Raw genomic sequence first — 243,793 nt, forward strand, 5'->3', positions numbered from 1 at the left:
CAGAATGGTCCGACCATTTTTCCCAATTATACCTGGGGACCACCGATGCTGCTTCCCGGGATCTGATCCATATCATGAACTCCGAGACCCCCAAAATTGAATTCACTTTGGCAGATACCAAGGCTGCGATTGCCTCAATGAAATGGGGAAAGGCCCCCGGCCTTGATAAAATACCAGGAGACCTTTACAAGTCAAATCCAGATGTATGGGCCCCATACCTAAACCTCATTTCAAACGAGATAGCTGCTGGAGCACCTGTTCCGAGCTCCTGGTTGGGAGCAGAGATAGTCCCCATTTTTAAGAAAGGCGACCCCTCTAACCCTGCCAACTATCGCCCAATCTCCTTACTCGACAACTTCCAAAAAATCTATGCAAAGCAAATTTTGTCCTGTCTAGAAGACTGGATTTTAGAAACAAACGCCATCTCTGATCTACAAGCAGGGTTCAGACCAGCAGTCAGTACTATAGATCAGGTACTAAGATTTTTAACAATAAAATGGAAAACTGTAGAAATAGGAAGGGGTAACCTTTACGTAGTTTTTATTGATCTCAGAGCCGCGTTCGACCTGGTCCCCAGAAACCAGTTATGGCTGACGCTAGCCAATATGGGTGTCCCGCACGGCCTTCTGAAACTTATTACCCGCCTACATGAAAATACCTACGCCCAAATCAGGAACGGCAAGAAGGGTGATCTCACAGAACCAGTGGCTACTGAGAGGGGAGTTAGACAGGGGTGCGTCCTGGCCCCAACTCTCTTCCTATTATACATAAACAACTGCATCAAGTACTTAGTAAACTGCACAAATGATTCTCCCAAGCAGGCTGGAACCAAAGTCCCCTGCCTACTCTACGCAGATGACACTATTCTTTTGTCTAAATCACCCATGGGAATTCAAAACTTGGTAAATCAGTTTGGTGTTTACTGCAGAAATTATGGATTAGACATAAACCATAAGAAAACCAAACTTATGATATACAGCGCCCCGAACAAGAAGCTCAGCGCAAACATAAAGATGGATCTGACTCCCCTGGAGAGAGTAATGGAATATGACTACTTGGGCATTAGACTATCCGACAAGGGCAGCTGGGAGCCAGCCATAAGGAAAGGGGCACTAACAATTAGCCAAAGATGTGGAGTAATAGGACGCAAAGCTAGCACTGCCACAAGCCCCCCTCTGATCCTTATCTCTGAAATATATAAAGCACAAATCCGTGCTGCGGCCCTATATGGAGCAGAACTTTGGGGATTACATAGACAGATGGATACTCTCCAAACCAAAGAAAACAACTTCCTCAGACACATATCTAGACTGGGGAGGGGCACGCCAATGCTCCCCCTCAGACTGGACCTGGGCTTAAATAGTATCAAAGACATAGCATATCTAAGACCACTCCTGTATTGGGTCAGACTATGGAAAACAGACGAACTTGAACCCTACAGGGCAGCAGTTAAAGAACTATTACCACCTCATCACGGATGGGAAAAGGTACGGTGGCTCAGGGAGATGAAAGCGGCATGGACCAAACTGAGTCTATCCCAGTACTGGGAGAACCCCGAGATGATTCCTGGCAGTGCTAAACGCCTGATCAAAGAACATTATTGGGCAAAAATCAACGAAGAATCTCTCGGTTCACATGTGTCAGGTCGGCTGACAGCTGAATTCCTGCTGGTCAAACACGTTCCCTTCCCTGAAAGCTCCCTGGATCTACCCATACCAGCCCGTGCTCGCTCTCTACTACTCCAGCTCAGATACGGGACATTGGCGGTTAATAGCTACACGGCTGGTTGGTCGACTAACAGTTCCCCATCGGACAAATGCATAAATTGTCATTTATGCAAGGAAACAGCTGAACACATCCTATTTTTCTGCCCTCTGTACAAAGGTCCCCGAGGGAAGTGGATTATTCCCTTGTGCAGAACACTCCAACCACTATCCCGCAACAGTCTATTCAGAATATGTAAATACGACACTTCCATACTGATAATCAGCGCTGTTTCTAAATATCTGGCAGCAGCATGGAAAATTCGTAATAGGACTATTCTAGATTTTAACTCACTGTTTGAAGAGCTGTCTTGAAAACAGTAAATCAGCATCCTGTTATATCAGCCTTGGGCTCTAATTGTAAACCGCGACTTATTGAGCACAAAAAAAACGTATCTCTGAATAAGTGCTATATTGAGTTATTTTAACTAAAGTGTTTTATAAATTTAAAATTATACTTAATTTTATAATTGTCAAGATGCAATTTATTGGATTAATTAACCCAAAAGAACTAATTAACCTAGAGCATCATCTACCACTGTCTGACTTCTTAAATTTTTCAATCAGTTTTACTGTCTGGAGTTTCAATGCCTGATTTTATATAGAGATGTGCCACACAACAGCTTTTACGTTATCATTATTCTACTGTTCAGGGTTATGTACAGGGTAAGATCCAGAGACTATTCCGAGCACCTCTTTCACCCCTCTTATTTATGTAATCTTTCTCAGGCAGCTACTGGACCCCTACTTTTTTTTTTTACTATTGTTCCTTTTATTGTGTACTGGTTTATGGTTTTTATCTTTCTGTACGTATGTATATATTTTTTAAATCTTTTAAATGGCCCAAATTTGGACCGAATAAACTATTGATTGATATAAATAATATAAAACAGGTAGGTAACATCCAAACAATGGAACAACTTTCAATAGGACTGATAATCATAAAATTATTCTTAAAATGGGTGGGTAATACATAGCAATCAAAAACAATCAGATTCAACAGATACTTTTTAGCCAATAAAACAACTCTTTCTATGGGCGGGATAATCCTGGCCTCTGTGTCCTTAATAGAATTGAAAACTCTAGACGTGTAAGCTAGAAAGTTTTTTATTCTATGTCAGGACCTGAGGCTCCGATTATGCTAGTTTAAAGCTGCTCCGTTACATTAGAGCATATGATTTGGAAGCCATAGCCCCTCTAGCAGAATGAGCCCCAAAATGTTTGGGATCTATACCCGCTTCATTCATTAACCATCTCATCCGTCTAGATATAGTAGCTGACATAACAGGTTTAAAAGGTTTTAGCAATGAGATCAACAATTGACCATTAACATCTTGTCTAAATTCTTCTGTAACCGCTTCATACTCCTTTAAACATTGAACCACACATAACTTTGAATTGTCTGGATACATTGGATATGATACTGACCTGTAATTCGTTTTAGTCCTTCTGGACACCGTAAAGGTAACCCCATCAGGGGAATACACTCTACCAGCTAAGTCTTGAGCTTTAACACCCAACACCCTCTTACAAGAAATCAGACATAATAACATGGTCAGCTTAGCTGAAATCTGTTTGCGAGACAAATATCTATTGGCAGGCCAAGAATTTTAAAATAATGTTAATATACCATAACACTGAATACTTTGCTTGAGGAGGCTTAGATAAACGGATACCCCTCAACAGTTTACAGATTAAAGGGTGTTCCCCGACAGGTTTACCCTCAATATGAATATGGCCAGCAGAAATGGCTGATCTGAAATTATTGAGCGTCCGATATGCCAAACCTGAACCTGCTAATTCCCCTAAGAAATTAACAATCAACTCAATATGTGCTTCCACTGGATTGGCACCTCTTCGGTCACACCAACTATTCCATTTACGCCAGGCTGAGGCATATCTTTTATGGGTGCTACCAGCCCAAGCCTGTTTAATGTAGTCTGCAGCTTGTTGCGAAATGCCTGGGGTACTCCATCTTGACCTGAAATCAATCAAGCTAACAGAGTCAACTTCCCTGACGAGGTCATTGGATGTTGAAGGCCCTCCGGATTCAATAGAAGATTCTGACGGGGAGGAATGAGAAGAGGAGGGGCACAAGCTAATTGCAGAGCTATTGGGAACCAAGGTTGAGCTCTCCAGAAAGGTGTCACCAGAACAATCTCTGCCTTCTGTCTCCGTACCTGAGACAGTATTCTTAAACGGAGGAAAAGCATATCCCCGAAACTGAGACCAATCTTGGAGAAATGCATCTGTCTTTAGTGCACAAGGATCTGGGCGCCAACTGTAAAATTTTGGGATCTGGAAGTTGCGCCAAGAGGCAAACAGATCCACCTTGCAAATGCCCCATTCCTTGATTATCTGATAACAAAATCACTGGATCCAGTTTCCAGTTGCTGGGATCTGTCAGGTATCTGGAATTCCAGTCTGCTATTATGTTCTGGTCTCCCGGAAGATATTCCTCTATGACCACCAGACGTTGAGTTAGACAATAATGCCAAAAATCCTTGGCAATCTCTGCCAAAATTCTGGATTTCGTCCCCCCCAGTTTGTTGACATATCTCACTGCTCAGACATTGCCCATCCTCAAAAGAATGCAACAATCTGTCTTCTGCGGGGAAAGACTCTTTATGGCAAAAGAACCCGCTAGAAGTTCCAGGCAATTGATATGCAGGGTTTGGTCCCATTCCGACCATCGGCCTCCTGTCACTAAAGAATTGCAACGGGCTACCGATCCCTCAGTGGCTGGCATCGGATTCGATCACCACCTCTGGGTGAGAACCGAAAATCGCTCTGCCGTTCCAGGCTTCCATGTGATGAAGCCACCATTGAATCTCCGATTTCACCTCGACAGTCAATGGAATCTGTTCCGAGTAACACAGACCCTGTTGAAGATGTCTGATTTTGAGTCTCTGCAGAGCCCGGTAATGTAAAGGGGCTGGGAAGATCGCCTGAATAGAAGAGGCTAACAGTCCCACTACCCTGGCTATGCTCTTTAAAGAAACAGTCGGGCTGGCCAGAACAGATCTCAATTCCCTCTTGATGTTGCTAATTTGTTGAGAGGGAACAATTAGTTGACATAGGACTGAATCTATCCGGAAACTCAGGAATTCTATCACCTGAGTCGGTTTCAATAATGAGTTCTGCACATTGGCAAGGAAACCTAAATCTTGCAGAAGACTGATGGTCCAGTTCAAATGAGTAAGAAGGGGTTGGGGAGACTGAGCCATCAGTAAAATATCGTCCAGGTATATGATCAGTCAGACTCCCTTGGATCTTAACCATTCCATCACAGGTCTCAGTAGTTTCGTGAAGCACCAAGGGGCTGATGAAAGGCCAAACGGGAGAGCAAGAAACTCCAGACACCGACCTTTCCACAGGAATTGCAGAAATATCCTGTGAGGAGGGAAGATTGGAATCGACAGATAAGCATCTTTTAGGTCCAGGCGGACCACCCAGTCTCCTTCTAATAGAATATCTCTCAACATGTGAATTCCCTCCATCTTGAAATGTCTGTACAGAATTCAATGATTGAAGTCCTTTAAATTCAAGTCTAGATGATCACCTCCCCGTTTTTTTGTCTACTACAAAAATAGGGCTGAGAAAACCGGAAGGGTGAGGAGTGGAAAATTGTACGGCACCTTTGTCTAGTAAGGCCTGAACCTCTTTGTCTATAAAAACTTGATTTGCTAAGGAAAAACACACCTAGAGAGGTGGGTTGTGTTGCATGAAAATGCTGATAAACTCTAGGTGGAAACCCAAAACAGTTTGGAGAACCCAAGGATCTCCAGTGATCTTTCTTCATTTTTTAAAAAACAATGCCACTCTGCCCCCAAGAGTCACCTGTGAGAAATGAATAATGCTCACCTGCATAACTTGTGTCTTGTATAGCTCCTTGTTGTCCCCTGCGGGAACCTCTGCGGAAACAAGGACGACCTCCTCTGGAGCGTGTAGGGTAGAAGGTGGAGTCTTGTTCACCATACCAACCTCCTCTGCCTCTGGGGTAATAGTTCTGAGGACCATTGAGTGTTCCTCGGCTGGGCATGCGTCCTCCGTAACGACCGTCCCTGACAAAAAGGCCCAGTCTAAAAAATGTCTTGAGAGACATCTGGGCTTTGTCCAAGGAGGAAAAGGTGGAACGGAATTTGGCCAGCTCCTTAATAAAGGAAGACCCAAAAAGAAGGCCATTGGCAGAAGGACCCGCTTCAGAAGTAGCTAAATCAGACAGTTTAGGGTCAATGCGCATCAGTATAGATTTCCTGCGCTCTGAAGATATAGGGCAGTTAGTGTTACCAAGTTGACAAATGGCTCTTTGGGCCCACCCGATAAGAACATCTGTGTCTACAGGGGAATCTGATTCTTTCGCCAGAAAGGCCATCTCGAGAATCTTAGTCAAAGGGCCCATCAGGTCCAAAAGTTTGTCTTGGCAATTACGCCATGATCTATTCAAACCCTTTTTTGGATCTTTTGCAAACTTTCTCATGAACGTAACCATAGTGGGGTCAATTTCTGGGGTATCAGAGACTTTACCTTCTAAATCTGGTCTGGGGCACTCAGCCCGTAGACGAGACCGTACCTCCATGTCAAAGCTTTTCCTAATGTTAGACTGGACATATTGGGCCACCTCAGGAGGTGGAACCCAATTGGAGGCTCTAGGATGTATAATTTCCGTAGGGTCAAAATCCAAAACTTGGTAAGGTGAGACCACCTTTTTTGCTGGGGACGGGAGCATCCGAGTCATCTGAAAGATCGGAAGATGAATCCTTATCAGAGGAGGAAGGGGAAAAGGAGGCATCCTTATTTGAGCTATAGTTGTGTTCTCCACTTTGCTTCTTGCGCAGTTTATCGAAGGCATTGGCGTGAACCTCACTAGCATCTGTGCGTGCCTCTTCTACATTTTTTGTTTTAGATTTACCTTTGTTCCTTCGGGTTGTGAGTGTTGGCCCTGAACCCAACCCTGGGAACGTGCATAATCAAAAAGCTGGCCTGAAAAGGGTCCCAAGGCTTTCACCAGGGCATCATTCACAGATTGCTGAACCATAGTATCAAGGGCTTCCACCAGCTTAACCTCTAGTTGGTTACCCAATTTATCAGTGTAATATTCTGCCTCTTGATCATTCCACTGAGCCATTATAGTAATGCAGAAAAAAGGGTATAATATAATCAATAATATAAAGGACCAAAATGTCCTCAAATGGCAGGGGGAGTGCAAAAACCCCAAAAGAGGCAATATTCTAGCCCAATATAGAGTATGGAGGGAGCTGCCTGTGAAGCACTCTAGGCTGGAGCATCTTTAATTTTACAGCCCACGCTATTTTCTTATAGCTGGGCGTCAGGGAGCATGAAAAACAATTCAGAGTATTGTTTCTGCCCCACGCATGCAGGAAAGACGAGCCGATCTCTCAGAAACAGAAAGTGTTGAGGATCGGCTCGTCTGACGCGAAAACCAGAAATCGAAGAAGGACTACGTTAAACACACGTAGTCCGCTCCCGCTCCACAAGTAAAAATGGGCAAAAATGGGCAAAAAATGCTGATAAAACACACAGCGTGAGAAGCGCTTTAATCTTCAATATAAAGCGCGCAAAATCACGACGCTATTGTTGAAGACACAATAATACAATAAAGCAACAATCAATAAGACATATGAAAAAAGGAAATATGAATACTTATCTGCTGCGAAGCAGCAAAGAAAGAGGAAGTGACATCGAGGGTCAAGACATTTATGGACTAAGGTCGATTTTGGTGATTGGGCCATGTGACTATATGATAAGCATCATGGGATGTGTAGTTTTTTGTTTAACTGTATTTTGATTGGCTGCTGTTTGGGTCAGTAAAGAAAGAGATAGCATAATCGGAGACTTCGGTCCTGACCTAGAATTGTGTGCACTCCCATTAGTGCAGGGGTCTTCAAACTAGAGGGTGTGCCCCCCTAAGGGGGCCTCACGTGATCCCAGGGGGGACACCAGGCTCTGAACAAAAGAAGCATTACACAAATAACAGTGTTTTGTTTTAAGCAGAAAAATGCCAGGGGTGTGGAATTTATTAAAATATCTACTTGTCCAGGGGACAGGTTGCTTCTCAAATCTACTTGTCCTGTAAAAAGATCTACTTGTCCCTTTGGTGCCATGTAGTGTGGGGACAAATTATGGCAGCAATTAATAACCTCTCTGATTATGCCAGGGCTACTACCATAGTAGGGCTTCAATACTTGGAGTTTCAATCCCTACTGTAGCAATTTCCTTATTTTGCCACCTTTCTGCAGATCTGCATACTGGGGCTGGAGGAAGCAGTAAGCAATAGTTCCAGGGCTGGAATGCCTTTGAGTCTGCAAACCTACTAACCTGCATGTTTTAAAGATTTTTACCAGCTTCTCTCTAATATTTTCCCATAATAAGAAAGGTTCTACATTTACTCCTGACAATGGCAGAATTAGAACTTCTTCCAGGGTTGGGAAGAAAGTGGCTGGAGGGAAAATGAACTTGCAAATGCTCAATAGATTTTCACATGAGCAAATCTACACATCGTATTTACCCATGCTAAAATACAGTTCACAAATATTTTATAGGGGTACGACATATACCATGGGTGCACTTTTGTGACTTTCTTTAAGAATTTGGGGCCACAAGTAGGTAGGTTCAGATTTGTGACCTGCAAATTGCGAGTCGCAAATCCGAATGTAGGATGGTGTCTTGACACAATCTGATTCGCAAGGGCTTTGCAAATGCCCACATCATGAATAATCATGAGGTGGGTCGCAATTTGCGACCCCCTCACGAATGGTGGCCTGCTGGAGACAGCAGACCACCATGTCTGTGACTGCTTTTCAATAAAGCAGTTTTTTTGTGTTTTTTTTGTAATGCAGCCAGTTTTCCTTAAAGGAAAACGAGATGCATAACAAAAACGAAAAATGAAACGTTTTCGTTTCATTTTTTCAGAGCAGGCAGTGGTCCGCAGGACCACTGCCTGCTATGAAAAAATGTTTACAGTGACATCCACAATGGGGAAGGGGTCCCATGGGGATCCCTTCCCTTTTGCGAAAGTGTTAGCACCCATTTGAAATGGGTGCAAACTGCGATTGGTTTGCACCCGCGTTCGCGGTCACAAAACAATCCTACATTGCACGGCGAGTTGCAATTAGGAAGGGAACACCCCTTACTAATTGCGAGTCGCAAACCCGTTTTGTGATTCGGTAACCAGGTTACTGAATCGCAAAACTGGGTTTGTGCATCGCAATGTGCTTTTTGCACGTCGCAAACAGCGAAAGTCACTGTTTGCGACATGCAAAAAGCTACCTACATGTGGGTCTTGGTCCCTAATTAGGTCTGGTGTTAACAAAGACATTTTGTTTTTATTAAACTTCTATTTCTCTCTCTTTCGGCTGGCTTTACTGTGAGTGATCGCATTCTGCTCTTCCACAAGGAGCATATTGCCACACAAAGTAGTTTTGTTCAGTGTCAGGAACTACAGTGGCAATCAGTGACGTAACGAAACTGGAGGGTGCCCCTTTGCAAAGAACATGGAGGAGCCCCCTCTCCAGACTCACTCAGGGCAGGTGCTGTGCTGACGGGGCCCCCTGGAGGGCGGCTGCGGGCCTTTGTTATGCCGCTGGTGGCAACGTGTGCTTTAAGAGTTCAAAAACTTTTTTGGGGGGTTTTGCCAATGTTTGTTACAATGTTGAGGGCCTGGTAGCTCCCACAACAATAAAGTGTTACAAAAGCCATTTCAAAACAAGACACGCATTGATGAAACTAAAAGACTTATAAAAATATGTCAGATCAGTTGGCTTTGTCAGTGTTTGTTTATTTTCATGCTTCCCATAATCGTGTTGAAAATGGTTACACTGATTTTCCATTAGAAATATTTTTGGGAAATACTAGCATGCATCAACACATTTTACTAAATGACACGTCATTTGCATATAATCAGAGAGCATTCTGGGAGCATTATACTTAGCCTCTTAGCCTAAACTTTTCAAACATGTGTGTACACGTTTTTTTTTTTGTACTGGAACCAACGTCAGTAGTGAAGTGTGACCTTAAAACATTTATTTACAGCACGCACCCTAATAATGAAGGCTTTCAAATAATGAACCATAAATACAAGTTCGAACAGCATTATCTTTTGGAAACACATTACCTCAACTGCAGAGAGTTCCACTCTCTGTAAACAGGCAGCCAAAGGGTTTGTGCTGTAGGGGGTTGGGCCTACTTGTCCCAAGGACAAAGTAAACATAAAAACTTGTTGCCCTTGACCCCAAACAAGATGTCCCGGGCGTCGGGCGATAGGAATTCCACATCCCTGAATGCTATTGCATTTTTAAAAAGGTGTTTAACTGCAATGTTTAAATACATCTATACATATTTAAACATTGCCATCTTTATAAAATATTTGTGAAAAATTATGAGGGGGCCTCAATTATTTTTATTTTTCAACTGGGGGGGCGCAGCAATAAAAAGTTTGGAGACCACTGCCTTAGTGAGATGTGCTCCATCTCAGGACGTCCAAACACACATGCCCACTGAGCTCTCTCCAAGTGGGCACTGTGTTGCCGGGTTGGAGACAGCAGGTACAGGCTCCCAGTCTGCCTGGAAGCGCAAAGCCAGAGCGCTCAGGTCAATCCTGATCTCATGCTGTCAGCAGCAGGAAAGCAGCATTAGGATTGGCTGCAGTCCAGCAGAGACCTGAAGAGCAGCTGTGCGGCAGGGACGAGGTAAGTTTTTAAAAAAATTGTATTTATTGCCTTTGTTTTGTTCCCCAACCCACCCCGCCACTTTGCCGGTTGCTAGCTGCGACTGCACCCAGTGCTTTAAATGGGCATTCAAGACCAATTCAGACACTTGAAACACATAGCTGCCAAGTGTTCAGACTGCTTATGTGTGACATTTCCATGGTGTCAGTGCAGTTATGAGTGATACTCATCATCATCTTTCTTTATTCGGTCATCCAGTGACCATAAAAGATGTACAGTGCAGTAGAATTATAAAAATACATACAAAATGTATTAAAATTCATGATCATCTAAGATCGATAATAACGTGACAGTAATAATTATAACTCATCATACATAATTGACAGGTCATACATTGGTTGTAGAATGCAGGTGTATCAATTACTGTATATATAATTTGCAATCGCTAAACGTATTTCTACAGATGGCAATGTTTGCAAAAACTCCATGGCAGCCCTGCACTGTCTGTAATTCGCTTTCTTCAAGACGGGTAAAACAAGCACTTTCGTTATCAAGGAATAAAATGTACAAAAGAGGATAAAGTTCATTGTGCTTTGTTTAGACTGACCATCAGATGGGCAGACAGGCAAATGGATGGCAAACGTACCGTGCTTCAGGTAAGCTACGAGGAAATGCACAGCATTCAGACATAGGGGGTCATTACAACCCTGGCGGTCAAAGACTGCCAGGGTTGTTGTGGCGGATTTCACCACCAGCAGGCTGGCGGTGAAATCCCTGGTATTACGACCGCGGTCGCACCGCCAGGACCGGCGATTTCCCACCACTTTAGTCCCGGCATGAGTAATCCTCCAGGGCAGCTCTGCTTGCAGCGCTGCCTAGGGGATTACGAGTCCCCCTCCCGCCAGCCTTTTCATGGCAGTTTGCACCGCCATGAAAAGGCTGGCGGAAAGGGGAGTCGCGGGGCCCTGGGGTCCTGCACTGCCCATGCCAATGGCATGGGCAGTGCAGGACCCCTTCCCCTTTGCGAATGGCAGCAAAAATATTTTTTCAGAGCAGGCAGTGGTTCCACGGACCACTGCCTGCTCTGAAAAATTGAAAAGAAAACTTTTCATTTTTGTTTTTGAAATGCATCTCGTTTTCCTTTGAGGAAAACGGGCTGCATTTAAAAAAAAAAACTGCTTTATTTAAAAGCAGTCACAGACATGGTGGTCTGCTGTCTCCAGCAGGCCACCATCCCTGTGAGGGCGGTCATTCCCAATGGGGTCGCAAATTGCGACCGACCTCATGAATATTCATGAGGTAGGTCATTTGCGACCCCATTGGGAATCACAAACAGTGTAAAGTACACTGTTGTACATCCGGTTTTGCGACTCGCAAATTGCACAACTAAGTACATGTGGCCCCAAATAATGTCCCGAACTACGGATAGGGCGCAACCTTTCTAATTTTGGTACAGCTAATAAAGAAAGGCATATTATCCCTCGTTCGAGATCCAAAAATCATTATATGTATTTTAGAATGAGTAACCATTGCATCTAAGTTGCTTATAAACACACAGAACTGGTCCAGTAAATGCTGCAATCCCATGGCAGTTTCTGCTAATAAGACAGTGTTATCAGCATAAATTAGGGCTTGAATACTATGTTTGCCGACAATAGGGTAATCAACTCTAAATTTCTGTAGATGTTTTTCCTGGCCATTCACATATAAAGAGAAGAGGAAGGGGGCCAATACGCACCCCTGGTGACCCCTCAATCGAGTAACTTCACCTGCTGAACCAAACCTGACGCTAGCTGTGACATCCAGGTGGAGTCTATGGCACTGGGCTCGAACCCCAGCTCCACCATAATTGCCCAAAGTTTCAATCTGTTGAAGGCGTCGAAGGTCAAGCTGAGATCCATAAACGTTAAATAGTTTTTGTCTTCCTTTGCTATAGTATATTTGTTAGTAGGTAGAAATTGAAGCATTGTTCTACAGTACCAAGGCCAGCGTGAAACCCAAACTGTACATCTGAAAGCACATTGTTTTCTGTTGCCCAGGTGTGCATGCGCTCCAACAGGATCTTGCCCATTATTTTAGTAGTGGAGTTTATTAAAGAAATCGGGCCATAACAATTAGTGTCCCCCTTAGATCTTTTTTGGAAGATCGGGACAATTGTTGCGTGGGACCAGGCCTTGAGTGGACCGGGAACTAATGATGCCTTAAGAACATTTGCCAGGAGAGAAGCCCAGAGGGGAAGATTTTCCTTAAAAATGTATTCTGGTATCCCATCCAGGCCTGGGGCTTTTGCAGTGGGGTATGTGTTAATAGCTTCTAGCACATCAGAAACCTAAATCTCAAGGGTGCAGAGTGGTTGCCTAGGAAAAGTTAAAGATGCAGGTGGAGGAGTGTGGGCCATGTTCAGACCATTACCAAAAGTGGAAGCAGAGTCCGCATATAGTTGGGAAAAATGCTCTACCCAAACTTCCAGGGGAATCACTGTGTCGATCCCAGTATAATTTGCCCTCTCCAGGTAATTCAGATTACCTGTTTGCTAGAGGAGCTTGCTATTTCTGACCTTACAAGCTTTGACCAAATCATGGCAGACCTCTTTAATGCTATCTGTATTTAACCACCAATTCGATCTTGACCACTGACTCCATTTTGTGCTTAGCTTAGCTTCAAATGTCGGCATATTGGTGACGCAGGAATTTTTCCACACACAGCTTCTTAACATGTTTTCTCTTTTCTCAGCAGGGAAGGGAACATAATATAGGGGATGCACTGATGATAAGAGTCTACAAGGATGAGAATGTTTAGAGCAGAGAAGGGTACGACACGGTCTTGGATATACACCTTGGGATCTGGCCAATTTCTTTGAGTGTGTTTTCAACACTGACCAAGTACAGCCAGCGCTTAAATTTCACAACTTAGTCGAAGGGAGGGAGGTTACCAGAACCTTCCTCTTAAGTTTGTTTAAAGTATATAAGATGGGGAAACATGGCGCTAGGGCAGAAGGAACTCATTTCCTAAGGTGGACGCATTGCTCAGAAAAATTGCATTGGGGAGAATTTCTCCTGTCACAGCTGTCCAGGGTTCCACAGCTTGACATTGGCAAAGACCAGGATGTAGTTGGATTCGATTCCCATGATGATGCATTTTTTATTCCTAATTATCTAGCTTTACTGTGTGCTTGCCTAAATATATATATATTCACTGCATAAATATTCATTGTTGATATATTGCCTTTTTTTCTGATTAATATTCAACTGCTGGGATTATGTTAGTAGCTGCACATGTTTTGCTGCAGTCAAGTTAAATGCTCATGTTAATATTTTTGTATACATCTGTTTGAACCCTGGGAAGTGCCTTAATAAATTCATTACTCAGACTAAGAGTGCTGCATTCTTTAGCCTCGCCCTCTCTTAGTTTGAAGCAAAGCAGAACAGCCTCTTACCATAATGTCGTCTTCTGGATGACTATAGCGGCCTTGTTCCTCTTTCTGCACAGGCTAACCCACTCTGGATCCTTTGGCACAGCTTTTAAGTGCCAGCAACAGCTGATTACGGTATTTGGTACAAGATGAATGAAACCACCATGTACCTGTATTATGATCTGTATTTATTGTGACTGTGAGCATTTCACAAGCAGCCCCACATAGTCGATCAAAGCTACTGATTATCTTAAGCCCCTCGCCAGGCATTTGATACAATCACATGTTGCTGCTATTAAATTTGAGAGGAACAGCTCACTATCTACTCTTGCCCAGCTCATAATAACACCCTGATTAGATAAGTAAGCCAGAGGTATTGTAGGGGGTGCCTATTGCTTTGTTTCAAAGAAATAATTTCTTATCGAGACAGTAACAATTTGGTGGCCACTCGTTGGGGTATCCAAAACCGAATAGTTCCCCCACCCGAGACCTTAAGTTAAGAGACAGTAGAATAAAATTGATTAAGCTTGGGTGTCCATGTCCAACAAATGTTGGAGTAGGAACAATGCCACTGATTGTTGAATCAAAAGAAAACACTAAATTATACCTTGTTAGCAAGAAATTCAAACAATCTTTTTAGTGGTTATGGCTGGAGTGGGTTGTTGGTTCCCCTTTCATAGCAAGCAAACCACAAGATATTTCTGGGACCATTTGACAATGCCTAGCATTAAAGTCCCCCATCCACCCAACCACATAGCTACCCTCTAGTTTGCTCAGACTTTGCTCAGTATCCTCTCTCAGGGATTTCATTATAGCACAATTATGAACATCAAAAACATTGTTATAAAAGTTTACAAATAGCATACATGCTCTCTTGCCCTTGATAGAAGTGTGACAAGGTCAAATTGGTCAACATGATCTGGCCTGGAAAAGTTAACACCAATATCACCAGACCTCCTTTGGCCCTCCACATGGAGTCAGGGATCGCAGGAGTGTGTTAGGTTGCGTAACCATCAATAAACGGAGGTTCTGAAAGCTATGTCTCTTGAAAGGACAGAACTGCATAGGGTTTGATAGATGTGAACCAGTTGGGATTTGCCACTTTTGCACACGGGATTGCCACATTCTTCATTTCCTTTGTGGCCAGACTCCCTAATATGAGTTCTTTCCTCAGTTGGAATAGTAGGACAGGGCATCCTCTCAATAGCTTCGGACATTACATAACCCACGCCTCTTTCCATGAGGGTCTTGAGGTCAGCAGGCTTATTTCTGAGTCAGTCCCATTGGTCTAGCTCTGTTAGCGGTAAAAATCTGTTCCTCATGCTAGTACAGTTGATGGTGCTTTGTGATGGCCGTAGAGGGTTGTTGGCTGGCTTATAAAAATAGCCCAATGGTAAAACATCTGTAGCTTAGCAGCTATGTGCTTGGAAGCTAAGTCTGCCCAGGATTTACTTAAATATGGCTCTGCTCCTAAAGATGACAATACAGTCTTTACTGGCCGATTTTGGAAGGCTGCCAACCAAGGAGACCCCGCGGACATGGTTGATCACATTATGTAGTTGCCATGAGCCATCCACCTTCCTGTTGAGGCAATGTACCACCTTATTTAGCAGCTAGTCGTAGTTTTCACGGGTACCTGGGTTCAGCGGAGGAACACCTTTAAGAACTAGCACAAATGGAGTCACCTGTGGAGGTAGCTGAAGAATTTGAGGGCCCGGAGGAGATGGTTCTAGTAAGCGGACCTCGTTCACTGGCTGAGTAAGGGCATTATTTTCACCGTAAGCTATCTCGTGGCTAGTCCCTCCACTATGTGGGCCCAAGGCTAGATGCTGTTAAGGCCCTTAACATTGCAAAGAGGGCACAGGTGAGGCTGGAAAATCTCTCTGAGCAATGGCATGACTCTCATCCGCAATGGTGCCTGTGCTTACATCCTTAGGCAAAGGCCTTGGATACTGGTGTTGGTATTGTAGTTTTTGTCCAAAATATGCATCTCTAGAGAATTCAGCCAGCTCATCACAGCAGAAATCAAATTCACTAGTTTGTCCTCTAGGTGTGTGATCTTACGACTATGTCTACAGCCAATTTCCCAGGCCTTACAGTAGCTAACACAGCCTCCTCAGTTATCGGGCAAGTGTCCTGACCTGCTTTTCCTTCCTGCACTGAGGGAGCTTCTGTTTGGTTGGGGGCTATGAGCACTATGAGCCCGGTTGGCTAATTACCGCTGGTACATTGGTAAGCTCAACATCTTTGGTAGTTAATTCATCTATACAATTGCAGTGCAAGGGTTTCTCCCCCTAGTGCCTAACTGCTGCAAGGGAGTGTTAGGGCTGCCACTGGTTCCTGGCTGATCACTGGGCTCTGCCCCACTCCCTTTGTCAGAAACAGATTTCATAGCTGCACTTCCACAGAGCCAATCACCTTCTCAAGCACTCCCATAGCATTTGTTAAGTAAGATACTATTGTGCTTGCTCCCGGTTTTTCCCTTGCAGTAGTAGCTTTTCTCTTCCTCATTTTTGAGTACCTACACACAAAGCAGGCAGCAGCGCAGCGCAGCTCAGTTGAAGAAGTGCAGAGAAGTGGAGATGACTGTCAAGGGCACTTACTGCATGACAGGCACAAAACTGAAGATCACAGAGAGGTGGCCCAGCCGTGTCTTCTCCGGACGCAGACGGGTCCGCCCTTGGCTCAGGCATCGAAACCACTTCAAACTACTTGAAATGGAAGATTAAGATACTGATACAAAAAGATTCTGTGCCCAGAAGATATAAAAGTAAATATATCATAAAACTTCTCACACCCCATGCCTTTGCGCTCTATTGCGCCCAACAGATAAGCACATGCTACAGAGATCAAATAAACACAGGCTAGATATTTTGTTGTTCCAGCGCTACAAAACTAAGCAAAATCACCTAAAGCCAGTAAATATTTCTCCCTTTATCTGCACATACTTCAAAGAACATATATAAATAGAAAGCACTTTTAAATGTGTTCTAGAGCTGATCCATGACCAGGGCTTTAAGTGGGCCAGGTCGTACCGGTGCTGCGCACCAGCAGTTCTAAGATGCAGGTGTTGTGATGGGTCCCAATCAGGCTCTGCATTTTTACCTGTGCCTCAGTACCACCCTTCACTGTCTTTGATGTAACTTCAAAGAGACTCGTCATAGTTCTCGCACAGTCTCGTCATTTCAGAACTGAAGCCTTCAATATCATTTATAGGGCTCCTGGTTTTATGGTATTTATTTTTTGACATTCCCGTCTGTATTTATCCATATTTATTTTTTTCTAATTTTTTCTGTATTTATCCATTTTTATTTTGTATTTACAGTATAAATGAAGCTGCAATTGGTATTTTTTCACCTTTATTTAACTGATAAATGTACACTTGCACTTGAATGTCCAAAAGGTTTCAGCTGTATACAGTGCAATAGCATTATCTGAAAACACTTGCATTGTAGACTAGCATAGATAATTGCAGATCAGCACTTAATTATGCTTACTTAGGAAACCCATTGTTTTTTTTTCATTTCCCCACCTCTCAATCTGTATCCCTACTGACCTGGCATTCATGACTGACAGTAGACAAAATCATTCAAAGAAGTCCGATTTTGCGTATTTTTCTGTATTTAAAAATAAATGCAGACAGGAAAATAAACAGTTTTCTGGCTGTATTTATCTGTAAAAATCCATAAAAATAGAAAACTGATATCCCTAATTATATACAATGAAGCCATTGTTGCTGTTTATTTATCTTATGCAACTAACAACCACAGAAAAGCCAATAGCACTGTCTTGTTGTAGGTGTAATGTTACTTGTTGTAATATATACCTGTATGCAATGACAGAAAGAACCAGCAAAATACCAGCCAGGGAGCACATTATGCAAAGCTCAGATTTTTAGTTTACATGTTTTTAAGCCACACCTTTATTTACATCAGCTGCACCCCTTTGAGAGCCCCCCTCTTTTTTTATCCCACTTAAAGCCTTATATGACTAATACTAAAAGTAAACAAATACAGAAATGGCATGTTGCAAATTAGTAAATATGATTTTTTCAGTTCTGTTTGCTATCTCATCCAGGCATTTGCAGACTCTTGAACCAACAAGTACATTTCTTTTGTGAAGGTGTCAACACCAGACAGAGGGCTTGACTCACCTGACAGCTGTCATGCCAGCTCCTGGGAGCGTGTCTCAGAGCTGAGCACTAGGCCAGCTAGAGCTGCTACATGTCTCGGGGCTTCAGCTGGGGAGAGGGGGCCATGGACTACAGCTACAGTTTAAAGCTAGGTCTCACAGACAGGTCTCCTCCAGAAGTGTCTTGCTATGGCTGGCATCAGTTTCTGATGATTAGAGGACCTCCACCCGGTGGCCAAGATGGTGTTCGGGGCGGCAGCATAAACTGCAGCTCCGTCACCCAGCCCGCACAATTATCCTGCTGTTGAGCCCCCAGCCCCCCCCCCCCAGTTGCAGGGTGGGGAAACCGCTTGGGGGGCCCCGGAGGGCTGTATTGACAACCGCGACTGCGACTTCGCAGCCGCTGTATTCCCGGAGAAAAATGCATGTATAAGACTCGTGCTCGCATTAAAGACCGCGCGGCCCAGCGGATCGGAGCTGCATGCTCGGTGAACCGGAGCTGCCGCTCAGTCCCCGGCGTTGCCACAAAGGTAGGAGCTCGCCGCTGTGCCCCCGCCACGCGCGCCGGGGCTGATCGTTGGCCCGCGGAGGGCTCCCCGGCGTGCGCAGGGCCGGCCGAGTCCTCCCGAACACAGCCCTGCTTAATCTAGTGCCGCGCCGGAGCGCGCCTGCTCGAGCCGCTCCTTCCCCTCGCCCAGGCACCCATCGGACGCCCGCAGTGCGTCCTGAAGACTTGTCCCATACCTGGGACCAATTTAAGTTAAGCACCGCTGCCGGCCTGAAAAACGCCCCCCCCAAAAACAAAAAAAAATTACTTAATCGGACGTCCGCATAATCGGAGGCCGCCATTTTGGGTGATTCAAAACTTTGCGGGCCGTGATCCTCTGGCTCAGAAGTGCCGAACCCATCGGCAAAGGAAACCACACTGCTTAAGCACCCCCCCCAGACGTTTTGTCCCATACCTGGGACCAATTTAAGCCAAGCAACGCTGCCGTCCCGGAAAATTGCCCGAAAAAGGATCCCACAATCGGAGGCCGCCATTTTGGGTGCTTTAACACTTTGTGGGGCCGCGATCCTTCGGCCCAGAAGTGACGAACTCATCGGCAAAGAGCATCACACTGCTTAAGCACCCCCCCCACAAACGCTATGCACGCCAGGTGCACTGTCTGACCATATCTGTGCGACAACATTACCCCAAGCCCCACTGTGACCTCCTAAGGCACCAAGAAAGACAGAACCAGTAAAGTTGAATCACCCTGCACAGTCATTCCGAGCCCACACCAACTTTACCGCACTCCACTCCTTAGTAGTGAAGGGGTAGCTGCAGAACAAATTGCGGACGGATACCTGGGGCACAAGAGGTGCAGCCAATAACGCAAGGTGAGCCTCCTGGCGACACTCCTCAGACCAAAACTTCATAATACGTCAAATATTCCTTTCAAAAACCCAAAAGATGAAGCACAGACACGGCTCCTATCTAGTCTAAAAGCGCCAAATCCACACCTCTTCAACAGCGTGATACCCGGCTGACACCACTAACTGCGTCCTTCTTAAGCTGTTAGTCAACGCTTCTGGCTGATCCTTCCCAAGTTATTCGCCGGACGTGTGCCCAGATCGGCTGGCTTGCCACAACATCTGACCAAGCGGCTTCCACTGCAGGGACCCCAAACCCAATACTAACTCACGGACACTGCTGCAGCTCTCAAATGGTGAAACCAAAGACCACCAGAGCACCTCTCACCAAAATGGATCACACTATAACACCCCCTCCAGAAGCTCACACCACTGCGCAATCAACGCTACAGAAGCTGGAACTAACTTTACAATCACATACTTCACAATTCGAAAAAATCTTGCAAGCCATTCTAGACACTAAGACCACCTTGGAAGCCAAAATAGGCTCTGTAACAGAAGATCTCAACATCCTTCGTACGGACCAACATGCTTTAGCCGATAGAGTATCCGAACTTGAAAAAGACACGGCGTCCTTACCTGGCTCCATGAAAGACCTGCAAACACAGCTAACGCAGCTGTCAACAGAAGTTGATTTCTTGAAGCGCAGAACGGAAGATGCAGAAGTCAGGTCCCGCCGCAACAACATACGCCTGGGATTCCCCGAACGCACAGAGGGCTTAAGCGCGGAACTGTTCATTGAACAATGGCTCATAGACACAATCCTTAAAAACAATATCCCGAAGTTCTTCTCGGTTGAAAGAGCACATAGGATCCCAGGTAGACCTCCAGCACCCGGCTCACAGCCACGACCTCTTATAATAAGACTCCTCAACTACCGAGACAGAGACCTTATCCTCCAACTATTTCGCAAATCAGGTCCAGTGTGCTACGAAAATGCTACGATAACAGCCTATCCGGACTTTACAGCAGAAGTGCAAAAAAAACGCAACTCCTTCTATCGTGTTAAAACATGCCTCCGCAAACACGATATCAAATACGCACTGATGTTCCCAGCCAGACTTTGAGTACAGGATGACTCTCGTTCTTTCTTTTTTACTACCCCAGAGGATGCCTGGACTTGGCTGCATGCTAAAGGCCTAGCGGACCCGCTGGACGCAAGTACTCAGGATGACACTAGATCTCTCTCTACGCTGAACCGCAAACAACGCAAGAGACAAGGAGCCGGACCCTCACCTGAGCAGGCAAAATCCGAGCGCTCTCGGCTCCTCCGGGCAACATCTAATTTTGTCAATGCTTCTTCCGTCGTCCTACCTTTGCAAACGGAAATCGAACTGGAACAGGATACAAACTCTGACTCAACCGAGTCCACACGTGGTCCTCTCCTTACTCCGCGCACGGGGGATGACATCTGCTGAATGGTCGGACTTGCTCACTCAACACCTAAAAGTTTTCACTACAGCTTCTTCAATGCTCCTGCGCGCAGTCTTGCAGCCATCGGGCGCCCCCCCCCCCGGCTGGCGCGCTTCGCTTTCTAAACCACAGGAAACCCGGGCAGGGTAAGACCGTATTCTTGCACCAACGCTAATCGCCACCCCCATGCTCCATATGGACAAGTCTCTCACACTGGATTTTTCCGGTATTGTTTTCTATATGTTAATAGTTTATTTGTTGTATGTTGTTTTAGTGTGCACCTCTATATTAGGAGTACGGATTTACAGTAGGCGGGTTAAACATAAAAAAAGCGGCAAACACATAAGAAACGCTTACTGTAGTAACAAATGTACAGCTGACAGCTTGTTACTTACTGGTCGGCCAATCACAGCGACTGGGTCCCATAACAATGTCAAAATCGGGTTGACAGATAATTACAATTCAGATTATATAATATACAGAAAACAACTATGGCCACTCACAAGCACCAAGGGACCCTGAAATACAAAATACTCACATGGAATGTTAAGGGTATGGCAAATCCTCAGAAACGCCAAAGGATTCACGCTTTTCTCACAAGATATCAAATACACGTAGCTCTGCTCCAAGAGACACATTTCACCAAATCCATCCTGGACACAGCACGTTCAAAATGGAAGGGTCAATTATACGGCACCACTTCTTCGTCCTTTGCTTGCGGAGTAGCCATCTGGATAGCACCCAGTGTCCCGTTTGTACTCTCTCGCACACAATGTGATCCAAATGGTAGATATGTAATACTTGAAGGCGCCCTAGACGGGTCCCCATTAGCTCTGGTCGCACTATACTCCCCAAACGCGAACCAGCGTGACTTCTTGTCCACGCTCACTACTGGCAACCTTAGCGACCCCACACTGGAATGCATATGGGGGGGTGACTTCAATAGTGTCCTGGACACTCAAATGGATCGCTCATTTCCCCCACTCATTGCAGCCCCTGCTAATCGCGCCTCAGAGACTTTGGCGCAGTGGGCATCAAACAATGGACTAAGAGATATATGGAGGGTGCACCATCCCACTCACCGCGAATATTCTTACTTCTCCCCAGTACATAAACTGCATACTAGGATAGATATATTCTTTGTATCCGCCACTATTAACCATAAAATATGCTTATCTGAATATTTGGCACGCACAATATCAGACCACAACCCATTATGCCTAACATTGACATGGGGACACATGCACACTCGGATACCAACATGGCGTCTGCAACCAGAAGCCCTCCTAGATCCTCCTTTTCAACAAGATATCTCCAAAAGTCTAACTGATTACTTTCTATCAAATAAAAACACAACCTCATCCCGTGCCATAGAATGGGACGCTCATAAAGTGGTGATAAGGGGTCACTGCCTTTCGGCCACGGTAGGTGTCAGGAAGGTACTCATTAAGGAATTACAAGACTTAGAAACAAAGCTCCGAAACGCAGAGAATGCAAACGATAACAGTGAACCCGCACTGGCAACACTACACCTGCTTAGGGCTACTCACAAGGAGACAGACAATAGATTGAGTAACCATGATTATAGACACTACATGACCAGACAACACGCTGAAGGTGACAGATCTGGTAGATTATTAGCTTGGCTGACTCGGCAGCCATCACAATCAACACCCATTGGCGCAATACGCTTAAACTCTGACACCATCGTTAATACCCAAGCAGGCATAAACGACGCCTTCTTCACATACTATCGCACCCTCTATACACCCCCTCCACAACCTCCAGAGCAACATCTTATTAACACACTATACCTGGTCCCCCAAAATCAACTTATCCTTGACAACACCGCCACCCTAGACGGCCCCATCACTATTGAAGAACTGCGGCTTGCACTATCACAAATGGCACGTAATAAAACACCCGGGTCAGATGGCCTACCGATAGAATATTACAATTCCCACGCCGCCCTCTTACTACACCCACTTACAGAAGTACTCAATGAAGCACATCATAAATTACAACTACCGGACTCAATGTGCGAAGCACTGATAGTCGTTCTTCCAAAAATGGGTCGTGACCCTCTAGATGTCAAATCATACAGGCCGCTCTCTTTGCTAAACACAGACTGCAAATTATTAGGAAAAGCACTCGCAAACAGGCTCCTCCCCTACTTACCGTCTTTAATACACCATGATCAATCCGGCTTCATTCCTGGCAGAAGCACTTTCCTGAACATTAGGAGACTCTTACATATAATACACAGCAATGCAAACTCGGAAGCAGTGGCTCTTTCCCTAGATATAGAAAAAGCATTTGATACACTCAGTTGGAATTATCTTTTACACACACTCAAAGCATTTGGTTTCGGCACTGGTTTTATTAACTGGATCAAAACGCTTTACTCCAGGCCCACTGCCTGTGTCAAAAATGGACGAGTTATCTCTGAAGCATTCCCCATAGGCAGGGGCACTAGACAAGGTTGCCCATTATCCCCATTGCTGTTCGCTATTGCCATGGAGCCACTAGCGATTAAACTACGGAGCTACGCACATATATGGGGTATCCCGGAGTCTAATACCCACCACATCGTATCTCTGTATGCAGATGATGCCTTAATATATCTGCGTGACCATTCGGCCCACATGACGGAGGTATTGCAGATGCTAGACTCCTTCGCCATCGCCTCTGGACTGCACGTCAATTGGTCCAAATTAAGCATATTCCCTATTTCTCCGTCCCGGTAGCCCACCATACGACACTACCGCAATATAAATTACCCTGGTCGTATATAACCTTTAAATATCTGGGAGTGCAGATTTATCACTCCATTATAGATCTAAAAGAAGGAAACATAGATAGGGTTCTTGCCTCCGTTCGCGGCTCAATATCCTTCTGGAGCTCACTCCCTCTGTCACCAATGGGCCGTGTGGCGATAGCCAAGATGCTCATTCTTCCAAGGTTCTTGTATTACTTTACAGCCCTCCCGCTGTGCTTACCACGTTCCTTTTTTAACAGGCTGCAATCAATGCTAACTGATTTACTCTGGGGTAAAGATAGACGCAGAGTGGCGTTGTTAATAACACAACACCCGCAGGAGATGGGTGGACTGGGAATGCCTAACTTTGAAAGATATTATGCAGCCGCTCAATTATCATGGCTGTCCACATGGTTATGAGACACCCCGTCGGTTGAAAGCAAGATGTTACAGACACATACAGCACCACAGGGGCTGCTGCTCTCGATACTAACTAACGCTCCTCACACGCCTCCCAGACTAATATTACTAGAGGCAGCCCGATTCTGCTGGCGCAGATATGTCCAAAATAAGACCACATCTCTCCCCTATTCGCCCCTGTTGCTACTGCTTCAATTGCCGGGTACCCAAACCCTGTCACTACACCACGATACACGAGAAATGAATATGCTCCAACTAGGTGATTTATACTCTAGCTCCGCGATGCATACGTTCGCGGAACTGGTGACTGTAGGCATTATGCAAAATGGGGCCTTTCTAACATTTAATGCCATAAAGTTACTGCTCAACAATATCTGGGGCGTAGGAGACTCGGAACCTCCCGAATCCTCACTGCTCACCACTATCCTAACCATTGGCAGCTCAAAGGGCACTATTACCACACTATATAAAGCATTGCTTGAGGCAATATGCACAACACTGCCACATGCGAAAGCGCGTTGGGACTCTGTCCTTTCTACCCCATTACCACAGAAGACCTGGGTTACTGCCCTTGCAACAATCAAATCAATATCCCGTAATCCTCGCCTACGTTACACCCAATTTAATTATCTTCACCAATCATATCTATCACCAGCTCGCATCCAAAAAATCTACCCCAATACAACACCAACGTGTCCCAGATGCGCTACACCAGCAGCTGACTTCTATCATATGGTTTGGAGTTGCCATCCCATAAACTCGGCCTGGCAACGAGTGACGGAGATCACAGCAGAGATCTCATCTCACACCCTGGTACCCACGCCTGACTCCTGTTTACTCGGCATACGTCATCGTGCCAAAACAGATAAACATACGCACAGGTTTATAGACCTGGCATTTGTGGTGTATAAACGTTTGATAGCAACACATTGGAAAGCTCCACATGCCCTCTCCCACGCGACATGGCTACAGGAGTTACATAGCCGATCTCAAGCTGAAGCCCAGACGCTGCACTTGCTACAACACAGAGGTCTCATTCTTTCGGGCCCGGAGGTTTGGGACACGTTTGTGGTGGCAATAGAGGCCAGAGATGACATGTATCCCCCGTGAACAGGATACAACATACAAACAACACAGCTTGAGCTGACACTGTTAATACTTTAGCCACACGGCATCAGCTCTGATTGTCCTTAACTGCACTCATCGCTAATATCCTCCTTCTTTCTCAAATGATATTTCCCAGCTGTGCCCATCCACACCCCACGCGCTAACACATGCATGTAACATACATTTACAAAATGTAAAATATTCCTGCCCTTGAACCTGTCAACACCACAGACACTTTTTACACCCTTGATACCGTCAGAGATTGGCCAGACCCTCTTAAGCCGCAATCATTTCCCACAATAGCTCTCACGCTAAATGCCACTGTACCCTCCTTTTACCCCGCCCTTAATTTTCTCGCACTCTTAGGATTGGTTATAAATGTTCTCCCTTTCAGTTACTCTCGTTCCCCTCTTTCTATCCCCCCTTCCCCTCCTTTCTCTTTGACATCTTACGGTGTAGCAATGCTGTGTAAAATTATACAATTGTACAAACGTATTGCAAAAAGACGTACAGCTATTGTATTGTTGTGTGAAGATTGTGTTTAATAAACAGATAAAAAAAAAAAAATAGAGGACCTCCACCCGAGCAGCAGCCAGCGATGCCTTCATAACATCCTGCATGGTGCCAGTCACACAGGCTGACGACCTGGGCAAGGTAAGTTTACAGAACACGGAGAGTGCCGTGCCAGTTGGGTGCCACGTGGACCAGAGAGCCTCATACTCTCTCTGCCTGCGCCGTGCACCCCTGCAAGGAAATGGGAAGTTTAATTTGCCCGTGGCCGCCATTCACTGATTGGTCATAATCCCAACACACCACACAGTGCAACAGTGGCAGCAGGTGGCAGAAATCCAGCAAGGTAAAGCTTCACCCCAGATCATTCAGTCCAGGCTCAATGCCAGAGGATTTGATCACTGCGGATCTAGAAATTTTGCTGTTCTCCACGTGTAACAGCCATGCCACGCGAGGCTGCGCCGCGGCCAGGCTGAGAGGGAGTCTCGGCTGACTGAACGCAGCCAGATTCCAGGCACCCCTCTATGTGTCCTATGTGGATAGGGTACCTGTATCCTGACCCCTTATGTGTTTTTCCCCTTTTCTTTCCCTCCCCCGGCCCAAACGAGAAAGAAAATGGCAGCCACAACTTTCCTGTCAGGTTGTGACCAGCCGATCAGAGCTTTGCTTCTCCCTGGGATCCGGGAATCCTTTGCGAGTGGATCCGCGAAGGGTTCACGTCCCTAGATATACAAATTTATCTTTCCTTTAATAACTCCAAAACTACTGAACGGATTTACACCCAATCACAAAAAAGAGATCTTTCCAGACAAAAACCTAGCTTTCTGCTACATTTGGTGTAATTCGGTTCAGCGGTTAGGGCTGTAATCGTATTCAATATCCCTATGGGAAATTGCATAGGGGGAAACACATCTTGGGACCCTATTTTTCTTGGCCGCTGCTTGATGAATCACCCCAAAACTTTCCAGACAGCCGCTAAACTAACTTGTATACTAGTTTGAAAATGTCATCAAACGGCGCCAAGGTTACTGCCAAAAGAAAAAACGCTTTGCCTGTGGGAATTAGGTCCCAATTGTTACCAGTAGGTAAAAAAAAAATATATATATATATATATATATATATATATATATATATACACACACACACATATGCACACACATCTATATATATCTCTATATGATCATCTTTCCTGGGAATGCCTGCCCCAGTCAACAATCCATTCGCCTGGGCAGATCCAGGAGACAGCACGTGTAGGTACGAGCTATTCGCTTTTTTAAAAAGGATTTATTTTCAGATTTTCATTCAAAAATGCAAAGTGTGAGCTGCTACAAACAAACTGGCCAACCCGTTTCGGCAAAAAGCCTTCAACTGGGATATATATATATATATATATATATATACACATATATATATATATATATATATATATATATATATATACCCAAATGTAGAGGTTGCATATGGTTATGACTTGCGTTGTAGTGTCATGCATAGTAGCAGCCTTTAACCACTGCAGCAGCTACGACAGGCTTTCTTGGCATGCCATATTGTGCCCATGGGACATAAGGCCTGATTCAGATCTTGGCAGAGGGGAATACTCCATCACAAACGTGACAGATATCCCCTCTGCCGTATTACGATCCCATTAAATCCTATGGAGATCATAATACGGTGGACAGGATATCTGTCACATTTCTGACTGTCTAACCCAGTGGTTCCCAAACTTTTTCGACCCGCGACTCCCTTGACCTATAGGTCATTGACCGCGGCTCCCCGTTATGTCACTTTATTTTTTGATGGGTGGGGGGATGTAAGCCAGGCCTTGGGGGCACTTCCATTTTTCTCCCTGAAAACAACTGGGATGAAGCCGATAAAGGGCTTCTGCGACAGGGACTTGTCCTGAGTGACTTGGAGTACGCACTGCCAGTAATCTGCTGCTGCAGCCCAGTGCACAACATTTTTGTCACGCTCTTTCTTCCTGCCATAGGGCATTCTCCTGGCAAGTTAACAAAAAAAAAGCACATTAGTATTTTTGATATCGGATTCTGCAGCATCACACTTGGAAGTCCCACATATGACAATAGACCCGCTGGTCCAAACCATTCCAGGCGCTGACAGCTGTGGCTTCCATAACTCCCCACATGGCATTCCCACATAGGTTACTTAGGGCCACAAATGCACATTACAAAACCGTAACAAGTTTGATTTATTTGCACTGTGATTCTTTTTTTTTTCATACTACCGTACGGCTCTGTTCTAAATGCAACATCTTTAGAATGGAGCCTTATGGTAGTATGAAAAGAGAAAGCATTGCAGTGCAAACAGTGCTTAATTTGAGCTGGTGGTTTCCACAGTGCTTAATTTGAGCTGGTGGTTTCCAGTGTGGGGCACTGGCACTTATTTTTGAGGGCCGGCATTTAGTTTTCTGCATCAGACATTTAGTATGAGCAAAAGACAAGTATGGGAAACGTGGAGGAAGAGAAAAACTAAAATGGGTCACAAAGGGAAAAAGTAGAAACTGCATGAGTGAGCTGAAGAGTAGCTGTAAATGGTTTAAAGAGGTCTGAGATTGCTCGCACATTTAAATGCAGCATCCACTTGTTTCAAAAGAGAGATTTGAGCACCGCTCATTTTTGTATACAAATGAATTACTGGGTTTCTGGTGGGAGGGCACCGGCATTGGTTTTTAAGGACTGGCACTTACTTTTCTGCATCAGGCATTTACTGCGAGCAAAAGACACATATGGGAAAGACATAGGACGGAAAAGCTCCACATTGGGAGAAAGAAGAAAGCTGCAACAGTGAACTGCAGGGGCAGGGAGTGGCTGTAAATGGATTGAAGAGGCCCAAGATGGCTTTAGGATTACTGCCTCAATGTTCAGTGCATGCATATTTAATTGCAGCAGCCACATGCTTCAGAGGAGAGCTTTCAGCACTGGTACATTATTATTTACAAATTAAGCAGTGAGTAGAAACAAATCAAACTAATCAGTCCTTCTCTTTCATACTACCATGAAGCTTTGTATTGAAGTATGAAAGAGAAACTCGCAGTGGAAACAAATCCAGCTTGAGGGGTTTTACAACTTACAACATACCATTGCAAAACCCTAACAACTTTGATTTATTTGCACTGTGATTCTTCCTTTTTCATAATACTTTATGGCTCCGTTCTAAACGTAGCTTGCCTTTAGAATGGAACCTACGGTAGTATGAAAGAGAAAGAATCGCCGTGCAAATAAATCAAACTTGTTAGGTTTTTGCAATCTTACGATGTATATTGTAAAATCCATTAAGTTTGATATGTTTCCACTGCGAGTCTTTCACTTTGATACTACCGTGCAGCTTTGTTAGCTGTGCGGTAGTATGAAAGAGAAAGACTTGCAGTGGAAGCAAATCAAACTTGATGGGTTTTACAATTTACTACGCAACATTGCAAAAACCTAACAAGGTTGATTTATTTGCACTGTGATATGTTCTTTTTCCTACTACTGTAAGGCTACATTCCAAACATAACGTGTTTTTAGAATGGAGGCATGCAGTAGTATGAGAGAAAGCATTTCAATGTTCCCAAGAAGTGCATGGCGCCCCTGGTGAGTTCTGATGGCGCACCGGGTTGCCGCGGCGCACACATTGGGAGACACTGGTCTAACCCCTCTGCCTAGATCTAAATCAGGCCCATAGTCCCCAAGAAACTCAGACATGCAGTGGGGTATTGCAGTATAACTTTGCTTCGGGAGAAATACGGAAACCTCACCCACCTTCTCCAAGGCAAAGTTATTCAGCTTCATGGACATAGGGAAAACTTTACCTGGCCCTAAACAGAAGCAGATAGTATTGAAGGGCCAACGCGGGCAAAGAAAACAAGCCGTGAAGAATAAGGGACATGAGGCCACCTCAGAAATGTTTTGGCCAGTGACGTATAGCCTAATATTTTGGTAGAGTGAGAAGGGGTTCTCTGTGATTTAGCAGCACTAATTCGAGCACTTGTATCCATTTTTGTTTTCTTTCAAACTAGTGCGAAGCCATTGAAAAACTGAAAACATAATGGGCAGTGGGACAGCTTCCTGAATGAAATATGAGAAGCAGATTATTATTTTTTTTTGCTTACTTGAACAGCTTTTCTGTACCACAGAGCCTATGGCAGGTGGCACGGTCTGTACCAGAATTTTGATCCTTTTAAATTAAAACTAAGGGGCCTAGTCACAAATTGCATTTTGTAGTATGTCTAGTAGATCTACTAATGTACTACAAAATACTATTCACAAACCTACATGCGTGCAGATTCCACCTCTCCCATTTTTTTCTGTGCTGAGATCTCCACCCCGACTGCAGAACCTCTGCACATGCAAGTATACGCTTTAGTAGTAAATATGGGAAGGACAGAAGGGAGTGTCTGGGTAATGGGGAATACATACTACAAAATGGGAGCGGTTTAGGGAAGAAAGGGTACCCACCCACAAAAGAATAAGCCAATTGCTATTCACAACCTGCTCTTCTAAAGTTACTACAGCCAAAAAGGGACCCAAAACAGTAGTATGGGCCTCATTTCGATCTTGACAGTAATACGGCTATCGCGGCCGTCCCAAGTACTCCATTAAGCCGATGGTCTTCGCCTGCCATATTTAGATTACAGCTGTTGAACCGCCACGACAGAGGGCCCTTCATAGACACCAGGCTGGCGGGCTCCAACTGACCATATTTAGATGTTACAGTTCTGCAGGCGTTGTCCTGGTGGCGTACTGCTGACTGCAGGAGATCATCACGGGAGCCACTGTACAATGGCAGTGACTATCGAATCAAGGTAAGTGACACACACACACACACTGTACCTTAGTTATATTATGTCCACCACAACACACTACACTACATACACACTATAATCCTTTGCCATTCCAACGCAACATGTACCTGCCGGAAACACACATTGCCATACATCCATGACACAACATAAATCCACTAGTGATACTACAGACACACATACAACACAACCAACACAATGGCACACTCATCTACACAAACACACATACACAAAAGCACAACTACACACATCAGAATGACCACACCAGCAGTAGTCACCTGAATGTTGCACACAGCAAGAAAACACACAACTCAACATACACAACTGACATCAGACACATATGCAAGTGGCACACATACAGCCACAACCACATCACTCACTGCACCTCCATCTACCTCAACCAGCCAATCTATTCTCACACACACACACACACACACACACACACACACATAAAATAAAACTACATAGGAAATATTATTAAATGAAATTATTTATACTAGTTAAAAATATAAGTGTAATTTAATGTTTAAAAAGTATCCCTCAAAAAATATATTTTATGTATTAACATATTCTAAAAAAATATTTTTTTACAATTACAAATTATCATAACAATTTTTATTAAAATATAACTAAATGACAATCAACTCTATACTCCACTTTTAATAAATCACAATACATAATATTTGTTTTACTTTAGGTGGGGATTTTGTTTTATAATTTAAACTTCAGAAAAATAATTGTTATTGAATATATTCAAAATAATTAGATTTTATATAATGCTATTCTGTAACTTGTTTATATTGGTCTACAATTAAAATAAATAGAACATTATTTAACATTAAAACATTTTTTTATGTTTAATAAACTTTTACATTTTCCCTATACTTTACCATATAGGAAATCTCTGTCCTGGTGGCAAAGACCTCTACCTACATGTGAAAAATTACTGATGAAAGAGGTGCTTTGCCACCAAAAGGCACAGCCGTTAGTGTGTGTGTGTGTGTTTCACATAAGCTTTATTCGGCCAACAGACCATCAAAGCAATACAATACAATACAATATAATATAATAATATAAACCATAATGTCATAGAAAAATTTTAAAAAAAAGAATGATCCATGTTTGCCCGTCTTAAAACAATTTCAACTCATTGTAAATAAAAAGTGCGTATGCGCCATGCTGTTGCTAAAGACTTACTTACTGCGTAAATTGTCACATTTGAATTGTGGCTTTTTAAGATCCGCAAAGCTAGAAAACATTTCCTTAAATTCAATTCCCTACAGATTTTATGTATCCATTTAAACCTTGGGATTGAATAGGCGGGACAAAAAAACATAAAATGTTCTACTGTTTCGGAAGGAATGCCACATACAGGACAGGTATCAGAGCTTGACTTAGGTCCCCATCTGCTCGTTAAGGCCTTCAGGGGTAATGTTCCAAATCGAAATCTGGCATACAAACTTTTGCCTAACAAATCAGGTATTGTATCTAAGTATGGTTCAAACTCAGGGTACCATTTAAAATTAATAAACGAGTTAGTTAAATGACCATTCGATTTCTGAGAAATGTAATTATTACATATGTGGGACCAGTAAGCTCTCTTCAATACTTTTACATGGGGCTTCACAAGTTGCTGGGGATTCTCCCAGAAGTTCCTCAGTCCTAGCATGCAAAACCAACTAGATACGTGTTTGATCCATGGTATGGACATGGAGTTAGAGGTTTTTAACAATTCTAATAGGGAAGACTTATATATAGCCAGTTCAGGAACTACCCAAAGCCTCACCCAATATAGTAGGGGCCGTAAGATAATCAAATCGGCTATACGTTTAAGCCCTAGATCTAAAAAAAGGGGGGTTAATGGGGTGCTAGTGGGACAAGCACATAGAGCCCGTGCAAAGCTATTCTCAATTTTAGTTATCCTACTGCTATCTGTCATGCCCCAAATCTCTGCACCATAAACAGCAGCACCCTGTGCCTTGGCCACATAGATCTTTACTGCTGGAGACACAACTTTAGCGATCGTATTCCTGTAAAGGCGTAATATGGATGCTGCCCGATGTTGCAAAAGCCCGCCACTCTTACCGACTTGTTCGTCCCAGAGGAGTGAGTCTGTAAGCCTCACACCCAAGTAGTCGATAGAGCTAACCTGGTCCAAAATAGCTCCATCTAACCTGATCGTACACTTCTTACGAGAGCCAGAGCGAAGCACCATCAATTTTGTTTTCTTCGAGTTCAGCTCTAAACCAAAATTCCAGCAGAATGATTTAAATCTATCCACAAGAATTTGCAGCCCCATAGGGGTCTTTGAGATCAATAGAGAGTCATCCGCAAAAAGAAGAATTGGGATTTTCTGATTGCCTAAGCTGGGAGCATCATTCTGGCATGTCATGAGTTCTTGGACCACCTCGTTAATGAATAAAGAAAACAAAAGTGGCGCTAGGACACATCCCTGACGAACACCTCTTTTAATGGGAAACTTGTTAGTCAGTTCGCCTTGGTTACCCCATCTTACTTGAGCGTATGTGCCTTCATGCATACGTGTTAATAAATGAATGATATCAGATGGTGCCCCTCTTTTGTGTAGCACTCCCCAAAGCTTGTCTCTAGGTACCAGGTCAAAGGCAGAGCGCAGGTCTACAAAAGTGACATATAGTGTTTGCTTTGCCAAGACTACATATTTCCAGTGTAGCACGGTCAACCTAAATGCCTGGTCAACCGTGCTAACTCTAGAGCGGAACCCTGCCTGAAGTGGTGATAGGATCTGCTGCTCCGTCACCCAACTCGTCAGTCTAACTAACAATTGTTTTGCAAAAAATTTTTGTAGGTTGTCAATTAAACTGACCGGTCTGTAGTTAATTGGAAGATTTACGTTGCCCTTTTTATATATTGGAATAATTTCTGCACCCTTCCACGTCTCAGGGATCTGTCCTCCTTTTGCGATTTTGTTTGACAGCATATTAATGTACCAGGTCCAGATGGGTAACTCTGATTTATAAAGGTCACCTGGAATTTTATCAGGGCCTGGGGCTTTACCTGTCTTTAGAGATTTAATGGCGTCTGCAGTTTCTTCTAGAGAAAAGCAAATATAGCTTCCAGAGTTAAATAGATTCCCACTGGACGGAGAAGTGGCAAGGTTAGCATTGGGTGAAAATGGGGGGTATAATCCCACTTTCTCACAATCGACAGTCCCAGTGGAGGCAGTTCCTTCGTACAAGAGAGAGAAATGATCCACCCAGGTACCAGGTTGAATATGGTTCCTTTGTATAAACCTACCCCCTCTCTCGTGCTTAGTCAGCAGTTCCCAAAAAAGCGTATTGTTGTTTGTTTTAGTAGCATCTAGCAAGTCCTGCCAAATAGCATCTTCCCAAGCTTTCTTTGATTGTAGGATTATCTTTTTATACGTGAATCTTGCTTGTTTGATTGCCCCGTATACCCGGCCAGTATAGCCTTCCTTAACTCAGTCTTAGCTCTCATGCATGCATCATTAAACCAACTGCTGTTAGGTGAACCCCCATATTGCCGGTTCGCCGTGGCTACCTTTTTATAAAAGACACTTTGAAGTTTAACCATCATATCTTCGTGAATATCAAGAAGTGGAATGGCTTCTGGTTCGAAGTCTTCATAGGCTGACAGATTATCTAAGAACACTTGGTAGATCTTACATAGCAAATAGGGGTTTGACATGACTTTTGGCCACCTCACCTTTGTATAAGCATTGTTTAAAATAGGGGGAGGGGCCATTGATGTTTGCATATTCAAGGTTCTACCAAAGATATTCCCAGCAAGGGTGAGCAACAATGGAAAGTGATCACTCTCGCATCTTGAATCTACCCTCATATCTAGCAGCAATGGCCAAAGACGCACATCCACCAGAAAATAATCAATTACGCTGGCCACAGAACCTCGTAGGAATGTCGGTGCCAAGTTTAAATCAGAAGGAGTTCGACCATTACAGGCCCTTAGGCCAAACTTTAAGCATAGTGTAGCAAGCTGAGTTGCTACACGAGAGCGTGGAGGATAACTATCACCATCCAATTGTGCAATACCCCATAATTCGTCCTCATCCGCAGTTAAATCACTAAGAAACGCTGAGGGTTCGAAAGTGCAATTTACATCCCCTGCAATAATTAAATAGGAATTAGTTTGTAGCGTGTCTAAAAAGTCAAAGAGTAAAGTTAAAATGTGTGATTCTGTACCACGTGCAACAGAACGGGCGTAAACATTAATTAAGATTATGTTAAAATTTTGATTAAAAGAAATTTGTAAACCCATCAAGTCGGGACAATCAAATTCTAAAACCTTATAGTCGCATTGGAGCTTTGAATTTAAAAGGATTAAAAGACCCCCTTTTGCGCGACCAGTTGCTTTCTCTGAAGGCAGTGCAGGGATATTAAATGAAAGAAACCCATCCATGCTTGGTTGGCCCTCGGCCCAAGTTTCTTGAAAGAGACACACATCTTGTGACTTTATATAGGCAACCCAGTCCACATCATCCAATTTCCTAGCAAGGCCCGCAAGATTCCAAGTCATAATGGATAACCCATTAGTTCCCAATGCAGCCCCATGTTTAGGGGATGGAACATCCTTATAGTTCGACTCGATAGCAAGGTACTTCTCTAATTTGTCTATTGAAGGTGCCACTAGATTATCCTGATAGGCGGCTTCCTGGGCAGACAGTCATACATGCCCCGGATGCAGAAAGACACCTTCTTCCCTAGAGCCTCTCTCATTGGTATTAGCAATTGGGACAAACACAGGAGTCTGTTTTGGGTCAATTAAATTAGCGGCCAGCCTGATGCCTCCTCCTTTTAGCTCTTTGTGTTGTCCCTTGCGTTCAACAGAGTCAATAAGTTGGTCTGCCAAGAATTTATCGTGGAACACAATCATGATTACATCGAGGTTTGACCCAGGGGGACTCCATCTTTCTGTTTTTTGAATGTCCGAACGTATAATTGAAAGGCAACCCTGTCGATTGCGTATCCAGTAAATAACCTTATTAAGTCTAGACTCTTGGTCCTCAACAGACCTGGGTGGCAACTTTGGGACATTGCTTAGGAAAAGAGTGTTGGCTCTGTGTCTAGGACCAATACTATTAGGAGTCCCGCCTAAAGCACTATTTGTTCTTCGAGAAGGAAAAATGCAAGCTGGATCCTTAATTTGATGGTTGTCAAATAACTTCCTATTGGTTGACAGAGGGCTGTCCCTATTTATCGGTGAATTGGAAGTAGGATTTTGCCTTGAAGCAGACTGACGGTTCAATGGGGCAAAGAGGCTTCCAATAGGATCTTCCCCGTTCCTTGTCTTGTCTCCGCCGAGGGGGATACTATTGCACCCAGTGAGTATATTTCTAGGGTTCATAATATAGGAAGGTATACTACCTTCAGCGACCCTCCTATGGGATCCAGCTCTCTGGGCGTGATTAATTAGCCCCTCACGTGCTTTAGTATTAAATGTATCAGAATCAGCTGCCAAAGTCCCACCTGCCCCTTCTGCCTCTGTCTTCTGGCAAATGCATCCCGATAGTTTGGCCATATTCCCTTGTAGCAGTTTAGTTAGCTGCAAGACTAGATTCTTAATTTCGTCTACTCTCTGGAGAATTAAGGGCAATTTAGCTGCATTGTCAGACACATCAGAGCACATGTCAGTAGTAATAGGCAGGGAAGAGGCAGCTTCAATAGCCCTAGCAGCTGTAAGAGGGTCGTGGACCTCAATCACAGCGCTTCCCTCAGACAGAAGCTCGAAACGATTTTTGCATGGAATATTAGGGACCAGCCTTATCTCCGGACTCAATGGTAGGGGTGTGCGTTCCATTTCCTCCATGTGCAAAATCTCCTCGGTTTGAAAGTGATTGGAGATACTGCTACCAGTCACGATACCCTGCAGGAAAGAGGGAGCAGTGGCATTAACAGCGGATGATTTCCCTGCACAATCTGTTGAACCCCCAGTATTTACTGGTCGGGCTTCCCTATTCTTGATAAAAAACTCCTGAATCGTTTTAGGTTGGAGTGGAGGCTTCTTCAAGGGCAAAAAGCCATGAGTGCCTAGTTCGCTGTTAAGTATAGCCTCTACCTCCTCGAAAAGTTGATCAATCTCATCGAGTGATTTCGATTCCCCTTGGGCAGGTTTAATAGTTGTTTTCCTAGGTCGTTTTTTCTGCTTTTTTATACCTTCCAGTGGAGCCGGCGGGCCAACAGCCTTCCTTTTCCCCATAATTCTAAATAAAAACAGCAGGTACAAGTAATTAGAGCTGAGGTTGTTACCGGACTCTTGGCAGCAAAACGATCCTTCTAGCAGGTATGTTGTGGTTTGTGTCAAATCAGGTCCCAGAATCTGAGTAACAGAATAGAGAGACGGAGCCCAGCCCGGCCTCAGACGATCAAAGACAGGCGTAGACGGGCCCTATGTTTGAGAAGGTGTCCGGGTGGGTAGATAGTTATCAACCACTGCCCAGGGGCCTTGGGAGTCGGGATAAGAATGATATAATTCAGGCCGACCTCCTTTGGCCACACGATGTGGGTTGACAAGGCTCCTTCTTTTCAACAACTCCTTGGCAACAACGTGCTTCCTGTGTGCGAAAGGGGGGTGGCCCAGCCCGGCCTCTTCCGGGCAATGACGGGCAAGGACGGGCCCGCCCTTGGCCCGGGCTTTGCCCGGGCGCCGCCCGCGCGCGTCCCGCGACGGCGGGAGCGCTCTTCCAATTTAAAGGGCTCCTGCCCTGCCTCTCGTCACTTCCCCCGGACTCCTGGCCAAATCAGCGCGTCCCGCGACGGCGGGAGCGCTCTTCCAATTTAAAGGGCTCCTGCCCTGCCTCTCGTCACTTCCCCCGGACTCCTGGCCAAATCACAATACATATTATTTGTTTTACTTTAGGTGGGGATTTTGTTTTATAATTTAAACTTCAGAAAAATAATTGTTATTGAATATATTCAAAATAATTAGATTTTATATAATGCTATTCTGTAACTTGTTTATATTGGTCTACAATTAAAATAAATAGAACATTATTTAACATTAAAACATTTTTTTATGTTTAATAAACTTTTACATTTTCCCTATACTTTACCATATAGGAAATCTCTGTCCTGGTGGCAAAGACCTCTACCTACATGTGAAAAATTACTGATGAAAGAGGTGCTTTGCCACCAAAAGGCACAGCCGTTAGTGTATTTTGAACATCCTCCGAGTGCCCTGTTGACTGCAGCCGGGCACATCTTACCGCCACAGATGAACTCATAGTCCTGGACAAGCAGTCAGTTGTATCCAGGCACATCACAGATCATTTCAGCAAAATGGCCCTTTAGATGCTTTGGTAAGTTGTGGACCACAGATGTGGCCATATACCATAGTTTGTGGGTGTAGCATCCAGTGGTGGCTGGTGAACTCTCAAAGTGGTGGGGCGTAATCATTGGCTCGAATTTCGATGAGCTTCTTCTTGAAGGGTTCTCATACACTTTCTTGCACTAAGGGCCTCACTTACAAAGATTTGGCGTAGGGCAGCGCCGCAAGTCTCTTTGCTGCACTGCCGTATGCCACATCAAAAGGGCAGGAATGCACCATGTCTACGAGATACAATGCATTCCTGTCCTTTCAGCCAGTCCACAATTTGGTGCCTAGCGCCAGTGCAGGCACCCTTTCACGATGGTGCAAGGGTGTTTAAGTTGTTGGCAGGATTGTTTTTGTGCAGGAAGGGGCACCTTCCTGCACAAAAAGAATCCGTGGAGGTGTTTTTCTCATTCTATGTGTGCTTCAGAACGCAGCACACATGGAAAGAGGAAAAACACGAGAACAAATGAAAACCTTTCTCTGGGGTCTGCCGGCTCTGAATAAGTATGCATAGTGACAACTCAGATGGGGGAAAAGGATGTTAAGATGCCCATCTGATTGGGTAAAGCTCTGAGACAAAGTGCCCACCTATGGAAGTGTTTGTCTGATTGAGCACTTTCCCCAAAGATTACCTTTGTAGCTCCCCCACAATGCTGCTGGGATGTGCTACGAGTGGATTCTTAAATGATTCTCTGCATGTCTTGTAAAGAAAGAATTGGTGTACCTTCTCCAGTATTGGATCTTTCATAGATTCACATGCTTGAATCATCCCCGTTGTCGAGGTGGGAGCTTCACGGTAACCTGAAATACATATAGCAGTACATTTTACACACTGGCCTCAAGGGCCTCCTTGGGTTCTTTTATAGTCTATCCATGTCGTTTTGCAAAAAGACCCAAAGCTGAAATTCAACCAATTAGGCGTTGACACCCTCTAGAACACTCCCAACAGAGGCTCTTTCCCTCAGATTTTCTACCGCACGTCGTGTGAAGGGAGTCTCCCTGAGCTCTGCTCAATATACTTTTCTGACAGGAATTTTTCTCTCAGAAAATTTCATTTTTGCAATTCTAGCATGTCTCAGCAGGCTAAGAAAGGTCTGTTTAGAGATTGTGGCAGTTGTGGGAAGAAGAGACTTCACGTTGATGACCCCCACAAAAAGTGTGTCTACTGCCTCCATCATGACCACAAGGTGAGAGACTGTAAAATCTGTCGCACCTTTAGTCAGAAAACCCTCAAGGACCGTGAGGGTAGGCTTCTGTTGTGGCCCCAGAAGCAGAAAGCTATGGAAAACCCATCCTCAGATGAAAGTGAAGCATCATCTCGCTCCCTCAAGTGTCATGGAGGAAAAGAAGAACTGTCTGAGGAACCACCAAGGAAGATGGTAAAAAAGACGAAGCATAAGTCTATAGAAAAGCAGGGGCACCAGGAGCCTACCACTGCCAGCTCAGAACACCAGGCGAAATTCTTAAAAAAGGTTCGTTCAGAGCCTACAACACCTGTGGCAAAAAAGGCACCCGCAAAAAGTGCCTCTCTGGGGCTGTCGCCGACGAGTGATCCGGTTAGGCCTACCCCTGATATCACCAAAAACGTCCGTCGACAAAGGCCCCGTCGACAGTCACAGCGACGACAATGACATCCACGTTTACGACGGCTGTATCGCCAATGATTATGACATCGTCACCACTGTCGTCGTCGACGATCATAACGGCCAAGATATTCAAAAAGGCATCGTCGACGAAGACATCGTCGACGGCAGGAGCAGAGGTAGTTTACGGCAGCATTACCGTCAACGAAGCATCTGTCGTCGAGAAAGACAACGTCGACGAGCACGCCTGTACCGTCGACGAGACAACCGACGAGGGACCCACCATTGTCGACGACAGATCCGTCGATGGCGCAACCGTCGACGAGAGTTCTGTCGGAAGCAGCACAGTCGACGAGAGAACCATCGGCGACGGATACTGAAATGTCAGCAGTGTGGATGGAGGTTCTGTCCACTCAGCCGCTGACTATCATGCCCTCTTCCAGAGACTTGGAAGCACAGCAGGAGTCCTCAAGATTCCTCCCTCTTTCTTTTATCTCCATGGGAGAAAGGACATCTTCAATCCTTCCAAGCCATACATCTTCAAGTAAAGTCCTGCCATATCCACAGCAGCACCTATTAGATGACGATGACGACAACTATTCCCAGGATGAAGGAATGTTCGGTGCAGCCAGTAGCCCATCTCAGCTGCACGTAAAGTGCCAAGACTTAGATGAGGAGGAGGAACAGCAGCAGCTCTACTATTCATCGACGGTGTATCAAGAGGGCTCTTCATACCCGACGGGTGAGCCGGAACCGTCGTTTCCCATGCCCAGGTCTCTAGTGTCAAATCTGCAGAGTATGCTTAAGGACATCTATAGACAATTTCCACCATCAACGCCGGCAACCCCATCTAGACTGTACGGTCCACGGACACCGATACAATCCCCGTTTACTAGCTCTCCAGGAACGCCGCAAAGAAGTGTCCCATTCGTGCCACTGCCACAGGAGGAACACATTTCATCAGATGAAGAGAGAGAGGAAGGAGAAATTTCTGAAGCAGCCCCTAGTGAGTGGAATTACTACCTTATTCCTCCGCCGTCTTCTCCGCCAGCAGCACCAGTTGACTCGCCCCCGGAGGACATTGGGGGTTTCTACAATTTAATGGAGAGAGCGGCCAAGAGGTTCGAATTGCCTATTGTTTCCCAAGAAAGATTGTTTCTTATACGATTTGAAAGAGCCATCAAGGAAATCTATAAGGGCAATACCAATAGTGGTCTTCCTATGGCAAGAGGGTTTGAAGGCTATGAAGAACCCAGCCACAGTGCCTTCACAGATGCCGAAGCTGGAGAAGAAATACAAGGCCCCGGACAACACTCCAGCCTGTTTAATATCGCAGCCAAAGCCGGACTCAGTAATATCCCAGGCTGCACAGCACAGGTCAAAGAACCCTTCGGCACCTATCGCAGCGCCTCCTGACAAGGATGGAAGGAGGTTGGATAATATTGGGAAAAAGTTCTCCTCGGTGGCGGCGATCACAGTAAAGGCGGCCAACTCCTTAGCCATTCTAGGGAGGTACGACAGACAAATGTGGGCTGACATGTCAGCTTACGTGGATTTATTACCTGGGGATGTCAAGGGGGAAGCAAGAAAAGTACTGCAAGAGGGGGAGCAGATCGCAGCGGAAATCATTGACTGTGCCACTGACATTTCCTTAACAGGATTCCGCCGACTCGCAGGAGCAGCGGTCTTGCGTAGGCAGGGATGGCTCAAGTCTACCTCGTTCCGCCCAGAAGTCCAGAGCTGCATTCTGGATATGCCGTTTGATGGTGAGAGTCTATTTGGGAAGCATGTGGACGACATGCTGCAATCCATAAAGACGGACACTGATGGGGCAAGATCGCTTGGTACCTTGCAGTACCGCAGGCAGCCCTTTCGTGGGGCAAGAGGAAGGGGAAATTACTCCTTTCGAAGGGGTTTTCAACAACATAGACCCCAGTATCAGTCCTCTTCGTCGGGACCCAGACACCAATACGGCCAACATCAACAACATTACCAGTTACCGCCTACCGCAGCATATCGGCACCCGGCGAAAGGAAGATCAGTGCCAAGGGGAAGAGACACCACCAGGAACAAATGACCAGCTAGCCATACCAGCTTCCTACACTACCAGGGGATTCAAGGTCGGAGGTCGCATCACTTCTCATTTCCTTTGTTGGAAGGTCGTAACATCAGACAAATGGGTGTTGGATGTAGTAGCCAGAGGACATACTCTGGAATTCATTCAGAAACCACCGAACGTCCCGCCGTCGGGCCCTCCACCTCTGTGAGTAGCCCAACACCTCAAGGAAGTGCAAGTGATGCTACACAAGGGAGCAATAGAGCTAGTCCCTGCACCTCACAGGAACAAGGGGTTCTACTCACGCTTCTTTCTGGTGAAGAAGCCCTCCGGAGACTGGTGCCCCATTCTGGATTTAAGGTTGCTAAACAAATTTCTGAGAAAACAGTTGTTCAGGATGGTGACATTGCAGGACATCTTGCGCCTCCTGAATACCGGCGATCATATGGCATCCCTAGACCTCCAGGATGCGTATTTTCATGTTCCGATACACCGCAACCACCGAAAATTCCTCAGTTCAATGTAGCTGGTATGCACCTACAGTTTCGGCTCCTTCCTTTCGGTTTAAAATCAGCCCCCAGAATTTTTACAAAGATGATGGCTCCAGTGGCGGCTCATCTGCGCCAGTCGGGCGTACAAGTGTTTCCTTATCTCGACGACTGGCTGATAAAAGCACCGTCAAAACACCAGGTGGTGCGTCACACATCCCTCTGCCTCCAGTTGTTCGACGATCTAGGACTTACCGTCAACTACCAGAAATCGCATCTTCATCCAACACAGACATTGAGCTTTTTAGGAGCAATGCTGGACACTATCCAAAGCAAAGCGTATCCGTCGCAGGAAAGGCAATTAAAGCTCAGCAGGTTAGCCCGCAACCTCTCGGCAAAAAAGTGCGTTTCAGTTTGCACTTACAAATCATTGCTGGGAATGATCTCATCATGCATTCCACTGGTTCCGGACTGCAGGCTACAAATGCGGCCCCTGCAAGAGCAACTCGATTTGCAATGGCATCAGGTTCAGGAGTCTTTCGAAGACAAGATTCTCATCACATTGAAAATGAGAGTAGCCATGGATTGGTGGGCAACACCAACAAATTTATCCAGAGGTCTCACGTTTCTTCACCAGATGCCTCGCTATGTCATGACAACAGATGCTTCCCTCGAAGGGTGGGGTGCCCACCTTCAGGATCTTCGCATCAGTGGGTCTTGGACTCCGAAGGACAGACAGCTCCACATCAATCACCTGGCGCTCAAAGCTATAGATTTCACCCTAAAAGCTTTCCTACCAAGGCTTCAGGGCTCTGATGTTTTGATCAGAACGGACAATACCACGTGCATGTTTTACCTAAACAAACAACGTGGCACGAAGTCTCTGCAGCTCTCACAGCAGGCTCAAAACATATGGAAATGGGCCATAGAGCACAACATTTCTCTGAAAGCAGAACATGTCCCAGGACACAACAATGTACTGGCGGACACCCTGAGCAGGACAATAATTCCCTACCATGAGTGGGAACTGGATCATTTATTCCAGTTATGGGGCAAACCAAACATCGATCTGTTTGCCACATTCGAGAACAGAAAATGCCCTTACTACGCAAGCTGGCTTCCCCAAAGAGGTTTGTGGGGGAATGCGTTTTCGATAAGATGGTCTGGCATTTATGCCTACACTTTTCCTCCGATCCCACTCATACCGAGGGTCCTCAGCAAAATGAAAGCGGAGGGTTGTCGCATCCTATTAATAGCACCGAGATGACCGACAGGTGTGGTTCACGGAGCTCTTCATGCTCTCAGAACGACCACATGTGCTACTCAAACGGAAGCCAGCCCTATTAACAATGCACCAGGGCCAAGTCAGACATCCGGACCAGTCATCTCTCCACTTATCGGCCTGGCTCCTGACTTCCATGAGTACTCCAACGTAAACATCTCTTCTGAATGCAGAAAGATTCTAGCCAGGGCTAGAGCGGATACTACCAACAAGACCTACAGACTAAAATGGAAGCATTTCTGTCTGTGGTGTGCGGCTGAAGGGATGCATCCGATCTCTTCGCCTCCAGAACAGGTATTACCGTACTCGTTGCACCTGGCAAAGTCTGGACTCTCATACACTTCTATCTGTGTACACGTGGCAGCAATTTCAAGATACCGCAGTTCTCAGGAGGCGGTTTCATTGTGTTCTACCAGAATTGTGAAACAGTTCCTAAAGGGGCTGTTTCGTACTTTTCCACCAGTGCAGAAACCTCCACCGTCCTTGAACGTGGTCTTGGGGCAGCTCATGAAGCCTTCTTTTGAGCCCATTCATAGAGCGGAGTTAAAGCTCATTGCATGGAAGACGGTGCTGTTGCTGGCTCTTACCTCCACTAAGAGAGTGAGTGACATACAGGCATTCACAATTAAAGAGCTTTTTCTTCAGTTCACCACTACTAGCGTGATTTTAAGAACAAATCCCAAGTACATTCCGAAGGTGCCCTTGTTGGAAAATGGGTTATTGGGAGGGCAGGTAGGTACCTACACCTAGCAACAAGCCACTAACCTCCACATAGGTACAGTTAGGTCTCAGTAAATTAATCCCAGCTCAACCCTTGGTAGCTTGGCAACGAGCGTCAAGGCTTAACTTAGGAGACAAAGTGTAAAGCATTCAAATATCACAAAACAGTAATTAAATAAAACACAGGAAACAGTTTAAAAATCCAAAACCAATTTATAAAAATAGTTTATATTTTTATCTTTAAAATGACACAAAAACGATTAAAATCGGTTCAGGGGAACCGGAGATATGAATTTTTAAAGAATTATTACTTTTCTAGCGCTTAGAAACAAAAAGCCCCAATCGGGTCATCTGGTTGCACCTCGACCGGGGCAAAGTCAAACTTTCAGGCCGACCGCGATGGAGCCCTGCTCGGCTACAGGTCGCGGGAGGCCTCGGTTAAAAAGTTACCTTCTGACTTAGTCTTTATTTTGAAGTTTTTCTTCACCGGGACGAACCTGCCAGTTGAATCCGACCTCCTGGAGCCCTTGTCCGGATACGCGATGTGGGTTTCCTCGGTGGAGACTTTTACCTTCGGACTTAGTCGTTTTTTCGAGATGAAAATCCTTCGACCGGGGTAAACCTGGATCTTGATCCGACGTCCATGGAGCCCTTCTCGGATACGATGGCTGGGAGGTCCCGGTCAACTTTTTACGTTCGGACTTAGTCTCTTTTTTGGATGTTTTTCTTTACCGGGACTAACCACGAAGTCAGGCCGGGTCGCGGTTGAGGCAAGCCGGCTAGAATTTCCGCGGCGGGTCGGTCCCTCTCTGGAGCTTTTTTCCAAAAATTCTCAAATCTTTTCCAAACTTCTGGGGCTTCACCCAGATGTTCTTTTAAGGTTCTTTTGGGGTCCACAGCTCACCCCAAGGGTCCAGAAGTTCTGTGATGGTCCTTGGGGGGTGCGGACTTCAACTCCCAGAATGCACCTGGCGCAAACTCCTTTTTGGCCACTGGACAGTGGTCAGCTGGTCGCTTTCTTCAGGAGTTGGTGCAGGGGACTCTGGTTAGCAATTTTTCACCTGTAGCAAACAGGGAGTCCCTCCTTGAACCAGTTGAAGCCAGGCAAAGTCCTTCTTGTGGTGAAGCCCAAGTGTGCAGCTGGTGCAGTCCTTCTGAGTGCAGGGTCCAGGTGCAGGCCAGGGGTCCAGCAGGGCAGTCCTTCTTCTTCTTTAGTTCCTTTCTTGTTGAATTCTGGAGGGGATCTGAGGCGTGGGTGCAGGTCTGCCAGTTTTATCCTTGCTCCTGGGTGAAAAGCAGGGGGGCCCTGGTTCTCCAATCAGGTACAGGGTCGTCCCCCTGTGATGACCACTTCCTGGGAAGTGTGGCAAAAATCCATCCCAAAAGGCAACAGTCTCCAAAAATCCAACATGGCTGAATCTGATTTTTGGAGGTTACATCTGGCTGAGCCCACCCACTGGTGTGGCTAAAAATCATAAACACACCCCTCTCCTGCCCTCTCCTAATCTAATCAAGGGGGCACCTAGTTGTCTGGGGTTGCAGGATGTGGGGGTGTTGCTGGGTGCTCCAAATGTCCTTCTCTGCCTTTGAAGACCAGTTTGGCCGCCCTCCCCCTTCCTGCCTCACCATCTGCTGAGGGGAGATTCTCTCCCCCAAGCACATTCTTTTGTGTGAAGTCAGGCCACTTCACACCTCATCAAGGCAGCCTGGCAGAAGCTGCTGCAGGCTGGCCAATCAGAGCACAGCAGCAAAAACAATGCAGAGCTGAAATTGGCAACTTTTTAGGTAAAGTCTAAACTTTTTACCTGAACAAGTTATATTAAATCCAACAACTGGAAGTTGTGGGATTTATTACAACAATCAATTTGATACCGAATTCTTGGTATGTAACATTTAAGGAGACTTTAAAATTTAAAATAAAGTCTGCCCATTCTAGCCTATGAAGGCCATTTACTTCAATGAGGGAAAAACGAATTTGGCTGTTTTTACCTCACCAGGGCTTATAAATCTATTTTTATAAAGTCCCTGCTTATAGTTACATGGCACCCAGCCCTAGGGGCACATAGGGCACACCTTAGGGTGACTTATATGTAAAAATAAGGTCGTTTAAGACTTTGGAAGTACCTTTAATTCCAAAGTCGAATTTGCATATAACTTTAATTTAAAAGCAGCCAGCAAGGCAGGCCTGCCTTTAAAATGACACTGGGCACCTCAGCAGTGCACCTAGGTGTGCACCACCTATGCTGTGGTCCCTAAACCTACATGCCCTACCATATACTAGGGACTTATAGGTAGGTTAACTTAGCCAATTATAATTAGCCTAATTTGCATATCCATTTTACACAGAGCACAGGCCCTGGGACTGGTTAGCAGTACCCAGGGCACCATCAAAGTCAGGAAAACACCAGCAAAAAGAGGAAAATGGGGGCAAAAAGTTATGGGGCCTCTGCAATCAGCCCTGTTTTCTCACAGCCCTCAACTTTCCATCTAAATGAACGAGTTGTTTTGAAGACTTTCTTTTCTAATCCGCAGACAGTGGCGGAAAAAGCACTGCATTCCCTGGACGTTAAAAGATGTCTGAAATTTTACCTGCAAAACACTCAGAGCATACGCAGGTCAGACCAGTTATTCGTAGCCTTTGGAAACGCAAGGAAGGGATTTGCAGTATCCAAACAAACTATAGCTAGGTGGATTGGCCTGGCCATAAAGTTCTGTCATACCCAAGCTGGTAAGCCTCTCCACAGCAAGGTACGAGCCCACACGACTAGGGCGGTAGCCGCATCGGCTGCCCTCTTCGCTGGCGTACCCCTACGGAAAATCTGTAGAGCAGCTACATGGTCCAGCCAGCACACCTTCATGAGACACTACTGTCTTGAGGAAGTGAATACCATGGACACAGCAGTGGGCCAAGCAGTCTTGAGGCACTTGTTTCGCTAAGGTGAGCCTCTTAGATCATCCCACCTCCACAATCCGGGTAAGGTGAACAACGTTTTTTTCTTATATTAATCAAGATTAGTCTGTTTCATTTCTTTTGTTTTTTGCTATAGTTTGATTATTGTAGCATGATGTGCATATATATATTTGTTATACAACAGTGATCTGGGCTTATTATGATGGATAGTTACTTGCGGAGTAACAACATTATGCTCCATTGACCACTAACTAGAACTACTGTTGCCTTCTTTCCTATTGATATCCGAATGTTGGTTCGGTTGGTTTAAATATGGCTATATATCTGCTTACTCAATCTCACTGCTCGCAACTCTAATTCAAGCATGTGAATCTATGAAAGATACCAATACTGGAGAACCACAGTTACAGGTAGATAACTAATTTTCTTGTCTCTCAATCTGTTCTTTTCACAGGAGCGTAAAACAGTAATAAGAGGTATATCAGTACTCAATATTGTTATTTTTGTATGTTTTTTGAGGTCTAAAACCAGAAATCAGTAGCTAAATTGTACTGGATTACACATACCAAACTCATGCCTTTGTGAAGCCTGTCCAAGCACCGATATAGATGCATCTCCATGTAAAACAACATGAACAACTTATGATAGCAACACTTATTGTGGAAAGCGCTTCAGGTTGATGATGGGGAAATTAATCTAGATCCTCAACTAGATGTAGCAGGTTAGGTTTTTTTTTTGGGGGGGGGGGGGAATTTAATAAGATTGTCTAATTTCCAGCCTTTAATTTGCTCCTTCTTGAGCTCCAAGAGCTGCATTGCTCAAAACGTATATAACAATACAAAACCCAAGATAATGCAGCAGTTGTGTGTATTTCCTTATATTCCGTCCTAACTACTGATGTATAGTAGGAGAGGAGGTGATGGGTGAAAATTATACTGATTACCTTAGACCCACAGTAGGAGTGATGATATGCGGAACAGCTATGTACATATATTGTTTTCATATATCTCACAGTCCCTCTGATATGTAGAGTGAAGATCTGTGGGCAAAGTAGACTGCCTCTGTCATACGGGATGGTACCTCAGACCACTAACTGTCTCACTGAATCAAGCATTGGCAAAACCTCACCTCTAAGTATCAGTGATATAACCGGTACCACCATGCTTAACTTAAATTCCACAAGTCTGCAAGAAACAAGGAAATAGGAAGAACAGGCTGTGCAGCACCACACTACAGATGCAACCAGTCTGATTAAGAGCCTGCCAGTAAAACAAAAAAATAGAAATACTGTGCTTAAAAAGAAAGCCCAGAGATTCTAGATACCAGTCTGATCTTAAAAGAATGCGAGTATGGTCTGAAACATCTATTAACTGAAATCATAACTTTCAAGTGAAACTGCAGTATTGATGGTGGATCAGGTCTCCATAATCAAGAGAAACTGATTTACCGAACAAAGCATATACTGAGATTGGAAAAATACATGATGTACAAAGCTATTGGGCTAGAAGAGATCGAAATTACAGTTTAAAAAAAAGAGAGCAAAATTGTTAACTGTACCATAAATGCAGACTACTATTGGAGTTGGCAAATAAGTGAATACGGCTTTAAAACGCAGATGTGCCTAATAACACAATTACAAAATATAAAGCCAAGTTGTGATTGTTAACCCTTTACACAGAAATCACTGATGGAAAGTGGCCACCAGATTTTTAAAGAACCTTTAGGGACGAGACACAATGCAGTGTTTAGAAGAAAATGATCTACAGTTCATCAGAAAACTGAAAAGTTTTGTAAGTGGAGTTAACCACTTACCAGCAATGAAAAGTGTCCAAGCAGCCAGAAAGTACGTCCCATGTGCCAGTTCATTTTGTCAAAACAATCATGCATGTTAATGAGACTTACAGGACTACAAGAACTTGAATGAATCTGAAAAACACTGGTTAGGGACTGGTTTGAAAGTGCAGATGTCGCCAAACGAATATGTGAGTATCACTAGAAAGGGGCTTTGGGAGTCAGGAGTACATGTTTTGACTGGACAGAAGTTGTGTGCTCCCACAAAAATGTTATGTTATGTTACACAATTTATAGAGCGCATGGCTACCCTCGGTTTTCCCAGCGCTACTAGACCCTAACCAGAGAGGAAGAGAATGATACCCAGCAAGAGAGGAAAAAAGAAACAGACCTAAAATAACCAAGTTTTCAAGGCCTTTCGAAATTCCAGTTCTTGCACCATCAGTCGAAGATTAAGGGGCAGCGAGTTCCACAGTTTGGCTCCTAAAAACATCAGAGAGGACCCACCCCATCTCGCTTTTATTTTCGGTACAGTTACTAAAGCTAGAGTAGTGGATCTCAAATCTCTGTTCGGCTTATAAAAGGTGGCCAAGTTCTTAAGGAGTACAGGTCCTCTATCATGCAAAGACCTGTGGATATGACATAGAGCCTTAAATTTGATCCGTTGTACAACAGGCAACCAGTGCAAGGAGGCCAATCCAGCTTTCACAGGTGACCTTCTCGGGATGTTCAGTAACAGACGAGCTGCAGCATTTTTGAACTCTTTGTAATCTCTGTTTAACAGTACGGCAAAGCAAGTTGTACATATGTTCGTAGCCTGCAGGTCTAGCGTCAGAAGGGGATCCAGACTGATCCCCAGGCTCTTAACTTGCTTTTTGGGAGGAGGGAACTCACTAAGTGCCGAAGGACAAGTGCGAAGGATTCCAGGCCTTGGTTAAGGGCCCAGTATCATCACTTCCGTCTTCTCATCATTTAGTTGCAATTTACTCTGAGTCATCCAGCTTGAGACCGCTTGCATTCAAGTAGGGAAAGCGGCTCCTTCTGAAGTCTCATTAGCAGAAAAGAAAACCACCAATTGGGTGTCACCAGCATAGGACACTAATGCTAACCCAAATGATTCCACCAAGGAGGCCAGGGGAGCCATATAAACGTTAAACAGTGTCAGACTAAGGAGAGAGCCCTGAGGTACACCACACCTGCACTGTAGTTTGTTTGATAGGAGCAATCGGTCTAGGACCTGAAAGGACCTGTCATGTAGGAAGGAAGTAAACCAGACTAGTGCCTGTTTCTTAATTCCGATCTCCCTCATTCTCTGGATCAATACCTGGTGGTCTACAGTGTCAAAAGCTGCGCTCAAGTCCAGCATAATAAGCACTGTGGTAAGACCCTGGTCAACCCTCTTTCTGGCCTCTTCCGTAACCGCAATTAATGCAGTTTCCGTGCTGTGACCAGTTCTAAAGCCCATCTGAGTGGGATGAAGCAACCTATTCTCTTCTAGAAAGGTAGAAAGTTGCAAATTGATGTATTTATCCAGAATTTTAGCGGGGTGGGCAGAAGGGAGATGGGTCTAAAATTCTTCAACACTGTAGGGTCAAGAGAAGGTTTTTTTAATAGCGGTTTCACTATAGCATGCTTCCGAGAGCTATGTACTACTCCTTTGGAAAGAGAATCATTGAGTAAATGTGTCCGCATCGGAACTATAGCTATGTGAGGAGGGGCATGGTCCAGGGGGGATCCTGATTTCAGGAAACTCAAGAAATGTAGCACTTGGGTTTGTGAAAGAGGGTTAAGGTGAGGTAGGCAAGCTGTATTAACACCATTAACAAACTCCTCCTCCTTCGGTGAGGGACTTTTCTCTCCAGAAGTAGCATAGATGTCCAAAATTGTTTGGTGGAAAAATTCAGCTAGTGTATTGCTGTGTTCTACGGAAGCCTCTAACGGATTGTCTTTCACCGGCACGTGCAGAATATCTTTTAATACTTGGAAAACTACTTTGGGGGAACCTGCCGCTCCCTCAATTTTCTGCTAGTAAAAAACCCTCTGTGCCTCCTTAATTTCAGCGTGATACCTTCTAATAGCCCCCTCGTAAGCTTCCCTATCTGCTGGAACATACAACTTTTTCCAAGTTCTCTCTAACTTTTTACATTCCTTTTTTAGGAGAAATAATAGGGGGGTAAAACAAGGGGCACTAGTTGTCCTACGCGGATCAGACTGTTTCCTCAGGGGGAGAACTATGTCCAGACTTTCAGTGATCCAGTCACCGAAAGCCTCAACTTCAAATCCCCTTTTGCTCATGACACCGGACTTAAGAGATTCCAGAGTAACTAAGAAATTCTCTTTATTCAATTTACTCCACGATCTTCCGACCTGAACAACAGGCTTACTGCCACTCACCATTGTGCCCGTGGCTAATTTAATAGGGATTAAAAAGTGATCAGACCACGCTAGCGGGATAGGAGACCTACATGTCAGGGCAGGAGTGTTACTAAACACTAAGTCAATAGTATGACCCATTTCGTAGGACGGTCCTTTAACAAGTTGGGTCAGGTCCATTGCTTCCATACCATCAAGTAGACTCCTTGAATCTGTTCGTTCAGGGATCTCACCATAAATATTAAAATCTCCTAAAATAGTGAGATTAGGCCTGGAACATATAAAATCTGCCGTACAGTCTAAAAGAGAGTCTAAAAACTTCTCCGAGGGACCTGGGGGGACGATAAATTAGGATCCCTGAGAAGGTGTAACGAGGGTTAAGAGATAGAGAAAAAAACATCCCTTCCCCCTCCACTAACTGAAGAGGCTGAAAGGTAAGGTTCATGCAGTCCCTATAGATGACTGCAATACCCCCTCCTCTTGCCATCCCTCTATCTAATCTGGCAATTCGATAACCAATAGGTAATGCCAGGCTAATATGTCCTTGCCATTCCAGCTGTGATCATTTATTTATCCGGCTGCCTACACTTGAACTTTAAGGGACATACACTTGACATTGGAATGCTATTAAAGTATCTTAGATAACTAGATAATTTATGGTGTGTTTCTCCGACACCATCAAAGATGGGAGGAGGCAGTCATTAACCTATATGGATTTTCGGTATGGCTTGACAGTACACTGTTACCTGACTTTTTATCCTTGACCAAAGTTATTCTACGTTTCTTTGCTTCCACACACATCTATTCCCACGCTATTTACTTGTAATGCTTCACATTACCATCCAACATTCCTTTAAAGCCAGACCTTCTGGCATTGTCAATGCTTGTTTACATGTTTGTAATTTTTTTAATTTTTTTTTTTATAAATATAACTTGTGCGGTGTCCATTTTACTGCAGTGAACAAATAGGAATTATTTTCTTTTATTAAATCAATTGAGTTATTTCTTTAAGCTTTAGGTGGCAATTCACTTTGCAAACAAGAGTGGGGAATATTTGAAAGAGCCTCAGCTTGTCCCATTTCCCAATAATAACAATACACACCCTTAAAACATGGTTGCATAATCTTCTCAATGTGTGATACAGTTAAGGTGAGATAAATAACGAGGTTGTGTCACCAGCAATTATGACCAGCCAATTATACCTTTGTGCAGAAATGGTGTGATACAGAATGTCAGGGATTGCCACTTCTTGATTGGCTGGGAGATGGAAATACTCCTTACTCCATGTATGGACAATGAATAGCAGCTTTCAGGTTCAAAGGGCATGTCTGAACAAATCTGTATACACTCAAGCATCCCATTGGCAGATCTACCTCTACAATGGCCAATCAGAAGCATCACAGAGCCCATGTACTCAAAAATCCTGTGGCTATAGCTCCCCATTCCTTGGAGACAAGCCGTTCATAACTGGTGTCCTAAATCTTAACATGAATATATCAAGGCATTTTGCTTGCAGTCATTGTCGACCTGACCATCAGATCTACTCATCTGCACCTCCCACTCCTGAAACAGTAGAAACAGAGTGCACAACCCTTCTCATCACTGTTAAATTGACTTGTTGTGGACTTATAAAGTAAAATGGGACGAAGTCCAAATGGAAGTGATGTGCAAACCAGCCTGAGCGAGGCAGCAAGATACTATGTATCTGCATTTGATCGGCAGATGCCTCAGCCACATGGCTTAGACTTGGGACTACAATTGAGGTACTTTGCGGGAATCGTAATTTTGTGCCTAAGCCCAGAGGTATCACCCTCTGCGGACATTTCAACACTTACAAACCAAGCGCAAGCAGCCACAACCTATACATTCCCAACACACAGGGAGGCATTGGTGCCACCAAAGCCAAAGGAATTGCTGAGAGCGATTCGCCTTCTGTCACTTTCCCACTTTTGCGCTACGACTGGCACATAATTCAGATCAAACTCTGGGTCTGTCTCGTCCAGGTTGAGGGTGGGTGGGAAGGTGCCATGGTAGCAAGACAGAACAGTGAAAGCAGCCTCGATAGCCCCCGCTGCACCGAGCAGATGCCCTGTTGCTCCCTTTGTCGCAGAGACAGCTAGGGAGTAGGCATGTTCTCCAAAGAGCCTCTTGATGGCTTGGTTCTCAGCAGCGTCCCCTAGTGGTGTTGATGTGGCATGCGCATTAATGTGGCCTACATCTTCTGGGGAAATTTCAGCATCTTTGATTGCTGCTGCCATGCATCTAAAAAACAAACAAAACAAAAAAATGTAAAGATGTGAACTGTATTGGCAATAAAACAACCTCGAAGGACGAATCGTTACACGTGGTCATACATTTTGCAATAACGCACTTATGTCCTAAAACATTAAGCGAACTGCAACAATAAATATTGTGACGAATATCTAGGGATTAATGTTTTTTCTAATAAAAAAAAAGTTTGTGAAAATAGAAAAGGCAATTGACATTCAGTGCAAAATAATGATGACAATTTTAAATAATGCATGCACAGAAAACTGGCCCGATCTTGGTAGACACTAGTGGTGAACCAACTATTTTTGGTCCCTACTCTTGCCTGCTCCCCTTATATCCTACCTGCAGCTTTACATGTTAAGCTTGTTTTGATCCCACCCTGGGACTCCAAACTTTTGACTTCTCCCTATATTCTGGTGTCTGGCACAACACCCAGTAGGATGTATTGAAATAAGCTTCAAGCTTAAAGGGGATGAGGACACACGAACTGATGAACAAAGGGTTTGATGTTAGGGTGTCACGAGCAATCACAGCACAGACTTGAGGACTGCATTGTAGGGGAGTGGTGAGGTGCCCAGAGTCACTGTACTCCATGATGCTCAGGAATTAAACCTTCTGTTTTGGCTTTTTCTTTAAATGTGTTGTTTCCTTGTAAAATGCTAATATTTAGGTTACAGAAAAGGGATGGTTAAAAAGCGCGGTGCTTCACTGAAATATTACATTCTACAGAAGTGCAGTGCTGACCTCACGATGATCAGAACTATTTTTAAACCCCTTACAACATTGGAAAGTGGGATCTCTTGTAAAGTAATATTCTTGGGGTGAGTGAGTGCATCTATGTGAAAAGAATAAAGGTTGTCCCATGACAAAAACTGATTTTTAACTCGTGTTTCTTTTCCCAAAAGGACCCTAAGCACTCACTTGAAGTACTGAGGAAGACAGCAGTTGTAGGGCTTCAAGCTCTCATAACTATATGGGCCATTTCCTATAATGTGGAGTAAATAACAATGCGAGAGAGCCTGGTTCATTCGTTGAAGATGGAACGAGCTCAGAGGGTGGACTGACTTTGCAAAAGTGCTAGGAACTCCTGGAACCAAGCTTATAGAAGTGCCTTCCTTTCTGTGAAGATGAATGAGTCATACTACAAGTAAAACTGAGTCAAAATCAACCACTTCATGGATGCAAAATTGAGTAACAGATTGATAGTACCAATTGGCTTGGTCATTCAAAGTTTACTGACAAGCCAAGCATTTGCACACCCAATAGGTGTCGCCTTTGGAACCTATTTACTTTGCCACTTCCTTTTGGCAATGTTGTACAGTGCCAGTATAACGCTGTGCATCATGGCCAAAAATAAATACCAAAGAAAGGGTGCAATGATGCAGCCAGTTAATTTTCAAGCCATTTTTCTTCATTCACTGATCCAAGATATTTTTTATTTGTTTTTTACACATGCGCAAAGTCCCTTTTTTGTTTTTAAGGCAGATTTTCTGGCAATAACCTGCTGCCTGGTTATGTCCCGCACCCCCTCACCCCCCAAGGAAAGACCGAGCTTGGAGGATCAGCGGGAGGAGCACACAAGGGGGTAAGCAACAGAGTGTGGGAGAGGCAGGGAGTTTGGTGGGGGGGGGAGAGCCACACAAGAGAGCTCGCACCACAGGGGAGACAGCAACCCGGAAAGCGGTGGTCTGTATTACGGGGACATAAGCTCACCAGGGAGAGAGCTGGAAAACACATGCCCTCTCATGGATTTCCCAAGATAAAAAGAAAACAAAGAGGTCCCAAAAACTGAGCAGTAGAAGGATCCAGTCTGTCAGAGAGTTGGTAAAGAGGATATGCTCCAGAGGAGAGACAAACTTATGATGGGCAAGCTGGGTCAAAGAAAGCCATTGAATAAGAAGTAAGCAAATGAACGTGCCAATAAAGCCAGCCAGTAGTAAGCAAGGTGCGGAATATAACCTCCGTAAGTTATTAGCAAGCCCACAATAGATCTTTTGCAACCAGACATGTTAAGCTGTCTAGTAGGCTTGACCTATAAATAAATCACATCACTGGAGGAAAGCAGAAAGTTGCTGAATATAATTTTGGAGTAAGGAATATCTGAGTGAGAGAACAAAATGTAGTATGCCTCCCTTTTTTCCCCAATTAAGATGACAAGAAGTTTAATACCCTGGGGTGCTTTGAGGATCGCATCCTTATTGGTGTTTACATTTGTATGTAGCAAGCAAAGTGCAGGTAAGCTACAGAGGTCGTCTCTGGTATAAGACAGAAGATCGGATGATGACCTGAAGGAAACACACTTGCTTTACCCAAATCAGGAAAGGATGAAGATTAGGGGGTCATTTAGTAATCTTTTCTTCCAGCAGTAAGAAACGAGTAGGGCTGGTTAGACTAATGAAAATGAAATCTGAAATATGGCAAAGGTGACACGAAGAACAAAAAACAAGAGACCACCGTTTTGTATTAGGAAACAGGCACTACCTTTCACAATTTTTACTTAAAAAAAAAAAAAAAAAAAAAAAAAGAGAGAGAGAGAAAAAGAAATCAAGCTTATTGTTTGGTCAAGGTCCCGGTGGAACGCACGGGCAAGTGAATGCCTACATCATCAGGTTGTTTTTTTGTTCTTTTAACTATAAACAACCTTTGGGTCAGCATTATATTTATTTATGTATATATAATATATAGATATTTACATACACAAACATAATACATTAATTTGGCTATCCCGGTGAAACACACAGGTTAGTGAATGTATCCATTATCAGGTTTTTGTTATTTTTGGTTCAGCTAGATAGATATATATATATATATATATATATAAATAAATAAATAAATAATCGAGAGATTTACACACACACACACACAAACATATTACATTAATTTGGCTATCCCGGTGAAACGCACAGGTTAGTGAATGCCCTCATTATCAGGTTTTTGTTATTTCTGGTACAGCTATATATATATATATATATATATATATATATATATATATATATAAAAATAAAATCGAGAGATTTACAGATTTACACCCACACAAACATATTACATTAATTTGGCTACCCGTATGTTTGATGTTCACTCTCCTGACAGATGAACTTCAACCAAGTGTTTACCTGTAAGCACCATCTCCATCAGGGCTTGGCGCTGTAATATGACAGGCATCACCGGACAGGCCATAACCCAAGATCTCAGCATAAGTCCTGGCATTTCTCTTCTTTGCATGCTCGTATTCTTCCAGTATAAGCACAGCTGCCCCCTCTCCCATCACAAAACCTTCCCTTTCAGGATGGAAAGGACGAGACGCAAGCTTTGGAGAGGTATTAAAGTTGGTACTCAGTGCTCTAGCTCTTGCAAAGCCTGCCAAAGACAGAGGATCAATGCATGCCTCTGCCCCTCCAGCAAGCATTACATCAGCATCTCCATTGGAAATAAATCGAAAGGCATCACCAACAGCATGGGCCCCGGTGGTGCACGCTGTGGAGACTGCGTGGTTGGGTCCTTTAAGCTTGTGGCGGATGCTGATATGACCGGCAGCCATGTTGATTAGAATCCTGGGCACGAAGAATGGACTGACCTTGTTGTAACCTTTTGCTCTGAAGAGCAGTGCCGTTTCTGAGATCTCACCCAGTGGAACCATCCCCATCCCAATGGCCACACCTGCGGCTAGCTGGTCTTCCCTACACTGAGGGCTCCATCCACAGTCCTTCATTGCCAGCTCCGCAGCCCCGATGGCCATGATGGTGGCAGATGACATGGCTTTAACCTCAGTCCTTGAAACATAGTTTTCCTCCCTGAAATTCTCCTCACCATCTCCTCTTGGCACGCAGGCAGCCACTTTACAAGGAATGTTCTTGTACTCCTCCCCTTCGAGGTGCACTATTCCACTCTCACCTTGGACCAGGCGGTTCCACACCAATTGAGTGCCAACCCCAAGTGGAGACACCAACCCAACCCCTGTAACTACAACCCGTCTGCGGAGTCTGAAATGAGGCGTGGTGCTGTTAGCTCTCATATGTTGAAATTGTGGGTGATATAGGTTAAAATGCAGTATTTTCCGTGAGGATCTTGTGCAGCAAAACATTGTGGATACTTTATAGGCAAAGGTATTTTCCTGGAAAACAAAAGACAAATAGTAAAAAAAAAAATCGCTTTACCAACTAAGAACAAAAAAAATAAAAAATGCAAAAAAAAAAATCCTGCATAAGTTAAAGTGCTACAAAAATGAGGATAAGTGCTGTTGAGCCACCAATAGTACTAATTAAACTCTAGACAGGTTTATTAGGCTTTGGAATTTCTGCTCTGTGGCATGACAAGCCCAGATTTAACAGAGAATACTAACCCAGATCCAGCCAAACATCCATGGAAATGACTATCGCAGGCTCTAGGACTTCCTTCACTCTACTTCCAATGCTTTTCTTCCTGACCACATACTGAATGGTGCCTGGACGACGCCTTCATCAACACATCAAAACAGATCTAATTACCCCAAGTTAAATGGTATTTGCTCGTCCATTTGTGGCTTTTTATTTAGAAACTTATCATTTTAATTTTACCCCGTCCTCTTTCCCCTCTTCTTATTGATGCAGGACTACACAAACCACAATGAAGGAAAAAAAAAAAAGTATTTGGCAAGACAGGTAGGGCTTTCTGTATAGCACTTGCACATAGAGATGTACACAATGCATAAGTCTGCACTCACAAGCAGACACAGCAACAAGCATCCATAACGATGCAAATGCGTAGTTGCCTATTGATACAAAACATCATAGACCCCGAACATAAACACAACACATGTAAGTTACCCACGCACACCGCAATCAATAGATGGTTTAAACAAGCATACACCTGGACCCTCATTAAGATGTTGGCAGTGTGGAATGCTGCAACTGTCTCAGCCATTCTGGCACTATTTACTGCAGTTTGTCTGCATTCCTTGTTCCACAGCAGGCACAAAGGGAGGTAGAAATGGTGCTGATATTCTTGTTGCTTTTATTAGTTGGGGCTGCACCCGAACCGTTGAGCACAAATTAAGAGGCAGACAATTAACATTGATCAACGCTCATTGAAGAGAATTGCGCAAAGCCCACTAATGCTATATTATGGTGTTAAACAAGAAATTCTATATCCGGAGCGGAGGCGGGGATTATGCAGTCCTTTCTTCACTTTATTACAATCAGCAAGTTCAACCATAGCAAAAAACATTAAAACTTCAAGTCCCATGATGCTAACACATAACCATAAGTAGCTGACGGGTGCAGTCCTTCCTCTTTCTTCACTGCTGCCCGTAAGTTAAGTCCTTGCTCCTTCTCGTTTCTGTACAGGGGTTTCGGGGATTGCCTTGTGGCGCAAACGCTTGTTGTCTTTGTTGATTTTGCTGACTTCTATTTGCCTTTCCTGTTGTTAGTACGCATGTGGCTTTCCTCGCATACTTGACATTCTGCCTGTTGTGCGTGCAGTAGGCTGCGGCCCAAGCACATGAAGCGGTGACACCTGTTCACCACTGGAGGCGCTCTTGCTCTTCTTTCTGCGTTCTGTCAATTCAGCGCTTCGCGCGCTGCATTGGACTATTGTGTAAGGGCTTCTCAGGACCCAGCCCTTGGTGTTTCCTAATTTCCGTGGCCCCCAACCCTCGCCGACACCGCGCTGCGGAACATGCAAGTTAATCCTGCTTGTTAGTCTCCCTTAGGGGAACCTTCAGGGTTATTTTCTTGGCCATATCCCTTATTTCATTATCAGAGCACAGCGAGGGGGCTGCCCTATTTATGTTGGGTTGGGCGTTTATTTGTGCTCACACGTACGTTTGGCATCTTTTTTCTGGTCTGGCCCGGGGGCCTGCTCCACCCTACATTATGCTAGTGTGATCTTTTTCTCATATATATTTTTTATTTTGGTATTATGTCTCCGACTACACCTTCTATGGATTCTTTTGTGGATCATTCCTACACTCCCTCTTTGGGGACGGAGGAAGTCAGGCCTCCCAAATGCCACCTTCCGGAGGGCATGGATAGACTCCTTTCGCAGGCGGTGGTGAAAGCCTTAGCACCCCTGCAAGATAGGGTGGATAGGTTAATGGACCAGGTGTCCAATTCTCCTGGTGTATTTGGGGACCCATATTTACGGGCTGGTACCTCCAAGGCATCTTCTTCCTCTAGGAAGCGTGACGCGGGCACCTGGAAGGTTTCGCCAGATTGAGGGAAACTTTTCACAAGAGTGCGTGGACGCTTGGACCTGTACCCTGCCAGGGAGATGTTGTACCCGGAGAGCATGACAGCACTGCTGCCCTTGCGCTGGATCCCTTTGTGGGATCGCCCCGTTCTGGGGGGGGGGGTGACTCCGATGATGAGGGCTGATCAGACGAGGGACGCGTTATGGGTAGACCTTGGCACCCATCCGCGAATACCTCAAGTGTAGAGGAAGATGGTTGGGATGACTTGGATATGTTCGATCCGGGGGACATTTATCATCCTCGATCCTCTGAAAGGGTCCCTAATACCAAAGTTGCGACTTACGTTGCCAAGGCCATTCGCCACCCCTTGGAGAAGGAGGTTCGGGCCCGCCATTCGGGCAGAATGTCCTAGGCTGGCGCTTGAGGACAAGGTGGCGGCTACGCCTTTTTTGGATCCGAAATAATGCACTTTTTCCCCCAAATATGTGCGTGATCCCAAGAAAGGGATCGATCGTTCCTGGCGGGCTTGTCAGGATAAACTCTTGGTTGTCCTGGGACCCTGGCCCAAGATTATTGAGTTGGTCGAGTCATCCAAGGTATCAGGAGAATCCTTGCAGACGGATTTGGTCGCTGAATGGGTGCAAAGAGTGGTTTGTCTGTTGGGCAATGCCAATTGCGCCATATCTACAGAGAAGTGTTGGTCCCTCTTGATCAAGACTGACCCCAAATTGGGAGAATTGGCTTCCTCAGAGGCAGGCGCGGTCACTCGAGGCAATCTCTTCGGGGACCCCTTTGTGAAAGAGTTGGGGAGGTTTGTGTCTATCTTTTCCACTCTGGACAAGGCGCAATCCTCTATGCGCAAGATCTTTCCGGGGAAGGTTTTCTCCTCCGGCTGTCCCCTGCAAGCAGGCCCCGCCAGATCTCAGGGACGCCGCAACAACGGTTGGAATGACGGAAGACAGGGGGTGTTCTTCCCCAACAGAGGTTCCGGTAGAGGACGTTCCTCATGCTTGGCCTTGTTGCCCACAAAGTGGCATTAAGAGTTTTAATTGCTCTGCGCCGCAGTATGCACCCTAACCTTTGAGCACAAATTAAGAGGCAGACAATTAACATTGGTCAGCACTCATTGAAGTGAATTGCGCAACGCCCACTAATGCTATACTATGGTCCTAAACAAGAAATTCTAGCTTTGAAAAAACAGCATACATAATGGGTGACTGACCGTTTTTAAAAAAATATATAATTTTTGGTGTTTACACTAACAAGACCGACAAAGATGTGGCCACTGTGAGAATTAGCTGATGTCAGCAAGAGGAAAGCTTCAACTATACACAAACCTCAAATCTCACATATTGAGTCCTAGTGTGATAAGAAGCAAAGGCTCACTTCTGCCACCATATTCACCAGCCCTCGTCTTTAATCCCCACATCGTATAAAACACTTTATCATTTAAAGGCGAAATTTCGGCCTAAGCCTTTTAATCGCACAACTGTGAGCTGCTCGACCTTCAGGTATTTTAAGTGTAGCATTAAATTGGGAATAACACTGCTTACATAAGCATGGGTGGAAAGGTACACCCGCTGTTCCCACTAATCCCTCCCGATAGTACCACACAACTGGAGAACACGCTGAGCAATTATTCACGTGCAAATCAAAGTTGGTTGAAGAAGTGGCCCCTGCTCAGGCCACCTCCGCCAACATCAACGCGTCACCTGATGCTACTCTCGCGAGACGAGCGCGAATGCAGCTACGTACGCCCGTAAACAATGGACGGCCAGGCATGTCTATGGCGGCCATCTTGAAAGTGAACTCTGACTCTACAGCATATTGAAGTCACTGAAAGAAAATTAACGCAGATTTTTTTTTTTTTTCAAACACACTTAGATGCGTGAAAGTGAAGGTTACCAGGTAGCCTCATCCACTATGTGAAACTGTTTTTGAAAAACAACCACACGGGCCTGTCCCTTCCTGTACTTCTGATGTTATCAGCTTGTTCTTCCAAGATGGCGCGCGCGGCCCCCTTTCTACGCCCATGTCACAATCACAGTGAGTCATCCAGCATCTGAGTGGTCCGCGTCCTCGAGCCGAGCTCTGCCAGATTCCGTCCGGAGCCGCGTTTCTTCCGCTGCGGTCGGGGCTCCATCTCCTTAGCGTTCCCCGCGCCGCTGACCTGACATGGCCTCTGCCTCTTCGGCTGTTAGCGAGCTGTGCCAGAACGAGCGCGGAGTCTTCCTGGACGCTTCCCAGCTGCTGCTCACTTATGCCGACAACATTTTGAGGTGAGTGGCGCGAGCAGGCGCTGGACCGCTGGTATGAACGAGCGGTTCCAGCTCAGCTGACAGACGTCATGAGCTACCAACGGACAGACACAGAAAGAAGACTGTCACTGGTAACGTCATGGAAATAAAAGTGGGACAATTCGCTGAACCAAAAGAATGGGTAAATGTACCCCAAATGGCCATTTCGTAATTGATATTTTCAATAGTCTGTTAGAGGGTTTGTTAGCACTTTTATCATCCCATGAAACGGACTTCTTCGCAACTCGTGGATTTAACCTGCCTCCGCCTGCACTCAGTAACGGTAGAAGTTAGGTCCTAGTTTTTCATTGTCCACGTGTCGATAGCTGAGCTTAGCCAGCCTAATTTGTGCTTACATTACTTCGACCTGCAGTACTCTGGAAGGGGCGTGGCCTATGTAGCTATGGGCGTGTCCTAAACTTGTAAACCACTCTTCTGCGACTTCTATAGTGTGCAATGGTATAGTTAGGTTCACATTTCACACACACAAAACCATACAAATTCAGCAGTTATGAATTATCTGAGAAGTTATAGATATACTTATGTTGAGAAACTATAACAAGTGCTTTAAAGTTACTTTACGGCACAAGTTAGAGTTTCTTCAGATAAGTAAAACTATAACTGCTGAATTTCAGTGGTTTTGTGTGTGTAAATTGTGAACCTAACTATAACATCCCCGTAACTTTTTTTTTTCCAGTGAATTTTATGTTTTTTTTTTTTTTTTTAAACATAAAGTAATATTTAATTACCAAATGTTAATCCAACTACCTCAGCGCATGGCCTTCTGCCTGCAGCCAACCCCACCTGCATGCACTAACGCCACCCAACATGCAGCTAAAGGCTGTGCAAGGCATGGGGTTGGCCAAAGGGCCTGGCCTTTAGTGAGGACCTACAGCCAACCCTATGTGCGATTGGGGGGGGTGTGAGTGGTTTTTAAAAAAATGTTTTTATTATGCTTTGGATCTGTGGATCCACCGCAGAGTGACACTGGGGGCCATACTGAGCACCATGCTGTATCCACAGATCCTCGTCTAGACCCAAAAAACAATTTGAGCAATTTTATGCCCATGAGGAATCCCTCAGAGACCACTCCATCTGTCCTATGTGGTCGGGATAACTGACCCCTTATGTCATTTTGCACTATGCCCCCACTCACCCATTTACTCCGGGCCCAACCAAGAAACAAAACAGCGGCAGCTACTTTTCTGTCATTTTGCCGTCAGCCAATCAGGGTCTCACTTTTAGCTCCAGGTCTGCGGATCCCCCGCAGGTGGTTCCGCGGCCCTAGATATACATAAGCCTTTTTCCTTTAATAACTCCAAAACTACTGAATACATTTACAACTAATCATAAAAACACTCTTTCTTGGCCAAGATCTAGCTTTCTGCCAAAGTTGGTGTAAATCTGTTCAGCGGTTGGGACTATAGACATGTCTAAAATTCCCTATGGGAAATTGCATCTGGAAAATAAGTTTTGGGACCTCCCCCCCCCCACCCCACTTGGACAAATCTCCCCAAAGCTTTCCACACAACAGCTGAAGTGAGTGGCAAACTAGTTTTGAAAATGTCATTAAGATTCATCAAGCAGTGCCAAAGTTATAGGCAAAACAAAAAATCCCTTGCCTATGGAAATTAGGTCCTAACTGTACCTACTGATTATCGCCAGTAGATGAGACATATATGTTCAGGTCTATTCGTTTTGCTATCAGTGGTTAGCTGTGTAAGATAAATAAGTAATACCAATGACTTTGTTGTAAATAATATGGAAAATGTTTTAATTCTGAAATTTTGAGATTCCGCATTAAACATTACTGAGGCTGTGAAAGGAGTAGTGCTCTTCATTTATGCCCCTTTCTCGCCACCTCTCCATCTGCTGATCTTGCTCCTCATATCTTTCCTTTTCAGCACCCTGGTCTCACTCCCTCCTGAATTTCTCATTCACTTCGGCTCTTCTCATTCACTTCACCACCTCAACAAACCCACTCACCTGTAAACACTGCATTTTTGTTTTTGCTCTTAATATTTTGACAACCTGTATTTCATTGAAACACATTGGCAGAGAATCACAATTGCAAATGGAACACGTGACAGCTGCTCTGTGCTGTCTGCAGAGAAGCCACAAATTGGATGATCATGGATTCTGAGCACCTTTCTTACCCACTGATATGCAATGTGAGAAGCTCACACTGCCTTCAGTCTTATCTCCAGAACTGTCAATAGTAGTTCCTTATCAACATAAGGAGGCAACTTAGTTGAAAGAATACACTACATAAGAGTAATATGCTACAAGGAAAAAATACAAAAAGTCACATCATCCTGGAAATAGCAAATATTCTTAGAATGTAAGATTAAGTAAAACATGAACTAGAAACCAGAACTAAATCACTGACATGGATTACCTTACCATTTTTTATATTCATTGTCCAAAAAGTTATCATTGTTTTTACCTTATAAAGTTAAGGACATGAACATAGAGCTCAAGAGGGACCCATTTCAATGTCCCCAGGATGGGCCCAGTTAAAGTTCTGTCTAGTACAGTACTTGTATCAACATAATCCTCTTTCCTGGATTCTCAGAAACATCATTACCAGCTAGCACAGTCTCAAAAGAGAAATAATTTCTTAATTTGCCATAAGAATGCATCCACAACCATTAAATACCAGTATCAGAATGTCCTACACACCTTCCTCTTCTATCACAATATTTTCATCATTTACTTTGGAATTTTTAAATATCTGAGACTGTTCCTCAGTAATGTGAATCAAATTTCATCTTGACGACACCTCCCATCAACAACTTGTACAAAACCCTTGGTTATGGCTTTAATCTTCAGTGGTCCTTTAAAACCGAATTTGAGTTTATCACCTTTTGCCTTTAAACAAAACTCAGTTTTTTTTATTATTCAGTCCGATGTGTTAGTACTCCTTCCTTTTTTAGGTTGAGCCTAAACAGAGCTTACAATGTCGCTTAGCAACCTGTTGTAGATGGTTTGTGAGGTTCAGCTCCATCAAGTCATTGTGATTTGAGTATGCCAGTGTCCTTTAAAAACCATTGCTAGCTGCTGGGAAATCTTACTCTTTGTCCCACCTTTTTAGGTCGAGCCTAGGCAGTGCGCAAGCGCTGTCTCTCGACATGTTGTAATCTACTTCTGTGGGCCTAAAACACGCTCATCTCACGCCCATCACTTTCATTCGTTCCTTGGCCTGCCTTTCTAAATTCCCTTGATTATGTATGTCAATGCTTTATGTTGGTCCCGCCTTGAGGCTGCTTTGTTATCGCCTTGGAGACTGACCTTGTTATATGGATTATTGAACAATCTTCCACATAGCTTAGTGTGGTGCACAGTTCTTTTTTCTTTTGCCTCTCCACTTCGCGCTACGTTGGCCATATGTTGCTTCTTCCATGTTTTAGGCATGCCACTGTTCGTTTGCGGTGTCTGTGCATAAAGGCTGCAAGTTGGAGGGGAGTTCTTTTTAATTAATTTAATATTTTTTTTTAAAAAAGGTTCATATAGCGCAAACTCGTTTGGATGAGCGCTTTACATAAGGACATGAAGTTTCAGATAGCACACACTCAATCGGAAGATAGCTTTACATGACTACGTGAAGGTTCATGTAGCGTGACCTCGATCTGAGGAACGCTTTACATGAGTACCACTTAACAAGTTTAGCAGTTGAAAAATATACAAACTGGAGTATTTAACACAAAAATCCACAAAGCAGCTCTCCCGGCACAGCAGGATATCCGATACTACAATGTTCACTGCACTCTGGGAAACTCACCCTATAATGCTTTGCGGGACATTTCTTTTTAGAAATATTTTTGATCATAACTCAGTCTCAGGTGGTCCTACGAAAATGGGATCACCACCAAACCATTCAACATGACGCGCTCTTTTTGTCTAAGTCATCTCTGCGTTCCCACACTAAATTAGTGGGGACTCCAAAATAGTAACCTCTCCCACCATTCAGTGTCTTTTTAAGCTTTCTCATGGCTGGAACTTCTATTTTACAGCTGGGAGTAGTTTTTGTTTGAAGGGCCTTGTTTGTAATATTATTGCAGTAGGCCTGGTAGGCCTTAAAATGTGTAAGGTGCTACATCCTCTAGGAGTTACATATATGGTTACACTGCATTACTTTCTGCCATTCTTTTTTCATGTTGTTATGCCCTTTAGAAGCTGGCTATACGGTTACATGACAATGCTTCTTACAAATGCTATTTTATTAGGGGGTTCTCTCTGGGCTGTTCTGAGAATTACAGTCAAGACACTACCATATTTGCTGTACTCAGAAACTTGGCCCATAATAATTTGCAGGGCATTTCTTTTTCAAACCATTTGTGCCCATAACTCAGCCTGTGGTGGTCCTACAACAGTGGGACCACCACCATACCGTTCAGAACAATGCACTGTTTCTCTCTAGGTCATTTCTGGGCCCCCACACTAAGTTGGTCTTTTTAAGATTTCTCATGGCTGGAACTTTTGTTTTACAGCTGGGAGTAGTTTGTGTTCTAAGGACCTTGTTTGTAATAGTATCGCAGTAGGCCTTCTAGGCCTGAAAATATGTAAGGCACTACGCCCTGTAGGGGCTACATATATGATTGCACTGCATTACTTTCTGCCACTCTGTTTGCATGTTGTTATGCCCGCTAGAGGCTGGCTATATGGTTACATGACCGCGTTCCTTACAAATATTATCTTTATAGTAGTGTCCTGTAGGGGCTATTTTTAGCATTACAGTCAAGAGACTACAATATTTGCTGCACTCAGAAATTGTCCCATAATGCTTTACGGGTGTTAGAAATGGGGTCTTTGGTTGACAGTCAGGTTACCCCCTGTTCAAGCAAGGACCCTCACTCTAGTCAGGGTAAAAGAGAATCACCCTCAGCTAACCCCTGCTTACTCCCTTGGTAGCTTGGCAGAGCAGTAGGCTTAACTTCAGAGCGCTAGGTGTAAAGTATTTGTACCAACACACACAGTAACTTAATAAAAACACTACAAAATGACACAACACCGGTTTAGAAAAATAGGAAATATTTATCTAAACAAAACAAGACCAAAACGACAAAAATCCACCATACACAAGTCAAGTTATGAATTTTTAAAGATTAAACTCAAAAATAGCGCTTAGAAACAAAAATGCTTCGATGAGATGTTAACACGGCGTCGTGACGGAGTCGTTCCCAACAAGCCGACACCAGCGGCGCCGGACACGGAGTCGTGTAGACCCCCAAGTACAGTACCTTTGGTGAAGAGTGAAAATAAGCCGATGCGCGAAGTCGGAGATCGCGGTGTCTGTGCGAAACGTTGAATCCGCGCACCTCGAGCGGCGTCGGTCACGACGTGGTGCGGCAACTTCCACGGAGTTGCGGACTTCAGCGGGGCTGCTGCGGCGTCGGGCCTGCGAAGAGCGTCACGTTCCAGCGAAGGTCACGGCGTCAGGTGCAGGCGGCGTTACCGGATTCAGCAGCGGCGTCGGTCCGAAGTCGATTTCCTTGGATTCCACCAGCTTTCCTTTCAAGGGCCCAGGGACTGGATAGGGCACCACTTGTCGGGGCAGGAGTCTCTCCAGAGACTCCAGGTGCTGGCAGAGAGAAGTCTTTGCTGTCCCTGAGACTTCAAACAACAGGAGGCAAACTCTAACTCAAGCCCTTGGAGATTTCTTCACAAGATGGAAGGCACACAAAGTCCAGTCTTTGCCCTCTTACTCTGGCAGAAGCAGCACTGCAGGAAAGCTCCACAAAGCAGTCACAGGCAGGCCAGCACTTCTTCCTCAGCTATCAGCTCTTCTCCAGGCAGAGGTTCCTCTTGGTTCCAGAAGTGTTTCTAAAGTCTGTAGATTTGGGTGCCCTTCTTATACCCATTTTAGTCTTTGAAGTCACCTTTCTTCAAAGGGGACTCACACCTACATGTGAAATCCTGCCTTGCCCAGGCAAGGCCTCAGACACACAGCAGGGGGTTGGAGCCGGCATTGTCAGAGGCAGGCACAGTCCTTTCAGATGAGAGTGACTACTCCACCCCTCCCTCCTAGCAGAGATGGCTAATCAGGAAATGCAGGTTACCCGCCAGCCCCCTTTGTGTCACTGTCTAGTGCGAGGTGAAAAACAACCCAACTGTCAAACTGACCCAGACAGGGAATCCACAAACAAGGCAGAGTCACAGAATGGTTTAAGCAAGAAAATGCTCACTTTCTAAAAGTGGCATTTTCAAACGCACAATCTTAAAATCAACTTTAGTAAAAGATGTATTTTTAAATTGTGAGTTCAGGGACCCCAAACTCCACATGTCCACCTACTCTCTAGGGGAATCTACACTTTAATCATATTTAAAGGTAGCCCCCATATTATCCTATGAGAGAGACAGGCCTTGCCACAGTGAAAAACGAAGTTGGCAGTATTTCACTGTCAGGACATATAAATCACATTACTATGGGCCTCATTCTGAGGCCGGCGGGCGGCGGGCGGCGCCCGCCTGGCGGGAACCGCCATATGGCCGCTCCGCGGTCGAAAGACCGCGGAGGCCATTCTGGCTTTCCCGCTGGGCTGGCGGGCGACCGCCAGAAGGCCGCCCGCCAGCCCAGCGGGAAACCCCTTCCCACGAGGAAGCCGGCTCCGAATGGAGCCGGGGGAGTGGGTAAGGTGCGACGGGTGCAGTTGCACCCGTCGTCAATTTCAGTGTCTGCTAAGCAGACACTGAAATTATTTGTGGGACCCTCTTACGGGGGCCCCTGCAGTGCCCATGCCATTGGCATGGGCACTGCAGGGGCCCCCAGGGGCCCCACGACACCCCATACCGCCATCCTGTTCCTGGTGGGCGAACCGCCAGGAACAGGATGGCGGTATGGGGTGTCGGAATCCCCATGGCGGCGCAGCAAGCTGCGCCGCCATGGAGGATTCAGCAGGGCAGCGGAAAACCGGCGGGACACCGCCGGTTTTCCTGTTCTGACCGCGGCCATACCGCCGCGGTCAGAATGCCCTGCGGAGCACCGCCAGCCTGTTGGCGGTGCTCCCGCCGACCCCGACCCGCCGGGGTCAGAATGAGGCCCTATATGTCCTACCTTATCCATACACTGCACCCTGCCCTTGGGGCTACCTAGGGCCTACCTTAGGGGTGCCTTACATGTAAGAAAAGGGAAGGTTTAGGCCTGGCAAGTGGGTACACTTGCCAAGTCGAATTTACAGTGTAAAAATACACTCACAGACACTGCAGTGGCAGGTCTGAGACATGATTACAGAGCTACTTATGTGGGTGGCACAACCAGTGCTGCAGGCCCACTAGTAGCATTTGATTTACAGGTCCTGGCACCTCTAGTGCACCTTACTAGGGACTTACTAGTAAATCAAATAGGCCAATCATGGATAAACCAATTACATACAATTTACACAGAGAGCATATGCACTTTAGCACTGGTTAGCAGTGGGAAAGTGCTCAGAGTTGAAAAACCAACAGCGGCAGGTCAGAAAAAAATAGGAGGCAGGAGGCAAAAAGATTCAGGATGACCCTGCATAAGCAAAAGTCCAACAACGGGGCATTCCTTTTCCAGATTTTTTTTCCCCATGACTCACCGCACAATGTGCTCATTTTGTCTAGGTCATCTCAGGGTCCCCACACTAGGATGGGGGTAAGGGGCTCCAAAATAATAATTTGATTAAAAAAAATAATAATAATAATGGCATTTTTTGCTGCTAATAGAGAAAGAAGGTACATGGAAGTGCTTTAGTTATATTCAAGGCCACTGGAAGTATGTGGCAGAGAGGACCGACTTATGTGGCAGGGTTGACCAATTTATATGGCAAGAAAAGTCCAGTTATGTATTCACAATGCCAGTAGCTCTAATTCAAGCAAATGCGAGACCTATTGCATTGCAAATGCTTGTACTTTTTTGTCTCCTCCCAGGAGATTGGACCAACTACTATCTATATTCACTGCTCACTATTTTAACATGCATTCAGAGACTACTTTGATCTTGCAACTGGAGCGGAGTGCTCGTCTTTCTGAGCTCTGCTATAAACAGGTCGCATTTGTTTATTTATGGTTTCTGTAAGGCACATTTTACTTATTTCTGCTTGGTTCACGACTAAAACGTGGTCATTTAATGGCACTTTTCTTTTATGTGTGTGTGTTGCACTGGTGAATGCAGCATTCACCCTTCCTACCTCCTCCCATGTCACTGCATGCCCGACCCCACTTAATCCTTGCATCAATACTCCAGACTTTGAATTATGTGTCATATTTCCAGATGTGTTTAGAAAAGTTAGCAAGATATATCTTTGTTGTAACTGGCACAGTGACATGTCCAAATGGCGGCTACGTCGTACACACCTCAGGCGCGTCTTCTTGTATTTCAACACTCCTTGTTGAGTCAACAAGGCAGCACTTGGGCACGCTTTTGAAGTCTGCAGCAGCTGGTGAAGAACCCACAAAGACCAGAAGCAGTTCGTCCTTGCCATGGCCGCCGCGCACTCTCTGCTATGAAGGCTGCAACTTCTTCAGTCATACTGGCCACACTGAGCTAAATGCTCAAGAATATTTTCAGTGTGCTGCTGAGGGCTTGGAGGAAAGTTCAGTATCTTCCCATGTTAGGAGTCTGGGATGTGTTAAAGTTGTTTATGGATTATGTGGTTGCAGCTGCCGTACAATCGCAGTGACCCTGCTTTCGAGTATTTTATCTTATTGTATAATAATTTAACCCAGTATGAATTATTCACTCTCTAGTGTGCTTACTTCACATTGATGACAGTTTCAGGACATACTTAAACAGCATGCAGCATTAAGCAGACTACACATTCCAGTTAGTCTGAGTAGGCCACAGGACGTCTCTTGGGAAAGTCGGAATCGCTGTTGGGGTGAGGATAGGGAAGTTGTGAGGAGGGGCTGCGGGTGGGTGGAGTTGGAGGGAGGTTCGGCAATGGTCAGGGTGTACAGTCTGTATCACTGCAGGTAGTGGCTCCAGTAAAGGTGCACAGTTTGTGTCATTGAATGGGAATGTTCTGGTCAGGGTGCAGAGTGGACATCATTACAGTCATTCAAAATGCATGACCCAGCAGGTGCACTGCGTTCATTCCTTGAAGACCTTATTCCTCAGCTCATGGACTATACAATGAGGATGTAGTTAACAGCAGTAATACCATATTCAGCTGGGTGACTCTGTGAGCTATAGAGTGACAGCTGAGTTTTTCAGTGATCTGCAGGCCACAAGTTTGAGTTCAGATTTGGCTGTCAATGTTGCCAGTGTTTTGTGATCGTGTTATGTTCTGCCTATTGCTGTTTATTTCTACTTCTTGCACATCTGCTGTCAACCAAGGTCCGTGATGCTTACTGGTCACACTGCACTTTTTTTTATTAGTCTCGTAGCCCTCCGTCCCCCCACTTACTCTTCTGCATGCATGGGATCTGCAGTATTGCATTCTTCTCTGGCTTGTGGAAACCTGCCTACTGCCGGGAGCAACCTCTGTACATCTACCTTGCTGCCACCACCACCACCACCATCTGCCGCCTAAAGCTGCCTGCAGTACCACCCCTCTAATCCATGGGAAATGGTCTGCTATCCTATGCAGCTTTCACCCCTATATATTCACCATGCCACATAATTCCACTACACATGTACACTCCACACCACAGAATTTCACTACTAACAATTGCAATTCAAACTACAAATTTCAGCTCCACACCACATTCATCTCCTACATGCCAAACCAAAACACATAGATAATACATTGTCATTTACAACACCAATAGCTCTAACTCTCACAAATGTGAGACCTATTGCATTACAAATGCTTATTTTGAATTATAAGTCATTCTATGTTTCAATCTTATTTTCCAAAGGACACTCTTCAGAGATATCTGTACAATCCAACAACCAACCTGATCATGATCAAGTGTTGCTTACTCTTGATATAGGCAATAGAAATGGTGCCTTCCCCTTTGAAGAATGTTGTGCATTATGATAGGCCCTACATTTTGTCTCTAATAATCTCCAAATATCAGTATTTGCAGTGAGTACAGATTGAATAGCCCTTTTCAGTATCCTGTAAGCACACTCCACATTACCATTAATTTATGGCCTGAAAGTGACATATTATAGCGCTTCACATCATTCATTTTCAGAAATTCTTCCATCTGACCATAAATGTACTGCGCTCCATTATCTGCAACAATTTCTCTAAGTGTACCTTGATTAACAAAAACTCTTCAAAAACTCAATTCCCGTATTATTTGTGACTTCTACAAAAGAGAATTAAGGCCCTCATTCCGACCTCTACGGTCTTGACGAGAGACCGCTGAGGTCCCTCCGGACTGAAGACTGCCAGTGTTGGCGGTCTTCCGCCAACCATATTATGACTGGTGGCGACCCTCTGCCATTTTCTGGTTGGAGAGCCACCAACAGCCATGCTGGCGGTCGGTGGTGCAGTGGAGGTTGCTCCTCCGTCACTGCCACGTCATCAGAACACCGCCCACCGAATTACATGCCAGTATTCGGCGTGGCAGTGTTCTGGTGACAGGGTGCTGGCGGTGAAGCAGCCCCCATGGAACCCGTTCCCTCTCAGAGGATCACCGAAGCAGGTAAGGTGATCGTCCGAGAGGGGAGGAGATTTGGGGGGTGTTGTGTGCGTGAATGGGGGTGTGAGTGTTTAGAGGGGGGGTGTGGGTGCGTGTATGTTTGCAGGGGGTGTGATGTGTGTAGTGGGGATGTAATGTGCATGTATGTGTATGTGTGTGAGTAGTGTGTGCGTGAGTGGGGGGGTGGGAGGTATGTTTGGGGGGGCCTGTGAAGGTTCACAATCCATGAAATCCATGGTGGTATGCGGGGTCATGATCCCGCAGGCGGATTAGTGACGGCCGCCGGGCTGGAGACCGTTGTCTCCAGCCTGGCAGTCGTTACCGCCGTGGCAGACTGTGTGGTACATTGGCGGTTTGGCATGTGCCAAACCGCCAATGTCATAATGGGCCGGTAATTACCACTAATGAGGGCCTAAATCTATTTAGAACAATAGGCCATGGGAACTATCAAATACAGCTTATCTTGTGGTAAAGCATTTAGTGGATATGCAAAATCCAGCACCACTTCCCCCTCAGCACCACATGGAAAATAGGCAGTATTCAAAGGTGTGGTTTGGAGTTTCCAATGTTTGTTGAAATTCAGGCATACATTATATAGATTCAATCAGTATTTGACTTTCTTGTTCATCACTAGTCACCATAAGTACTTTCTGCAAACTTTCTTGTAGCTTTAAAGCCAATTTGTCTCTTGTGAGCTAACCTTATTAACTTATTTCAAGTAGCACAGTTTTATTCTTTCTAATATAATGCTGTTTTCCAAGGTAAGGGCAGCCGAACCATGTGCAAAATTCTTTAAGCACCCACTCAGTTTTTTCACAGTAGGCCAATCCTTGACAGCGACCTCAGACACTTGCTACAATATAGCATCTTTCTGTGTACCAAAAAACCTTTCACTTTCACAAATAATTTTACACCCAGCCGCCAACACATCCACAGCTGCACCAGTACACTCGCCCAATTCATAACTTCCATTCCATTACAATGTCCAGTTCAATAAACCAACATAATCCAAAGGAGACAGAGCCCTCTGCTGCCAATGTTGATAGCTTCCTTGCCTATCTAAGAGGGCCATTCCTATTTGCTTTAAAAGGACTCTCACCCACTAGGGTTATTAGTGGCATACTTCATCATTGAGTCCTCACCCAGATACTTTCTGTATCTGGGTGGGCTCAACTTGGATAGTCAAGGGAACACTTAGTTTTCCCTGGGGAGAAATCTACAAATAAAATTGCCTAAAAGCATCCCTTTGTTTCTGAAGTGTATTCTTAGGTACTTTGTGAAGTTTAAAAATGTAAGGTGATGTTGTAGAAGCATACCATGAACTTCAACATCTGTGATTCAATGTGTTTCAACCATGCAGTTTTGCCCCTTATGGCCAAGTGTCTTTCTTCCGGACCAAACTACTGATCCCCAAGCTGACTTTATTCGGGCCACTATAGCTATGGTGTAAAGAAATGGCTCCCTGTTGCAGTTACCCCCCACTTTTTGCCTGATGCTGACTTGACTGAGAAGTGTGCTGGGTCCCTGCTAACCAGGCTCCAGCACCAGTGTTCTTTCACCTAAAATGTACCATTGTCTCCACAATTGGCACAGCCCTGGCACCCAGGTAAGTCCCTTGTAACTGGTACCCCTTGTTCCAAGGGCCCTGATGCCAGGGAAGGTCTCTAAGGGCTGCAGCATGTCTTATGCCACCCTAGTGACCCCTCACTCAGCACAGACACACTGCTTGCCAGCTTGTGTGTGCCGATGGGGAGAAAATGACTAAGTCGACATGGCACTCCCCTCAGGGTGCCATGCCAACCTCACACTGCCTGTGGCATAGGTAAGTCACCCCTCTAGCAGACCTTACAGCCCTAAGGCAGGGTGCACTATACCACAGGTGAGGGCATAGGTGCATGAGCACTATGCCCCTACAGTGTCTAAGCAAAACCTTAGACATTGTAAGTGCAGGGTAACCATAAGAGTATATGGTCTGGGAGTCTGTCAAAAACAAACTCCACAGCTCCATAATGGCTACACTGAATACTGGGAAGTTTGGTATCGAACTTCTCAGAATAATAAACCCACACTGATGCCAGTGTTGGATCTATTAAAAAATGCAGACAGATGGCCTCTTAGAGATACCCCCTGTATTTTACCCAATTTTTCAGTGCAGGACTGACTGGTCTGTGCCAGCTTGCTGCTGAGAGACGAGTTTCTGACCCCATGTGGTGAGGGCCTTTGTGCCCTCTGAGGACAGAAACAAAAGCCTGCTCTGGGTGGAGGTGCTTCACACCTCCCCCTGCAGGAACTGTAACACCTAGCAGTGAGCCTCAAAGGCTCAAGCTTCGTGTTACCATGCCCCAGGGCACTCCAGCTAGTGGAGATGCCCGCCCCCTGGACACAGCCCCCACTTTTGGCGGCAAGTCCAGGAGAGATAATGAGAAAAACAAGGAGGAGTCACTGGCCAGTCAGGACAGCCCCTAAGGTGTCCTGAGCTGAGGTGACTCTGACTTTTAGAAATCCTCCATCTTGTAGAAGGAGGATTCCCCCAATAGGAATAGGAATAGGGATGTGCCCCCCTCCCCTCAGGGAGGAGGCACAACGAGGGTGTACCCACCCTCAAGGACAGTAGCCATTGGCTACTGCCCTCCCAGACCTAAACACACCCCTAAATTCAGTATTTACGGGCTCCCCAGAACCTAGGAAACTAGATTCATGCAACCTAAGAAGAAGAGTACTGCTAAGCTGAAAAACCCTGCAGAGAAGACGGAGACACCAACTGCTTTGGCCCCAGCTCTACCGGCCTGTCTTCCCACTTCTAAAGACACTGCTCCAGCGACGCTTTCCCCAGGGACCAGCGACCTTTGAATCCTCAGAGGACTGCCCTGCTCTAGAAGGACCAAGAACTCCTGAGGACAGCGGCCATGTTCACCAAAGACTGCAACTTTGAAACAACTTGCGTTTCCCGCTGGAATCGTGAGACTTGCTACTCTGCACCCGACGCCCCCGGCTCGACTTGTGGAGAACAATCACTTCAGGGAGGACTCCCCGGCGACTGCAAGACCGTGAGTAGCCAGAGTTGCCTCCCCTGAGCCCCCACAGCGACGCCTGCAGAGGGAATCCCGAGGCTCCCCCTGACCGCGACTGCCTGCTCCTCAGATCCCGATGCCTGGTAAAGACTCTGCACCCGCAGCCCCCAGGACCTGAAGGATCTGAACTCCAGTGCAGAAGTGACCCCCAGGAGGCCCTCTCCCTTACCCAGGTGGTGGCTACCCCGAGGAGCCCCCCTTGCCCGCCTGCATCGCTGAAGAGACCCCTTGGTCTCCCATTGATTTCAATTACAAACCCGACGTGTGTTTGCACACTGCACCCGGCCGCCCCCGCGCTGCTGAGGGTGTACTTTCTGTGTGGACTTGTGTCCCCCCCCCCCCCACCCCCCCCCCCCCGGTGCCCTACAAAACCCCCCTGGTCTGCCCTCCGAAGACGCGGGTACTTACCTGCTGGCAGACTGGAACCGGGGCACCCCCTTCTCCATTAAAACCTATGCGTTTGGGGCACCACTTTGACCTCTGCACCTGACTGGCCCTGAGCTGCTGGTGTGGTAACTTTGGGGTTGCTACCTTGGACCCAAACTTGAACCCCGTAGGTGGTTTACTTACCTGCAAGAACTAACAAACTCTTACTCCCCCCAGGAACTGTTGAAAATTGCACTGTGTCTAGTTTTAAAATAGCAATATGTGATTTATGTGAAAAGTGTATATGCTATTTACTAATTCAAAGTTCCTAAAGTACCTACCTGCAATACCTTTCATTTGAAGTATTACATGTAAATCTTGAACCTGTGGTTCTTAAAATAAACTAAGAAAATATATTTTTCTATACAAAAACCTATTGACCTGGAATTGTCTCTGAGTGTGTGTTCCTCATTTATTGCTTGTGTGTGTACAACAAATGCTTAACACTACTCCTTTGATAAGCCTACTGCTCGACCACACTACCACAAAATAGAGCATTAGAATTATCTCTTTTTGCCACTATCTTACCTCTAAGGGGAGCCCTTGGACTCTGTGCATGCTATTTCTTACTTTGAAATAGTACATACAGAGCCAACTTCCTACATATGAGTAATGTACTATTTGTGCAATGAATGAGCTATGTGACTCAAACTAATTACAGCATGCACTGCATACAAACTGTATTGAGAACATTCCTCTGAGTATTTGTGGGTCAGAGACATTATTGAAATAGGTCTGTTTGTTTGGGGCTGTTGTCCACCCTAAGGAACATAAGTACCTATATTTATGACTGTGTCTTTCATTCTACTTGCTACAACACCGAGGCCTAATTTCCAGCATGTTTGCTACAGGCCAGGCTTCAAATATCCTTTCAATTACACACTCCATAGGGCATCCAAGAGCCGGATGCACAGGTATGTTTTTCACCAAGGGATTCTAAGTGACATCAAATAGACAAGAGTGAATGTCAAGTTGTCTAGAATGGAGAATATAAGTCAGAACCCCCAGGTGAAAAACATCCCTGTAACTCAGATGCTCATTGTAGGAAGCTGGCTCTGTATATACTGTACCAAAATGAGGAATAGTGTGCACAGTTTCCCCAGAGGATTAACAAAGGCTAAAGTAGATAATACTAGTGCTCTGTTTGTGGTAGTGTGGTTGAGCAGTTAGGCTTATCTGAGGATTCTGCAAAGGATTTGTTGTACACACACAGTCAAGAAATAAGGTACACACTCAATGACTAACTCCAGGCCAATGTTTTTATATAGCAAAAATATACTTTATTTCTTTATTACTAGAAACAAAAGGTCTTTGTTGCAGGTAAGTACAATTGTAAATAGGTATCAAGCATATGCATCAAATGAACTTTGTTTTAAGTTTTGCAGAGAAAACAGTTTACAAGTAAGTAACACTTTTCAGTTTTAAAAGTTGACAGTGCAAGTTATCATAGGAACCAATGCAGTTCTAGGGGAGGAAAAGTGTTAGCACAGTTAACAGGTAAGTACTCGACTTACAATCCCAGTGTTCGGGGGTTAGAATGTCCACAGGTCAAAGTTCAAGTTGACCCCAAAAGTGCACCAATAGCAACACAGGGTCGGCCGGATGAAGAGGTCAAAGTTGGCACAAGATTTTCAATAGAATCCTATGAGACCTGGGGCCACTCGGAAGAAAACAGATTGCAGGTAAGTACCTACGGTTCCAGGACATAGGCCTGGGGGATTTAGGTCAGCACCAAGGGGCCACAGGTCAGCACCAAACATACGCCCTCAGCGGCACAGGGGCGGCTGGGTGCAGGGTACAAACACAGCTCTGGGCACCCAATTCTTTTTGATGGGTGAACCCCAGGGTTCACAAAGATGCTGCAGGCTGGGTCCAGAGGGTCAGTTCCAAGAAACCAAAGGCTGGACAAGTCGGAGAGGCACCCTCTGGACATTGCTGTGCAGTCATTGGACTCCCCAAGGCTAGGGGACTGCGGGTGCAAGGGTACCTTTGAGTGTCGGGAATCTTCGTCGAATCCGGACGCGGTCAGGGGTTCCTCTGGATTTAACCTGCAGGCGGCGTCGTGTTGTCCAGGAGGGGTTAAACCCAGGGTGGACTCTAAGTCAAAATCACCTGTGGACCTTCTGTAGACCAGTGGACCACCTGGACACGGGCTGTGGGTGTCGGGTGCAAAGTGGACAGGGCTTGCGGATACGGAGAGGCTCTGGAGTCCCTTTTGTGGGGTTCTTCTGGTCAGGGCTGCTGTCCTGGGGAGTTCTTGGTCCTCTAGTGGGCAGGCAGTCCTCTGGGGATTTGTAGAGGTCGCTGGACCTGCAGGATGCATCACCTTTTCATAGCAGGAGTCTTGAAGCTGCAGACAGGCTGGTAGGGCTGGGTCCAAGTCACTTGTCTGGAGTCTTCACTTCTGGGTTCGGCTTTTCAGAGCTTCTGTCTTGAGGTCGCCAGGAATCTGGTGAATAAGGTTCGGGGGTGCCACTAAATACTAGATTTAGGGGCATTTCAGGGGTCAGAGAGCAGTAGCCAATGGCTGCTGTCCCTGAGGGTAGCTACACCCTTCCTGTGCCCACTCCCTTTGGGGAGGAAGGCACATTCCTATCCCTGTTGGTCCTTCTCCTCCAAAACAAGATGGAGTATTTTGCAAGGAGGGGTTCACTTCAGCTTTGAACACCCTAGCGGTGGTCCTAGCTGCAGTGGTCACTCCTCCTTGTTTACCTAATTGTCCGGGGGAAGGGCATCTTCACCCAGAGCAGGCTTTGTTCCTGACCCCAGAGAGCACAAAGGCTCTCACTCCATGGGGTCAGAAACGTGTATGTTAGTGGCAGGCTGGCACAGACCAGTCAGCCTTACACTAGAGGGTTGGGTATGCCCCCTGTGTGCATTTTACAATAACTCCAATACTGGCATCAGTGTGGGTTTACGGTGCTGAGAAGTTTGACATCAAACTTTCCCAGTCTTCAGTGAAACCATCATGGAGTTGTGTTGTTCGTGATTACAAACTCTCAGCCCATGTAATTAATATGACCACACTGTACTTACAATGTTTAATAATGGACTTAGGGACTGTAGGGGCATATTGCTCATGCAGCTATGCCCTCATCTCTGGTGTAGTGCACCCTGCCTTAGGGCTAGACGGTGACTTACGTATGGCACAGGCAGTGGTTTGTGGGCATGGCACCCTGGGAGGGATGCCATGTCGACTTCAGCTTTTTTTTCTCCCCACCAACCCACACAATCTGCAATGGCATTGGGCATGTGTTTGGCGAGGGGTCCCTTTGTGTGGCATAATACATGCTGCAGCCCTTAGGGACCCTCCCTTGCCACAGAGCCGTTGGTACCTTTTACATTGGACTTAGCTGTGTGCCCGGGGTGTGCCAATTGTGAAAACAATGGTACAGTTTAGAGAAAGAACACTGGTGCTGGGGCCTGGTTAGCAGGATCCCAGCACACATTCAGCATGAATACCAGGCAAAAGGTGGGAGTGGGGAAGGTAAACCATGCCAAAAAGGGCACTTTCTTACACTAATCTATAATTTTACGTTATGTATGGCCCCCAAAATCATCTGCCCATGCATATAACTAATAGGTAAAGGAGTAATAGGGAGCCATGGATAATATTGTCTCTCCCTAGTCCCAAATGTGTAACAAATACCTTAAACAACTCCACCACCTTCTGTGCCTTCTTCCCTTTCTGCAGCTGTGCTTTCTACTGGAATTGATACTCCAGCACAGAGATTCATCGCCCTTATGATGCTGTTTGAAGATCCAAGCCAAGGATAAACTCCCTATTGTTCAAGAAGCGAAAGCATTCTTCTTCGTTCAAGAAGGACACTACAAAGTCTTCTAGCTCTTCGAAATTGAAGTCTTTCCATCAACCTTCACGGTGACAACCATTAGATAAATCAACAAGGTTTAAAGGCAATACCTTTTTATCATTAATGTAGATTTCCCTAGTATTCTATGACGGAAAGTCTTAATTTTATTAAAGACACGGAGGCGAGTATTATGCTTCTCAAACTTGCTTTATTTTAGTCAGCAGCAGTCCAGGAACAACTACAATTCCCATGAGGCAAAGGGGAACAGAAGCCAATAGGAAGTAAAAACGTATCGTTATATGAACCAATAGGAACAGGAGACCTGATGTAATCACTATACTTGACTGTGACAAGCCCTCTTTCTTGGTGCGAGAAGGCTAGTCTGTGTGAGAGAACAGGGGAAAAATAGCAAAAACGATGATAACTGACAATAAGAGAGAACAAAGATCTTGAAAATAGTTCATCCCAGACTGGAAGCGCGGGGAGATCCAAGTCGCAGGAAGAGGATGAAGTTGACAACGAGGAAGATCGTAGGACGAGGATGGTGTCGCTAGACTCCCCTGTGGGGAGTGAAAAAGTCGAGAAAAAACAAATGTTAAAGAGACTCTGAGGAGGGATAATACTCGCCTCCGTGTCTTTAATAAAATTAAGACTTTCCGTCATAGAATACTAGGAAAATCTACATTTCATGGCAAGACCGAAGGCTCCTATTATGCTTGTTTAAAGCATGTTATTAATGACAGAAGTTGCTGTATGAACTGGTTTACAATAGAAAGTTCTGAAGACATTGTCGTTAGACCAATCAGCCGATCTCAGAATGTCCTCTAGTCTAGAACTCACCCAAAAGGCTTTGCAAGCCATAGCTCCTCTGGAAGAGTGAGCGCCAAAAACTGAGGTGTCGATACCAGCTAAGGACATGACCCAACAAACCCATCTAGCTAGGGTAGCCGAGGAAACTGGCTTGTGAGGTTTGCGAAAATAAATAAGGAGCTGGGAACACGAGGACGTTCTGAGTTTGGCTGTGCGATCTTCATACACCTTAAGGCATTGACCTACACATAATTTAGGTTGGTTAGGGAAATAAGGGTAAAACACTGAACAGAGATTGGTTTTGGTACGTCTATTGATGGAAAAAATAACACCTGTAGGGGAGAATTGATGAGAGGAAATATCTAAAGCTCTCACATCTGATAAACATTTAATAGAAACTAGACAAAGTAATGTAGTAAGTTTAGCAGAAAGCATTTTTAAGGATAGGTCAGAATTATCCTGCCAGGAAAGAAACAGGTTTAAAACAACATTAACATCCCAAAGTTTTGATGCTTTTGGTAAAGGAGGGAAAGAAAACTTTACTCCCTTGTGTAGGGGACAGAGCAGAGGATGTTCTCCTGATAGGTTTTCCGTTGCTGAAGACATGCTGTAAGGAAATAGCTGATCTATATAAATGGATTGTTCTGTAAGACTTACCTGCGCTAGCTTGGGCAGCTAGGAAATTAATTATGTAAATTATATCGGCTGAAAAGGGATTGAGGTCCCTTCCCACACACCAGCTTGTCCAAAGAGACCAGGCGGAACTGTAGGCTTTCCTGGTGCCAGGGGTCCAGGCTTTATTAATGAAGTCTGAAGCCTCTGCCGAAAAAGGAATGGAAGATTGGCAAGACCCGATACATTCCAGGCCGAAAGTGTGAGAGTGTTGTTGAGAATAAGGGGATGTGGAAAACCTAAGGAATGCCGTAGAAGGGAAGGAAAGATCGGTAGAAGGACCGGAAAGTCGGTTGTGAGCTCGAGGAGGGGAGGAAACCAAACTTGAGCTTGCCAAAAGGGGGCTACCCTTATTAGTGTTGCTTTCTGGCGCCTCACTTGGGCGAGTTCTCTGGTAATCATTATGAACGGAGGAAACGCGTAATTGAGAGAAGACCAGTCCTGGAGAAAAGCATCAGAGGCTAGCGCTGAAGGATCCGGACGCCAGCTGAAGAACAGTGGAAGTTGTGTGTTGAGACGAGAGGCAAAAAGGTCTATCTTGAAGGGGCCCCATTTGTGTAGAAGAGATTGAAAAACCGAGGGATGGAGTTCCAGTCGCTGGAATCTTTGAGGAAGCGAGAATGCCAATCGTTGAGGGAACCTGGTAGGTATTTGTAGGAAGTTGGCTCTGTATGTGCTATTTCAAAGTAAGGAATAGCATGCACAGAGTCCAAGGGTTCCCCTTAGAGGTAAAATAGTGGTAAAAATAGATAATACTAATGCTCTATTTTGTGGTAGTGTGGTCGAGCAGTAGGCTTATCCAAGGAGTAGTGTTAAGCATTTGTTGTACATACACATAGACAATAAATGAGGTACACACACTCAGAGACAAATCCAGCCAATAGGTTTTGTTATAGAAAAATATCTTTTCTTAGTTTATTTTAAGAACCACAGGTTCAAATTTAACATGTAATATCTTGTTTGAAAGGTATTGCAGGTAAGTACATTAGGAACTTTGAATCATTTCAATTGCATGTATACTTTTCAAGTTATTCACAAATAGCTACTTTAAAAGTGGACACTTAGTGCAATTTTCACAGTTCCTGGGGGAGGTAAGTTTTTGTTAGTTTTACCAGGTAAGTAAGACACTTACAGGGTTCAGTTCTTGGTCCAAGGTAGCCCACCTTTGGGGGTTCAGAGCAACCCCAAAGTTCCCACACCAGCAGCTCAGGGCCGGTCCGGTGCAGAGTTCAAAGTGGTGCCCAAAACGCATAGGCTAGAATGGAGAGAAGGGGGTGCCCCGGTTCCGGTCTGCTTGCAGGTAAGTACCCGCGTCTTCGGAGGGCAGACCAGGGGGGTTTTGTAGGGCACCGGGGGGGACACAAGCCCACACAGAAATTTCACCCTCAGCGGCGCGGGGGCGGCCGGGTGCAGTGTTAGAACAAGCGTCGGGTTCGCAATGTTAGTCAATGAGAGATCAAGGGATCTCTTCAGCGCTGCAGGCAGGCAAGGGGGGGCTTCCTCGGGGAAACCTCCACTTGGGCAAGGGAGAGGGACTCCTGGGGGTCACTTCTGCAGTGAAAGTCCGGTCCTTCAGGTCCTGGGGGCTGCGGGTGCAGGGTCTGTTCCAGGCGTCGGGACTTAGGTTTCAGAGAGTCGCGGTCAGGGGAAGCCTCGGGATTCCCTCTGCAGGCGGCGCTGTGGGGGCTCAGGGGGGACAGGTTTTGGTACTCAGTCGTAGAGTAGTCCGGGGGTCCTCACTGAGGTGTTGGTTCTCCACCAGCCGAGTCGGGGTCGCCGGGTGCAGTGTTGCAAGTCTCACGCTTCTTGCGGGGAGTTGCAGGGTTCTTTAAAGCTGCTTCTTGAAACAAAGTTGCAGTCTTTTTGGAGCAGGTCCGCTGTCCTCGGGAGTTTCTTGTCGTCGTCGAAGCAGGGCAGTCCTCAGAGGATTCAGAGGTCGCTGGTCCCTTTGGAAGGCGTCGCTGGAGCAGAGTTCTTTGGAAGACAGGAGACAGGCCGGTGAGTTTCTGGAGCCAAGGCAGTTGTTGTCTTCTGGTCTTCCTCTGCAGGGGTTTTCAGCTGGGCAGTCCTTCTTCTTGTTTGTTGCAGGAATCTAATTTTCTAGGGTTCAGGGTAGCCCTTAAATACGAAATTTAAGGGCGTGTTTAGGTCTGGGGGGTTAGTAGCCAATGGCTACTAGCCCTGAGGGTGGGTACACCCTCTTTGTGCCTCCTCCCAAGGGGAGGGGGTCACATCCCTAATCCTATTGGGGGAATCCTCCATCTGCAAGATGGAGGATTTCTAAAAGTTAGAGTCACCTCGGCTCAGGACACCTTAGGGGCTGTCCTGACTGGCCAGTGACTCCTCCTTGTTTTTCTCATTATCTCTCCTGGACTTGCCGCCAAAAGTGGGGGCTGGGTCCAGGAGGCGGGCATCTCCACTAGCTGGAGTGCCTTGGGGCATTGTAACACGAAGCTTGAGCCTTTGAAGCTCACTGCTAGGTGTTACAGTTCCTGCAGGGGGGAGGTGTGAAGCACCTCCACCCAGAGCAGGCTTTGTTTCTGTCCTCAGAGAGCACAAAGGCTCTCACCGCATGAGGTCAGACACTCGTCTCTCAGCAGCAGGCTGGCACAGACCAGTCAGTCCTGCACTGAACAATTGGGTAAAATACAGGGGGTATCTCTAAGATGCCCTCTGTGTGCATTTTTTAATAAATCCAACACTGGCATCAGTGTGGGTTTATTATTCTGAGAAGTTTGATACTAAACTTCCCAGTATTCAGTGTAGCTATTATGGAGCTGTGGAGTTCGTTTTTGACAGACTCCCAGCCCATATACTCTTATGGCTACCCTGCACTTACAATGTCTAAGGTTTTGCTTAGACACTGTAGGGGCATAGTGCTCATGCACATATGCTCTCACCTGTGGTATAGTGCACCCTGCCTTAGGGCTGTAAGGCCTACTAGAGGGGTGACTTACCTATGCCACAGGCAGTGGGAGGTTGGCATGGCACCCTGAGGGGAGTGCCATGTCGACTTAGTCATTTTCTCCCCATCAGCACACACAAGCTGGCAAGCAGTGTGTCTGTGCTGAGTGAGGGGTCCCTAGGGTGGCATAAGACATGCTGCAGCCCTTAGAGACCTTCCCTGGCATCAGGGCCCTTGGTACCAGGGGTACCAGTTACAAGGGACTTACCTAGGTGCCAGGGTTGTGCCAATTGTAGAAACAATGGTACATTTTAGGTGAAAGAACACTGGTGCTGGGGCCTGGTTAGCAGGGTCCCAGCACACTTCTCAGTCAAGTCAGCATCAGTATCAGGCAAAAAGTGGGGGGTAACTGCAACAGGGAGCCATTTCTTTACACAAGCCCCCCACAGGCCAGGAGACTCAGCCAAAGCTGGGAGAGTCTTCCTAGTCTGTCAGGCGAGGAAGAGTAGAGGAAACAGGCTGGTTTGTTGCAGGGCCTACTCTGCCTTACATCCTCCTGTTCAGGTCATTCCCTCTGGGGAACTGACCCACTTCCACAGTGATAGGACCTAGTCTGAACTGCCTCTTGTCTGTGCTTTTTATGTCTTCACCCATTCTCTCTATTTTGGGGTTAGAGGTATCCACCTCTGCTAATCTTATCTTAGCCAGGGTCACCCCTAGCTTACCCAAAGAGGTTACCCAGAGCTGGAGTAACCCCACCATGACCAACAGGGTCAGGGGGCCTAACTTGCTATTTGGCATGGGGTCAGACCACCATGCCAAGGATAGTGCAGCCATAAAGGCTAACACCCAGCAGAGACCACTGACAGCTATCAGTGCCCAGAACCACACCTTTAGCTCTTCACCTACAAGGGAAGGGGCTAAGTTACAGGCTTCTTTGGGTTCAGGGTGCCTGTCTGCTGTATTAGAGTGGGGGGTTACCACATCTTGTAGTAAACACCCTTCTTCCACTCTTTCTTCTGTTAGCTCAGGAGCCACCCACTCAGGCTTAACAGTTGCCTGACTAGCCAGGACTTCTTGTGGGTCAGGTTGGACTTTATCAGGGCCATTTTTGGAGTTCTCCCCTACTGGAGCAGAATCTCCTTGGCTTGCTGGAACCTTGGCTAAAGGTTGTCCACCTTTCCTACTCTGTTTCCTTTTCTTTTTCTTCTGGGGCCTACTTGCATTTACTGCAGAGGCAGGCACTCCAGAATCCTTGGGAGAGGACTGGCACTGGACCAGTTCCTCTCTTGGGCTCTGACTAACCTCTGGGTAGTCATTTCCAAGGAGACAATCAAGGGGGAGGTCTGTACTGACTACCACCCTTCTCCAGCTAAAAGTCCCACCCACTTCTATGGGCACAAAAGCCACAGGCCTATCAGTGACCCTGTCTGGGCTAACTCTTACTCTGGCCATCTCACCTGGGATGTACTGGTTTGAGAACACCAGCCTGTCATGCACAATAGTGTGACTGGCACAAGTGTCTCTCAGGGCAGTGGCTGGGATTCCATTCACCTGTAGGTGGTGGAAGTGTCTACTTCCCTCTGGAATCTCCAACTCACCTGTTGGGCCCTTTTTCCAGTTGAAGGCTATGAAGACCTCCTCATCTGAGGAGTCATCCCCAATGGCTACACTGGTCACCCCTGGGATTTTGCTAGGGGGTTTGTTTTTGGGACAAGAAGTGTCCTTGGTGTGGTGCCCTGTCTGTTTACAGTTATGGCACCATGCCTTAGTGGCATCCCAGCTCTTACCCTGGTACCCACCTTTGTTTTGGGTTGTGTCTCTGGGCCCACCCACCTGGTCTGGTTTTTGGGGGCCTACAGGGGACTCTTTTTCTTTGTTTCTAGTGTCACCCACTTTCTCCTGGGGAGGCTTTGTAACCCCTTTCTTTTGGTCACCCCCAGTGGAAGTTTTGGTTACCCTAGTCTTGACCCAGTGGTCTGCCTTCTTTCCCAATTCTTGGGGAGAAATTGGACCTAGGTCTACCAGATACTGATGCAACTTTTCATTGAAGCAGTTACCTAAAATGTGTTCTTTCATAAACAAATTATAAAGCCCAACATAGTCATACACTTCATTTCCAGTTACCCAACCATCCAGTGTTTTCACTGAGTAGTCAACATAATCAACCCAGGTCTGGCTCGAGGATTTTTGAGCCCCCCTGAATCTAATTCTATACTCCTCAGTGGAGAATCCAAAGCCCTCAATCAGGGTATCCTTCATGAGGTCATAAGATTCTGCATCTTTTTTAGAGAGTGTGAGGAGTCTATCCCTACACTTTCCTGTGAACATTTCCCAAAGGAGAGCACCCCAGTGAGATTTGTTCACTTTTCTGGTTACACAAGCCCTCTCAAAAGCTGTGAACCATTTGGTGATGTCATCACCATCTTCATATTTTGCTACAATCCCTTTGGGGATTTTCAACATGTCAGGAGAATCTCTGACCCTATTTATGTTGCTGCCACCATTGATGGGTCCTAGGCCCATCTCTTGTCTTTCCCTTTCTATGGCTAGGATCTGTCTTTCCAAAGCCAATCTTTTGGCCATCCTGGCTAACTGGATGTCCTCTTCACTGGAGTTATCCTCAGTGATTTCAGAGTTGTTGGTCCCTCCTGTGAGGGAACCAGCATCTCTGACTATTATTTGTGGAGTCAGGGCTTGAGTAGCCCTGCTCTCCCTAAGTAGGACTGGAGGGGGGGAATTTCCCTCCAAGTCACTATCTTCATCCTCTGAGTTGCCACCCTCAGAGGGGTTGGCCTTTTCAAACTCTGCCAAAAGCTCCTGGAGCTGTATTTTGGTAGGTTTAGGGCCCATTGTTATTTTCTTTAGTTTACAGAGTGACCTTAGCTCTCTCATCTGTAGATGGAGGTAAGGTGTGGTGTCGAGTTCCACCACAGTCACATCTGTGCTAGACATTTTGCTTCTAAAAGTTGGAATACTTTTTAAGAATCTACAACTAGTTCTAGGTTCTAATTCAAACTTTTACAAACTTTTAAACTCTAAAAGAAATGCTAAACAGGATCTAACACAAGGCCCTAGCAGGACTTTTAAGAATTTATAAAACTTTTCAAATTGCAAAAATCAATTTCTAATGACAATTTTGGAATTTGTCGTGTGATCAGGTATTGGCTGAGTAGTCCAGCAAATGCAAAGTCTTGTACCCCACCGCTGATCCACCAATGTAGGAAGTTGGCTCTGTATGTGCTATTTCAAAGTAAGGAATAGCATGCACAGAGTCCAAGGGTTCCCCTTAGAGGTAAAATAGTGGTAAAAATAGATAATACTAATGCTCTATTTTGTGGTAGTGTGGTCGAGCAGTAGGCTTATCCAAGGAGTAGTGTTAAGCATTTGTTGTACATACACATAGACAATAAATGAGGTACACACACTCAGAGACAAATCCAGCCAATAGGTTTTGTTATAGAAAAATATCTTTTCTTAGTTTATTTTAAGAACCACAGGTTCAAATTTAACATGTAATATCTTGTTTGAAAGGTATTGCAGGTAAGTACATTAGGAACTTTGAATCATTTCAATTGCATGTATACTTTTCAAGTTATTCACAAATAGCTATTTAAAAAGTGGACACTTAGTGCAATTTTCACAGTTCCTGGGGGAGGTATGTTTTTGTTAGTTTTACCAGGTAAGTAAGACACTTACAGGGTTCAGTTCTTGGTCCAAGGTAGCCCACCGTTGGGGGTTCAGAGCAACCCCAAAGTTCCCACACCAGCAGCTCAGGGCCGGTCAGGTGCAGAGTTCAAAGTGGTGCCCAAAACGCATAGGCTAGAATGGAGAGAAGGGGGTGCCCCGGTTCCGGTCTGCTTGCAGGTAAGTACCCGCGTCTTCGGAGGGCAGACCAGGGGGGTTTTGTAGGGCACCGGGGGGGACACAAGCCCACACAGAAATTTCACCTTCAGCGGCGCAGGGGCGGCCGGGTGCAGTGTTAGAACAAGCGTCGGGTTTGCAATGTTAGTCAATGAGAGATCAAGGGATCTCTTCAGCGCTGCAGGCAGGCAAGGGGGGGCTTCCTCGGGGAAACCTCCACTTGGGCAAGGGAGAGGGACTCCTGGGGGTCACTTCTGCAGTGAAAGTCCGGTCCTTCAGGTCCTGGGGGCTGCGGGTGCAGGGTCTGTTCCAGGCGTCGGGACTTAGGTTTCAGAGAGTCGCGGTCAGGGGAAGCCTCGGGATTCCCTCTGCAGGCGGCGCTGTGGGAGCTCAAGGGGGACAGGTTTTGGTACTCACAGTCGTAGAGTAGTCCGGGGGTCCTCCCTGAGGTGTTGGTTCTCCACCAGCCGAGTCGGGGTCGCCGGGTGCAGTGTTGCAAGTCTCACGCTTCTTGCGGGGAGTTGCAGGGTTCTTTAAAGCTGCTTCTTGAAACAAAGTTGCAGTCTTTTTGGAGCAGGTCCGCTGTCCTCGGGAGTTTCTTGTCGTCGTCGAAGCAGGGCAGTCCTCAGAGGATTCAGAGGTCGCTGGTCCCTTTGGAAGGCGTCGCTGGAGCAGAGTTCTTTGGAAGGCAGGAGACAGGCCGGTGAGTTTCTGGAGCCAAGGCAGTTGTTGTCTTCTGGTCTTCCTCTGCAGGGGTTTTCAGCTGGGCAGTCCTTCTTCTTCTTTCTTGCAGGAATCTAATTTTCTAGGGTTCAGGGTAGCCCTTAAATACGAAATTTAAGGGCGTGTTTAGGTCTGGGGGGTTAGTAGCCAATGGCTACTAGCCCTGAGGGTGGGTACACCCTCTTTGTGCCTCCTCCCAAGGGGAGGGGGTCACATCCCTAATCCTATTGGGGGAATCCTCCATCTGCAAGATGGAGGATTTCTAAAAGTTAAGAGTCACCTCAGCTCAGGACACCTTAGGGGCTGTCCTGACTGGCCAGTGACTCCTCCTTGTTTTTCTCATTATCTCTCCTGGACTTGCCGCCAAAAGTGGGGGCTGGGTCCAGGAGGCGGGCATCTCCACTAGCTGGAGTGCCCTGGGGCATTGTAACACGAAGCTTGAGCCTTTGAAGCTCACTGCTAGGTGTTACAGTTCCTGCAGGGGGGAGGTGTGAAGCACCTCCACCCAGAGCAGGCTTTGTTTCTGTCCTCAGAGAGCACAAAGGCTCTCACCGCATGAGGTCAGACACTCGTCTCTCAGCAGCAGGCTGGCACAGACCAGTCAGTCCTGCACTGAACAATTGGGTAAAATACAGGGGGTATCTCCAAGATGCCCTCTGTGTGCATTTTTTAATAAATCCAACACTGGCATCAGTGTGGGTTTATTATTCTGAGAAGTTTGATACTAAACTTCCCAGTATTCAGTGTAGCTATTATGGAGCTGTGGAGTTCGTTTTTGACAGACTCCCAGCCCATATACTCTTATGGCTACCCTGCACTTACAATGTCTAAGGTTTTGCTTAGACACTGTAGGGGCATAGTGCTCATGCACATATGCTCTCACCTGTGGTATAGTGCACCCTGCCTTAGGGCTGTAAGGCCTACTAGAGGGGTGACTTACCTATGCCACAGGCAGTGGGAGGTTGGCATGGCACCCTGAGGGGAGTGCCATGTCGACTTAGTCATTTTCTCCCCATCAGCACACACAAGCTGGCAAGCAGTGTGTCTGTGCTGAGTGAGGGGTCCCTAGGGTGGCATAAGACATGCTGCAGCCCTTAGAGACCTTCCCTGGCATCAGGGCCCTTGGTACCAGGGGTACCAGTTACAAGGGACTTACCTAGGTGCCAGGGTTGTGCCAATTGTAGAAACAATGGTACATTTTAGGTGAAAGAACACTGGTGCTGGGGCCTGGTTAGCAGGGTCCCAGCACACTTCTCAGTCAAGTCAGCATCAGTATCAGGCAAAAAGTGGGGGGTAACTGCAACAGGGAGCCATTTCTTTACAGTATTCTGCGGAGAGTGAGATTTCATTGTAGAGACAATATTCCCTAAGGCTTTTTGACAGATCTGTTAGAGGTTTTGACCTGGTGCCCCCTAAATGGTTTATGTAGTGGACAGCCGAGACATTGTCCATACTTAAATGTAAATTTGCACTTGTATAGCGCACTACTCACCCGTTAGGGTCTCAAGGCGCTGTACTCATACCGCTATGGAACCCCTCCTGGCTTTTCCCTGTGAGGTGCCCACTCCTGGGCACCCCCAGGGTGAAGCCAGGCATCCAAGCGCTGTTGGGGCCGTTGTGGAGATTAAGCAAGCTATTGCCCAGAGTTGCAGAGTGGGACCCATGAATTAGATTAGGCACCGAGGCGAGAATTATCTGGTCAAGGGGAATTGAGCCCAATACCTGCCGAAGCGGGACTTGAACCCTGGTCTTGAGCCAGTTCTCTGCTTCAGGGTCTGCCGCTCTAACCATTGAGCCACACTTCTCCACTCACATACGGAGGAGGATGGTACATTGAACCCTGTTTTTTGCGAGGCTTTTGATTACAAAGGAGCCTGCAAGCATCTCTAAATAATTGATATGCAATTTGGACTCCTCTAAAGACCAGGAACCTCCAGTTGAGATTGCACCACAGCGGGCTCCCCAGCCCGTCAGGCTAGCATCTGATTCTAACACAAGATCTGGGGCTGATGCAAAGATAGTCCTGTCATTCCAGGCATCAAAATGGTCTATCCACCATTGAAGCTTGGATCGGGACTCTTGGTCCAGATAAATTGTCTCCGAGTATGCCAGCCCTTTTCTGAGATGACATATTTTTAATCTTTGAAGAGCCCGGTAATGGAGGGGACCAGGAAATATGGCCTGAATTGAAGAGGCGAGAAGACCCACGATTCTGGCTAGGGATCTTAGCGAAATTTGGGAACTGTGTAGCACTTTCAAAATTACTGATTTTATGGATTTTACTTTTTGCTGAGGAAGATCCAGAGTAGCGGAAGAGGAGTCGATTATGAACCCCAGGAATTCTGTTTTCTGGGAAGGAGTTGTGATGGATTTCTCCTTGTTGATGGGGAAACCTAAATGAGAGAGAAGGGAGCATGTGGTCTGGAGATGGGATTGAAGGGAAAAGCGGTTCTGGTGCATTAGGAGGATGTCGTCGAGGTAGATTAGTAATCTGATGCCTGGGGATCTGAGATGGGCTGTCACCGGTTTCATTATTTTCGTGAAGCACCAGGGTGCTGACGAAAGGCCGAACGGAAGAGATGAAAATTGGTAAGTTTGTCCTGCCACTGGAATTGGAGATTTTCTGTAATACACGTGGATCGGGACGGATAGGTACGCGTCATGTAGGTCTAGACGAACCATGTAATCGCAAGGAAGGAGAATATCTCTTAGGTGGACGATAGTTTCCATCTTGAAATGTCTGTATACGACGAGGCAATTTAAATCTCTGAGATTGATAACCGGTCTTAATTTCTTGTTCTTTTTCTGGACAAAAAAAAAGAGTGCTTAGAAAACCTGAATGATCCGGACGGGAAACTTGTATGACTTGTTTGAAAAGAAGTGACTGAATCTCTTCTGAGATGAGATAGGACATTTCTGAAGAGAAATGAGGAGGCGGGGGCAAAGTGTTTGTTGAGGGGTTGAGTAAAGTTCTATTGAATAACCTTGAATTGTGTTGTAAACCCATGGATCGTTTGTGATAGTGTGCCATTTCGCTGCAAGCAAGCGAAGACAACCTCCTACAGGAGGAAGGCCAGAAGTTTGGCTTACCTTGTTGGTAGTTATGTCTGAAACCACGTTGTCCACTGCGGCGGTAGCCTCTGCCACGCTGGGGGTAGAACTGGGGTTTGCAGGATTGTGTCTTGTAGACGGAGTTGAAGGAGCCTCTGGATCCTTGCGATCGAAATGAACGATTGGTAAAACGGCTCCTGCCTGTACCAACCTTTGCAAAAACCCGTTGGTTAAATACTTTTTTGATGGATTGTTGTGCTTTGTCTATGGAGGCAAAGGTAGAGACACATTTTCCCAAGTCTTTGATGAACAACTCGCCAAAAAGGAGTCCATCTGCTTTAATGCCCGGGTCAATAGACGTGAGGTTAGCCAGTTTTGGATCTAGCTTTAATAATAGCCTTTCCTCCTTTCATGCGTAATGGCAGCGTTTGCTTTGCCTAATAGACAAAAAGCTCTCTGAATCCATAGAGAGATTTCTACGGGGTCACTATCCGAGTTGTCCGTCTTTGCCATTTCTGCCATATCAAAAATACGGGCCACCGGCCCCACCAAGTCCAAGAGTTTGTCCTGGCAGTTCGACCAGGCCTTGTAGACTCCCTTGCGGGGATCTTTGCCAAATTTAGAAAAGAAAGTAAGTAGGGGTTGGTCAATAGAGGGAGTGGATGTAATGTTGGAACAAAGGGATGGTCTGGGACATTCAAATCTCAATTTGGCCCTAGTGGGCTTATCCAAAGGTAATCTCAGTCGGGAAGCAATGTAATCCCCTACATGGGAGAAGGGGAGCCATTCAGTGGAATTGGGATGGTGGAGGAGGGAAGAGTCAACATGGGATTACCGTCAGAATCTAGGATTAATTTGTCTGTGAAAGGATTGGAATGGTCTAATTTTGTTTAAGAGGAGAGGACTGGGAGAGGGAGCCCCATATATCTGGATCATTGTCCATGTCGCCCATATCCTCATCAGTGTCAGAAATGTGAGGTATTACAATTTTCTTTGGCGCGCTGGAAATATGTTTGGTTTTGGCAGTACACTTTTCGTGGGAGGTCTTTAATTTCCCCTCATTCAAAGGAGGCCTGGGAGGAGACTCGTCCTCAACCTGGCGTGAAGAGACTTCACCAGTCAGTTTAGCGCCATCAGGGGTGACATCAAATTGGGCTTTTTGGGCAGTCAAATCCTTAATTTTACGCTTTCTGCTTTCCCCCGCAGAAAGGGCCAGTAAGGATTTTGAAACCATAGTTTTTATGGAAGACTCAAGGTTTCTTGTCATTTTGCCCATAGAAACTGAAATGGCCTTTGCTACAGCCTCATTAATAAGATTTTCGAAATCTTGGCCAAAAATATCATCCTGCCTGCGGGAGTGGTCAGGGAAATTATCATTATCTATTCTTACTGTGGAAAAAAAACTGTGTGGTAAAGAAAGGGGTAAGAAAAGTGGGAGTGCTGAGGAGAAAGGGTAATACACACCTAATGGGGCGTTACCGAGGTGAAGAGGCGGAGAAAACGATATCCAGGTGTGTGGCAGACGAAGGCCGGCAAGAGGAGTGGCAGGCGAAGAAAAATGAAGAAATGACCGGTTCTGCGACCGTTGTCAAGGGTGCGAGTTTGACAGAGGAACTCGCGCAACGGTGAGGAGCCGGAAACAGCTGCTGACGAACAGAGAAGGTGAGAGAACGCCGCAAGCACTCGTGCGCCGCGAGGAGAGGCGCAGGAGAGACGCTGGTTGCCGGGATCACGGATAAGTGGGCGGCAAATATAAGACGGGCACATTAAATAATTACTGAAAATGCAAAACAAATGTTAAACAGAAATTATAAAAACATTTGAAAGAAACAGAAGAATAAAGTTGAACACTTATCCTTGACAGCAAGCAGCAAGAAAGAGGGATGGTCGCAGACAAGTATAGTGATTACATCAGGTCTCCTGTTCCTATTGGTTCGATACGTTTTTACTTCACATTGGCTTCTGTTCCCCTTTGCCTCATGGGAATTGTAGTTGTTCCTTGACTGCTGCTGACTAAAATAATGCAAGTTTGAGAAGCATATTAGGAGCCTCCGGTCTTGCCATAAAATTTGTTCTTTTCAGAGACAGAAGCAGGATTTGGAATCCAAGTCTCAGATTTCTAGACTGTCAATGCCATGCTTCCTTTACCAGTTAGAGGATGGATAAATACATTTGTTTCAGAATGGTAAAGGACTACATCGGACGGATGGGTCCTCAACATAGTCATATTGGGTTAGCACATTGAATTTCGTTCTTCCCCCTATTCCATCAGGGACTGTTCGGATGCTAATTCCCAGGCAAGAACCACGCCTTGAAAGATGGAATCACCTCCAATGTGAAGAAGATCAACCTGTTCTGTCCCGACAGAGGTTGGGGTGACCTCCAACTTTAAAGTCCTAATCTAAGCTTTGGAAAACCTTTGACAAAAAGTGTTCTTGCATGACTGATCAGGAACTTCCTGTCCTTTTTCCACAGTGTTACAATTCCTGGTGGAGGGGTTTCACTTAAATCTTGCTCTTTCCACTTGAATCACAGTGATTCGCTATTATGGCCTTTCGAGAATTCTCCGAATATCAAGGTTGGGCGATCACCAGAGTTTTCACAAGTTTTTCCATATCAAGGCATTCTTTCAGATCTTCCACTCCTCACTTGGGATCTTCCTGCAGTTCATAGATCTTTTCATTTGCCTCTTTTTGAACCTTTGGAGAAGGTAGACTTAAACTTTTTTTCCTTACAAAGTACTTTTTCTAGCTGCTATCACCTCTGCTCAATAATAGTTTATTGTGCAGGTTGCTTCATAAATCTTGTCCCATAGAACAGTCTGATTGTCCCTTTGGTGCCACGTAGTACGGCAACAAATTATGGAAGCAATCCCATTATATAAAAGCTCTGATAATTGCCTCTGATGATGCCATGGCTAATACTATAGTAGGGCTTTAATACTACCAGTTTCCTAATTTGCCACCTTTTCGCAGATCTACATATTGGGGCTTAAGGTAGCCGTAAGCAATAGTTCCAAGGTTGGAAAGCCCTTTTGAGTCTGTGCAAACCTACTAACTTGCATGTTTGGAACTTTACTCCTTGTCAACCTAGGTCAAAAGAACACGATGCTTGCATAACACTGATAATGGCGCTTTCACGGAATGGCGGCTCATAATGAAAATAAAATATTACCACTAAGAACAGGATTATGCTAAAATGAATAAAATAATAAAATTAAAACAAAGTATATTATCTAGGTAAGGCGATACTGTGCCCAAATAGGGAACTAAAATGGACCCATGACACCTTGTGCAATATGTATATCTCTCAGCATGTGTTGAAGCCCAGCAGGACCAACTTTGTGGCTCATTCCCCTTACATCTGTAACAAGCATTTGCAATGCAATAGGTCTCACATTTGCCTGAGTTAGGCCTATTGGCGTTGTAAATGCATAACTGTACTTTTCTTGCCACCCAATTCTGTGAACCCTGCCGTATATTTTGGTCCTCTCTGCCACATAATTCCAGTGGCCCTGCATATAACTAAAGCACTCCCATTTACTTTCTTCCTCTATCTGCAACAAAAAATGAAAATATAGCCATTATTTATTATATTTTTTGTTAGTATTATATTGGGGTTTCCCCCCCCACCCAACCTAGTGTGTGGACCCAGAGATGACCTAGACAGAGCAGGTCGTGCAGTGAGTTATGGACAAAAATGTTTAATAGTTTTATAAAAGGAGTGCCCCGCAGAACATTATGGAGCGAGATTTCGAGTGCAGCGAATATTGTAGTATCTTGACTGTAATGCTCGGAACAACCCATAGAGGGCACCACTATAAAAATCTAATTTATAAGAAATATGGTCATGTAAATATACAATCAGCCCTTAAAGGGCATAACAACACGAAAACAGAAAGGCAGAAAATAATGCAGTGTAACCGGATGTGTCCTCTAGTGCCTTACGCATTTTCTGGGCTAGCATGCCTACTGCAATACTATTACAACCAAGGCCCTTACAACACGAACCATTTCCAGCTGTAAAACAAATATTCCAGCCATGAGACAGCTTTATTTTGAATGGTGGAAGAGGTTACTATTTTGCCCCCCTCAACCTAGTGTGGGGAGCCAGAAATGCTTTAGACAGAGTGTATTGTGCTGAACATTTTGATGATGGTCCCATTGTTGTAGGACAACCACACGGTGAGTTATGGGCAAAAATGTTTTGTAAAAGGAATGCCCCTCAAAGCATTATGGGGCGATGTTCTGAGTGCAGCAAATATTGTCGTATCTTAATTGTAATGCTCAGAACAGCTCCTACAGGACACCATAATAAAAGTAGCATTTGTAAGAAACATCGTCATGTAACCATATAGTCAGCCCCTAGGGGGTATAACGACATGAAAACAGAATGGCACAAAGTAATGCAGTGTAACCATACATGTAGCCCCTTGAGGCCGTAGTGCCTTACACATTTCCAGGCCTAACAGACCTACTGCAATACTATTACAAACAGGGTCCTTAATACCCAAACTACTCCCAGCTGTTAAACAAAAGTTCCAGCCATGAGAGAGCTTAAAAAGATACTGATACTTAGGATGGGGGCCCAGAGATGACCTAAATGGAAAGGGCTCCTCATGCTGAACATATTGATTGTGGTCCCATTGTCGTAGGACCACCACACGGTGAGTTATGGGCAAAAATGTTTTGAAAAAGAAATGCCTATCAAAGCCTTATGGGGGGAGTTTCCCCGAGTGCAGTGCTGTGCCGTGAGAACCGCTTTGAGGATTTCTGTGTTTATTTCTGATTTGAATTCTCCATTTTGTATAATTTCCAGCTGCTAAACCTGTAAAGTGGGCCTCATGCAAAGGGCTCCTATGATCTTGGTTTCGCTATATGAAACTTCATACGGTCCTGTAAAGCGATCCTCCGATCGAGTTTGCGCTATATTAAACTTCAGTCCTCTGATCGAGTTTGCATTTTATGAACCTTTAAAAAAAATGTTTTTAAATAAATTAAAAAGAACCCCCTCCAGCTTGCAGCCTTTGTGTGCAAACACCACAAAAGAAACAGCTGCATGCCCAAAACAAGGAAGAGGAAGAAACATCATACAGCCACGTAGCGCAGAGCTGCGAGGCAGAAGAAAAAAATAGTGCGCCACATTAAGGTATCTAGCCGATTGTGCAATAATCCATGTAACAGGGTCAGTATGCAAGACGTAAGTAAGCAGCCTCAAGGCGGACAAACGTAAAGCATCTACCTACAAAATCGAGGGAATTTTGAAAGACAGACCCTGGAACGAATGAAAGTGATGTGCGTGAGATGGGCGTGGTTAAAGCACACAGAGAAGATCTCAATGTGTCGAAGAGCGACGCTTGCTCTCGACCTAAAAATGGGTGCTCTAGGGCTACATGGCAATAATACCTATTATTTGAGCACTAAGAGACCATTAATTGTATGGTGTAAATAGTTATTTTTATTGTTGCCGAATCAGTTACCTTTTAGAGGCTGATTTTGGCTGTCCTAGAAAGATGTTATCCTTTTTAAACAGCCTTGTAATGCCCCTTGCCATCTCCCTCTGTTGTGAGACAATATGTTCCTGCCAGAGCACGCTCTGATTATTTAAAGGAAAAACAGTTCTGTGCTCTTTGTACTTGCTTATAAAAGTCAGGAAATAGAACTCATGGTCTGCACCATTTTACGGTCTCTGGACCACTTTGGGTAATCTCTGAAATCCATTCTTGGTCTTAATGCAGTATATTCAAAATGTCCCTGCCATTTTTGGGTTGGCTTTATTTCCGGGTCAGCTTTGCCTCTGGGTTTGCCACCACATCTCTTTTATACTGTAATGGTCCTTCTAGCTAGGATGTAAGCATCTTGAGATGCCATAGTGCATTGTGGGTAACCTGTGTTATTCATCCTACCAAGTTTCTGATTCACTATCCTTTGGGGTGTCCTGTGTCTATTTTGTATAATCTGTGATGGTGGCTTGAGCTCTTGATCCACCTTCTTAGGGCATGCCTAGGTGCATTGGTGTTTCTCAGTCATGTCCCTTCTAGCTGCTGTGAGGTCTGTCTTGAAGATATATCTGACTCTCTTTAGGTTATATGCCTTCTTGGCACAAACTCCTGATGCAGTAGATTTTGCAGCTGGATTCTGATAGTGGCAATGGACCACCCCGTTCTGCCTGAAACTGCTGTCTCCATCATATATATCCTAACAAATGCCCATTCTTGGTAAAGAGAGAGATAGTGAAGGGGGCATTGCATATCATTCAGAGTTCATCAGGGAGCTTTCCCGTGATGCTGCCAAATGGCGTTGTTAACTTGTGTGACCGGCGTCTTTAACCTGGCTTTGAAAATAAAAATGGTGCAAATGAAGAAATATATAGTATTTTTGTTAAATATAAAACACTGTATCCATTCACTAAATCTCTCACTCTTTCATATACCAGGAGTCCGAATGAAGACAAATACCGCTCCATTCGCATCGGGAATCCAGCTTTCTCCACTAGGCTGCTGCCCATCCGCGGAGCTGTGGAATGCTTGTTTGAAATGGGATTTGAAGAGGTTAGTATTTCCTGTGTATGATCGTGGCTATTACAGTGCCTCAGTTTGCTTTATTTCAATGCTAACTTCTTGCAGAGGGTTGTTGAATCTTGGATCCAACCCTCTTTAACGCTGAAAATCAGGTGTCTGCTTGTAACGCTTATAAGGAAACATGCCTTTTGCAGGTCATTTTGACTACTGGGTGCAGGTGTAATGCTTCTGAAATGCCCTGAGCCCTGCTAAACCTTAAAATGGTGCATGTTTAATTGGGTTGTCCCCTGTTTGCATAGCCTAACTTGTAAGTCCCTACTATATGGTACTGGGATCCCCATGGTCTGTGAGTTAGTCTACCCAGCGACTGCTGCACTTGTTGTGCCACTCGGACTGGGGCATGGTGAAACATGGTTTCCAGCTTGCCACTGCAGACTGGAAGGGCGGTTTCAAGCTGCTTACTTGACTTTGCCATTTATGGTAATGGAAAGCTCAAATCTCCCCTTTTAATTTTATGTAAGTCACCCCTAAGGTAGGCCGTACAAGCCCTAAGGCAGGGTGCCATGTGTTAAAAAGTGACACACGTACCTTTGTATGTTCCAGCAATAAAAACCCTAAATTGTCGTTTTTACTGTGAGAAGGCTAGTAGACCCATTGGCAAGTACAGAGTTACAGGCTGACACCTCAGCTCTGCTAACTTCTCAATGGGACTACTAAATTTGGTACTGTAAGGTATCAAAAGAATCAGTGCATTACATCCAATTTAATGATTACATCGAATCTGGTGTCACTGGTGGGTAAGGTGCAACTTTTAGAAGTTGCCCCTTTTGTTGCCCAGAGTTTCCAGTGTCCATTTACTGTTGTACTCTGGATCTGTCCTGCAGACTGCTTTCTGCCCTCTTGTGAAGATGTGCTAACGACTTCCATACAATAGGGCCATCTCTGGAAGGAGGTGTCACCTCCCTCCTGCAGGAAACCACACAGGTGTTGGCCCAAAAGGTGAGCTTTAAAGAAAAAGCGGTCTTGAAAGGGCACATGGGTAACACTTGGAAGAGGGACTGCTCCATTGTTCAAACAGGCGGGCTGGCACTTAGCACGAGAGAGGGGAAGCCAGTTGCCACACCACTGTGTTGGACTGCAGAGCCCCATGCAACAGGAGAGGGGTCCTGCGATATTGGAAGTGGGCAGAATGATGTGTCCTGAGATGCCCAGGTGCCACACTTCGCAGGAAGTGGTCATCAGGTGGGAGGGAACCTGGTAGCTCATTGGCTACCAAACGCATCCTGCTCTGCTGGCATAGCCCATTGGCTACTACCACACCCTACCCTGGGGGCATTTTCTGAGCATAAGTAGTGCACCTCGAAGTCTGATCTCGACTAGACTGAAAGGAGGACCGAAGGACTGCCCTGCTGCACCGTGAAACTGGAAAAGAGAGGCTACACCGTCGAGGTCTGCATTTAGTGGCTAGCAAAGGAGGGGGACAGTGCATGCTATGTCCTGCTCGAGGAGAAGTCCTCTCAAGAGCCCAGCCAAAGCCAAGAGACTCAGAGGGTCAGTGAGCTAGCCTTCTGTTCACAGCAAAGGAACACAACATCTGAGAAGCCTGCTGGGGCAAGTTGGTAGCCCAAATCCTTCAACCCACTGTCAACCACCACAGTGCAGCAACGGGGAACAGAATCCAAAGCAGAAAGTTGCAGCCGAGTTCGATGAGCCCTGGAATGTCATCAAAGTGCAAAAAGAATTGCCCTGTGGCTGCAGTACTGGGCGACAGGACATCTGCCAGCCTCAAGAGGAATTTGAGGGATGTCGACCCTGTGGCCAGGATTGCCCTATCCCCTAAGTAGACAGAGGAGTAGTCACCTCAAAAGACCCCTGTTGACTGCATCTCCTTCACAGCTTCCTTGGAGCATCTTCAACATCCTTCATCCCCTTCATGCATCAGGACCACTTCCATAGGAAAGCCCTGCAAAGGGTAAAAGTGTCTGGAACTGACTGAAAACTGCTGAAGAAATGGTTTCTGAGTACCTTCCTGGTCCCCCTAACTGGCTCCCCACCAAAGTTGGTTGCCTAAAGTGACTTCAAGTGACCACATTACACCTAGCCCAAATTTCTTAGTGAAAAAGGTTTGTGTCAAATTAATTGAATTTGCCAATGCTTGCTCACAGTTGTGACAACACCTTGATTTGCTACACCTGGTAAATTCTATATCGTCAAAACCCTCTGGTGAATCTTTTTCATTGTGTTGTCTAAAAATACAGTCTGTGTTTATAAATTGTTGTCGGATTTCTTTGATGTATTGTTGATTTCTTCTTCTACTGTTCTGGTGCTGTTTAACAGTTTTACACTTGTTCTTTTGAGTGAGCCGCTTAGAGCCACGGCTACCCAGGGTTGAGCTAAAAGTTTGACAAATTAAACCTAAGGGTCCTTAAGAGGACAGTAAATGTATTACATGGTGAGGTCACACAACCCCACCATATAATACACCCCATTTCCTTACAACACATTTTGCTTTCTTAGGTTAGATAAAGATGACTTTAAGTCTGTGAGATCTAGCACAGACTCTGAATAATTCCTGGCTGGCCATTCACGGTAACTTCCCATACATTCATAACCCATGCCCTCCAACCCCTCCTCTTCATATTGGACCTTGCTCAGCCACTTATTTATAAGTATGTCTATAAAATATTTGTAACTTGATGTCCTGTTGCTGTATCATCACCATTCTTCTCTATCATAGATGTGACAAGTCTGCCATCTGTGATCTAATGTGCCACCTTGTCCCTTTGTACAGTGTTTCTGGTCCCAATGCTTCATCCAATAGAAATATGAAAGAACGCTCATGTGTGCAAACCCAGAAAAGGCGAAAAACATTCTGGTGAAATAGTCTCAATAGCTATTGTATGGATTGAAAATGGAATCCATTCAGAGTTCTTTACTCACATTGTATTGGACTCCTATATGCTATGTTTATAATGTGGGCAATTACATTTTCAGCTAAATCCTAGACCTGGCATGGAGAGTCTTGTGTCTCTGTGTGTACTGTGCTTTTAGAGTACAGGCACATGATGTAAACAGTCTGAAATGGGAACCACATATCAAGCACTCATTATTCTGAGTTCAGCAGCATGGCTGTAAGGAAATGCCTCCTTGGCATGGTTACCCCCTGACTTTTTGCCTTTGCTGATGCTAAGTTTTGATTTGAAAGTGTGCTGAGGCCTGCTAACCAGGCCCCAGCACCAGTGTTCTTTCCCTAACCTGTACTTTTGTTTTCACAATTGGCACACCCTGGCATCCAGGTAAGTCCCTAGTAACTGGTACCCCTGGTACCAAGGGCCCTGATGCCAGGGAAGGTCTCTAAGGGATGCAGCATGTCTTATGCCACCCTGGGGACCCCTCATTCAGCACAGACACACTGCTTGCCAGCTTGTGTGTGCTGGTGAGGACAAAACGAGTAAGTCGACATGGCACTCCCCTCAGGGTGCCATGCCAACCTCACACTGCCTATGCAGTATAGATAAGTCACCCCTCTAGCAGGCCTTACAGCCCTAGGGCAGGGTGCACTATACCAGAGGTGAGGGCACAAGTGCATGAGCACTGTGCCCCTACAGTGTCTAAGCAAAACCTTAGACATTGTAAGTGCAGGGTAGCCATAAGAGTATATGGTCTGGGAGTCTGTCAAACACGAACTCCACAGCACCATAATGGCTACACTGAAAACTGGGAAGTTTGGTATCAAACTTCTCAGCACAATAAATGCACACTGATGCCAGTGTACATTTTATTGTAACATACACCCCAGAGGGCACCTTAGAGGTACCCCCTGAAACCTTAACCAACTACCCGTGTAGGCTGACTGGTTTTAGCAGCCTGTCACACTCGAGATATGTTGCTGGCCAAATGGGGAGAGTGCCTTTGTCACTCTGTGGTTAATAACAAAGCCTGTACTGGGTGGAGGTGCTTCACACCTCCCCCTGTAGGAACTGTAACACCTGGCGGTGAGCCTCAAAGGCTCACCCCCTTTGTTACAGCACCACAGGGCACTCCAGCTAGTGGAGTTGCCCGCCCCCTCCGGCCACGGCCCCACTTTTGGCGGAAAGGCCGGAGGAGATAATGAGAAAAACAAGGAGGAGTCACTGGCCAGTCAGGACAGCCCCTAAGGTGTCCTGAGCTGAGGTGACTCTGACTTTTAGAAATCCTCCATCTTGCAGATGGAGGATTCCCCCAATAGGGATAGGAATGTGACCACCTCCCCTTGGGAGGAGGCACAAAGAGGGTGTACCCACCCTCAGGGCTAGTAGCCATTGGCTACTAACCCCCCAGACCTAAACACGCCCTTAAATTTAGTATTTAAGGGCTCCCCAGAACCTAGGAACTCAGATTCCTGCAACCTAAGAAGAAGAGGACTGCTAAGCTGAAAAACCCTGCAGAGAAGACAGAGACACCAACTGCTTTGGCCCCAGCTCTACCTGCCTGTCTCCCCACTTCTAAAGACACTGCTCCAGCGACGCTTTCCCCAGGGACCAGCGACCTCTGAATCCTCAGAGGACTGCCCTGCTCTAGAAGGACCAAGAAACTCCTGAGGACAGTGGCCCTGTTCACCCAAGACTGCAACTTTGTTTCCAAAGGAGCAACTTTAAAACAACTACATCTCCCGCCGGAAGCGTGAGACTTGCTACACTGCACCCGACGCCCCCGGCTCGACTTGTGGAGAAACAACACTTCAGGGAGGACTCCCCGGCGACTGCAAGACCGTGAGTAGCCAGAGTTGCCCCCCCTGAGCTCCCACAGCGACGCCTGCAGAGGGAATCCCGAGGCTCCCCCTGACCGCGACTGCCTGACTCCCAGATCCCGACGCCTGGTAAAGACTCTGCACCCGCAGCCCCCAGGACCTGAAAGATCGGAACTCCAGTGCAGGAGTGACCCCCAGGAGGCCCTCTCCCTTGCCCAGGTGGTGGCTACGCCGAGGAGCCCCCCCCCCCCCCTTGCCTGCCTGCATCGCTGAAGAGACCCCTTGGTCTCCCATTGATTTACATTGGAAACCCGACGTGTGTTTGCACACCGCACCCGGCCGCCCCCGTGCTGCTGAGGGTGTACTTTCTGTGCTAACTTGTGTCCCCCCCGGTGCCCTACAAAACCCCCCTGGTCTGCCCCCCGAAGACGCGGGTACTTAACTGCTGGCAGACTGGAACCGGGGCACCCCCTTCTCCATTGAAGCCTATGCGTTTTGGGCACCACTTTGACCTCTGCACCTGACCGGCCCTGAGCTGCTGGTGTGGTAACTTTGGGGTGGCTCTGAACCCCCAATGGTGGGCTACCTTGGACCCAAACTTGAACCCCGTAGGTGGTTTACTTACCTGCAAAAACTAACTAACTCTTACTCCCCCCAGGAACTGTGAAAATTGCACTGTCTACTTTTAAAATAGCTATATGTGATTTATATGAAAACTGTGTATGCTATTTTGATTATTCAAAGTTCCTAAAGTACCTACCTGCAATACCTTTCATTTAAAGTATTACATGTAAAATTTTAACCTGTGGTTCTTAAAATAAACTAAGAAAATATATTTTTCTATACAAAAACCTATTGGCCTGGAATTGTCTCTGAGTGTGTGTTCCTCATGTATTGCTTGTGTGTGTACAACAAATGCTTAACACTACTCCTTTGATAAGCCTACTGCTCAACCACACTACCACAAAATAGAGCATTAGTATTATCTCTTTTTGCCACTATCTTACATCTAAAGGGAACCCTTGGACTCTGTGCATACTATTCCTTACTTTGAAATAGTGCATACAGAGCCAACGTCCTACAATGGCAACAAAAGGAAAAACATCCATAACTGCTATGACTTTTCAGGCAATTTAGTTTAAGCCATCTCAGTCACATGTTACGGTATTAGGGCTGGACGAGAGAAGCTATAAGAGGTGTTCTGAGTAGACCACATTACATCTGCTCAAGTATAAAAGTGGTGTTTAAGTTTAGCTTTTCAGTCTGTGTGCTCAGATGAGACTTTTGACTAGTTGTAATCCCTGCTTAGAAGTTTTCTTACTGTTACTTTAAAAATGTATGGGCCCTACTATGAAGACATTCAAAGCCCCATTAAAATTATTGCACCTTTGTTCAAAAGTAACAATTTTATGTCATTAACATTATGGTAGCTTGCTTAGAAGAGCTGGTAGCTTTTCACACTTGCAGGGATCCTAGATTTAGAAACCAAACAAGGTGAAGGGGCCTTTTCATATCTTGAAACTCTCCTCCAGGACAGTCCCTCACTCTTTACTCTGGCAATAGTACAAACACCATCTCTTACTGAAATATTCAAAAACACTGCTTTTTATGCCTCCCTCATATTCCCTCCCCTAAAAATAATGAAAAAAAGCACATACATGTATATACGGGGGGCTTCTATCAGTCCTCTTCACTGCACATCTGTGTGTCCACCCATCACAGCCCACAGCATGAGGCAATGAGTCAGCCAACTTCAGCCAATGTGTCTCCTCGTAGTGAATAATTTGCCTAGAAAATAGTCCTATAAAGTGCCAAGGTTGGTAGGCCATTCTCTACTTTTATGTCATGTTTTTTACTTACTTATTTTTGTGATATAGCATTTCCTCATTCATTTGTTTTTTACAGGCATATGCACACTGTAGTAAAGAGCCCCTTTATGTATGGTCACCCACATGTTTTTGCCCCAATACTGATGTATATGACTCTGTTAGTGCACTGAAAGCCTGCTAATCGGTCCCCAGTGCTCATGCTCTCTCCCAAAATGTATTTGTCGACTTGGTAGTTCCCTGATTGGAAAGGACTTTACCCCCTTATAAGCCCATAGTAAATGGTACTGAGGGCATAGCTGGCAAAAGATTCCCCAGGGCTGCAGCACAAGTTTGTGCCAGCCTGGGCGAGTCACACAAATTGCTGATTGCAGGCTGCCAGAGCAGTACAAACTGCTTGAGTTCGACTGTGCCCTCACCGTGAGTGTCACAGTCCCATGCACTGCCTTACATGTAAGTCAGACACCCCTATGTAAGGCATCTGCAGCCCAGGAGGCAGGGTACATTATATTTAAGGTGCAGGCATGTAGGCACATGCTTATATGTCTCTATAGTGTCTTTTCCATTAAAGTACATTATAAGTCCTGTCCGGTCCGTAGGATAACATGGGACTTAAGCCCAGGAAGACCCGGGTTGCTAGCTTTATGATGGTACCTCCTAGATATGTCAAGTTTGGTGTCAAACAGTGTGCTTTCTCTCCCCCAACACAAATCTTGTGTTGAGGGATGGCTGTCGTGATCCCACGGGGCACCCCAGAGGTTGCCCACCTGTTTTCTCAACTTCTTTGTCCTCTGGCCAGTCAGCCCACGTTTTTTCTTGCACATGCTGCCGCCAAGATAGGATTCTGACCTCCTGCCAGTTAATGTGGACACTCCCAGGAATCAGAGACACAGGCTGAGACAGGAGGGAAGTCACACCTCCCGTCCTCAGCCGGGATAGTGAATAGAGGCTCCAGGGCAGTGAACTTCAAAGGCTTCAGGGCCCCGGATCGCCATCTGTGCTGTCCCTCAGCAGAGGAAACAGCCCTCCCCTTACCCCCAGGCACATTTGCTTGTGGTCAGGTGGGGAATTAGGTATAGAGGACAGTGCACAACCCCCAGCAGGCTTGCCACACCTCTAGGGTGAGCCGCTCGGTCAGTGTACTAAATTTAGATTTTTGTCATCTTAGGAGTGGCAAAATAGAGGGTTTTGGGGTAGCAAAGGGTGACCCATCCCACCGGATGTGGTCACCTCAGGGGCGGATTAGCTGTAGGAGCTAGTTCCGCATTGGCCACTAGTCTCCACACCCTTAACTCCCCTAAATCCAAGATTTAAGTGACATCCCTGACACCAGACCTTCAGATCTGATCGACTAAATTAAAGAAAGACCAAAAGGAGCTCTGTGTCACCGACGACCAGACTTTGCCCACCACTAGACAGCAAAAGAGGGATACTCTGCCCCTGAGGAATCAGACTGGGAACTGCATGAACGATCCTCGTCCTTGGCTGAAACTCAGCACTCGCAACTAGAGGGACCCCTGTGGAAGCTAGAAGCACCCTCAGTCTCCCATGGAGTATTGGCACTAGTCCCCTGCAAGCTGCAGGTAAAACGCTCACAGGATCTGAAGATTTTGCAGCCATCGGGCCCGCTGTGGGATCGACAAAAGGCAGATGGTCCAGTGTCTTCTGGGAGTTGCATGCTTGCCTGTCCCGAAGTTATAGTCCTTTATATTGCCCCCCCAGACCCTGTGAAGTTCCCAAAGCTTTTCTGCATCTTTGCAGCTGCCAAAACGTGTTGGTTGCCAGTCCAATAACTGACCCCAACATTGGGTGCTGCAACTGCAGGGCAGATTGTGGAGCCTGCATCCGACTTCTGCAAGACAGCCTCAACTGAGTTTTTGCATCCCTGTGCCAGCACCATCATGTAAGCGGTAAAATCGGCAACAGCATGAATCCCGTTCAGCACCACGGACAGTCGGGACAACTCTGCAGGGCCAGGTAAAACTGCGCTGACTGTCGTGAACTAGTCCTAGGGACTGCACAACCTTAATCCTGCAAGGGTTCCAAGTTACTCATTCTCCAAGTACTGTTTTGTTACAAGTAGTATTTCTCCATTGACTTCAATGCAAAATTTAAATGCCATTTTTGCTCTTATGTTTTTTTGCTTTTCAAATGTATAACTCCGGTTGTACTTATGCAATTCTTTTTGATGTGGTGTCTAAAGTAAGATAAAAATTAGCTCTATTTTTTTAAGTTGGTGTTGATTTTTTTTTTTAGAGTTGTGTCAATTACTTATCGTCCATGTTGGTACTCTGAAATGCTTGACACATGTCCCTCTTAGTAAAGCCTGATTGCTCTTTGCCACACTGCCAGGACTGAGCTATGGATTTACTAGTGTGAATCCAAGGACCATCTTTGGGGTATTGTGAGAGCATTACATGGTGAAGACTAACTCCCACACCACATAATACTCCATTTTCCTACACACACCATTATCAGATGTCTGTTGTATATGTTTGTAAAAAAGAAAAAAGTAAAAAATAAATTGCAGGCTTACTAAAGTCACACCTATTTGCTTTGCTATATCTTATTTCACCTTGAATTCATAGTCTGGTCTAAGATCATAGCTTCACACAGCTGTTGGCGATATTTGATTAGGCATCCAGGCATACACATGCTTTACACTCCATGTACAAGATTTCAGAGCCAGTGTGCCTTATGTCTGTTTTGCGGGAGAAAGGGGAATTACTCATTTATTTCTTGCCCCCTGCAAGTGCTTACCAGCAAGTGCCAGTAGACTCTTCATATATATTGTAAAAAAAAATATATAAAAAAAAACTATTTGCCCAATACTGCCTTCATACTAAATATACTTTAAGAAAGACCTACTGGCCTTTTTAGTGCTCATGACCACTGACTGAATTGGTCTGTTAAACCCATTCTTAAATTTATCAGACAGATTCATTTATGGGGAACACAAGGTCTACTTGTTTTCTTTGCTAATGTGCGCCTTTCCACTGCTTATCCTTCATGGACTTTTCCACGTTCTTTGGTGATAATATATGTTTTAAAAAGCTCACATCCAGTAAACAGAGTGACTTGCTTCTAGTTGGTTTAAGATGAGCGTTGCTATATGATGCATTACCCAAGTTGTCAAAGACAGGCAACCTCTTTTTTTTTAAGGAAGACATAGGTAATCCATGCAGCATTATTTCTTTTCATTTTTTTTTTCAGGGAGAAACCCATCTTGTTTTCCCCAAAAAGGCCTCAGTTGAGAAGCTCCGCAAAATCCGAAACTACATTGCTGCTGAGAGAGAGAGCCAGTTGTGTCAAGTGAATCCTGCCCCAGCAGCTTCGACTCCGCCGCTCCCTGCCACCTGTGCACAACCCACTGTATCGCAGTCCACGCCACCAGAACAGTCCCAGGTCACCACGTCCATACCGTCAACAACAAATCCAGCAGCCTATTTGGTAAAGTATTGGTTACTTCTTTGAAGAAAAGGCATTGGTAGTGGCTTTTAGTTTCTGTATTTTTACCAGGGCTCACAATGTTTTTTGCAAACTTTGCCTTTTTAAGGACCTCAGCCATCTCCCTATTGAGGTATTTATGACTTATGCTAAATTAAAGTAATTGGTGGTATCTACTAAATATACATTGGCGCATACTTCCTATTGTTTAAGATTTGCTAGCTGCCAGCTGTCCCATTGCTTGAGAGTTCGTTCTGTGTTGGTGGATGAACATTACCATTAGCTGCCACAGAGACGTAAAGTTCACATATTGCCCCACTTAATTCATTTTTAATGTATGTATTTTACATGGATTTCACCCAGAGGCTGAGCACTGGAATGCTAATTATAGCAATTATAAGGTAAGAGGGAAATGCTATTGCAGGACATAGAAATTGATAGGTTCACCGATTTGTACCAGAATGCAGTGGTAGCCCACATGCACAGGTTTTCCTAATGTAAGGGTCTGTGTATGGTGCTAATACGTTGTTTCATCCATGGTTGATCAAAACTATGCAGGTGTGATCTTCATTTGACTATATCATTAAAAGCTGGTGTGTGCTGCACGCAGCAAATTGTTGCCTTCATGGGGGATCCCTGTACGTGGTAACAAGGCCTCTTGTACCATACGTTGTGCACGATCTGCAGAGGGCAGTCACAGTTCATCCATTAGCCATCCTGCTAGCTGGTGGGCAGGCCATTGCAGTTGCGCTGCTAGGTAACAGTGTTCAAAGTTAGGGGCCCCATAGCCCTCTTTCTCAACTGATAACTGCAGCTTGTGCAGAGCAACTCAACGCTTTCCTTTATTCTAGAGAATGGCCCACAACAATGCGTGTAGGGCGCAAAACAGGCTCTGGGGTATGCTCCTTGGAAGATTGTGGAAGAAATATAGCAGACGTGAGGGCATCACCATTTCAGACTGTGACTCTACCTTGCACAGTGAGTGGGAGTGTGCTCCTGACTTCATTTGGGCTTGAAGGTAGGTGACGTCCCTAGTAAGGTTGCCATCAATCAGATCTTGTGTGGTACGCTAAATGTTAATGCCCAAATATTGGAAAGTGCGTGACTCCCAACCGAGGAGGTGCGAGTCCACCATTAAGTGCTGCGTTGGGCATTCCAAGTGAGTTGGAATCAGACAGGACTTGGTCCATTTCACACTCAAGCCTGAGGCAACCCGGAACTCCTTCAGGATGTTTGTGATCTCTGATATGCCTTTCGAATATCATGGACGTAGATTAATGTTGCCTGTGTGTCTCTCTCCTCACAGAGGTATACCCCACACCTAGCCTTGTCTGAGCCTCTGTGCCAGTTTCTAAAAGGAGTGGTCACAGAGGGCATCTTTGATGCGTTCCCCAGCTCACAGTAAATGGGGCGGAGATACATTGTCTAGTCTTCACTCGCGCAGTGGCGCTCTGTGTAGAAGAGTCTAATAAATCATTGGAGTCTGCTGGTTATGCCCATTGATGTTAGCGTTGAGAACATGAAACCCCAGTCTATAGTACTGAGCGCCTTCCCTAGGTCCAGTACAATGCATGCCACGTAGGGCCAGTGGGTAGTGGTCAACTGCATTGCCCTATTGAGCCTACAGATATTGAGGATGCTGGATCTGCCCGAGATGAAGCCATTTTAGTCTGGAGGAACCAGAATGGAAAGGTACTCCAGCAGTCGCACTTTTACTTAGGATTTTGTAGTCTGCTCTGAGCATTTACAGTGGGTGATATGATGTCACCTTCTGTGGATCCCTGTCGGGCTTAGGGAGTGGTACAAGTAATGACTCGTAGAGCATCAGAGGAAGTCGACCCTCCATTAACACATCCTGGTATACCTAGGAACCAGGTCATCATACTCCTTGTACAGCTCGAACAGTAGACCATCTCGTCCTGGTGTTTTACACCAGGCAGCACCCCGGATGGCTCTGCGAATTTCTCGCACTGTGGTGGGCACGTTGAGCTCCTTCTTGTCAAAGGGATCAATGATGGGCAGTGTTATTCTGTCTAAACAGTCTAGAATGTGTGCTTGCCAGTCTACTGGAGCGTGTCATAGAGGTTTTGGTAGTGTTGTGGATGCTGTGTGTATGTATGTTTGGCTAGTAACCTGGCAGGTCGGACTTTTTTCTGATCATGGTGATTGGGGTGACTGGTACCACGCTCCTCAAGAGCCATGCCAGCAACTGGCAGACTTATCTCCTTCCGCATGCATTTTGGCCTGATAGGCCCGGAAGTCCAAGCATTGCAGCTGGGCATGACGCTGCTTGGCAGTCACTAGAGCTGGCCGGGCTCTGGGATCTGTATGCACTGCCCCTTCGAGGGCCCCTAGAGATGCCTCTTCCAGAGCAGGTCCCTATGAAGGTCATCCCTTGCACCCACAACCACAGGTATGCACTGGCCTCGGGGCACCACATTCAGTGCTTCCCATTCCACAAATCTGGAGATAGCTGTGCCCGGGTTATCTGTCAGGTAACTGGATAGTGCTGCATGGGTCGTGTCCCAGAATACTGGATCTTCCAACATAGTCAGCTAACGCCAGTTGCGGACCGGTGGACGCGGTGCTCCCCATTCGAGATGTAATTGAAGTAGGTTACGGTATGAGAATGTTTTCCCTAAATATTTGGCATTTATGGCCTGTAGATGAATGGCCGGGTGACAGAGTATGCGATCCAGGCCCACGTGGTGGTTGTGTAGGGGTACATAATATGAGTACTTTCTAGCAACTCTGTTAAGGGTGCGCCAGCTATCTAATACGGACCAATGTGTGAGCCATTGGGAGATACAAGTGACAGCAGCCACAACAGGGGAGGTCAGCAAAGGAGGGTGAGAGCGATCCAGTTGTGCATTTAGAACACAGTTGAAATCTCCTCCAATAACCCGGGGGACATATGCCCATCTAGTAAGAACCACAGAGGGGCGTGCCAGAAAGGCTTGTTGTGCTACATTTGTTGCATAGATGCTACCCAGTAGGAGGGGCCTGCCAACAACTTGTCCCTCCACTAGGAGATAGTTCCCCGCAGAGTTTGTTTCCGTTGCTGTACACTTAAAAGGAACCAAAGGTCAGATCCAAATAAGCTCCTCTCAGGCAAAGCCGGATTATGAAATACTATAACATTGACCATGCTAGAGTTTCTGTAGGCGCGTCTTCTCCAGATATGTGCATTTCCTGGAGAAGTGCATTCTGAGCATGTCACCTTTTCATATATTTCTGTACAGTGTGTCTATTACACGCTGTCCCCATGCCACAGACATACCATGTTAAAATGCACAATCTAGCCATAACGCTCTGCCCATATTTAGGGGGGGAGAGAATGATGGGACCAAGAGAAGGGGTTTGAGCAAGAACTCTCAAGGGTGCCAGCGCTGGAGGTACGTAACACGCGGGGCCAGTTAATATTTCTCTACATGATCTTAAAAACAATAAGAACAGAACCTCCAACTCCCAACCCAAGGTGGCCATGCAACCTCCAGCTTCCCAAGCAAACAACGAACAGTCCCATGGTGGGGTTCCCCGGGTCGTGTAATAGCATACAGAACATCTTCCAAGGAGAGTTTCTGGGAGGCAGGCAGTATGCCGGGGCCAGGTGCAGCGTGGTTGTAAATTGCAGTGACCATGAATAACTCAAAGATGGGGTGTTCCACCCATCTCAACAAAGGTGATTTCAGGAGTGAGAGAAATCTGACACGGGCCCTGCTGTAGTCGGACACTAGTTCTGATTTGTACGGGTATTCGTAAGGTACAGGGAAGGAATAGAAATCAATTTCAAAGTACTTCTACGAGGAGGCAGCCAGGCACTTACCCCCAGTCATGTGCAGGACCAGTTAGGATAGTTTCCAAGCATGGCCCCGCGCGTCTTCTCTGTAGCCTTCTCAAACCATAGCATCCGCAGTCTGCGGGGTTACGTCTGGCCGGATGACCTGTGTGGCACTGCTCATCAAGGCACATGTCCTCTGGAGCCTGGGGCCGCGGGGAGCACCTTTTCGCCCATAATGTGGTTGCAGCCGACAGTGCCTGGATCTCTTCTCTGGCCTGTGCTGGGGCAGGGGTGCCATTGTCTCTTGGATCTCTATCTCCTCGGTCCTGGCGCTTACCACGCCACTGGGTTCTGTCCGTCTGGGATCTCGGCATTGACGGAATCAAGGACTCCTATTGTTGCTGCTCTACCCAATCTCAGGCATCCGCTGTCTCGGTAAAGAAGTATCTGGTCTAGTTTGCCATAACCTTCAGCTGGGCTGGAAATAGTGAGTAGGTCAAGCCTGCTCATCTTAATAATTTCTTCACTCCCAGGAAGGAGGCTCTATGATGTTGCCCTGCCAGAATGTAGTCCAGGAAGAGGAATATGCGTGTGTAACCATGAAAAATCAGTTCTGCAGCTCAGGATGGTCTCTTTGTCTCTGTAATTCATTAGTCTGACGACCACCGGCCTGGGGGTTGGCACTGGTGGGGAACCGTCTCACCAGTACTCGGTGGGGCCGTTCCACCAGGTAATGAGCTGACAGTACCTCAGTCCCCACTGCTTGCCCCAGCCATGTCTCAAAGAATAGCACTGGGTCCAAGCCTTCTGCATCCTCGGGGAAGCCCACAATCCTAAGATTCTTGCCGCAGGACCGTCTCTCGGCATCTCCCGCTCTGTTCTTGAGCTCCTGAACCTTGGCCATGAGGGACCTGAGCTGCCCTCCTAGGTTGGACACTGTGGGCTGAAGTTCGTCCAGTGTGTTCTCTGCTTGTGTGACGCAGGAGGTGAGTTTTCTTTGATCATCACGTAATAGGCCCACCTCAACCGCCACTGCATCAAACATGTTTCATTGTCTGGTGTCGGCTATAGCAGCAATAATTTTGTCCAGCCTAGCATCTACTAGGGCTGTGGGCAGTTCTGCTGGTGGTACCACCTGCTCGACCTGTTCAGTGGTCTCAGCATCTAGACGTCCCACTGTGGGAAACTGGGTTTTTGTTGCCGTAGTGTCCCCCCCCCATATTTTGCCTGGTATTTTTATGCAACTTTGAAGTGCACTGGGTTCCTACTATCCAGGTCCCGAGTGCCAGGGTTCTGTCCCCAAAAACGCACAATTGTTCCCCAAATTGGCAATACATTTGGCACCATGTAAGTCCCTAGTAAATGGCCCCTAGGGCATAGGTACCCAAAGAGGGTCCCCAAGGGCTGCAGCATGTATTGTGCCACTCTCCGGGTGCCCTCACCTAGCACATGCAGACTGTCATTGCAGGCTGCATGTCTTGGTGCAGCTAAAAGTGAAAACACAACATGGCACACAGCTTGTGTGCCATTTCCCCTAACACTGCGTGCAATATATGTAAGTCATCCTTAGAGCAGGCCTTACAGCCCTAAAGCAGGGTGCCTTATAGAACAGGTGTGGACATATCTGCAAGAGTGGATATGCTCCTGCTGTGTCTGTCGATTCTGAAACCTAGTAAGTGATCAGAGAAGCCATTTTAAGTGCATGTGCTGGACACTAGTCAGAACGAGTTCCCCGGCTATATGACGACCTCACTGAAAATGAGGATGTTTGGTATCAAACATCTTGTATTAATAAACCCTCACTGATCCCAGTAATGTATTTATTAATACATGCACACAGTGGGCACCTTAGAGGTGCCCCCTGGAAAACCTACCATCTTCCAGTGAGCTGGCTAACTAGTTTTAACTAGCCTGCCACCAATAGACAAGTTTCTGACCCTCAAGGGTGAGGACCTATGCTCTTGGGCGGTCAGGAAAAAAGCCTGCCCTGGCAGGGGTGGTAACAATCTGCATTCCAAGGCAGGGAGCTTCAAAGAGGCTGTAAGGAAATGCCTCCTTGGCATGGTTACCCCCTGACTTTTTGCCTTTGCTGATGCTATGTTTTGAATTGAAAGTGTGCTGAGGCCTGCTAACCAGGCCCCAGCACCAGTGTTCTTTCCCTAACCTGTACTTTTGTATCCACAATTGGCACATCCTGGCATCCAGATAAGTCCCTTGTAACTGGTACCCCTGGTACCAAGGGCCCTGATGCCAGGGAAGGTCTCTCAGGGCTGCAGCATCTCTTATGCCACCCTGGAGACCCCTCACTCAGCACAGACACACTGCTTACCAGCTTGTGTGTGCTAGTGAGAACAAAATGAGTAAGTTGACATGGCACTCCCCTCAGGGTGCCATGCTAGCCTCTCACACTGCCTATGCAGTATAGGTAAGACACCCCTCTAGCAGGCCTTACAGCCCTAAGGCAGGGTGCACTATACCATAGGTGAGGGCACCAGTGCATGAGCACTGTGCCCCTACAGTGTCTAAGCCAAACCTTAGACATTGTAAGTGCAGGGTAGCCATAAGAGTATATGGTCTGGGAGTTTGTCAAACACGAACTCCACAGCACCATAATGGCTACACTGAAAACTGGGAAGTTTGGTATCAAACTTCTCAGCACAATAAATGCACACTGATGCCAGTGTACATTTTATTGTAAAACACACCCCAGAGGGCACCTTAGAGGTGCCCCCTGAAACTGTATCCAACTATCTGTATAGGCTGACTGGTTCCAGCAGCCTGCCACACTAGAGACATGTTGCTGGCCCCATGGGGAGAGTGCCTTTGTCACTCTGAGGCCAGTAACAAAGCCTGCACTGGGTGGAGATGCTAACACCTCCCCCAGGCAGGAGCTGTAACACCTGGCGGTGAGCCTCAAAGGCTCACCCCTTTGTTCCAGCACCGCAGGACACTCCAGCTAGTGGAGTTGCCCGCCCCCTCCGGCCACGGCCCCCACTTTTGGCGGCAAGGCCGGAGGAAATAACGAAAACAACAAGGAGTCGTCACTGGCCAGTCAGGACAGCCCCTAAGGTGTCCTGAGCTGAAGTGACTCTAACTTTTAGAAATCCTCCATCTTGCAGATGGAGGATTCCCCCAATAGGATTAGGGATGTGACCCCCTCCCCTTGGGAGGAGGCACAAAGAGGGTGTCCTCACCCTCAGGGCTAGTAGCCATTGGCTACTAACCCCCCAAACCTAAACACGCCCTTAAATTTAGTATTTAAGGGCTTCCCTGAACCTAAAGATTTAGATTCCTGCAACTTACCTGAAGAAGAGGACTGCTGAGCTGAAAACCCCTGCAGAAGAAGAAAGAAGACACCAACTGCTTTGGCCCCAGTCCTACCGGCCTGTCTCCTGCCTTCCAAAGATACCTGCTCCAGCGACGCTTTCCCAAGGACCAGCGACCCCTGAATCCTCAGAGGACTGCCCTGCTTCAAGAAAGACAAGAAACTCCTGAGGACAGCGGCACAGCTCCAAAAGAATTGCAACTTTGTTTCAAGAAGCAGATTTAAAGACCCCTGCAAATCCCCGCAAGAAGCGTGAGACTTGCAACACTGCACCCGGCGACCCCGACTCGACTGGTGGAGAACAAACAACTCCGTGAGGACCCTCCGGCGACTCCGAGACCGTGAGTAACCAAAGTTGTCCCCCCTGAGCCCCCACAGCGACGCCTGCAGAGGGAATCCCGAGGCTCCCCCTGACCGCGACTGCCTGATCCTAAAGTCCCGACGGCTGGAAAAGACCCTGCACCCGCAGCCCCTAGCACCTGAAGGAACGGAACTTCTGTGCAGGAGTGACCCCCAGGAGGCCCTCTCCCTTGCCCAGGTGGTGGCTACCCCGAGGAGCCCCCCCCTTGCCTGCCTGCACCGCTGAAGAGACCCCTTGGTCTCCCATTGAAATCTACAGAGAACCCGACGCTTGTTTACACACTGCACCCGGCCGCCCCCGCGCTGCTGAGGGTGTACTTTTTGTGTGGACTTGTATCCCCCACGGTGCCCTACAAAACCCCCCTGGTCTGCCCTCCGAAGACGCGGGTACTTACCTGCTGGCAGACTGGAACCGGGGCACCCCCTTTTCTCCATTGAAGCCTATGTGTTTTGGGCACCTCTTTAACCTTTGCACCTGACCGGCCCTGAGCTGCTGGTGTGATAACTTTGGGGTTGCTTTGAACCCCCAACGGTGGGCTACCTTGGACCTAAAACTGAGACCTGTAAGTGATTTACTTACCTGTTAAAAAGAACAATACTTTACCTCCCCCAGGAACTGTGAAAATTGCAGTGTGTCCACTTTTAAAACAGCTATTTGTGTTTTATGTAAAAAGTATAAGTGCTACTGTAATTATTCAAAGTTCCTAAAGTACTTACCTGCAATACCTTTCAAATGAGATATTACATGTAGAATTTGAACCTGTGGTTCTTAAAATAAACTAAGAAAAGATATTTTTCTATAACAAAACCTATTGGCTGGATTTGTCTCTGAGTGTGTGTTCCTCATTTATTGCCTGTGTGTATGTACAACAAATGCTTAACACTACTCCTTTGATAAGCCTACTGCTCGACCACACTACCACAAAATAGAGCATTAGTATTATCTCTTTTTGCCACTATCTTACCTCTAAGGGGAACCCTTGGACTCTGTGCATGCTATTCCTTACTTTGAAATAGCACATACAGAGCCAACTTCCTACAGAGGCCCACCACCCTTGGCATGCAGATCTGGTTTCCCTCAGAAGAGCACTGCCAAACCCCGGGGCCCATTTGACACCTGGACATGTGCCTCATAAAGCCTGTGAGGACCGATCCCCAATGAGTAACTTTGGGCACCTGATGCTGTATTGCACTTTTGCACCCGGCCGCCCCAGTGCCGCCCAGTGTGACTTGTTGATGTGGTCATGGACCATGTCCCATTCTTACCTTAAGTCCAGAAGATTGGTCCCTTAAATCGATGTGGAGGGCCCGAATGCAGTACATGTTCTTCCCTCCTAGGATAACAGGGCACCCGAGGCTGAAAAGCACCTCTGCACCTGGATGCCTCGGTGTCTCCCGAAGTGAACTGTTGTTGCTGCTTTGGACCTTGCCCTAAACTTACCTTAACTCCAAAAGAACAGCCTGTGGGTCATTGCTAAGTGCCCGAATGCAGTATGTTTCTTTTCTCATAGGATATCATTAGGGCACCCAACGCTGAAAAGCACCTCTGCACCCGGACGCCCCAGTGCCTCCCGAAGTGACCTGTTGGTGCTGCCTTGGACCTTGCCCACACTTATCTTAATTCCAGAAGATGGGTCCTGTAAGTCGCTGCTAAGTAGCCATATGCAGTATATGTTTTTGCCCCCCTTAGGATAACATCACTGCTCTAAACATTTCACTGTCAACTTTTGAAAACTGTAAAATTTCATAACTTGAAAAGTACTTTCTTGAATCCAATGATCCTGGTATCAAAATGTATAAAACAGTAGGTGTTATTTTTATAAATTGGTATTGGATTTCTTTATTGAGTGTGTCTCGCTTACTGCCTTTGTGTGTACAATACATGCTTAGCACTACCCTCTGCCTAACTGCTCACCCACACTACCACAAAAGAGAGCATTTGTGGTGTCTTTTCTGCCTATGCAATTACTTTGGGGTTTGCTTGGACTCTTTACACAGTGTACCTTTTTTTGTCCACTATTGAAAGAGCCAGCTTCCTGCTATCATCCACTAATTTTGCACAACATTTGGTTACAATCCCTGCATACAAACAGCAGCCACAGCTTCCTAAATCATCTCTGCAAGATAGGCCGTGCATAAATAGCTTTCAAGCACATCCTTAAGCCTGCAAATAATCTGCTGGTAACTATGCTTTATTCTGGTTGCCATTTGAAATCTTAGTCCAATCTGTTGTTACTTTGCACACTTCTACAACTTCATGCAGGAGTGCACCATCACTGCACCCAAAGCCCTATCTTTCCTGGGTTTCTGCATCATCCAACCTGTCTACTCAGTCAGTGTCTGACTTCACGTGGCACAACCAACAGTCGATTTACATCAGCCCTGTTAGGTTTATGCATTTCTAACACACTTTGTAACCTCTCCTGGAAAAGCTTAGGGCCTCTTAATGCTCATTAAATCAGAAAGGATCCTGGCGATATAAACAGTAACTCAACCCCCAGAATCATGGTAGCCCCTCAAGAGAAGGAGAGTGTTTGGAGCTGGCAAAGATGGATTTTCATCGTTCTTCATAGGGTGAGAGGAGGCCTCCTCCCTCTCTTTTAGATTCTGACTTTAAGCCAGTCTCTGTGAACTTTCTCACGTGATAACCTGACTGTCTTCACAGGCATCCCTGTGCCTTTCTAGGACTGAACTGTAGGAAGTTGGCTCTGTATGTGCTATTTCAAAGTAAGGAATAGCATGCACAGAGTCCAAGGGTTCCCCTTAGAGGTAAGATAGTGGCAAAAAGAGATAATACTAATGCTCTATTTTGTGGTAGTGTGGTCGAGCAGTAGGCTTATCAAAGGAGTAGTGTTAAGCATTTGTTGTACATACACACAGGCAATAAATGAGGAACGCACACTCAATTCCAAGCCAATAGGTTTTTGTATAGAAAAATATATTTTCTTAATTTATTTTAAGAACCACAGGTTCAAATTCTACATGTAATATCTCATTTGAAAGGTATTGCAGGTAAGTACTTTAGGAACTTTGAATAATCATAATAGCATATATACTTTTCACATAAAACACATATAGCTATTTTAAAAGTGGACACAGTGCAATTTTCACAGTTCCTGGGGGAGGTAAGTTATTGTTAGTTGTTGCAGGTAAGTAAACCACCTACGGGGTTCAAATTGGGGTCCAAGGTAGCCCACCGTTGGGGGTTCAGAGCAACCCCAAAGTTACCACACCAGCAGCTCAGGGCCGGTCAGGTGCAGAGTTCAAAGTGGTGCCCAAAACACATAGGCTTCAATGGAGAAGGGGGTGCCCCGGTTCCAGTCTGCCAGCAGGTAAGTACCCGCGTCTTCGGAGAGCAGACCAGGGGGGTTTTGTAGGGCACCGGGGGGGGGACACAGGTCAGCACAGAAAGTACACCCTCAGCAGCACTGGGGCGGCCAGGTGCAGTGTGCAAACACGCGTCGGGTTTTCAATAGGTTTCAATGGGAGACCAAGGGGTCTCTCTAGCGATGCAGGCAAGGGGGGGGGCTCCTCGGGGTAACCACCACCTGGGCAAGGGAGAGGGCCTCCTGGGGGTCACTCCTGCACTGGAGTTCCTATCCTTCAGGTCCTGGGGGCTGCGGGTGCAGGGTCTTTTCCAGGTGTCGGGATTTTAGAGTCAGGCAGTCGCGGTCAGGGGGAGCCTCGGGATTCCCTCTGCAGGCGTCGCTGTGGGGGCTCAGGGGGAGCAACTTTGGTTACTCAGTCTCTGAGTCGCCGGGGGGTCCTCCCTGTAGCGCTGTTTCTCCACCAGTCGAGTCGGGGTCGCCGGGTGCAGTGTTGCAAGTCTCACGCTTCTTGCGGGGATTGCAGGGGTCTTTAAATCTGCTCCTCTGGAAACAAAGTTGCAGTCTTTGTTGAACAGGGCCGCTGTTCTCAGGAGTTTCTTGGTCTTTTGGAAGCAGGGCAGTCCTCTGAGGATTCAGAGGTCGCTGGTCCTGGGGAAAGCGTCGCTGGAGCAGTTTTCTTCTGAAGGAGGGAGACAGGCCGGTAGGGCTGGGGCCAAAGCAGTTGGTGTCTCCGTCTTCTCTGCAGGGTTTTTCAGCTCAGCAGTCCTCTTCTTCGTAAGTTGCAGGAATCTGATTTCCTAGGTTCAGGGGAGCCCCTAAATACCGGATTTAGGGGTGTATTTAGGTCAGGGAGGGCAGTAGCCAATGGCTACTAGCCCTGAGGGTGGCTACACCCTCTTTGTGCCTCCTCCCAAGGGGAGGGGGTCACATTCCTATCCCTATTGGGGGGATCCTCCATCTGCAAGATGGAGGATTCCTTAAAGTCAGAGTCACTTCAGCTCAGGTTGCCTTAGGGGCTGTCCTGACTGGTCAGTGACTCCTCCTTGTTTTTCTCATTATCTCCTCCGGCCTTGCCGCCAAAAGTGGGGCGGTGGCCGGAGGGGGCGGGCAACTCCACTAGCTGGAATGTCCTGTGGCGCTGGAATAAAGGGGGTGAGCCTTTGAGGCTCACCGCCAGGTGTTACAGCTCCTGCAAGGGGGAGGTGATAGCATCTCCACCCAGTGCAGGCTTTGTTACTAGCCACAGAGTGACAAAGGCACTCTCCCCATGTGGCCAGCAATATGTCTCGAGTGTGGCAGGCTGCTGGAACCAGTCAGCCTACACAGGTAGTTGGTTAAGGTTTCAGGGGGCACCTCTAAGGTGCCCTCTGGGGTGTATTTTACAATAAAATGTACACTGGCATCAGTGTGCATTTATTGTGCTGAGAAGTTTGATACCAAACTTCCCAGTTTTCAGTGTAGCCATTATGGTGCTGTGGAGTTTGTGTTTGACAGACTCCCAGACCATATACTCTTATGGCTACCCTGCACTTACAATGTCTAAGGTTTGGCTTAGACACTGTAGGGGCCCAGTGCTCATGCACTGGTGCCCTCACCTATGGTATAGTGCACCCTGCCTTAGGGCTGTAAGGCCTGCTAGAGGGGTGACTTATCTATACTGCATAGGCAGTGTGAGGTTGGCATGGCACCCTGAGGGGAGTGCCATGTCGACTTACTTGTTTTGTCCTCACTAGCACACACAAGCTGGCAAGCAGTGTGTCTGTGCTGAGTGAGGCGTCCCCAGGGTGGCATAAGATATGCAGCAGCCCTTAGAGACCTTCCCTGGCATCAGGGCCCTTGGTACCAGGGGTACCAGTTACAAGGGACTTACCTGGATGCCAGGGTGTGCCAATTGTGAAAACAAAAGTACAGGTTAGGGAAAGAACACTGGTGCTGGGGCCTGGTTAGCAGGCCTCAGCACACTTTCAATTCAAAACATAGCATCAGCAAAGGCAAAAAGTCAGGGGGTAACCATGCCAAGGAGGCATTTTCTCACATGAACAACATCTCGGTCTGAACTGATCGACAGTAGTGAAGTCTGCATTTTATCTTGCTACTCGCACACCGCCTAATCTCCTGCAGTCAAATACTTACACCGCAGCTCTTGCTTGCACATTACCTCATTGTGCTTGTTCCGTTGGCACTCTTACTAGTGTTGCCTTGCTTCCGGGTGCACCCCCAGACTCATCAGCCAGGATAGAGAAGTTTAAAAACATTCTGTTAATTTTCCTCCCTGTTGTTCTTGCCCTCCTTGTCTCTATCTTGTGCTTCAGTGATCTGGGAAATAGAAAGGATGTGGGGAGAGAGGTGCTGATGGAGGGGGGTGGGGGGGTCCATGAGGACTACACACCTTAATGCTGTTCCTAAGGTGGCTTACTTGGCATTCATTTTTTTTTGAGAGTCTGTTTCATACCATGAACGTGAAATTCATGTTTGTGGTTGTTCACTTCCTCATGCTAGTTTAGAAATGCTGGCCATTGCTCAGGATCTACTTTTTTTTATTTAGGACACTTTAATATTTTCATAGTTACTCAAATGATCTAAGATGAAGGTACTGCTACCAGGAAATAATTTTTTTCAAACCTTTTGGCGAGTCCCGCCCACTGTTTCAGAAATTAGCATGGGACTTTACCTTACTGGTGATACATAGTGTGGGCAACAGTCTCTTTCAACGGGGGTTCATTATTCATAGATTTTTCTTCCCCATGATGTCTACTTTGCTCATACTCTGAAAACAAAATAATGTTGACCAGCCTTGTGGCGCAGGTCATCCTGTAGAGGGGGACATGAAGCGGAAACAAAGTATTGCATGGGAATGTCCCATACTCAAGTTTGTCTAACTGATATTGTAGAGGGGGAGGAAAGGTATTATGCACTCACATTCGAGACCACATTGTTTTCGGCCGGACTTCAGTTGTGCACCTGGATGGCTAGCGAAACGGCTGGTGCAGCTGGATCAAAGAGCCTAGGTATAAAATGGTTCTGGATCATTTACCTACCAATCTCTGGTAATGGTCCTGTTTAGTTCATGTACACTTTCCCATATACATCGACAAAACAAAGACAATGTCCTTCTAACCACACACCCTACATGGCATAGCTTCCTGCACATGTACTTAAGTGCTTCAGTGCCTGGCACAGGGGTAGTAGTCTCTACATAAACCCTTCAGTACAACACACTACAACATCCTCTCCCTTCCCAACCCCATCTCTGCTATAATTGCCAAGATGCCTAGATGTAGTACTGTTGGTGCTGAACCTGTTGCTGTATAAACCCTTTTATCCTGGAGTCTGTAACCCCTTCATATACATAATGAAAACATCTTGGAAATGCTCTGCTTATGATTGAACTGTCTTCTGTGTAGCAGTTGCAAGCTTGATTTCTCCTCACCTTTCAGGTGTTACAAGGGTATTTATTTGAAGCACTGTGTATCATAATCTTCTCTGTATGTTTTCACCCTAGGCCTCAGAAATGATGTTCTTGAAAACCATGCAATCTAATTTTCAACATGTCCTGATGTACGAGAGTCCCACCCTCCAGAGCAAAGCCCTAGCTGCAATCCCAGCTCAGATTTTGCAGAGTAAAGCCCATGAATCATTGATGAGGGCTAGAGAAGCTGACAAAGGTAACTCATTGGTTGTCTCTCTGCTCTGGCAGAAACCACAGAAGTGTGCCAGGGTTGTAGGATTCTGGAGTGCATGTTAACTTAGTGGGTATTCTGTAATAACATGAACAGTTCATTTCAGAGTTCACTTAGTTATTTTCCATCATTTGCTTTCAACCTCTAGCATTGATTCTTTGCCCATGTACATTGCAAGTTATGCTACAACATTACACAACACTGACACATGGAGTAGTGTGTGCAGCTATGGAGACCACATCTAATGCATTGCATTCAGTTCTGAAGGTTGCGACTGGAGGATTGTGTTCAGAACTGGAGGCCGTTCTTAGAGCAGTGGTCCCCAACCTTTTGACTTCTGAGGACCCCCACTGTATCATTACCAGAACCCGGGGACCCCCACTGACTCATTATTGGAATCTTGGGGAACCCCCACTGAGTCATTACTGAAAGCTGGGGACCTAATCTGTTAATATTATTTAATTTTCTAAGCAGTCGCAGACACCCTGAGAAGGCTTTGTGGACCCCCAGGGGTCCCCGGACCACAGGTTGGGAATCACTGTCTTAGAGTATTGTCACTTTCTGGAGGCCACACCTAGCTTATTACATTCAGTTTTGAAACTATTATCCAATGTTGTGGGTCTGATCGTGTGGTCTGAATCTGGCATACTGTGTCAAGCCCATGGAGACTACATCAGGGTTAATAAGTTCTAGATCTAGACATCCCTTCTTCAGTGGGAACCTTGTGTGGCTCTAACAACCCCATCCCCCATTTTCACACCCCAAGCGGCTTATTCTCCTGGCGAAAACTATGTTTGGCATAATAATCTATATTCTGCTTTACCTAACCACATCCACTTCTAGAATGTTTGCTTTTCATTTGTTTATTTAGGGTTTTTCTAAAGTGCACCAAACCACTCTTTGGGGATCTCAGAGTGCTTCATGGGATTGCTATACATAAGGAATTGAGGGAAACAGGATAGTGCTTTGGTGAACCTATTGAATAATGATCAGTAGTCAATCTGATAATGATAGATGTCTGCCATCAAGTGTTCCCCTGTAAATGAAATGCCTTCAAAAAACAAAATCCTGAGTGCTTACACTGATGAAGGCTTGGTGGTCATAGGTCTCTGAATACTCAAAGGACTGGATTATCTAGGTGCTCGGGTTGTTTTCTAACTTCAAGAAGTCATTCTTAAGTCTTAGATGGCGTGGGGGAAATTCCAGAAGAAGGAGTCGTGAGCATGAAAAAAGTTCAACAACTGCATCTCTAGTATCTGGTCTGTTGGATAGTTATGAGACATCTGTTTGAAGACTTGAGGCTTCTGGGTTTAGGTCAGGGGACAGTCAGTTTTGTGAGGTAGTTTGGTGGTTGAGCATGGGGCGCCTTGTATACTGGGGTGACGTGGTGAGCAAAATAATGATGGATTAAACCCAGATCTGTGACTGGGGCTGAGTGTTTGAAAAGTTTCAACACTCAGGTCCATCATTTTATTCTGTGATGATGCTATGTGCACCCTAAGTGGCTAGGGTATGCCCAATGGGTCCCTTTCATGCTGTGCCACTGGATTCAAGCTAGCCTAGCTGATGATGGGTGTTACCCTGAAACCGGTCCCCGGATGCTTGTTTCCGGTTTAGGGAGGACCTGGCTTGGCAGTTCAGGCTGGACTGTTCCCATGGAGAACAGGGTCAGGACTGGTGTGCATATGGCTAAGTCCAAACTGGTTTGACACTGCAAGCAAAATAATGATGGTTTAAACCCAGATCTGTGACTGAGGGTGAGTGTTTGAAAAGTTTCAACACCCCGTCCATTGTTTTATTTTGTGATGATGCTATGTGCGCCCTAAGTTGCTAGGGTATGCCGCGACGTGGGTCCCTTGCTCGCTGTGTCACTGGATTCAAACTAGCCTGGCTGATGATGGGCGATACCCCGAAACTGGTCCCGGGATGCGTGTTTTCGGTCCAGGGAGGACCTAGCTTGGAAGTTCAGGCTGGACTGTTCCCATAGGTAGCAGAGTCAAGACTGATTTGCATATGGGCTGCGCTGCTGGTCTGTCCTGACTCTCCTCACCTGGGGGCTGACACCGGAGCACCGGAGCTAAAGGGCAGGAGCCCTTTAAATTCTTCCATTGCGCTCCCGCTCGCGGGGACGAGGGCTGCGCTGCTGGTCTGTCCTGACTCTCCTCACCTGGGGGCTGACACCGGAGCACCGGAGCTAAAGGGCAGGAGCCCTTTAAATTCTTCCATTGCGCTCCCGCTCGCGGGGACGCGGGCTGCGCTGCTGGTCTGTCCTGACTCTCCTCACCTGGGGGCTAACACCGGAGCACCGGAGCTAAAGGGCATGAGCCCTTTAAATTCTTCCATTGCGCTCCCGCTCGCGGGGACGCGGGCTGCGCTGCTGGTCTGTCCTGACTCTCCTCACCTGGGGGCTGACACCGGAGCTAAAGGGCAGGAGCCCTTTAAATTCTTCCATTGCGCTCCCGCTCGCGGGACGTGCGCGGGCGCGCCCGGGCGAAGCCCGGGCCAAGGGCGGGCCCGACCGTGCCCGTCAGAGGCCGAAGGAGGCCGGGCTGGGCCACCCCTCTTGGCCCTAAGGCACGGCAATTGCCCCTTCTGCATAGGGAAGCACCCCAATCTCTCCTTTATATTGTGACATAGTACCATTCGCCAATGGGGAAGCGTAAGGCCAAAGATAGCCCGACTTTAGGCTCTGGCAAATCCAAAATACTCAAAACCAATAAGACTATGTTACCCCACACTAGCCATGTTGCCAAGGAAATAGACGATTTAATAGAAGAGGTAGAACAGATTCTAAACAACAAGGAGAAGCCTAGACGAAAGGGCTCAAAATCTGGCACGCTTATTCCATTTCTAACACCTAGTTTACACACTGTTGTTAACTCCCATTCTGTCGCCTCATCTCATCAGCCACTCCAACAGTCGTTGCCTTGTCAAGACCCCATTGCCCTCCCTACACCCTATTCTGAATTAGATGCTCCTAGAGCTTGCACACCACACCCTTCAATTTTATGCTCTAATCGTTTTTCTCCGCTGGCATTCATTGATTTGGACAATCAGCAACCAGCCCCCCCAACTCTGCCATGTACAGTGAGTCCTCCTCTACAAAATGATCTGTTCACATTGGTGTGTAGCCTTAAGACTGAAGTTGGCGAGTTGAGAGCATTATTGCTTGAAATCACCACCCTTCTTAAAAACAAACATTCTTCCCCTATTAGCGAGCCTAATTTAAACCTTTTGCCTACCAAGTATCCACCTGCAAAAGGCGTCTTATCAAACGGGCCTCTTCTGCCACTAGCTTGTGCTGCAGGTCCCATAGACGATCAGGGTCCTGCAAAACAGCTTACGCCCTCTTTTGGAAGAACTACTCCTCTCCTTCCTAATGCTCCCTTCAAATGGGATATTACCAAAGCTTCACATCACAATCATAAATCAATTAGCAACAACTACATATATATGTGCAATGTTCCACCTTTGCCTCCAAACGTGAGAGAAGACAAAGCCTCATTAACAAATAAGGTCTCGCACTGGGTGAGACATATCAGGGGTTGTGGTTCAATCATCCATGATGACATTGTATCTGTCGAACGATCTAATGGTTCCCCTGGTCTCTTTGGTCCTAGTGACTTTATAACACTTAGTCTTAAAAGTCCACATTTGGTAGCAGGCCTCTTGGAAATGGAAGCACGGTCTATAAGCAGGAAGTCCTCAGCAATTACTCTTTCAGCTAGCTGTCCTATTGCTAGCCACATGTGTGTGAATCCTTCCACTAGATCAGCCAATTTGGTCCCGAACTATTCTACAACTACTCAAGATACAAGACCAACAGGCCATCAGGTCCAGAGAGATCCACTCCCTGATCTGGCCCCTAAGTCCTGTTCCGGCCCTGTTTCAAGGGCCCAACTAACCCATGATCCTGGGGCTACTTCGGACATTGACTGACTATGTCTCACCAACCTTTGCACAGCTACAGCAGCCATGAACTTTCCATCTAATCCACCTTGCCCAGGCTCTCTTCTTCTATCGGACCCACAACCTGGAACTATTAATAATACCACAAGTTCACTTAAGGCGAACCCCGTTGCCAGTTACGTCCAAGTTGATACTACCACGAACTCAAATATCACTTGTGCCCAGGACACAGCAAAACTTTTGTCCTGGAATGTGGCTGGCATTAACAGCAAACTTGTTGACACTGAGTGGGGGGCATTCGTCGGAAATTTTAACGTCTGCATGTTCCAGGAAACATGGGCAACGAGTTGCACATACAAACAAGGGTACAGCTCTTTTTTCAAACCTGCTAAGCCATCTTTAGCTGGCAGGGCGGCAGGGGGTTTAATCACATGGGTAAAATCTACAGAGGGGAGTGGTACAAAGGAGATATATGTGGATTCCCATGATATTTTGGCCGTTGCCATCTACCCAGCCTCAGGCTCTCCTGTCCTTTGTCTAAATATTTATAGCAGACCGGGACCCTCAAATCACCAATCTCCCACTATCGAGCTATTGAATACCTTAATTTCAGACCTTCGCCTCAAATATCATATTATAATAGCTGGTGACTTTAACGTTCTACTTGAACTCAATGCAGACCACATAGAGGTCATGCAGTCTGAAGATAGTGTATGGAATATCCCTCCTCCTGTGACTTCTCATTCCATCCAGCAAAATTCATATAAACCATGCGTCAGGGACATACAGATAGTGGATCTCATGATATCCCATGGCCTTCGTTTGGGCAATGGCCGCTTTCCAGCGGACATTCCGGCCAGACCAACCTTCTTCAGGGGCTCATATAGCAACAAATTGGATTATATCCTCTTTGATTTAAGACTATGGCACTATATTCTAGACCTAGAGGTGGGCATTCCCCATACTAGTGATCATGCTCCCCTCCAGATCACATACAAGAGACCTCTCCTAGTAGGGGTCGCATTTCCCCCTGTCTCCTCTACTGCTATGGAGCTGTCTAGTAATAGACGTACAGTCAGGTGGGACTCCTTTGTGCAATCAAACAAGCTTCAAGGAAATTTGCGTGCCCTAACCTCTTCTCTTCAGTTATTTGATACCAACCTTATTTTGGCTCCATTAGAAATATTGCCTCTCCATCTGGACCTTTTTGCTACTTTGAAAGAGTTGTTTACTAAACGTCCTAGGCCACTGACTATCTCCTGTACTCGACCACATACTAAATGGTTTAACAAGAGGTGTAGGGAGGCCAAAAATACTTTGGCCATCGCGCTAAGGACTAAGGATAGATCAGGCATCATCAATGCTAGACGCCATTATGCCTCTACTTGCAATAAAAGTAAACTCGAGTATGAAGAGGGGCTATGGAGCAATCTACTTGAGGCAGCTACCGTCCATGATTCCAAACGGTTCTGGCTTCTAGTTTCCTGTGGTGATCAGAACCACGCATCTCACCTGGAGTCTTACATCCCTCCTGACATCTGGCTCTCCTACTTTAAGGAATTGTATGGACCATTGCTGGCCAGTCATATTCCTGACATAATCTCGGAGGAGCTAACAACTTTTGACGAGCCCACGTCCTTCTTGCCCCCTTTTACACTGAACGAAACTGTGTCGGCCATCGCAGCCCAGAAAGCAGCAAAAGCCCCTGGGATGGACGGGATCCCCTCTGATATGTTTAAAGTGGACCAGAATACCTGGGGCCCATATATTATCAGACTTTCTAATGCCATCTTGATTAGCAGAATTTATCCTGACTCATGGAAAGAGGCGATTATAGTGCCCATCCATAAGAAAGGAGAGAGGAACAACCCGGGTAATTATAGACCTATCAGCCTCCTCGACAACCTTCAAAAAAAATTCTGTTATCAGTTGTTGAGCAGGCTGAACAAGTGGCTAGTTGAAAACCAAATCTTAAATCATCTTCAAGCGGGCTTCAGAGAAAAAATCAGCACATTAGATCAGATATTTCGTTTTACTTCTATTAAATGGAAAGTTGTCGATGTTGACTTAGGCCACCTATATGTAGCATTTGTGGACCTAAAATCGGCCTTCGATCTAGTACCCCGCCACCAACTGTGGGAAGTTCTGTCCAAAATAGGAGTCCCGTGCTCTATTTTAAATATTATCAGAGATCTTTACACTGGCAACTATGGTAGAATCAGATGGGGCCCACAAGGTGAATTAACAGAAAAATTCCTTACTGCCCGAGGTGTAAGACAAGGTTGTGTTCTTGCCCCTACCTTATTCCTTCTCTTCATAAACGCATGCATCCCTTATCTTATGGAGTGCTCTAACGACTCTCCTAAAATAGGAGGGCAGAAGATCCCCTGCCTTCTTTTTGCCGATGACACCCTGCTGGTATCTCAAACAGCCACAGGCCTTTCAACCCTGCTCTCAAGATTCATTGACTATTGCAATGACTATGGGCTTGAAATTAACCGATTAAAAACTAAGTGCATGGTGTTTGGCGATAGGAAAGGTAGAATGAGACGACCTATTTATTTAGAGGGTGCCGCGCTGGAAAGAGTCAGCGACTTTGATTATTTAGGCCTGAAATTAGAAGACTCGCACAAGTGGCAGTGCCACATCCAGAAGGCAACTTTACGATTGCAACAGCGAGCGAGTGGCATTGTAAGATTTGCAGCTAGATCCCCTAGCTTTGCCATGACGCCCGCAGTAGAAATTTATAAACTACAAGCAAGAGGGGGAGCAATTTATGGAGATGAACTGTGGGGCCACTGTTGCCTAGATGATTTGATAAAAGTGGAGAACTCTTTTTTAAGGTCACTGCTAAGAGTTCCTTCCAGCACCCCACTGCTCCCAATACGCATGGACCTAAATCTCCCTTCTATCAGCCAGATTGTTGCACTCAAGCCCCTGTTGTACTGGATTCGCTTATGGTCAACAGATTCTCTCGTCCATTATAGATGTGCGCTCGTTAACTTGATGGCCAATAACACTAGCTCCAAAATCAAGTGGTGTGCATATGTAGAAAGGACCCTCTCGCTTCTTGGCTTGGGGTCCTATTGGAAGGAACCATTATCTATCCCTAAGAACGCAACCCAGACACTAAAGGATGCTTTCTGGCTCCATGTTCAACTTTCCCAATTGTCCGTTGTCTCGCCATCATCCATGACGGGAAATTTTCTATATTTTAAATGCCATTATGAATTTGCCCAATATATGGATATAGTATCTTCTCCGTTCGCTCGTTCATTATACATTAGATTCAGGGTGGGCTCCCTTCCTTTGCGTTCCCTCACATATAAATGGTCTAATTTTAGTTGTTCTTCTAAGATGTGTCCGATGGGCTGTGCCAGAGAAGAATCAGTAACTCATATTCTCTTCCAATGCCCCGCATACTCCAAACAAAGAGCCCGTTAGATTATTCCCCTGTGCAGAAGTAAGGGTTTTAAAAACTGCTCGCTAGCTCTGAGAATTTTTAAATCTGATTTATCGGTTTTAGTGGTTTGTTGTCTGTCAAAATATTTAGATTCAATCTGGTGTATCAGACTGAACACGCTTAAAAAAGCAGAGGGAAATTTAACAATGAATGTGGCAAGCAACAATTGATGGACTTATTATTGTATGCACTTACTATTTTTATTGGTTTAGACGTATTCCCCACCTGCTGTTTTTATCTCGTTTTGTTCTTAGATACTTTTTAAATAGAAACGTCCTTTTTATCTGATATGGTTTGCCAGGCTTGTATTTCGATTTTTTACCCACAATGTGTTTTTACGTAAAACTATAAGGTGTGATTTTCCAGTAGGGAACTGCTTATGTTTAAATATTTCTCTCTTCTTTTTTCTCTCCTTTTTAATCTTTTATGACTTAAATTGTCTATCATGTAGCTTGCTGTTCCTTTTTTATGTGATGTGCTTTTATGGTATTTATATTTACCGAAATAAAGCTAATAATGATGATGATTTGCATATGGCTGGGTCCAAACTAGGGTGATGTGGCAAGCAAAATAACAATGGATTAAACTCAGATTTCTGCCTGGGGTTAGTATTCGAAAAGTTTCAACACTTTGTCCATCATTTTATTTTGTGGTGATGCGCCTTATATAATAGACAGAGTTTTGAAGGTCGCTGCTAATTTTACTGTCAGCCAATGGAGCGTTTTCAGGGCCTTGATGTTGGCATGACATTAAATCCAAACAGCAGATTGGCTGCATTGTTTTGAACATTCTGGAGTTGGGAGAGATATGAGTAGAGTGAGGCATGTGCACAAGTTGTTGCATTATTCTAGGCGGGACATAACCACAGCGATGATCAAGATTCTGTGAGAGTGGAGTAATGGCAGAAACCCTTTTAGCAGGCTTAATTGGTGGAATGCAATTTTAGAGGCTGAGTCCAATTGAAATGATGGAGCACTATGAAAGAGTGCACCTGAGTTATAAACTTTGTTCACATGATTGAAGCAGAACTCAGTTTTTCGGGCCATGATAAAGTAAGGAGGAAAAAGAGAGGGGGCTCAGGAACAGGATTTAAGATTATCATTACTGAGGCAGAGCCAATTATTCTTCATCCAGTTGTGGACCAGTGTAAACAATGGTGTAGGTTGTAGAAATTGCTAGGTTAATCAAAGTTGAGATGGAACTGTGTCATCCTCTTGCTTGTGTTAACCTATCTTGTATGAATCTAAAATAGCAACAATAGGTGTCTGTGTTAACTTTGAACAGTGTTAGTGAAAAGACAGAACCTTGGTGAACGGTATGTTGGATGTTGGCTTTTCTGGATAGGCTTGAGCTAAGTTTGACTTGCGAGCTTTTTTAAGAAACCGTGTCAGCGCAATTCCTGTGGTGCAGGGCAAAGTGGACAATCTTTTGATTAATGCTCAATAGTCAGTGTTGTCGAAGGCAGTAGAGAGGTCCAACTGTCTCAAGGCTTAAAGGTGGTCCTGGTTGCCAGATGAGAAGTCCTTCCCTCATGTTTAGGAGAGTGTTCTAAGTCCGAAACCTGGTTGATGATTTTGGCTTTGCAGATATTCCGAGATGGCAAAGGTTTCTTGACAGAGGTCAGGATGTTGCTAATGTTGGTTTCAGCGTCTGTTACTTGCTCACAAAGTGTACATACACAAGTGGTTGTAGGAGAGCAAGGGCCATCCTCCACAACCCTTGTGGTTGAGCTGGTGATGTGAGCCCTTATTGTGACAGTTTTGTTGGAAAGAATGACAGAAGATTGTTATAAAAGCCTATAGAGAAGTCTGCCCTGCTAGGGACGAACTAGGAGAATACTTTCCATATATTTGCAAAACAGATCTTTAGTAAAGTTTAGAGAATCACCAATGTGTGATTGAAATGAATCATTCTTTTCTATAGCACAAGCTGATTTCCAGCCTCTGATGTGTGCCCGGCAGTTTGAGAGTTCCATGGTAATTTAGTTTTTTTGCCAACCTCTTTCTGTCACTCTGCTTAGACTTTTCAAATGGCACAGGTTATCGGTGTACCATTTATTATTATTCAGGGGGCATATGAGATGGGAGCCAGAGTGGAATGTCAGCAGGCGATTCCAGCATTGCTTAGGAGAAGACATCGGGCTGTAGTTTGTTCAAGTTTCTTGAAACATAAGATGATCAACGTCTTTAGGCATCTCAGATTAGGTGTCAAGCTTACTATAAATATAGAATTTGCAAAGAGACTAAAAAAGTGAGAACTGAATGTAACCATGAAAGGGGAAACAAGCGTAACTGTATTGTATGGCAAGGAAGACAAGCAAACTCAGTGCTGTGATAATAATCATTGTAAACAGACTGCTGGAAGTACAAAAACCAACATTGTGAAAGCAGACTGTCGCAGGATTACAACAGAGACTTAACAAATGGTTTCTGCCTGGGCTTTCTAAACAACAGGTCAAGGAGAGAATCTACATAGTTGTTTAACTTGAGGCCCTTCCTGAAGGGCAAGTGTTAGCAAACTGCTGCAGTTAGCAAAAAGTATGATCAAGTTACTGTAGATTAAAATGGGACCCTTAGCCCTCCCATTCAAGATGGTCATCGGTAGCTGATGTCCAAATTGACTAGGCATGCCCTTTGCAGAGACATGCTTTGTACTACAACGATCTAGTACACAGGACAAGGTAAGATTGCCCAAATACTCCTCATGCAAGCACAGAAGCTGCACAACCCTCACTAGGCACATAAAACTCATCTTGTAGATGGACATCAACCTCTGACACCAATTCCCAGCTAAGTGTGAGTGTTAGGTGGAGGTAATGAGAGGAGACCAACAAATGAACACTCTCTCCAGTTTCTTGCACTACTACTTTGGACACTGGAGAAGAAGCCAGCATACGACCAGCTACATTGCTGGTAACAAAACCAAGGGCTGCAGGAGGAAAGATGGAGACGCAGTGGCCATTTCTGCTCCTACGGGAGGAAAGGAAAGAGAGGATGGCTATGTAAAGGAAGATGGAAAGCAACACACAAAGCCAGGAAAGACTGGAAACAACTGGTACTAATGATTTACCTGCCCATACTTATTTTTCAAAAGAATATTTTTACAATTGATATTACCAGAGATGTTTGTACTTTTAGCATAATTTATGGTGAAGTTGCGTCCGTATGTGTAAGTGCTGTGCATTAGGGTGCATGTACGGTGGCATTTTGACATGGTTTGGGTCTGTCAGTGCTTATGGCACTATTCAACAAGCATTGACTAAGCTAAAATATAAGCAAGCCGTTTTTTGAGGGGATCGATTATGGACACTGTCCTGCATTGGGGCGGGGGGCAGACACAGGGCCAGAACACAGTTAAAAAAAAAAAATTCCAAAAGCAAGAGTGGAGGGTGGCGGGCTGCAGTAGTCAACCCTGTCACCAATCTAAGGAAGCCACTCTTCCAATAAAAGATAGAAGAGTGTGTCTTGTGTTGTCCACCAGTGAAAATTCATAAGGCCTTAATCTTAATTCAGCATGAACATAGCAGACAGTCGTTTCTGTGATTAGTGGTGCTAGAAGAACCTTTCAGATCTTCATTGGAGATTGTGAATATTTCTGGTGATTAACTGGTTGCTTTGATGGGGCAATTAGCACAGCTGGTTTAATATACTTTTCTATTATATCACATCCTCTCCTGTGTAGTTCACATTGTGTTCTGTCCACATTATTGCTATTCAAGCTTTTGTTTGAATTTGTTCAAATAATTCAAAAGCTTTTTTCAAGTGAGCTGGGATGCCACCACTAAAGATCAGTTTTTAAAGTGTCACTTATGTTAGAAACAGATGTTGGCCACAAACCTACACAACATGTGTTCCCTTTTGCCCTTGATAGCTATTGGGGAGCAGGGGACATAAAGTATGTTGTGCTCCAGTGGGAACGCTGGTCCATGCTCCTCAACTGACCCTCCCCCCCGACCCCTTCCCATAGTAATCGCTGGTGGCAAGTGGGGTGGATCCGAGCTTGGGGGATCACCCTCTGAGAGCATTCTCCATGCAGAAATCCAATAGAAAGAAACAGCACTGGAAAGAACATTGGCACCCTTCTAACATTTCCTCTTCCCTGTTGATCTGTGCTTGGGGACAGAGTTATGACCCTAACACCAATGAAAGGTGAAATAAGTCAGTGCCATTAGCTCACAATTCGGTCCTCTTCTCATGCACTCTTGGTAGCACCCATATTCTGTCGAACCAGAGCAGGCGGCGTCTCCTTCTTGGGGCTCAATCCTTTTCTCAGTATAACATAGTTAAGAGTTTGTCCATGTGAGTGCAGGGTGAGTGGCATGCCTGTGAGAGTGCACTGTGCAGCACATCGAAGCCAGACCTATTAGCATTCCCAGTGACTATTATTTGAGTACTGGATGAAAACCGTTTCCTCGTACACACTCGTCATGTGGACCTGGGCTAAATTTATTTACTTTCTAGAATTAGTTAAGCAGCTCCCAGGCTCACATTGTTGATTCAATGACATTGCACCATCTGCAAATAAACACTATATCAGTGCGACTCTCAGGTTAAAAAAAAAAATCCAATTGACATTACATTTTTGAGAGTGCCAGCCCTTGTAGCTGACAATGTGAGCAAAGCATAAAATGGAAGCTTCAAGCCATGCTCCTTACAGGGGTTGTGACTATTTCTATATTTCATTTATCTAAGCAAGACACCTCGGAAAACATCTTTCACTCTGCATTAAATGGAAACCCATCAGAATTATGATGAAAAGACGTCCATGCTTTAGGGTGCAGAGCTGTCAAATACCCTATATTGTGTGACACCTTTAGCCAGGTCTGGCTTTTTAGCCAAAAGAACTTTGCGTTGTGGGACTTGTAGTTTTCTTTTCCAGTGCTGAGTTACAGCTAGCAAAGTGCAGTTGGCCCTTATAATACGGGGGTACTTAGCAGCTATGAGGTTCACTGCCTGAGGGTTCTGACAAACCACAGCTGTGTGACTCATGTTGTATGCTTTGCCCTAAATGAGAAGATGGAGAAAAAAATATGTTTGATGGCATGTGTGGCTGTAGATACACATGCTTTGCATAAGTCCGCCATCTAGTGTCGGCCTTGGAGTGTTACAAGTTGTTTTTCTTCGAAGAATCTTTTCGAGTCACTAGATCGAGTGACGACTCCTCTCAGTGAAACTGCGCCTAGGCATGGAGTCCTTTGTGTATTCCTCTCGCTCCGGTATTTCTCGACTCCGAACACTTGTTTCCTTCTTTCTTATTTCAATTGCGTATTCTCTATGTTACACATTTGATTAGAATGTTAGCGTCCGGGGTAGGTATCACCCCCTTTTGGGGTGCCAGCGCCCATCTCTGGCCTAGTATTCCACGTGGTGTCTAGAAATGCAGGGCTAATGGAACACACTCCATTTCATTTTGCCCTCAATTCCATTAGAAATTCCTGCACACGGATCATCACCAGGTGTGTAATCTCTACTTGTCCCCGTACCACAGGGAAGAAAACCGCGATGCCTGTCAGTCTTTTCACTCCAAGAAAACGCTGCAGGGACAAAGAGCGCATTGATTGGAAATGTTGTCGCAGACATCGGGGCACCCCTGATATCTTCGGGGAAGAACATGCTCAGGAGGAGGTCCTTCAACAAGAGGCTTTTTCCATAGGAGATTCGGACTCAGGTGTTCAATCGGACATTGAAAGCCAGCCTCTTACCTCAGCGCAAACTGTGAGTACTACCCGGGCCCCCATGTAAAGACATTAAAGAAGCCACATAAGACAGTCGTCGGTCCACCACTGCCTTCGGGCCATGGTCTGATCCAAAAATTACATTTGGATGCCCCACCTTCGGGCTTGGCACCGAAAATAGTCAAGACAAAAACGTCTTTGGCATCAGCTGCTGGCTCCACGTCTCTTTCAGTCTCGGGATTGAGTTGAACCTTCGACCCAAGTGTTTTGGCGCTGACCAAGAAACCATCTTCATATGTTTCGGAGCCGAAGACTTTCATTCAACAAAAGGCTCCGAAAATTTAGAAATCGAAAATCTCTACTTCAAAAGACTCAAATCTTTCTTCAGACTCAACAGTGGAGCCTATCCTTGAAACAATGGACGCTCATCAGCACCAAATTCATATTAAAAATGGAACAGGATGAATTTTTGCTTCTTCTCCTGGTCTAATTAAAACTAAACTTACATTGCAATAAAATTTGGATACAGCTCCTCCTCCCAAGACAAGGCTTCAGTACAACCTAGGCCTTCTCCTCCACACTCTCCTGTACTTCCTATTATTCCTTCTCTACTATTTCCTCCACCTATGGTGGATCCACAATTTTCTCCACAATTCTCTTCACAAGGTTCACCAACACCTCACGAAGATGACATGGTAGACATTCCACAGTACATAGACCCTTGGGATTCTTGTGCCATAGATCCTATACTCCCAAATGACCCTGATTTATATCCTGCACGTCCTTCACCACCTGAAGATGCAACATCTTATCAGCAGGTCATAACTCAGGCAACTGCCTACCATAATGTCCAAATCCATTCTGACCCACATGAGGAAGATTTTCTATTTAACACATTAACTTCCACCACAAGGACAGTCAATTTCTTCCCATGCTACCAGGCAAGCTTAGACATGCTACAGACTTTTTTAAAGAACCTGTCAGATCTAGAGTCATTACTACAAGAGTTGACAAAAAATACAAAGCAGCTCCCACAGACTCTATATACATTAGGTCACAAGTGCCCCCAGATTCCATTGTAGCTAGTGCAGCACGTAAGCATGCCAACAGTCAATCCACAGGAGATGCAGCTGCTCCTGATAAGGAAAGTAAGAAACTAGATGTCGCAGGTAAACGGGTAGCGGCACAAGCAGCCAATCGTTGGCATATTGCCAATTCCCAAGGTCTTCTAGCACGATATGATAGGGCCCACTGGGAGAAAATGGAGGACCTGCTCCAATATCTCCCACAAGAGCACCGGAAAAGAGGACAGGAGTTAGTTTCCGAGGGCCAAACTATTCCCAATAATGCCATTAGGTGTCTATTTCCAATAATAATACCATTAGGTGTGCCACTGACGCTGCTGACACAGCCGCACGGGGCATTAATTAATACTAGCATTATTATTATTAAGAATGCTCTGGGTTCAAACCTGAAATACAACAGGCAGTGCTTAATATGCCTTTTGATAAGTCACTTTTATTTGGAAAACAGGTTGACACTGTAGAAAAACTTAAAGACTCTGAGACAGCAAAGGTCATGGGGGCCTTGTTCACTATACCTCAAAGGGGCACTTTTCATCGGCCACAATTTAGGGGAGGTTTCAAACCAACATATACTGAGCCTTTCACCTGCCAAACAAAACAAAGCACACACTTTTACAACAGAGGTTCCTTTAAGGGTGCCAATAATAGAGGTAGAGGGAAGGCATCCACCTCTAGAGGTTCTGCCTCAAACACACGACAGTGACTGGCTACACCTTCCACCAACACACAGTTTCCAGTAGGAAAAAGGCTACTCCATTTCTGTCCCCAATGGTCCCGTATCACCACAGATCAATGGGTTCTATCAATTATCCAACATGGTTACTGTCTAGAACTCATCTCCATTCCACCAAATATTCCCCTGCACACTCACACATCTTTGCACAACCATCTCACTCTCTTAAAAGAAGTATAATCCCTTCTTCTCAAAGGAGCTATAGAACCTGTTCCTGTATCACAGCAAGGACTAGGAGTATATTCCCTATATTTCCTCATACCAAAGAAAGACAGCTCATTAAAACCAATTCTAGATCTGACCTCTCAATCTATACATACTTTCAGAGCATTTCCATATGCTCACTCTGCAAGATGTAATTCCTCTATTACAACAAAGAGATTACATGACAGCATTAAATCTCAAAGATGCCTATTTCCACATTCCCATACACCCAGCACATCGCAAATATCTAAGATTTGTCATTGCGGGAAAACATTATCAATTCAAAGTACTACCATTCGGGGTAACAGCAGCCCCCGAGGTATTCACAAAATGCTTAGCTGTAGTAGTTGCATTTCTCAGAAGGCAACAGATTCACGTTTTCCCATACTTGGATGATTGTTGGATAGTATTGGCTTTTATTAGCCAATGTCAGAAGCATGCTTGAGACACAGTAAACCTTCTACACAGTCTGGGATTTACAATCAGCTTTCTCAAATCCCATCTCTATCCCTCACAGATAGTCTTATCTGAAAGCATTTCTCAACATCACTCAGGGTTGGCATTCCCAAACCCAGCACGGATGCAAGCTTTCCAAACACTTCTGTCTCAATTACAGGAGAACCATACTTACACAGTCAGACTAGTGATGCAGCTATTAGGGATGATGGCTTCTTGCATTGCCATCGTTGCTCATGCAAGACTACACATGAGTCCACCACAGCAGTATCTGTCTCGTCGGTGGTCACAGTCACAGGGTCGGCTTCAGGATCTTGTGTTGTTGGACCACCTAACTCACCGCTGTCTGCAATGGTGGATTCCCACCAACATTTCAAAAGGGCGGCCTTTTCAAGACCCTGCGCCTCAGATCACTCTCACTACAGACGCATCACTGATAGGCTGAGTAGCTCACCTCAGCAGCCTCACAGTACAAGGCAAATAGGATCCATTCAACAAACTTATCACATCAACTACTTGGAGTTACTAGCAGTCTTTCTAGCACTGAAAGCATTTCTGCCACAACTCTCTCACAAAGTGGTTCTAGTACGCACAGACAACATGACAACTGTGTATTATCTACAGAAACGGTGGGCGCACTCATCTCAGTTGTCCCTTCTAGCTCAGACAATTTGAAAGTGGGTGATTCACAATCACATTCGGTTAGTGGCAGAATATCTCCCAGGAACGGACAAACAGTTTGTGGACCTATTAAGCAGGACGCAGCAACAAGTCAGCGAATGGGAAATTCACCCACAAGTACTTCACCAATACATTTGCCTCTGGGGTACAGCAGAAATAGATCTCTTCGCTACTGTAGAAAACTCAAAATGTCAAAACTTTGCGTCCAGATACCCACATCCTCAGTCCAAGGGCAATGCTCTATGGATGAATTGGTATGGGTTATTTGCTTATGCTTTTCCACCTCTCCCACTCATTCCATTCCTGGTCTGCAAATTGAAACAAACATCACTCACCATGATCCTTGTACTCCTACATGGGCATGTCAGCCTTGGTACACAACACTATTGGAACTCTCTGCGGTTCCCCACCACAAACTTCCCAACAGACCAGACCACTTGACTCAAAAGAAAGGTCAAATCAGACACCCAGATCCCAAAACACTCAATCTTGCGATATGGTTCCTGAAGTCTTAGAGTTTGGGAATTTACAACTCCCTTCTGAATGTATGGACATTCTTAAAGAGGCACGCAGACCTACAACCAGACAGTGTTATGCTGCAAAATGGAAATGTTTTGTACATTACTGTCAACCTCAAAATATTGATCCACTCAAAGCATCAGCACAGGAGAATTTACTCCTCTATTAGACTTCACTTAGCAGCTATAGCTGCTTATCTCCAAAACAGACAACACATTTCTCTGTTTAGAATTCCTGTTATTAAAGCATTTATAGAAGGACTTAAGAGTTATTCCACCTAGGGCTCCTCCAGCTCCAGTATGGAACCTTAACATGGTCCTTACTAGACCTATGGGTCCACTATTTGAACCCATGCGTTTCAATTTCGTTCATGGAAGATTGCAGTTCTGGTAGCTATAACTTCATTAAGACAAGTAAGTGAAGTACAAGGATTTACTTTAGAGGAACCATTTTTCCAAGTACATAAGGATAAAATAGTTCTTAGGTCAAACCCTAAATTCCTACCTAAAGTAATTTCACCATTTCACATTGATCAGTCAGTTGAGTTGCCTGTCTTTTTCCCCACAGACAGACTCAGTTGCTGAAAGAGCTCTCCATATACTAGATGTTAAACGAGCTCTTATGTATTACATTCACAGGACAAAATGTTTTAGAAAATCAAAACAATTTTTTGTAGCGTTTCCAATGCCTCACAAAGGTAATCCAAATTCAAAGAATGGATTAGCTAGATTGATAGTCAAATGTATTCAAACTTGTTGTCTCAAAGCTAAAAGACAATTACCAACAGCTCCTAGAGCACCCTCTTCCAGGTAAAAAGGTTCTTCTATGGCCTTTTTAGGAAACATTCCAGTAGCAGATATTTGTCAGGCTGCTACTTGGTCTACACCACACATATTTACTAAACACTGTTGTGTAAATGTTTTAGCTCACCAACAAGCAAATGTTGGGCAAGCAGTACTTAGGACACTTTTTCAAACTACTGCAACTCCTACAGGCTACCCACCTCTTACGTGGAGGGCACTGCTTTGCAATCTGTTCAAAGCATGTTTATCTACAGCCACACATGCCATCGAACGGAAAATGTAGCTTACTCAGTAGACATCTGTTCGTGGAATGTAGTGCTGTAGATTCACATGTGCTCTTCCTCCTCCCCAGAAGGCTGTAGTCGTTGTAGTAAAATACTTAGACAAATATTGTATATATGTATATGCACTGCATGGACATTTGTTTTTATATACTATCTTTCTATATACACACATACGCTTTACCTCACACGCCTGCGGGAAAACAATCTAACAAAGGACTCAATGCCCATGCTCATTATCACTGAGAAGAGGAGTCACTCAATCTTGTGACTCGGAAAGATTCTTTAGAAGAAAAACAACTTGTAACACTCGGAGCCAAACACTGGATGGCAAACGTATGCAAAGCATGTGAATCTACAGCACTACATGCCAGGAACAGATATCTACTGGGTAAGTAACAATTTCCTTTCTTACAATAAATTTTGTGGTCATTGACCATCACCATAAACTCATTTGTCACCTTAGTACTGGAACAGTTAATGTGATTCTATTAATTAGATGCATCATTGAAAGCCAGTTACTGATGGAATAAGAGACTACTTCCTACTACCATTGTATGAAATTTTAGTGCAGGGCTCAAGTTTTGCAGGTCCATGCTTGAGTAGCTCATCCAGTCCAGGTTTATTTTTTGTATTATGGGATTTGTAGTCAGGGTTTATAAGAGGTCAAAGAAAAATAAAGGAAAAAACCTGGACTAGGGGAGCTAATTATGAATGGTCCTAGGAAACATAAGAGCTCTGCTAACGCAGATGATTTCTCAACCTCAGAAATATAATAAGCACTGACCTGCCGGTCATAGACACACAGGAGAAGTGAGTGTTATACTGGGTGAGCTATATGGACTGATATAGAAGGTTCAAATGGATAACGCCTTTAGTCGCATTAGGGAGGAATGGACAATAATTGCAGCAATTTCTCTTGTAGTTGATTACCTTCAAAATAACATTTTTCCAGTTTAGTCTTGAAAAGGCACTGGTTAAGCCAAAAAAGCCTATGTTACTGGTTACTTTGCATTAGGGTCTGCTTAGTGACATAAGTATACGTGGGAAGTAATAACTTGCAGAAACCCAAGGCATCCAAACTGTAAAGGCTGTGGCTGCCAGTGTCAGAAAGCTAGAGTCAATAACAAATGCTTCCCCAGTGGCGTACAATCTAAACCGCACCACCTTCAAAACCTCAATTTCTGCCTTACCCAACCCAGATTACATGAAAACCACAAAACTAACAATCATGATTTTTTTAAAATTATCATTAACCTGCATGAAATGATCATCCCTACAGGAACAATAACCCCCATCCTACCCACTTCCTAAAACCAACATTTACAAGATTGCATAGGTTTTAATATATATGTATATATAAAGATGTTTTGCATTTGTAATTCACAGCCCTGATGAAGTTCAAACAAAATGGACGAAACGCACTGGCTGTTTTGATATTTTATTGACGAAATAAAGGAATTGAATGCACTCCAACATATTGAGATTATTGCACTTCTGAACATTGGGGTGCACCATTCCGTATTGTATACTCAGAAAACTAGAGTGTTTAAGTGACATGTCCCAATCGTACATGCAACACCTGGTTGTTCTAGGTTCTAATGACGAAAATAAAATATCTTAAATGTGTCCAACACATCATGTTAAAACTTTAAGAGCTTGACACACCTAAACGCAAACAATTGTGGCAAACATGTATTTGGCTGCATTTTCAAGAGGGAAGATTGAACATAACTACAATTTTTGAATTGTTAAATATGTTTAGAGCTGCTAATTTTATAGAATATTTGTAAAACAAAATATTTGGCATTCAGAGGGGGGCCCTGATAACATTTTTTTTAAAATTTCTGCGCAAGTGGGTTTTGATACTAAAAAGTTTGAAGCCCACTGTTCCCAGGGTAACTAGGAGGAGTAGTTGAGGGCTGACTCTTGGAAGTGCTATAGTCTATAAACTCAGAGCACAGCATATACAACATTAACACTCAATAAATCAATGTCCAGCCAGTGCCCTTTCTTTGAAAAGGGGAATTACTTTAGTGCACAATCAACTAAATACTATAACCAAAATGTACAAGATATCAGGTGGAATTACAAATTGGAACCCCTCCAGCCCTCTAACCGTGGCCTTGCACATTACCCTGGGTGCAAGTAACATACCCTAGAGAAGTATCAGAGGGGCCATCTAACCCTGTATATGTAGTAGTTTCCTGTTGTCTGTGAGATACCATAGGGCAATGTGCCCACCAGTAGGCTCCATTCGTGAAAACCAGCAATGGTACTGTAAGGACTTACTGGATAGTAGAAGGCTTCACACAGTGGCTAATGTGAAGTCTAGAGGCTTTTGTCAAGTTGTTCACTATGTAATGTGAGAAGCCTACTGCTTTTGACATATTTACTAAATCCCTTCCTATTGTAATTGACAAAGTGTTTACAATGTAAAACTCTTTGATATTGCTTTGTCAGAGTTCAAATGCATTCCTTTTTGAATTCGTCAAATAGTATAGAATGAAAAGCTTCCTATTGTGCTCTACTTGAAATTCCCATTTAAACCCCATCCTATTGACTTTGTCTGAGGGATCACAACATAAAAACATATACCGTTGCATTTGTCAGAATTCCCTTCGGGAATCCTCATCCTGTTGCATTTGTCAGAGGGTTCAAAATGTAAAGCCACTTTGTATGATTTTTGGAAAGCAGTTAATTGTAAATCCCCTTCCTATACTTGCGTAAGTTCACAACGTACCACCCCTTCTTCTGGATTGGTCACGGTGTTACACCATGCAAAGCCCTTGCCTGTTGTATTTGCCCTGGCATTTGCATTAGAAAATACTTCTACAGATCTTAACACAGTGAATTAACAATCCAACCATGAAGGCATATTGGCTTTAATAATTGTTTTTTGGGGTGTTACACCCCCCTAATAAATGTATTTTCTGATAAATAGTTGGGTACCGGTAATTTCAGTTTGTATGGGGAGGTGTCTGTCGGATTTCACCAGGAATACTTACATGCACACACAAAGAATCGTGCACCCACTGTCTCCCTCTCTGCTTTGAAAGACCTTGAAAACGTTGGCGATTTTTCAAAATATTGTCTTATCTTTTACTTGGTAATGCAACCAGCTCGCATTTTCTCCCTTTCCACAGCCCCTTAGGCCCCTCTCAAGCACCCTGCACATCATATAATGTATTTTATCATTATGTGCCAGAGTAATTGTTGGAACATCTGAAGTTCACCCTGACCCGCCTCCTCCCCCTCCCCCCCAACTCTTACTGACCAAGCTAGGCCCCTGCCTTTGTCATAACATTTCATGGTAAACAGATCAGACAGATGGCATCTGACACATTTCCACATGAAGCAATGAGACTTACAGCCTTGATCAATGGCTACTTAAACTATAACCAACTCAGGGCACCCATATAGTACAAAGTCCATGTAATGGAAGCATTGTTTTCCAAACAACTTATACCCCATCAATTCCAGTATGGAGGAAGATAAATATGTGGGTGGAATCAAAGCCCCTCTCTCAGTAGTGATTTTAAAAGCTCTTTTTTCTCCACTCATATAGACAGAATGCTCTATTAAGCCAGACATTAAAAAGACTGCAGATACGCTAACAGCTGTAAAATGAGTATTCGTCATGGTTCTTAGAGCAAAGGCCTAGACTCTGCTCCCCCACGTTTGTGCTGCAGTCAGTCTGAGCATCCAGACTGAGGATGTTATGGGTCTCGGGTTGTCACACTGGCCTGATGGGCATGTGTGTGTGCCCCAGGTTGCAAAGTGGCACCACCCAGGCAGAAGGTCCTTCCAATCCTCTATTTCCCTGCAGATATACACAATCTCTGCTTGGTGAATCTGCTTCATTTGCCTGCCTGAGACTGACTGACTGCACTTCGGGGGGTGGGGGGGTGTACTTGGGATTGGAAGGTGCAATCACCTTCGGCTCTGCAGCAAACGTAAAGTCAATTTTTAAAGGGCACACAGTTAGTTTAGCTCTGCTGATCTGTGTGAAAAACCAATGAACATGCAGTGATGCAATAATGTATTTAAAATGTATTAGCCTAACCCTTGATTTGTGGCATTTTTTCAGCCCTGTAGGGCCCCCCAAAAAAAAACAATACTTTTGGAAAGATGTTAATAATGTTCATCCTGGCCTTTACAGTTAATGCTCAGTGTTGAAAACATTGGCCTAGAGAGCTGTAAAAGTGTTGTCCCTTTCCATTTACTGCTCTTTTACAGATATCAAGGCTGATGAGGGTGACTTCCTGCTGCTGGAGCTCTTGCAGTGGTTCAAAAATGACTTCTTCCAGTGGGTGAACAGCTTACCATGCACCCAGTGTGGTGGGCAAACACAGACCAGGGAAGCTTTGACCCCATCTGCTGAAGACCTGAGATGGGGAGCCACACGAGTTGAAAATCACTACTGCGATACCTGCAAGTTCAGCAACAGGTTCCCCAGGTATGCCGAAGCTGATGTGTGCTGAAGGACTGCCTGCCTTTGTATTGGCTCTTCGAGTTAACATACTTGATAAATGTGTTGCGCTGGTTCGACAAGGTGCTGCTATTGCCATTGTGTGATGGATGGCATGCCTGAATTTATCTCAGCCACTGGTAATTACTTGGCGTGCACCCCAATCCATTGTTATTTTGCACACCAGGCCACCTCAGTTTGGATCCAGCTACATGCAAATCAGTTTTGAGCCTGCTTCAATAGGAATAGTCCAGCCTACCTGGCAAGCCAGGGTCTCCCTGAGCTGAAACACAATCAACCAAGGACTGTATTTGCCCTTCTTATGGGCTCATCAGCCGGGTATAGCTTTGTTCCAGTGACCCATTGTGCACAGGACCCACACCTGGCAACACCTCCCACTTATGGTGACATACTTAAGGTTTAATTTAAGCATTCCATCCATCACTTTGTTTTTTGAATGACCACGGTGTGTATTTAAGCAATATTGTCTTTGGGCAAATGCATATCAAGGTAGGCATAAATTGTGAGGGCCAAAGGTGAGAAACAGTAAAGAAAAAGGCAAACAATTAGATAAGTGGATAAGAAACTGAGGCAGCCAGGTTGGAGGGATCCATTTAAGATGGAAAACACTGTGATCCTAGAAATATAGCCTACCTCGCAAATTTGGTAATTCTGCAATAATGCTGTTACATTCTATATCTACATTCATGGAAAATGTATGATTCTCTTGATGTCTTCCTCTGATTTTTAACAACTATTTCATCATCTGAATTAATGACAGTATCTTACATTACACCTTTCACTTCTTTTAGTAATCAAATACTGGAGTGACCAAGATAAGCAGTAAAAGCACCACTTAGTGGTGTCTACGTCCTTTCCAGGTCTCACAAACAAGACAGCACAAACTGTTTGGGAAAGGCATATGGTGGGTGTACCACAGACCTACTGTGGGCTTAGAACCCACTGTTGCTTACCATTGGTTGACTTTGTCACTCTCATTTACTTGCTTCTTATTCATTGCTGTGTGTAGGAAGTTGGCTCTGTATGTGCTATTTCAAAGTAAGGAATAGCATGCACAGAGTCCAAGGGTTCCCCTTAGAGGTTAAATAGTGGTAAAAAGAGATAATACTAATGCTCTATTTTGTGGTAGTGTGGTCGAGCAGTAGGCTTATCCAAGGAGTAGTGTTAAGCATTTGTTGTACATACACATAGACAATAAATGAGGTACACACACTCAGAGACAAATCCAGCCAATAGGTTTTGTATAGAAAAATATCTTTTCTTAGTTTATTTTAAGAACCACAGGTTCAAATTTAACATGTAATATCTTGTTTGAAAGGTATTGCAGGTAAGTACATTAGGAACTTTGAATCATTTCAATTGCATGTATACTTTTCAAGTTATTCACAAATAGCTATTTTAAAAGTGGACACTTAGTGCAATTTTCACAGTTCCTGGGGGAGGTAAGTTTTTGTTAGTTTTACCAGGTAAGTAAGACACTTACAGGGTTCAGTTCTTGGTCCAAGGTAGCCCACCGTTGGGGGTTCAGAGCAACCCCAAAGTCACCACACCAGCAGCTCAGGGCCGGTCAGGTGCAGAGTTCAAAGTGGTGCCCAAAACGCATAGGCTTCAATGGAGAGAAGGGGGTGCCCCGGTTCCAGTCTGCCAGCAGGTAAGTACCTGCGTCTTCGGAGGGCAGACCAGGGGGGTTTTGTAGGGCACCGGGGGGGACACAAGCCCACACAGAAATTTCACCCTCAGCGGCGCGGGGGGCGGCCGGGTGCAGTGTTAGAACAAGCGTCGGGTTCGCAATGGAAGTCAATGAGAGATCAAGGGATCTCTTCAGCGCTGCAGGCAGGCAAGGGGGGGCTTCCTCGGGGAAACCTCCACTTGGGCAAGGGAGAGGGACTCCTGGGGGTCACTTCTGCAGTGAAAGTCCGGTCCTTGGGGCTGCGGGTGCAGGGTATTTTCCAGGCGTCGGGACTTAGGTTTCAGAGAGTAGAGTAGTCTGGGGGTCCTCCCTGAGGTGTTGGTTCTCCACCAGCCGAGTCGGGGTCGCCGGGTGCAGTGTTGCAAGTCTCACGCTTCTTGCGGGGAGATTGCAGGGTTCTTTAAAGCTGCTCCTTTGGATAAAGTTGCAGTCTTTTTGGAGCAGGTCCGCTGTCCTCGGGAGTTTCTTGTCGTCGTCGAAGGAGGGCAGTCCTCAGAGGATTCAGAGGTCGCTGGTCCCTTTGGAAGGCGTCGCTGGAGCAGAGTTCTTTGGAAGGCAGGAGACAGGCCGGTGAGTTTCTGGAGCCAAGGCAGTTGTTGTCTTCTGGTCTTCCTCTGCAGGGGTTTTCAGCTAGGCAGTCCTTCTTCTTGTTGTTGCAGGAATCTAGTTTCTAGGTTCAGGGAGAGCCCTTAAATACTAAATTTAAGGGCGTGTTTAGGTCTGGGGGGTTAGTAGCCCTGAGGGTGAGTACACCCTCTTTGTGCCTCCTCCCAAGGGGAGGGGGTCACATCCCTAATCCTATTGGGGGGATCCTCCATCTGCAAGATGGAGGATTTCTAAAAGTTAGAGTCACCTCAGCTCAGGGCACCTTAGGGGCTGTCCTGACTGGCGAGTGACTCCTCCTTGTTATTCTCATTATCTCTCCTGGACTTGCCGCCAAAAGTGGGGGCTGGGTCCAGGGGGCGGGCATCTCCACTAGCTGGAGTGCCCTGGGGCATTGTAACACGAAGCTCGAGCCTTTGAAGCTCACTGCTAGGTGTTACAGTTCCTGCAGGGGGAGGTGTGAAGCACCTCCACCCAGAGCAGGCTTTGTCTCTGTCCTCAGAGAGCACAAAGGCTCTCACCGCATGAGGTCAGACACTCGTCTCAGCAGCAGGCTGGCACAGACCAGTCAGTCCTGCACTGAGCAATTGGGTAAAATACAGGGTGCATCTCTAAGATGCACTCTGTGTGCATTTTTTAATAAATCCAACACTGGCATCAGTGTGGGTTTATTATTCTGAGAAGTTTGATACTAAACTTCCCAGTATTCAGTGTAGCCATTATGGAGCTGTGGAGTTCGTTTTTGACAAACTCCCAGCCCATATACTCTTATGGCTACCCTGCACTTACAATGTCTAAGGTTTTGCTTAGACACTGTAGGGGCATAGTGCTCATGCACATATGCCCTCACCTGTGGTATAGTGCACCCTGCCTTAGGGCTGTAAGCACCAGTGTTCTTTCCCTAACCTGTACTTTTGATTCCCCAATTGGCACACCCTGGCATCCAGATAAGTCCCTTGTAACTGGTACCTCTGGTACCAAGGGCCCTGATGCCAGGGAAGGTCTCTAAGGGCTGCAGCATGTATTATGCCACCCTGGGGACCCCTCACTCAGCACAGACACACTGCTTGCCAGCTTGTGTGTGCTGGTGAGGACAAAACGAGTAAGTCGACATGGCACTCCCCTCAGGGTGCCATGCCAGCCTCACACTGCCTATGCAGTATAGATAAGTCACCCCTCTAACAGGCCTTACAGCCCTAAGGCAGGGTGCCCTATACCATAGGTGAGGGCACCAGTGCATGAGCACTGTGCCCCTACAGTGTCTAAGCAAAACCTTAGACATTGTAAGTGCAGGGTAGCCATAAGAGTATATGGTCTGGGAGTCTGTCAAACACAAACTCCACAGCACCATAATGGCTACACTGAAAACTGGGAAGTTTGGTATCAAACTTCTCAGCACAATAAATGCACACTGATGCCAGTGTACATTTTATTGTAAAATACACCCCAGAGGGCACCTTAGAGGTGCCCCCTGAAACCTTATCCGACTACCTGTGTAGGCTGACTGGTTCCAGCAGCCTGCCACCCCCGAGACATGTTGCTGGCCACATGGGGAGAGTGCCTTTGTCACTCTGTGGCCAGTAACAAAGCCTGCACTGGGTGGAGATGCTATCACCTCCCCCATGCAGGAGCTGTAACACCTGGCGGTGAGCCTCAAAGGCTCACCCCCTTTGTTCCAGCACCACAGGGCACTCCAGCTAGTGGAGTTGCCCGCCCCCTCCGGCCATGGCCCCACTTTTGGCGGCAAGGCTGGAGGAAATAATGAGAATAACAAGGAGGAGTCACTGGCCAGTCAGGACAGCCCCTAAGGTGTCCTAAGCTGAGGTGACTCTAACTTTTAGAAATCCTCCATCTTGCAGATGGAGGATTCCCCCAATAGGGATAGGAATGTGACCCCCTCCCCTTGGGAGGAGGCACAAAGAGGGTGTACCCACCCTCAGGGCTAGTAGCCATTGGCTACTAACCCCCCAGACCTAAACACGCCCTTAAATTTAGTATTTAAGGGCTCCCCTGAACCTGAGAATTTAGATTCCTGCAACTTAACGAAGAAGAGGACTGCTGAGCTGAAAAACCCTGCAGAGAAGAAGAAGACACCAACTGCTTTGGCCCCAGCCCTATCGGCCCGTCTCCTTCCTTTGGAAGAAAACTGCTCCAGTGACGCTTTCCCCAGGACCAGCAACCTCTGAATCCTCAGAGGACTGCCCTGCTTCCAAAAGACCAAGAAACTTCCGAGAACAGCGGCCCTGTTCAACAAAGACTGCAACTTTGTTTCCAGAGGAGCAGATTTAAAGACCCCTGCAATCCCCGCAAGAAGCGTGAGACTTGCAACACTGCACCCGGCGACCCCGACTCGACTGGTGAAGAAACAACGCTACAGGAAGGACCCCCAGGCGACTCCAAGACTGTGAGTAACCAAAGTTGTCCCCCCTGAGCACCCACAGCGACGCCTGCAGAGGGAATCCCGAGGTTCCCCCTGACCGCAACTGCCTGACTCTGAAATCCCGACGCCTGGAAAAGACCCTGCACCCGCAGCCCCCAGGACCTGAAGGATCGGAACTCCAGTGCAGGAGTGACCCCCAGGAGGCCCTCTCCCTTGCCCAGGTAGTGGCTACCCCGAGGAGCCCCCCCCTTGCCTGCCTGCAACGCTGAAGAGACCCTTTGGTCTCCCATTGATTCCTATTACAAACCCGACGCTTGTTTACACACTGCACCCGGCCGTCCCCGCGCTGCTGAGGGTGTACTTTTTGTGTGGACTTGTGTCCCCCCCGGTGCCCTACAAAACCCCCCTGGTCTGCCCTCCGAAGACGCGGGTACTTACCTGCTGGCAGACTGGAACTGGGGCACCCCCTTCTCCATTGAAGCCTATGTGTTTTGGGCACCACTTTGAACTCTGCACCTGACCGGCCCTGAGCTGCTGGTGTGGTGACTTTGGGGTTACTCTGAACCCCCAACGGTGGGCTACCTTGGACCCCAACTTGAACCCCGTAGGTGGTTTACTTACCTGCAAGAACTAACAATAACTTACCTCCCCCAGGAACTGTGAAAATTGCAGTGTCCACTTTTAAAATAGCTATATGTGTTTTATGGGAAAAGTATATATGCTATTGTGATTATTCAAAATTCCTAAAGTACTTACCTGCAATACCTTTCAAATGAGATATTACATGTAGAATTTGAACCTGTGGTTCTTAAAATAAACTAAGAAAATATGTTTTTCTATACAAAAACCTATTGGCTTGGAATTGTCTCTGAGTGTGTGTTCCTCATTTATTGCCTGTGTGTATGTACAACAAATGCTTAACACTACTCCTTTGATAAGCCTACTGCTCGACCACACTACCACAAAATAGAGCATTAGTATTATCTCTTTTTGCCACTATCTTACCTCTAAGGGGAACCCTTGGACTCTGTGCATGCTATTCCTTACTTTGAAATAGCACATACAGAGCCAACTTCCTACATTCTCTTTCCTCCTATGCTCTCTATGGTGCTTTCTTGCTTCTGTGCTGCTCTCCCTCTTGCTCATGTTTCTCTCTGCTGTGCACTCAGTGTTGTTTTCACCCTCATGCACTTTTCCGCTAGCCCCACTGTTGACTCTTCGCATGTGTGCTTTTATGATGTTCAGCATTGCCAAAATGCATTTGTAAAACCAATAGGCCTCAAAAGCAAGACTTATTGTCTTTGTCAAAGCTTGTTATTATTTGATTTAACTGGAAATTGGGAGTGGAATGCAATTGATGCTATTTTGGAAGAAAAACAGCACCGAGTTTGTCTCTGTGTATTTCTGATGTGCCCTTAAATTTCAAGAGACTATAATCGGGCAAGTGCTGGTTTCGTGAAATTATTATAAAATGTACATTTGATGAAGGAGGAGACTACAAACCCATTTTTTTAGCTGAGGGGATGATTCCTGCTGCGTTCATGGCCCTATTGTGTTTGTGTGTTTCAGGTATAATGATCCAGAGAAACTTTTGGAAACCAGGTGTGGTCGCTGTGGTGAATGGGCCAACTGCTTCACATTGTGTTGCCGGGCACTGGGATTTGAAGCCAGATATGTGTGGGACTCGACAGGTATTGGTGCTGAACCTGTTTTTCATTAACCTAGGCAACCATAATAACCCTGAGAGGTCAGATACGCCCAGTGTGCAAAACAAGTATCAGTGATCCCATGTCTACTAGCAGCAATAAAAAGCTGGGTTAGTAGAGTCCGCGGAGAAGGTGAGCATTGAGTGGCGCATAAGTTAGCCCTCTACCAATACCCAGTCCATATGTTTTAATCAGGTTAGCTGAATTTTGCTGGGATTCATCCACATTATGGGTTAGCTTATGTCTGGATTAAAAAAAGGCTGGCCACCAGTGGCAGCGTTGTGGTGCCTTCCTTGCCACTACAAACTGCATACTATTGTCATTACTAGAATGTTAAGCAGAATAAAGAATGAAAGAAAAATTCATGTTAGACTACATCCCTTCCCTAAAATGTTGAAAAGGTTGCTGCTCCTATCACCATTTGTACCTACTATGATTATACTCTAAGGCAGGCATGCACAGCACTAAAAAGTGATCTGATTAGGAGATATCCACAAGTCTTGCTGCCATGAGGAAACAACCACACACACATGCACAGTACCCATCCACCCATAATTGGACACACTGGATGCAAAATCCCTCATGCAAACAAAAGTGAAATCTCAATGAGACTGCAGTCTATTTTTTCCTTAGGTGTTGCACAGGTTACTCCTTTAAAAAAGAACGTAGCCCACACAATCATTACAGCTCAAGTGTGTCTTTAATGGCTGTCCTGGATCTCCTCTAGCCCTTTACAATAACACAAACTATATAGCTCAGGTATGTAAAATAGCGGGGTGTTAATCTGCTCACAACAGTACCCACAACACTTTTCGTCCAGCAACACCATACTGAGACGGAACTCTGAACATACATGCAGGACCACCAGAATAAGCAACTGACTGGCTAGTAAGGCATCAGCAACTTACTACACCTAGATTTGCTGGGTTGTGGGCACTCAGACCAGCAAGGAACTCTATAAGTATTTACTTCACCCCTCCACTCTCACCCACCAATAAAAAACTACAACTCACTAATTCTGACATGCTGACCCTAACGTCAGCTTATCTTCACAAAACAGGAGCAGATGCCATTCTATGAAGGAAACAATAGGAAAGTAATACTTCAGACTACCAAAAGGTGCTGCAATGACAATTAGATTGTGCACTATGTAGGTGCCAGTTAACAATGGCTGTTAATAACTAGTAAGGAAGAAAAAGGGATAAACCATAAACATTTGTTGAAACACTTTTTGGTAGGTAGAGGTGTTGGTTCTTTCAAAGCCCAGGCATAGAATTCAGAATTGTGGTCCTGGAATCTTGCCTTTAACCAGGTACCCACTCACAACTGTGGGCACTTCGGACCCCATGAGGGGTGGTGCGTGTGTCTGCCAGGCAAGAGAAGCCGATCAGACACATGAACAAAATAACAAACATGCTCAGGGATGTGAAGTATGCCAGTTTATTAGTTTGTACATATGCAAACCACCCAACTTTTTTCAACTTACACCTTACCCACGGTTAAGGATATTGTGTCAACAGATTCAATTTATGGTGTCAACAGATCCAATATATTTAAAAGGGTTATCATGAAAACAGTGAAAGGACAACAATTTAACAGAAATACATAGTACACTTAGGGGGTATCTCAAACTGGAGGACAGTCCAATACCTTGAATACCAAGATAGCAACCCAGTAATGACTCAAAACAAATCATATCAAAAAGACCATAAAGTCAGAATCTGCACATAATAAAATAACATAGTTAAACCTATGATCAACATCATGTCAATCAAATCCATAATCTGTTACACCCCTGTAGGCTAAGTAGACAAACTTTGTCCAAAGGTGCAGAAGAAGACAAAATAAAATGAAACAAAGATATGACAATGAGAGAATAACAAAATCACTAAACGTAGAATTTCATTTCATAATCATTTTATGCGTAGCACTGAGCCTAAACGTTTGAATTTAATATTTTCCACATATTTGCTGATAGTGGCTAAAGTGTAAATCAGAGGCTCAATCACAGAGAAAACCTGGCACAATCATCTCATTTCTACCTATAATAAAAGTAAGCTCAAGTGATCAAATGTTTTCCATAAGTTCCGCATCAGACATTACCGAAGCAGTGAAGAAAAGATGTGTAGACAAGAATCTATCTGCAGCATGCCCAGAAGAAGACAGGAAAGACCACCAATCTGTAAAAGAAAAGCATTCAAAAGGTTAAAAACAAGAAATCTAAAAATAGAAGCAGACAATCATGAAAGTCAAATGAAACTTTGAAAACAATACACAATCGTCTAGAAAGAGACAGCCTGCAAAGAAGTTATAGTTGGTCCCCAGAATGAATACTCAATTCCTTGTCCTGGTTTAACCTTGGTGTTCTTTGGGCTCCAAACGGATGATGTACCTGGATTCCAGACATTAACTTTTTAACACTCTATTACCCCCTTGTTCTAGGTTTCACTCTATCAATTACAAACAACTTCAACAAATATGCATCACTGTTGTGATGTGTCTGAAAATGCCTGGCAACTGGATACGTGTGTTGGTTATGTTTGACGGTACACATATGCACTAAAGCATGTTTTTGGCAGCATAGATAGTACTGCCCACATATCTAAGAGACCAATAGCATTTGGGAACATACACAGAATAATCTGAATTGCAGGTCACATGTTGTTTGATGGTACTAGCTTTGTTTGAGTGTGGTGACAGAAATTCTTAAACATTGTGACTGTTTTACTGGCTTTGCAATTAGTGTATGTGAAAAAGCCTGTAATGGTGGATGTACCCTCAGGGGTGTGGAATTTATTAAAATATCTACTTGTCCACGGGACAGGTTGCTTCTCAAATCTACTTGTCCTGTAAAAAGATCTACTTGTCCCTTCGGTGCCATGTAGTGTGGCGCCAAATTATGGCAGCAATCTCATTATGTAAGAGCTCTGATAATAGCCTCTCTGATTATGCCAGGGCTACTACCATAGTAGGGCTTGAATACTTGCAGTTTCAATCCCTACTGTAGCAATTTCCTTATTTTTCCACCTTTCTGCAGATCTGCATACTGGGGCTGGAGGAAGCAGTAAGCAATAGTTCCAGGGCTGGAATGCCTTTGAGTCTGCAAACCTACTAACCTGCATGTTTTAAAGATTTTCACCAGCTTCTCTCTAATATTTTCCCATAATAAGAAAGGTTGGACATTTACTCCTGACAATGGCAGAATTAGAACTTCTTCCAGGGTTGGGAAGAAAGTGGCTGGAGGGAAAATGAACTTGCAAATGCTCAATAGATTTTCACATGAGCAAATCTACACATGAGTATTTACCCATGCTAAAATACAGTTCACAAATATTTTATAGGGGTACGACATATACCATGGGTGCACTTTTGTGACTTTATTTAAGAATTTGGGGCAACATGTAGGTAGGTTCAGATTTGCGACCCGCAAATTGCGAGTCGCAGATCCGAATGTAGGATGGTGTCCCTGACACCATCTGTGATTCGCAAGGGCTTCGCAAATGCACACCTCATGAATAATCATGAGGTGGGTCGCAATTTGCGACCCCCTTGCGAATGGCGGCCTCATAGGGATGGGGGCCTGCTGGAGACAGCAGACCACCATGTCTGTGACTGCTTTTCAATAAAGCATTTTATTTTTATTTTTTGTAATGCAGACCGTTTTCCTTAAAGGAAAATGAGATGCATTACAAAAACGAAAAATGAAACGTTTTCGTTTAATTTTTTCAGAGCAGGCAGTGGTCCACAGGACCACTGCCTGCTCTAAAAAAATGTTTACAGTGACATTCACAATGGGGAAGGGGTCCCTTTTGTGAAAGTGTTAGCACCCATTTGAAATGGGTGCAAACTGCGATTGGTTTGCGCCCGCGTTTTCAAAACAATCCTACATTGCACTGCGAGTCGCAATTAGGAAGGGAACACCCCTTCCTAATTGCGAGTCACAAACCTGTTTTGCGATTCGGTAACCAGGTCACCGAATCGCAAAACTGGGTTTGTGCATCGCAATGTGCTTTTTGCCCGTCGCAAACAGCGAAAGTCACTGTTTGCGACATGCAAAAAGCTACCTACATGTGGGTCTTGGTCCCTAATTAGGTCTGGTGTTAACAAAGACATTTTGTTTTTATTAAACTTCTATTTCTCTCTCTTTCGGCTGGCTTTACTGTGAGTGATCGCATTCTTCTCTTCCACAAGGAGCATATTGGCACACAAAGTAGTTTTGTTCAGTGTCAGGAACTACAGTGGCAATCAGTGACGTAACGAAACTGGAGGGTGCCCCTTTGCAAAGAACATGGAGGAGCCACCTCTCCAGACTCACTCAGGGCAGGTGCTGTGCTGAAGGGGCCCCCTGGAGGGCGGCTGCGGGGCCTTTGTTATGCCACTGGTGGCAACGTGTGCTTTTAGAGTTCAAAAACGTTTTGGTTTTTTTTTGGCCAGCGTTTGTTACAATGTTGAGGGCCTGGTAGCTCCCACAACAATAAAGTGTTACAAAAGCCATGTCAAAACAAGACACGCATTGATGAAACTAAAAGACTTATAAAAATATGTCAGATCAGTTGGCTTTGTCAGTGTTTGTTTATTTTCATGCTTCCCATAATCATGTTGAAAATGGTTACACTGATTTTCCATTAGAAATATTTTTGGGAAATACTAACATGCATCAAAACATTTTACTAAATGACACTTCATTTGCATCTAATCAGAGAGCATTCTGGGAGCATTATACTTGGCCTCATAGCCTAAACTTTTCAAACATGTGTATACACGTTTTATTTTTTTTTTGTACTGGAACCAACGTCATTAGTGAAGTGTGACCTTAAAACATTTATTTACAGCACTCACCCTAATAATGAAGGTTTTCAAATAATGAACCATAAATACAAGTTCGAACAGCATTATCTTTTGGAAACACATTACCTCAACTGCAGAGAGTTCCACTCTCTGTAAACAGGCAGCCAAAGGGTTTGTGCTGCAGAGGGTTGGGCCTACTTGTCCCAAGGACAAAGTAAACATAAAAACATTGTTGCCCTTGACCCCAAACAAGATGTCCCGGGCGTCGGGCGATAGGAATTCCACATCCCTGTACCCTCCTTATTACTTGACAAGATTTCATAATGCATAAGTCGGTGTCTAAGAGATACATTTTTCTCATATGTAATGCTTGGGCTGTGTTTTTATCAATCATCTTATCCGAAAAGACAATGTGCCAATGTTTTTATTTTGCGGGGGCACAACTTATAGTTGTCTTAGGGCATGAGTTATAGTTACTTGAGATAACTATAACTGGTGAATTTCTTTGGTTTGGTACATTTAAAATGTGAGCCCAACTATAACGTCCCTGTAAGCTTTGTTTTTTAAAGTGAACATATATATAAATAACCAAAGGTTAATGGGACGTTATAGTTAGGTTGACGTTTTACCCATACACAATCATAGAAATTCAGCAGTTCTACTTATACTTGTGTTAGGAAAATATAACTCATGGCCCAAAGTTACTTTGGGGAGTGAGTTATAGTTTCTTTGGGTATAACTGCTGAATTTCTATGGTTTTATTTGGGTAAAACGTCAACCTAACTATAATGCCCCTGTAATCTTTATTTTTTTCAGTGAATATCTATGATTTTTTTTAACGTAAGGTCGTATCTAATTACTGCATGTTAATACAACCACCGACACGCATGCACGCAGCCCCACGCCGCACACGACATTTGGCCATGTCCAGCAGGCTTTCGTGTGTGAGTGGTTTTTTTTTTCTTCATTATTTATGGGCTGAGCGCCAGAATAGATCCGTTGATCGGACCAAAAAAAATTGCCTATTTTTTAGCATGAGTGGTTGCTCAGAGACCCCTCTGTCTCCCCTATGGAGTCAGGACCCCTTATGTCAGTTCTTCATTCTCACCATGCGAGAATGAAAATGTCGGCCGCAATGCAGTAGATGTCGCATTTGTGAGAGTTAGAGCTATTGGCGTTGTAAATGACAATGTCGTTTACCTATGTGTTTTGGTTTGGAGTGTAGTGGATGTATGCCAGGTGTCACAGCAACCCTCCCAGGCTTGTCGCTAAAGGGGAGAAGACACAACAAGGCCACCATCTTGGGAGTGGTTTTGCCTCATTCGTACAGACCAGCCATGATACCCTAGAAATGCAACCTTTTCTAGTGTGTTTACCTACATTTTTATAGCACCAGACAAGCCACAAAGAGGCACCTTCATGGCATTTAACCCGTAGAATGAGGATATCAGTAGAGTTAGGAGCAAAGAAAAGGGGGCAGCCGTATATTTCTATGTTAAACTTTTAAAGGAATTATTTCTCTACATTGGCAATACCAGCCTAATGTTTAAAAACATTTACTATATACAAAGAGAATAACAGAAGAGACAGCTTAACTGCAAAAGAATTATAGCGAGGTTGTTAAGAATGCCACCTGCTTTGCAGCGCTATGAAATGGCAGAACCTGTATTACCAAGCGCTATATTAAAAAAAGTTCAACTGCCCAACATGCACCAGACAAAGAACCCTAGGGATGAGGATGTGCTGTAAGGGCCAGAGCTGTTGACTTTGGAGCTGGGGAACATGGTTCGAGTCTCGGCACCGACTCAACATCCTGTGATTCTGGGCAAATCACTTAGTTTCCCCTTGCTACCAGAAATGAGTGTGTTCTTGTGTAATGTAACTGGTGCTCATGTAAAATTCTGTAATACCATTGTATTGAGTTCGCGCTAACTGAATTCTATTTGAGGAGGCTCAATTTCCATCCAAAGGCTAGATGCTGTTTGATAACAATCTTGAGGCCGTTAAATGCTTGGGCCTGGAGTCACGACTCCTTTTCCACCATTGTGGAGACAACACCTTTCGCCAGCTTCTTGTCTAGAACTAACCTATGTGCTTGGTTGGTGACCCTCCAGAGGTTATCAAAAGCACGTGCTATCGCCTAGTGTTAAGCTCTACTCAAGTCAGTTAGGTGATGAACCCACTGCAGAGGTCTTGACAGAACAAGAATGTCACATAGCTTTTTCACCTCTTCATCTCTGCAAGGTCGATGCAAATGAATTATATGGATTTTGTTAGGAATGGCACCTGCTTTTCAGCGCTATGAAGTGGCAGAACCTGTATTACCAAGTGCTATATTAAAAAAAAACAAGTTCTTCCCAGACTGTCCCAACACGCACCAGACAACCCTACGGGAGAGGATGTGGCGTAAGGGCCAGAGCTGCCAACTTTGGAGCTGAGGAACACGGTTCGAGTCTCGGCACCAGCTCAACATCCTGTGATTCTGGGCAACTCAATTAATCTCCTCTTGCTACCAAAAATGAATGTGTTCTTGTATAACGTAACCGGTGCTCATATAAAAAATAAGCACTCCAATACCTTTGTGTCGCGTTTGTGCTACATAAAATTGCAAAAATAAATAAACAATGAAAAAAAAAGCGCTTCCCGACATCACAAAGAAACATCAAGATGCCCAAAACTAAGGAAGACAAAGAAACAACATACTGCCATTAGCGAAGTGGCGAGGCACAAGAAAAAATTGTGCACTGACACAAAACTATCTGACCGATCGTGCAATAATCCATGTCATGGTCAGTCTCCAAAGCGGTAACAAAACAGCCTCAAGATGGGGCAAACGTAAAGCATTTACCAACGACATTAAGGGTTTTTTGAAAGGCAAGCTCAGGAACAAAGGAAAGTGACGGGTGTTATATGGGCGTGGTTAAAGCCTTTAGAATAGATTACAACAGGTCTAAAAGCAGTGCTTGCGTGCTGCTATACAGGACCTAAAAAGGGCTCTTTCTGGACCAAGAGCTAGCCTCCTGCCCAATTTGGTGTAATTCCGTCCTGGGGGTCGGGCTGTCCTCTTGTCTAAAATCTCTATGGAAATTGCATAGGGAAAACATGTTGTGGGTCCCTCCTTTTTCTTGCCCCCCGCTTGACGAATCACCCTGAAACTTTCCACACAGCAGCTAAAATGACTTGCCTAGTAGTTTTCGTGAAGATTCGTGAAATGGCTCCAACGTTGTAGGCAAAACAAAAAAATGGCTTTCCTATGGAAACTAGGTCCTAACTATAACTACCTACTGTCTATCGCCAGTTTTGAGCAGCACAGCATGAGGCCTGCGCCATTCATCATGTATGGGATGGGAACTCAAAACCTGTTTCATGCACTTTGAATGGCTGCTGAGAGCAGGTGTTATATGGGGGGCATACAAATGTAAGTATTGGGTCCCCTTGTACTCAATGTGATGATCTGTTGTGTTGCAACTACTGCTGAGTACATCATTGTCCTACACATAAATAGATGCAGTTGGACCCTACCTGCATCATGCTATGCCTTCATTCTCATTAGGTGCACACATGGTGGTGGTAAGGGGTGCATTGAAGGTCACAAGGACAGTAGTGATGCATTTGGTGCTGCACCACTGTAGTTCAACCTGCTCCTTTGTGACATTGGCCAAGGCCATTTAAGGGAGCTTGACCATGCACTGGGTCCAGACTACTAGCACTTTCTATGGATTTGTATGTTTAAAATGTGAGGCTAACTATAACATTCCCGTAACCGTTGTTTTTTTTTCACTGAATATACATTTATGTATATTCACTGAAAAAAAACAAAGGTTATAGGGACGTTATAGTTAGGTTAACACTTCAGAGCTACAAACCCAGTGAAATTCAGCAGCCAACAGTCAACTTGCGCCCCCATAATGCACTGCTCATTACCTCACATATTACATCACTTATGACATGGCCACTGATATCACTGATGACATCACTAATGGCATCTAAAAGGGCCAAAAAGGACAAAAAAGAAATTGGCAAAAATTTCAAGTACTCCATGGGATGCACGTAAATCGAAGGGAAAAAAAATGGTGGCCGGGCCACATTCATTACGTTTGTGCCCCGGGGAGCCCACTCCCTGGGCTGTATTCATAAATTAAAGAGGGCCTGCGTGGCCCCCTCCTTGAGCCTCCAGAGGTCTTTGGGAACCCCACCCGGGCCCAAAGTTAGTGTGTATATGGGGAGGGGGGGCTGCACCCCCCTCCTTGAACTTCCAAAGGCCCCAGGGAGCCCACCCTTGGCGCAGAAATTAGTAAAAGAAAGGGGAGGGGGCAGCACTGCCCTGCTTCCCAAGCCTCTAAAGGCCCTTGGGAGCACACCTCTGGGGCAGAAATTACTTAAGATGGGGAGGAGGGCCACGTGGCCCCCTCCTCCTTACGTCATTAATGCCCCGGGAACACCAGGGCCAGCTCACATGCTTTGTCCAGGGGAGCCCATCCCTCAGACACAGTGGTTTTGCCTGCCCGCATTTTCTATTCTCCTGCCAAGCAAGAGCAAACACCAAGTCTGTTCCAAGCGAACAGGAGCTTTCAAAATGCTGCCACTTGCTGGGAACAGACTTTTGATCTGTTATGTGATGTCGACAGGGGAACAGATCAAAATATTGCTTCTGGCTGGAGGGGGAAGCATAAGTAGCTGGCCCCTGCGGGAAGGAGCAATGCAGGCTCCCGCTTCATGCCTGCAGCAGGCTGAGGCAGCGGGGCTTGGGGCTCCCCTCGGTGCCCCTAGTGAGTATATGGTGGGAGCCCTGGGTAGGCACCAGGGAACCCACATTCAAGTGATGAGAGTCCCCCCTCCCCTTTATTTAAAGGAGTGGCCCTGGGGAATGGGGTCCCAGGGGCCTAAAAAGGCTTGGGGGGGGGGGGGGGGGGAGGCACCCACCCGGCCCCCCTTTTTATTTTTTAGTAATGGCCCTGGGGCCATTTCAGATGTCATCGGGTATGTCATAAATTATGTCATCGAACATGTCATGAGAGATGTAATATGTGAGGTCATAAGCAGTGCATGGCGGGAGCGCCAGTTACAGTTGGCTCTGTGAATTTTTATGTATTTTTTTTTTCTCAAAGCGATATTGTTGTCACTCACATATTCACCTATCACATTACTTTAACCTTTGTTTTTTGCACTGTATGTCTGTACATCTGTATCTATTACAAATGTACTGTTAAACTTTGTAGTTATAGCTAAGACCTAGCTATCATAGGAAATTCATTTTTTGGTTTTCTAATAACTTTCAGGGGCCGGGGAAAGGGAGGGCTCCCAAAACACAATTTCCTAATTCAGTTTCCACAAGGATTTTAAAACAACACTGCTGCCAAAACAGTTGAACTGAATTAATCCAAGTTTTTATGGTGGATTAAGCTCTATGAAAATGGTGCTCTGTCCTGTGCTCTAATGCTCCTATTTTTCATGTAGTCATGCACCCTACCTCCCCTATCATCCTATATCCTCACTGGTCACAGAAATTAGAAACGTAAAGATCCATTAGTGCGCATGAATAGTGAAGTGCAAATTAAAATATATAATTCAACAGACTCCTAGTGTCAATTCCAATGGCTTTACATATATTTTTATAGATATTATGGGCATAAAATTAACAAAATTGTTTAAATAAAGGCATGCAAAGTGGATGGATTATGAAAGTTACAAATCGCTGTCATACATAGCCAGAAGCACAGAAGAGGTTTTTTGAAAATCCCATTGAATCAATTGCTGATTAAAGACTTCAGAGGTGTGAATATATATATATATATATATATATATATATATATACAAATTGATATGTAATTGCAATATGGGTGTTAAGAGATTTTGAAACATTTTATGGTAGTGTAAGGAAGTTGAAAATGGAACTTCCCTACTTCAAGAGCTGTAATGTGAGTTTATTCTAAATAACACTTAAAGTAAATTGTTAGTGTAATTGTATGCTATTTTAGTAAGATAACGAAAGTATACGGTTAGAATTTGTAATACTGCAAAAAACATTAAATGAAAAGCGAGTTCTATTAGGATATTGTAAGTATGATCTTTTAAGGTTTAAATGAGCTAAAGCCAACAAAATTACTTTCACAGTAAATAAAACTGCACTTCACAAAAAAACTCAAGGCAAAAGCTAAGAACAAATAAACTCAGCTAAATAAAATGAATTTTCTTAAGTCTGTTTAGAACCATTTCAGGAATGTTGTACTCACTGACGGTTTGTGTCCGTAAGAAGCTAGATAGTCACTCTAGGATGTTGTTGCTATGTCCTCTGAGATGACTGACTGTTTTTCACCCCCTTTCAGATCATGTCTGGACCGAAGTGTACTCTGTATCAGAGAAGCGGTGGCTCCACTGCGATCCTTGCGAGAATGTCTGTGACAAACCTCTCCTTTACGAGGTGGGATGGGGAAAGAGTCTCTCCTACATCATCGCCTTCTCCAAGGACGAGGTAAGGATGCGGGTTAACAGAAAACAAGCCTGGGACTGGCTGTCAAGGGAGCAATCCTAAATTCATTAGGCCTGCAGCACTAGCATCAATTCTGCTGGGTGACTCATTCTAGATTCAGATGTGTGTTATAACCCCCACCAGCCGTATGATTTGGCACAGTACTATCTATATGAGCTATGACAACACTGACCTTAAAATATTAGTAAAGTAGCCCAATCAGCTGTTGCTCATTTTCCAGATTTAGCAAGGATTAAGGTGTGGGATGATGTTCGTTGGGTCATGTTTACTACATCATATTTTCAGATTTGACTTGTGCAGACCCTACATAGACTGTTTTATACAAGGACCAGGATCTAGATCTGTCCAGATTCTCACACCAGCTCCTATAGTATCCAACTGTGTATCAAATCATTGCCCATTCATGTTGCTTCATTTGCTTAGATTTGATTTCTAAATGGTCAGTTCATCTGAAGGGACATGTCCGGCATCATAGGATTTTCATCCTGTCATGAACATAGTTTGTCCCCCCATGTGCGGTATCCGTCGTCACTTTGATAAGTCTGAACTGCATGTCAAGTGGACTCCCAAGTCATGATGGGCTTCTCTGGTGATATCAAGAAACGCAAAAAAAGAGTGAACATTACATTGAATCTTGACAAAAAAGTGCATTGAAAAAAAACAAAAAAACAGAACCAGAAATCCAAATTGGGAAATAATGTTGAAAAAGAAACTGCTATTAATCTTTGCCTCATGCATGTGGAAGATGAGTTTATGCACTAATTGTGCATATGAACTGCCATGACCAGAATGCACTAAGAGGGCAACCAGCGATGTGCTTTACTAAAAGCATATAGTTCAGGGTAATTTCTTGTGTCTGTTTGTCTGGTGAGTAGCTATCTTTTGAAAGAAATGCTACATCTTGCCCTGGTTTCTCGAGGACTATGGCCAGGCACCAGGGGTAAAATGATTCTTTGCAGGAATGTGATATAATTTGATAGTAAAAGAGGTGCTGACCTCTCAGTGCTGAAGCGCAGGCAATGCTGTGCTCCTCTGACTAGCTTGAGAAAAGTGAAATATGTCTGGAGATAACATCTACTGAGAATCTTGACCAAAAATGCATTAAAAAAAACATTGGAATTGAAAGCGGCCAATGATAATGTTGATTATGAAGCAGCAACAAAGCTTTGTCTCACCAGGTGGGTAGGACTGGGTTTGGGGGAAATGCAACTATTGAGCTGATAAATTACCAAGACCAGAATGCACTAAGAGGGTCATAGACTCCATGCTTTACTAAACCTTGCAGCTGAAGGTAATTGGTTGTGTGCCTGTTAGTCTTGTGTGAGGCCAACTTCTGAAAAATATAAATAGTTTAGATAATCTGGATCTTAGTGAAGAGTAATGAAATGTATATTGTATCAATACCGTCGACCCCAATATACCATGATCTCACTATGCGTTCCACCTGGGCAAAAAAATTGAAATATGTATCGTACTTTATTAACCACTATCTCATCCAATATTATTTCATTACAATACAAATATAATTTTCACTTTTGAGAAAAATCCACCCAAATAACTTAACCTGCACACAAAGGTTAAATTATAAAAGCTCCAGATTATCTAAACTATTTATATTTTTCATCAATAGGTCCTAAATATGTTTTGTAATTTTGATAGCTTTTGTGGTGAAAAGGATTGGGGCCAATTTTTTTTAGAAAAGAGGAGTGTTACGACACGCAGATATGGTAGAGTTCTGTGCAGTAATTGGCAGTTAAGAAATGATTTGTTTGCAGTATCGAACACATGACAATCGATTTTGATTCAATAAGTAAGAATGCTTTGCCGTAATGATCAGGCGGAGTATTGTTCAGCGATTATCATCGTTATGTTATATGTTTGGATGAATTCACGGCAACAGAGTGAAGTTGCTGTAATCATGTATCTTTAATTTAAATTTATGATTTTATGTATACAATTGTGAGGAATTATTCATTTGGATTATATAAATGTGGGAGATTTGACTATGGAGACAATATTGAAAAAAGACGATCATGTCAAAAGTGTATAAATAATGAATTAAGATGGCGTCCGGCAGGCCGATGAAGGCAGTTATGCCGAAACGTGTTCCTGTCGCATCTGAGCAATAAAATTTACGAATATAAGCTCCAGAGTGCTGCTTCCTGATTATAGTATTGAAGGAAAGTGTGGATATATATATATATGTTCGATGGCATGTGTAGCTGCAGATACACATGCTTTGCACATCCCGCCATCTAGTGTTGGGCTCGGAGTGTTACAAGTTGGTTTTCTTCGAAGAAGTCTTTTTGAGTCACGAGATCGAGGGACTCCTCCCCTTTCGGCTCCATTGCGCATGGGCGTCGACTCCATCTTAGATTGTTTTCTTTCCGCCATCGTATTTGGACGTGTTCCTTTTCGCTCCACGCTTCGGTTCGGAAAGTTAGTGAAAAACTCGGAAAATTCGATGGTATTGTTTGCGTTCGGTATCAGGTTAGTTACAACAGATCGACAGCGAAATTTGAAGAGCCCTGGTGGCCCTTCGGGGTTTTCGATTCCCCGGCGGGGCCTGGTCGGCCCGACCGCGTGCCTCTTCAAGGCTAATGGAACGGACCCCATTCCGCTTCTGCCCCGAATGTCACAATAAGTATCCTTATACAGATTAGCATTTGGTCTGTAATTTGTGTTTGTCGCCAGAACACAAAGAGGATACCTGTGAGGCCTGTCAGGCATTTCGGTCCAGAAAGACCTTAAGGGACCGAAGAGCAACAAGACTACAGATGGCGTCGGTGCCGACAGGACAAAAACACATGGAGGAAGAAGAGGAAGCCTTGGCTTAACTCGAAAAATAGGTGACCGGGCATCGGCACAGAAAAAGGGCATGCATGTGTTGAAGTCATCCGACTCCGGTCGAGATACCGGCACAGAGCACACTCGACCCCGAGACACCGGGTCAGAGCAGACTCGACACCGGGTCAGAGAAATCTCGGCACCGAGAGAGCGGCACCGAACCAAGTCGGCACCGAGAAATCAGTACGCCGAAGAGCAAAAAAGTGTCGTCGGAACCGAAAAAGGCAGCCGAAAAGGTTTCGATACCAAAACATCCGGCCTCGGAACCGAAATCAAGTTCCTACACAGAGGAACAAGGCCTGTTCTCACAAATGCAAACACATAGATTTGGACAGGAACTGGAGACATTGGAGCCAGACTACACCCAAAAAAGGCTCCACATCCAAAGAGAAACAGGGAAGATCAGTACTCTCCCTCCAATTCGAATGAAACGAAAACTTGCCTTCCAAGAGAAAGCCAAGCAGCCACAGGCGAAGGTGGCTAAACAAGTAACCCCGCCACCATCTCCACAACGCTCACCACAACCATCACCGGTAGCCACTCCACCAATGATGCAATCCCCAAGTCATACAGGGATGAGTCAGGATGATCCAGACGCGTGGGATCTTTATGATGCGCCAGTGTCAGATAACAGTCCTGAGTGTTATCCAGCTAGACCGTCACCACCAGAGGACAGTACAGCCTAATCACAGGTGGTGTCAAGGGCAGCGGCGTTTCATAATGTCAGTCTGCATGCTGAGCCAATTGAAGAAGACTTTCTATTTAATACACTGCCGTCCACACACAGCCAGTACCAGAGCCTCCTCGTGCTACCTGGAATGCTAAAACACTCCAAACAAGTGTTTGAGGAGCCTGTGAAAGGAAGGGCCATTACTCCAAGGGTGGAGAAAAAATATAAACCGCCACCAACAGACCCCGTGTACATCACACAACAGTTGACACCAGACTCGGTGGTAGTAGGGGCAGCTCGCAAGAGGGCAAACTCACACACTTCAGAAGATGCACCACCTCCAGACAAAGAGTCGTAAGTTCGACGCGGCAGGGAAAAGAGTGGTGGCACAGGCAGCAAACCAGTGGCGTATTGCCAACTCCCAGGCTTTGTTGGACAGATATGATAGGGCTCATTGGGACGAAATGCAACACTTTATAGAACATTTGCCCAAGGAGTTCCAAAAAAGAGCACAGCAAGTAGTGGAAGAAGGACAGAGTATCACGAACAATCAGATACGGTCAGCAATGGATGCGGCAGACACAGCTGCTAGGACTGTAAACACAGCAGTGACAATACGGAGACATGCATGGCTGCGTACATCAGGATTCAAGCCGGAAATACAACAAGCCGTGCTGAATATGCCATTTAACGGACAGCAGTTGTTTGGGCCGGAGGTGAACACTGCTATCGAAAAACTTAAAAAGGACACTGATACCGCCAAATCCATGGGCGCACTCTACTCCCCACAGAGCAGAGGCACATTTCGTAAAACACAGTTTCGAGGGGGGTTTCGAGGACAAAGCACGGAACCCACAACCTCACAAACAAGGCCCACTTATCAGAGCCAATATCAGCGGGGAAGTTTTCGGGGACAATATAGAGGGGGACAATTCCCAAAAAGTAGAGGGAAGTTCCAAACTCCCAAAACTCCACAAAACAAGCAGTGACTTCAATGTCACAAATCCCCAACACATAACACCAGTGGGGGGGAGATTAACCAAGTTCTACAAACAATGGGAGGAAATAACAACAGACACTTGGGTCCTAGCAATTATCCAGCATGGTTATTGCATAGAATTTCTAAAATTCCCTCCAAATGTCCCACCGAAAACACACAATATGTCAAAACAACACATGGATCTTCTACAACTGGAGGTCCAAGCGTTGTTACAAAAAGATGCAATAGAACTTGTACCAATTCATCAGAGAGGAACAGGAGTTTACTCACTGTACTTTCTCATACCCAAAAAAGACAAAACTCTAAGACCTATATTAGATCTCAGAACATTAAATATCTACATCAAATCAGATCTCTTTCACATGGTGACACTGCAGGACGTAATCCCATTGCTCAAACAACAAGACTACATGACAACACTAGACCTAAAGGATGCATGCTTCCATATACCGATACATTCTTCACACAGAAAGTACTTAAGGTTTGTATTCCAAGGGGTACATTACCAATTCAAAGTGTTGCCATTCGGGATAACAACTGCGCCAAGAGTTTTTACAAAATGCCTGGCAGTAGTGGCTGCTCATATCAGAAGGCAGCAAATACACGTGTTTCCGTACCTAGACGACTGGTTAATCAAAACCAACACGCAAGAACTGTGTTCACAACACACAAAGTATGTCATAGAAACCCTCCACAAACTAGGTTTCTCACTCAACTACAACAAGTCACACCTTCAACCATGTCAAACACAGCGATACTTAGGGGTGACAATCAACACAACAAAAGGGATTGCCACTCCAAGTCCACAAAGGCTACAGGCATTTCACAATGTAATACAGGCCACGTACCCAAAACAAAAGATACAAGTGAAGATGGTGATGAAACTACTAGGCATGATGTCCTCATGCATAGCCATTGTCCCAAACGCAAGATTGCACATGCGGCCCTTACAACAGTGCCTAGCATCACAATGGTCACAGGCACAGGGTCAACTTCAAGATCTAGTGTTGATAGACCGCCAAACATTCACCTCGCTTCAATGGTGGAACAATATAAATTTAAACCAAGGGCGGCCTTTCCAAAACCCAGTGCCTCAATACGTAATAACGACAGATGCCTCCATGATAGGGTGGGGAGCACACCTCAACCAACACAGCATCCAAGGACAGTGGGACACTCCGCAGAAACAGTTTCACATAAATCACTTAGAACTACTGGCAGTATTTCTAGCATTGAAAGCATTTCAACCTATAATAAGCCACAAACACATTCTTGTCAAAACAGACAACATGACAATGATGTATTATCTGAAGAAACAGGGAGGAACACACTCGACACAGTTGTCTCCTGGCACAGAGATTATGGCATTGGGCGATTCACAACCATATTCGCCTAATAGTGCAGTTTATTCCAGGGATTCAGAATCAGTTAGCAGACAATCTCTCTCGGGATCACCAACAGATCCACGAATGGGAGATTCACCCCCAAATACTAAACACTTACTTCCAAAGATGGGGAACACCACAAATAGACCTATTTGCAACAAAAGAAAACGCAAAATGCCAAAACTTTGCATCCAGATACCCACAGGATCAGTCTCAAGGCAATGCGTTATGGATGAGTTGGTCAGGGATATTTGCATACGCTTTTCCCCCTCTCCCACTCCTTCCATATCTGGTAAACAAATTGAGTCAAAACAAACTCAAACTCATACTAATAGCACCAACTTGGGCAAGGCAACCTTGGTACACAACACTACTAGACCTATCAGTAGTACCTCATGTCAAACTACCAAACAGGCCAGATCTGTTAACTCAACACAAACATCAGATCAGACACCCAAATCCAGCATCGCTGAATCTAGCAATTTGGCTCCTGAATTCTTAGAATTTGGACATCTAGACCTCACACAGGAATGTATGTATAACATGGAAAGTAGCATTTCTAATTGCCATCACATCTCTAAGAAGAGTAAGTGAGATACAAGCATTTACTATACAAGAACCCTTTATTCAGATACACAAGCATAAAGTAGTTTTACAAACAAATCCTAAGTTCTTACCAAAAGTCATATCACCGTTCCACTTGAATCAAACAGTAGAACTACCAGTGTTCTTTCCACAACCAGATTCTGTAGCTGAAAGAGCACTACATGCATTAGACATAAAAAGAGCGTTAATGTACTACATTGACAGAACAAAACAAATTTGAAAAACAAAACAATTGTTCGTTGCTTTCCAAAAACCTCATACAGGAAATCCAATATCCAAACAAGGCATTGACAGATGGATAGTTAAATGCATTTAAACCTGTTATCTCAAAGCAAAAAGAGAACTGCCTATAACACCAAAGGCACACTCAACTAGAAAGAAAGGTGCTACCATGGCCTTTCTGGGAAATATTCCAATGACTGAAATATGTAAGGCAGCCACATGGTCTACGCCTCATACGTTTACCAAGCACTACTGCGTGGATGTGTTAACAGCACAACAAGCCACCGTAGGACAAGCAGTACTACGAACTTTGTTTCAAACAACTACAACTCCTACAGGCTGAACCACCGCTTTTGGGGAGATAACTGCTTACTAGTCTATGCAAAGCATGTGTATCTGCAGCTACACATGCTATTGAACGGAAAATGTCACTTACCCAGTGTACATCTGTTCGTGGCATGAGACGCTGCAGATTCACATGCGCCCACCCGCCTCCCCGGGAGCCTGTAGCCGTTTGAAGTTGATCTTGAACATTTGTAAATTTGTAAATATATTGCTTTAACCACATTATGTACATACATATTTACTCCATTGCATGGGCACTATTACTATAATACACAACTCCTACCTCACCCTCTGCGAGGAAAACAATCTAAGATGGAGTCGACACCCATGCGCAATGGAGCCGAAAGGGGAGGAGTCCCTCGATCTCGTGACTCGAAAAGACTTCGTCGAAGAAAAACAACTTGTAACACTCCGAGCCCAACACTAGATGGCGGGATGTGCAAAGCATGTGAATCTGCAGCGTCTCATGCCACGAACAGATGTACACTGGGTAAGTGACATTTTCCATATATATATATATATATATGTTCGATGGCATGTGTAGCTGCAGATACACATGCTGTACATCAAATCAGACCACTTTCACATGGTGACATTACAAGACGTAATCCCACTGCTCAATCAACAAGACTACATGACAACACTAGACCTAAAGGATGCATATTTCCATATACCGATACATCCTTCACACAGAAAATACTTAAGGTTTGTATTCCAAGGGATACATTACCAATTCAATGAGTTGCTGTAGGAAGTTGGCTCTGTATGTGCTATTTCAAAGTAAGGAATAGCATGCACAGAGTCCAAGGGTTCCCCTTAGAGGTAAAATAGTGGTAAAAATAGATAATACTAATGCTCTATTTTGTGGTAGTGTGGTCGAGCAGTAGGCTTATCCAAGGAGTAGTGTTAAGCATTTGTTGTACATACACATAGACAATAAATGAGGTACACACACTCAGAGACAAATCCAGCCAATAGGTTTTGTTATAGAAAAATATCTTTTCTTAGTTTATTTTAAGAACCACAGGTTCAAATTTAACATGTAATATCTTGTTTGAAAGGTATTGCAGGTAAGTACATTAGGAACTTTGAATCATTTCAATTGCATGTATACTTTTCAAGTTATTCACAAATAGCTACTTTAAAAGTGGACACAGTGCAATTTTCACAGTTCCTGGGGGAGGTAAGTTTTTGTTAGTTTTACCAGGTAAGTAAGACACTTACAGGGTTCAGTTCTTGGTCCAAGGTAGCCCACCGTTGGGGGTTCAGAGCAACCCCAAAGTTACCACACCAGCAGCTCAGGGCCGGTCAGGTGCAGAGTTCAAAGTGGTGCCCAAAACGCATAGGCTTCAATGGAGAGAAGGGGGTGCCCCGGTTCCAGTCTGCCAGCAGGTAAGTACCTGCGTCTTCGGAGGGCAGACCAGGGGGGTTTTGTAGGGCACCGGGGGGGACACAAGCCCACACAGAAATTTCACCCTCAGCGGCGCGGGGGCGGCCGGGTGCAGTGTTAGAACAAGCGTCGGGTTCGCAATGGAAGTCAATGAGAGATCAAGGGATCTCTTCAGCGCTGCAGGCAGGCAAGGGGGGGCGTCCTCGGGGAAACCTCCACTTGGGCAAGGGAGAGGGACTCCTGGGGGTCACTTCTGCAGTGAAAGTCCGGTCCTTCAGGTCCTGGGGGCTGCGGGTGCAGGGTCTTTTCCAGGCGTTGGGACTTAGGTTTCAGAGAGTCGCGGTCAGGGGAAGCCTCGGGATTCCCTCTGCAGGCGGCGCTGTGGGGGTTCAGGGGGGACAGGTTTTGGTACTCACAGTCGTAGAGTAGTCCGGGGGTCCTCCCTGAGGTGTTGGTTCTCCACCAGCCGAGTCGGGGTCGCCGGGTGCAGTGTTGCAAGTCTCACGCTTCTTGCGGGGAGTTGCAGGGTTCTTTAAAGCTGCTTCTTGAAACAAAGTTGCAGTCTTTTTGGAGCAGGTCCGCTGTCCTCGGGAGTTTCTTGTCGTCGTCGAAGCAGGGCAGTCCTCAGAGGATTCAGAGGTCGCTGGTCCCTTTGGAAGGCGTCGCTGGAGCAGAGTTCTTTGGAAGGCAGGAGACAGGCCTGTGAGTTTCTGGAGCCAAGGCAGTTGTTGTCTTCTGGTCTTCCTCTGCAGGGGTTTTCAGCTAGGCAGTCCTTCTTCTTGTTGTTGCAGGAATCTAATTTTCTAGGGTTCAGGGTAGCCCTTAAATACTAAATTTAAGGGCGTGTTTAGGTCTGGGGGGTTAGTAGCCAATGGCTACTAGCCCTGAGGGTGGGTACACCCTCTTTGTGCCTCCTCCCAAGGGGAGGGGGTCACAATCCTAACCCTATTGGGGGAATCCTCCATCTGCAAGATGGAGGATTTCTAAAAGTTAGTCACCTCAGCTCAGGACACCTTAGGGGCTGTCCTGACTGGCCAGTGACTCCTCCTTGTTGCTTTCTTTGTTCCCTCCAGCCTTGCCGCCAAAAGTGGGGGCCGTGGCCGGAGGGGGCGGGCAACTCCACTAAGCTGGAGTGCCCTGCTGGGCTGTGACAAAGGGGTGAGCCTTTGAGGCTCACCGCCAGGTGTTACAGCTCCTGCCTGGGGGAGGTGTTAGCATCTCCACCCAGTGCAGGCTTTGTTACTGGCCTCAGAGTGACAAAGGCACTCTCCCCATGGGGCCAGCAACATGTCTCTAGTGTGGCAGGCTGCTGGAACTAGTCAGCCTACACAGACAGTCGGTTAAGTTTCAGGGGGCACCTCTAAGGTGCCCTCTGTGGTGTATTTTACAATAAAATGTACACTGGCATCAGTGTGCATTTATTGTGCTGAGAAGTTTGATACCAAACTTCCCAGTTTTCAGTGTAGCCATTATGGTGCTGTGGAGTTCGTGTTTGACAAACTCCCAGACCATCTACTCTTATGGCTACCCTGCACTTACAATGTCTAAGGTTTTGTTTAGACACTGTAGGGGTACCATGCTCATGCACTGGTACCCTCACCTATGGTATAGTGCACCCTGCCTTAGGGCTGTAAGGCCTGCTAGAGGGGTGACTGATCTATACTTGCATAGGCAGTGAGAGGCTGGCATGGCACCCTGAGGGGAGTGCCATGTCGACTTACTCGTTTTGTTCTCACTAGCACACACAAGCTGGCAAGCAGTGTGTCTGTGCTGAGTGAGAGGTCTCCAGGGTGGCATAAGACATGCTGCAGCCCTTAGAGACCTTCCTTGGCATCAGGGCCCTGGGTACTAGAAGTACCAGTTACAAGGGACTTATCTGGATGCCAGGGTCTGCCAATTGTGGATACAAAAGTACAGGTTAGGGAAAGAACACTGGTGCTGGGGCCTGGTTAGCAGGCCTCAGCACACTTTCAATTGTAAACATAGCATCAGCAAAGGCAAAAAGTCAGGGGGCAACCATGCCAAGGAGGCATTTCCTTACAGTTGCCATTCGGAATAACAACTGCGCCAAGAGTGTTTACAAAGTGCCTGGCAGCAGTAGTAGCTGCACATATCAGAAGGCAGCAAATACATGTGTTCCCGTACCTAGACGATTGGTTAATCAAAACCAACACGCTAGAAAGGTGTTCTCAACACACAAAGTATGTCATAGAAACCCTCCACAAACTAGGTTTCTCAATCAACTACACAAAGCCACACCTTCTGCCGTGTCAAACACAGCAATACTTAGGGGCGACAATCAACACAGCAAAAGGGATTGCCACTCCAAGTCCACAAAGGGTTCAGGCATTTCACAAAGTAATACAGACCATGTATACAAAACAAAAAATACAAGTCAAAATAGTGATGAAACTCCTAGGCATGATGTCCTCATGCATAGCCATTGTCCCAAACGCAAGGTTACGCATGCGGCCCTTACAACAGTGCCTAGCATCACAGTGGTCACAGGCACAGGGTCAACTTCTAGATCTGGTGTTGGTAGACCGCCAAACATTCACCTCGCTTCAATGGTGGAACAATATAAATTTAAACCAAGGGCGGCCTTTCCAAGACCCAGTGCCACAATATGTAATAACAACAGATGCCTCCATGATAGGGTGGGGAGCACACCTCAATCAATACAGCATCCAAGGACAATGGGACACTCACCAAAAACAGTTTCACATAAATCACTTAGAACTGTTGGCAGTATTTCTAGCACTGAAAGCATTTCAACCCATAATAAGCCACAAACACATTCTTGTCAAAACCGACAACATGACAACAATGTATTACCTAAACAAACAGGGAGGGACACACTCAACACAGTTGTGTCTCCTAGCACAAAAAATATGGCATTGGGCGATTCACAACCACATTCGCCTAATAGCACAATTCATTCCAGGAATTCAGAATCAGTTAGTAGACAATCTCTCTCGGGATCACCAACAGATCCACGAATGGGAAATTCACCCCCAAGTATTGAATACTTACTTCCCAAGTTGGGGAACACCACAAATAGATCTATTTGCAACAAAGGAAAACGCAAAATGCTGAAACTTTGCATCCAGGTACCCACAAGATCAGTCTCAGGGCAATGCGCTATGGATGAGTTGGTCAGGGATATTTGCTTACGCTTTTCCCCCTCTCCCACTCCTTCCATATCTAGTAAACAAAATGAATCAAAACAAACTCAGACTCATATTAATAGCGCCAACGTGGGCAAGACAACCTTGGTACACAACACTACTAGACCTCTCAGTAGTGCCTCGTGTCAAACTACCAAACAGACCAGATCTGTTAACGCAACACAAACAACAGATCAGACACCCAAATCCAGCATCGCTGAATCTAGCAATTTGGCTCCTAAAGTCCTAGAGTTCGGACACTTAGACCTTACACAGGAATGTATGGAGGTCATAAAACAAGCTAGAAAACCTACCACTAGACATTGCTATGCAAATAAGTGGAAAATATTTGTTTATTACTGCCATAATAATCAAATTCAACCCTTACACGCATCTGCCAAAGACATCGTAGGATACTTACTACATTTGCAAAATTCAAAGCTAGCTTTTTCTTCCATTAAGATACATCTTACAGCAATTTCAGCTTACCTGCAAATTACGCACTCAACTTCTCTATTTAGGATACCAGTCATAAAAGCATTTATGGAAGGCCTAAAGAGAATTATACCACCAAGAACACCACCAGTTCCTTCATGGAACCTGAGCATTGTCTTAACACGACTCATGGGTCCACCTTTTGAGCCCATGCACTCTTGTGAAATGCAATACTTAATGTGGAAAGTTGCATTTTTAATTGCTATCACATCTTTAAGAAGAGTAAGTGAGATTCAAGCATTTACCATCCAAGAACCATTTATTCAAATACACAAGCATAAAGTAGTTCTACGGACAACCCCTAAATTTTTACCAAAAGTCATATCACCGTTCCACTTAAATCAGACAGTAGAATTACCAGTGTTCTTCCCACAGCCAGATTCTGTAGCTGAAAGAGCACTACATACATTAGACATCAAAAGAGCGTTAATGTACTACATTGACAGAACAAAACTAATTCGAAAAACAAAACAATTATTTATTGCTTTCCAAAAACCTCATACAGGAAATCCAATTTCTAAACAAGGCATTGCTAGATGGATAGTTAAGTGCATTCAAACCTGTTATCTTAAAGCAAAAAGAGAACTGCCTATTACACCAAAGGCACACTCAACTAGAAAGAAAGGTGCTACCATGGCCTTTCTGGGAAATATTCCAATGACCGAAATATGTAAGGTAGCTACATGGTCTACGCCTCGTACATTTACCAAACACTACTGTGTAGATGTTCTGACAGCACAACAAGCCACAGTAGGTCAAGCAGTACTAAGAACATTGTTTCAAACAACTTCAACTCCTACAGGCTGAACCACCGCTTTTGGGGAGATAACTGCTTACTAGTCTATGCACAGCATGTGTATCTGCAGCTACACATGCCATCGAATGGAAAATGTCACTTACCCAGTGTACATCTGTTCGTGGCATGAGTCGCTGCAGATTCACATGAGCCCACCCGCCTCCCCGGAAGCCTGTAGCCGTTTAGTAGTTGATCTTGAACATTTGTAAATTTGTAAATATATTACTTTAAACTACATTATGTACATACGTATTCACTCCATTGCATGGGCACTATTACTAGTATACACAACTCCTACCTCACCCTCTGCGGGGAAAACAATCTAAGATGGAGTCGACGCCCATGAACCCCTGCTCCCCTTTGGGGAAGCACTTACAGATGTCCTGCTGGCAACCAAGTGCACCACCGGGGCTCCTGTAAATAGTACAATTGCCCGCTGCCTTCTTTCTTCATCAGTGTGTAAGGGTTTAGGTGATGGGTAGCCCCTTTGACAAACGGGGTTTAGAAAATTTTCACCTAAACCTTGTCAGGCTGCCTCAGGAGAGATAGTATTTTGTTGCTCCACCTATAATCTTGTATACTGTACTGACACACTCAATACATTAGTCCTGAGTTGGTTATGTTGAGCCAGTCGTAAAGGCGTAGGCCTGATTGGTTCACTGGAAAAGTTATTTTTGTGGCACGAATGGCTGTAGATTCACATGCTTAGCGTACTCCTGCCATCTGATATTGGACTCTGACTTAGTAGGTTTTTGTTCAAAGAAGTCTTTTCAAGTCACAAGATACTCTGTGACTCCTCTGTTAGTTGGCAATACGCATGGGCACCAACTCCATTGTTGGATCATTTTGTCTCTGCCATCAGGTTTGGACGCGTATGACGGGGCTTCCAGATGTGACATGTTCTATATTTGCTGCTTTCAGCCCAGAGCAGAAGACACTGCTGCCTACAGGGCATCCACCCTCACCAGCATCACCCTCTTCAGACCCTCCATAAGGGTCTCCACAATGCTTTTAGGACCACGGTAACTCCAGCCCATATACCCTACCTGAGTACTACGAAACCCCCTTCTACCTGCATCACAGAGAGGGCCTATGGGAAAATTATGATGTAGATTCCTTGGGGTATCGATACCTAGAACCAGTCCCAGTCAGGACTTCTCCCCCCAGATGCCATGGTAGCCTACCAGGGGGTTATCCAAAAGGCAGCATCATGCCACACAGTAGATATGCAAACCATACCCGAGGAAGATGACTTTGTCGATTACACCCTTTCTAGGTTGGACCGCTCAATGCAGTTCCTGCCTGTTTTAAAGGGTATGTGACACCTTCAGGGAGCGTATTAAAACCTGGGTGGTTACTCCTAGCGTGGAGAAAAATGTTAAACCTGCCCTCTTTACATCAGGGGGACGTGTTAGACCAGACTCCCTGGTAGGGCACACTGCCTGTTAATGCTCTGCAGGCCCAGGCTACAGGTGATGCCCGCCACCTGACAAAAAGAGTAAAAGTATACATACTGCAGACAAGAGTGTTGCGGTAGGGGTGGCAACCCATTGGTGAATTGCCAATACTGTGGGCGGAGAAGATCATATCGGATGGCAAAATCATCTCTAATTCTCCTATACGATGTGCCATCCAGTAGCTAGACAAATCAACACCTTCATTATCATCTGCCATCACTCGGATTCGTATTTAAGGCTTAAAGCCAGACTTGCAGCAACACCTCATCAATTTACCTTTTGGCAACGAACATCTCTTTGGCCCTCAGATGAGAATTTAGAAAACAATTTTAAAAAGGTGCAGACATAGCAAAGTCTATGAGTGCCCTCCAAGTGTCATCCACTTGGGGCTTGTTTGTTAGCAGCAATTTAGAGGGGAAGCGAAGACCACTTCTTCTGAACAATACCAGTCATATTAAAGGTTGTAGCACTATAATGCTCTGCAACGAAGTACGAAAGATTTGTCCACTACTGCAGTTATAGGAGTTTCAGCATCCTTAAACTAGCAGTCCAGGATATTCTCTGCTTCACCTACAAACATCAGGCTCAGCATACACTGCCATTGACCTACACCTTGCAGTTTGTGCAGCATACATGCAAAATAGACAACATTCTTCACACTTTAGAATTCTTGTCATTAAAGCATTCACGGAAGCCCTTAGACGTGTTATCCCACCCAGCGTTCCACCTGCCCCGCTCTGGAACCTCACTGTAGTGCTCACAAGACTTATCATTCTGCCATTCGAGCCAGTGCTTTCCTGCCCTTTGCAGTTCCTCTCCTAGAAGGTAGCTTTCCTCATAGCTATCACCCCACTAAGATGCATAAGTGAATCACAGGCCGTCACTTTACAAGAACTCTTCATCCAGGTTCATGCAGATAACTTTTCGTTAGAAGCCGCCCCAAGTCTTCCCACGGTGGTCTCTCCATCTCAATCAAACAATTATGTACCAGTCTTTTTAACTCAACTACACTCAGTAGGTGAGAGGACTCTTTATACCTTAGATGTAGAGTAAGCTCTAATATACTGTGCTGACCAAACCTGTTCGTAAAACTCTGCAACTTTTTGTCGCTTTTGCTGAACCTTATAAAGGCCTCCCAATAACAAAAGCTGGCATAGATAAATGGCTTAAGTGCATCCAAGCATGCTACCTTAAAGCAAAAAGGGATCTCCCCAAAGCCCCAGACCTCTCTCTGCTAGGAAAAAAGGGGCACCCATGGCCTTTTTAGGGAACAATCTAATAGCTGATGTGGTCATGTCGACATTTTGATCCTAATGTTTGAGTGTAATCAGGACCTATCGTCTTGAAAACATAAGCCCCCATGTAGTGTCTTCAGGCAGAACCCATTGAATATATCTAGAGGCCAACTGTGTGCAATTTTTGGTCACTTCCTGACCCCGTCAAATGCAATAATGTTAATGCTTGTAGTTCTTCACAGTGCTGGGGTGGGTCTCTGTTCACTGCTACCTCTGCCAAGTAATATGATTCCATTGGGCTCGGGCGGGATCGTGCATTGCACACAGTAGACATTAGGTCCCTGGTCCTAATTTGATGAGATTGGGGTGTAGATGAACTGTGATTATATTCTGAATGACACCTGTATATGAAGAAGACTAGGGATCACATGTTAGTGCTGCTTTTCAACTGTATGTACTCACATGTGCCCCTAACCTTCACTGTGACCTCTGGACTTTGAGATTACACTATTTATGCAACTCTTATGCCTACGTGATGTCAAAAGATAGGTAAAAAAAAGAATTGTGTCTGTTTTGTGGAGACTTGTTCTTTGTACTAATTACTACAATGGATAACATTGTTTTAGTCAGAGTGCCGCTAGTTGATTTTGTGTAGCTACCACGAGAAAGAGTCCCACAGAATTGTTTTGATTTTCACTTTAGTTATACTCTGGTCACCAAGGGCTTATAGGGTTGGTCTTTGTGATTACAGTAGATTATATGTGCACCAGTTGGTGGCATGCAGCAGGTTCCACTTTCCACTAAATCATGAGTAAGAACACCCTCGCCCTCTCCATTGAGGTATTCTTATACTAGTTCCTACACAAACTCCTCAACATCATTCACTCCAGCTTTACCTCCAGGCTCAATATCTAGGGTTTCCTCTAAGAGGTGTCATGATGAGTGACAAAAGTGAACATCCCCCTGCAAGCAGAGCAGACTACAGTCTTGGTTATCATGGAGGTTTCGCAGATGAGGATTAAATCCACACGTAGAATCACTAAAGTAATTAGAGCCAACCATGGAAAACCAGACGGGCAAGTTTGACACAATTCTACGGGGAATTCTAGACACGAAAAGTGCTTTGGAGGCAAAAATTGATGTAATATCCATTGATGTGAATTTAGTGAATTTAGTGAGAGCGGATCAGAAAAAAAACTGGTGTACTGGGTAAATTTTATGGAATCTGCGTTAATCTCAATATGACTAACCCTTAAGGAAGTACAGGCACAAATTCATAGCCTTAAGCATGAGGTGGAGCAGCTCATGTCTGGGGTGGAGTACTCTAAAGGTCCCTCCATTTGTAACGATATCTGGCTTGTGGGATTCCCTGAACACTTGGAGGGCCCAAATATGGAGCTGTTCCTGGAAGAGTGGCTGCTGAGCACAGCCTTGGGCTGTGGTGTGCCCTGTGGTAGCCCTTCTCCTCAACTACAATTATGAAGGGACACTTATTACAGCTTTTCAGCTTGATTGGTCAAAGGGTTTATAATGGCAACACCATCCAGACACATCCTGACTATACTACATAGGTATAGAGGAAAGGCAGGTCGTACCAGTAGGTGAAACAATGACTTCAAATGAGGGATCTAAAGTACACCCTCATATTCCATGCAAAGCTTACAGTGGTAGAGGGAGGTACAAAGCATTTCTTCTTCTCGCCAGTGGAAGCATGGAACTGGCTACAATCGAAGGGTGCCCCTGCGTTGTCTAAGGGGGAAGAGACGGAGACAACCAGGGAGCCGCAGGGGAAGAGCCTGAGGCAAGGCAAAAAGCCCCAGAGATGCCACTTGTGTGACCAGGTAGCCAGGAACCGAGCACAGGAGGTCGCAAAGGTTCTTCATCATGGCCAAAATCTCTTTGAGGTGCTGCAGCTAACCCAGAGACAGATGATGGCCATGGGATGAACGTCAACAGAGCTCTGCTTTGACACCCAGAATTGCAGATGATATTTGTTTAATGATTTTCTACTTTACCGGTGTAGGAAAGTGCCCATTTTTGACATGGTCATGCCCACTTTCCCCTCCTATCTGATGCAATTGTGACAGAAGTGCACTGGGTTCCGGCAAACCAGGTCCCCCAGTGCCAGATCTTTCCCTAAAACTGTACAGTTTTTCCCCAATAGACAAGACCTTTAGCACCCATGCAAGTCTCTAGTAAATGTCACCCCTGGTACCTAGGGCTAAGGTACTTAAGAGGGTCCCTAAGGGCTGCAGTATGTGTTGTGCCACCTTAACGGGCCCCTCAACACACTTGTGTAAAGTGCCATTGCAAGCTGTGTGAAATGGTGCAGACAAAAGTGAAAACTGGACATGACACACCCTCTGTGTGCCATTCCTGCAGACACTGCTTGCAGTAAAAGTAAGTCATCCCTACAGCAGGCCTTACAGCCATAAGGGAGGCACAAAGACCCTCAATAGCTGAGCCCCTCTTTGGGTTTAGCCTGACTGGTCCCCGCCTGCATCCTCTTTCTGCAGGACCGCTGCGACCCGAGGAAGCACCACTGCACACGAGCCCCGCAGCTAGAGTAGAAGTGGCTCAACAGTGCCAGTGGGATGCAGAGACCCACAAGAGCTGAGCTCCCACCCCTCCCCCCCCTTTGATTTTGGCCGGACTGGTCTCCCAGTCCCCACCTCTGTTACAGGACAGCAGGAACCGCGAGAGCCTCCTGCAGCGTGACCCTGCTGGACAAAGCACCACAGCACACAAGCCCCGCAGCTTGGCATGTGCCAAAGTCCCTCAAGACCAGAGCCCCGGTGTAAATTCCACTGGACTGCCCTCCCAGTCCCTGCTTGCAGTCTCGTTTCACCAGGACCATTTCCCACTGATTGAAACGGGGCACTCAATGCTGAAACACACATTGGCACCCGGACGCCCCAGAGTCAACTGAGGTGACCTGTTGGTACTGCCTTGGACCTTGCCCCCTACTTACCCTAAATCTATAAGAACAATCCTGTAAGTTGTTTCTAAATACCTGTATGCAGTATATGTTTCTTTCACTTAGGATAACATTACCACTTTAAAAGCTACAAATGCAATTGTATTTCTGTATATTTCAAAAAAGTGATACTTCGAAAAGTACTTAACCAATTACAAAGTTCTTGGTGTTAAAATATGTCTAAATATATGTGTTTTTTCTAAATTGGTGTGGATCTCCTCTTTAAGTGTGTGCATCATTTATATGCAACAAATGGCTATCACTCCCCTTGATAAGCCTAAGGCTGCTCAATCACACTACCACAAATAGCGCACATTGCGATTGTTAAAGCAAGCCCCTGTTCACTTATAAGGGATACCTGGACTCTACTCAACAGGACTCAAAGCGTGTCAGAGTCACCAGATCCTCGGGGTCTGCGCACGTTCCCAACACGTCCACCACTGAACAGCTCCAAGACTGTGATAGATAAATCACAGAGGCTAAGAGAGTTCAAAAGGGGAAGAGGGGATTAGGAAGGGAAACAGCTGGGAAGGAGACCTGTAGTAAGAAAAAGGTTAGAACACACAATATGAACATTTATATCTCCTGAAATCAATACTAGACTATGATTCTAAGCATAGTCATTCTGAAAACATGAACAATCTAAGAATTAAGTTTAAAATGACTAGGTTTCAAGATTCAAGATTGCCGATTCAAATGTCACCGTGTAAAATGCCAAGAAATGGTAGTACGCAATGAATATCAAAGTCAAATCATCATTAAATGAATCGCGCGTCTTGCCGATTCGTAAACCATGATGTAAATGCCAAGAAATAACAGCGCACAATGAATAAGATCAAAGTACAATGAAATAAATCGCACGTCTTTTGCCGATTCTTAAGCCACCATGCAAATGTCAAGAAATGGTAGCGTACTATGAAAAACAAGATTAAATTATCATGAAACGAATCGCGCGTCTTGCCGATTCGCAAGTCACCCTGCAAATGACACAAACACTCAAGCGCATATTTCACACGCGCAAAGTATTCTGTCAAATCATAAAAGAATTAGGGCCAAGAACATGAGAGTTCTCGATAACGGTGTCGGGAGGCCAGCCCAACCACCTTCTTACTGCCCAGAACAAGGATCTCCAAATGAAGAATGAATGTCTGGAAGATCAAATAGGCCACCGGGACAGGAGCTCAGGAAGTAGCTGCTGCTCTGCACCGGGACCTCTGTATAGTGAGCACTTGGAGCTGGGCTGGCTTCTTTTTATAGAGTCTTGGCCCAGCCCACAACCACACCCAGGCATGTTGCAGGGAAAGTCTCTAGAAGGCCCTGGAAAGGGACCACACCCTAACACACTCTGAAAGCCTGCAGCAATACATTGCAAATGAACAGCATTTGTAAGCACATTAAAAATAAGTCTTCAGGATTGAACTCTGCAATGCAAAAGGTTAAACAACAACATATCAGCACAATGCATAAATTACGTTGTTTTGAGAGTGCTGGGTTTTTGCATTCTAGTCGCCAATAGAGCGCGCACTGCCCTGGTGTTGACAACGTTGTTTTTCCGGGCCTAGCATGGCTCTACTTAGGAAAAGGAGAATTTGTATCTATTCCTACATAAACAAGTGGCTGATGAATCGTGGAAAAATTAGGTTTCCAATCAACAGTGACGCTTCAAAGCAGGTCAGGGCTGCAAGTAAATCTGCAGAAGTCAACTTTAGAATTTATTAACAAACTAATCTACCTAGGCTCAATTCTTGATACTCGCCATGCACTTTTCCTGTATTTCCTTCAGTAGAAAGAGCATCTATGTTGCATCCAAAAGATGCACAGTCCAGTGGTGAGACACGTTCCTCTGCTGAGATTCAGGACCTTGTTCATCTTTATAATTGAAAAAGCTTGGATGTACATGCACTCACAGCAACAGTGTCTAGTATATCAAAGGAGTCAAGTGGGATTCCTTGGAAGTTTGAATTAATCTGTCCCTAGAAAGTTTGCAATCCCTAACACGATGGGGTGATCACTCCAGCATCTTCTGGGATGTCAATTCCCATCAGGATCCATCACCCAGACACAGGCGTGTTGTTGGCAGGCTAGGTCCAGTTTCTGGGACAGTTTTAAAGATTACTACAATGCAGGACTAGGATTACAAGTAGGTAAATATCCCTTCTCGGGCCTGAAAACTGTGGGATTTTTCTGGTTAACTATATGATCCCCTTCTTCTTTCAGCTGAAAGAAAGCAAATGGTACTTCATGTGCTTTGAATTCCTACAGTCCCTGGATTTCACACGTTAAAGTAATATAATCAGAGCTAAGAGCATAACATTTCCTTCCCAGTACTGTTGCTTTTGATGGATAAAATTTACTGCAGATTAGTCACCTTATGAATACTGCTTTTTGGCTTCAGATTCGTCCAGCATACTTTTTGTCTTCGGCAATTAGTTTCAAGCTCTGCCAGGTGGTGCCACATGATTCTAGCCGCAAATATATCTTCCTGTACAAATATCTCTAATCTTAGCCCTCTCAATCATACGTAGGCTCCTCGATGCCAGCCTCCCTTTAGCTTCATATGATGTGTGAGACATCCATTCAGATGTTTGTATTATTGAAATGGTCCTTCGTAAAAATGCAGTACTGTAGCTATGTACTTACTGGTGCCATTTTGTGGTACATTGGGTGTGTGCCATTGCTCATGGAAGAGTGGACCTGTAAACCACAAGTGTAGTCCTCACTGTATGAAACCTCTTTAAAAAAAAAAAAAAAAAAACAGTAAATAACTAAAGAAACTTAAGAGCGTCCAGCATCACTCCACAAAAGGGTCCAGTGGATATCCCAACCAGAGTTTCCTTTTCCCCTTTTCTGTGTCCTATATTTTTCTGCCACAAAAGTGGGAAAAGCTGTAGCAATTACTTGCTGGAAATGACTTAATTATCTTGTCAACAAATAGATCTCTTAAAAGCAATGTCCTAGACTTGGTGACTGAACTATCTTAATTTATTAATTTCTTTCAGGGAAGTCTTCCCTCTCCATCACCCACCCCCCACCCTATCCCCCTCCAGTTCGAACATTGTGTTGAATGACAGTCCAACAGAGCATCTCTTCACTCAATTCAAAACCAACTTTTGTTGATTGCTCTTTAGAATTGAAGTTCGTAAGTCCTATGATTTTGTTGTTTTATTTCAGATTGTGGACGTCACCTGGAGATACTCCTGCAAGCATGTAGAGCTGCTGTCTAGAAGAACGGAAGTTCGGGAAACCTGGTTGAGGGAAACAATCAATAGACTGAATAAAATGGTAAAATCTTTAAGCCATTTAACTTTAAGATACTCAATACCAACATCTCATCTTTTGACAATGGCTCTATAAGTACATACTAGCGGTTTACCAGACTTTAGCATTTCCAACATTCTCCAAATTCACCCCAGCATGTCTGCACAATGAAGCATACACAGGCGTGTGCATCTCACAGTCACGTACACTCCCCCAAACAGGTACAGAGAGAGCTCCTCTCCCACTGCTGCTTACTGGCAGTGTTGTGGGAGCCTTATCTGCCTCTAAACTCATGTTTTGTAGCTCCATGCTTAGGTTGGAACTGAGACCTTGCTGAGCATGCCTCCGGAACTACAGTTATGTATTTTAAGATCATGATTGATAGTCATAGACAATAGAATAGTCCAATCCATCTGTGAACATGCTATTGAGACACATAAATATATATTGCAAGGTAGTGATAGTTAGCATGTATTTAGCTCAGAATGTCCATTAAAAACATTTTTGTTTCCTTAGTAAGTTTGGCTCAATTTTAATCTGCATGAAACGTTCCAAAATAAATGTTCATCTGATTTGGGTTTGGCATGCCAAGTTTCTTATATTCTGTTGGTGTCCGTGGTCAAATGTGTGTCCCATTTTAACTCCTATAGGAATCTTTGCTTACCTTGCCAGAAAAAAATGGCTAAAAAGAATTATTTCAAATTTGGTATTAAGATGGAACTTTACACGACCAGCACTCCTATTTATCTTGCAGACAATTTTGTCATCTCTGGTGGTTTTTGGCACTCTCGCAGCCAGAGCAGCTGCAGGCTAAGAAGTGTACAAATGACAAAATATGACAGCAGAACTTTTACATCTTTGGACATAGTATCTGGAACAACATCCCAAATCCAGCTAGCCTGCTGCCAACACTGCTCCATTTTAGGAAAGAGTTGAAGACGCAACTCTTTAATGAACACAACATCACAATGCATTCTTTGACTCTGTACAGCAGTTTGCTGCCACATACATACATACATACTTAAGGGGGGGTCTTGGTTTGTTTTGGTGTAAAGCTCTTCAGTTGTGTAGAAAGTGCTCTTTTTGACATGGTAACCCCCACTTTCTGCCATTGGTACTGAGGGTTTTTGACTGAAGGTGCACTGGGTCCCTGCTAACGAGGTCCCCATTGCCAGTACTGTTTCCCTAAAAACAAGGTAAAACTCTCTAATTGTGTACAATTGGCACACACGTTAGCCCCCCTATAAGTCCCAAGTAAATGGTACACCTGGTACCTAGATCATTGGTACTAAAAGAGGTTCCCTAAGGGCTGCAGCATGTATTATGCCAACCTAAGGCACCCTGTAGGAAACTGGACCTCACTTTGCAGATGTTCCCCCACTTTTGCCCGAATTTGAACTGCTAGATGCTGGTTTTAGACTTTGACAGTGTGCTGAAGCCTGCTAACCAGGCTCTAGCACCAATGTTCTTTATCCTAAAAACAAAATACCCAATTGTAACCCAGTTGGCAATAACTTTAGCACCCATGTGAGTCCTTAGTAAAGGGTACCCCTTGTACCTAGGGCATGATAGCTTTGGGTGTTCTAAAGTGTTATTTTGGGTCTGGTTCTTATTTCTTGAATGGGTGGGAAGAGTTCTAGTTCCCACCCTGAGGTGGTTGGGGGAAGAAAAAATGCAAGGCAGGCTCTTCTGTAGGGAGAAGGGCTTTTGGGGAGCATAGAAGAGAGAATAGATTAGTTTGCACTACGATACTGACCTGCTTGATTAGATGATGTTACCAAATAATACGTACGTCTTATTTATCTGGAATGTCCAGGGGATGAGTACAGTAGCATAGTGACACAAGGTGTGCTTGTTTTTAAGGCACATGGGATTTAAAGTGGCTTTCTTGCAGGTTACCCATCTGACGAGCATGGCAGGTGCCAGGCTGCAACATAAGTGGTGCAGATATTTGATACAGGGTTTTTCTTGTATGCTAGGAGAGCCCTCGTATGAATCAGACCTTGGGTTCTATTCTCTGTTTATACCACACTTCTAAATAAGGAGGGAAGATATGTTCTAATATAGCGGAGGCCAGAAGGTAGACCTGTAGTTGTATTTAATCTCTATTTTCCTAACACTGATTGGTCGGTGAACTATGGCTCTCTGTCTAGGTTGTTGGCGGGTTAGGTACATCCCCGCCTCTCACTGGGCGGGGACCTACACTTTGTGCTGAATGTTAACCTAGACTGGTTGTACCCATCCCTCCTCAGACTTGGTTGTATAAGACAACCTAAGCCTTGAGGGATTGGCTAGATAATTGGGCTTTAGTAGATGTGTGGAGAAGTAGAAATCCAGAAGCACATGAATGCTCTTTATACACATCAGTCTATAACCTGCTCGTCAAGTTGGAGTGTTTAGTTTGCACAAGGGCAATTTTAACGAGTCCAAATCTTTGAATATCTCAGCTGGACATTATCCAGCCATAACCCACAAATTTTATCTATTTCTTTGGGCACGTGACCCAGCTCTTTACTGCCATGGGACTTGCAATGTGTTAAGTTAGAAGATACTGTGTTTTGGCCAACACCTAAGGAACTAATTGAACCGTTTTCCTTGGGATAACAAGGGACCAACCTCTTCAAGGCCTGTAGAATGGGAAGCACTGTATGCACTAGATGGTTGAGGTCACATAACAGATAGATCGAGAACTGGACAGGCTAGGTCAGGAGCAAGCGATCCTGGAGAGAGATGCAGTAGGGGATATTGCCCAAATAGATGCCCTCAAGTCAGCAAGAGCAGAGGATGCAGGTTTGGAGAGAGGTAGTGGTGCTTGAAATTTGTTGCTTATTCGTTCAGGCTCCTGTCTTGGCTGTCTAGACCTGAGCATAGTAGGACACCATTGACAATGATTAGGGACACCCATGGAAACATCCAGTACTCCCACGAGGAAATCAATAATGCTGTTACCATTGTTACACCCCTCGTTATAAGAAAAGTGATGGGTGCTTCCTGGTGGAGCTAGATGCATATTTAGATGGGCTGAGGCTCGTTATGATAGACCTGGAAAGCACGTAAGAAATGGAAAACCAGATCTCAGTTTGAAGTGCCCTCCAAGGCTTAGCCTCTGCAGAACATCTCAGGGACAGATGGACTGGCAAAGGAATTCTGTAAGACTTACATTGACCGCCTGGCCTCAAATCTGGTTAAGTTATAGACAGAGGCACTTGAGACATGTTGACAACCCTTCACCATCAGTGAAATGCTAATAGTCTTCTTGTTGAATGTGGGTAAAAGTCCATTAGATTTGACATAATACCACCCAGTATTGATCCTGATTACAAAATTCTAAAAATAAAACTTATGCCCTTTTATTTAAAGGCTATATTATCACCTTTCTTTTGTTTTACTTTTGGAAAAATAGCCAAAAAGGGACAGTGAAACGTACTTTTTGTGCCCCTACTTAAAAACGAACTAAAAGAACACATAAGACGGTTGATGGAAATACAGCCAGATAGGCATCAGTAGTTAAAAACTGACATTTGGCACTGTTCCTTCAAGGAGCAAATAGCTTCCATACCTCATCATGCTTTTTATAGGCAGTTGACCTAGACATCCAGTTACATTTTCCTTCGACCAAGGATGATACTGCTTCTTCGGTTGCTCTCTGGCATTCTGGAATTCTCAAACAAAGAATTCCTTATGACAAGAAACTCAAAGGTGATCCAGCTTTTAGTAAAGGAGATATAATCGGCCAGATTCTGCAACAGGGTTGTTAGTAAGCATTTCTCATCAGCACCAGTCACATATAGCTGCCAGACAAAGTGCCTTAATACAGTTGGGAGGACAGTCTGTAGTGCAGCTGAGACTGCAATCGAGACAGCTCTCCTCAGCAGAGACAGATCTTTGTTGGAACCGATACACAGGGTCAGTGAAGATATCCCTAAAGCAAGGAGAAAAGACTACCAGGAAGTCCAGAAGGATGATCTACTAATCGTAAATCAAGTAGTAGTGTCTCATTAGAATGGGCAGATCTAGCCATCTCTAAATACTGCTCTGGCCTAGCTCTGAAAAGGTAATCATAGCTGCATCTTACAAACCTTAAGACTGATGCCTTAGAAGAAATTGTGATGTTACAGCTCTTTTCATCCTCTCTGTGATGATTAAATAGTAAGTAAAGATCTCCCCCAAGGAAATCCCTATGTGGTATTTTCTTCCCAACTTCTGATCCACTTTAGGTTCCATTGGACTCTGGCATGATCTTGGTCAGTAGCTGATTCAGGCTATAACTCCTCACAAAATACTTTCACCAATGCAGAGGCACCACACTTCTACACCTGGAGGGCCAGTCTACCTTCTGGGACTTTTACTGCAGCCTCTCCCTCACCAAGACATTGCCCATTTTTTACGAGACCTGTTAATATTCCAAAAGCTCAGTAAAATCTTCATGCCTGACCTGCATTGTCAGAGGTTCCTTGGAGACTTAAAACTTTACTCATTTCACACAATGGCTCTCATTGACCACTGGTCACAGATTCCAGCTTGGACTAGGTGTAAAGCTGAGCACTCTCCAACACGTCTGTCTTAAGAAGGGTTGTACACTCCAGCATCTCCACTGCATTTACCAACAAATTCATTCCCAGCAAACAACCTTACGGTGTTTTGGGAAGTTCTAGCAACACTGCTGCTGGGATTTTTACCTTATTTTGAAAGATTTTTTTTTCTCTGTGAAAGTGGTTTTTACATTTCACTCAACATCTACTGCGGAAGAAGTGTTGATCTCCTCTTCCATACAGGGAGAGGGGAATCTTTCCCTCCTTGTTAGTCAAGAGTCCTACCTATGGCAAGAACAAGGCTGCCAATGATTAGTGTGGCTTTTATGTGGTCGGTCTCTTAAATTCCCACAATGTAGAGATGTATGTTTTGTTAGCAAAGTTTATAAATAACCATGAAAGACAGAGATGGTTTCTTTCTTAGCGGACTGCAAATGATCATCACCTTAAGGTAAAAGTACAGAGAGATGCAGGCGGAGGAGGATACAACATCCAGGCAACCAGCTCCTTCCACTGTAGATCATCTCACATCCTTCCGTACCCTCACAACGGAGATCCAGGGATAGAGGAAAGGCGAAAACACATAGACACTGTTGCTTCTATTCAGTGAGGATGGTATTGAGGTCAAGAAAGGGGACCAAGCTGTATGCTCACTGTCAGACAGATTTGATGTAGCAAGACTGCGACATGAAGGAATAGCCCCTGGCAAGCACCATCAGCCTTCAGGTACATGTTTTGAGGCACACCTGAAAGTTGAGGCCATCATAGTGTTCTGTGTCACATCACCCTACGTGATATTTGACATCTGTGCATTCTTTGGCAAAAGACTCAACATCCACACGTGATTCTAGAAGACAACATTAAAAGCTGTGGACCTAAAGTAAAAGTAGTCATGCTATCGAGGAATCCTACTGGGAGTGGAGGGCACCTACAGACATTGTTCCAAGCAGGTAAGACCTCCACCACAGGACGCACTAGCAGCTTCCCTTTTTTTCACTGTACATAATTTCTGCAGGGGGTGTGAGGAGTGTCTCGAAAGTAAGCTCCAAAATCGCATAAGCAAAGACAAATGGGTTCCTCCTATTTTGCAGAATGGTTAGACTTTACATTTAAATTCAACACAATTTCCTGCAATATCTCCACAAGGGAGCAGATGATCCCTGATATGGAAAACATGACCCATTCCAGTGCTGGACTAGAAAAGGAGCAAAAACTGGACTTGAAAAGCAAAAATGGTGTTAAATAAATTTGAAGAAAAAGATAACAATTTTGTTTCAAGAAAAGCAGGAGCATAGGTGGAGGTGTGAAAACTCATTTTAAAAATGGGTGAATGAGTGGAGTGGTTGGGAGTGCCCACCAAAAACAAAATGTGGGAGAAAGGGTAAAGATGGAGTGATAAGAAAAGTGGGAGGAAAAAGTAGTGTAAAGAGAGACGTTAGTGTGGGCTAAACTGTGGAACAACAATAAAGTAAAATGTGACACTGACCTTACATGGCAAGGGAAGGGTGTGGGCTTAAAAACAGTAGATGGAAAACGTGGAGAAACATCAAGGGGCACATTTTCAATCTGAATTCCTTTTGAAAAATTGATTAAACAATTACGTTGAAATAGTTTCTGAGGATAGGTATCTATGAATTTGTTTTTCTAGTAACTTCCTTCACTGCCCTAATGATGTATTTATTTATGCATCATATAAAGTTGTCGCTAGGGTGCCCTTATAATGTATATATACACGTCATTACTTTTTTTTAATGTTTTGTTCCTCTAGTGGGTGAAAAACACCTTTGTCCTGGAGAGACTAGGAAAGAGTTTGCCAGTGCCTCATCCCTTCTGGGCACAGACAAACTCTCAAGTGAGGCAGCAGAGAGCTTACGTTCAGGCTGCTTCATTAGTAAGCAGGTGAAGTCACTAGAGATGTTGCATACATATTGGGTGGGCCTGAGAATGATTCCCTAATCCCCTCCAAGGTCCAGCCAAGGATTGCAGAGCTATGGGAGTGGCTAAGGACAGACATTAATGCCTCCAGCTTCTCTCTAGCTATGCCCACCAGCCCAAGCCACTTTCTTCTGTTGGAGGTGGGAGGAGCAGACTAGCACCACCCAGCCTCCCTCTCACAATCCCTTCCACCCCTCCAACAGAAGAAGCAAACCATAAGATGGGCGTTGCAAGGAGAGGGAACAGGATTGTTTATGGTTCCTCTCAGTCCAATCCCCACCTCCTGATTCACTTTATATAGGTATTTTGTCTCAGTGCTTATGTTTCCAAGAGACTCATCAGTAGAGGAAGCAGTTGTGTGTCTGTGCCCCTTCAAAGAGCTAGGAGCTATTTGGATTTTCTTCAGTCTAAGAAAAAAATCCGATCAGTGTGTCCTTTCTGGGGCACAGGCACACAGTTATACGCCCCCAGCTAGGAGACAGATGCTCCTTGGATATTTTTATCCTTCAAGTGTCGCTGTCATGCACATGTGCTGCAGCGAGTAACCCAGGGGTTGATTGATTTTTTTTCTTAGCCTCGGAATAAAATCCAAACTGCACCAGACTTCTTACTGGGGAGCACACAGATACATGCATTTGTGCCCCAGTGAGGAGCCCGAATGCGAATAGGATTTTTCTTATCCATGTCTGGTCACGGGGTTTTCCTACATCTAGGAAAACCCTAGACATTTCTGAACATCATAGACATACAAATAAATATCCTTGTGAATATTATACACTGGTAAAAATAAGTCTGCCCTTGCGTTTTTGTGACAGAACGTTCCAGAATGTGTTGGGAACAGCAAAATTCCCATCTCACAGTGTTCACACATATCTAGCAATAAAAACAGTACCTCACATTTGGGTGGGCCTGTCATAACTTTTCTTATATTTTGCTTTAGTCATTTTATGATATATTGCTGCAGAGTTGATTTTAAATGGGTATATTTAGCTATTTTCCAAAAGTTAGAAAAACAAAATTCAAGAGTCACGTACATTTTGATTGTGCATTCTTTTGTTATATTTTATATGTATGTGTGTATTCCTCTTTTAAATGTTCTACAGTGCCTGCCTGAAGGAAGGGCTATTTCAGTGTTTGACTGACTTCACTGATGATATATATGAGGGTGAACTAAGAATTGATGTAAGCACTTTTCCATTACAAGGGTCTAAGCTGTGCCCCTACCTGATATTCTACCTAGCGTCAGTGGTTTAGATTCCCCCCTGTCTGGAATCTATGCACTCTCTTCTCCACAGGGCTCAGTTCAAAGGGAGACAGCCGGCCACATGTTCTACACTAGGCACCACCTGATGTTGGCATATTTAGGGTCCAAGGAGTTCAGCATTCTTCAGTCTGCTAGTGGCTTGTTCTGGCAGCACTAAGTGAGGTGTCCCTGAAAGCCTTGCTATTTGCCACTCACAGTATGTTTGTGATGCACAGATCATTCTTCTCAGTGTTGAATGTGATGTTGGGTAAAGAGACCTGACTGCCAGTCCCTGCAAAGGCCAGTCAAGGTCAGGTGCATTTGTGTTCAAGGCACACCTGCTGTCCGGCCTTCCTCACTATTGAACGGTGTTATGCCTCAGTTACTAGTGCAACGCCCCCTCCGCTGTGCTAAGTCTCCATGTGTTTCATGTTTGTTTGCTGCATGCCCACCTCTGCATAATTGCTAAAAACTCCTCCTGTAATTGTATATGTTAAACACTATATGCTTACTGTCTCCAAAATTGCACGTTCTGTTTCATGTATTTCAGAGGCAGCATTCGTTGCCTGAGCAGAGGAAGAAAGAGCTGCTGCTGCGGTTAATTGCTGAACTTGTTGAGTTCATCTCTCCCAAAACGCCGAAACCCGGGGACCTTGGAGGACGAGTGTCTGGTTCACTGGCTTGGAGATCAGCCAGGGGAGAAATAGATGTGAAGGTATGTCCTTTACTTACCATTGACACCAGCTTGAATACTTCCAGCTCATTTGTTTTGTTAGGTATCAGTGGTGTCATGATGATACCAGGCACTAGTGATTAAAATTAAGTCGTTTCTGGTCTGTCTATGTCTGAGATTGATGATAAATAAATACATAGTAACTTGATGGAAAAAATCAACCCAGCGCAGTTACTACAACTTGTGATCGATAAAGCTCAGTAGTGCAAAGACAAGTTCAGACCTACGTGTAGTGGTCATTAGTATGTTAAAGACTGTCTCAAGCATAAAGTGACTGTGGGTGTTGGAGCTGATCAACTGTAGGCCTTTATGTTGATTGCTGGATCTGCCTGAAGCAGATATTGCATTTGTCTCTGGCAAGAATAATAACCTATGTTTTCCTGCAAGATCTTGGCTATGGAGGAGGGTTGTGGTGTGCGGTCAGAAAAGCCAGAACAGTGTAAGACCTGGCCACACCTCCTGATGTCCAAGTAGCGTTTACACCTTGACAGTTTAGACAATAATTGAGATGTGGCTTCTTGTGTAAAGGAGGGCCAAACACACAGATTATCAGAAGCTGGTTGTATTGGTAATACATATTATAAAAATAAGACCACAGATACTGCACTTCATAAAGGCCTAGGCAATGTGAGTAAGAAGGCACATGGTCACAAGTCCTAATTTACAATAAAAATGGAAGATCCTGGCTAGTGCTTGTATCACATGATGCGAAGTGAGTTAAATCACCTGAATTCTGCATCTATGCTAGCTGTGCCTTTCAGGATGTCGTGATCGGATCCACTTTAATCCGATTGTCCTGTTGCAGCACATTGCACTTTGGCATCTTTACAGATACAAAGCACTAGCTAGCTTTACTAACAATTTAATTTTTTGCATTGACACGTATAGACTTGGGCCACAACGTTTTGAAGCTTCAGTTGCTCACTAAGAGGATGCAACCATATTACTGTCCTGATGATGACCCTGTGTACAAATGATTTCTGGGTGATGGAAATGTTGACGTATCCATTGTGTTGGCTTGACATATAACTGAAAACGCACAGACGGTGATGGGAAGAATGTCTGCAATACTCAGGGGGTAGCATTGGAACTCATTGTTCTTTTGCCGTCCTGACCCGAATCCAGTAGGAACAGTCCAGCCCGAACTGCCAGACCAGGTCCTCTCTGAACCAGAACAGAAGCAACTCAAGACCAGTTGTGCCCAGATTTAGGTCCTCTGCCCACTCTGCCACTGGAACCAAGCTACGCCTCTCTAAATAGCACCCATCGGGGGGAATGGTCTTGGGTTACTTGTGTGAAAAGGGCAAGTCTTTTATTCCAAGGCAAAGTTGTACCGTTTTAGCAGCACTGATGCGTACCCAACACCTTTCATGACATTTTCCTGCTGGCAGTTTCTTCCACAAGAAGAGTTAGTGAATTGCAATTGCTTTCTTGCCAAGAACCTTTTTTTCCAAGAGACCGTGTGACCTTTTTGTCTACCACCAAATTTATTCCAAAAGTATCTCATTCATTTCATATAAACTAAAGGAATTCACTGCCAACATTTTTACTTTTCCAGCCACTTCCGTAGAGAGAGCTCCACACTCACTGGATATCAAAATAAGGGTAAACCCATTGGGAAAAGATCCTTGTCTAGATGGATTGTGGCATGGATCTCCGAAGTGCACACTATAATGAACAGACCATTAACACGAAATGTAATCAACGTGGTACCACGTGAAATAATTGGCAACCACCTAAATGATCAAATATTCCCCTTCTTCTTCTCCCTTTTCCTATCTGCCCCTATACCCACACTATCCCTCCCTCATAGATGGTATACTTAAAGAACTCCCCTGTTTTGCTGAGTCATAGACCCCAGTTGCGAGGTGGAGCCCTATGATGTATCATGGATCCAGGTGGGGGAGAGGTCTTTCATCCATAAAAGTTGAATGTTCCAGACGGATGGGCAATGATTTTAACACTTAAGTGGCCATGGTTCACCAGTTTTCCCACAGAGTACCCTGAGTTGTTGTCATGTATATTTGTGGGGATCACACCCCTGTGTGCCTCCCTGTAGCCCCGTTATGATTATACATTGGCAAGAAATGCAGAGCGTATTTAACCAGGGCTTGGTGTCAACAATAGCTCTGTTCGCAAATGTCCCACTTAAATCCATCTGCAAAGCAGCTATGATGATCCACATGTTCACCAAGCACTACTGTATCCACGTAATTTACAAAACAAGACAAAGTGGCGAGAAGGTCTGTGCTTCACAGGCCTTTTCACAAGGTAAGCCTCATGCTCACCATCCACTGTAGTTCTCACTCTGTCTGCTAGGTAGTCTTAATTCAATCATATGACTCTATGAAAGATCTAGGATAAAGTTACTTACCTGCAACTCTGGTTCTCCTACATTGGTATCTTTAATATATTCATGAGACACCACTGTCCTCCCCTTATAACCATGAGTGTGGTATGTGTGTATGTATTTGTAAAAGTCTCTGGCAGGGGAGAATCTGAGGGTCTGGGTTTTGGATTGACTGGAGTTTGGGTCGTTTATAACAGGAAGATAGGATGCAAAAATGTTTATATTTTTAATATTATTGAGTGTAAAGGTACACAGCTATGCTAACATTATTTAGCAAGTGTCCCAGACTGACAACAGTAAATAATTCAAGCTTGTGAATCTATGAAAGATGTCAATGTTGGAGAACCAGAGCTACAGGTCAGTAACTTTTATCCTTCCTACATCGCAACATAAGATGGGACACAACATTCCAGAAGTTTGCTTCTGCTGTTCAGACTGTCTAATGCCCTAGAGCCACAGGATGGCAAGCCGACTGACCAATACAATACATTTAAGATGTAGTGTTCCCTCTATATTCAGAAAAAAATAACACATATATATATATATATGTTCGATGGCATATGTTGCTGCAGATACACATGTGTGGCACAGTCCGCTGCCTGGTGTTGGGCTCGGAGTATTACAAGTTGTTTTTCTTCGAAGAAGTCTTTTTGGTCACGGGACCGAAGGACTCCTCCCTCCTCGGCTCCATTGCGCATGGGCGTCGACTCCATCTTAGATTGTTTTTTTCCGCTGTCGGGTTCGGACGTATTCCTTTTCGCTCCGTGTTTCGGTTCGGAAAGTTAGTCAGAATCTCGGAAGAAAGCGTCGGTATTGTTCCGTTCGTTATCGGGATAGTTAGGTACATCGACACCGATCATCGGAAGACTTTGGGGTAGTTTCGATCCCCCATCGGGGCCTGGTCGGCCCGACCGCGTGCGACATCGAAGCCGATGGAACAGACCCCGTTTCGTTTCTGCCCAAAATGTCACAGTAAGTATCCTTATACAGATCAGCACTTGGTCTGTAACTTGTGCTTGTCCCCCGAGCACAAGGAGGATACCTGTGAAGCCTGTCGAGCCTTCCGGTCCAGAAAAACACTCCGGGACCGAAGAGCCAGGCGTCAACAAATGGCGTCCACGTCGACAAAACAACGTTTCGACGAGGAAGAGGAAACATTCTCGGTTCCGGATTCAGAATCCGGAGACTCCGACGTCGAACAACAGCAACAAACCGTGAGTAAGACGTCGAAAAGTAAATCCATCGACAAACCGAAAGCCCAGGGGACGCCACTGCCAACAGGCCATGGCTCGACCCATAAAACAGGCGACCCGTCGAAGGCGCCGAAAAAGGGCACGCCCATAGCGAAGACACCCGACTCCGGTCGAGGGACCGCCATGGAGCAACCTCGGAGCCGAGAAAGCGGCTCCGAGAGACAAAAACAAGATACCGGCACCGAAAAACATCGGCACCGAGAATCCATGCCGAAAGGAACAAAAATTCTGTTGGTGCCGAAACCGAAAAAAGATTCTCTCTCGGCGCCGAAAAATACCACACCTTCATCCTACTCAGAGGAACAAGGAATAAGTGGCCAAATGCACAGATTTGGACAAGAGCTCCAAAGTGTAGAATCGGACTACACACAAAAGAGACTGTACATCCAGCACGACACAGGGAAGATATCAACCCTTCCCCCAATCATGAGGAAAAGAAGGATCGAACTTCCAAAGGATGACGCACAACCACAAGCCAAAGTGGTTAAAAAAGTCACGCCTCCGCCCTCTCCACCACAGGCATCGCCGGCACAAACACCGCCACAAATGCACTCACCAGCGCAAACTACCATAAGTCATGACGATCAGGATCAAGACGCTTGGGACCTGTATGACACCCCAGTGCCGGACAATGATCCCGAGTCATACCCCACAAAGCCGTCACCGCCAGAGGACAGTACCTCATACTCGCAACTGGTGGCTAGGGCAGCAGAATTCCACAATGTCCAACTGCATTCCGATCCTATAGAGGATGATTTTTTATTTAACACCCTCTCGGCTACACACAGCCAATATCAATGGCTCCCAATGCTACCAGGGATGTTACGGCACGCAAAACAAATTTTTGAAGAGCCCGTAAAATCAAGAGCCATCACCCCAAGGGTGGATAAGAAATACAAACCACCACCCACAGACCCAGCGTTTATTACTTCGCAGTTACCACCTGACTCCGTGGTAGTAGGGGCAGCTCGCAAGAGAGCAAATTCACATACATCTGGCGACGCCCCACCTCCGGACAAAGAAGCCGAAAATTTGATGCGGCAGGGAAAAGAGTAGCATCACAGGCAGCCAACCAGTGGCGCATCGCAAATTCACAAGCGCTGCTGGCCAGATATGACCGAGCACACTGGGACGAGATGCAACTTCTCGTAGACCATCTTCCCCAGGAATACCAAAAAAGGGCGCAGCAAATAGTGGAAGAGGGACAAACGATCTCAAACAATCAAATCCGCTCTTCACTAGACGCAGCCGATACTGCAGCAAGAACAGTCAACACTGCTGTCACCATAAGGAGACACGCTTGGCTACGCACTTCAGGCTTCAAACCTGAAATCCAGCAGGCTGTCCTTAATATGCCCTTCAACGAGAAACAACTTTTTGGCTCTGAAGTGGATACAGCCATTGAAAAACTTAAAAAGGACACAGACACGGCCAAGGCCATGGGCGCACTCTACTCCCCGCAGAGCAGAGGCTCTTTCAGAAAAACTCCATTTAGAGGGGGGTTTCGTGGCCAACCCACAGACACCACCAGCCAACAAACAAGAACCACACCATATCAGGGTTCCTTCCAAAGGGGAGGTTTCAGGGGATATCGGGGGGGTCAATTCCCAAGGAGTAGGGGAAGATTCCAGACTCCAAAAACACCTCCACCTAAACAGTGACTTTCAAGTCACGGAACCCCTTCACTCAACACCAGTGGGGGGAAGACTAAGCCAATTCTACCAATCTTGGCAACAGATTACAACAGACAATTGGGTATTAGCAATAATCCAACATGGCTATTGCATAGAATTCCACAACTTCCCACCAAACATCCCCCCCAAAACACGCAAAATGTCACCACAACATTTAGAACTTTTAGGACTAGAAGTTCAAGCACTACTGCAAAAGGATGCAATAGAGTTAGTACCAGTACAACAAAAAAACACAGGAGTTTACTCCCTGTACTTTCTAATTCCAAAAAAAGACAAAACATTAAGACCAATATTAGATCTCAGGACACTAAATACCTACATCATATCGGACCATTTTCACATGGTCACACTACAAGACATCATTCCACTGCTCAAACAGCAAGATTACATGACCACATTAGACCTAAAGGATGCGTACTTTCATATACCAATACACCCTTCTCACAGAAAGTACCTACGGTTCGTATTCAAAGGAATACATTACCAATTCAAGGTGTTGCCATTCGGAATAACAACTGCACCAAGAGTGTTCACAAAATGTCTAGCAGTAGTAGCAGCACACATCAGGAGACAACAGATACATGTGTTCCCTTACCTAGACGATTGGCTAATCAAGACCAACACAGTAAAAAAATGCGCAAACGACACCACATTTGTCATACAAACCCTTCACAAACTGGGGTTTTCCATCAACTATACAAAATCACACATAGAACCGTGTCAAACACAACAATATCTAGGAGCAACCATCAACACATCAAAAGGAATTGCCACTCCAAGTCCACAAAGAGTGCAGGCATTCCACAAGGTAATAAGTGCTATGTTTCCAAACCAAAAGTTACAAGCAAAACATGTGCTAAAACTTCTAGGCATGATGTCATCATGCATAGCCATTGTCCCAAACGCAAGACTACACATGCGACCCTTACAACAGTGTCTAGCATCACAATGGTCACAGGCACAGGGTCAACTTCAAAATCTGGTGTTGGTAAACCGCCAAACATACCTCTCGCTTCTATGGTGGAACAGCAAAAATTTAAACAAAGGGCGGACATTTCAGGACCCAGTGCCTCAATACGTTATAACAACAGACGCTTCCATGACAGGGTGGGGAGCACACCTCAATCACCACAGCATTCAAGGACAATGGGATATACACGAAACAAAATTTCATATCAATTACCTAGAACTGTTAGCAGTATTTCTAGCGTTAAAAGCCTTCCAACCCATAATAACACACAAATACATTCTTGTCAAAACAGACAACATGACAACAATGTATTATTTAAACAAACAAGGAGGAACACACTCAACACAATTGTGCCTCCTAACACAAAGAATTTGGCAGTGGGCGATTCACAACAACATTCGCCTAATAGCACAATTTATTCCAGGAATACAAAACCAACTAGCAGACAACCTTTCGCGAGACCACCAACAAGTCCACGAATGGGAAATTCACCCCCAAGTTCTGAACAAGTACTTTCAAATTTGGGGAACACCCCAGATAGATTTGTTCGCAACAAAAGAAAACTCAAAATGCTAAAACTTCGCATCCAGGTACCCACACCGCGAATCACAAGGCAATGCTCTATGGATGAGTTGGTCAGGGATATTTGCGTACGCTTTTCCCCCTCTCCCTCTCCTTCCATATCTAGTAAACAAGTTGAGTCAAAACCAACTCAAACTCATACTGATAGCACCCACATGGGCAAGACAACCTTGGTATACAACTCTACTAGACCTTTCACTAGTAACGCATGTCAAACTACCCAACAGGCCAGATCTGTTAACACAACACAAACAACAGATCAGGCATCCAAACCCAGCATCATTGAATCTGGCAATTTGGCTCCTGAAATCCTAGAATTCGGACACTTAGACCTCACACAAGAATGCATGGAGGTCATAAAACAAGCTAGAAAACCTTCCACTAGACACTGCTATGCATCTAAGTGGAAAAGATTTGTTTACTACTGCCATTCCAATCAAATACAACCATTACATGCCTCTACTAAAGACATAGTAGGATACTTACTACATTTGCAAAAAGCAAATCTCGCTTTTTCATCTATAAAAATACACCTCGCAGCAATATCTGCTTACCTACAAACTACTCATTCATCGTCTCTATTTAGAATACCAGTTATTAAAGCATTCATGGAAAGGCTAAAAAGAATTATACCACCAAGAACACCACCAGTTCCTTCATGGAATCTTAACATCGTCTTAACAAGACTCATGGGTCCACCTTTCGAACCCATGCATTCCTGTGAAATGCAATATCTAACCTGGAAGGTCGCATTTCTCATTGCAATCACATCCCTCAGAAGAGTAAGTGAAATACAGGCATTTACCATACAAGAACCATTTATTCAAATACACAACAATAAAATAGTTCTAAGAACAAATCCAAAATTTCTGCCAAAAGTAATCTCACCATTCCATTTAAATCAAACAGTAGAATTGCCAGTGTTCTTCCCACAACCAAATTCTGTGGCTGAAAGGGCACTACATACATTAGACATCAAAAGAGCACTAATGTATTACATTGACAGAACAAAGCTAATCAGAAAAACAAAACAACTGTTCATAGCTTTTCAAAAACCACACATAGGAAATCCAATCTCTAAACAAGGCATTGCTAGATGGATAGTCAGATGCATTCAAACATGCTATCTTAAAGCCAAAAGAGAATTGCCTATTACACCAAAGGCACACTCAACCAGAAAGAAAGGTGCTACAATGGCCTTTCTAGGAAACATTCCTATGAGCGAAATATGTAAGGCTGCAACCTGGTCTACGCCTCACACGTTTACTAAACACTACTGTGTAGACGTACTAAATGCACAACAAGCTACAGTGGGCCAAGCTGTACTAAGAACATTATTCCAAACTACTTCAACTCCTACAGGCTAAACCACCGCTTTTAGGGGAGGTAACTGCTTTATAATCTATGCCACACATGTGTATCTGCAGCAACATATGCCATCGAACTGAAAATGTCACTTACCCAGTGTACATCTGTTCGTGGCATTAGTCGCTGCAGATTCACATGTACCCTCCCACCTCCCCGGGAAGCCTGTAGCCGTTTAGAAGTAGATCATAAATCTTAAACATCTGAACATTTGTAAATAATTATTAGAAACTCTTAACGTACATACATATTCACTCCATTGCATGGGCACTATTTATACCAAACAACTCCATCCTCACCCTCTGCGGGGAAAACAATCTAAGATGGAGTCGACGCCCATGCGCAATGGAGCCGAGGAGGGAGGAGTCCTTCGGTCCCGTGACCAAAAAGACTTCTTCGAAGAAAAACAACTTGTAATACTCCGAGCCCAACACCAGGCAGCGGACTGTGCCACACATGTGAATCTGCAGCGACTAATGCCACGAACAGATGTACACTGGGTAAGTGACATTTTCAATATATATATATTTGTTCGATGGCATGTGTAGCTGCAGATACACATGCTGTGCACATCCCGCCATCTAGTGTTGGGCTCGGAGTGTTACAAGTTGTTTTTCTTCGAAGAAGTCTTTTTCGAGTCACGAGATCGAGGGACTCCTCCCCGTTCGGCTCCATTGCGCATGGGGGTCGACTCCATCTTGGATTGTTTTCTTTCCGCCATCGGGTTCAGACGTGTTCCTTTTCGCTCCGCGTTTCGGTTCGGAAAGTTAGTTAGAATCTCGGAAAATTCGACGGTATTGTTTGCGTTCGGTATCGGGTTAGTTACAAACAGATCGACACTGAATTTTGAAGAGCTCCGGTGGCCCTTCGGGGTTTTCGATTCCCCCGCGGGGCCTGGTCGGCCCGACCACGTGCGTCTTCAAGGCTAATGGAACGGAACCCATTCCGCTTCTGCCCCGAATGTCACAACAAGTATCCTTATACAGATCAGCATCTGGTCTGTAATTTGTGTTTGTCTCCAGAACACAAAGAGGATACTTGTGAGGCCTGTCGAGCGTTTCGGTCGAGGAAGACGTTACGAGACCGAAGAGCAAGAAGACTACAAATGGCGTCGGCGCCGACAGGACAAAAACACTTGGAAGAGGAAGAAGAAACCTTCTCCATCGAGCATTCGGACTCGGACGAGGTCGATCCCGAACAGACGCCGAAAACCGTGAGTAAGACGTCAATACACAAAACTCACGTAAAAACCACTAAAGCCCAGGGGACGCCACCGCCAGCAGGCCATGGCTTAACCCGAAAAATAGGTGACCGACCATCGGCACCGAAAAAGGGCACGCATGTGTCGAAGTCATCCGACTCCGGTCGAGATACCGGCACAGAGCAAATTCGACCCCGAAACACCGGGTCAGAGCAATCTCGGCACCGAGAGGGCGGCACCGAAACGAGTCGGCACCGAGAAATCAGTACGCCGAAGATCAAAAAAGTGTCGTCGGAACCGAAAAAGACAGCCTAAAGAGTTTCCATATCGAAACATCCGGCCTCGGAACCGTAATCAAGTTCCTACACAGAGGAACAGGGCCTGTCCTCACAAATGTAAGGACACAAATTCGGACAGGAACTAGAGATAATAGAGCCAGATTACACTCAAAGAAGGCTCCACATTCAAAAAGACACAGGGAAGATCAGTACTCTTCCCCCAATTGGAATGAAAAGAAAAGTTCTCCAAGAGAAAGACAAGCAGCCACAGGCAAAGGTGGCTAAACAAGTAACCCCGCCACCATCTCCACAATGCTCTCCACAACCATCACCGGTAGCCACTCCACCAATGATGCATTCCCCAACTCATACTGCAATGAGTCAGGATGATCCCGACCCATGGGATCTTTATGATGCGCCGGTATCAGATAACAGTCCCGACTGTTATCCAGCGAGACCGTCCCCACCTGAGGACAGTACAGCCTACACACAGGTGGTGTCAAGAGCAGCGGCGTTTCATAATGTCACCCTGCATGCAGAACCTATAGAGGATGACTTTTTATTTAACACACTATCGTCCACACATAGCCAGTACCAGAGTCTCCATATGCTACCGGGAATGCTGAAACACTCCAAACAGGTGTTTCAGGAGCCTGTGAAAGGCAGGGCCATTACTCCAAGGGTGGAGAAGAAGTACAAACCGCCCCCAACAGTTCCTGTGTGCATCACGCAGCAATTAACACCAGACTCAGTGGTAGTAGGGGCAGCTCGCAAGAGAGCGAACTCACACACCTCAGGAGACGCACCACCTCCAGACAAGGAGAGTCGCGAATTCGACGCTGCGGGGAAAAGGGTTGCGGCACAAGCAGCCAACCAATGGCGCATTGCTAACTCACAGGCCTTGCTGGCTAGATATGATAGGGCTCATTGGGACGAAATGCAACATTTCATAGAACACTTGCCCAAAGAGTTCCAAAAGAGAGCACAACAAGTGGTGGAGGAAGGACAGAGTATCTCGAACAATCAGATACGCTCAGCAATGGATGCAGCGGACACAGTTGCTAGGACTGTGAATACAGCAGTGACCATACGCAGACACGCATGGCTGCGTACATCAGGGTTCAAGCCGGAAATACAACAGGCCGTGCTAAATATGCCATTTAACGGACAGCAGTTGTTTGGGCCGGAGGTGGACACTGCTATCGAAAAACTAAAAAAAGACACAGATCCGGCCAAAGCCATGGGCGCACTCTACTCCCCACAGAGCAGAGGCACTTTTCGAAAAACACAGTTTCGAGGGGGGTTTCGAGGACAGAGCACAGAACCCTCTACCTCACAAACAAGGCCCACTTATCAGAGTCAATATCAGCGGGGAAGTTTTCGGGGACAATATAGAGGGGGACAGTTCCCAAAGAGTAGAAGGAAGTTCCAGAGTCCCAAAACTCCACAAAATAAACAGTGACTTCAACGTCACAAATCCCCAACACATAACACCAGTGGGGGGGAGACTAAGCAAGTTCTACAAACACTGGGAAGAAATAACAACAGACACGTGGGTCCTAGCCATTATCCAGCATGGGTATTGCATAGAATTTCTACAATTCCCTCCAAATGTCCCACCGAAAACACACATGTCCAAACAACGCATGGAACTCTTACAACTAGAGGTCCAAGCGTTGTTGCAAAAAGATGCTATAGAGATAGTACCAACTCAACAAAGAGGAACAGGAGTTTACTCCCTGTACTTTCTCATACCCAAAAAAGACAAAAGTCTAAGACCTATATTAGATCTCAGAACACTAAACATCTACATCAAATCAGATAACTTTCACATGGTGACAATGCAAGACGTGATCCCACTGCTCAAACAACAAGACTCAATGACAACACTAGACCTAAAGGATGCATATTTCCATATACCTATGCATCCTTCCCACAGAAAGTGCTTAAGGTTTGTATTCCCAGGAGTACATTACCAGTTCAAAGTGTTGCCATTCGGGATAACAACTGCACCAAGAGTTTTTACAAAATGCCTGGCAGTAGTGGCTGCTCATATCAGAAGGCAGCAAATACATGTGTTCCCGTACCTAGACGATTGGTTAATCAAAACCAATACGCAACAACGGTGTTCACAACACACAAAGTTTGTCATAGAAACCCTTCACAAACTAGGGTTCTCACTCAACTACAACAAGTCACACCTACAACCGTGTCAAATACAACAATACTTAGGAGCAACAATCAACACAACAAAAGGGATTGCCACTCCAAGTCCACAAAGGGTACAGGCATTTCAAAACATAATACAAGCCATGCACCCAAAACAAAAGATACAGGTAAAATTAGTGATGAAACTACTAGGCATGATGTCCTCATGCATAGCTATTGTCCCAAACGCAAGATTGCACATGCGGCCCCTACAACAGTGCCTAGCATCACAATGGTCACAGGCACAGGGTCAACTTCAAGATCTAGGGGGTTATTCCAACTTTGGAGGAAGTGGTAATCCGTCCCAAAAGTGACGGTAAAGTGACGGATATACCACCAGCCGTATTACAAGTCCATTATATCCTATGGAACTCGTAATACGGCTGGTGGTAAATCCGTCACATTTGGGACGGATTACCACCTCCTCCAAAGTTGGAATAACCCCCATAGTGTTGATAGACCGCCAAACATACAACTCGCTTCAATGGTGGAACACTATAAATTTAAACAAAGGGTGGCCTTTTCAAGACCCCGTGCCTCAATACGTAATAACAACAGATGCCTCCATGATAGGGTGGGGAGCACACCTCAACCAGCACAGCATCCAAGGACAATGGGACGCTCAGCAGAGACAGTTTCACATAAATCACTTAGAACTTCTAGCAGTATTTCTAGCGCTGAAAGCATTTCAACCTATAATAACACACAAACACATTCTTGTCAGAACAGACAACATGACAACGATGTATTATCTGAACAAACAAGGAGGGACACACTCGACACAGTTGTGTCTCCTGGCACAGAAAATATGGCATTGGGCGATTCACAACCACATTCACCTAATAGCGCAGTTCATACCGGGAATTCAAAACCAGTTAGCAGACAATCTCTCTCGGGATCACCAACAGATCCAAGAATGGGAAATTCACCCCCGAATACTAAAAACTTACTTCCAAAGTAGGGAACGCCACAAATAGACCTATTTGCAACAAAGGAAAACGCAAAGTGCCAAAACTTCGCATCCAGGTACCCACAGGCTCACTCTCAGGGGAATGCGTTATGGATGAGTTGGTCAGGGATATATGCATACTCTTTCCCCCCTCTCCCACTCATTCCATATCTAGTAAACAAATTGAGTCAAAACAAACTCAAACTCATACTAATAGCACCAACTTGGGCAAGACAACCTTGGTACACAACACTACTAGACCTCTCAGTAGTGCCCCATATCAAGCTACCAAACAGACCAGATCTGTTAACTCAACACAAACAACAAATCAGACACCCAAATCCAGCATCGCTGAATCTAGCAATTTGGCTCCTGAAGTCCTAGAATTCGGGCACCTAGACCTTACACAGGAATGTATGGAGGTCATAAAACAAGCTAGAAAACCAACCACAAGACATTGCTATGCAAATAAGTGGAAAAGATTTGTTTATTACTGCCATAATAATCAAATTCAACCATTACACGCATCTGCTAAAGACATCGTCAGCTACCTACTGCACTTACAAAAGTAAAAGTTAGCTTTTTCATCTATTAAAATACATCTCACCGCTATTTCAGCTTATCTGCAAATTACGCACTCAACCTCATTATTCAGGGTCCCAGTCATAAAGCATTTATGGAGGGTCTGAAAAGAATTATACCACCAAGAACACCACCAGTTCCTTCGTGGAATCTCAACATTGTCTTAACACGACTTATGGGTCCACCTTTTGAACCCATGCACTCATGTGACATACAATACTTAACATGGAAAGTAGCTTTTCTAATAGCTGTCACATCTATCAGAAGAGTAAGTGAAATACAAGCATTTACTATACAAGAACCCTTTATTCAGATACATAAGCATAAAGTAGTTCTACAAACAAATCCTAAATTCTTACCTAAAGTCATATCACCGTTCCACTTAAATCAAACAGTGGAACTCCCAGTATTCTTTCCAGAACCAGATTCGGTAGCTGAGAGAGCATTACATACATTAGACATTAAAAGGGCACTAATGTACTACATAGATAGAACGAAACAAATTTGCAAAACAAAACAATTGTTTGTTGCATTCCAAAAACCTCATACAGGAAATCCAATATCCAAACAAGGCATTGCCAGATGGATAGTGTAAGGAAATGCCTCCTTGGCATGGTTACCCCCTGACTTTTTGCCTTTGCTGATGCTATGTTTTGAATTGAAAGTGTGCTGAGGCCTGCTAACCAGGCCCCAGCACCAGTGTTCTTTCCCTAACCTGTACTTTTGTTTTCACAATTGTCACACCCTGGCATCCTGATAAGTCCCTTGTAACTGGTACCCCTGGTAGCAAGGGCCCTGATGCCAGGGAAGGTCTCTAAGCGCTGCAGCATGTCTTATGCCACCCTGGAGACCCCTCACTCAGCACAGACACACTGCTTGCCAGCTTGTGTGTGCTGGTGAGAACAAAATGAGTAAGTCGACATGGCACTCCCCTCAGGGTGCCATGCCAGCCTCTCACTGCCTATGCAAGTATAGATAAGTCACCCCTCTAGCAGGCCTTACAGCCCTAAGGCAGGGTGCACTATACCATAGGTGAGGGCACCAGTGCATGAGCACTGTGCCCCTACAGTGTCTAAGCCAAACCTTAGACATTGTAAGTGCAGGGTAGCCATAAGAGTATATGGTCTGGAGTCTGTCAAACACGAACTCCACAGCACCATAATGGATACTGAAAACAGAGAAGTTTGGTATCAAACTTCTCAGCACAATAAATGCACACTGATGCCAGTGCACATTTTATTGTAAACTACACCCCAGAGGGCACCTTAGAGGTGCCCCCTGAAACTGTATCCGACTATCTGTGTAGGCTGACTGGTTCCAGCAGCCTGCCACCCCCGAGACATGTTGCTGGCCACATGGGGAGAGTGCCTTTGTCACTCTGTGGCCAGTAACAAAGCCTGCACTGGGTGGAGATGCTATCACCTCCCCCAGGCAGGAGCTGTAACACCTGGCGGTGAGCCTCAAAGGCTCACCCCCTTTGTTCCAGCACCGCAGGACACTCCAGCTAGTGGAGTTGCCCGCCCCCTCCGGCCACGGCCCCCACTTTTGGCGGCAAGGCCGGAGGAAATAATGAGAACAACAAGGAGGAGTCACTGGCCAGTCAGGACAGCCCATAAGGTGTCCTGAGCTGAAGTGACTCTAACTTTTAGAAATCCTCCATCTTGCAGATGGAGGATTCCCCCAATAGGGATAGGAATGTGACCCCCTCCCCTTGGGAGGAGGCACAAAGAGGGTGTACCCACCCTCAGGGCTAGTAGCCATTGGCTACTAACCCCCCAGACCTAAACACGCCCTTAAATTTAGTATTTAAGGGCTTCCCTGAACCTAAACATTTAGATTCCTGCAACTTACAAGAAGAAGAGGACTGCTGAGCTGAAAGACCCCTGCAGAAGAAGAACAGAAGACACCAACTGCTTTGGCCCCAGTCCTACCGGCCTCTCTCCTGCCTTCTAAAGAAACCTGCTCCAGCGACGCTTTCCCAAGGACCAGCGACCTCTGAATCCTCAGAGGACTGCCCTGCTTCAAGAAAGACTAGAAACTCCCGAGGACAGCGGCCCTGTTCCAAAAAGACTGCAACTTTGTTACAGAGGAGCAGATTTAAAGACCCCTGCAAATCCCCGCAAGAAGCGTGAGACTTGCAACACTGCACCCGGCGACCCCGACTCGACTGGTGGAGAACCAACACCTCAGGGAGGACCCTCCGGCGACTCCTAGACCGTGAGTAACCAAAGTTGTCCTCCCTGAGCCCCCACAGCGACGCCTGCAGAGGGAATCCCGAGGCTCCCCCTGACCGCGACTGCCTGACTCTAACATCCCGACGGCTGGAAAAGACCCTGCACCCGCAGCCCCCAGCACCTGAAGGATCGGAACTCCAGTGCAGGAGTGACCCCCAAGAGGCCCTCTCCCTTGCCCAAGTGGTGGCTACCCCGAGGAGCCCCCCCCCCTTGCCTGCCTGCATCGCTAAAGAGACCCCTTGGTCTCTCATAGAAAACAATTGGAAACCCGACGCGTGTTTACACACTGCACCCGGACGCCCCGCGCTGCTGAGGGTGTACTTTTTGTGCTGCCTCGTGTGTGTCCCGGTGCCCTACAAAACCCCCCTGGTCTGCCCCCCGAAGACGTGGGTACTTACCTGCTGGCAGACTGGAACCGGGGCACCCCCTTACCTCCATTGAAGCCTATGTATTTTGGGCACCTCTTTGACCTCTGCACCTGACCGGCCCTGAGCTGCTGGTGTGGTAACTTTGGGGTTGCTCTGAACCCCCAACGGTGGGCTACCTTGGACCCAAACCTGAACCCCGTAGGTGGTTTACTTACCTGCAAAAACTAACAATACTTTACCTCCCCCAGGAACTGTGAAAATTGCACTGTGTCCACTTTTAAAACAGCTATTTGTGTTTTATGTGAAAAGTATATATGCTACTGTAATTATTCAAAGTTCCTAAAGTACTTGCCTGCAATACCTTTCAAATGAGATATTACTGTTGAATTTGAACCTGTGGTTCTTAAAATAAACTAAGAAAAGATATTTTTCTATAACAAAACCTATTGGCTGGAATTGTCTCTGAGTGTGTGTTCCTCATTTATTGCCTGTGTGTATGTACAACAAATGCTTAACACTACTCCTTTGATAAGCCTACTGCTCAACCACACTACCACAAAATAGAGCATTAGTATTATCTCTTTTTGCCACTATCTTACCTCTAAGAGGAACCCTTGGACTCTGTGCATACTATTCCTTACTTTGAAATAGTGCATACAGAGCCAACTTCCTACATTGGTGGATCAGCGGTGGGGTACAAGACTTTGCATTTGCTGGACTACTCAGCTAATACCTGATCACACGACAAAATTCCAAAAATTGTCATTAGAAATTGATTTTTGCAATTTGAAATTTTTCTAAATTCTTTAAACTCCTGCTAGGGCCTTGTGTTAGTCCCTGTTAGCATTTCTTTTAGAGTTTAAAAGTTTGGTAAAAGTTTGAATTAGATTCTAGAACTAGTTTTTAGATTCTTAAAAAGAATTCCAACTTTTAGAAGCATAATGTCTAGTACAGATGTGAATGTGGTGGAACTCGACACCACACCTTACCTCCATCTTAAGATGAGGGAGCTAAGGTCACTCTGTAAAATAAAGAAAATAACAATGGGCCCCAGACCTTCCAAACTACAGCTCCAGGAGCTGTTGGCAGAGTTTGAAAAGGCCAACCCCTCTGAGGATGGCAACACAGAGGATGAAGATAGTGACTTGGAGGAAAATTCCCACCTTCCAGTCCTAACTAGGGAGAACAGGGCTTCTCAAGCATTGTCTCCAAATATAGTAGTCGGAGATGCTGGTTCCCTCACAGGAAGGACCAACCTCTCTGAAATCACTGAGGATAACTCCAGTGAAGAGGACATCCAGTTAGCCAGGATTGCCAAAAGATTGGCTTTGGAAAGACAGATCCTAGCCATAGAAAGGGAAAGACAAGAGATGGGCCTAGGACCCATCAATGGTGGCAGCAACATAAATAGGGTCAGAGATTCTCCTGACATGTTGAAAATCCCCAAAGGGATTGTAACAAAATATGAAGATGGTGATGACATCACCAAATGGTTCACAGCTTTTGAGAGGGCTTGTGTAACCAGAAAAGTGAACAAATCTCACTGGGGTGCTCTCCTTTGGGAAATGTTCACAGGAAAGTGTAGGGATAGACTCCTCACACTCTCTGGAAAAGATGCAGAATCTTATGACCTCATGAAGGGAACCCTGATTGAGGGCTTTGGATTCTCCACTGAGGAGTATAGGATTAGATTCAGGGGGGCTCAAAAATCCTCGAGCCAGACCTGGGTTGACTTTGTAGACTACTCAGTAAAAACACTAGATGGTTGGATTCAAGGCAGTGGTGTAAGTAATTATGATGGGCTGTACAATTTATTTGTAAAAGAACACCTATTAAGTCATTGTTTTAATGATAAACTGCATCAGCATCTGGTAGACCTAGGACCAATTTCTCCCCAAGAATTGGGAAAGAAGGCGGACCATTGGGTCAAGACTAGGGTGTCCAAAACTTCCACAGGGGGTGACCAAAAGAAAGGGGTCACAAAACCTCCCCGGGGGAAGGGTGGTGAGACAACCAAAAACAAAAATAGTAAGGAGTCTTCTACAGGCCCCCAAAAACCTGCACAGGAGGGTGGGCCCAGAGCCTCTTCACAAACCAATTTTGGGTACAAGGGTAAAAACTTTGATCCCAAAAAGGCCTGGTGTCGTAGGTGTAGTCAGTCTGGACACCAAACTGGAGACAAGGCCTGTCCCAAGAAAAATACCACTTCTAACTCCACTCTAGCTAACAATGGAATGGCTAGTCTCCAAGTGGGATCAACAGTGTGCCCAGAGCAAATCAGGTGTCACACTGAAGCTACATTAGTCTCTGAGGGTGGGGTGGATTTAGCCACACTGGCTGCCTGGCCCCCTAATATGCAAAAATACAGGCAGCAGCTCTTAATTAATGGGACACGTGTAGAAGGCCTGAGGGATACAGGTGCCAGTGTCACTATGGTGACAGAGAAACTGGTTTCCCCTGGTCAATACCTGACTGGACAAACTTATCCAGTCACCAATGCTGACAATCAAACTAAAGTACATCCCATGGCTATGGTAACTTTAGAGTGGGGAGGGGTCAATGGCCTGAAACAGGTGGTGGTCTCCTCGAATATCCCAGTATACTGTTTGCTTGGAAACGACCTGGACTCCTCAGCATGGGCTGAGGTAGAACTGAAAACCCATGCAGCCATGCTGGGTATCCCTGAACTGGTGTGTGTCAAGACAAGGCACAGTGCAAGGCACAGGGTGAAAAAGTAGAGCTGGAGCCTGGAAAAAGGGCCCAGCCTACCAAGAGAAAAGGAAAGTCAGCTGGGAAACCAGCTGCAACACATCAAGAAAAAGAGAACCTCTCTTCTCAGGAAAAAGTTCTGCCCTCTGAGGGAACTGACCCTATGGAGCTGGAACCTTATCAGGTTGAGCTCTTGGGCCCAGGGGGACCCTCAAGGGAGGAGTTGTGTAAGGGGCAAGAAACCTGTCCCTCTCTTGAAGGCCTTAGGCAGCAAGCTGCTGAAGAGTCCAATGGCAAGAAAACTGGAACACAATGGGTCTATTGGGAAGATGGACTCCTGTACACTGAGGCAAGAGATCCCAAACCTGGTGCCACTAGGAGAGTGGTAGTGCCTCAGGAGTTCAGAGAGTTTATTCTGACCTTAGCCCATGATATTCCCCTTGCTGGGCATTTGGGACAAACCAAGACGTGGGAGAGGTTAGTCAACCACTTCTACTGGCCCAACATATCCCAGAAGGTTAAGGAGTTTTGTGTCTCCTGTACCACCTGTCAAGCCAGTGGTAAGACAGGTGGACATCCAAAGGCCCCCCTCATTCCACTTCCAGTGGTGGGGGGTCCCCTTTGAAAGAGTGGGTGTGGACATAGTGGGTCCACTTGAACCTCCCACAGCCTCAGGAAATATGTACATCCTAGTAGTAGTGGATCATGCTACTAGGTATCCTGAAGCTATTCCCCTTAGGTCGACTACTGCCCCTGCAGTAGCCAAGGCCCTCATTGGTATCTTTACCAGAGTGGGCTTCCCAAAGGAGGTGGTGTCTGACAGAGGTACCAACTTCATGTCAGCATACCTGAAGCACATGTGGAATGAGTGTGGAGTGACTTATAAATTCACTACACCATATCATCCACAAACTAATGGCCTTGTTGAGAGATTCAACAAGACATTAAAAGGCATGATCATGGGGCTCCCAGAAAAACTCAAAAGGAGATGGGATGTCCTCTTGCCATGTCTGCTTTTCGCTTACAGAGAGGTGCCTCAGAAGGGAGTAGGGTTCTCACCCTTTGAACTTCTGTTTGGCCACCCTGTAAGGGGACCACTTGCTCTTGTTAAAGAAGGCTGGGAGAGACCTCTTCATGAGCCTAAACAAGACATAGTGGACTATGTACTTGGCCTTCGCTCAAGGATGGCAGAGTACATGGAAAAGGCAAGCAAAAACCTTGAGGCCAGCCAACAGCTCCAGAAGTTTTGGTATGACCAAAAGGCTGCAATGGTTGAGTTCCAACCAGGGCAGAAAGTCTGGGTTTTGGAGCCTGTGGCTCCCAGGGCACTTCAGGACAGATGGAGTGGCCCTTACCCAATCCTAGAAAAGAAGAGTCAGGTCACCTACCTGGTGGACCTAGGCACAAGCAGGAGGCCCAAGAGGGTGATCCATGTAAACCGCCTAAAACTCTTCCATGATAGGGCTGATGTGAATCTGTTGATGGTAACAGATGAGGACCAGGAAGCTGAGAGTGAACCTCTCCCTGATCTCCTCTCATCAAACCCTAAAGATGGCTCAGTGGATGGAGTGATCTATTCAGACACCCTCTCTGACCAACAGCAATCTGATTGTAGGAAGGTCCTGCAACAGTTTGCTGAGCTCTTCTCCTTAACCCCTGGTCAGACACACCTGTGTACCCATGATGTGGACACAGGAGACAGCATGCCTGTCAAAAACAAAATCTTCAGACAGTCTGATCAAGTTAAGGAAAGCATCAAAGTGGAAGTCCACAAGATGCTGGAGTTGGGAGTAATTGAGCACTCTGACAGCCCCTGGGCTAGCCCAGTGGTCTTAGTCCCCAAACCTCACACCAAAGATGGAAAGAGAGAGATGAGGTTTTGTGTGGACTACAGAGGTCTGAATTCTGTCACCAAGACAGATGCCCATCCCATTCCTTGAGCTGACGAGCTGATTGATAAATTAGGTGCTGCCAAATTCTTAAGTACCTTTGACTTAACAGCAGGGTACTGGCAAATCAAAATGGCACCTGGAGCAAAAGAGAAAACAGCATTCTCCACACCTGATGGGCATTATCAGTTTACTGTTATGCCCTTTGGTTTAAAGAATGCCCCTGCCACCTTCCAAAGGTTGGTGAATCAAGTCCTTGCTGGGTTGGAGTCCTTTAGTGCAGTTTATCTTGATGATATTGCTGTCTTTAGCTCCACCTGGCAGGATCACCTGGTCCACCTGAAGAAGGTTTTGAAGGCTCTGCAATCTGCAGGCCTCTCTATCAAGGCATCCAAATGCCAGATAGGGCAGGGAACTGTGGTTTACTTGGGACACCATGTAGGTGGAGGCCAAGTTCAGCCACTCCAGCCTAAGATCCAGACTATTCTGGACTGGGCAGCTCCAAAAACCCAGACTCAAGTCAGGGCATTCCTTGGCTTGACTGGGTACTATAGGAGGTTTGTGAAGGGATATGGATCAATAGTGACAGCCCTCACAGAACTGACCTCCAAGAAAATGCCCAAGAAAGTAAACTGGACTGTAGAATGCCAACAGTCCTTTGACACCCTGAAACAAGCTATGTGCACAGCACCAGTTCTAAAAGCTCCAGATTACTCCAAGCAATTCATTGTGCAAACAGATGCCTCTGAACATGGGATAGTGGCAGTTTTGTCCCAAACAAATGATGATGGCCTTGACCAGCCTGTTGCTTTCATTAGCAGGAGGTTACTCCCCAGGGAGCAGCGTTGGAGTGCCATTGAGAGGGAGGCCTTTGCTGTGGTTTGGTCCCTGAAGAAGCTGAGACCATACCTCTTTGGTACTCACTTTGTAGTTCAAACTGACCACATATCTCTCAGATGGCTGATGCAAATGAAAGGTGAAAATCCAAAACTGTTGAGGTGGTCCATCTCCCTACAAGGAATGGACTTTATAGTGGAACACAGACATGGGACTGCCCATGCCAATGCAGATGGCCTTTCCAGGTTCTTCCACTTAGAAAATGAAGACTCTCTTGGGAAAGGTTAGTCTCATCCTCTTTCGTTTGGGGGGGGGGGGTTGTGTAAGGAAATGCCTCCTTGGCATGGTTACCCCCTGACTTTTTGCCTTTGCTGATGCTATGTTTTGAATTGAAAGTGTGCTGAGGCCTGCTAACCAGGCCCCAGCACCAGTGTTCTTTCCTTAACCTGTACTTTTGTATCCACAATTGGCACACCCTGGCATCCAGATAAGTCCCTTGAACTGGTACCCCTGGTACCAAGGGCCCTGATGCCAGGGAAGGTCTCTAAGGGCTGCAGCATGTCTTATGCCACCCTGGAGACCCCTCACTCAGCACAGACACACTGCTTGCCAGCTTGTGTGTGCTGGTGAGAACAAAATGAGTAAGTCGACATGGCACTCCCCTCAGGGTGCCATGCCAGCCTCTCACTGCCTATGCAAGTATAGATAAGTCACCCCTCTAGCAGGCCTTACAGCCCTAAGGCAGGGTGCACTATACCATAGGTGAGGGCACCAGTGCATGAGCACTGTGCCCCTACAGTGTCTAAGCCAAACCTTAGACATTGTAAGTGCAGGGTAGCCATAAGAGTATATGGTCTGGGAGTCTGTCAAACACGAACTCCACAGCACCACAATGGCTACACTGAAAACAGAGAAGTTTGGTATCAATGCCAGTGCACATTTTATTGTAAACTACACCCCAGAGGGCACCTTAGAGGTGCCCCCTGAAACTGTATCCAACTATCTGTGTAGGCGGACTGGTTCCAGCAGCCTGCCACCCCCGAGACATGTTGCTGGCCACATTGGGATAGTGCCTTTGTCACTCTGTGGCCAGTAACAAAGCCTGCACTGGGTGGAGATGCTATCACCTCCCCCAGGCAGGAGCTGTAACACCTGGCGGTGAGCCTCAAAGGCTCACCCCCTTTGTTCCAGCACCGCAGGACACTCCAGCTAGTGGAGTTGCCCGCCCCCTCCGGCCACGGCCCCCACTTTTGGCGGCAAGGCCGGAGGAAATAATGAGAACAACAAGGAGGAGTCACTGGCCAGTCAGGACAGCCCCTAAGGTGTCCTGAGCTGAAGTGACTCTAACTTTTAGAAATCTGGATTCCCCCAATAGGGATAGGAATGTGACCCCCTCCCTTTGGGAGGAGGCACAAAGAGGGTGTACCCACCCTCAGGGCTAGTAGCCATTGGCTACTTACCCCCCAGACCTAAACACGCCCTTAAATTTAGTATTTAAGGACTTCCCTGAACCTAAAGATTTAGATTCCTGTAACTTACAAGAAGAGGACTGCTGAGCTGAAAGACCCCTGCAGAAGAAGAACAGAAGACACCAACTGCTTTGGCCCCAGTCCTACCGGCCTGTCTCCTGCCTTCTAAAGAAACCTGCTCGAGCGACGCTTTCCCAAGGACCAGCGACCTCTGAATCCTCAGAGGACTGCCCTGCTTCAAGAAAGACTAGAAACTCCCGAGGACAGCGGCCCTGTTCCAAAAAGACTGCAACTTTGTTACAGAGGAGCAGATTTAAAGACCCCTGCAAATCCCCGCAAGAAGCGTGAGACTTGCAACACTGCACCCGGCGACCCCGACTCGACTGGTGGAGAACCAACACCTCAGGGAGGACCCTCCGGCGACTCCAAAGTTGTCCTCCCTGAGCCCCCAAAGCGACGCCTGCAGAGGGAATCCCGAGGCTCCCCCTGACCGCGACTGCCTGACTCTAACATCCCGGCGGCTGGAAAAGACCCTGCACCCGCAGCCCCCAGCACCTGAAGGATCGGAACTCCAGTGCAGGAGTGACCCCGAGGAGCCCCCCCCTTGCCTGCCTGCATCGCTAAAGAGACCCCTTGGTCTCTCATAGAAAACAATTGGAAACCCGACGCGTGTTTACACGCTGCACCCGGCCGCCCCCGCGCTGCTGAGGGTGTACTTTTTGTGCTGACTCGTGTGTCCCCCGGTGCCCTACAAAACCCCCCTGGTCTGCCCTCCGAAGACGCGGGTACTTACCTGCTGGCAGACTGGAACCGGGGCACCCCCTTACCTCCATTGAAGCCTATGTGTTTTGGGCACCTCTTTGACCTCTGCACCTGACCGGCCCTGAGCTGCTGGTGTGGTAACTTTGGGGTTGCTCTGAACCCCCAACGGTGGGCTACCTTGGACCCAAACCTGAACCCCGTAGGTGGTTTACTTACCTGCAAAAACTAACAATACTTTACCTCCCCCAGGAACTGTGAAAATTGCACTGTGTCCACTTTTAAAACAGCTATTTGTGTTTTATGTGAAAAGTATATATGCTACTGTAATTATTCAAAGTTCCTAAAGTACTTGCCTGCAATACCTTTCAAATGAGATATTACATGTAGAATTTGAACCTGTGGTTCTTAAAATAAACTAAGAAAATATATTTTTCTATAACAAAACCTATTGGCTGGAATTGTCTCTGAGTGTGTGTTCCTCATTTATTGCCTGTGTGTATGTACAACAAATGCTTAACACTACTCCTTTGATAAGCCTACTGCTCGACCACACTACCACAAAATAGAGCATTAGTATTATCTCTTTTTGCCACTATCTTACCTCTAAGGGGAACCCTTGGACTCTGTGCATACTATTCCTTACTTTGAAATAGTGCATACAGAGCCAACTTCCTACAGATAGTTAAATGCATTCAAACCTGTTATATAAAAGCAAAAAGAGAACTGCCTATTACACCAAAGGCACACTCAACTAGAAAGAAAGGTGCTACCATGGCCGTTCTCAGAAACATACCAATTACTGAAATATGTAAGGCAGCCACATGGTCTACGCCTCATACATTTACCAAACATTACTGCGTGGATGTGTTAACAACACAGCAAGCCACAGTAGGACAAGCAGTACTACGAACTTTGTTTCAAACAACTACAACTCCTACAGGCTGAACCACCGCTTTTGGGGAGATAACTGCTTACTAGTCTATGCACAGCATGTGTATCTGCAGCTACACATGCCATCGAACGGAAAATGCCACTTACCCAGTGTACATCTGTTCGTGGCATGAGACACTGCAGATTCACATGCGCCCTCCCACCTCCCCGGGAGCCTGTAGCCGTTTTAAGTTGAGAAAAATTAGACTTGTACATTTGTAAATTTGTAAATATATTACTTTTAAACACATTATGTACATACATATTTACTCCATTGCATGGGCACTATTACTATATACACAACTCCTACCTCACCCTCTGCGGGGAAAACAATCTAAGATGGAGTCGACGCCCATGCGCAATGGAGCCGAAAGGGGAGGAGTCCCTCGATCTCGTGACTCGAAAAAGACTTCTTCGAAGAAAAACAACTTGTAACACTCCGAGCCCAACACTAGATGGCGGGATGTGCACAGCATGTGAATCTGCAGCGTCTCATGCCACGAACAGATGTACACTGGGTAAGTGACATTTTCCATATATATATATATATATATATATATATATATATATATATATATATATATAAAATACATTCAAGTTAGTTCAAACTTTATTTCTCTTACAACTTTATTTGTGTTTACCATGGCTGCCTTTAAAGACACAAGCAGAATTCTGCTTTGTGAAATCCGTCATTTACTTTTTTTGGCTTTTTTAGCAATCACAGTATGATTTTAAAAAAAGATAGAATTTAAATGTCTACATTTTTCAGCTATGTATGCTCTACCTGTGCTTCCACATGGTGATATTTTATTTAGGACAAATCCATTCCCGGGGGAAACACAGTGGCTGCTGAAAAGATATTGAAATACAATATAGCCGGTCATTTATAAGGATGTCCTGTATGTGGGAGCTGAAATGGTTCAGAATTGTTCAGAACACAGGATGAAAAGCCCTCCCTTTTGACTTTAAGATACATTATTTGCACTCCTCCCACCAGCACTTAGAGATGGGTAGACATCTGTATATATGATTTGTAAATGTTTTACATGCGTAAATATTCAATATTAACCCAGTTATTTTTTTGTATTTTTATTTTGTTTGGAATAAGCAAGCAGACACTGTTTTTGTCCCTTCTGAAAAAGAGCAGTCTTCTAAATGCTTTCACCTCCGTTATAACGTAGTTGAAGATTGTTACACGCGTGTCTCAAATGGTAACGAAGAGATCAAGGGCTGGGAGAGCGGCACTTGGCGTATGGAATCTCTTGCGAGGAAAGTGGAGAATGACTGGAAAATGGTAATTAAGCCAGCGCACCCTACATCTGCACAATTCTGTTTGTTCTACACTGCGTCCGCTAACTGTGCTTCATTCCCATATAATAACACTTTGTTCTGCAAATCCTTGAATGTATTTTTGACACAGGTGAGAGCAGCAAAGCCACTCTGAAGGTGCTCAATCCTCCTTCAGAGAGATTCTTAAAACATCTGATCACCTCAAGTGTAGACCAGAAACTTTCTTGGTTGTTAACCTGTTCAACAATTCACTATCTTTGCCACCAATATGATAATATTGCAATAACTCAAGCATATAAAGTTTTATAAACGTAAGCATATGCAGGTTTGTTTGTCAAACTTTGTCTTCATAAGTGTTATCTTCCCTCTTTGCCCTGGTTGGTCATGTTGATCATTTCTATCACACTAATCTAAATTTGAATTGTATTTATGATTGTTTCTGTTCACTGGATTTGCAGAACATAATAATGGAAGATGGTCATCACATTGCACACATTTCTAGTCCACTGTACTGATTTTCCTCCCAGAATCATTCTTTGTCCCCATCTCTGTCAAACAGCATCAACATTTTCAAAAAGCCTAAATTCCAAAACACGTGTTTACACCTATTGTGAAGTAAATAGAGGGTCTGTGCTGTAGAAGACTGTCTTACTGGATGGTAGAATGTAACAACTGATGATTTTCAACTTGTGCCACAAACAGTTATAAATAAAGGGAAATGTCATCTGTTGTGGTTAGTCTTTGGTGGCTTTTGGGCAAAGGGATTTATAGAGTACATTTATCTATACTGTAGTTCGTATAGTTCAGTTTAAACATTCTTTCAGTATTCAAAATGCCTGATGCTGATCATTTTGAAAAGGCGTTCAGTCTGTGATTAAAGCAGAAAAGTTATGACACTCGACTTCTTAATACATTAATTATTTTTTACTTCTTTCTCCCAGGTATATTTAGCTCGGCGAGAAGGATCTACAAATGCCTATGTGTGCTGGAAGCTGGAGTGTGGTCCAGTTGGTCTAAAAGTAGAAAACGTCTCAGTTCGAGTTAGCAGTAAAACATATGAGAGTGGAGAAGTAAAGTGGCGGTTGCGGTCTTCAACAGCTGAAGTTGTTCTGAGTGGAGGTTTGTGCTGAAACTCAACATTCTCTAGCATTGTCACTGCTGCAGGCTTAACTTTAATGGGAGGTGAAGTGTATGCTGGCCAAGTCTCCCTTCCCTTCTGTCAGATGTGGTAACGATTGGATAAATATGGGAGATTCATCATCTGCCAAATTCTCACCGATCTGTTTTGCTAATTTAATGTATTCCCAGGCCACAGGAAATGGAACCCTCCTCTTACTTCCCAGTACCTTACCTTGCCCCTGACCTTTTTTGTACCCATCCCTTTCTCCAACCTCCATCACCCTCCTCTGACGTGCCCCTGCTAATTCCTTTAGAAATATTATATGAATATGTATTGAACTGCAGTAGTTTACAAAACCGTTCACAGAATAGCTTTGTAGACTGGCAACTGTTTACGTTTTTCTCTACGTTGATCTTGATTTTGCCGTACCAGATAAGAGGCATAAAAAATGGGCAGAAGAAAGCACTGTATGAATATACTATAATGTTCCATGCGCCCTTCCTTACATTGGCCTATAAAAACAAAGGCTGTTGATTAGTCTCTTCATGCTTGGTAAATTATGCAGCTATCTGTAAAAATAATACCTAGCATTTTAATATTCCATTGGAGTTTGTCAAATTTGCCACCTACCATTTTTATTTCTTTGTTGTAGCTAAGCTCACAGTCTGTGGTGACACATGTTGTGAGTAGATTTCCCACCTGCTTCAACTACTGCAGGTTTCACATGACCGGAAAGGCCTATATACTGCATAGTATCTCCAAGATGGTCATAGCCTGTTTACAAAAACACCATCTTGTGCATCATTCACACATTGTCCAAATGGACTCCCGCTATTCACCATCTCACCTGCACACCATGTATCCTCATACTTAAATACATCTTTCACACATGTCCAGACATGATGGAGGCACAGGGCTAGAAAGAACTCTGTTAGGAGACAACTTGGAGCACCGTTAGTGATCCTCTGGGGTGCATGGGTTGAGTAGAGCAGGTTCTGGGGGAACTCAGGATTGTCTAAAAATGTAATTGGGCTGGGGGAACAGAGTTTCAAACCATACAATGCACTTTGGCCCCAACAGCTGGTGCCCTCGCCACCTTAGAATTTCAACCTGTATGTAAATATTGAGATACTAGCTTGTTCCCTCATCACCATACATTTTCGGCCTTGATGTTGATATTGAGATACTGGCCCCTAAAAGTAGGCATTCTCTGGAACTTTATAGTGGGTGCTGACCTACTACCAAGTCTGCCCCAATGAGAGATGAAAAATTACCAGGTCCTAAGTGGTTAACAGCATTGAGCAGTGTCTACACTGGAACTCATAACTGCACCATTGATTTGAAAAGGCAGGGTGCTTCTTGTTTGGGTGAGTGGCTTGTGTGGGTCACAGATCTTTCTGTGTTCTGGAAACTCAGTAGCGTAGCTTTGCATCTACTGAGATGTTCTGCTTGGAACCTGAAGTTGGACCACTACTGGGACTTTAGCAGAAAAACAGAGTCTGTTTGCATGGCTCAAAATACTATTTGTTGAAAAGAAAAGTCTTTGTCTTCAGGGCACTGAGTTTTCCAGCTTGAAACCTGGAGCTAGGCAAATAAAGTGACATTGCCTGAAAACTCACAGCCTATATGGCTATCTCTTGAAGAGAAACGTTCCCCAATAAGTCTGAATGCGGGATAACATTGGCTGTAGGCCACCAAGTACTTAGGAGCTATAATACATCTGGAGTTCTGTTTTAACCCTAAATGTGCCAGCACCATCTGGTTGTTTTGTGTAACTTATTTCTAAATATTGCATTTATCCATATGCACATGAATGGTCAATTCTTCTCTGACGTTATAGCACTGATTACATGTTGTTGTTGTTGTGCATTCAGCACATTATATCTTTCATAGATTCATATGCTTGAATTCCTTTATTAGTCAGTCTTAACATAGAAGTGTCCTACCATTCAAATATTATTGACAAAGCTACAGAGTGTATGTAGTCCATTCATCTCATTGTGGAACTAGATCTGAAGCCATTCGGGTGGATGGAACTTTGAGCTCCCAGCTCCCCAAAGAGGCTAAGCACAATCAAGCTTGACAGTAAGGGACCCCTCAGAGCTCTATTCTTCTCTGGGCAGTTTTTTCTTTGGATTCTGGTCTACAGCTGTTCCTTGGGACTCCTCTCATCTCCAGTTCCCGGGAAGTAAGCAGGTTTTCTCTACTTCTGTTTTTAGTTTTTTGTTTAACTGAGCCCTTGGAACCATCCAGATGGCTGGCATCCATTCTAAGGCATGAGCCCTATTCAAACCATGCCTATCTTGTTGGACCTGAAAGATTTACAGCAAAGACCCACACACAAAATGCCTTTTGTGCCTACATTGAGCTGGCCATTTGGCTAGAACCTGTGAGATCTGCCAGACGTTTAGCCACACCACTCAATGATAGGAAGATGAGGATCTTCTCAATTATTATCAAGATGTCATCTGGAATAAGGTGAACGAAAATGTGCCAGCAGATGCAAATTGGATCTGGCAGGGGCCTCTACTCCAGAGACTCTGGTCACCCTTACTGCTAGATCATCTAAGCCTGCCTCCAAGGCTTATACTTTAAGCATGGGTGGAAAGCTGATAGCGAAGATCTCACAATCAAAAACCATCCCTACTTCACCAGTATTGCTTCAGCCTTCAACTTCAAAGGAATGCAAAAAGAACAGATGATGGACGGAATCCAGAGCAAATCAAACATTCACCCCCCGTCACAAAGATCTAGGTTTAATCCATCGTTTTTTTGCTCACTACGCCACCCCAGGTTGGACCAGCCATATGCAAATCAGTCTTGACCCTGTTCCTCATGGGAACAGTCCAGCCCAAACTGCCAAGCCAGGTCCTCCCTGGACCGGAAACAAGCATCCTAGGACCGGTTTCAGGGCATCACCCTTAATCAGCTAGGCTAGCTTGAATCCAGTGGCGCAGTGAGCAAGGGACCCACATCTGGGCATACCCTTCCCACTTGGGGCGACAAATGAAAAAAGAACAGATGATGCAGAGCAAATCAAACATTCACCCCCAGTCACAAAGATCTGGGTTTAATCCATAGTTTTTTTGCTCACCACGCCACCCCTGGTTGGACCGAGCCATATGCAAATCAGTCTTGACCCTGTTCCTCATGGGAACAGTCCAGACCGGAAACAAGCATCCTAGGACCGGTTTCAGGGTATCACCCTTCATCAGCTAGGCTAGCTTGAATCCAGTGGCGCAGTGAGCAACCTCAAAGGAAAGCACCATTGAGGAAGGCCTGTTAACAACATCAAGTAAATCCCCATCAACAAAGAAATATGTTGGAGACTCGGAAGGTTCGTCAACAGCTGTACCATCGACAACTAGTGGCAAGCTGACTTGGTTGTTGACAAAAACATCCTCATTAATGATGGTTCAATTCTCATTGACTGCCATCCCGACAAGGATTTTGTCAACAGTGACTATGGCATATGCTTTGTCAGTGACATCTTCAAAGCTCAACAACAATCACCCTCTTCCTTTGTACACTGATGAATATCACAGACATTTCTTTCAATGATTCAACTGTAGATGACACCCCATCAACTATTGTTTTTTCAACTATCTCTGAGTCTTTTAGCTTCAAGGCAATCTTTGATGTAGTCTTTTTTTCCACCAATTATCATTAGGGTAGTCCAGCTGCAAATTCTAGAGGAGCCTCCATCAATGGCCTAGAAAGTCCCCATGAGTACTCTGTTCTGAGGTTCAGAGGTGACCAAGACAAAGTAGATCTGGATGATCAAGTGGCAGATTTGGCATTTACATGATAACAAGTGATTCAGATGGCGAACAACCCACTGAGTCCGCTGGTGTCACCTTATCAGCATCCCTCTGTGTTGCAGGTACCAGTGAATTTCTGGAATCCCTTAAATATCATAGAGAATTTCTGTGACCGTTTATCCCTGCTTGGGTGTATGCTCCATCAGCTCCTTACTCTCTGCCACTCTAGCTTCTGCCTCATGCAGCAAAGCATTGCAAGAACAGCAGCAGCTCCTGCCACCAGCGCCGACTAGTGTGCCACAGCAATACGAGCACCTCAGCTGCTAGTTGAGCAATCACCTCCAATTGAACGGCCATCCAAGCTCACATCTTGCACAGCAAGTGTCAGACGAATTTTCAGATTCTGGAGTGTCAGGTCAAGGTTAATCTTAACATAAATGTGTTGATGGGGCAGAAGATTGGGACAATGTGTTAACTGAGAACACTGCAAAGAGTATTCATCAGGTGATGTGCCAAGCCGTGGGCCCTAGCCCAGACTCTTAAATATATTGTTTTCATTGACTGATTGACCGAGCTTGTCAAAAACTCTACTTAGCAGTTGCAGCTGTGATAAAAACAGCTTTCCTTTCGTTTTTTTCATGTGTAACAAATTAAGATGTTCAGTCAGGGCAATTGCATTGCCTGATCAGTTTTGGGGGGAAATCCTTCTGCAAGAAAACCCTGCAATGAGTACCACCCCTGTAACCAAACTGGACAAAAAACACAAACCTGATTTTCTGGTAGCATGTTCTGACTGCAGATTCCCCACATTTTGAATATTCCGCAGGCATCAGACTGAATCCGATGACTTCTAAGCAGTACCTCTGTGTGCCGGTAGGATGGCACCATGTGGCTTCTCACTAATGTCATTTGGCTCCGACGTGCAGGGATCATATTGGCGCCACTCCCACATGCTGACATCAGTTCCTTTTTTCCACTCCACAGATCTGGAGCTACCGCTTGTCTCTTTGAGACTTTTTTTTAACCAAAATTCTTTCCATGTGCAAGAGAAAGGCCACCTCCAGACACAACAGGATTCAGAACTTTTGCAAGCAAATGTCTGTGACAGGTCCTCACTAGGTTTGCCTGTGGGACTGGGATCCAGCCGCATCTCTAAGCCCTGTGTTGATGAACTTGAAGTTGAAGCCATATGGGACCACGGGCTGAAGCTGTATTTTGCCAAACATGAAAAAAACCCTTGTTATGATCAGCCCACATCGAATGGTCTGTCTCAGTCTGGTTCCTAGTCTATGGGCTACAGGAATCGATCCCAGGGTGGACTGTCTGTGTTCTCCTAATCTCTGGGTAAGGTGAAGAAGCATAAAAAATCCAACTAGGGTTTGGCCCCTTGCTACCACTCTCAAACTCCTAAGAGGGCGTGTGGATGGCCCCGTGCTTCTCGATCCTGAAGTCGATCGATGTTGGAGCCCATCCTTCACCTTGTTCCAGTACAACCCGCATTTATGTGGCCGCCATCAACAACAAGGCAGATTCAAGAGTTCTGGAACATCCTACTCTGACTCTTTGGATCCCTTTGAATCAGTTTGTCACCCCTTCAGGCCCCATGGAGCCAGCCACACAGGTTACTTACTGTCTGCAGGTTCACTCTCCGTTACTGGGCCGCTACCTGCGTCCAAACGGACTCCATCTATACTGCAGTAGGAGGTGCCCATTGTGCTCAGAGTCTGCACTATATGACCTCAACCGATACTGCCCTCAGTTGCAGTCAACCCACAACCTGCACCGATTGACATCCCAACTCCACATAGTAGGTTTCACAGTTTACATTCCTTATTGGGCACAGATTCTGACAATGAGTATGACGTAGGTAATGAAATTGGCCAACACTCTCACAAAAACAACTGGTATGATTACTTACAAGATGCCAGTGGCTTTGACACCTCCTGATTCTGGCCTCCTCGCACCCTCAGGTCCTGCTACAGACGAGAGTGCTTCTTCTGCGGCAATTTCATGGAGGGCAACCAAACTTCTTGACCTCCAGCTTCCTACCTTAGAAGTCAAAGCCAATGTCTTGGCTGAAGTTCTCCAATGGGAGCAAACCACTACCAAGCTTCTGTTAACTTTTAACAAGGCCTTCACTGACACCCTAATAGGGGTCTGGCCCAAACCTTGCAACAATATATTGTGAAATAAACATGGGATGCTATACAAGACGTTTCTTCAACACACTGGTAAGGAAGAGATTTCTAGAAGGGGCAAAAATGGTAGCTCTGCCAAGATCACCACACATGCAACTGTGGAACTTTAAAACTAGTTCTAATGCATCTGTGTGTTTTCATACGGTGGGATTCAAGTGTTTAACACTCAAAGCAGCTTTTCTGATTGCCTTGACATTCTTGAAAAGAGTTAGTGAATTACAAGCATTCACAGCATCAGAACCTCTATTGCAGATACATCAGATACATCAGGACAAAGTGAACAACCCCACAAGTTGTGCCCAAGATAATTTCAAATTTTCATGCCAACCGAGCTACACAGTTACCTGCTTTCTTTTCCCCCCAAAAAAACAGATTACAAGCAGATGACGCTGGATGACAAAAGGTTAGGAATGTGTTACTAGCAGGAAACAAGTCAAACCAGAAAGCAAAATGGCGAATGTGGGCTGACCAGTTACCCTGGGATCTATTACAAGGTGGATAGTCTGCCAAGTGTCTCTACCCAGTGGATTACAAGCTACCAGTAGCTCCCAGACACCTTCAGAGTAGCTCACAGCCTTAAGTTCATTTTTTAAAAAGCACAAGGTCACACTTCCCTTTTAAAGGTAGGGGAAGGCTGTGTTTATTTTACATTGTTATGATCAGGCTGCAGATAGCAGGGCCTGATAATGAGCAGTGCTCAGTCAGATTTAGGATTTAGGACCTAGACTGGAGCAGAGGAGTGAAGAACTGAAACACTGAGGCGTTTATCTCTTACATGCAAGTCCTTGCCGACTCTATACTGGAGCATGAAAATGAAATGATGTTTCTGAACGCTTTTGAATGGGAGAAAATTAAAATGAAGACTTAACCTAGGTAATGCTCAAGTTAACTTTTTATTTAATTTACTCCCATTTCAAAGGTTTGCATTTCCAAATCGCAGGCCTCTTGCTCCCGTCGACCAGTAGACAATGTGCCATATTTATAACTGAAAAATAGTCTTTTTTTTTTTTATTGGATATGCCTACTGTTTGTAAATGTGACACTTTGAAATATAAATTGAGTTTTATAGAATCAATATAAACATTAGGTTAACTCCTCAGTTTAATTTTCTCCCATTTCAAAGTGCCGCCTTTACATAAATCACGTATTTTGCTTCCAGTAGCTTGAAGACACAGTGCCATATTTATAACTGAAAAATAGTCATTATTTTAAGTGGGAGAAATTTAAAGTGCAGAAAAATATTCTATATTATGAACATTTTTACAGAACATTTTACTCCAAATTTCTCTGATTTAACAAAAAATAAGTGTTCGATGGCATCTGTCGCTGTAGATACACATGGTATGCATGAGCTCGCCATCTGGTGTTGGGTCGGAGTGTTACAAGTTGTTTTTCTTCGAAGAAGTGTTTTCGAGTCACGGGACCGAGTGACTCCTCCTTCTGTGCTCATTGCGCATGGGCGTCGACTCCATCTTCGATTGTTTTCTTTCCGCCATCGGGTTCGGACGTGTTCCTGTCGCTCCGGGTTTCGGAACGGAAAGATAGCTGAAAACGGAAGATTTTCGACGGTATCGTTACGATCCGGTTCGAGATAGACACATACGACGACGCGTTTAACATCGAAGCGCTTCGGTACCCTTCGGGGTAGATTTCGGCACCCCGTCGGGGCCTAGTCGGCCCGACCGCGTGGAGAACAACGCCGATGGAACGGACCCCGTTTCGATTCTGCCCCGAATGCCACAACAAATATCCTTATACGGACCTACACTCGGTCTCTAACCTGTGCCTGTCACCCGAGCACAGCGAAGAATCCTGTGAGGCCTGTCGGGCGTTCCGGTCCCGAAAAACTCTGCGCGACCGTCGAGCGAGAAGACTGCAGATGGCGTCCACGCCAAAGGAGCGTCGACAGTTCGAGACAGAAGAGGAACAGGAGGAATCCTTTTCCATCCAGGATTCAGACTCCGACGAGCTAGACTCTACAAAAACTGTGAGTAAGACGTCGAGATCAGAACTTAAAAAAGGAAAGAAGGCCCAGGGGACGCCACTGCCAACCGGCCATGGCTCCACCCAAATTCTCGGTGACCAACAATCGGCACCGAAAAAGGCCCATTCAGTGTCGAGATCGTCCGACTTCGGTCGAGACACCGGCACGCAGCCTCCTCGGGACCGAGAGAGTGCTAAACAGAAGCATCGACACCGAGAGTTCGGTGTCGACACGGATCGACGCCGAGACAGTGGCGCCGAAGACCATAGAGGCCAAGAATTTTCGGCACAGAAAAAGAGGAAGGTTACCTCGGAGCCGAAAAAACAATCAACAGGGTTTTCGGAGCCGAAAAAAGCGACATCAGACCCTGTTTCAGGCTCCTATACTGAAGAGCATTCTATGTCTTCACAAATGAAGAAACATAGATTTGAACAAGAACTGCAATCCACTGACGTGGATCACACGCAAAAGCGTATCTTTATTCAGCAGGGGACTGGGAAGATCAGTACCCTTCCACCTGTCAAACGAAAGAGAACGCTTCAGTTTACTCCTCAGCAACAAACAGCACAAAAGGTAACACCTCCTCCCTCGCCTCCACCTGTAACTCCGGCTTCGCCAACTTACACCCCGTCACATTCGCCAGCTCACACCGCCATGAGCCACGATGACCAAGATCAGGATGCGTGGGACTTGTACGACGCACCAGTGTCTGATAACAGCCCAGACACATACCCAACTAGGCCATCACCACCGGAAGACAGCACAGCCTACTCACAAGTGGTGGCTAGGGCAGCACTATTCCATAATGTGGAACTACACTCGGAACAAGTAGAGGATGATTTTTTATTTAACACCCTCTCTTCAACCCACAGCTCCTACCAAAGCCTGCCGATGCTCCCAGGCATGCTACGCCATGCAAAGGACATTTTCAAGGAGCCAGTTAAAAGTAGGGCAGTGACGCCTAGGGTGGACAAAAAGTATAAGGCGCCTCCTACGGACCCTGTATTCATCACCTCTCAGCTGCCACCAGATTCTGTGGTGGTAGGGGCTGCCAGAAAACGGGCAAATTCACACACTTCTGGGGATGCACCTCCCCCAGATAAAGAAAGCATGAAGTTCGATGCAGCCGGGAAGAGGGTTGCTGTCCAAGCAGCAAACCAGTGGCGCATCGCAAATTCACAAGCGCTGCTAGCGCGATACGACAGAGCCCACTGGGATGAGATGCAGCATCTCATTGAACATCTCCCAAAAGATCTGCAAAAAAGAGCAAAACAGGTTGTTGAGGAGGGTCAAAACATTTCAAACAATCAAATACGCTCCTCCATGGATGCAGCAGACACAGCCGCAAGGACCATTAATACGTCGGTTACCATCCGTAGGCACGCATGGCTCAGAACGTCTGGATTCAAGCCAGAAATTCAGCAGGCAGTGCTTAACATGCCAGTAAACGAAAATCTTCTGTTCGGTCCGGAGGTCGACACAGCCATAGAAAAGCTCAAGAAGGACACTGACACTGCCAAGGCCATGGGCGCACTCTACTCCCCGCAGAGCAGAGGATCTTATAACACCTTCCGCAAAACACCTTTTAGAGGAGGGTTTCGGGGTCAGGCCACACAAGCTAGCACCTCACAGTCTGCACCGCCCACCTACCAGGGACAGTACAGGGGAGGTTTTCGGGGCCAGTATAGAGGGGGGCAATTCCCTAGGAATAGAGGAAGATTTCAAAGCCCCAAAACCACTACCAACAAGCAGTGACTCACACGTCACTCACCCCTCCCACACAACACCAGTGGGGGGGAGGATCCGTCAATATTACGAAGCATGGGACAAAATAACTACAGACACATGGGTCCTAGCAATTATCCAACATGGTTATTGCATAGAATTCCTGCAATTCCCTCCAGACATACCACCAAAATCACAAAATTTATCAAAATACCATTCACAGCTTCTAGAGATAGAAGTTCAAGCACTACTGCAAAAAAATGCAATAGAATTAGTACCAAGCACACAAATAAACACAGGAGTTTATTCATTGTACTTCTTGATACCAAAAAAGGACGAAACACTGAGACCAATTCTAGACCTCAGAGTAGTAAACACATTCATCAAATCAGACCACTTTCACATGGTCACACTACAAGAAGTGTTACCATTGCTCAAAAAACACAACTACATGACAACCCTAGACCTCAAAAAAGCATATTTCCATATACCAATACATCAATCACACAGGAAATATCTAAGGTTTGTATTCAAAGGAATACATTACCAATTCAAAGTATTGCCATTTGGTTTAACAACCGCTCCAAGAGTATTCACAAAATGCCTAGCAGTAGTCGCTGCACACATCAGAAGGCAGCAAATACATGTGTTCCCGTATCTAGACGACTGGCTAACCAAAACCAGTTCGCTCACACAATGCTCAAACCACACAAATCAAGTCATACAAACCCTCTACAAACTAGGGTTCACCGTCAACTTTGCAAAATCAAACATTCTGCCAAGCAAAGTACAGCAATATCTAGGAGCCATAATAGACACGACAAAAGGAGTAGCAACGCCAACTCCACAAAGGATCCAAAATTTCAACAGAGTCATTCAACACATGTCTCCAAACCAAACAATACAAGCAAGAACAATACTACAGCTCCTAGGCATGATGTCCTCATGCATAGCCATTGTCCCAAACGCAAGACTGCACATGAGGCCCTTACAACAGTGCCTAGCCTCACAGTGGTCTCAAGCACAGGGTCACCTTCTAGATCTGGTGTTGCTAGACCGCCAAACTTACCTCTCGCTTCTATGGTGGAACAGTATAAATTTAAACATAGGGTGGCCTTTCCAAGACCCAGTGCCACAGTACGTAATAACAACAGATGCTTCCATGACAGGGTGGGGAGCACATCTCAATCAACACAACATAAGAGGACAATGGAACATGCATCAAACAAAACTGCATATAAATCATCTAGAATTATTAGCAGTTTTTCAAGCACTAAAAGCTTTCCAACCAATCATAACCCACAAATACATCCTTGTCAAAACAGACAACATGACAACGATGTATTATCTAAACAAACAAGGAGGAACACATTCAACGCAGTTAAGCTTGTTAGCTCAAAAAATATGGAAGTGGGCAATCCACCATCAAATTGGTCTAATAGCACAGTTTATTCCGGGGATCCAGAATCAGCTGGCAGACAATCTCTCTCGAGATCACCAGCAAGTCCACGAATGGGAAATCCACCCACAGATTCTGAACACCTACTTCACACTCTGGGGAACACCACAAATAGACTTATTTGCAACAAAAGAGAACGCAAAATGCCAAAGCTTCGCGTCCAGATACCCACACAAGCAATCCCAAGGCAATGCCCTATGGATGAACTGGTCAGGAATATTTGCTTACGCTTTTCCTCCTCTCCCTCTCCTTCCTTACCTAGTAAACAAATTGAGTCAAAACAAACTCAAACTCATTTTAATAGCACCAACGTGGGCAAGACAACCCTGGTACACAACACTGCTAGATCTGTCTGTAGTACCACACATCAAACTGCCCAACAAACCAGATCTGTTAACGCAACACAACCAACAGATCAGACACCCGGACCCAGCATCGCTGAATCTAGCAATCTGGCTCCTGAAATCCTAGAATTCGGACACTTACAACTTAGCCAAGAGTGTATGGAAGTCATAAAGCAGGCCAGAAGGCCATCCACTAGACACTGCTACGCAAGTAAGTGGAAAAGATTTGTTTGGTACTGCCATCATAATCAGATACAACCACTAGACGCAAATCCCAAACATATAGTAAATTACTTGCTCCATTTACAAAAAGCAAAGCTAGCCTTCTCTTCTATTAAAATACACCTTTCAGCAATATCTGCATACCTGCAAACTACCTATTCAACTTCCTTGTATAGGATACCAGTTATCAAAGCATTCATAGAAGGGCTTAAAAGAATTATACCACCAAGAACACCACCTGTTCCTTCATGGAACCTAAACGTGGTTCTAACAAGACTCATGGGCCCACCTTTCGAACCCATGCACTCTTGCGGAATACAATTCCTAACCTGGAAAGTTGCCTTTCTCATCGCCATTACATCTCTAAGAAGAGTAAGTGAAATTCAAGCGTTCACAACACAAGAGCCTTTTATACAAATACATAGAAATAAGGTCGTCCTACGACCTAATCCAAAATTTTTACCAAAAGTTATTTCACCATTCCATCTAAATCAAACGGTAGAACTACCAGTTTTTTTCCCACAGCCAGATTCTGTGGCTGAAAGAGCACTACATACATTAGATGTCAAAAGAGCATTAATGTACTACATTGACAGAACAAAAAACATCAGAAAAACTAAGCAGCTATTTATTGCATTCCAAAAACCTCATGCAGGTAACCCAATATCAAAACAAGGTATAGCCAGATGGATAGTTAAATGCATCCAAATCTGCTACCTTAAAGCAAAAAGACAACTGCCCATTACTCCCAGGGCACATTCAACAAGGAAAAAAGGTGCTTCAATGGCCTTTTTAGGAAACATCCCAATGCAGGAAATATGTAAGGCAGCCACTTGGTCTACGCCTCACACATTCACCAAACACTACTGTATAGATGTGCTATCCGCACAACAAGCTACAGTAGGTCAAGCTGTATTAAGAACTCTATTTCAGACAACTTCTACTCCTACAGGCTAAACCACCGCTTATGGGGAACTAACTGCTTACTAGTCTATGCATACCATGTGTATCTACAGCGACAGATGCCATCGAACTGAAAATGTCACTTACCCAGTGTACATCTGTTCGTGGCATCAGTCGCTGAGATTCACATGGACCCACCCACCTCCCCGGAAGCCTGTAGCAGTTCAGAAGTTACCTTCAATTTTGTACATTTGTATATATATTATTTAATCCTTTAATAGGTACATACTTACATTTTTTCATTGCGCGGGCACTATTACTATAGTACAACTCCTACCTCACCCTCTGCGGGGAAAACAATCGAAGATGGAGTCGACGCCCATGCGCAATGAGCACAGAAGGAGGAGTCACTCGGTCCCGTGACTCGAAAACACTTATTCGAAGAAAAACAACTTGTAACACTCCGACCCAACACCAGATGGCGAGCTCATGCATACCATGTGAATCTCAGCGACTGATGCCACGAACAGATGTACACTGGGTAAGTGACATTTTCAATTTGTTTTATTCATGTAATGGTGCCACATATGGCAAAAGTTATGTCTTGTGCCACAAATACATATGACACAGGCTCTCACTCAACCAAACACTTATATATCACTTATATGCACGCATGTTCATACATTCCCAAACTCTGTGCTCTCACTGACACACGACAGCCCTGTCATAGTGCCCCTAGTCAGAGTATTGTGTTCAAACCATAGTATCTGGCTCTGTGGACATTAGGCTTAGTCATGAAGCTGAGCGAGTTTGATAACAATGCATGAGTTGCTTGGCCTGCAGTAGCTCACAACGATTTTCACTGATTGGCAGTAGCTCTTTCTGCAGAAAAGGTTGGAGATCCTTGGGACACAATCCAGACATCTTACAAGGTAGTGGGAGTAATGGTAGGACAAAAAACCAAAAGCTCACTAACGAGGACAAAGGGAGCAAAACTGGCACTCATAGCGAATGTTTCCATGCTTTACGTCTAGACAGCAGCCACATGGTCTTCTGTACACATCTTCATAAACATTACTTTGTAGACTTCCAAGTTAGCAAGGAGGCACAGGTTGAACAAAGAATATTAAAGCCCATGTTTGTAAGTGCAGATTTCAGGTCTGCCAACTCACACAGTGCCAGAGTGTGTCTCACTACATCAGCTCCCTTCACATGGTGAGGAGCTGATGTCATATAAGCTTTAAACTGCTGACCTCCATTAAGGGGTGTGTAAACACCTCAGGACATCGTCACCAGCCTAGCAAGCATTTTTATTTCTTTGATGTAGGTGGTTTACAGCAAGGCTGGGGCAAAAGTGCCTTGTAGGTAGTTCTCAGCACAAGGCCCATGCCCGCCAAGGGCTATCCCTCTCCTCACACTGGGAATTTTTTGTCTTAATTGGCAGGTCTGAAACTCATTTAAACCCAGTCTACGGAGAGGGGAGAAATCTGCTACATAATTGTTGCATAACATTCAAATTCAAAAAAGATTAATGCTGCAAAACAAAATGGTTACTTACCTGTAGGAATAGTATTGCGGCTTAAATAAAATTCTGGATTCACATATGACCCTCCCACCTCCCCAGGAAATGAGGAGGTTTTGAAAACAAGAGGTACAAAGATGATATAAGAGATGAGAAGCCATGACAAGATCAGGAGTCACCAATGGGGAAAAGAATTTGAAGATGGCAACCACACAGAGGAGCATCCGGGGTGTCGTCTCATGTAAAGGACACCAAATGGTTAAGGCCACCCAAAAGAAACAAAATATGAAAGGAGTACAAGAAAAAATTCCAGACCCAAACACTTCCCTGCAGAATGATGCACAGCATGTGAATCCAAAAAATGCTTCAAGCTTCAGAACTACTCCTACAGGTAAGTAACCATTTTGTTTGACGCCAACCGAAGCAGGCACACCAGTGTCGGTGAGTGCTCAGTCTTCTTCAGGGCCTGCTGGTAGCTATCGCAAATGCTTTGTACATTGATGATTTCCCTGACAGTGACTGCCAGTGTTGCTTCAATGTTGATCTGGACAATAGCTCTGTCGACGGTAGTGGTGTGAACAGTGGTGCCTTCTTTCTTCGTTCCTCTCTTTGGATCTCCCTCCGAGTCCTTTGGAGCACTGGATTGCGTCCCAGTTTATGCAGATGCTTCCCTTGTGGCCCTGTGCTTCTTTCTGCCATTCAACACGGTGTCCTCCCGTTTGTGTCTCAGTACTAAGTCTCTCTCTGTCTTTGAGGGTCCCCCTAGGCATGTTAGAGGAAAAGCAAAAGTGCTTGATGGGTTGACAGGCACAGCAGACAGTCCTGGTTGGGCTCCAAATGCAGCTACTTCCTTCCACATGAAAAATATGTGAGAAACAAAGAAAACGTTCTTACTGAAAAAGTAGGCTAAAAGCCCAAAGAAGGTCTTAATTGGATTTGCAGCAGTTAGACGTCCAAGGAATTTTTCTGCAGGCAAGTGCAGAAAATAGTTTTTAAAATACCCACAGTTTTTCAAGACCCTGCTCTCAGGAAAAACCATTGGAAAAAGGAACTGATCCAGAGGCAGCTGCCAGTGCAAGGCATCATGGGACTGAAAGCCTCTAGACCTCATAAAGGCACCAGGTGGTGTTGTAACTCTTCTAAGGTTAAGCCTATCAGGCCTCCTTTTTTGCCTCATATTTACTTTTATGCCACAGTTTGACTGTTACTTGCTGTAGTGCAGTTATGTGAAAGGGTTTTCTTGTTTTTTTATTTTTATTTTTTGGTAAAAGTGATATTCCCATAACATAATTGCCCAGTGATCTGCTTTAGAGGGTGTTTCCCATTCTTGGGTTTGCTGTTTTTACACCTGATTTATAAATCATCATATGTGTTAAGTGCTCAGGAAATTATTTTAACTTCCGTGACTTTAGTAAAAACTCTACAATGCACGACCTAGACTCCAAGTAACCATTACTTACCCATGTATAATATTTCTTTATTGGCTGGAATGTTGTCAGTAGAGCAGGCTGGCTAATGTTTATGCTCTTCTTGTAGACCTTGTATTCTGTGTATGTGAATTAAATCTGCAGGCATTCATTATAAGTTTTCCTTTTTCCTTTAGACACAAATCTTCATTCCTATGCAGACTTTGCTGGTGCGACAGAGATATTTCTGGAAGCAGAGTTGAGCGGAGGGGAAGGAAGTGTTGCATGGCAGCACACACAGCTCTTCAGAGAGAGCCTACAGAACAAAAAGGAGACCTCCATGGAAATTCTCACCACATTTGAATAACTCTGAGGGTCAGATGTGACTGTAGCAAATATGTGGAAATCCCTGATTAAACTTTACTAGATACATTGTCAGAGCTGGATCCGGACTTTGGTGTGATCACTCGTAATCCTAAGCATGAGGAGCTTGCCTCTGCTTCAAACCACAATCAAGGAATTGGAGGGCTGTACTGAGCAATGCAGAAAATATAAGCATTAGTCAGTCTGTTAATGAAAAGGAACGATTAGCGTAAGCACTTGGTTATAACTTAGAGTCCTGCATCTAGTGAAATTCCCACATTTTTCCTTTCACCTTTTTTTTTATTTTTGATGGTGCAATTGCTTCTTGAGGCTGTAGAAACCATTATGATTCTCACTTGGCTTCTCAAATGTATTTGTAGCAGCTCATAAGTACTTGCAAAATATTTGTAGTTCTAGTCACAAACTAGAATCTGTGGGCAAGAAATATTGGAGACCACGAAGGCAGAATGTCTGTCTCGCATCATTATCACGACCTGTGAACTGCTAGTGCCTTGGCTGCTGCCAGCAAGAGCATTTCACACACTTTAGACTTTTGGTGGGATGTATATTAAAATGCAAAGCATTCCTCGAAGGAGATGCTTTTCTAAATTTGGAAAGTTTTTGTGGGTTTTAAGCACTTATCGTATGACACACTTTTACATATTGTTTATGTAAAGGCTGATGTATTGCTATTAATGCGGACAAGTTTGAGCAAGCTAGAAAGACCAAAACATTTCTGCATCAAGGCTTTTTGTGGAACAGTATTCTCCTTTAGGAGGTGTGACCTAGAACAATTGGAAACACTTGCTATCCTCTCATGGTAAGGACCATCTATAAGGGAAGAACTATTTTGCCTGTTGAAAAGCATTTGAGAACTCTTGTTTTAGATTCCCATGATATGCATACTTCCGCTTCCCAGTATTTGGGCATTAAATGGTAGGTAGTTTGTTTTGAAACCATATGTATAAACCATGGGTTGAGACTCTCACAATCAGCCTGAAACTCATCATGTCACATAACATGTCGCCATTATATGAGGCATCAGAAGTAAAGCAATGAGAGAGCCAAAGTCAACCATCCATAGAGGAGAGTTAGGTCAATAAATTATAAGAACCCAGCAATTTAAATTTTAATTCATTTAACATTTTCCAAACTCATTTCTGAATATTTGTTTGGGCTGGAGAAAGCACAGTTAAACTTTTTGCAAAGGTATCTGTGGGCAGACTTTGAAATGTCATCTAATCTTAACCTTCCACAAAACAGTGAGCACACAAGATGCAAGGCCTTGGCAAATTCCTGCTGCATAGTTAGGTAAAGACTGAAAGAAAATCCTCTTGTGCTCCATGTACAATGGTGATGGACCAGCGATCTGCTAGAGTTTTTCCCACATACGTAACGCCATCATGAACTTTTCCATGATTTGAAAGTGGAGAGTTCAGATGTATCTGCGTCTGACCATGATAGGCAGCATGGTGCATCACTGAACTTAGGGAAAACGCATTCCTATGTTCATTCTAACCGAGATAAAGAAACATTCCAGTGCTGCCACAGGAATACCAAGAACCATTGTAAAGTTCAAGAATCCCTCTTGTTACTTCACCATAGAGGTGTTAGCAGGCCTGAAACATTAAAAATTTAACTTGAGCCAAAAACTCAAGTGTAAGCACGCACTGAAATAACCACCATGTTCAGAAAGAATATGGTGCATTTTCAATACTGAACATTCTTTCCAAGTCAAAAACTGTCAGCAGTGAAAAGTTTCTGAGACATTAGGACACTGATCCACATGCATGAAATAATTTTTTGAAAACTTGCAATATAGCCTTTAAGGAGCCTATATATCTAAAAATGAAACTACAAAATAAAGAGGAAACGCTAGGTACTGTGTTACACATGACCCTCGTCCACACTACCTGCTGTTGATGATAGACAGTAGGGAACTTGTCAGCTTGAAAAAGCTTAGGGTTAGAACATGTATATTCCCCAGAGGAGAGTGATATAAACTGTTACCCAATTAAAGCATCCCTTCAAAACAAACACACAAGACTCGAAACTGCTGTTGATATGCCAGACCTAAAGATCAGGCCTACAACTGAAAGAATTCCAGATGCACTTACACTGCAGTGTGGTGCTTGTCTGTCCTCACAATACAGAAACCGCATATCAACTTAAGGAAGTTTTGGGACTGGGCACTAAACGTTCACCTTACACCACACAAGAACATAAGTATAATGACAATGAAATTATGAGCAACTAACAACAGGTTTGGAGACAACTCACCTGAAGAAACAGACCACACTATTTTGCTTAAGACACCAGTCATCAGAGCTTGTTAGCTAAACTTAAAAGAATGATCCCACCAGAATAGCTACACAACCATTTTGGTACATAATCGTAGTCCTAACTAAAATAATATAATCTCAGTTTGAGCCAGTAATTGAAGACCAACCAAAGAATTGATTTCAATGCGCTTTCTTTAATAGCCATCAGCTTACTTAAGTGGATCAGCATATTACTTGCTCTCGCAATTTAAACCTTGATAGAAATGCACAACCACTAGGATTTTCTACAAACACATCTGAAATTCTCCAAAATAAGTAGTCCTCTCCCCCCCACCAGTTTAAATATAAATACTTACATTCTTTGATAAAGAACACTAGTGTACTATTCAGACAGAATATAAGAAAAACTAAACAATTCTTTTAAGTAGATTTTAGAAAGCCCTACATAGATTATGCCATCACGAAGACTGGCATTGCCAGTCGTGAAGGTAACTACATTCAGACTTGCTGAGGACTGGCAAATAAAGAGCTTTCAAGAGTGCACTGTATCATGAAGAAGGCTTCAACCTTAGTTTTCATCCAGCGTTAGCATGCCTATATATTTGTAGACTGAATTCTGTATGGGAGAAGCCGGTTGCCTCCCACTTCGACTTTACACTCGCCTACATGTTAGGAGGAACAATATTGCACCAACATTAATGTACAATATATGAATCTAGAGTACGATTCATGCTTACAAAAACATTACCTGTAGCGAGACGAGCACCTTGTAGCTGTTCTGGTCTAACATGCAACCCACCCACACACCCTTTGAGGTAGGAGTGCAACAGACTTTTTGTTTTTTTAAGTTTACATTCTGACTTATTTTACCTCTTAAAACATAGCCAAGGACCTAAAGACAATCTGACTTTGGCGTTGTGGTAGCCAACACTCTTCTATGATTGATGCCTGACATTTAATTTTTCAATGAAATGACACTGTTCTGAGCCCAACTACTAGATGATTGAATTATGCACACCATTTCTTCACTGCAGTTATATGTACAAGCAAATGCACCTGAAGACCTGTGCTAGTCATTCTGGATGGATTGAAATATGCATTAAGTACTTAAGTGAAGATAGCCATGAGAGGTATTTGTACATCCCCACAGAAAACCTACAGTAGCACAAAGAAATGTAGATGAGGCATGCAAGATAAGTAAATATACACATTTTTAAGTTACAATAAAAGTGTATGGGGCGTAGAGTGTGGAGTTTTACAACTTAAAAATAAACAGTTCTGTGGTGGTAGCTCAAGAGGGATCCTACAATTTTAGATACCTGGACCCCCAATTGCTACGTTTGTTTTTTACTCTATTTTTATTATTATATCAAATAAATTGAATTAATTTCTAAACTGAATATTTTTGATGCATTTGTGCAATATAGCAGGGCCAGAAATTATTATTAAATATAAATGTGAAATCATTTTTACTTTAAAAAAAAAAAAAAAAAAAAAATCCATTTTATGGGACATTGTTCCTAACCGATCAAGCTGTTTTGGTTTCTAAACTTTGTAACATTTAATTATTATTTACTTTACATAGTTGTTACGCGAACAACGTGACAGAAGGCAGCACAATACTGTCTGAAGTATCAATGAGCACCCTATGCTTCTGCAAATGATCAGCGACATCACACAAATAAGTTGAAAAGAAAAAATAAAGCATTTAGCTCTAGATTTGAGAGTCCAGGTGCTTAATAAAATTACTCTGAAAATAGTAGAAGGAGGTTGAGGACTGCAACACAAAACCTAGTGTGGGGGTAATTCCTTATTACAAGGGTCAGGCCCAAGAAGGCTGACTGGAGGCTTAACATCCTGAAACTGTTTTTATGGCTCGCTGGTGACCGCGCATTTATGCACGTTGCCTTGCAAAGGATATTGTTTACAATAAAGGATTTGAAGCTCGCCTGTTGCTTACCATTCGTTGTCTTCATTGTCACTCTTCTTTGCTGCCTTCTAATTAGCTTACGCTTGCCGGGCATCACTTCCTTTTCTTTCTTTGGAGCATGGATCAAGCACAGATAGCTTCCTCTTGATTGGTGTCTGTCCACTGATCGCGCTGTGATTGAGGTACTATTTCTTTCGTTTCTGCACTTTTATATACATATTTTTTATACATTGTTTTTTTTTTGCTTATCCTCGTACATGTAAATGTTTTAGTCACTCTTCTGTTTCCTGTTCTCTTGCTGCTTTCTCTTTTCCCCATTATGCCTCATACCTTTGCATGGATTTTAAATTTGGTTCCTTCTTTAAGTTACTTATACCCACAACTGTACTACTCTATGCCGCTCTACTCTGTTGCTTCACTCTATGCGACTCCAGTCTACACCACGCCACTCTACTCTTCTCCACGCCACTCTACTAAACTGTACACCTTTGCACTCTACCACACTATGCCACCCTGCTCTATAGGACTCCACTCTATGCCAGTCTACTTTATGCTAGGGCACTCTACTGTATGCCACTCCACTCTCCACTATTCTTGCTACTCCTCTATCCTACGCCACTGTACTCTACGCCACTCCACTCTGACACTTCACTCTACCCTCTCCATACCACTCTATACCACTCTACTCCAGTCTACTCTATGTCCCTGTACTTCATTCCAAGCTACTCTGTGCCACTCTGGTCTACGCCACTCTACACCTCTCTACTCATGACCCTCCATGCCAATCTGTTCCATTCTACTCTTTGCTACTCCACGCCTCTCCAGTCCTCTCTACTCTAAATCACTCTACACAACTCCACTTACGTCACTCCGCACCACTCTACTCACTCTATCCTACTCCACTCTACAGCACTCTATACCACTCCACTCCATGGCACTCTAAGCCCCTCCCCTATACACCACTCCACTCTAAGCCATCCACTTCACTCTCCTCTACACTACTCTATGGAACTAACTCTAAGCCATGCTGGACAGCAGCAACGCTGCATGGATATCTCTCAGGTGATCAGTGTGATCTGCAAATCCACATAAAATAACATTGGCATAGCCTAGCACTTGTAAATGCGAAACCTACTGGCTTTACCAGTGTTTGTTTCCAAATGAATACAACTTCTCCGAAAGTTTGGTCACCAGCTGGTGATCAGCTGTTCTGTTCTTGCGGTGAGACTGGATGGACAAGGTTAGTCGACTCACAGAGAAACCGGCCTTTAACATGATGTTGGCATGTAGAGTTAAAGTTTTTAGCATCTACAAAAAAATATGAAGTATTGTGGACTATGACCTGCTGTGGTCTAAGACCAGATAAGAAACAAACATTCACAATTGTGTCGAGTTTTCTCTGACAAAACTTTTTTTTCCTGTGTTTAAGGGCACTGTGTCCTCTCCTAAAACTACAAGGCTTAAGAACTGCTGGGACAGTTGCAAGCAAATGTCTGTGACAGATCCCCACAAGATATGTGCCTCTGGTGTACACCGTTGAACACTGAAAGAAGTCTCAGACGTCCCACTCCAAATCGAAGGTGAAGACCTGTTCCCATCTCTTGAGGCTGTTAATAAGTCAAAATAGAAGCACAAGAAGACCAAAAGGAATGAATTCCATTCTCACCACTCTGTCTGAGAAATGAGGATAGCTGGGTGCCTTGCGGTCTTGCTCTCAGCCTCCCACCAAAGAGCCGATTCTGCAACTGATCCTAATACATACGAGTTCTGGATCGTTTGCGAAGTCACAACAGATTAAGGCCTTTAGAGAGGACATGTTGCAAATCTCTGGTACTCTTCTGATGCCCTCTGATGCACTTTCAAGCTCCTAAGATTTGCAGATGCCTCCAGTCAGATTACTGCTGGCAGGTCCATCCTTAGCACATTCAGTGCCTCCTAAATCCAGGTCTGGTTCTGCGCTGATGCTAGAGCCAATTTTCAGTCTGTCTTCCAATCCTGAACCGAAATCTGTGTTGGGACCCTTTGGTTCGATGCTGGCACAGGCCGTTCCTTCAGTATCCAACTCCGAACCTAATTCTTCTCGGCCTGTCCGAGGCCATGCCTCAAAGCAGTACTGACAAACCTGACCCCAGGCCAATCCAAAGCAGACTGAACCACACCTTTGCCTTGCAGCAGCATCCCTGCACTCCAACAACTTTTTGTCTCTGGTATTGATGAGAGCCAACCAGACCTTGGATATGACATTGGAGATACAGAGGATTATTTTCTTCAAAACTATGATGATGACAATTTATACATGGACTGGCAGCAGGCCGATGGGTTGGGCATAGCCACTGACACTGGCCTGTATCCCCCTTCTGGACCATCAACGGATGAGAGTGCCTCCTTTCCCGTAGTAATGAGACAGGCAGCGGACGTATTGGATTTAACTATCAGCTGCCAACTATGGAAGTCAAAACTAACGTATTGATAGAGATTTTTAACTCTGCTAAACTTAATCTGAACCATTGCTTCTTTTCTGATGTAGCTCTGGCTAACTGGCACTGTAATGGGCAACTGGTCTAAGCCTTTTTCCAGCCCACCACCGAACAGGTAGGTTGCCAGCAGCTGTAAGCAGCGCCAGGTGACTCTGACTTTTTGACTCTGCACCCTACAGCAGGTTTGGTGGTTCAGGCTTCCACTAGCAGGATGATCCCAATTCATTCCCCACAACTCTCTGAGACACAGTCAAAACAAATCTATGGGAGCTTCAGAAAGCAGCTGTTTTCCTCTGCCAGCTTGGCCCCTGTTCAGCCAGTGCACGTTGTTTGCTGAGGAGCTGTACCAGTGTTTTCACGGATATGGTGGACGAGCCCTTGTCAGTAGTCCTTGAGGCATTTAAGGCCAGCTTGACTCGAACCATTAAGGATGCTGCAAAATATATAATCTAATATGGGCTTGACACTATAAAATGCTTGGGCAGGGCAGTTCATTCTAGTGTGGTGCTTCAGTGACATTCTTGGATGAGGTCTAGGGGCTTCGCAAGTGATGTGCAAGCCTCTTTGATGGACTTACTGCTCTAGGGATCTTACCTGCTTGGCAAAAAAGCAAATTCATTATTAGACTAAAAGAAACCTGGGCCATGGCATGTTCCACCCCAGCAAGATGGTATCCTCCACAGTTTCACCCCTTTAGAGGCTACACCAGAATGTTGATGTACTGGCTCACCCCCACCCAGTCACCCCCCCCCCCCCCCCCCCCCCCCCCCCCCAGTAATAGGCACCCCTGTCCTTTGGAGGCAGGGATCAAGCAGATAACACCCAAGCAATCATGGGCAGTCCCATTCACCTGCCACTGTGGCATCAGTCTTCAAGCTGCTTTGGTTTGCTCTTAGTGGCCCATGACCTTCCAGGATCAGACATTTCCTCCAAGGGTGGCTAAAGATAAGACCTGACGGGGGAATCCTTCAGATCATTCAAAGAGGCTATGCTCCACCATTCATTTTAGACCAGCCGCACCTCCCACCCACATCAAAACATCTTTCAAGAGCACCTGCCTAATTTGCTCCAAAAAAGGCAAAAGAAAGGGTCCCTGCCCAAGATATAGGGACTGGCTGGCTGTTACTCCTGCTACTACCTCTTGCCAAACAAAGGAGAGAGACTTCCATTCCTATCATAGATCTCCACGTTCTAAACACCTTCTTGCAGAACAAGTTCAAGATCCTCACACTGGCTCCTGTTCTGTCTATCTTGGTCCACGCGACTGGATAGTGGCTTTGAACCTGTAGCGCGGTTACTTTCATGTACCTGTCTTGCAGTCCCACCAATGCTACTTGCTGTTCAGGGTGGGTCAGGAGCA

General features: G+C 45.1%; 2 protein-coding genes across 4 annotated transcripts; one reads left to right on the top strand and one right to left on the bottom strand.

The window, feature by feature from the left end:
* Positions 1-51,908: 51,908 nt before the first annotated feature.
* On the bottom strand, positions 51,909-61,412 carry OXSM (3-oxoacyl-ACP synthase, mitochondrial). Of its 3 annotated transcripts, none has more exons than XM_069212026.1 (3): positions 61,285-61,412; positions 56,327-57,324; positions 51,909-53,204 (listed from the first exon to the last, which is right to left on the bottom strand). In XM_069212026.1, exons 2-3 carry the CDS (start codon positions 57,292-57,294, stop codon positions 52,802-52,804), a joined length of 1,371 nt encoding a protein of 456 aa, XP_069068127.1. In that variant the 5' UTR covers positions 57,295-57,324; positions 61,285-61,412; the 3' UTR covers positions 51,909-52,801. The 3 variants fall into 3 exon arrangements, with proteins under 3 accessions (XP_069068127.1, XP_069068128.1, XP_069068125.1); XM_069212027.1 differs by lacking the exon at positions 61,285-61,412 and adding an exon at positions 60,933-61,092; XM_069212024.1 differs by lacking the exon at positions 61,285-61,412 and adding an exon at positions 57,553-57,694 and having other exon boundaries at positions 52,652-53,204.
* A 109-nt stretch (positions 61,413-61,521) lies between these two features.
* On the top strand, positions 61,522-239,426 carry NGLY1 (N-glycanase 1). Its single transcript, XM_069212023.1, has 12 exons — positions 61,522-61,658; positions 98,006-98,120; positions 107,859-108,095; positions 122,390-122,552; positions 144,615-144,834; positions 151,110-151,231; positions 162,361-162,506; positions 184,288-184,398; positions 192,635-192,799; positions 218,556-218,741; positions 219,679-219,856; positions 235,579-239,426. Exons 1-12 carry the CDS (start codon positions 61,555-61,557, stop codon positions 235,746-235,748), a joined length of 1,917 nt encoding a protein of 638 aa, XP_069068124.1. The 5' UTR covers positions 61,522-61,554; the 3' UTR covers positions 235,749-239,426.
* The last annotated feature ends 4,367 nt before the right edge of the window (positions 239,427-243,793 follow it).

This window comes from Pleurodeles waltl, chromosome 10 (assembly GCF_031143425.1).
Source record: "Pleurodeles waltl isolate 20211129_DDA chromosome 10, aPleWal1.hap1.20221129, whole genome shotgun sequence".
Classification (NCBI taxonomy): domain Eukaryota; kingdom Metazoa; phylum Chordata; class Amphibia; order Caudata; family Salamandridae; genus Pleurodeles; species Pleurodeles waltl.

Excerpts from the sequence above, each read along its gene's own strand:
- OXSM (XM_069212024.1), bottom strand. Across the intron at positions 53,205-56,326 it reads GATGGAGATGGTGCTTACAG|ATGCATGGCAGCAGCAATCA; the intron begins GTAAACACTTGG and ends TTTGTTTTTTAG.
- NGLY1 (XM_069212023.1), top strand. The coding sequence starts at position 61,555 with ATGGCCTCTGCCTCTTCGGCTGTTAGCGAGCTGTGCCAGAACGAGCGC. Across the intron at positions 61,659-98,005 it reads TATGCCGACAACATTTTGAG|GAGTCCGAATGAAGACAAAT; the intron begins GTGAGTGGCGCG and ends TTCATATACCAG. Across the intron at positions 218,742-219,678 it reads TGGAGAATGACTGGAAAATG|GTATATTTAGCTCGGCGAGA; the intron begins GTAATTAAGCCA and ends TCTTTCTCCCAG.